We start from the raw sequence: 243,573 nt of genomic DNA, 5'->3' as shown, positions 1-243,573 counted from the left end.
TAGTATATCCTTATTTTCAGCCTCACATTATACCAGCAAATAGGAATCCCATCCAGGAGAGAGAAAGAGATCAGGAGAGAAGCAGGAGCGGAACCGAGAACAGAGCTGCCCAGGGACTTGGGGCTCCCCCAACACTGGCGAGCCTCCTCAGAGAGAGCCCTACAGCCTCTGGGGGTTCACGTGCGTGCAGCCTGGTCAGTCTCTCCACCATGGCGGCCGGGACAGGCCTGGGAGGTGCTGGCTTGGCCTGGTGGACTTCATAGCAGAACAAAGGAAAGGTGAGTGCTGTCGTCTTCACCAGCCTCTCACAGGACCAACCTGTACTTTTTTATTTTTATTTTTTAAAAGACAAACTATTAAAAGTAAAATGAATGAAATCACATGAGATCAAGATACAAAGACAGAAATTCAATGTAGAAAAAAAAGACCTTGCTGGGAAACAGTCAATGGGAAACACGGGAAACATTTCAAAGACGCACAAAAAGCTCACGTTGTAAACAGGATTAAGCTGCTGTAGGTTCCTCATCACATCAGGGTTTCATTTTGCTCAGCCTGAGATCTCGCTCGATTTCAAACTGCCTGTGATCCACTCGGTCTAGAAAAGCTTTCCGTTCAATGTACCTGGAAGAAAATGTAGATATCTGTCAGCAGATGCAGTAAAAGAAAATGCCTCCCCTGCACTGTCCTGTCCCCCCGCACCCTTCACCCCGGTGTGAAGGGGTCCACTTGGCCTGTGGGATCATCGGGTTACAGCAAACACAAACGGATGACCACAGGTGGTGCCCAGAGTGGACAACACGACTATTTCAGGAACATCCAGACCACTCCCATTTAGTCTATAACAAGGACGTTTCTGGTTCAGACGGGAGTGAAAATAGAATGAAAAAGAGAAACCAACAAACTTATCAAGGGGAAGTACATTAGAGGCTGAAGGCAAGAAAATGTTGCAACTTTGTAACCAGATTTTAAGGAAAGAACAGGGGCTCCCTCAAGCCCAGGTTCAGAGCCTGGCTTGGTTAGACATTAGCGGACCATGCTGGTCAAGGAGCGTTGTTTTTCTCAGCAGCAAAATAGTGACACCACATTTCCTGGCCTTGGCGGTGCGCTGAGTTGGTGGGGAGAGAAAGCTATGTACCCTGCACATACGCATCAAAATGTGGGAAAAGGTGCCTCTACAAATGGAAGAAACCCAGTAAGAACTACCTCCGGGGGCCGCAGGGAAGGTGAAGTGGGCTGAGGTGCGCAGAGCGCTCACCGTCGAAGGTATTTCCCTGCCTGCAGCTCCTTCCTCCCCCTCCCCCTTCCCACCTCTCCTTGTGTCCTCCACCCAGATGCAGCCAGGGTGCTTCTGCGAGGACGACAGGAGGGGCCTTTCCTTAAGTTCCTCCAAAGGAACGAGGTCAAGCACCTCTGCCATCCACGGCTCACGCACAGGGTCCCCTAAAAGCTGGTGGTTTGCCCCTCATCTTGGCCAGGCTCAGCAGACAAGGCTTCCGTCGGCCTCCCAGGCCGGCTGGGAAGGAAGCATGGGGCTGAAGCAGCAGCCACTGCGAGGAGAAGGCTGGCCGCCGAAGGAGACACAGCTGCATTTTGGTGCACCTTCTGGCCATGAACTGTGCTGCCGCTTGCCTGGGGGCAGGGGATCTCTGCTGCTAATTAATCTGTTGAGAGAGCAAAACTGCCACTGAAAACGGGAGGCAGAATTCAATCTCTGCACTAATCTTTCCTTTGTTGCACTGTAGAAAATGTGCATCTGTCATTACAAGGCCATTACGTTTAGGGTGAGAACATTAACAGGTTCAGGACCCTGTGTTCTTTTGCTGAGTTCAGGGCCTCGCTTGCCTGCCCACAGCACCCTGTGAGGAGCAACCCAGCCCAGCCCAGCCGCTCTCCAGCCAGGCCTGCGACCACTAACCCTATACCTCACTACGGACAGGGTGGCAGCTCACAGCTTGAATCCTGACCCTGCGGCTTGCCGGCTGTGTCTCTGGGTAAGCCACGTAACCTTGCTAATTCTGTTTCCTAATTTGCCCGCCCCCCAAAAAAAGGTAATCATCCTTAATCCTTCCTACTCTGAAGGGCTGTTGTGGGGATTAAATGCAATAGTGTACATATCATGCCTAGCACAGAGCAGGTGCTTAATACAACGGCAGAGTTGTCACCATCATTTCGGGAAGCCAGCTTCTGTCAGGGTTCTGAGGACAATCAATCCAAGGGGAACAGTCAGCTCTCTTGACACACGTTATCAACAACTAGTAACTACCACCTGGTCTGGGATCAGGAACTCATCTGTTGTGTCAAAATCGCCAAGGAGGGGCCAGAATGGCTGGAAACACAAGGGCAGGGCCTGCCTGTAGGCTTGACATAAGCCCTCAAGGTCAAGTCATCAAATTTAGCAAGTGAAATACAGGATGCCTGGTTAAATTTCAATTTCAGATTCCCCGGCAGATGGGGAAGCCACAGACACTGTGGACCCCTTTTGATAAAGTGTGAAAGCAGGAAAGACCGTGGCCGGTAAGCAGACGCATGACAGAACAAATTCATCTTCTGTCTACCACCAAGGGACCCATGATTCCCCAGTGGGGACTCTTAACCAAGTCGACTGACGGGCTTTGTCACACTACAGCCGTCACCCCTCCCCACCCCCGCCCACAGGCCCTGGTGAAGATCACAATGGGGATCAGTGTTTTGACAGCCTGCGCTTTAACTGCCTCTCTCGAAGCTCCCACAGAAAAAATGCGGGAGCTGTGGTTCAAGACGACTTTAGGGCATGTTTCAAGAGAGCCATTACCCAGGGATACCTGAGAGAGTGGGCCTGGGGGCGGAAAGAAGAGGAAGTATGTGGCTTTGAGCATTTGTGGTCTTTCTTCTAGACTTTCCTTTAAAGAAGAGGAAGTGATACTTAAATTAAGATGCTCACTGAGCAAGAATAATGCCTTGCAGGTTCCGGAAGCGGTGCCGGGTCCAGCTGACCTTGAGACTAACAAGAGCGAAGCCAGGCTGGGTGCTAAACAAGCAGGTGCAGGCAGAGTTCAGGTTTAGGGAACGCCTCAGGCAGCAAAGAGGGGCACATATGCAGAATGCAATTCTCAAGGGCAACCCAGACAAAGGCCATCAAGGCAGGTTTGGCGACTTCATTCCCCCATTCACAGCATCTGCAGCTGCTAACAGGATCCTTGTGATGGCTTTGGTTTGTGGCCAAGGGCTGACCAGGAACAACACTTCTACTCGACATCCTCCTCCCACCCTCAAGACAGAAAAGGTGCCAAGGATGAGGGTGGCTCTGACATTTACTATGTGTGTGACTGTGGGCAAGATACTTTATTTTTCTTCTCTGTAAAACAGGAATAAAAATTACAACACCCCTCTGACAGTACAATGGAACTGTGAGAAGTACTTTGTAAACAATAAAACCAAAAATGGCTATGAGTGTTGTGCGGTTCTTGCTTCCCATTTCTGACCTGACTGGATCACTATAAAGCCTCAGAAACTGGGACAGCTGGAACAGGGACCAAGAGACCAAATGCCCCAGAAAGAGGAAGGGCTTGTGGGGAAGGCTGCCTCGTCCACGGTGGCCCGAGTGGACGACCTATTTAAACTGAGCCTCAGAAAGTTTTCAGGCACCTTAAGCGGGTTACGGTCCCAGAAGAGAACAACCAGCTGACAAGTGCAAGGCTTCTTTTCTGGTCTGTGCCCAGCACTCCTGGGGACCCAGACTGATTCAGCCCAGGCTGCTGGGAAGGGCAGAGGGGATCACCCCTTCCCCCCACTACTGCCTTATGTGGCCCATTTAAGAGGCTGCAGCTCTTCACTGTCATTAATAAAATATGCTAATAGCACCAAAACCTAAGGGATTTTCTAAGCCTTCCCTTTCAGAACCAGGTTAGACACAATAGGCTCGGTCATCTTTTTGATCCTGAAACCCAAATTACTTTTCTGCCACCAATTTTCTTGAGATCTAGGCCAATGTGGAGGGAAGGAAAAACAGAAGAAGAGGACGAGAAGGGTAGAAAATGCTTCCAGAGAACATGTTAGTACCTACTTCTGGGAAACCAGGCTGCAAGTGAAAGGACGCCCATCCACCCCAAGAAGGCAGAGTTCTGTGAAGCAGTTGGGTGTGCTGATCCCCAAAAGCTCCGCCAAACAGTCACATCCGCCCATGAGAGGTGTCCTGCCCGCTGGTCAGGAAAAGAAAGAGCACAGGGAGGTGCAGGGAAGTCCGAAGCAGGCACATAACGGAGGATGTTTCAGGGCTGCGTTATCACTATGCTCCCAGCACAGCCAGCAGGCGTTCTGTGCAGCGTAAACCTGAGAAGGAAAGTGGACCAACACCAGAAAGCAACAGGCAGCGCAGGCTGTCTGAGGCTGGAATAAAGCTCTGTGATGGAAGTACTAAGAGGTGCACTTCTTTGCCCTGAGAAGTGCAAGTGAAAGAAGCGATCTGCTCAACATCACACAAGCCCTGTGCAAGAGGATGACTCACAAACACCTCGAGGGCCAAAGTGAAAGGGTGGTGATTTTAATTTTCTTGTCCACTGCTTTCCTGCCATCTCACCTCAAGATTGTGCTCGTTCTGAAAGAGCGACTCTTGGGGGTCATGGAGATAGATTCTTTGGAGAAAGAAAATTATTTTCTCTCTCCTTCACGCCTCTCCAAATCACAAACACACCTGGTCTCCGATCATCGAGCTCCATGACCTTCAATTTGATTGCCAGCAGCAGCCGAGACCAAGCCCGTATTGCTCTCATTTTCTCTGCACGGATCCCTCCCCCCAGACCTGCTGGCCTCTACCTCAGCAGTGCTGGAGAGACGCGCTGCTGATGGCGAACACTGCCAGGGAACCTAGTGCGATCGGTTATAGGAACAGAGGGAAGCAATGTTAAAGGCTTTGACTGCCGACTGGTGACACTGATCCTGAAATGCTGGACTGTGCCCTGGAGTCCACGGCTCAGAGGAAAAGCAGCGATTCTTTGCTGTGCAGCTGACCTCTTTGGAACAGGCATTTTAACCAACTTTGCTGTCTGAAAATGATGCCTAGGTAGAGATGTCATCCTGACTTGTCATGCCCTTCCTTTCTGGGTGGTTAATTCCAATCTTACTAGGTTCCAAAACAAAGCCATGGCTGCCTGACAGCTAGTGGGATGTGCATTTAGACAGTGCAATGGCTCAGCGCCTGCTCTGGGACAGGTGCTCTTCTAGCACCCCCCTGGTGGCGGGGTGGTGAACCACACCCTGCCCTTCGGGGCTTACCGTACATGAAAAACACGACAACGTGTATCAGTTGACAATAAATATGATGTAGAAGGTCAAAGAGGATGATTTGATGGAGGGTTCCTAAGGTGGGGCTACTCTGAGAGAGTGAGAGTGGCATCTGAGCGACAGAACAAGAGCCCACCGTGGAGGAGGGCCCGGAGGAGCAGTGCAGGGGCTGGGCCGCCGTGAGCAGGGGAGAGGGTCAGAGGTGGGCAGGGGACAGCTCAGGGGGGGCCTGCAAACGCCAGGATAAGGAGGTGAACACTCGTTTAAGTGCTACTTAAAATCAGCAGGGAAGAGAGGAAAAATAGTTTGTACTTTCAAGAAATCATTTTGGCTGTGATGTAGAGAAGAATGGAGGAAAGGTACAGATACAGAAGCAGGGAGCGGAGCAGATGCCTGTGGCTTGTACCGGACTGCAGGCAGCTGGGATGGACAGAAGGATGGACCAAAATACTTCATGACAGAATTGTCTATCGGACTTTCAGGACTGAGTGGAGAGAGGATGCTCCTAGGGTTTTCTTTCATCAGTTGGGTGGATGGTGATGGTGCCGTTTTCTGAGAAGTCTGAGGAAGGAGTCTGTTTATGGAAAGCAAGCAAGCAGAGGTATCTCAAGCTATCCGAAAGCAGAGCGTCCCTTTAACACCTCTCTTAGCTGAAATGGCGTGAAGTGAAGAAGCAATTGCCTTTTGGTGAGAACGGAAATCCTCTTCAGATTTCTTTCAGTTAGGGAGAAAATGTAGAGGTCTTTCGCAAAAGCAAAGTGGTGTAAGCAAGCTTTTGAAAAGTGGGGGATATCTGTATTTGGTTTTGGATGTTAAGTTTCATGTAATGTCTTGGACATGCAAATGGAGATGTCAACTAAACAGCTGCTACGAGAGTCTGCAGCTCAGTGGGATGGTCAGGCAGGGGAGAGCTTTTTTGGGAGTCGTCAGCAGAAAATAGTACTTAAGACATGGAATCAGCTTTCCTGGGGGAGAGAATATGAGGAACGACAGATGCCCCTCACTCAGCCCTGGGACTTCCCTACTTTAAAAGCCCAGAGAAGGAAGAGAGGCCAGCCTGGGAGACAGAGAGGAGATGCCCCCAAGCTGTACTGGCCACGGTTGTGGGAAGTGTTCCTGAAGGCTTGGCAGGAATACACCAGGAAGGGATTTAGAAGAATAAAGCACCTAGCCTTCCAGTAAGGCCCTAAGCTTGGCGTGGTCAGTAATGGCAGACAGGAGAAAGAAGAGGGGGTGGAGACTTGGGGTTGGGGGGATCCTATCTATAAACATGCCAGACATTTCCCCTACTTATTTAATTCCCATTATAAACCTGGGAGTATACTGAAGAGTTTCTACTTCACAGATGAAGAAACTGGGGCTAGAGCACATGGCAGGCTGGTAGAAGAGCCAGGATTTGAATTCAATTGCACTTCAGTTTATTGTAAAATATAACAAACATGCACACACGCATACACACAGAGTATAAAATGGGCAAGGCAGATGAATCATTATATAGCAAGCCAAGAAGCAGAAGATGAGCGCCCTACAGAAGTCCAAGCTGTACTGGGAGAGCTTGCTTTATAATGATTCACAATTAGGCACAACTAGATTGTAATGTCAGAGGAACAGAAACTTGAAAGGGAAGTGGAAACGTGGGCAGGCTCACACCTGGCTGGGCTTGGGTGTTGGGTGTGGGTGTTGGGTGAAAGTTATGAACGTGCCTCCTGAAGGCTGGCAGCATTTGGCTCCTTGACCTGGTGACGGCCTAACTGTGAACTCGACATAAATAGACATATACTGTGTGCGTTCTTTTGTGGCTTGCTTCTTCACAAATTGACCTAATGGACACATTGTTTTTGCCCATTTTTGGTTTTGCCCATTTTTGACCTTCATACAAATGGAATTAAAACAAATAAATATAGTACATGGAACCATACTGCATGAACTTCTTTGTGTTATTATGTTACTGAAATTTACCCATGTTCATTCCAATTGGTAAAGAGTATCCCAGTGTGTGAACACATCACACTTTATTTGTCTATTACAAATAGACATCAGAGTTGTTTCCAATTTGGGGATGTTATGAAAAGTACTGTTAATTGAGATGCTACCTGTCAGTCTAACTGCCCCTCCTTCAAAGAAATCTCTTTTTTCTGGCTGCTCTTAAGATTTTTCTCTTTGTCACTGGTTTCCTGCAACTTCACTCTGCAGTGTGGATTTCTATTTTATTTATCTTGGGATTCTTTGAGTTTTGAAAAGTCTGTAAAGAGGTGTCTCTCATCTCTTCCCATGCTGTCCTCCAGGAGGCTTAACTTCCCTCTCCCTTATTTTTTGTCTTTTTGTCTTTCTGAACAATATTCTGGATGATTTCTTCAGGCTCTTTTCCAGTGCATGTATTTCTCTTTTCTGCTGGTCTAACTACTATTAAATCTATCCCTATCATTTTAAATTATGGTTATTAAATTTTTCATTTCTAGAAATTTTGTTTGGGTCTTTTAGGCCACTTTTTATAGTTTCTTCTTCTTGCAAATATTTTCAAGTTTGTCTACTTCTTTAAATACAGTAGGCATAATTGTATTAAAACCTGTCTCTGATATTTCCATTGTCTAAATTCTTTGCAGATCTGGTCCTGTGCCTGCTGTTTCTTTTTTTTCTTTTTTTTTTTTTTTGTGGTACGCGGGCCTCTCACTGTTGTGGCCTCTCCCGTTGCGGAGCACAGCCTCCTGATGCGCAGGCTCAGCGGCCATGGCGCACGGTCTTAGTTGCTCAGCGGCATGTGGGATCTTCCCACACCGGGGCACGAACCCGTGTCCCCTGCATCGGCAGGCGGACTCTCAACCACTGCGCCACCAGGGAAGCCCTGCCTGCTGTTTCTTAAGGTGCTTTGCTTCTTTATGTGAGTATTTTCAGACAGCAAAACTGCTTTTAAAAAATTGGACAGCAGGGCTTCCCTGGTGGCACAGTGGTTAAGAATCTGCCTGCTAATGCAGCCCTGGTCTAGGAAGATCCCACATGTTGCAGAGCAACTAAGCCCATGCGCCACAACTACTGAGCCTGTGTGCCACAACTACTGAAGCCCGCATGCTCTAGGGCCCACGTGCTGCAACTACTGAGCCCACATACTGCAACTACTGAAGCCCACGTGCCTAGAGCTCACGCTCCGCAACACGAGAAGCCACTGCAATGAGAAGACCATGCACCACAATGAAGAGTAGCCCCTGCTCGTCGCAACTAGAGAAAGCCCGTGCGCAGCAATGAAGACCCAATGAGGCCAAAAATAAATAAAATAAATAAAATTTAAAAATTGGACAATAATAATCCAATATTGACCAATGTAGCTTCAAATTCTATTAAAGCTTTACAAGGGGAAAGATGGGATAGCACTTACTGAAGTAGAATTACTATCAAAACACAAAAAGCACAACATAATCTTTTAACCTCAATTCCATCTTATTTTAGTCAGGACTGTATTACAGGAATATTTTTTATCACTATCCATGATCTGGATTCTTGTATAGGAGAACAATTTAAATATGGTATCTATAAAAATGTCACAGTCTCATAATAAATATGGTAGAGGCCAATCATTACTCATAAGTAGCTTTTTTGAGACGTTATCAAATAGGACCTTTCCCCCTTAGTTTCAGCAGAGATCACTTTTGTTCCATGGTAATACTTCTTGGGATTCTCCACATATTCCCTCAGAGCAGACTCTCCCCAGATGGCCTTTGCTCTCGTTGGCAACTGTGTAAGAGAATTTGTGGGCCTGACCAAACAGACCTTTCAGGTTTGGCTTGTGCTTCCCACCCTCTGACACTGTGGCACTGGGCACACTTCTCAGTAGAAATCTTCTTGCCCTTCTCGACAGTCCCTGTTTTGAAGTCAGCTCTCTAAGTTACATACGTGCTGGATAGGCTCACCCAGCAGCTGACTGTCTTGCTCTCATTTCTAGAATTTAGTTGCTGTGGTCTAGTGAGTCTCAATCCAGGCTGTGCATGAGAAGCACCTGAGGAGTGATTTAAAGATACAGGTATCTGTGACTCTTTTTTTAAAAAATTGAGGTATAGTTGCTGTACAATATTATATCAGTTTCAGGTGTACAATGTAGTAATTCACAATTTTTTTTTTTTTTGGCCCAGCCGCACGGCTTGTGGGATCTTAGTTCCCTGACCAAGAATTGAACCCGTGCCCCCTGCAATGGAAGCGTGGAGTTCCTAACCACTGGACAGCCAGAGAATTCTCAAGTAATTCACAATTTTTAAAGGTTATACTCCATATAGTTATAAAATACTGGCTATATTCCCATATAGCTTATTTATTTTATACATAGTAGCTTGTACCTCTTAATCCCCTACTCCTATCTTGCCCCTTCTCCCTTCCTTCTCCCCATTGGTAACCACTAAGTTTGTTCTGTATAAGTTCTTTTTTGTTTTATTCACTCGTTTGTTGTATTTTTTAGATTCCACATGTAAGTGATATCACATAGTATTTGTTTTTCTCTGTCTGACTTATTTCACTAAGCATATACCCTCCAAGTCCATCCATGTTGTTGCAAACGGCAAAATTTCATTCTGTTTTATGGCTGAGTAATATTCCATTGTGTGTATGTGTGTGTGTGTGTGTGTGTACATACACACACCACACAGATATCTGTGACTCTTGATTCAGTGGTGCACAGGGGTGCCCTTGTCATGTAACTCTGGAAAAACCCCCAGAAGATTCTCATGCTTAGCCAAGGTAAGAACCAGAGCAATAGTTCCTTCCCTGGACTAGGGGTTGGGCCCTTTAATCTGCCAGGAGCTAGGAAAGGCAGTGAGTGGAGGTATGGGGTGGGCACCAGAGAGGGCAGGTGAGAAGAGCCAAAGGCAGAGCACAGAAGTCATCAGATCTGCATTGGAAAAATACAATCAGATCCGTGGAATCATCTGGCCAGGCGGAAGAGGCTCAGAGACAGAGGGAAAAGCAAAGAGCTTAAAAGTTGTATGCTATTAGTTGTTCCCTAACCCAGTTATGTGATTTTCCATTGCCTGAAAAGTCCTCATTGGGCAGATGTCCTTTTTAATCTTGTTTTCTCTTCCAGCCTACATTTTCTTATCTCTCCCTTATCTTCAACAGCACCACTCCTTACTTTTATAAGACCTCTATTAACAGAATGAACACCGTCTAACCCATATAATCAATCCTCAGAGAAGCAGTAAAGTGTGGCACGCACTGGCAGTTCCTTTGCTGCCTGAGATCACCAGGCAAACACGGAGAAGCGGCGGGGCTGAGTTACGAGAGCTGAGTCAGAGTGGGGAGGTTCAGGGCATGCAGCAGAGGCCTTCTGCAGGTAACACTGACTCCTGCTTGTGCTTTCTTGTGGGCCCTTCCCCAGATGGCTACGGTACTTCTACCTCTGTCCTGTGGCAAACCATCTTTGACAGATGGACTTAGAAGTGTGGTAGTTAAACAAGCTCATAAAGTCATTAAAGACATTTTTTTTTTTCGGTACGCGGGCCTCTCCCGTTGCGGAGCACAGGCTCCAGACACGCAGGCTCAGCAGCCATGGCTCACAGGCCCAGCTGCTCCGCGGCATGTGGGATCTTCCTGGACCGGGGCACGAACCCGTGTCCCCTGCATCGGCAGGCAGACTCTCAACTACTGTGCCACCAGGGAAGCCCCAGACATTTTTTTTTTTTAATATACTGATCAGCTTCTACATTCATTCAAATACTCATGAAACCTAATCTAGAAAAATGACCCCCCCAAAAAATCCCTCACCTGTCTTTATTATAATTTAGCTTATAAATAACCTAAATGACTACCACTTAATACACACCTTTAAGTGACAGTGACAGGCGCTCTGAAAAGGGCTTTATGTGGACAGGGCTTTATGCCTTTCTTATCGTGCTCCACTTTATTGCACTTTGCAGATACTGTGTTTTTTAACAAATTGAAGGACTGTGGCAATCTTGTGTTGTCAGATGATTGTCAGCATTTTTTAGCAATAAAGTATTTTTTTTTTTTTTTTTTTCTTTTTGCGGTATGCGGGCCTCTCACTGTTGTGGCCTCCCCCGTTGCGGAGCACAGGCTCCGGATGCGCAGGCCCACCGGCCATGGCTCACGGGCCCAGCCGCTCCGCGGCATATGGGATCCTCCCAGACCGGGGCACGAACCCGTATCCCCTGCATCGGCAGGCGGACTCTCAACCACTTGCGCCACCAGGGAGGCCCTAAAGTATTTTTTAATTAAGGCTTGAACATTGTGTTTTAGATATAATGCTTGCATCCTTAATAGACTACAGTATCGTATAAACATAACTTTTATATGCACTGGGAAACCAAGAAATTCGCACGACTCACTTTACTGCGATATTTGCTTCACTGCGGTGGTCTGGAACAGAACCCGCAATATCTCTGAGGTCTGCCTGTGCTATATACATATATGCATGATACATATATCACATGTTTTGTCTCACGAGAGCCTCACAACCACCCTAAGGGTGGTATTACTATCTCAGTTTTACTGGTGAAGGAGCTGAGCCTCAGGGATGCACAGCGACTGCAGGGAGAGCCCCTGCTGGAGAGGGGCAGGCATGGGGAGTACCAGGGCTGTCTGATGGGCCACGCACACTTCCTTTCACTGTTAGGGGCGGGGGGTGTGGACCTTGAGCCATGGACCCACTTCGGTGGTAACTTTGTTCTTGGCTCCTCCTGAGGTTCCTAAGTACTCAATGAACACCGTTTCTCTCAGGACATTCCTGTACACAGTTTATGGACATCCTCTTTGTATTCCAAAGCGAAGAGGAACAGGGTGCACGTGATGGCCCAGATGCTGTCTGAGGGCTGGTGTGTCACATAGGTTGAAGCCAAAGGTGAAGCCCCACCCCAGGCCATAATGACACAGAGAAAAAAAATCCCACAATACCCGACAACATCTAGGCACTCTGTTGACTCTGCGTTTGATGCACTGAGCTTGTCTGGCTTCTCAGAAGGCCAAATAATTCAGATGAGGCCGAGGCTGATACAGTGAGCCAGATCTGACCATGTGAACAAACGAGGTGACTTACAGTTCATGGGAGCTGCAATTCAGCAAATTCAGCTTGGCAGACGTGCCCCTCCCCGAGAGAAGTGCTGCTCACGTGCCCTCCCACCCCCTTCCTGTCACCCCAATGTTTTCCTCACCGACAGGACCTGCCCACATTAGAACAGAGCTTCAACAACAAACCAAAGAACTCATGTTTTTCATTTTACCGTGAAAAGCTCCTGCCTACTTAAATTGGGTGGCGCACGTGCAACGAACTATCCCAGGGTTTTGAGGATTTTGAGAGGATAGAATGCACCACTTCTTACCCCTCCTTCCCTCGATTGTGGATGGCTAGTTCTTCGCCAATGCCCTCTTCCTCCTTGAAGCTCTCCCAGTCCAGCTTGGACTTCTCTAGGGTGCTCATCTTCTGCTTCTTGGCTCCTATTTTCCCCAAAAGGCTGCTCATGCCACTCGATCTTTTTAACCTAGGGAAGGCAAAAACATGAAACATGTAACAGATAAAACTCTAATCTCTTGATTAATGGTTTTTCTGATTGGCACGGGCCTCCCTAGAGTCAAGCTATTTATCTTAATGGGAGCCATGTTTGCATCCCGGGTACTTCCTGTCTGCTGTGGAGAGCACAGGAAGGAGACCAGAATTCTAATGCACTCTTCCTGCTCAATACCTCTGACCACTCTAACGACCTGGGGATAGGAAATCCTGAAGACCTCTGTCTGCTCTGTATGACAGACAGGTCTCTGCTTGCAAGGAGGGAGAAGTGCAGCATGATTCAGACATGGTTTTACAATCACATGCCTTGCTTCATATTCCAGCTCGAACCACGTGACTTTAGGCTAGGTATTTAACTACATCTGCCTCCGTTTCCTAATCTACAAAGTGAATGCTTACTCACAGGGCTGTAGTGTATCCTCTATATAAAGTGCTTAAAACAGCAGCTGGCAAAGAGTAAAGGTGCAATAAATGTTATCCATCCTGAATCACTGTCATCATCTGTGCACTAAAGCCCCAGGGAATCCTTTCAAGAGAAAGAGAACCAGATCCCAACACTGATGAGCAAGAGTTACAGTATCTTAAAAAGACCCTAAGATCAGTTTCCTTTCAACTCCTGTGAGTCAGGACTCTGGTTTTTCCCAGGAGGCGGAGAACATTCCTCATCCTGAAAGCAGCGAATGTACAGCCTGTGCTCTACTTGCTGGTTATGCTGTCGTGGATGGTGGGAGAAACCCCGTATGTCCAAGTTCAAGTCCTGGCAGGTCAAATGTTTCTAGTCAATGTTAAATGTATGAGATAAAATAAGCAAGATAGAATGCAGCTAGTAAGAAGGTGGTACTGGGGGAAGGAAGTATGGAATGAACATGGCTTTTGGTCTCTTTAGAAAGTAAAACAAGTTATATACCAGCATACAGGAAACTAGAAGTCATTTTCTGCTTTACTGGGATATGCAAGAGGGTTAAAACATTTAAAAACTCTCTGAGCTAACATCACAAGGCCTACTGATAACATCAATAATAATACCTCTCACTTGCCTAGAAGGCTCATTATCCAAGTGCTTCATAGCCATTTCTCATCTTACTCTCCCTAGTGCCCGTGAAAGAGGACCACTGAGTCTCAGAGTTGGAGGAGGAACTTCAAGATGATCTTGTGTCTCACCAACCATTCTGAAATCCCACCTTCCTGCAGCACAGTGCCAGTGAGGGGTGGCTCACTACCTCTGCCCTGGAATGAGCCGACAGGCCAGTGTCCACACCGAACACGAGACTCTTGGGGCTGAACAATTACCCTCCACACTCGCATTAGCTTCCCTGTTGTGGTCATACCCTACTACAGGCTGTCAGCTTAGGATCAACCCAGAAGAGGCTGCGCAGGCATCACTGTCCTCATTTCGAGTTGGACACATAAAGTGCAGAGAGGTTAAATGATACAACAAAGGTCAAACCAACAGAAGCTGCAGATCCAGGGCAAAGCAAGGCTTTTCTGACACTCCGTGTGGTGCGCTGTGCCGTCTCGCTTCTAACGCGAGAATTTACTGGAGAGATTGTCTGACAGCTATTTTATTCCCAATTTGCTTAAGGATTTTCCAAAGAGCTCTTTATGAGCTTTCGATTCATATCTTCTAATTCTTTTCCGGATAACAGTCCCTACAACAATCTCTCCATCAACACACACAGACTATATTTTACCAGGAACAGAGCATAAGTGGGGAGGCAGAAACTTAATATGGCTCAGATCTTTCCCCTTCTCACCTGCTTCACTGCTACTGTCCTGGTTCTCATTTTTATATTCTCACCTGGCTGATTAAGCAGGCTCTTCACTTGTCTCCCTGACTTTTGTCTTGTCCCACCATCACTCACCTGCTCCATCCTGGCATCTATCCTACATGCTGTCTTCATCGTGAATTTTTGAAAATATGAAGCTTATCACGTATTTCTGATTAATGTCTCCTCCTTGACCCCTAATTACTCTTACAATAAAGTCTAAACTCCTTCGCTCGCAGAGTTCTTCCTGATCTTCTCTCGCCACATCTCCCCTTGCAACCTACACTCCAGCCACACCTGCAGCTCACCTCTCCCGGTCCCCCTCCCATTCATCTGGTCTTGCCTTAGCTTAGAAACCGCTTCCTGCAGGAGGCTCTCCCAGACCCCTCCCCCAATCTCTGAACTGGATACCTCCTGCTGGTGTCTCTACTGCACCCGTTCTTTCCCCATTACGGCACTGCTCCTCTCCGTCACCGGTGCTTGAGGGCTCTACGTTCAGCTGCTGCTGCGCTGGTCAGCTCTGAGGAAGCTCAGAGCCACTGCGGACAACATCTCACCAAAACCACACACCTGGAGGCTTTCCATTTCTGGCCACAGGGTGTCCTTTGACCCTGCCTACATGCCAGAAGCACTGTGGTGGAGTGGCTGTGGCGGGCAGGAGCTGGTGGCTAAATGGCCCAACCTCTTGTCCTCACATAGGCAGTCCTGGGAGGTACACTGAATGCTTCTCAGGTGGCCTTGGAAGTGCGTGCACTCTTGTATTGGCTTTTCTGCCTTCCCTGCCTCACCTTTCCCACCCCCTCAACTCTTGCTTCTTGGGACACCTCCCCAAATAAACCACCTGCACTCAAAGCCTTACTTAAGGTTCTGCTTTGAGGGGAATCTAACAAAGATGTTGAGGAGAAACATGACTTTCCTTTGCAGGCTCTATATCGTGTGGATACTTAAGTTCTGGGTCTCCAAATCTCTCTCTAGCACATGGATATAGTTCTGTAAACAGTGGACACTCGATAAACTCAACAATGTCACCTGGATCACAGAACCAATTAGTGGGAGAGAATCAGATGTTTGTAGAATAAAGGTGTTCAGAACACTTCTAAATTGGGGAATTCTAAGGGGAGGAATTTCCACTTATATTTGCCAATCAGCTCTCAGCAACCCAGGGTTCCCCATTTTATCTGGGTAGCACCACGGCTCTGTACACCATCTCTCCCCGACAGCCTACAGCTCTGACAGTATTAACAGAATATACCATCTTTTCAACAAGTCACTTCGAGAAGTCTATGGGAAAATGATTTTTGCCGCAGAGCAGTGAAAAAGGTTCTAGAAAAGGAAAAGTCATAATCCCCCTTTAAATGAATATCAGCAAAATTTCACCTGTGCTATTATGCTTTAGGAGAAAGCTTCTATGTCTGCTTGCATTGGATCATTAACACGGTGTATGATTTCCTAATTTGATGGCCTCAAAAGCAAAATTACCCATCTTGTATTTGAGGCTGAATCAAAGTGAACGACACATTTATAGTAGCAACCAAAACATGCGGAGGCTCATCATCACCGAGAGACCAGCACTTGGTTCCTAGAACCTGGAATGTGGGGTCTCACACTCACTCCCCACCTTGAAATGGGGCTTTAGTGGCATAATCCTGGCATCACTCCATTGCAATTTTCAGGAAGGCAGATTTACCCTGACCTTGGACCCATCTCTGCTGTTAAAGTTCATCCATCAGGCTTTCGGGAAAGCTGAGGCAGGCAGGAAAGAGCCAGATTCTGGGCAGTGGCTGCTGGCTGTCTCTATTCTGCTGTGAAGGAAACCGCAGAGAGCGCCTCAGCCTACGGCTCCCCCTCTCAGAACTGCAGCTAGGCCAGGAGGGAGCAACTTCAGCACTGGCATCCCACAGGCATTTAGCAGGTGTGTACACTGGAAAACCGGGGAAAGGGGAAGGTCCGAATTCCCCTGGAGACCTCTCTGCTGTCAGCAGGAACCAGTGCAGTTTGAGGCATCAGAGTAACAGCAACACTGACTTCTCTTTGTTCTGGATCCTAAGCCATAATGGCAAGGGGCTACCAGAAAGTCGGCTTTGACAGCCCAACCCCTCCCCCAGCTGCAGATTTTCCAGTCTTGGTTCTAAAGTGGGATGAGCTGTGTCACAGAAACCACATTCAAGAGAGCCTACACCCACCTGTTAGAGGTCAAAGTTCACAGGAAGGTACCCTGCACTTGCTCCCTCACAGACTGCATCCAGAAGGTTATACTCAGACATGTCCAGACTACTGCTGCCGAGATGTTTTCAATGTTAACAGTGACATTTCAACCGCCTCCTCCTACTCTACTGAACTTATGACTGTAAATTCGATGTGAGGAATAATCCTGTCTGAGGAGCACGGCCTTCACTCTAAGCAGCTGGCTTCCGTGCCATCAGAGAGTATGGCTGAGTGCACAACACACTTGTGAAAGAGCCTCTTACTAAGCCTTTTTTCTTGTGCTTTCTGTCCTGTTCTCCATCAATCAGCAATTATCCCAATTCCCTTCCCACCGTACCAAGCCCGATGACGTGTCCCAACACCAGACACCAACCAAGACCTCACAAAAAATTATTCAAAATCTCAGAAGAGTAAAAGGGACAAAAAGGGCAAAATGACCATTGCCTTGTTCCTTTCTGAATTCAAAGTTTACAATGATAATTTGCTAGAAATTATGCTGCCTTTTAGCCCCCAGAATGGAAGTTTAACAAAATTCACTGCAACTAAATGATAAACTCCATCCTGTTGAGTCTATTATAAAGATATTAAAGTAACATGTTTTCTTTGCTCCAGTCCCATGAGCATGGACACAGATTCACTCAAATGATTTGTTTCGTAGCAAAAGCACTGCTTTATCTGGCCATGCTCAGTGATGCTCTGGATCCTGCTGTTTATTTATGAGAGGTACTGGAAAGGAGCTGGGAAAATAACTTCTTAAACAGAAACAGAAAGGAGGAGAGGACACAACAACTGGTTGTGAAGAAAAGGTGGGAACATCCTTCCCATAATCTTTAAAATCAGCCTCAGGCACCCAGCTGTCTCACAGAATAGAATGTGAGGTTTGGGAATGAATTTAGAGTCACTCGTTCATTGGACTCATCCAACAAAGATTAATCAGAGATTACTGTAAACCAGACAATGTGCTTGGAACTGGGGATACAAAAATATATAAAGCATAATCTTTGGCTTCAAGGAGAACATCTAGTAGAGGAGATCATCATCCAAAAAAACTGTGACCAAATACTATTAGGACACAAAACAGGGAGCAGCTGAGAGGCTGTTTAATGCAACCTCTTTATTTTAGAGGTGAGTTAACTAAAATCTAAGAAGGTTAAGAAATCTGCCCAAGTTCACCGTGGGAGACTTGGGTCTAGTACTCAGTGCTTTTGACACCTGGACTGTCTTCTCCACCTTGCTGATACTAGAGTTGAGGACAGATAACCTTTGGAGATCCCTTCCACACACCAATTTCACTGCTGATTTTGGGGTTGGGGAGGATATTCTTATTTTCCCTGTTGTCCTGGAGCTTACTGTACTCAGGGCCCATGTCTTACTCACTCTTGGCTCACCCAGCGTAGTACAAAGCCTTGCGATGGTGTGTGACCACTACATGTTTAATATGATTCGATAATGGACTTATCCAAGTGAATCTTCTCTTATAACAGAAGGATTTAACACTGCACTTGGACCAACAGGAAAGAAAAGGAAACGCCAAAATTGGACCAGCAAGGATAGGGTCAACACATGTGCACAGAAGCACTACTGACCTTTACTTAGAACTTCAACATACAGCCCAGCTCAAGCCTATGCCTTCTCTCTCACAAGCTGCTTAACCACTAACATGCAAATTATTTGGAACAAAGATTCTTTGGCAGAGATATGCAGTTTCCTTAGTATTTGTCATCTGTTTACAAGGCAGGAGTGGACTTATTTGTAGCTTACCCATGGACTATTTTCCAGAGCCATACAAGGGTCTGGAACTGGCATGGTACTTCCTGAGAAATGGGAAGAAAGTTTATGATGAAATTCTTCAGTGAGAGCTGTCTGATTGAAACCACTATTCTCTTTCAGATCTTCTTTGGCTTAAACTGAAATCCCGAAGAATGAAATGTAAAGCCCTAGTCTCTGGGCCAATTTCACTCCCCACCTGAGTAAGTCTCTAAGTAATCTCTGCAAAGCCCAAGACAAGATGACTCAAGGAAATGGACTGGAAGCCAGTGGTAAATTAGGAAAAGAGTTTAAATCCCATTCACTTCCCAACATTGTATTATTGACAGTATTCTATGGCACATCGGGACTCAGGAAAGTGGAAAACCAGAAATATTGACATTGATACACTACCAGCCAAAAAAAAAAAGGCATCTATCAGCAAAAGGTGAAATAAAAGCTGGCAAATAGCAGCAGCTTCAGTTTTTGTACAAAAAGAAAACGATCTGCTACTCAGTTTTATTGATCTTATGCCAATCCAAGAGTAAAGGGAGGGACCTCCCTGGTGGCGCAGTGGTTAAGAATCTGCCTGCCAATGCAGGGGACACAGGTTCGCGCCCTGGTCTGCGAAGATCCCACATGCCATGTAGCAACTAAGCCCGTGCGCCACAACTACTGAGCCTGCGCTCTAGAGCCCGCGTGCCACAACTACTGAAGCCCGTGTGCCTAGAGCCCGTGCTCCACAACAAGAGAAGCCACCGCAATGAGAAGCCCGCGCACTGCAATGAAGGGTAGCCCCCACTCGCTGCAACTAGAGAAAGCGCGCGTGCAGCAACAGACCCAACGCAGCCAAATGTAAATAAGTAAGTAAATAAATTTTAAAAAAAAGAGTGAAGGGAACGCTAGTTTGTCTGATTTGATTCCCGCTGCTCTGCATCTTTATAGCATGTCTATGAAACATACCTGATGATTCTGGTTGCAAAAGCCCTGAATTCTAAGCTTCTAAAACACTATATTATAGAAAAAGCCCCTTTCAACTCTTCCTTCTCTACCTGTTAAGCACACAGGTCTATTTTGCCTGCTTTGGCCTTTGAGCTGCTGCTGGGAGGACTATTCTAGCTGACTTGGTTCTATTTAAATGGACAGCTCTTCCTACAGAAGACATTCATTCACAGTCAGTTCTCCCCAGAGCAGTAGGGGTCCTCTAACTGCACAGTTTCTGGTCTCTCTTGCGATAAAGGTCATTTATTTTTGAGACAAGTAACTTGGGGTTAGGGACTCTCAAGTGACACTGAAATGGACTTTTTCTCTGGGACAAACTAACTGATCTGCTGGGCAGCAGTTTATTTGCATCATATGCCAAGAGAAAGTTAATGCCCCTCTTTGTGAAGAACAGTCCTCCACTGGTCCATTGTTCTGCTGAAACCAGCTCAGTGGGCTTGCACCCCTTGCCACAGAAGGCAATTGTTTGTTTTTTATTGTTGTTTGTCTTTATTAATCTGCCTAGTTCAGACCCTTCAGAGAGGGTCAAATTTAGACAAGCATTAGGAAAGAATGGGTCCTTTCCCACACCATTCCTTGGTGCACGTGAGGCCTCTACAATGCTTGGTTCACACACTTAATGCAGAGAAAAATGCTGTATGAAGATGCAAAAGGGCTTGTGTTGCCAGGTGGGTGGGTGAGCTTTAGGGTATGTGAGCATCCAGTGCACTCTTGCTTCTGCGATATGGAACATGATGGCACAAGAACACCAGTGTGGTCTACTGAGAAATTTCCCTCAACTTTCCAGTTTGAAAAATGTCAAACTGACAGAAAAGTTGAAAGCAGAGAACGACTATTACCTAAACACTCTTCACTTAGATTCACCAATTATTAACATTTTGCCACATTTGCTTATCTTTTTTTGGGGGGGGTGATTCATGCTCCTTCACCTCTAAATACTTTGTGTCTGTCTCCTAAGGACATTCGTCTACATAAACAACACCTTATATTATACCCAAGAAATCTCACATTGATAGAACCGTGTAATCTAACTTAAAGTTCATATTCACATTTCCCTCAATGCCTCCCCAACGGCCTTCACATTTGTTCTCCATTACCTCCTATCGGGCACCACATCTGGGGTTCCCTTAGCCTCCTTTAATCTAGCACAGTCTTCTGCCTTTTGTTTTGTTTGTTTTTTGGTCTTTGATAGTCTTTTGAGTCTAGGTTGGTTGTTTTACAGAATATCACTCGTCTAGGATTTGTCTCTTTCCTATGTCAAATATGCCATGTAGATGAGGTAGGGTACCTCTTACTGCACCATCACATAGTAATGGACACAGTGTCAGGTCAGCCCAGGACTCATGATGCTAAGTGGGGTGCCCTGGGTAATGTGGTGACTGCCAGAGCTCTCATTTGTAAACGTACATTCTCTTCTCTGTGATAAATTTGTAATTAATGTGTAATATGTAGAATAATACCTTCAGGAAGTTCTGACCGCTTATTTCATACCTCACCTATAAGGCCTTGGCCATGGCTAAGGACAGACTGGGGTGAATGAATAGTGAAGGGCCCTATTTGAAGGATAAATATGCAGAAAATCCCAAAGGGATCATAAAGCTCTGGCTGTTAAGTCAGTCTCTAAAAAGGGAAAAAGCAGTAACTGGAGAAAGGCCAATGGTTATGAGATCATCAGCAGAGTCCTAGACTAGATCTGCCAATGGTGAGCACAGAGGTCTCTGGCCAACAGGGAAGCATTCACCTCGATACCTGCATACTCTTCTCAAGGGCTGGAGGCCCGGTGTGCGTAGGGTTAAGTGACACGAAGTCAGTGGCAAAGCAAAGCCCTCTGGCCCACCCACCAGACCTCTAGGAAATACTACTGAATTTCCCTTCTCCTTTGTCCCACTCCCCTGTGGTTGCATCTCATTCCCTGGGGAAGAGATAACGCCACATCCCTTCCTGCCTCTGCTCCAGAAACTTCCTTCCTCACACCATTCCCATGGTGGGGGCTCAGGGCAAAGCAGGGAAGGGCCTCCACCATTTCACAGCAGTTGGGGAGTGAAGGAGGCCTGGGGGCTCTCCAAGGAGGAAATGTTTAGTTTATTGGGAATGAGGGTTATGCCTGGGGCGGGAAGGGACACTTTCCCCTTGAGGTGCAAACTGCTGTTGCTTTAATTTGTATGATCAGGCAGAGGTGGGGAGAATAACGTGTTGACCAACACAAACAGGCCATTTACATTTCTGAGACAGAATTTTAAAGGAATTATTAAATACAGCTTCTAACAAAGCCCATAATGACATTTTTCTTTATGCAGAACCCTGGGAGCTCAAGTGAGGAAGGCACAGCTTATTTTTCCTGACACTGCTTCCATATGGGCTCCAACCAATCACAGCCATGGAGGCAAAGGAGAGATGAGGCAGGATCAGGATCTGGCAGCTAACACATCAAGGCCCTTCTGTTGGTTTCGTCCTGTGACTGCGCCAGGCCAGGGCGGCTCTGCCTGGTCTGAGGGCAGGAGCCACACTCATCCTGATCGATCCCATCAGGAAAAGAGCACATCTGTCACAGACATCAGCCAACATGAGAAGCAAAGCACAGAAGATAAATGTGCTCCGACTGGCTTGTTTTGGCTAATTGCTGATTCAGGAGTCGGCATGTTTTCTCAAACCTCATTCTGTTGTTTGACTCCCGGCTTGCTTTTTCTCAGGCAGGTCTCCATCTCCTCATGAAAATGTCTGAGGATGTCAACCTAAAATACATTTTTAAATTCTTGGCCACCTCCCGGGCTGAGATCAGGTCAAAGTTTCAGGATGTGGGGGGTGTCCTCAGTCAGACCAGACAGGCCTCACTGAAAACGAGTCATGCCTGCGCCCCTTTCTAGAAATGGGTATAGGCACATTAACCACAAGGCTTTGAACACGTAGGAGTTAGCTAGCACACACTGTGTGCAAAATTACCCCCCTCCATGCCTCAACTTCTTACCACACTACATCAGCATGCAGTGATTCCCGGCACCTCACAGCTCTGGTGTGTGTGCGCGCGCGCGTGCGCTTTATGGTCCTGTCATTAGATGGGGCTGAATAGTAAGAAAGGTCATTTCCAGCACTTGACACTCCTGCTGGGGCCCTGACTCCAAATCCCTCTCAGGGCGGCATCTGCACTGTCAGTCGCTCGCTCACTTGCCAGGGCATCTTCTCTGGCTTCCTAGAAGCCGCTATCCTGGTAACTCAGTGGGCAACTCAACGAGGCCCAGACCCCAACCTGCCCCACTCCGGGGCAGCTCCCATCTATCCTCAAAAAGCCAGGACACGCCATTATCCACAGTTTTCCCCTTGTCACAGGACCCCTTTACAATCTAGGATTTAAAGAGTCCTTGGGAAGCAATTACCTGCACAAGGGTGATCAAAAGAAGGGGGTTGTTTCAAGCCTGAGCCCTAGGTGTCACTTTGCTAAAGCAATGCAATGGATTTCAACAAAGAAAAATATCTGTTCCCACGGAGTCTGGTACATAAAGCAGAAAACTTTCTTTTTCCTGCACTCAGGAAATGGTTTTCATAGATGTTAACCACAGCTGGGTAATCTGTATAACCACAACATAGTTTCTCTTTAATAAATGGAAGATTTTTACCCACTGCATCACTGACTACGAAAAAGAATTCCCACCCTCCATCTCTAAGGCAAGAAAAAAATGATAAGGATAAGTAGAGTCCCTTTCCTTAATCTGCCAGCTAGGGGTTGCTAAAGGAGCTTTTTCATTCAGAAATGTAGATTGTTCTACAAGGTTCCTGTCATCCAACCCTACTGCTGAGTGATGGATGAAACTTGAACAAATCCAGTTTCTTTGCACGCTGGGATCCCCTCAGAGCCTTTATGACCATGATCCACAATGGGTCATAACGTAAATGTATGACTATGGATCACAATCAATAAGTTTGAAAAAGGAGCTTTAGCAACTACTGGCTGGGAGATGAAGGTGTGGTGAAACAAAGCTGGCCAATGTTGCCACGCACAGATGGTTCAAGAAAATGAAAACAAATCAAAGCAAATTCCATCAACTAAAGATGCGAAGGGTGGACTGTTCAGTTCTCTGATTCATCCTTGTATATTAACTATTTGTCCTGGGAAACTTGGCATCACTCTCTCCCTGCTGTGAGAGCAAGGCCTCTGACCTGTGGCTCCTTGCCCAGAAGCCAGGAGCAGCCTGGGAGAGCCTGTGGCCCTCTCCTTGGGGGCAAGTGGCTTCATGATGCTGCTCCCATCACTGTGAGGCCCAGCTGGTAATTCAGCAAAGGCTGCGTGAGCATGTTCACCATTCTCACTGCCCAGACGAAGGAAGGAGGTTCGGAGCTAGGGTTGTCGACACTGATAGTCTCATCTGAATGATATGACTAAAACTAAAAGGGCACTCAGGCAAAAACACACAAAACGAAAATTTACCTAGTTGTAACGAGGAAGAGCTTTTCTCTAAGAGTGAAGATAATAGAGATGATATTATATTTAAGCTAAATATATAAGCCAAATATATAAGCTACTGAAATGATTTGTATTCTAAAAGAATGCTGGAAAATCTGATGACACATCATTTTTTATTCTCAGTTAATACTTTTAAAAACAGCTTTACTGAGATATAGTTCATATACTAAAGAATTCACTCATTTAAAGCATGCAAGGCAATGGTTTTTAGTATATTCAGTTGTACAGCCATTACCACAGTCTAATTTTGGAACATTTTATCACCCTCTCAAAAAAAACCCCCTCATACCCATTAGCAGTCACCCCCATTCCTCTAGCTCCAGGCAACTACTAATCTATTTTCTGTCTCTACAGATCTGCCTATTCCAATATTAATAGTTTTATTTTATTATTTTTTTTATTTTTTAAAATTATTTTTTTGGCCACTCCACGTGGCATGCACGATCTTAGTTCCCAGACCAGGGATCGAACCTGTGACCCCTGCAGTGGAAGCACAGAGTCTTAACCACTGGACTGCCAGGGAAGTCCCAGACAACTAATATTTTTAAATCTTAAGTTTAAGATTATATAGTTGGTATCTGTTGTAGCTTCCTATGAGAAATACATTTAAACTTTCAACTTGTCCCCTATGTTGATAGTCATATGTAAGTTTCATAAGGGTGAGGAAAATCAGAAATCTAGGCTTCAGACAGGAATACTGGAATATCTGAGCACCGCTTGTATAGCTAAGTCCCGCATATCAACAGTACTACTTTGGAGCTGTGTTTTTTTTTTTTTTGCGGTACGCCGTCTTCTCACCGTGTGGCCTCTCCCGTTGCGGAGCACAGGCTCCGGACGCGCAGGCTCAGCGGCCATGGCTCACGCACCCAGCCGCTCCGCGGCATGTGGGATCTTCCCGGACCGGGGCACGAACCCGTGTCCCCTGCATCGGCAGGCGGACTCTCAACCACTGCGCCACCAGGGAAGCCCCTGGAGCTGTGTTTTTAAAGAGGTGAGACACAGTAGCTTAGCATTCAGTGCAGAAACCTGCCCCTGGCACTTAAGGTTTTTTTTCTTTTAAAACCCTGGGTGAGGGCTTCCATGGTGGTGCAGTGGTTGAGAGTCCGCCTGCCGATGCAGAGGACACGGGTTCGTGCCCCGGTCCGGGAAGATCCCACATGCTGCGGAGCGGCTGGGCCCGTGAGCCATGGCCACTGAGCCTGCGCGTCCAGAGCCTGTGCTCCGCAACGGGAGAGGCCACAACAGTGAGAGGCCCGCGCACCGCACAAAAAAAACCAAAAAACAAAAACAAAACCCTGGGTGAGTATATTTATCTGAGCCTCAAGTAACCAATTAATAAAATGAGGATAATAATAACTACCTTGAAGCATGATGATTAAATGAGATATTCATCAACTCAGCCTTTATTTGTTGAGTGCCTTCAGTGTGCCAGACTGCTGGCCACTGAAGATAGAAACACAAATTTCTTATCCTCATTTAATTCACTTGCTCGAGACAGATATGCAAACAAGAATTAGATGAGAAAACCGCTACACAGCAAGTGCAGTAGGAGCCTAAGAGTGTGAATTGCGGAAGGCTGTAGAAAGGGAGGGGGAGGTGTCTGAAATGTGAAGGATGAGAAAGAACTTGCCAAGGGGACAATGTGGGATAGGAAGTCCAGAAAGAGATAATAACATGCTCAGTGTATGTGGAAGCACTGAGCCGCATAATACCTGGCACACAGCAGAAAATCAACACTTCCTGTTGTTCCTGCTCTTACCCTCTCATATCCTTGAAAAGATGCTTCTCTAGAATACAGAAAGAAATTAAAATCTTGCTGCTGCTAGAGAAAAATGATTGATCTGAGACTTTAGGAGTTGCTTGTTCTATCTTTTCCTGAGGCTAATTCACCTCTGGCAGCAAAGTATATTTAAAATTTTGACATTTTCCCCCCACAAACATTCAATTTTGAAAAGCTTCAAACCAAGAAAAGTTGATCTCCCTTGTCTAGAACACTCCCCTTGCCTACAGAATGGCCCACTATTTGGACTTGTCTGATTGTTAATGTAGGGTATCTGGGAGTCTTCTGGCACTCGATCCCTGGACTGCTTTTCTCCATGTACACTCACTTCCTGAGTGATTTCACCCAGTCCCAAAGCTTAAATACCATTTATTTGCCTCTGACCTCCAAATGTCTTATTTTCAGCCCAGACCTCTCTCCCTAACTCCAGAATTTCACTCAACTGCCCAGTGGGCATCTCCACTTGGATGCCCAGTAGACCTCGCCTGCAGCAGCTTTCCACACCTTAGTAGAGGGCAACAGCACCCGCCAGGTACTTACCTCTCAGATCTCCTCTCATAACTAACCCCCTGACTCATTCTGCTTCAGGCGTGCACCCACCTTTGTAGGCCTTGCCTCAAGCCATTCCTTCTACCTGCAATACTCTCTTCCCATATAACATCTTGTTAACTTCCTCACCTCCCTCAAGTCTGTGCTCAAATCTCAAACTTCTCATTGACACTTAACGCTTACCATCCTATTCAATACTCTAAACTTAACTCCCACCCCACAGTCCTGATTTCCCTACCCGCCTCGGATTTTCTTTTCTTCGTAACATTCAGCATTTTCTAACACACCACATAATTTATTTATTACGTTTAATGTCTATCTCCCTGCTGGAATGGAAACTCCACAAAGGCTTGAGCCAACGTCTGTTTTGATCACTGATATAACTCAAACACCCGGCACAGTGCCTGGCACTTGTTAGGCACTCAATAAACATTTGTTAAAAGAATGTATGAATATTGGGAAAACGTACCAACTTGGTATATTATAAATAGATTCCAATAATGATATCTACTAAAATAACAATTCTCGATGTTGGTTAATCTCATAGCTGCTGTCCATCCTTCACTGGGTTTTCTTCTACAGGAGACGTAAGTACTTCAGAGCAGGCACAGGAAAAGCATTTGTTCATTGCAACAGATGGCAGACCCCTCCTTGAACGGCTGTCAGGAGCCTGGAATTTGTCTTAGGCTGGCCTCGGCACCACTGGATGAGAGCCTGTAGAATGCTCAACATACCTGTCATAAACTGTAATCTGGGGTACACAGGCTAAGATATCCTAATCAATACACAAATAAGGGACAGAATTAAGGGGAGTGCTGGATGAATCTTTGCTTTTTTTGGTCTATGACAATAGAATTTGCAAGAAAAAAAAAAAAAGTGGGGCTTCCCTGGTGGTGAAGTGGTTAAGAATCCGCCTGCCAATGCAGGGGGCACGGGTTCAAGCCCTGGTCCGGGAAGATCCCATGTGCCGCGGAGCAACTAAGCCCGTGAGCCACAACTACCGAGCCTGCTCTCTAGAGCCCTCAAGCCACAACTACTGAAGCCCGCACGCCTGGAGCCCATGCTCCACAACAAGAGAAGCGAACGCAATGAGAAGCCCGCGCACCGCAACGAACAGTAGCCCCCTGCTCGCAACAACTAGAGAAACCCCACACGCAGCAACGAAGACCCAACACAACCAAAAATAAATAAATTAAATAAATAGAATTTTTAAAAAGTGATATTTGCATTCATATTTTGTGATAATGAAGCCCTGGAACAACCAGGTCAAGAGACCTAAGGATGGACTTAGCTGAGGGTGGCAAATGAGTCTTTTTTTCTTGCCACTGGCTACCTCACAGCCAGGCTACTTTTGTCTGTTTGCTCTTGGGGGCTAGTTTTAAAGTCATATACTCTACTATGTTATGAGCCAGAAGCAATGCCCGAGTCCAGCCTTGAAGCTAAAACCAACACTGGATGGATGTAATTGGAGCAATTAGCTAACTCAATACTCAGCCAACTGAACAACTTCTTGTCAGAAGCTGCCAGAAAGAATTATTCAGGTGTACAGATTTGCTACAGGCAGCAAACTGAGCTGCAGCAGAGATGACCACTCCCTCCAGCTGTCACAACCAACTATGTCAAGGTAAGAGAATCATGCAGATACGAACTTTCTCACTTGTTCAGTGGGCAACTGAGTTGGTGTACCCAGTGGAAGGGATCAGATGAAGAGCACCTAGAAAAAGATGCAAAAAGGAGTGGGTTCTTCTCACTGCTGGGGGTCTGGGTGCCTGGTGAGAAGAGAAGATCCTAAAAACTTCCAAGGCGGGGGCCTCCCTGGTGGCGCAGTGGTTGAGAGTCCGCCTGCCGATGCAGGGGATACGGGTTCGTGCCCCGGTCTGGGAGGATCCCATATGCCGCGGAGCGGCTGGGCCCGTGAGCCATGGCCGCTGGGCCTGCGCGTCCGGAGCCTGTGCTCCGCAACGGGAGAGGCCACAACAGTGAGAGGCCCGCATACCGCAAAAAAAAAAAAAAAACAAACAAAAAAAAAACTTCCAAGGCGGGGGCAGAGGGGGGTGGGGAGGATGAGGTCATATACAAAGATTCAAGACTTCCAAATGGCTTCTGACCGTGGAACAATGTCCTCACAACTCTGAAGGAAAATCATTTTCCACCTATAATGTTATACCCAGCAAAACCATTAGTAAAATGTGAAGACAGAACAAAATTATTTTCAGACACTCCAAGTTTCAAAAATTTATCTCCCATAAATAATTTCCTCAGGATGTAACTGGAGGATGAGCTCTATCAAAACGAGGGAATAGGGCTTCCCTGGTGGCGCAGTGGTTGAGAGTCCGCCTGCCGATGCAGGGGACACGGGTTCGTGCCCCGGTCTGGGAAGATCCCACATGCTGCGGAGTGGCTGGGCCCATGAGCTGTGGCCGCTGAGCCTGCGCGTCTGGAGCCTGTGCTCTGCAACAGGAGAGGCCGCGATGGTGAGAGGCCCGCGTACCGCAAAAAAAAAAAATTTAAAAAATGAGGGAATAAACCTAGAAAGAGTAAGACAAAGGATCCAAGAAACAGGGGAGCCACACAAAGAGGGATGAAAGGCAGGCCCAGAACAACAGCTGCACAGGAAGCCTAGAGAACAAGGAGCCCAGACCTGAGCAGGAGGATGGAAGGCTCCAGAAGGGACTGGGGATGGGATGTAAATGACAGATTATCTGACATAGTGGAGAAAAATACTGAGACGGAGTTCACAGCCCTGTTGGAGAGTTTGAGAAAAATGTGATAAGGACACAGAAAATGAAGCAAACTAACAAATAACATACATACATGAAAGGAAATACAAGGGTAGTCCACAACCGGGCTCAGGGGAGGGGCAGTACAAGAGTGTTAATTCCTCCTCTACCAAAACAGGAGTTGGTGCTTCTTAAAGACTAGAATTAACCGGAAGTTAATAAACAATGTCTTTTTAAAAATGTCTAATATTGAAAAAACAATAAATAACAGTATACTAAACACAGCAGTTTAAGTCACAAACAAAATAATACCAGAAGAACTAGCTGAAAGAGTTTAAAGTGGTTGCCTCTGGAAAGCAGGACCCAGGCCTGGGTCAGGAGACTGCATAATACATTTTTTTTAAATAGATTTAAAATTTTTATTTATTTTATCTTTGGCTGTGTTGGGTCTCCATTGCTGCACGTGGGCGCTCTCTAGTTGCGGCGAGCGGGGGCTACTCTTCGTTGCAGTGCGTGGTCTTCTCATTGCGGTGGCTTCTCTTGTCGCAGAGCACGGGCTCTAGGCGCAAGGGCTCAATAGTTGTGGTGCACAGGCTCAGTAGTTGTGGCTCGCAGGCTCTAGAGCGCAGGCTCAGTAGTTGTGGCACACGGGCTTAGTTGCTCCGCCGCATGTGGGATCTTCCCAGACCAGGGCTCGAACCTGTGTCCCCTGCATTGGCAGGCAGATTCTTAACCACTGGGCCACCAGGGAAGCCCTAATACATTTTGACTTTTCACACTATGCTTCTGTATGACTTTGAACTGATAAACAACCTGGGTTAATAAATCTTAATGTTCCTTTTAGCAGAAAAAGAAAAGAAAGGAATTTTCCTGAGGAGTCATCAGTCTGGCTATTTCTCCATTGGAAAAGCTGGTGAAATGATCTGTTCCCCAGTGAGTGCACTGCTGAAATGATGAAAGAGATGAAAGCTAGAACACTCTTCCCACACTTAATAGAAAAGGTTTTGCAGGATCATATTTATTTCTCAGTAGGGTTTGTACGCAGTTAAATTTTAGAAAGACAAAAATCTTAGATGCCTGCCCCTTCAGATATATGTTGTGCTGCAGAGTGAAAGAAAATCAGGGGGAATGGCTAAAAAGGGACATGCCTCTGTCAAATGAGAATTAGGAAGGGAAGTCTGAAATGCCACTGAGATTGTCATCAAGCCAGAAAGTTTGTTTTAAATAGGGGGAGGGAAGTAAAAAAGGCAATGAAAGGAAGTCTTTAAAGCCTTTCATTCTATATTCTGGTAGAATACAGCCACTATTAATACAGCCCGTTCCTTCTTTCGCTCTCTCCACAAGCTGATTAAAAAAATAAGGAAGGAAGTTATGGTGGTTAGAGCAGGGCATTAATAAGATGGTCTGACTTCTGGGCTGCACTCCTAATTCACCTGCTGTGTGGGCTTGCCCCACCCTGGATAAATCACTCCGTCACATTTTTTACTTCAGTGACTGAGACGTAGAGAGTTTAACTTTGTGAAAGGCCGTGAACACTGTGAATCATTAATACTCTGCAAGGGCCTCTGTGGAAGAGAGGTACTGCAGCATCAGTTACTCATGATCATCTGGAAAGGCCAACAATCGTCCATGACTTGCCTCCTCTTAGAGCACCTGGCCCACCATGGCTGTGGAAAGGTTTGCTTTTTCTCCTCCTGTAATTAATTAATCCAAACAAAACCCTTTAGAACAACAGAAACATGTGAAAAGGAACAGGAAAGAGGATAATAATAAGGACAAACTGTTGCAACAATCCCACCTGTCCAGCCAATCTTGCCAAGCCTGAAATGCTCTGAAAAACATCTATCTGTATTTCCCTGGGATGTAAATACCAGGAAAAGGCTGCTTGCTGGCCAGCAGACCTAGCCTGGTGCTGTAAAGGAGAAACCGTCGGCTGGAAGTGGTGCAGTGGGTGGAGGAGGCTCCACCAGAATGAAGGAGAGAGAGGGAGAAAAGGTCAGGTAAAGCACAGTAAGAAGCTTCTTGACCCACTTTTTAATTACTCTTACTAAACTGTTAAAAATAAGGCTGAAAAACAAAAACAAAAACAAAAGGTGGAACACTCCCAGCACAATCTAAACCCCACCAAACTGAAAAAAGTCTGGAGAAAAGAAGACCTCCTATTCAGCAGGTCAGTTGATGGGCTAAGAGAATGCGTATGGAGGATGAGAAATGGCCCAGCTGCCCCTAAAATTAGTCTCCCTGTGAATACATTCCATGGACTCAACTAATTCAGTGATCCTTCTGGAGCCAGCCATCTATTTCATGTTGGCCTCCCATCTTATAAATGCTGTAACCTACCCCCAGTCAGGTTTCAAATACTCCTCTAGCTCTCTTGATTTACAATGAAACACTGACTATCAGAACATGAAGTATGTATTTGCCGTAAGTCTTGCCAGTGACTCTTTGCCATTTGGGGGGAAAAAACCTTAATTTAGTTTATGCATGTGGTCAAAATACAAAATGACCAAAATAATCCCCTAGCCACCGATTCTTTTTCTCTGAAGCAACAACTGTTTACCAGTTCCTGTTGTCCTTGTGCAGTGTTCTCTGCATATGCAATCACTGACAGTCCACAGGCTATCTTCTCCAGAAGCTGATTTCCTAGAGCTGGAGGTGGGACTTAATTTCCTATCTGAGCACTTAAATCTCCATGTATTTAGTTTTTATTGGGGTCTGGAAATAAAGCTCTGCATGTCAGAGTTTTTAAATCTGCTTCTTCCTGCTAGAGCTATTTCATGCATATCCAAGCAATGTACATTTGTATATATTCTCTCCCCATCCTGCACATAAATGATTGTATACCTCTACACTATTCTGCTCCTGGCTTTTTTCACTTATTTATGTATTCCAGGGATCATTGTGTATCAGTACATAGAGCACTTCCTCTTTCTTTTCCAAGCTGCATGTTGTTCTTTTGTATTGAAGAACCATAATTTATCAGGCAGTCGCTACTATGGACTTCAATGACAATCTTTTACCACTACAAACACGGAGAGCCACATCCCTGTTAAACCACTATTATCTAACTTTGGGATCTCTGCCAATCTTGTGAAAAATAGCATCTCCTTGTCATTTAAATTTGTTTCTCTTTTTATTAGGGAAACTCAGCATCTTTTCTAATGTGTAAGAGCCATTTATATTTCCATTCTGGTAAGTTTTCTTTGCCCTTTTAAAAACTGGGTGGTTGATATGTTTCTTATTGATTTGTAGGGGCTCTTACTAGGGAAATTTGTACCTTGTTTGGATTTAGTTGCAAATGGCTTTCTCCTAGTTTGTTATTAGTCCTTGTTTATGGTGGTCTTTGCCATGGGTTTTTCTTGGCTTTTTTTTTTTTTAAGGAATGTATCAGCATTATTTTAAAAGGCTTCAATCAAACTAAATGTCCATCGACAGATGAATGGATAAAGATGTGGTGTGTGTGTGTGTGTATGTGTATAGTAGAATATTACTCAGCCATAAAAAAGAATGAAATAATGCTATTTGCAGCAACATGGATGGACCTAGAGATTATCATACTAAGTGGAGTAAGACAGACAGAGAAAGACAACTATCATATGGTATGGCTTATATATAGAATCTAAAATATGACACAAATGAACTTATATACAAAATAGACCCACAGACACAGAAAACAAACTTACAGTTACCAAAGGGGAAAGAGGGGGAGGGATAAATTAGGAGTTTGGGATTAGCAGATATACACTACTATATATAAGACAGATAAACAACAAGGACCTACTGTACAGCACAGGGAACTATACTCAATATTTTGTAATAACCTATAAGGGAGAAGAATCTGAAAAAGAATATATATATGTATAACTGAATCACTTTGCTCTACACATGAAACTAACACAACATTGTAAATCAACTATACCTCAATAAAAATAAAATAAAATAAAAAGACTTCAACTGTGCTGTGTCTCAGTTAAAATGGACTTCCCTACTAAGGCAGGTGACATCAGAATGGTCTGTTTGCTGAGGGGAATGATCCAGCTGAAGTGAGAAGATGACGGTGCGGGATTAAGGGGATAAACGCGGGAACGGGCAAGGTCACTGAGAGGAGCAGGGCACGCAGTGGACGGGGGACGAATACGGTACTAGGAAGGGCAGGATCCACAGGTACAGGCGCTGGACAGATGGTGGAGCTGCTGCTTCTAAATTTTCTTTTTCTTTTGGGTGGGGGGCAAACTGTCCTACTTTGAAGCACAGGTCCTGAGGCTTTACTGCCCCTTGTCCCTCCTTATTGTCACCAGCTACTGCCTTCTCCAATCACTCCCTTGTCACTGACAGCTTGTTTGTTCTTAGCCTCTATCAGATGATTTCAATATCCACAGATGATCCAAACTTGTTCTCTCAATTTTTCAAATTTCTCAGAGTCAGGTAACTTTCTCTTTAGTCCAACTCAGCCACCTACTTGCATAGGCTTTCTCTGACAATCCAACAAACCTCCACAACCTTTACTTCAAAGGTTCTACTCTCTGATCATTTCCTCTTACTGTTCTTGGCTCAAATACTTTAGTACTTCCACTAACTTCAATGGCAAATCCAGGAAGGAGGAGGAAAGAGAATTTGGAAGCAGTGATGGGGTACAAGGAAGATATTTATTTCAACTCCAGGTCTTGGGAAATGAAAAGTGTAGGAGAAAAAACAGCAGCCACCTGAGGTTGCTGTAGGGGAAGCAGTGTTTCCAGGGGACCACTTGGCCCAGTTTCAGTGAAAGCATAAGGTAAAGGGATTATTCATCAAGGAAGTTGAATCAGCAGGGGCTCAGAATGTATCACCCCAAAGTATGCCACTTTGGCCTATTGATATTTTGAATTAAAGGTACTTGAGAAATAGCCAGTAAAAGAAGGACACTGATCCTCCTTTGTCCCAGTAATCAGCAGGAGATAACCTCCCATGGGAAAGGTACTAGAGGGGTAGAGGGCATCCTTATCACCAGATACAGGGAATCTAGGGCCAAAGAATGATGAATAAACCAACCTTGTTACTTCTTCACCAATTTACTACCCCAAGCCCAAACCCCTTTGTCTTGTCAGTTCTTCACAAATTTATTGTTTCTTTATGTAAAAGCTTCCTGTTTTGGTCACTTCTTTGAGTCTCATATTTTTGTGGGGCACTGGTACATACAGAATTAGATTTGTTTTTCTCCTGTTAATCAGTCTTATGTCAATTTAATTATTAGACTAGCCAAAGGATCTAGGAGGGAAGAAGGGAGATTTTTTCCACTCCTACAAAACTGAAGGGAGGTCACTGAGCTCAAACTACATGTGGGTATGAAAGGATAGGGAGGGACACGGTGGGGATAAGCATCTTAAAGATGAGCACAATCTGGAGGCCTGGACTTGTGGTGGCATCCACAGTGGATGTCAGAGCAGACCATGACCTCTGAGGGCTCTGGGCGGCTGCTTTTGCCTGTGTCTACAGATGTCACTGCTGTCAGGAGCATACAGCTGCTCCAGTTCCGGATTACTGACCTAAGGCATTTTCTGCTGAGTCTTCTCCCGCTTTATCAATGCTTCTTTTGTTTCCCTCTTTAATTTTTCTGGACAACATCCCTCTGGTAATTTTATAAAATAGGAATCATGAGCGGGAAACTGAGTTCTTGCACACACGAAAAATGCCTTCACTGGCCCTTAATACCTGAGGGATAGCTTCCCTGGGTATGGACTCTTAGGTTCTACAGTATTTTCTCTCAGAACTATGAACATGTTGTTTCATCATCCTCTTGCATCTAGAGTTGCCAATAAGACTCTGATACCAACACGATTCTTGCTTCTTTATAGGCTGGACTGTTTTCTCTATCTGGAAGCTTTTAGGATTTTTCCTTACCCTCGTCTTCTGAGACTTCCATTATATGTGTAAAACATATAAGTAAGCCCTCTTAACTTGATATATTCACAGTGGGCCCTTTCATTCTAAGGGTCTTATTTTCTTCTGTTTGGGAAATTTTCTTCGTTATCTCTTTGGGTATTTGTTCCCCCCTCCATTTCTTCTCTCTTACCCCCAGAACTCATATTCTATGAAACCCAAAACTTCTGAAATGACTCCCTTTGTTATAGTTACTTTTCTGTCAGCCTATCTCTTTATTATTTTATAATCTAGGAAAATTCTTTGGCTCTTTCCTCTGCTCACTACTAATTCTCCTTAGCTGTATCTATTAGACTATGGAATCCCTTTAATGAGGTTCTAGCTAAACAATCATGTTTTATTTCCAAGATCTAGGAAATAAAATTCATTCTTTCCCATAAGAGTCTGTTCTCGTTTCACGAATGAAATATTTTTTCTTTTTTCTTTTCTTTTTTTTTTTTGCGGTACGCAGGCCTCTCACTGCTGTGGCCTCTCCCATTGTGGAGCACAGGCTCCAGACGTGCAGGCTCAGTGGCCATGGCTCACAGGCCCAGCTGCTCCGTGGCATGTGGGATCTTCCCGGACCGGGGCACGAACCCGTGTCCCCTGCATCGGCAGGCGGACTCTCAACCACTGCGCCACCAGGGAAGCCCAAAATATTTTTTTTATTCCTTTCAGGGTATAAACACACTTCCCTTTAAGTCTCCTTTACATTCTATTTACAGTATTTGGAGCCTCCAATGTTAGCTTTTCAATTTCTTGAGTTTGGAGCTTCTCTCATGACTCTGGTTTTCTTGTGGTTTGATTTGTGCTAGTTCAAGTGATGTTCTAGCTCCCCAGTGTGTAAATGCTGCAACCATTCACCACAGCAGTGTCTAGTAATTACATGGGAGGGGTGGGACATTCAGGGCTTTTGGATTCCGGTTTCTACCTTTAATATGATTCCATTTGCCTTCTGTCCTTCAGGAATTCCTCAAACTTCTAGATTATCCAGAACATTCTTTTTTTCCAACATTGTTAAAAACATGTATCTTTCTGATATATTTAGGAATTTGGGGCAAATGTGTGGCGGCATGTGTTCAATTTACCATCCTGAGCCGTCTTAGCAGTGGCCGTTTAGCACTGACCAGGTAGAGAGTGTTTAAATACAAGCCACCAATACCAAGTACCTGACAGATAAATGCCTTACAGTAGAAGAGAGATTCCTTAGAAGTCTCTAAGTGGAATATGGAGAAGATGATTGATCTATTTTCTTTTCTTTGCTTACCTCCTTACAAAGCCTCCTATCACTTTTTATGGTTTTCCAGGTACTGGTTTGGGGATGCCTCAATAGGACAAACTCTTCTGGTTAATGAAATAATAACTGTAAGTTAATAAACAAGCGCTTTGGTTTTCTAAACCAAATGTAACACTAGCCTAATGAGTCATGAATCAGTTCATCAGAACCTAATCAACTAGTAAAATCACATTTCTAGAATTGCAAAGCTGAGAAATGACCCTGTAACAGAGGTATCTACAACAACCTTCAAATCATAGAACATCACAATCAATCGCTAAAAGAAAAAATAATTTGGAGGAAGAAATAATGTCTGGCTCTTAAAGATAACCTAATTTAGGGACTTCCCTGGTGGCGCAGTGGTTGAGAGTCCGCCTGCCGATGCAGGGGACACGGGTTCGTGCCCTGGTCCGCGAAGATCCCACATGCCGTGGAGTGGCTGGGCCTGTGAGCCATGGCCGCTGAGCCTGCGCGTCCGGAGCCTGTGCTCCGCAACGGGAGAGGCTACAACAGTGACAGGCCCGTATACCAAAAAAAAAAAAAAAAAAAAAAAAGATAACCTAATTTAAAGGAGACTAGTCTTTCTCCAATAAGCTGAAGACAGGATCTGCCTCCGTTAATAAATGCTGGGTTCATAACATTTACTTACAGAAGTAAACATTCCTTTGCTTTTTCCTATACTGAAATGTTTACACAAAAATCAAATACTCCCGTTGCTCAATTCAAAGCAGTTTCTTATCAGAGTAATGGGTGGAGAAATCCTTCAATAAAATGGCATTGCCTTGGGGTAAAATGCAACATAAAGAATACAAGACCACTTTTATTAAGGTTCTTCAATAAGAGGAAAATATTTCTTTGAATGATATTTCTATCTGCAAGTGAAGTTAATGTTCAAATTAAAAATTTCAGAAATCAAAGCCCCCTGGTGGATTCTCCACTCCTCTGCCCCGTGGTTCTTTCCTCCCCTTCTCTTTCTCATTTGCTAAGTACGAAAGAGTTAACTCATAAATTAGAGGAATGTTGTTTCAGCTCCAAAGAAAGCTTTTAAGGAGAGGGTCAATGCAAGGACCAGATTCTTCATTAACTCATTAACAAGACAGGTCACTGTGGCCTCAGGGTTCATTTATCAGCAGGAAAACCTCAGCTGGTAATGGCTGGTTGTTTCCTGCACATCTCAAAATTCAGAGTGGAGAAGGAGACTCCATTGTGAGTCTGTTTCCTGACTTGGAAGGAAAGAAAATATTTTCATGATGACTATTTTTTTCTCAGGCTGGTGTTACATTTGGCTCAAAGGCACAATGGGCAAGCGTGGGGCTTCGACTCCCACAGCACTTTCTAATGCTTTTTTGTTCCCAGTTAATTATGTTGTAGTGATGCTATGTATATAACCTCACTGGGTTTCACCAACGAGGCACTAGTTTTTAAATGAATTTTTATGTAAATGTTAATATCTGTAAATTAGGCAAGTTTTAGCAGTAACTGCCTGCCCATCCACCTGCACCACATACCATCAGCTACAGTGCTCTTCGGTGGCTACTGTTCTTGACTGTGAACTACTATTCATAGTCCACAATGGATTCAAAGCTATTAATAACCCTATGGAAACCCAAGTAGTTTTGCTATAATGTTCAGAAAGGCTTTCTTCTGTAATGTTGAGGTTGGCATCTACCTTGAGGAAGAAAACCATGAAAAACTGAGCAATCATTGTGCTGTCAAAAGAAGACTGGTAGTTTCTCTCCAAAATATGTGACTGGTTGGATTAGCAGAGAGCTTAAAGCACAACTCCAAACTAAAAGCTCTCAGTGGGGGAATTGTAAGTAGAGCTCCTGTGCACTTGGCATTGCTCTGGCAATTAAGCTTTGGGAAGGCTTGCTGCAAACAGCAGATTGCAGCAGGGAAGAGGGGGAAAAAAAAAGACCTGATTTCTCACCCTCCTCTCATAGCCCTGAACCAGCAATGCTGACATACCTTCCACAGCTCCAAGAAAAGGCAGCCACAGCATTTCTGGAGGAGTTAAAGCTGTTGTGCTTTCTCTCCACCTCTAGTGTTTTGCAGCTGCCACCATTTCTAAGGCTCCCTGTCTGTGTTCATTCTATTGCTCTTCTCCAGCAGCTAGTCTGGGAGGCAGTATGGTACAACTGAAAAGACCTGGCTGGAGGCATCAAAAACTCTAGGTCTTCGGACTTTGCTCTGGTCCTTGGCCTCTATGAACTCCCTTTCCCACAGTCTTTTTCATTTCTAAAACTCTACTGGCGTTTTCTTAATTGCTAATACTTGTACAGCACACAAATTCCAAGCTAAACACTTCAAATACGCACCTCAGGTGCCTGAATATCACAGGCCATGCCAAGGATGTCCCCAGTTGCTAGCACGCTACCACAAAATCCACTGCCAGGACCAATCTGTGGAGTTTGCTGCACTAGAGGTTTTATAATCCTCTGTTGACATCAGAATTTACTTTTTATTATAAAATGTAGAGAATAGTGGTGCTTTCTAATTGTTATTTTTGAGAAGAAAATCTTGGATTTTTGAAAAACCATTACTCACCATAGCTACAAATCCATGTTGGCACTTCTATTTTCACTGATATTCTTCCCCACTCCCCAGGAGGAAAAAGTCAGTACAACAGGAACTTATGTGTACAAAACTCTGCTATGTCTCTGCTTCCTAAAAGCTTTGGCAAAAGAAGAGTGTTTTCTTTACCAGCTGACTCATTAACAGAAAGACGGTAAAAGTTTGTTTAATTAGAACAAGAGGGGCAGGTAGTAAGGAGGTCACTGCTGGCTCATCAGTCGCCATGCCCAGTGGTTGCCAAAGCCAAATGCAGTTCAGGTTCTGACCGATTCCTATGTATCAGAGTACCTGTTTCTCTATCTGCACATGAAAGCAGAATTCTTTCTCTAGGCTCTTACTTGGGAGAAGAAGAAAAAACACTTTGCGGTTAGGTGGTTCGGTTAAGAGTCATGAACCTCATCTTGCCTTTGGAAGAAACCTAAGATCGGTGACTCTCAATCATGGGCAATTTTGCCCCCAGGGAACATTTAGCAATGTGTGGAGACATCGGGGTAGTCATAACTTGGGGAGAGAGGAAGAGGTATGACTGGCACCTAGGAGGCAGAGGTTGGGGATGCTGCTGAACAGCCTGCAATGTACAGGACAGTTCTCCACAACAAAGGACTATCCAGCCCAAATGTGAGGGGAGCAGGGGCTGAGAAGCCCTGCCGGAGGTGAAACAGCACTCCTTCCATCCCAGGAAGCAGCTCTGCTGCAATGACGACAGCAGTCCCCCTGACACGGCGCACTGAGCTCCTTGGAAACATACAAGATTTAACATCTGGTCCATCAGTGAACATTCCCTATGAGCTCTAACTTCTGGTTGTTCTTGGGAAGATGGAGACTGGCTTGGGAGAACAAAAAAGTCTCTAGACTGAATTTAGAATCTACTGCATGATACTAAACATTTCTAAATAACATTCAGCAAAACCCTTTCACATTTTAGCTGGTTAGAGAACGAAACGAGGGAAGCACTAGATAGCCAGTTTTCTCTGTGTGCACATGTTCTCTCTTGTTTCATGGCAGTTCCTTTGTTGAGGATTCTACCTTTGAGCAGTCCTCAAGTGGCCTGGGTACAGCATGGCTACAATTCCTTCACACTAATGTGTTGACTCCATTTTTCTCCAGCGGAAAGGCGCTGATCCGCATCATGTAGATGGGAAGCAAATGCTAATGGAACTGTTCCAAGAAGGAAAGGAATTTTAGAGAAAATATATATATATGACAAAACAGCTGGGGCAATTCCCACAGTCTTTAGGGAAGCATGAGGCCCCAGAGCACATGAGGAAAGCCTGGAGGGCGTTCATGACTTCATCACTAGTTCAATTATTTTATTTTTTTTTTTTTTGCAGTACGTGGGCCTCTCACTGATGTGGCCTCTCCCGTTGTGCAGCACAGGCTCTGGACGCACAGGCTCAGCGGCCATGGCTCACGGGCCTAGCCGCTCTGCGGCATGTGGGATCTTCCCAGACCGGGGCACGAACCCGTGTCCCCTGCATCGGCAGGCGGATTCTCAACCACTGTGCCACCAGGGAAGCCCTAGTTCAATTATTTTTAAAGCTTCCAAATAGACACTAAGCAATAAGCTTTGGAACTGCCTTAGCTAGTACATACACTAAGTAGAATTCTCAAAGGTGGCCTGAGGAGGTAAAAATCATCAATATCGGGCTTCCCTGGTGGCGCAGTGGTTGAGAGTCCGCCTGCTGATGCAGGGGACACAGGTTCGTGCCCTGGTCCGGAAAGGTCCCACATGCCGAGGAGCGGCTGGGCCTGTGAGCCATGGCCGCTGAGCCTGCGCGTCCAGAGCCTGTGCCCCGCAACGGGAGAGACCACAACAGTGAGAGGCCCGCGTACCGCAAAAAAAAAAAAAAAACCCAATGGACCACTGCTTTGCTGTTGGAGGAAACTAACTAACTTCCAGCAGTGGCGCACAAATTCTGAAGCCAATGAAAAGCTTGTCCTGTCAGCATATACGAGGCTTTTGGGGCCTATATAAGGTTTTTCATTGCTATACACAAACATAAAAAGGAATCCAGGTGATGACTGCACAAAAATGAGAATGTACTAAACACTACAGAATTGTATGCTTTAAGATGTCTCATTTTATGTTACATGAATTTCACCTCAATAAGTAAGCAGAGGAATCAGACTTAAACCACTTTAATTACTTTAGAAAACAAAATCATGGAGAGAATGCCTATTAGAAAAATACCTATAACATTAATGATACAATTCAGAACCAAACAATCATATTATAGCTCATGTACAGATGACGTTTTATAGTAGACATATATTCACATGAGAAGAATAGCAAAAAAAAAAGAAGGAAAGCTGAATGAAAGACTACTCAAAGTAAATCTCTGAATGAAAATAATGATCTTTAAGAAGAGCCCAGGAGCAATATAATTTACAAAGAATGTCTCTAAAAGCTGTGAGAGTTTGGTAATAGGAGATTAAAATCATTTGTCCTTCCTGTGACTGGTTTGAGGTAGACTAATGTGGAAGTAGGAATATAAGGAACGTGACAGAGTGAACTTTAAAATCTTGGGAACTGTTAGATCTCTTTAAGACACACGTTATTTGGTCCTAAGTTGGTGTCCAGCTGCAACAAGACCTGGTCAAGTAATCAGTGACTGCACGGAAGCTGCACCAGGGAATAATCAAGGTCTTCTTGCGATGAGGTCTGGAGGCTTCCGGGTTTCCACCCAAGAAGAAAGCAGTAATGTCCATTAAGAGAAAAATAACAGAAATGGATGATAGTGTGAGCAACACTGAATGACAGCTCAAATGTAAAGGTTCAGTGTTCACAGTGCATCTCCCATGAGGACTCGCCCTGCTTAAATTCCGCTGTACACAGTGCTTACTAGTACTCATCTAGTGTTAAGAACAGAATGGTAGTGAGATTATGCCCTGGATTCTGACATGAAAGCTCCTGGTGAAATGTAAATTAAGTAGCCCAAGGACCAGGAATTTTAATTTGCCAAAGTTCTCTTGGAGTACACGCCCTACTGCACATAGTAGCAGATGTACAGATAGGATGAAGGAAGTAAGAAAAAACTACAAGATTTCTAGATATTCTACACGGTGCATACTCTGATTTTCCAAGATAACTTTAAAAACTTCCACTCAAAAAAAAAAAGTCAACACTCCCTATGAAAGAGACTGGTATGCCACCCAAACTCTGGAAATAACCCTGCTCCATTCCTCTCTTCTGAGGTAGTATTTTGCTGCCTAATAAAGACTTGAAAATCCAGTCAGTCATCAGGACTTCCCCACCCCACCCCCGAAAAGTGACTGAGCTTTTCTTGGAAAAATGCGGATGGTCTCATCTATCCTTCCTGAGTAACAGCAAGTAGTTGGTGCCACAATGCATTTTGGGAGCTCAAGTTCAGTAACAGGTGTCAGTATTCCTTTGTTAATCAATAGAACACAAATCCAAAGTGACTTGGAAAAACTGAAAAGAACAAAGCAAAAAAAAAAAAAAAAAAAAAAAAGATAAAGAGGGCTTCCCTGGTGGCGCAGTGGTTGAGAGTCCGCCTGCCGATGCAGGGAACACAGGTTTGTGCCCCGGTCTAGGAAGATCCCACATGCCGCGGAGCGGCTAGGCCTGTGAGCCATGGCCGCTGAGCCTGTGCTCCACAACGGGAGAGGCCACGACAGTGAGAGGCCCGCATACAGCAGAAAAAAAAAAAAAAAAGATAGAGAAAAAAATAGTAACTTTACAGTAGAGAAACCTGGCAGACTCCCCTTTAACCAAATGATCAAAGTTAACATCACTAGCAACAAGTTGATACCATGTATGATAAGAAGGGCACGTTACCTCTCTGGCAGTCTTTCCAAACATCCATAATCCCAGTCTCATCATGAAGAGAACTAAAATGGAGGGACACTCTACAAAATACCTGATGAGTACTCTTCAGAAGTGTCAAGGTCAAGAAAAATAAAGACTGAGAAGCTGTCACAGATTAGAGGAGACTATGTAGAGATGGCAACTAACTGCAAGGTGGAATCAAGGTTTGGATTCTGGAACAAAGAAGGGACATGAGTGGGAAAACTGGTGAAATCCAAATAATGTCTGTTTCTTAGTTAATCGTATACCAATGTTAACGTCTTTCCTTTTTCCTCTATAAATTTATTTATTTATTTATTGGCTGCATTGGGTCTTTGTTGCTGTTTGAGGGCTTCCTCTAGTTGCAGCGAGCAGGGGCTACTCTTTGTCGCGGTGTGTGGTCTTCTCATTTAGGTGGTTTCTCTTGTTGTGGAGCACAGACTCTAGGAGCGCAGGCTTCAGTAGTTGTGGCACATCGGCTTGGTTGCTCCGTGGCATGTGGGATCTTCCCGGAACAGGGCTCCAACCTGTGCCCCCTGCATTAGCAGGCGGATTCTCAACCACTGAGCCACCAGGGAAGCCCCCAATGTTAACTTCTTAAGGTTTTTTTTTTTTTTTAAATTCATGGGCAATCCTCATATTTCTTTCTCTTATTTGTATTTGTTAATCAATTTCTAATGTGTGTGTGTTTTTTTTTTTTTTTTTTTTTTTTTTTTTTTGCGGTATGCGGGCCTCTCACTGTTGTGGCCTCTCCCGTTGCGGAGCACAGGCTCCGGATGCGCAGGCCCAGCGGCCATGGCTCACGGGCCCAGCCGCTCCGCGGCATATGGGATCCTCCCAGACCGGGGCACGAACCCGTATCCCCTGCATCGGCAGGCGGACTCTCAACCACTGCGCCACCAGGGAGGCCCTGTGTGTGTGTTTTTAATTAATTTATTTATTTATTTGGTTATGCCGGGTCTTAGCTGCAGCTCACTGGCTCCTCAGTTGTGGCCCGAGGGCTCCTTAGTTGTGGCATGTGGGCTCCTTAGTTGTGGCACATGGTCTCCTTAGTTGTGGTATGCGAACTCTTAGTTGCAGCACACATGTGATATCTAGCTCCCTAACCAGGGATTGAACCCAGGCCCCCTGCATTGGGAGTGTGGAGTCTTAAACACTGCACCACCAGGGAAGTTCCTATGTTTTAAATTTTACCAGTGATTTCCTAAATTTTTCAATTGGTATTATAAACCCTTCTATTTTTTTCCTAAGTAATATTTGAACAGATACACATGGATATACATAAATGATTCTTTTCTCCTTCACTCTCCCACTTCCCTAAACTCACATGACACTGAGTTTATGATCTGTTATTATTGTTTATCCTTCCAGAAATGTTTTGACTCATTAACATTCACTTTTGATTAATTTCTTAATTTTGATAAATGAATCAGGGTTATGTAAGATGTTTTAATATTAGAGGAAGCTGGATGAAGGGTTCAGGGAAACTCTGTACTGTCTTTACAATTCTTCTGTAAATCTAAAATTATTTCAAAACAAAAATTAAATAACAACAGCAATTTAAGCCCAAAGCCTAAAATTTCTTGAACTCTGCTTTGGTGGTCACTGTCTTGTCTTAAATGGGAAAGAAATGCTCATCTAACATGAACAAGTGGAAGACTGGAGTAAACTGCACATTGTTTTTTCCTTTTTGGCTTACCTTCATTAAAACTTTACTGAGCGTGGGACTTCCCTGGTGGCACAGCAGTTAAGAATCCGCCTGCCAATGCAGAGGACATGAGTTTGAGCCCTGGTCCGGGAAGATTCCACATGCCGCGGAGCAACTAAGCCTGTGCAGCACAACAACTGAGCCTGTGCTCTAGAGCCCACGAGCCACAGCTACTGAGCCCATGTGCCACAACTACTGAAGCCCACATGCCTAGAGCCCATGCTCTGCAGCAAGAGAAGGCACCACAATGAGAAGCCTGCGCACCACAACAAAGAGTAGCCCCCGCTTGCTGCAACTAGAGAGAGCCCGCATGCAGCAACGAAGACCCAACGCAGCCATAAATAAAATAAATAAATTTGTATATAAAAAAAAGCTTTACTGAGGGGACTTCCCTGGTGGCACAGTGGTTAAGAATCTGCCTGCCAATGCAGGGGACATGGGTTTGAGCCTTGGTCTGGGAAGATCCCACATGCCACGGAGCAACTAAGCTGATGCGCCACAACTACTGAGCTTGTGCTCTAGAGCCCGCAAGCCACAACTGCTGAGCCCGCGTGCTGCAACTACTAAAGCCCGTGCGCCTAGAGCTCGTGCTCTGCAACAAGAGAAGCCACTGCAGTGAGAAGCCCGCAAACCGCAACAAAGAGTAGCTCCCGCTCACCACAACTAGAGAAGAAGCCTGTGCGCAGCAACAAAGACCCAACGCAGCCAAAAACAAACAAACAAACAAAAACAAACAAAAAACCTTTACCGAGGTAATAATTTACTGCAAGCTCTTTTTTTGGTATTGAGATATAATGTGCATGTCAAAAGATGTACTCTTTTTTTTTTTAAGATGTACTCTTTTAAAGTGTACCTTTCTGTGGTTATTAGTAAAGACACAAAGCTGTATAACCATCACTATCTAATTCTACAACATTTCCATTGCCCCTCCCCCTGCCAAAAAAGAAACCCAAACAAAACCCTGTACCCATTAGCAGTCACCCGCCCTTCCTTATCCTGTCCAGCCGCTGACAACCTTTAACCTACTTTCTGTTTCTATAACTGCTTATTCTGGACATTTCAAATAAGTAGAACCATACAATATGTGGCCTTCTGTGTTTGGCTTCTTTCATTTACCACAAAGTTTTCAAGGTTCATCTACGTTGTAGCCCAAATCAGTACTGTACTCATTTTCAAGGCCAAATAATATTCCATTGTATGGGTTTTACACATTTTATTTATCCATTCATCAGTTGATAGACATTTGGGCTGTTTCCACCCTTTGGCTGCTATGAATATGTACTTGTGTGGACAAGAGATATCCAATTGTCCCAGTACCATGTGTCGAAGTGATTACACCTTTCCCATGTAGCTGTCTTGGCATTCTGGCCAAAAATCAACTGACTATAAATGTGAGGGTGTATTTCTGAACTCTCAATTCAATTCCACTGATCTATACATCTGTCCTTATGCCAGTACCACACTGTCTTGACTACTGTAGCTTTATAGTAAGTTTTTAAAAAAATTTATTTATTTATGTATTTATTTATTTGGCTGTGTCGGGTCTTAGTTGCAGCACACAGGATCTTCACTGCAGCATGCGGAATCTTTTGTTGCAGCATGTGGGCTCCTTTCTAGTTGTGGCACTTGGGCTCTAGAGCGCGTGGGCTCAGTAGTTGTGGCGCACGAGCTCCAGTGCGCACAGGCTCAGTAGTTGCGGCTCACAGGCCCCAGAGCACGCGGGCTCAGTAGTTGAGGCACGCAGGCTTAGTTGCCCCGTGGCATGCGGGATCCTAGTTCCCTGACCAGGGATCAAACCCATGTACCCTGCATTGGAAGGAGGATTCTTAACCACTGGACTACCAGGGAAGTCCCTGTACTAAGTTTTTTTTTTTTTTAATAAATTTTTTAAAATTTATTTATTTATTTATTTACGGCTGTGTTGGGTCTTCGTTTCTGTGAGGGCTTTCTCTAGTTGCGGCAAGTGGGGGCCACTCTTCATCGCGGTGCGCGGGCCTCTCACTATCGCGGCCTCTCTTGTTGCGGAGCACAGGCTCCAGACGCGCAGGCTCAGTAGTTGTGGCTCACGGGCCTAGTTGCTCTGTGGCATGTGGGATCTTCCCAGACCAGGGCTCGAACCCGTGTCCCCTGCATTGACAGGCAGATTCTCAACCACTGCACCACCAGGGAAGCCCCCTGTACTAAGTTTTGAAGTTGGGAAATGTGAGTCCTTCAACTTTGTTGTTCTTTTTCAAAACTGTTTTGGTTATTGTGGGTCCCTTAAGTTTCCATATGATTTTTTAGAATCAGCTTATCAATTTCTATAAAGAAGCCAGCTGGGATTCTGATAGGAGTTGCACTGCATCTGTATATCAATTTTGGGAGTACAGCCACCTTAACAATATGAAGTCTCCTAATCAATGAAAATGGATGTCTTTCCATTTATTTAGATCTTTAATTTCTTTCAATAATATTTTATAGATTTCAGTGTACAAGTCTTAAACATGTTTTGTTAAATTTACTCCTAAGTATTTTACTCTATTAGATGCTTTTGTAAGTAGAATTGTCTTCTTCATTTTGTTTTTGGATTGTTCATTGCTAATTTATTGAAATACAATTGATTTTTGTAGTATACTGATTTGTATCCTGCAACCTTGATGAATCTGTCTACTACTTCTCATAGTTTTTAGATGATTAATGAGGATTTTCTATATAAAAGATCATGTCATTTGTGAATAGAGATTTAACTTCTTTCTTTCCAATTTAGATGTCTCTTACTTCATTTTCTTGTCTAAGTGCGCTGGTTAGAACCTCCAGCACAATGCCAAATAGAAATAGCATGAGGGGACATCCTTGACTTCTTCCTATCTTAGGGGGAAAACAGCCAGTCTTTCATGATTAAGTATGATGTTAGCTGTGGTTTGGTTTTTCATAGATGCCCTTTTATTGGGTTGAGGAAGTTCCCTTCTATTCTTAGTTTGTTGAGTGTACTTCACTCCTTTATTCTTTTTCACAAGTGATTAATATTCCACTGTATGGATACAGTATAATAAGAAATGTATTTGGCCCCAGTTTCCTGGAACACAGCTCCCAAAACCCTTGGGATTTCCTGAGTGCTAACAGCATCTTTTGTCATTCATAGCAAGAGCTCCTTATGATCACACTGGAGTTTATGCTAAACGAGGTGACTTAGGATAGTGCCCATAGATAGCTTCAGGACAGAGCTGGTCACAAGAAAGACCAAACGGTTAGAGGCCATCGGCCTCTGGGAAGGGGAGGAGGGACAGAGATTAAGCTCTATAAAAACCTCTAAAGAGCAAAATGTGATGAGCTTCTGGGTTAGTAAACACACTGAGGTGTTGGGCGAGTGCTCCCAATACCTTACCCTATGCGTCTCTTCCATTTGGCTGTTTCTGAGTCGTACCCTTTATAATAAACTGGTCAACATAAGTAAAATGCTTTCCTGAGTTCTGTGAGCCATCCTAGCCAATTACTAAACTTTAGAAGGGGGTCGTGTAACCCCTGATTTATAATTTTTTTTATCTTCTTTTAAAAAAAATAAATTTATTTATTTATTTTTGGCTGAGTTGGGTCTTTGTTGCTGCGCACGGGCTTTCTCTAGTTGCGGTGAGTGAGGGCTACTCTTTGTTGCGGTGCGCGGGCTTCTCACTGAGGTGGCTTCTCTTGCTGCAGAGCACGGGCTCTAGGCGCTTGGGTTTCAGCAGTTGTGGCTCACAGGCTCTAGAGCGCAAGCTCAGTGGTAGTGGTGCATGGGCTTAGTTGCTCTGCGGCATGTGGGATCTTTCTGGACCAGGGCTCAAACCCGTGTCCCCTGCACTGGCAGACGGATTCTTAACCACTGTGCCACCAGGGAAGTCCCTGATTTATAATTATTTAGTCAGAAGCATGGATAGCCCGGGTTTTGCACTTGATATCTCAAGGGGGGGGTATTCTTATGGGACTGAGCCCTTATGCTGTGAGGTGTACACATTAACTCTGGGCAGTGTCAGAACTGAATTGAATTGATGAACACTTAGGTGGTGTCTGGAGAATCACAGTATTGGTTGGTGCTGGAAAACACCCCAGAATGGATGTACGTTTTGTTTATCTGTTCATCAGTTGATGGACATGGGGTTGTTTCCACTTTTTGGGTACCATGATAATGCCGCTACGAACATTTGTGTACGTTTTTGTGTGGACATATTGTTTTCAGCTTTCTTGAGTATATACTTAGGAATAGAACTGTAGGTTTAAACGTTAAGTCTATGTTTAACTTTTTGAGAACTGTCAAAATCTTTTCCAAAGCAGTTATAGCATGCTGTATCCCACCAGTAACATACAGGGTTTCAATTTCTCCACACCCTCACCAACATTTATTTCCATCTTTTTGATTATAGCCATCCTAATAGGTGTGAAGTGGTATCTCACTGTGGTTTGATTTCCATGTCCCTAATGAATAATTATGCACTGCAAGTTTTTAATTAAATGTTATTTTAAAATTATTGCAGACATTTAATTGGACGCAACTTAAGCAAGGATAGCCTTAAATCATGCAGAAATCCTTGCCAGAAACCACGAAAACACATATGCATAAAACTATTCATTGTGGGACTCTTTTATAATAATAGAAGACTAGAGGGACTTCCCTGGACTCTTTTATAATAACAGAAGACTAGAGGGACTTCCCTGGTGGTCCAGTGGTTAAGAGTCTGCCTTCCAGTACAGGGGACATGTGTTCAATTCCTGGTCGGGGAACTAGGATCCCACATGCCACAGGGCAACTAAGCCTGCACGTTCTAGAACCTTCTCATCACAACTACAGAGAAGCCTGCATGTCCCAACTGAGACCCAATGAAGCCAAATAAAAGGATTAAAACAAACAAACAAAAAACCCAGAAGACTAGAAACAACCCAAATGTTTAATGAACAAAATTAACTGAATAAACTCTGGTACATTCATACAATGAAATACCTTGCATCTGAAAAAAAGGAAAGAGGAAACTCTCTAAGTACTACTATCAAGTGACCTCCAGAATGTACTAAGTAAAAATGCAAGGCAGAGAAAACTGTATATGGGATACTATGTGCGTGTTAATCTAAGTAAAGAGAAATAAATGTATCTTTTTTTGTCAATGGAAGGATAAATCATTAAAAAAAGATTACTTATACTATAAAGAGAGAATAGCTAGAGGGAATAGAGACTGAAATTGAACTCATTTGAAAATTTCTTTTTATAGATTTTGCATTAAATACAAAATAAAATTTAAGTAGAAACAAAAGCAATCCCTAAAAATTAAAAATGAAATAAAACAAATGAACTTAATATGTATCTACTTGGTAGCATCACAAAAAGAAATACTATTCCAGGTGACTTTAGATCACAGTAATTTAGCTATACATTTCTAGTGAAATATACCCTAAGGACAAAAAAAACTGCAAAAACAAAACAAAAAACCCAACTTAAACTATTTGTAGTAATCCCACTTGGTGGTGGTACTGAGACTATTATGTGTATACTGTGAAATAAAGCAAATGGGTATTTGTGTGATAGTCTATCAATCCTGCTGTTTGTTCTCAGTTTAGGAAGATAAAAGTTTCAGATTTAAGATAACCCAAGAGTCCTAAATTTGTTTCAGAAGGAGCAGTACTGCCTTTAGAGAAAGGAAATAAAAATAAAACAAAACTCTTTGTGTACTGAAAAGTCCTTGGGACAACGACCAACTCAGCAGTGCTAAGAAGAAACAACAAGCCCAAAATGGAGTCACTTATGCTAAGCCCCACAAAAACTTAATACTACTAACCTAACTGCAGTTTCACCTCTCCCAGGAGTGGAATTATAAACCAACCAGTCTGAAATTTCTTAGCACTAGAGAGGTAATCTACCTAAAATGCCCTGCCTTCCCCTAAAGGAAGGTATACCTTACCTGAAATAATCCACTTTTTAAATTTCCTTGTTCCACTCTCTTTCTGCCTATAAAAACTTTCCATTTTGTAAGGAGCACCTTTCTATCAATATTTGGTAGATGGGATGCTGCTCGATTCATGAATTGCTTAATAAAGTCATTAAGATCTTCAAATTTACTCTGCTGAATTTTGTTTTGTAACACTAGCAACTAACATTCCTTATCCCTAGTGTCTTGAAAGAATGCTTCCCGCTAAAAGGCAACAGGGGTCCTAGGTTAGATAACTTCCACCAGGTCTGGGGCAAATGTACAAAACGAGCCTGGGATATTTTGTCATACCAGATAACCCGGAAGCTATCAAAGAGTATTAGGGTTATTGTCAAAAGGACTTGTGACCTTACTTTAAGAAGTACTCACTGACTAGATGAAACAATTTGGGAATCAATAAGGGTAATGACTGCAATACCCTTGATTGATCTGAAATAATATCAAATATAATAAAAAAATACTAATTTTATTTAACTGGAGGATGTTAGTGAATCAACTCATACTGAAAACGGGTACATAAAAAAGAAACAAGCATTTATCCTGTCTTTCCTATATGAATTGGGACCAAACAGATAAATAAGAGTTGATATGTATATGAGTATTACAGCTGATAAATGAAGACAGAATGACACTGTCACTGCTATAGGTTGACTGTCTCCCTGCTCTCTCCAATGCACACTGAAACAATCCCAGTGTGTTGGTATTTGGAGGTGGGGCTTTCAGGAGATGATTAGGTCATGAGGGTGAAACCCTCACGAGTGGGATTACTAGTATACTTAAAAAAAGAGGCCCTAGGGAACTCCCTTACCTCTTCCACTGTGAGAGGACAGTGAGAAGACACCTGTCCATGAGCCAGGAAGCGGGTTCTCACCAGATACTGAACCTGCCCGAGTCTTCGTCTTAGGATTCCCAGCCTCCAGAAATGTTTAAGCCACCCAGTGTATAGTAATCTGTCACAGCAGCCTGAATGGACTAAAACAGTTTCCAGTTTGCAATCGTGAATGGATCTAGGATCTAGGATCATAACACCATAAAAAGAGAAAACCAGACATTATGTGTCTCCTAATACAACATCACTCTGATACAGTTTTGAATATAAAATAGGATGTGGGAAACTCTACAGGACAAACTAGTTTCTTCAACAAAAACATAAGAAAAATAGATGGAATGGAGACCTAAAGATTAAAAGGAACTAAGAAGCGCAGTGGTTAAGAATCCGCCTGCCAATGCAGAGGACATGGGTTTGAGCCCTGGTCCGGGAAGATCCCACATGCCATGGAGCCACTAAGCCTGTGCGCCACAACTACTGAGTCTGCGTTCTAGAGCCCGCATGCTGCAACTACTGAGCCCGTGTGCCACAACTACTGAAGCCCACACGCCTAGAGCCTGTGCTCCGCAACAAGAGAAGCCACCACAATGAGAAGCCCGTGCACCATAACAAAAAGCAGCCCCCGCTTGCCACAACTAGAGAAAGCCCACACACAGCAACGAAGACCCAACGCAGCCACAAATTAAAAACAAATAAATAAATTTATTTAAAAAATAAAATAAAAGGGACTAAGAGGTATATCAACCAATTATCATGCCTGAACCTTACTGAATCCTGATTCAAACAAACTAAAACATATGAGACAAATTGGATATTTAAACAGTGACTGAATATTTGGTAATATTATGAAAACACTTACTTTTTTCAGGTGTGACATGGTATTATGATTCTGTTTAAAAAGAAGAGAAACATATTGAAATATTTATCGGTAAATATTTTTCTTTTTCTTTTAGAGATATATATAATAATATTTATGAGTAAACTCATATATCTGAGATATGCTTCAAAATAATATGATGAGCCTAGACCTGGGTACAGACGAAGTAAGACTGGGTATTAATGGTTAAATTTTTTTTTTTTTGGTGGTACGCGGGCCTCTCACTGTTGTGGCCTCTCCCGTTGCGGAGCACAGGCTCCTGACATGCAGGCTCAGCGGCCATGGCTCACGGGCCCAGCCACTCCGTGGCATGTGGGATCTTCCTGGACCGGGGCATGAACCCGTGTCCCCTGCATCGGCAGGCGGACTCTCAACCACTGCGCTACTAGGGAAGCCCATAATGGTTAATTACTGAAGCTGGGCTAAAAAAAGAAAAAAAAAAGGACCATGCTATTAGAGAGATAATAATTTAAAAATTCCTTACCAACAAAGTTCTTAAACCTTTCTTTCTTTTTTCAGTTTTGAAGATTTTTATCATTTTACGGAATCTCTGTCCTATGCCTCTTTCTGGGAACAGAAGAGACTATTTTAATTGAAGTAGAATGCTTATACCCTCTACTATAACTAATTTTTATGTCTAAAAGAAGAATTTCTACAGAAACTACCATAAAAACCCACTCTAAAGAATCTTAATTATACCAATCATGTCTCCAATGAAACAGGTATTTACCGTATACCAATATTATAAAAAATTTTTTTTTTACTCTAAGTAATATAAAAGGTTAACTATTTAAATATACAGTTGTCCTTCAGTATAAGGAGGAATGGTTCCAGGACCTTCTTTGGATACCAAAATCTGTGGATGATCAAGTCCCTTATATAAAATGGCAGAGTATATGTATATAACCTATACACATCCTCCTGAGTACTTTAAATCATCTCTAGATTACTTAATACCTAATACAACGTAAATGCTATGTAAATAGTTGCTGACCCTAAGCAAATTCAAGTTTTGTTTACTGGAACTGTCTGGAATCTTTTTTCTGCATATTTTCGAACCTGTGGATACGGAGAGCCAACTGTATAGAAAAGTTAAATGTGGATCTTAGCCTTCATGTAATTCCTGTTTCTCAAAGAATATTTAAAGTCCAGACAGAACGAAAGCCTTCATTTAGAAAACTGCCAGAGCAAATATACAAAGGGAAAATTACTGCCTATAGTGGGAACAGCAGGCACCTCACAACATGTCCATGGTCCCTCCTCCCGCAACCACGGCAGACATCAGTAATCGATCACTTCTTTCCTTCTTTCCTTCTGAATCTCCACAGAGCTTCATGGCAATATGATAACCAGATTAGTATTATTAGGTGTCAGGAAACCTATTTGCCACCCTTGTTTACCTTTCCTTCTTCGCTTCCATCTCCTTGGAAAAGCATCATGATAGAGTGGAAGGAGCTCAGACTTTGGACTCAGGTAAACCTGGGTGGGAATCTGGTTTCTGCCTCTTATTACTTTGGGCAAATGAACAAACCTATCTAAACCTGTTTATTTATCTGTAAAATAAAACAATTCCCTAGGATTAGAGACGATATATATGAAGCAGCCATGGTGGGGGTTCACCAAATGATAACTATCATTACCACCCTCTCCTGAGGCTTGCTGAAGGAATACAGGATATAAAGCCGTTACTGCTTCCACTACCTGAGGGGTGGCAGAATGTCTACTAGAGCTGGGGAAAGGCATACTGGCCCACAAAGAAATAGTAAACTATTGCCTTTAAGAGGCAGTCCTATGGAGGAGTAATATGGGGAAGCTCTGCTGTGAACTGTGGTGACCTGTGACGAAAGAGCAGATAGGGGTGTAAGCAAGCCAAGTCACCCTTTAACTGGGCTAGAGATGACTGCTCCAGATTAACAACTAAGAATAACTTGTTACAGAGTTAGCTGCAGGGGTACTTCTCTTTCCCCACGAGGATTTCAGTCCTTTGAGGACAGATACCCTTTTCTTCCTTCTCTGTATCCCTAGCACAACACTTTGCCAAAAATATTCTTCACTGCCAGGCAGTTAAAAGGGAAAGAGAGAAAGAGAAAAACAGAGAGAGAGAGAGAGAGAGAGAGAGAGAGAAAGAAAGAAAGAGAGAGAGAGAGAAAGAAAGGGAGGAAGGGAGGGAGGGAGGCAGGAAGGATGGATGGATGGAAGGAAGGAAGGAAGGAAAGGGAATACTGACACTGACTGGTTCAAGATAGTGGAGTAGAAGGATGTGTGCTCACGCCCTCTTGCACGAACACCGGAATCACAACTAACTGCTGAACAATTATCGACAGGAAGACACTGGAACTCACCAAAAAAGATACCCCACATCCAAAGACAAAGGAGAAGCCGCAATGAGCCGCAAATGGAAATCAGAAGAAAGTTGCAGTAGCAATACTGATATCAGATGGAATAGACTTTAAAATAAAGATTGTTACAAGAGACGAGGAAAGACGCTACATAATGATCAAGGCATCAATCCAAGAAGAAGATATAACAATTTTAAATTTATATGCACCCAACACAGGAGCACCTCAGTAATACATACGACAACTGCTAACAGCTATAAAGGAGGAAATTGACAGTAACACAGTAATCGTGGGGGACTTTAACACCTCACTTACACCAATGGACAGATCATCCAGACAGAAAATTAATAAGGAAACACAAGCTTTAAATGACACAATAGACCAGACCCACCAGACCCACATCCGAAGACAAAGGAGAAGCCACAATGAGATGGTACGGGGGGCGCAATCACAATAAAATCAAATCCCATGACCACTGGGTGGGTGACTCACAAACTGGAGAACACTTTTACCACAGAAGTCCACCCACTGGAGTGAAGGTTCTGAGCCCCATGTCAGGCTTCCCAACCTGGGGGTCAGGCAATGGGAGGAGGAATTCCTAGAGAATCAGACTTTGAAGGCTAGAGGGATTTGATTGCAGGACTTTGACAGGATTGGGGGAAACAGCCTCCACTCTTGGAGGGCACACACAAAGTAGTGTGCGTATCGGGACCCAGGGAAAGGAGCAGTGACCCCACAGGAGACTAAACCAGACCTACCTGCTAGTGTTGGAGGGTCTCCTGCAGAGATGGGGGTGGCTGCAGCTCACCGTGGGTACAAGGACACTGGCAGCAGAAGTTCTGGGAAGTACTCCTTAGCGTGAGCCCTCCTAGAGCCCACCATGGGCCCCACCAAAGAGCTGGGTGCTGTCCAGCGCTGTGTCGCCTCAGGCCAAACAACCAACAGGGAGGGAACCCAGCCCCACCCATCAGCAGACAAACGGATTAAAGTTTTACTGAGCTCTGCCCACCAGAGCAACAGCCAACTCTACCCACCACCAGTCCCTCCCATCAGGAAGCTTGCACAAGACTCTTAAGATAGCCTCATCCACCAGAGGGCAGACAGCAGAAGCAAGAACTACAGTCCTTCAGCCTGTGGAACAAAAACCACATTCACAGAAAGACAGACAAGCTGAAAAGGCAGAGGGCTATGTACCAGATAAAGGAACAAGATAAAACCCCAGAAAAACAACTAAGTAAGTGGAGATGCAATCTTCCAGAAAAAGAATTCAGAATAATGATAGTGAAGATGATCCAGGACTTTGGAAAAAGAATGGAGGCAAAGATCGAGAAGATGCAAGAAATGTTTAACAAAGACCTAGAAGAATTAAAGAAAAAACAAACAGAGATGAACAATACAATAACTGAAATGAAAAATACACTAGAAGGAATCAATAGGAGAAGAACTGAGGCAGAAGAACGGATAAGTGACCTGGAAGAAAGGATGGTGGAATTCACTGCTGCGGAACAGAATAAAGAAAAAAGAATGAAAAGAAATGAAGACAGCCTAAGAGACCTCTGGGACAATATTAAACACAACAACATTCGCATTATAGGGGTCCCAGAAGGAGAAGAGAGAGAGAAAGGACCCGAGAAAATATTTGAAGAGATTATAGTCAAAAACTTCCCTAACATGGGAAAGGAAATAGCCACCCAAGTACAGGAAGCACAGAGAGGCCCATAAAGGAGAAACCCAAGGAGAAACACACTGAGACACACAGAAATCAAACTGTCAAAAATTAAAGACAAAGAAAAATTATTGAAAGCAGCAAGGGAAAAATGACAAATAACATACAAGGGAACTCCCATAAGGTTAACAGCTGATTTCTCAGCAGAAACTCTACAGGCCAGAAGGGACTGGCATGATATACTTAAAGTGATGAAAGGGAAGAACCTACAACTAAGATTACTCTACCCAGCAAGGATCTCATTCAGATTCAATGGAGAAATCAAAAGCTTTACAGACAAGCAAAAGCTAAGAGAATTCACCATCACCAAACCAGCTCTACAACAAATGCTAAAGGAACTTCTCTAAGTGGGAAACACAAGAGAAGAAAAGGACCTACAAAAACAAACCCATAACAATTAAGAAAATGGTAATAGGAACATACATATCGATAATTACCTTCAACGTGAATAGATTAAATGCTCCAAACAAAAGACACAGGCTCACTGAATGGATACAAAAACAAGACCCATCTATATGCTGTCTACAAGAGACCCACTTCAGACCTAGGGACACATACAGACTGAAAGTGACTGGATGGAAAAAGATATTCCATGCAAATGGAAATCAAAAGAAAGCTGGAGTAGCAATACTGATATCAGATGAAATAGGCTTTAAAATAAAGAATGTTACAAGAGATGAGGAAAGACGCTACCATAATGATCAAGGGATCAATCCAAGAAGAAGATATAACAATTTTAAATTTATATGCACCCAACACAGGAGCACCTCAGTAATACATACAACCGCTAACAGCTATAAAAGAGGAAATTGACAGTAACACAGTAATCGTGGGGGACTTTAACACCTCACTTACACCAATGGACAGATCATCCAGACAGAAAATTAATAAGGAAACACAAGCTTTAAATGACACAACAGACCAGATAAGATTTAATTGATATTTATAGGATATTCCATCCAAAAACAGCAAATTACACTTTCTCAACTGCACACAGAACATTCTCCAGGATACATTACATCTTGGATCACAAATCAAGCCTCAGTAAATTTAAGAAAACTGAAATCATATCAAGCATCTTTTCCGACCACAACGCTATGAGATGAGAAATCAATTACAGGGAAAAAAAACATAAAAAATGCAAACACATGGAGGCTAAACAATACAATACTAAATAATCAAGAGATCACTGAAAAAATCAAAGAGGAAATAAAAAAATACCTAGAGACAAATGACAATGAAAACACGATGATCCCAAATCTATGGGATGTGCAAAAGCAGTTCTAAGAGGGAAGTTTATAGCAATACAAGCCTACCTGAAGAAACAAGAAAAATCTCAAATAAACAATCTAACCTTACACTTAAACTAGAGAAAGAAGAACAAACAAAACCCAAAGTTAGCAGAAGGAAAGAAATCACAAAGATCAGATCAGAAATAAATGAAAAAGGAATAAAGGAAATAATAGCACAGATCAATAAAACTAAAAGCTGGTTCTTTGAGAAGATAAACAAAATTGATAAACCTTTAGCCAGACTCATCAAGCAAAAGAGTGAGAGCACTCAAATCGATAAAATCAGAAATTAAAAAGGAGAAGTTACAACAGACACCGCAGAAATACAAAGCATCGTAAGAGACTACTACAAGCAACTCTATGTCACTCAAATGGACAACCGGAAGAAACAGACAAATTCTTAGACAGGTATAACCTTCCAAGACTGAACCAGGAAGAAATAGAAAATATGAACAGACCAATCACAAATCATGAAATTGAAACTGTGATTAAAAATCTTCCAACAGGGCTTCCCTGGCACAGTGGTTGAGAGTCCGCCTGCCAATGCAGGGGACACGGGTTTGTGCCCCGGTTCGGGAGGATACCACATGCTGTGGAGCGGCTGGGCCCGTGAGCCAGGCCGCTGAGCCTGCGCGTCTGGAGCCTGTGCTCCGCAGCGGGAGAGGCCACAACAGTGAGAGGCCCACATACCGCAAAAACAACAACAACAAAAAAAAACTTCCAACAAACAAAAGTCCAGGACCAGATGGCTTCATAGGTGAATTCTATCAAACATTTAGAGAAGAGCTAACACCCATCCTTCTCAAACTCTTCCAAAAAATTGCAGAGGACGGAACACTCCCAAACTCATTCTATGAGGCCACCATCACCCTGATACTAAAACAAGACAAAGATACAACAAAAAAAGAAAATTACAGACCAGTATCACTGATGAATATAGATACAAAAATCCTCAACAAAATACTAGCAAACAGAATCCAACAACACATTAAAAGGATCATACACCATGATCAAGTGGGATTTACCCCAAGGATGCAAGGATTCTTCAATATACGCAAATCAATCAATGTGATACACCATATTAACAAATTGAAGAAGAAAACCATATGATCATCTCAATAGATGCAGAAAAAGCTTCTGACAAAATTCAACACCCATTTATGATAAAAACTCTCCAGAAAGTGGTAATAGAGGGAACCTACCTAAACATAATAAAGACCATATATGACAAACCCACAGCAAACATCATTCTCAATGGTGAAAAACTGAAAGCATTTCCTCTAAGATCAGGAACAAGACAAGGATGTCCACTCTCGCCACTATTATTCAACATAGATTTGTAAGTCCTAGCCATGGCAATCAGAGAAGAAAAAGAAATAAAAGGAATCCAAATTGGAAAAGAAGTAAAACTGTCACTGTTTGCAGATGACATGATATTATACATAGAGAATCCTAAAGATGCCACCAGAAAACTACTAGAGCTAATCCATGAATTTGGTAAAGTTGCAGCATACAAAATTAATGCACAGAAATCTCTTGCATTCCTACACACTAACAACAAAAGATAAGAAAGAGAAATTAAGGAAATAATCCCATTCACCATTGCAACAAAAAGAATAAAATACCCAGGAATAAACCTACCTAAGGAGGTAAAAGACCTGTACTCAGAAAACTATATGACACTGATGAAAGAAATCAAAGATGACACAAAAAAATGGGGCGATATAACATGTTCTTGGATTGGAAGAATCAATATTCTAAAGATGACTATACAACCCAAAGCAATCTACAGATTCAATGCAATCTCTATCAAATTACCAGTGGCATTTTTTACAGAACCAGAACAACAAATCTTAAAATTTGTATGGAGACACAAAAGACCCCGAATAGCCAAAGCAGTATTGAGGGAAAACAACAGAGCTGGAGGAATCAGGCTCCCAGACTTCAGACTATACTACAAAGCTACAGTAATCAAGATAATATGGGACTGGCATAAAAACAAATATAGATCAATGGAACAGGATAGAAAACCGAGAGATAAACCCACACATGTATGGTCAACTAATCTATGAGAAAGGAGGCAAGGATATACAATGGAGAAAAGACAGTCTCTTCAATAGGTAGTGCTGGGAAAACTGGACAGCTACATGTAAAAGAATGAAATTAGAACACTCTCTAACACCATACACAAAAATAAACTCAAAATGGATTAGAGACCTAAATGTAAGACCAGACACTGTAAAACTCTTAGAGGAAAACACAGGAAGAACACTCTTTGACATAAATCACAGCAAGATCTTTTTGACCCACCTCCTAGAGAAATGGAAATAAAAACAAAAATAAACAAATGGGACCTAATGAAACTTCAAAGCTTTTGCACAGCAAAGGAAACCATAAACAAGATGAAAAGACAACTCTCGGAATGGGAGAAAGTATTTGCAAATGAATCAATGGACAAAGGATTAATCTCCAAAAGATATAAACAGCTCATGCAGGCTCAATATTAAAAAAACAAACAGGGCTTCCCTGGTGGCGCAGTGGTTGAGAGTCTGCCTGCCAATGCAAGGGACATGGGTTCGTGCCCCGGTCCAGGAAGATCCCACATGCCGCGGAGTGGCTGGCACCATGAGCCATGGCCGCTGAGCCTGTGCATCTGGAGCCTGTTCTCTGTAACGGGAGAGGCCACAACAGTGAGAGGCCCATGTACCGCAAAAACAACAACAACAAAAAACCAAACAACACAATCCAGAAATGGGCAGAAGACCTAAACAGACATTTCTCCAAAGAAGACATACAGATGGCCAAGAAGCACACGAAAAGCTGGTGAACATCACTAATTATTAGAGAAATGCAAATCAATGACATATCATCTCACACCAGTTAGAATGGGCATCATCAGAATATCTACAAACAACAAATGCTGGAGAGGGTGTAGCAAAAAGGGAACCCTCCTGCACTGTTGGTGGGAATGTAAATTGATACAGCCACTATGGAGAACAGTATGGAGGTTCCTTAAAAAAATAAAAATAGAACTACCATATGACCCAGCAATCCCACTACTGGGCATATACCCTGAGAAAACCATAATTCAAGAAGAGTCATGTACCACAATGTTCATTGCAGCACTATTTACAATAGCCAGGACGTGGAAGCAACCTAAATGCCCATCGACAGATGAATGGATAAAGAAGATGTGGTACATATATACAATGGAATATTACTCAGCCATAAAAAGGAACGAAATTGGGTCATTTGTAGAGATGTGAATGGATCTAGAGACTGTCATACAGAGTGAAGTAAGTCAGAAAGAGAAAAACAAATATCGTATATTAACATATATATGTGGAACCTAGAAAAATCGTACAGATAAACCAGTTTGCAGGGCAGAAATTGAGACACAGATGTTGAGAACAATCGTGTGGACACCAAGGGGAGAAAGCGGCAGGAGCGGGGTGGTGGTGGTGGGATGAATTGGGAGACTGGGATCGACATATATACACTAATATGTATAAAATAGATAACTAATAAGAACCTGCTGTATAAAAAATAAATAAAATAAAATTCAAAAAAAAAAGAATAAAAAAAGAAGCAAGGAAGGAAGAACGAAAAGAAAGAAAAGGAAGAAAAGAAAGGAAGGAAGGAAGGCAGGCAGGCAGGCAGGCAGGAAGGAAGGAAAGAAGGAAGGAAAAGAAAAAAGAAAAAAAAGGCAGTTTCACTTAAGAACAAAGCAGCAGTTTGCTGAGTGTCTGCCACGAGCACTACATTTGCCCATTTGTGGAGGAGGAAGCTGAAATTAGGGCGGTCACATTCCAGGACATGGCTGGGGTGGGGTGCAAAGCCCTGGTCTGCCTGACTCCAAGCTTGAAATCATGAGAGTGAGAAGCTCGCAGATGTGGAGGTCCCCCCAAATCTAAGACATATCTACAGGGGAGGTGTCTCCATGATGGTATAAAAACATGGCAGCCTTGTTGGTCTATTAGCTTTGGACAAATGCACTGTCATTATGCAAGATGTTCACATTAGGGGAACCTGGGTGGAGGGTACATGGTATTCTCTGTTCTATCTCTGCAACTCTTCTATAAATCTTACGTTTATTTATTTCCTTAAATGTGGTAGAGAAAAGGAGAAAGTATTATTTAAAAAATTGCTGCCTAAATGCAATGGGATAGTCTGGATTGGATCCTGGAATAGCAAAAGGACACTCATGGGAAAACTGGAATAAAGTTTAGAGTTTGGTTAAGAGTTCTGTCCCACTGTTGATATCTTAATTTTGACAAATGTTCCATGGTCATGTAAGATGTTAAAATGAGGGGAAGCTGGATGAAAAATACATGAGAACTCTATCATTTTAGCAACTTGTCTGAAATAAACTATTCAGGTTATTCACTATAAAATTATTCTAAAATAAGACCCTTACTTTTATTAAAAAACCCAAAGCAGTAAAAATTAAGTGAGGAGTTCCCTGGTGGTGCAGTGGTTAAGAATCCTCCTGCCAATGCAGGGGACACGGGTTCGATCCCTGGTCCAGGAAGATCCCACATCCACGGAGCGACTAAGCTTGTGTGCCACAACTACTGAGCCTGCACTCTAGAACCTGCGAGCCACAACTACTGAAGCCCGTGCGCCCTAGAGCCCTTGCACCACAACTACTGAAGCCCGTGTGCTCTAGGGCCCACATGCCACAACTACTGAGCCCATGTCTTGCAACTACTGAAGCTCACGTGTCTAGAACCCGTGTTCCGCAACAAGAGAAGCCACTGCAATGAGAAGCCCACGCACCGCAACAACGAGTAGCCCCTGCTTGCTGCAACTAGAGAAAGCCCATGTGCAGGAACAAAGACCCAACGCAGCCAAAAATAAATCAATCAATAAAAATTAAGTGAAGTAAATATTCTATATACCATATTTATAATTGTATTTGTAATGAAATACATACAATTTTATTAATAATGAGGTTAATTTATTAAATCTTAATTCTTAAATAGATATCTTTTTTTTTTTTTTTTTTTTTTTTTTTTTGCTGTACGCGGGCCTCTCACTGCTGTGGCCTCTCCCGTTGCGGAGCACAGGCTCCGGACACACAGGCTCCGCGGCCATGGCTCGCGGGCCCAGCCGCTCCGCGGCATGTGGGATCTTCCGGGATCGGGGCACGAACCCGTGTCCCCTGCATCGGCAGGCGGACTCTCAACCACTGCGCCACCAGGGAAGCCCAATATCTTTTTAATATTCTATTTTATGAAATGGGAAGTAAGCATAAAGCTCTCCTGCCAAGAGTGGTGGTCTCCAGGAAAAGCATTTGTGCAACTGAGTTGCAAGCTAAATCTGCTTTCCCAGATAAACTATGGTTATTCATACTTGGGTACTTGGCAGACATTTTCTCATTTCTGAAAAATGAAAGAAGTCTGTCATTTGAAGAACAACTGACAGTATTTGCTGCCAATGATAATTTTGAGCTTTAAAATTCTGGAAAACTTGTATCTACCACTGTGAGCTGGACAGCTTCCCGGTGCTTAAAGACTTTCTGATGAGATTGGTGGTGATACTAATGAATATAACTTGTTAATGAAATCAGTCAACATTAGAACTATATAACCCAGTGAACTAGTATTTTCCAAATAACTAATGCATGGTGTTACAAATCATGCATATTGGTAAAAAAAAAAATTCATTCAAAATGCAAGACCAAAGATTTTAATGTAATAGTACAAAATCTGATCAGTTTTCAGATTCCACATTGCAACTAAACTTTAAGATACTACCATTGGAGGGACTTCCCTGGTGGTCCAGTGGTTAAAAATCCGCCTGCCAGGACTTCTCTGGTGGCACAGTGGTTAAGAATCTGCCTGCCAATGCAGGGGACATGGGTTTGAGCCCTGTCCGGGAAGATCCCACGTGCCATGGAGCAACTAAGCCCGTGCGCCACAACTACTGAGCCCGTGTGCCACAACTACTGAAGCCCACGCACCTAGAGCCTGTGCTCCACAACAAGAAAAGCCACCACAATGAGAATCCTGTGCACTGCAATGAAGAGTAGCCCCCACTCACTGCAACTAGAGAAAGCCTGCACACAGCAACGAAGACCCAACATGGCCGAAAATAAATTAAAAAAAAAAAAGAAGAGTCTGCCTGTGCCAATGCAGGGGACACGGGTTCGAGCCCCAGTCTGGGAAGATCCCACATGCTGCGGAGCAACTAAGCCCGTGCGCCATAACTACTGAGCCCGCACTCTAGAGCCTGCGTGCCCGCGCGCCTAGAGCCCATGCTCCACAACAAGAGAAGTCACCACAATGAGAAGCTCGTGCACCTCAACAGAGAGTAGCCCCTGCTCGCTGCAACTAGAGAAAGCCTGTGCTCAGCAATGAAGACCAAGCGCAGCCAAAAAAATCAATTAAAAAAACAAAACAAACAAATCAACCTTAGGAAAAAAATAAGAAACTACCACTGGAGAACTTCATGTATTAAATAAAGGCACTCAAGTGTTTGAATTTGGTGTGCTGATGAATTAGATGCTAATGCATAAAGCCACCCACAGTGGCTGTGTTTTGTTAAGCTAGTCCATGTTTAGTATTGTGTTTTTAAACAGGGAAATCAAGGTGCTGCTTTTTCAAGAGGGGAGTTATATAAAATATTCTCTTTATTTGATGGATTGTGCTGCCTAATGAAGCATGCCTGCAGCAAAATAAGGAGGAAGGTCTGATGTTGTCTTTGGCCCTTTTGGTGTTGGAGTTCCTCTGAGACAGCCTGCAGCATGTCCCTGAAGGCATGCTCTATGCCTGCAACCCTGCTTCTGAGGCTTCCAGGGAAAATCACAGAGCTACACAGATCCCACAAACCTATAATTTCCAAACTCAGACCTGCTTGCTCTTAAAGCTGTTCAGAAATCCTAGGGAGTGACTGTCTAGGAAGCTCCCCTTTCCCATTTCCCAGAGACCATCCCAACCACCACCACACTCCTTGAGTCCGTAACATCATCCCCTCTTTGCTGTAGGGAGTAAACAGGAGCTATCAAGCAGGAACCCTCTTAACTTCCGGGTCATTTTCCCTACGTGGAGGCTCTAAGTGTGTATTCTCGTAGCTTCTATTCCAAAACTAATGCACGCCCCTGAGCTGAGAATTCCATCCATCTTTTCCCGCCTCCTCAGCAACCTCACTTCTTTAAATACACCTCTTTCCTCTATTTTAGCTTTTCCCTCTGTAGCTGCTCCAAAAGTCTGCCCTCACTTGCTCCACCCCTTCCACAGCCCTCACTCCTTCCTTCTCCCACTGCCATTTGGGCTCTGTCTTACTCCTCTTCTGAAATCACCTGGTGGAGGTCGCCAATGATGTCCTAGTTACCAAAGGCAAAAGAACCTTCTCCCCCTCTTTCTTTTGTTGTAGGTATTGGGAATGTGGGAGTTCTGGACATTTTAATTACTGAATTGAGACCATTATTTAGAGTTAAAGATCTCAGAAAAATAAGGTTCAGCTAGAGAGTTCATCCAAAGCAAACGATAGTAGGAGAGGCACAGAGAAATTAAGACATTTCTCAATATTCCATAACTAGGAAGTAGCAGATCTGGACTTTGAAGCCAAGAAGCTAGGCTCCTATTGGCTTAACCTCTCATTAAACTGCTACTTCTAGTCTCCTATTTTTTTAAATTATGTACTTCAGAGGCTTTCCCCGTAAGTACATACTGATCTCAGTGTTTAATAGCTGCATTATATTCCATTGTGTAGATATAATACTATATTTCATTAGTCACACATGATTGGTATTTACTCTTCAGTTTTGCTATAACAAAAAAAAAGTTGTAATAAACTTTCTTACAGAAAAGAAACTACCATCATTCATATTGTGGTGTAGTACCACAAAATGATATCCAAAATTATCTAAACAGCTATTAAAATACTCCTTCCTTTTCCAACTACGTATCTGTATGAGGCTGGCTTTTCTTCATATCATTCAACCAAAATAACATACTAAAACAGACTGAACAGGGCTTCCCTGGTGGGACAGTGGTTTAGAATCCGCCTGCCAATGCAGGGGACATGGGTTTGAGCCCGGTCCGGGAAGATCCCAGATGCCACGGAGCAATGAAGCCCATGCGCCACAAATACTGAGCCTGCGCTCTAGAGCCCGTTAGCCACAACTACTGAGCCCACGTGCCACAACGACTGAAGCCCGCGTGCCTAGAGCCCGTGCTCTACAACAAGAGAAGCCACTGCAATGAGAAGCCAGCGCACTGCAATGAAGAGTAGCCCCCGCTTGCCGCAACTAGAGAAAGCCTGCGGGCAGCGATGAAGACCAAACACAGCCAAAAAAAAAAAAAAAAGACTGAACGGAACAGCAGACCTGAGAATCTAGCTATCTTCTATTAAACCAGACATTAAGGAGAGAAAATCACACCATGACTCTAATCTTTTGGTAAATATACTTATTAAGCAACCTAAATGCCCATCAACAGAGGAACAGATAAAGAAGATGTGGTACATATATACAATGGAATATTACTCAGCCATCAAAAGGAACGAAATCGGGCCATTTGCAGAGATGTGGATGAATTGAGAGACTGTCATACAGAGCAAAATAAGTGAGAAAGAGAGAAACAAATATCGTATATTAACACATGAATAATTTTTAAAAATGGTACAGACAAACCTATTTGCAAAGCAGAAATAGAGACACAGACGTAGAGAACAAACGTATGAACACCAAGGAGGGGGGTGGGTGGGATGGACTGGGAGATTGGGATTGACGTACGTACACTACTGTGTACAAAGTAGATGGCTGGTGAGGGCCTACTGTATAGCACGGGGGGGAAAAAAAGAAGGTACAATCTGTTTGCAAGACATATATTAAGTTAACCTTAAAAACGCATTCCCATATACATTAGGTGCAGACAAATACTATTTGATTCCACTTATACAAGGTACCCAGAATAGTCAAATTCAGAGTCAGAAAGTATGTTGGTAGGTGCCCCCTGGGGAGGGGAATGGGGAGTTACTGTTTAACGGGGACAGTTTCAGTTTAGGAAGGTGAAAAATTCAGGAGATGGATGATGGTGAGAGTTGCCTAACAATGTGAATGTACTTAGTGCCACTTAACTGTACAGTTAAATAATGTTAAAATAGTATGTTATATATTATGTCTTTTACCACAATAACAATTTTTATAGTAGTATGTAGTCACTTGTTTATATTAACATGTATCAGAGTTCATTATTGTTATTTGAAAATGAATTAATAAGTATTTAAAAGTGTTCCCAGTTTTAACTTTTTATACTACAAATGGCAGTTATAACCAATTCAGTAAATTTTTTTTTTTTTTTGCTTTACAATGCTGTGTTAGTTTCTACTGCACAGCAAAGTGAATCAGCTATACGTATACATATATCCCCTCTTTTTTGGATTTCCTTCCCATTTAGGTCATCACTCAGCACTGAGTAGAGATCCCTATGCTGTACAGTAGGTTCTCATTAGTTATCTATTTTACACATAGTATCATCAGTGTTTATATGTCAATTCCAATCTCCCAATTCATCCCCCGCCCCCCACTAGCACTCAATAATTTTGAAGAGTGCTAAGAGGTCCTGAGAACAAAGAGCTTGAGAACTGCCGAGGTAGGGTAACATGCATACAAGCTCCTTTTCTCCAATAGGGGGAAAAAAAAAAAGCCAGATTCTTATTAACAGGGAATCATTCACACCACTGGCTCCAAAGTAGCAAAGCTCTGCAGAGGCTGATATGCTGTGTAGTGAATCAAGTGTTGAAGTTTTAGTTAGTCCGTGCATTTAATTTTTCCCCCCAAAGACTCTTTTTTAAAAATTTTATTTCTTTATTTTTATTTTTGGCTGAGTTGGGTCTTCACTGCTGCATATGGGCTTTCTCTAGCTGCTGAGAGCGGGGGCTACTCTTCATTGTGGTGAGCGGTCTTCTCATTGTGGTGGCCTCTCTTTGTTGTGGAGCACAGGCTCTACGCGCGTGGGCTTCAGTACTTGTGGCACTCGGGCTCTGTAATTGTGGCTTGCAGGCTCTAGAGCGCAGGCTCAGTAGTTGTGGCACCCAGGCTTAGTTGCTCTGTAGCATGTGGGATCTTCCCGGACCAGGGCTTGAACCCGTGTCCCCTGCACTGGCAGGTGGATTCTTAACCACTGCGCCACCAGGGAAGTAACCCCCAGCTCCCCGCCTAAAGACTCTTAAAGAGCAATAAAGTAAGACAAAACAACAAAACCACCAAATCTCATGCCTTGGATTTGCCAAACCACGAAGCCAGTCTTTCCTGAGACTCCATGCCTTTGCAGCCTGTTAGCAGTTTCCCTGACCATCACCACTTCCACCTAGTACTAAGGCAAGTGGCTTGCCTTCTATCAGATTCTCTTATCTTTTCTCCGGGGATAACAGTCCTAAGCAAATTTGGAGACATATTCAGGACCATTAAAAGTAACTGGTTTTGAATTCAGAATAAAGGGATAACTACCTCTGGCCTAATAGGGATGTGCTTCACTGTCTACTTGACTAGAGTCAATTTCATAAGTACCATCTAAAGTTTTCAATGTTTCGTTTATTGTGCTATCAAACCCCACATTTGCATTGCTAATGGATACACTCCAAAGAAAGCTGAAAATGATCTGCCAGAGAGACAACTAGTTTTCTACTTGGCTGAATCTTGTGTACTTTCTACCTTTTCAGATGCTGGTCTCCCAATAGAGCTTGGAATAGCCATTTCGTGACTTACCCACACATACCTCTTATCCAATCAAATAAAAAATGTCTTCTGGAAGGAGGTCCCTTCTGAAAGTAAACACAAGTGTCCTTATACTATAAGACAGCTTTATTTCACAGACTTGGGGACTTTGGAGTGGAAGTCAGGGAAGAGCTGGCGGTGTCTCTGAGGAGAATAATGCTTCTAATTAGTCTTAACCACTGACTGGGTGTTGAGTCACATGGCTGGGTAGTGAGTGAATAAAGTTTCTTGGAGCCAAAGTAGTGGGATAAATTCTAAATACTGCATTAGATGAGTAAGAAAAGCCCTAGGGAAAATCAAGCAGAAAAATATCTATGGTACTGGAAGATAAGGAAAGCAAAACCATTTTTCTCTGAAGATCAATTTACACATGTACAATTATATCCACTTATTAACTATGTCATAATACAAATAATTTTAACTATAAGTGGGGTCCATGTAACTCTTATCAGTTACCAAGGAGTCACCAAAGCCTCAAGGCTACTGGACTATCCTATTAAGATTTAAATAAAATTGGTTCAATCTATCATCTCATATAGAAAAAACATGTATCCCGCCCACTCTCTTCTGTATATTCTTAGAGTCTTTTATTAGTTGCTTTCAGCTTCAATTTTTTGGGTTGTGTTGAATTTATAGCCTCTACTCTGTCACTCATCTTTAGCACACACTGTCTATACACACAGTGTTACGTATGCTGGTACCCCATGATAGACAACAAATTCTGCCACCAATGCAAAGCTGCAGGCCATATCACACTTCTCCAGAAAGCCTCAGGATGGAGGTGGGGGCGTTGGTGTGGAGGAGGGAAGCCTCAACCCAGCACAGTAACTGACTCAGATGGAACAGAGAAATCAGCCATCTGTGTTGCTGGGAGTTCCTGGGAAGTTTTTACCAGCTATCTCTTCCTCTAAAGGTCCTAAAATGGTCAAGAACTCTCTGATATTGTATGTCAAATTTACGTATAATTGTATATGTGTAATTTTTCTAGGAGGGAGGTCCTTAACTTTCATCAGATTTTCAAAAGCCTCAAGATCCAAGAACGGTGAAGACGTACTTTATATTTAGATGAACATCAAAGCACACTCTAATAGTAAATAAAATTGTCTCCCCACTAGATAATTCAACCAGTAATGGGGAAATGCAAATTAAAGCTACAGGACGTACCATTTCACACTCATGAAACTGGCAATTCCGAAGTTTGCCAATGCCAAGGATTGGAGGAATAGGAACTCTCACTTGCTGCTAGACAGGTTCAACCACTTTGAAAAACAGACATAATCTTCTTAGGTTAACATTTAAACATATTCTAGACGCAGCAAATTCACTCTTAGGGCAGTTCTCAAACTGCTGGTTTTAACCCAATGGATCATGAATCAATTTAGTGGGTCACAACCAGTATTTTATTTTAATGAAAGTGAATGGAATAAAATGTTATATTTTTACCTCATTACACATAAATAGTGCATTCTGCCTTATTATATTTCTTACTATGGGGTCATGGTTAAAAACATGTCCCAAAACAATGACCTGGAGAAACACCTACACACGTGCATAAGGAAACGTGTATGGGAATGTTCACAGCAATATTTTTCCAAGAGCAAAAAATGGGAAACAATAGAGGAAAATGCAAAAATTGTGGCATACTATGGAATATAATAAAGCAGTGAATATGACTGAACTAACGCTACCACATCAACGTGGATCTCAAAGCAAGGTTAACTGAAAAAAAAATCAGTCAAAGAAGAATACATACTGTAAGACAACATATTTCAAGTTCAAAAATGAGCAAAACTAAATAATAAATGTTTCAGGGTACATACATGGTAACAAAAAAAACTAAAGAAAAGTAAGAGAATGACAAAAATAAAAATTAAGATGGTAGTTACCTCTTGGGGGTTGAAAGGAGATGCAAAACAGAAGGATACACAGGGCATTTCTGAAGTTTAATAATGCTTCCTTCCTTAAGCTGGGTAATGAGTGTATGGATGTTTTTGTTTGTATTTCTCAGGTATACATTAAGTGTATGTTCTTTGTATGCAGGCAATATATTATAATGAATAGGAAAACAAAGCTCTGTCACTAAAATTAGTGTCACAGCAACAGCAGTACTTTTGCTGGTCACCACCATTCATAAGCCCAGGTTTTGATCTCTACTATTTCTCTCCACTAAAAAGAACCAGGACTGAATGGGAGATGCCTCCATGTCCTGGGGCAAGAAAACAGTCAATACTGTTCTGGTACTTTCTAGCATTGCCAGAAAGCAGGGATATTTTTAAGTCTGTCAGAGCTGTGCTGAAAGGATTAAACAGGCAGCTTAAAGACTACGCTGTTGGCCAGACTGCGACACTGCACAAATCAAACTAATTTTGTAAAAATAATTTAGCATTACAAATGGAACGTCCAGAGGGTCTAAAATGGGTTTCTGTACGTGGAAAGGAATAGTAGTAACCCCCTTCCTTCTTCTCAGTAACACCCATAGGGAGAATAAGGTAAAGACAAAAATAGCAGATATGACAATAACTTCTCTGTGGCTGATTAAAATCCCTTTCATAGTTTTCTATTAAGTGCAAAAAATCAAGATAACTGGAAATTAGCCAGCAGTTTACTCCAAACCAGACAGTTATAAGTTGTTGTTGTTGTTTTTTTTAAAATCTCGGTGTTTTTATTTATTTATTTATTTGGCTGTGTTGGGTCTTAGCTGCAGCACGCGGGCTTCTCTCTATTTGTGGTGTGTGGGCTCCAGGGCGCATGGGCTCTGTAGTTTGTGGCACGCAGGCTCTCTAGTTGAGGTGGTCGAGCTCAGTAGTTGTGGCATGCGGGCTTAGTTGCCCTGCGGCAAGTTGAATCTTAGTTCCCCAACCAGGGATCAAACTCACATCCCCTGCATTGGAAGGCAGATTCTTTACCGCTGGATCACCAGGGAAGTCCCAGTAAGTTTTATAATAATCACATTTATAATATATTTTATGTTAAGTTGTTTAAAGTATTTAAAAGAACAAGCCACATTAAATTTTAGTTAATGTTTAATATTTAAACAACAGTGTCAATAGAGAAATTAAATAATGTACTATGAAACCACAGAAATATTACAGGTAAAATAGTTAAAATGTCACATATAAGACTTCTTTTTTTTTTTTAAGAGGATCTAGAGATGACAGACTTTTTTTAAAAAAATAAATTTATTTATTTATTTTTGGCTGTGTTGGGTCTTCGTTGCGGTGCACGGGCTTTCTCTAGTTGCTGCGAGCACGGGGCTACTCTTCGTTGCAGTGCGCGGGCTTCTCACTGCGGTGGCTTCTCTTGTTGCAGAGCACGGGCTCTGGGCGTGCAGGCTTCAGTAGTTGCGGCTCACGGGCTCTAGAGCGCAGGCTCAGTAGTTGTGGCACACAGGCTTAGTTGCTCTGCAGCATGTGGGATCTTCCCGGACCAGGGCTTGAACCTGTGTCCCCTGCATTGGTAGGCGGATTCTTAACCACTGCGCCACCAGGGAAGTCCTAAGACTTCCTTATTAAAAAGTAAGAAATAGCAGTTGATTGTCCACATGGTTTCCAGTAATATTAATCCAAATTCTTTAGTGTTAAGATTCATTTTTGGCTGTCCTTTCAAATATCCTACCACCCATTCCCTAATCTCCTCCCTAAAATCATTCGTTAATTCAACAAGTATTTATTGAGCGCCTATTTCTAACATACATTTTTCTGGGTGCTGATACAGAGGTGAGTCAACCAAGCAGACTGGGTTCCCACTGTCTTGGGGCTTATGACCTCATCATATAAACATGGCCCTGTGCACAATGACAATACCCAACCACTACCCAGTAATGAGAACTTTCACAGGTGAAATTCTGGGTTTAAGTCATAGATTCAGGTCCCCATAAATGCTCCCAGGGTGATAGTGCTATCAGCAGTATTAGACTTTGCTACTTTGGGACAAGAAGAGGTCCAGCAGGAACTAAAAATCCCATCTCAAACAGAATGTTAGGTCAGATATTACAAAGACTTAGAAAGGGATAACGATTAGAAAAGCTCAGAGAATGAAACATTTACAATACACAATAGAACTCCCAAGGCACCTGTAGCCTCCATAAATATACCATGGAAAATAACACATGGGCATGTTCTCTACTAGTCTGGGTTCTTTCTGAATTTCTCATGTCTGTTTCCTCTTTGGTTCCCCTAGTTTCCTTGTATTTGTTTTCAGAACTTTTGTTACTTCGTTGCCCTCTTCCTTCTCCTATTCTGCAATGTGCAACTATGGCATGGACTGGAAGCGAGGCCTAGAAAAACAAGCAAAAGAGCCTGTCTTGACCAATAATTCCCATACCTACAGGAAGTTATTTGTATAAGATGAAGAAACTCAGAAAAACCCAAGTATTCAACGAAGTTATTCTTTCCCAGAGGTGCTTTTGCCGCCATCAAACACTTGCTATTTCCTAGAGTGTATGATCTCTACAAATTAGGTGATGACAGTCGTGGGACAGTCCTGGGTCACTACTATACTCTATTTTTACTTGTCTGCCGTACAGGCTTCAAGGCAAAGATGTTCTTCATAACCAAAAAGAAGTCTCTATATGGACCAATGGTTTTTGCTTAGTCTGTGGTGTAGCATCCTACTTTGGGTAGAGAGGTGGGGCCAGGCTGCAGCTCTAGAAGTGTTGATGCCAACATTATGCTGAAAGATCAGTAAAGTGGAAAATTAAAATACAGCTTTCCACTCTTTTGAAGAGTCAACCTCCTGTCTTCCTTCTAGGAAAGGCATCCCTATGTCCTGGATTTTCCTGGACAATCCCATCCCAACTTCTTTACTTTACTCCTTAAAGTATAACTACATTTGACTTTTTTTTTGGGGGGGGGCAAAGGTGTTCATTTAGGGAAAAAAAAACAAAAACCCACGAAGCTTATTTCATGTAGCATAATGCCTTTCAGGTTCATCCATGTTGTTGACTTATTTTTTATACCACTGTACAACTCTTCTGGTAAGTAAATCTACAAATTAAAAAAAGATAATGTCGGAGCAGGTATGCTGATTTTTGGTTTGGAAAATATGCTCACCATAGGTCAAAAAAAAAGTCTGGCACAATCTATAAAACAAGCTATGAGCTGAGGTACCTTCCAGAAGAGTACACTCTGCTCTTCATTCCTATACTTATTAAGCAAACCTAAGCTAAAGACCTGTTTATAAAAGGGAAACAAATTACTTTACTACGAAACTACCATTCACTGTGCGTCTTCCTACTAATGATTATAAACCTTCTGCTCCACTGTTTTGCATAGCAAAGGTGATAATTCTTTTTATAAATAATGAAATTACATGGAACCTGAGGCAAGGGCAGGAGTGGACCTCAATGGCTACAGCAAGAGTACTAGCTCTTATTACTATGGCAGTGGGAGACCTTGTGGCAATGGAGGGTCTTGTAGTTGTATGAACAAACTGCTGGCCTTGAAATCCAGCTGCTTGCCTCTGACAACCCAGCAGCGAATGAGCTGAGAATACTAAAAGAACCAGCACAAGGAAACAGATGAAACATCTGGCCAACTTCATCTAGGCATGAAGAAATGTTTGGTGTAATGCTCTTTATTCCAGCATTAGAGTCAGATTTGGTCTTTTTTTTTTTTTAATGTTTATTTCATTTAGAGAAAAACATAACAAATCAAAGAATGAGATGGAGAAGAAAATCTTTAAAACAGCAAAATGGTTTCACGTATGAAAGTCTGAGCACAAAACCTTTTTGTGGCCCCCTCTTGTGACACTCACCTTTAAAATGCTTACTAAATACTTACTGCTCACCTAGTATACAATCTATGGGGAGCCTGAACAAATGCAGGAAGCTTTTTACCCACACAAAAATGGTATTTGGGCAGGATATCTATATTCTGGCAACTGTCCAGAACTGCTCAGCATTGACAAATGGGAAACTGATGTGAGTTTCCCACAGATCCTCATTCATTCATTTTATAAATATATACTGACAAACCATTATAAACCAAGTACTAGATTGAGAATAGTGAACAGATTTGATTCATGCCCTCAGGGAGCTAACAGTCTAGTGAGGGAGCAGAGAGGTGAAAAAATAAAATATACAAGAAAATCCATGTAATTACAAATTGAAGTAAGTGCTACAAAAGAAAAGAATATTTTGTAAGATTCTTTTGTTAGAAAAGGGGTTATGAGAGATAAAGACAGTGGGAATCGAATTTAGATTGAAGAAGTGTCTCCTGAGGCTCTTCTCCACTCTAAATAAATGTACCTAAAATAATTTTTAAAAATCTATTATTTTAAGCACCTTTCTGCCAGAAGAAAAGGGCTTTATTTAATAATTTACTTCTTAAAAAATGGTAATCAATGTACAAGGCACAACATTCAAAAAGTATTTGAAAATATGTCTCCCTTATCTCGCCTGTCTTCCAGTTACCAAATTCTGTCTCCCCTGAGACAAATACTGTTATTAGTTGCCTAAGTATCTTTCTAGAGATAATATTAAACTAAATGTAAAACAAGGCCATTCTTCTGAATTTTTTTTTTGTTTTGGAAAATATACTTATTTTCCATAAAAATGCTAGTTTTACTAACATGTAATGAGTTTATTACTACTTGAAAATAAATGTTTTAAACTTCTTAGTTTTAATTTCTAATACAGTAACAGATATCAAAAGCTCTTTGGGTTCTCAGTAATTTTTAGGAATGTAAAGAAGTCCTAAGACCAAATAGTTTGAGAACCACTAATCTAGGCATTTATAAATGTAACATTATATGTTACATTTAACATGTAACATTTAAATGTAACATTATAAATGTTCACTTTTAACCCTACTAAACCCTGGTCATTTATTGCATCATTTTTCTTAAATACATCTTTATTGGAGTATAATTGCTTTACAACGGTGTGTTAGTTTCTGCTTTATTACAAACTGAATCAGCTATACATATACATATATCCCCATATCTCCTCCATCTTGCGTCTCCCTCCCACCCTCCCTATCCCACCCCTCTAGGTGGTCACAAAGCACCGAGCTGATCTCCCTGTGCTATGCGGCTGCTTCCCACTAGCTATCTATTTTACATTTCGTAGTGTATATATGTCCATGTCACTCTCCCTTTGCCCCAGCTTCCCCTTCCCCACCACCTGTGTCCTCAAGTCCATTCTCTGTCTACGTCTTTATTCCTGCCCTGCCACTAGGTTCATCAGTACCATCTTTTTTTTTTTTAATCATTTTTGTAAATGTTTTACAGTGTGTTTTGAGTATACTGGCAATGAGGTGGAAACCAAGTTACTTATGTGTGGCTACAATGTGCTGCAGGTTACTTGGCCATCAATACAACACAAATTTCACCATGGTGACTGGCTAGTTGCTTTTCTACAGCACCTTAAACATTTAATGTATTAGTATGTAGTACTACTACTACTCAAAGCCCATGAAGAATTTTCAGAAAGTGATTATAATGTATATGTCATAGCTGAAGGTTTCTTTTTTTTTGCTTTTCTTTTTGTTTTTTTTTTGGCCACACCACGTGGCAGGTGGGATCTCAGTTCCCCAACCAGGGATCAAACCCGCACCCCTGCACTGGAAACACGGAGCCTTAACCACTGGACCACTTGGGAAGTCCCTGTCATAGAGGAAGCTGAATGGCAAGGTTAAACACATACCTGTGGTGGGAGAGTAAAGAGAGAAGCTATTTTTAAATGAAATAACACAGTAATAGTGGAGTGGCTTTTTTGGACTAACCCTCCCACAGTCAGGTAACAATGATAAACTCTGGACAAAACATGAAAAACAAGTATTTAAAGGCACTAACGAGCAACAAAAACCAGGAAGACATTGGAGTGGAGTCAAACGCCAGAAGAAGGGAGGCAGCTGAGAGAGCCCAGTTATACTGCTTTGCCTGTGGGCATGCGCCAGTCCCTGTGGCATGGAGTGGCTACAACTCAAGCTGAAAACTGCATTTTCATGGCAGAACTGCCCAAGTCAAAAGCACATGATTTTACTCTACCTACTTGCAAAGGAGGAGCCAGCAACAGGAATATTCATGACAGTATTTTCTTCTCTCTATTATAAACACAGGATGCTCAAAATAATAGCTATAGGGCTTCCCCAGTGGCACAGTGGTTAAGAATCCGCCTGCCAATGCAGGGGACACGGGTTCAAGCCCTGGTCTGGGAAGACCCCACAAGCCATGGAGCAACTAAGCCCCGTGCACCACAACTACTGAGCCTACGCTCTAGAGCCTGCGAGCCCCAACTACTGAGCCCACGTGCCACAACTACTGAAGCCCGCGCACCTAGAGCCCGTGCTCCGCAACAAGAGAAGCCACCACAATGAGAAGCCTGCACACCGCAACAAAGAGTAGCCCCCGCTTGCCACAACTAGAGAGAGCTTGCGCGCAGCAACGAAGGCGCAACACAGCCAAAAAAAAAAGAAAAAGCTATAAGAAGAGTCTGAACAAGAGCTAAGAATCCTCAAATAAATAAACAAAGTGAACACAATCTAGTGGTAACAAAATTCAGATGTATATGGTTTTGATATTTGTTCACGAATAACTCAACACTGGGCAGGAGGCACACACGCAATTTCAAGACTCCAGCCAGGAGGGCTGACTAGCCTCAACAAAGTGTCAACTTACTGCCAAAGGACCCAGATCAGTGGAACTTTCCAGTTCTCTAAGGAAGCAATATATAGTTGCCTGCAAAATGGTTCCAAAATCCAATCAGAACTAGAAATTTAAAAAAGACTCAGACCAGGCTCTGAGCATCAAATAACTTCATGAAAGAATCAACAGAAAATCTAAGAGAAGCAATCTAGTTGTGCCTCAATCCAGGGTTTAAGGTCTGGAAATAATTCTACTTTCTAAACTGCTTGCAAAGTTCGTTCAACTTTTCCTTCCAGGGACTCCCCTGACGGTCCAGTGGTTAAGACTCCACGCTTCCACTGCAGGGGGTGCAGATTTGAACCCTGGTCAGGTAACTACGATCCCACACACTGTGCGGCGCAACCAAGAAATTAAAAAAACAAAACAAAAACTTCCTTCCAGGTTTTGTTTCATGGAAAAATACAATAAAATCATCATATTTTAACACAAGGAGTGCTAACTTTTATTCCTGGCACCTCTGTACCCCACAAGTTTAAATGAACACACACATTCAAACACCCTTCAAAAGACTTTTTGAATCATAAATAAGCCAGAACATGTGTCAGGGAAGGGGAAAATAAAAGCCTCAGCAAGGAAACATTTTAGTTCCAAAATTCTAAAGGCAAACTGCTAACTGAAAAGGGAAATTAACTTTACCAGTATTAAGATAAAGTTCACGACCTTGCTGTTTTAGAGAAATTCCTAGGCATGGAGTCAGATCATAGACTCAATTCCCAGTTTAGGAACTGAAACAATTCTGGCCTGGAGATAAAACGGTGATGAATTGCTTGACACACCTCTCTGCTGGGGCAGCTGCTCCCATCTGTCCACTTCCCTCCCCTCCTCTAAAAGCTACTTCAAGGTCTGGATTTATCAGTTACATGTGCTAATTGAAAAGAAGGCACATTTCCCAGGCCACATTTATGGAAATAACATGCTGGCCCATTTCAACACTCACAAACAGATGTTAAACTGACCAAAGTATATTTAAATAATCTCATCTCACTTGTTCTTGCTAACGCTTACTAATTGGTTCTCTTATGGGACTTTCTTCCCACAAAATGACTGGCCATATACTAAGTTTTATAAATATTAGGAAAGTTGTTTTGCTCACAAAAAAAGGAAAATAATTGCAGAAGAGAAGAGCTTTTCAAAAGAACTTTTACACAGTGGACATTAAAAACTCTCCTAAGCCAAGGCACAGAATTCTGGCTTCTTTTTCTTTGTGACCCTCCATCCAGCCTAAACTTGCTATGTAACTAACTGATCATGAACAAAAGAGAGGCAGTTTGAACTCTAGCAGGAGAAATACACTATATTTAAAGAGTCTGTTCCCCTAAGACTGTTCTGATTAGAGCTCTGAAGCCATTTTGTCCTTTACAAGGGAACCTTGACTTCCTCTACACAATTCACCCATCCTAGCTGCGATAACCATTTCTATTTGAGAAGAAAACTCTAATGAGTTTTTATCACCTTTCTAAATATGAAGCAGTGTCTACGAACACACTGTTTACCAAAAAGCAAAACAGTAGGGCTTCCCTGGTGGCGCAGTGGTTGAGAGTCCGCCTGCCAATGCAGGGGACACGGGTTTGTGCCCCGGTCCAGGAAGATCCCACATGCCGCGGAGCGGCTAGGCCCGTGAGCCATGGCCGCTGAGCCTGCGCATCCGGAGCCTGTGCTCCGCAACGGGAGAGGCCACAACAGTGAGAGGCCTGCGTACCACAGGAAAAAAAAAAAAAAAAGCAGAACGGTAAATAAACTAAATGTCCCTATAGGGAAATGGTTGTATAAATTACAGAACATCCAATACAGAACACTATGCAGCCATTAACAGGAATATCAGATAAATCTATCAATACAGGCACTAACATGATATGTGTCAGTGGGTATTTATGTTTTTAAGCAAAAATGACAAATTTCAGGAAAACAGGCTTGGATGACTCCATTTTTGCAAGTAAAACCACCTTTTATATGTGAAAAAAAAATTCCCAGCACAGATACATACACAAAGGTTACTAAATGCTTAGGGAAAGGTCTAGAACAGAGCTATTCAATTGAAATATAATGGAAACAATAAATGAGAGTCACATATATAATTTAAAATTTTATAGTATCCATATTAAAAATGTAAAGGTGAAGTGAATTTTAATTATTTATTCTATTTAACCCAATAAATTAAAAATGTTACCATTTCGATAATGAAATTGGTACAAAAATTGAGATAGTTTGCTTATTTTTTCTTACTAACTGTTCAAAAATTAGTGCATACATTACACTTAAAACACATCTCAATTTAGACTAGCCACATTTTAATGCTCAGCAGCCACATATGGTTAGTGAGGACTGTACTGGACAGAGGAGGCCTAGAAAGAGAAACATCAACTATTAACTTTCATTTTGTTTTCTATATTTTTCTGCATTGTATGAATTTTTTAAGCAACTGTTTAAATATAAAATAATCAAGACAGATCAAAAACCTAAACATACAAGCCAGAATCATACGGGTTCTTTAAAAAAAAAAAAAGGAAAGAAAGAAAAGGAGAAAAGGATAGGTAGGCTTCTTAGGACACAAAAAGCACTAACCATAAAAGAAAAAATAAGAGATAAATTTGAACAAAATTTAAAATTTCTGCTCATCAAAACACACCATAAAAAGAAATACTCAATAATAGCATTTATATCTGACAAAGCACACATATCCAGAATATATAACGAACTCCTACAATTCAACAACAAACTGATGAATAACCGAATAAAAAATGAGACTGGAGGAGACATTTCATAAAAGAAGATATACAAATGGCCAATAAGCATATGGAAAGACGTCAGTATTATCAGTTTTCAGAGCAATGCAAATGAAAACTGAAGGAGATACCATTTCACACCATTAAAATAATGACTGACAAAACCAAACACGTACCAGGATATGTACCAAGTGTAACTCTCATACACTGCTGGCAGGAATATAAAATAATACAATCATTTTGGAGAACTGTTTGGCAGTCTGTTTTTACATTAGACACACATCTACCCTATGACCTAGAAATCCTATTCCTAGGCATTTATTTACCCAAGAGAAATAAAAACATATGTCTTCAAAAAGATTTGGAAACAACCCATCAACAGGATGGATAACCTGGTATATTCTCATACAATGGAAATAAAAAGGAAAGAATATGACACAGCAGCTTGGGTGAGTCTAAAAAACATTATGCTGAGTAAAAGAAGCCAAGCACAAAAGAGTTACACAACATATTTGATTTACATGAAGTTCTGGAGTAGGAAAACTAATCTATCATTAATAAAAATGAGTGGTTGCCTGGGGCAGAGGGTTGCCTGGGGCAGAGGGTGCGAGGCAGGGGAAGAGAACCAACTAGAAAAAGGCATGAGGAAGTTTTCTGGGGTAATGGAATCATACTACACCTTATTTCAGGTGGTGGCTACATGGATATATACAATCGTTAAAACTCACTGAACTGACACTAAGGCTCCTGTGATAACTAACCTATTCCCTGTCAAGAAAGTCAAATGTTATGGGGAACCAAAAAGCACTCAATGGATGCTGTTTAATACATCTTCAGAATAGATGAAGACTGAGAAAATAATGAAGCTTGGAATATGGGGAATTATCACTAAAATGTTCTCTGTAATTCTTGATATGAGTTCACACAAATCTCTTCAACGTATTTTCTTCTAGTTTTATTATTTATAAATGAGATGAAGGGATGCTAACCACAACTAAAACGATATCCTATCTCTCTGCAATCTTGCCTTATTTATATCTCACCCCTTTCTTGAATATTTTCAATGTATATCCATATAATAAGGCATCTAGCTGAAATAACAAAAAAAAAGAAAAAAAGATGGGAAAGAAGTGAAGAAACTAAATATGAGAATAAATAGAGAAAGGACTGCCTGTGTTCAAGTACAATCTAGTCAACTTAGTTCGAAAGAAGTAAAAACATGAAGCCATTAAATATGCTCATAATTGAAAGTCAGGGAAATCTTTCAAAAAGTCTTTTCCCCACTGGCCATCCCCACTTCATTCAGTTCTTTTTTTTTTTTCTTGCAGTAAAAGCTGTAAGAAAATCCCTGAAAGCAACAAAGAGGTAGTCACCCCAAACTGTCTTAGCAATAAATTGGATATTGTGCGAAGTGGCAGGATGTTTAGCTCACATCTCTATAACATCTCCTACATCTACTCCATTTACTGCAGCACACAGCAACTTCGCTGGCGGTCACCAGCCACAGCCTGAACACTTTAATAATGGTGCATATTTTACAGCAAAATCCCTTAGGTACATTTTAACCCAGCACCTATACTGAGTGGAGAAAACCACCAAACAGTTATCCAAAAGGAAACACAAAGTTAAATGCAGGAAAGGCTGAGGGAATACCATGTACTTCCTGACTAGAAAACAAGGCTTCCAGGCACATATCAGAGCTTTTGCTCACTCTGCAAAGATGTGCATTGTGTTGACTTCCCTGGTGGAGCAGTGGTTAAGAATCCGCCTGCTAATGCAGGGGACACGGGTTTGATTCCTGGTCTGGGAAGATCCCACATGCCACGGAGCAACTAAGCCTGTGCGCCACAACTACAGAGCCTGTGCTCTAAAGCCCGTGAGTCACAACTAATGAGCTCACGTGCCACAACTACTGAAGGCTGCACGCCTAGAGCCCGTGCTCCGCAACAAGAGAATCCACCACAATGAGAAGCCCGCGCACCACAGTGAAGAGTAGCCCCCGCTCGCCACATCTAGAGAAAGCCCACATACAGAAACAAAGACCCAACGCAGCCAAAAAAAAAAAAAAAGTATATTCCCTTAAGATGTGCATTGTGAAATGTATTGCTGTGGAAACAACACTTATACAAGAGGGCAAGTCAACCTCAAATAAAGGAAATAACAGGAGTGGCAAAATAAGTTTTGTGTAATGAGTAAGGAACTTCCCACATGTCTATGCTTGAAGTATGGCATGATTAAGCTGAAATGAAGTGTCATTCTCATCACATAATAGACATTACAGTCTGTTTCCGGGGTCAGTTACTTGCTGAACACAAGCTGTGGAACCAAAAACACTCTGATTTTAAGATTAAGACTGAGAGGAGAATACAAATAACCAAAAAGATAAGAATGAAATCTTCTTAGATCTGAGTGTACCTAAGGCTTTTTAAAAATGGTGATCATTAAAAAATAAATAAATAAAATAAAATAAAATAAAAATGGTGATCATTAATAAAAGCTATTTATTTATTAATGCGTCCAATAAATGCCTATAAATTATTTTCCATGTACCAGAGTGGACATAAAAAAAAAAAGACACAAGGCCGATGCCTTCAAGCTCACAGTGTAGTGGTACACACACCAACATGTAAACTGACAGAGTACAGTACAGCAAGTGCTTCAATAAAGGCTTTTAACAGACGCATTGGAAAGGGATATTAGTTAAAGTTTTTAGATGAAAGACACAGACACTGACTCTGGCTGATAATGACAGAAAAGGAATTTATTTAAAAGATACTGATGGAAAAGAAAAGATACGGGGGGGCTTCCCTGGTGGCACAGTGGTTAAGAATCCTCCTGCCAATGAAGGGGACATGGGTTCAAGCCCCGGTCTGGGAAGATCTCACATGCCATGGAGCAACTAAAGCCTGTGTGCCACAACTACTGAGCCCACGTGCCACAACTACTGGAGCCCACACGCCTGGCGCCCGTGTTCTGCAACTAAAGAAGACACCACAATGAGAAGCCCGCACACCGCATCAAAGAGTAGCCCCAGCTCACCACGACTAGAGAAAGCCCACGCACAGCAACAAAGACCCAATGCAGCACCCCCCCCCAAAAAAAAGATACTGGGCTTTGCAAGTGTCCACAGGACACATACCAAGCTAGGCCATATCCAGGGCCATAAAACTAATGTCAACAAATTCAAAAGAGGTGAGGGGGACAGACTTCTCTGGCGGTCCAGTGGTTAAGACTCTGTACTTCCACTGCAGGGGGCATGGGTTTGATCCCTGGTCAGGGAGGTAAGATCCCGTGTGCCACATGACGCAGCCTAAATACATAGATAGATAGATACGTAGACAGATAGATCAGAACAGCAATCAATCAATAAATAAATAAAAGAGGTGAAATCATAAGGAGTGTGTTCCTTAACAACAATGCAATCAAATGAGAAATCAACAACAGAAAGACAACAGGAAAACCTCCAAACACATGGAAACGAAACAATACACTTCTAAATAATGCATGCGTCAAAGAGGAGGTCTCAAGGGAAATTTAAAAATATATTGAACTGAATGAAAATCAGAATACAGCACGACAAAATTCATGGGGTACAGCTAAAGCAGTGCAGGAGGGAAATTTGTAGTACTAAATATATTCATTATAAAGAGGAAAAGTCTAAATCATCAATCTAAAGCTCTCACCTCAAAAATCTAGTAAAAGAAGAGTAATATAGGGACTTGCCTGGTGGTCCAGTGGTTAGGACTCTGCGCTCTCACTGCTGAGGGCCTGGGTTCAATCCCTGGTCGGGGAAGTAAGATCCCACAAGGGGTGCAGCGTGGCCCAAAAAAAGAGTAATATATACGCAAAGCAAGAAGAAGTAAGGAAATAATAATGAGCAGAAGTCAATGAAATTGAAGCCAGAAAGACAACAGAGAAAAAAAATCAAGGAAGCAAAAAAAGAGCTACTTCTTTGAAAGGATCCATAAAATCGACAAACCTCTAGCAAGATTAACAAAAATAGAAGACACAACTTACAATACCGGGAATGAAATCGGTTATCACTACAAACCCCACATACACCAAAGGAATAAGACGACAATGCCACAAAGAACCCTACCCACATAAATTTAACAACTTAGACAAAATGGGCCAATTCCTCTAAAAACACAAACTACCACAACTCACCCACTATGAAAGAGATGACAAGTCCTGTAAATATTAAGGAAACAGAACTTAAAAGAAAATCACTATGCCCAGATGGTTTCACTGGAGAATCTACCAAACATTTAAACAAGAATTAATATCAGTTTTACACAATCTCTTCCAGAAAACAGAAAAGAAGGGAACACTTCTCAAATTCATTTTATGATACCAAAACCAGATAAAGAGAGTAAAGAAGAGAAAACAAATACCAACATTCCCTCATAAATCCTTAACAAAATATTAGCCAATAAAATTCAATAATATATATATAAAGAATTATACACCATGACCAAGTGGGGTTTATTTCAGGGATAAAAGCTCAACATTTGAAAATTAATCAATGTACACTAGCATAAGGACAGATATATACCTCAACAGAACAGAACCCAGAGATAAACCTAATTAAGGTCAATTAATTTTTGACAAAAGTACCAATACAATTCAATGGGGAAATACCATTTTTCAAAAATGGTGCTGAAACAACTAGATATCCACAGGCAAAAGAAGGAAGCTGGACTCCTACATCATATCATACACAAAAATTAACTCAAAATTATGCAAAACCTAAATGTACGCACTAAAGCTATAAAACTTTTGGAAGAAAACATAAGCATTAATATTTGTGATCTTGGGTTAGGCAACAGTTTCTTAGCTAAGACACCAAAAGCACAAGTGACAAAAAAATAACAAAGATTAAGGATTTCATTAAAAAACAAAAACAAAAACACAACTATGCTGCAAAGGACATGAAAGTGAAAAGATAACACACAGAATGAGGGAAAATATTTATAAGTAATATATCTGATAAGAAGCCTGTATTTAGAATATATAAAGAACTCTTACAACTCAATAATAAAAAGACAACACAATTAAAAATGGGGAATGTGGCTTCCCTGGTGGCACAGTGGTTAAGAATCTGCCTGCCAATGCAGGGGACATGGGTTCAAGCCCTGGTCCGGGAAGATCCCACATGCCGCATAGCAACTAAGCCCATGCGCCACAACTACTGAGCCTGCGCTCTAGAACCCGCAAGCCACAACTATTGAAGCCTGTGCACCTAGAGCCCATGCTCTGCAAGAAGAGAAGCCACCGCAATGAGAAGCCAGCACACCGCAACAAAGAGTAGCCCCTGCTCATTGCAACAAGAGAAAGTTTGCATGCAGCAATGAAGACCCAATGCAGCCCAAAATAACGTAAATAAAATAAATTTATTAGGGGCTGCTCTGGTGGCGCAGTGGTTAGGAGTCTGCCTGCCAATGCAGGGGACACGGGTTCAATCCCTCATCCAGGAAGATCCCACATGCCATGGAGCAACTAAGCCCGTGCGCCACAACTACTGAGCCTGTGCTCTAGAGCCTGTGAGCCACAACTACTCAGCCCACGTGCCACAACTACTGAAGCCCACGCGCCTAGAGCCCATGCTCCGCAACAAGAGAGGCCACCGCCATGAGAAGCCTGCGCACCACAACGAAGAGTAGCCCCCACTCGCTGCAACTAGAGAAAGCCCGTGCGCAGCAACAAAGACCCAACACAGCCAAAAATAAAATAAATAAATTCAATAAATAAATAAATAATTTTTTTAAAAATGGGAACAGATTTGAACAGACTCTTCTCAAAAAAAGATATACAAATGGCTAATAAGCACATGAAGATGATCAACATTATTAGCCACCTGGGAATTGCAAATCAAAATTACAATAAGACAGCACTTCACACCCCCAAAGATGGCTATGATCAAAAAGAAAGTGCTGATGAGGATGTAGAAAACAGAACCTTTGTGGAAATGTAAAACAATGCAGTTGCTTTGGAAAACAGTCTGGAAGCTCCTCAAATAGTTAAACACAGTTACCATATGATCCCACTCACTCCCACCCAAGAGAAATGAAAACACACGTCCACAGAAAAACTTGTACACAAACGTTTATAGCATTATTCACAATTGCCAAAAAGTGGAAACTGACTTGAATGTCCATCAACTGATGAATGGATATCCATACAATGGACTATTATGTGGCAATAAAAAGAAATGAAATACTGAAATATGCTACAAAATAAATGAAACTTGAAAATATTATGCTAAGTGAAAAAACCAGAAACAAAAGACCATGTATTATACATTCCACTTACATGAAATGTTCAGAATAGGCAAATCCATAGAGAAAGAAACAGACTGGTGGTTGCCTAAGCTGGAAGTGGAAGGAATGGGGGGGTGGGGGGAGGAAACGGGAGGTGACAGCTAATGGGTACAGGATTTCTTTCTGGGGAGATGAAAATTGTCTCAAATTGGTCACAGTGATGTTCACAAAACTCTGTGACTCTACTAAAAACCACTGATGTGTACACTTTAAATGGGTGAAGTATATGGTATGTGAATTGCATGACAATAAGGCTCAATAAAAAAATAAATCAACATTATCCATATTAACAAGCTAAAGGAAAACAAATCACTTGACTATATCAATATATACAGAAAAAGCAATTGACAAAATTTAACACCCACCCATGATAAAAACCCTGAAAAAAATCAGTAACACAGGGGCACTTACTCAACTTGATTAAAAGCATCTACAAAAAGCCTACAGCTAAAAAAAAAAAAAGCCTACAGCTAACTTATACATCACAGTGAAAGATAAAAACCCTGAAAAAAATCAGAAACAGAGGGGCACTTACTCAACTTGATTAAAAGCATCTACAAAAAGCCTACAGCTAACTTATACATTATAGTGAAAGACTGAATGTTTCTCCCTAAAACTGGGAACAAAACAAGGATGTCCGCTCTCATTGCTCTTATTCAACACAGCACTATAAGTTTGAGCCAGAGTAATAAGGCAAGAAAAGGAAAAAGCATACAGAGAGAATAAAGGATAAAACTGTCCCTATTTGCAATAATGATTAACTACCTAAAAACCCCAAGGAGTCTATTTTTAAAAATCCTAGAAGAAATATGTGAGTTCAGACAGGTTGAAGGATATAAGATAAACACACAAAAATCAATTATATTTCTATATACTAGCAATGAACATGTGGATACTGAAATTAAAAACATAATACCAGTGGACTTTCCTGGTGGTCCAGTGGTTAAGAATCCACCTTCTAATGCAGGGGACACAGGTTCGATCCCTGATAGGGGAACTAGGATCCCACATGCCACGGAGCACCTAAGCCTGCGCGCCACAATTACTGAGCCTGCGCACCACAACTACAGAGCCCATGCGTTCTGGAACCTGAGTGCCACAACTAGAGAGCAGCCCACATGCCTCAACGAAGAGCCTGCATGCCACAATGGAAGATCGCGTGTGCCGTAACTAAGACCCGATGCGGCCAGATATAAAAAAATAAATAAATATTTTTTAAAAAAACCAGGGAATTCCTGGGGCAGTCCAGTGATTAAGACTCCATACTTGCACTACTGAAGTGCACACGTTCAATCCCTGGTTGGGGAACTAAGATTCTGCAAGCTGTGCAGCACGGCCAAATTTTTAAAAATAATAAAGTCAATTAAAAAGAGCTGGAGTGGCTATACTGTTATCAGACAACATAGACTGTAGAACAGAAAAATGTTACTGAAGATAAAGATTGATTAAAAAACTACAATACCATTTATAATCATTCAAAAGAAAATGAAATATTAGGTACAAATGTAACAAAACACGTATAGGACTTAAATGCTAAAAACTGCAAAATGCTGATAAAAAAACAAAGAAGATCTAAATAAATGGAGATACATACAATGTTCACTGATTGGAAGACTCAGTATAGTAAAGATATTGATTCCCCTTGGATTGACGTATAGGCTTGTATTAGTCTGCTTGGGCTGCCATAACAGAATACCATAGACAGGTGACTTAAACAACAGAAAGGCATTTCCTCACAGTTCTGGAGGCTGCAAATCCAAGATCAAGGTAAGACCTCTCTTCCTGGCTGGCAAACAGTTACCTTCTTGCTGTGTCTTCACATGGCCTCTTCTCTGTGAATGTTTGGAAAGAGAGGTTTCTGGTGTCTTTTCCTCTTTTTTTTTTTTTTTTTTTAATATTTATTTATTTATTTGACTGCACCAGGTCCTAGTTGCATGGCACGCAGGATCTTAGTTGCAGCATGTGGGATCTAGCTCCCTGACCAGGGATTGAACCCAGGCCCCCTGCATTGGGAGCCGGAGTCTTAACCACTGGACCACTAGGGAAGTCCCTCTTCCTCTTCTTTTTTTTTTTTTTTTTTTTTTTGCAGTACGCGGGCCTCTCACTGTTGTGGCCTCTCCCGTTGCGGAGCACAGGCTCCGGACGCACAGGCTTAGCGGCCATGGCTCACGGGCCCAGCCGCTCCGCGGCATATGGGATCCTCCCAGACCGGGGCACGAACCCGTATCCCCTGCATCGGCAGGCGGACTCTCAACCACTGCGCCACCAGGGAGGCCCTTCTCTTCCTCTTCTTATAAGGAGACGGGTCCTACTGGATTAGGACCCACCCTTATGACCTCATTTAACCTTAGTTACCTCCTTAATACCTTATCCCAAAATACAGTCACATTGGGGGTTAAGGCTTCAAAATATAAATTTTGGGGAGGAGGGGGACACAATTCAGTCCATAATAAGGTTTAATGCAATTCCTATCAAAATCCCAGAGTTTTTGTAGATACAGACAAAATTATTCTAAAATTTATAAGAAAAGGCAAAGGAACTAAAATTGTTTTAAAAAATACTTCTGAAAAGAAATAATAAAGTGGGAGGAATCAGCCTACCAGATTTCAAGATTTATTTTATAGGTCAGTAATCAAGATTGTGGGATAGACACATGTCAATGGAACAGAGAACCCAGAAACAGAACCATGAGCCAAACTGATTTTTGACAAAAGGGCAAAAGCCATTCAAAGACAGCCTTTTCAACAAATGGTGCTAGAAATAGGACAGCATAGGCAAAAATAAATAAAATAAAATAAAATAATTAAAAATCATGCCTTAGGGCTTCCCTGGTGGCGCAGTAGTTGAGAGTCTGCCTGCCGACGCAGTGGACACGGGTTCGTGCCCCGGTCCAGGAAGATCCCAAATGCCGCGGAGCAGCTGGGCCCGTGAGCCACGGCCGCTGAGCCTGTGCGTCCGGAGCCTATGCTTCGCAACGGGAGAGGCCACAACAGTGAGAGGCTCGCGTACCACCAAAAAAAAAAAAAATCATGCCTTATACAAAAATTCTTAGACTTGACACTGGAAGTAAAATCCATAAAAGGAGAAACTGATAAATTGGACTTCATCAAAATTAAAAATATAGGGCCTCCCTGGTGGCGCAGTGGTTGAGAGTCCGCCTGCCGATGCAGGGGATGCGGGTTCGTGCCCCGGTCTGGGAGGATCCCATATGCCGCGGAGCGGCTGGGCCCGTGAGCCATGGCCGCTGAGCCTGCGCGTCCAGAGCCTGTGCTCCGCAACGGGAGAGGCCACAACAGTGAGAGGCCCGCGTACGGAAAAAAAAAAAAAAAATTAAAAATATATGCCCTGTGAAAGATCCTCTTAAAAGGATAAGACAAGCTACACACTGGAGGAAAGGATTTGCAAGCCACATATCTGATAAAGGACAAATATCTAGAATTTACAGACAACTCTTAAAACTCAAAAGTCCAAACAATCCGGGTAGAAAATGGGCAAAAGACATGAACAGTCATTTCACCAAAGAGGATATATATATGGCAGAAGAGCACATGAAAAGGTATTTAACACCTTGGGGAAATATATTTACATGCCATTAGGGAAATATAAATTAAAATCATAATGAAGTATCACTACACACCTACTGGAGTGGCTAAAATAAAAAATAATGACCATGCCGAATGTTGACAAGGATGCAGAGAAACTAAAATCCCTTACACACTGCTGCTGGAAATGTAAAATGGTACAGCCCCTTTGGAAAAGTTTGGCAGTTTCTTATAAACACTATACATTCAATTACCACATGACCCAGCAACTGACCCCTCTCAGAACATTTATCTCTGAGAAATGAAATTTTAATTGTGGTGAGCAGAATAATGACTACCACCCCCACCCCACCCCCAAATATTTACTTCCTACCCTCCTGGAATCTGTGAATTAGTTATCTCACCTTACATGCAAAAAGGACTTTGCAGATGTGATTAAGGGTATGGACCTTGAGATAGGGGAGATTATCAATCTGGGCCCAATCTAACCAAAGGAGTCCTTAAAAATGGAGACCCTTTCTCAGCTGGGTTAGAGATGAGATGAAGGAAGGAGTAGACATTCACAGTTTGAGAGGGAATCAACCAGTTGCTGCTGGCTTTGAAAATAGTAGGGGGCCATAAACCAAGGAATGTGGATGATCTCTAGAAGCTGGGAAGGTCCATAGCTGAAAGCAAGAAAACGATGACCTTGGTCCTACACTCACTAGGAACACAGACCTGCTTTGATTTTAGCATGGTGAGACCACAGTGTTGGACTTCCAGTCTGCAAAACTGTAAGACAACAGACTTGTGCTATGTAAGCAGCTACATTTGTAGTAATTTGTTACAGTAGCAATAGAAAACTTGTTCACACAAAAATGACACACTTATGGGAATTCCCTGGTGGTCCAGTGGTTAGGACTCAGTGCTTTCATTGCTGTGGACCGGGTTCAATCCCTGGTTGGGGAACTAAGATTCTGCAAGATGCGCGACGAGGCCCCCTCCCGCCCCCGCAAAAAAACCCACACAAACTCACACACTTACATTCACACAAAAACCTGTACACAAATATTTGTAAAACTTTATTTGTGATACTGTAAGATGTTACCATAAGGGGAATCTGGGTCAAGGAGTCAAGAAAACTGTGTTATTTTATACAACTGCATGTGAGTCTACAATCTTTCAAAATACAAAGTTTAATTTAAAAAAAAAGGTATTGGGTTACTCATCAAAATCCAGGAGGATTCAAGAACCAAGTTCAGAGGCCAGAAACAATGCCCCCAAATCACACTGCAAACCTAGACCGATGAGGATGCTGCTGTCATGGACACCATCCACATACTGCAGCTGGCACCCCTACGTAGGCCCAAGAAGATTTTTGGAGTTCCCTGCCTCTGCCTCACTAGGCCTGGACTCAAAATGCTGGGCACATAGCTGATTCATGAAGCCAAGGTTCCTGACTGAAAACAAGCTACAAAGGGTGCTGGGAAATCAAGGGTTTTGAATATTCAGCTCCTTGCCTCCCATGAAGGGTGGCATTTATGAAATTTCTTGCAGATCTCTGAGAAGGTGACAACAGACAGACAAAAAGAAGGTCCAGGGCCTTCCCTGGCGGTGCAATGGTTAAGAATCCGCCTGCCCATGCAGGGGACATGGGTTCAAGCCCTGGTCCATGAAGATCCCACATGCCGCGGAGCAACTAAGCCCGTGCGCCACAACTACTGAGCCTGCACTCTAGAGCCCGCGAGCCACAACTACTGAGCCTGCGTGCTGCAACTACTGAAGCCCGTGCACCTAGAGCCCGTGCTCCACAACAAGAGAAGCCACCACAGTGAGAATCCTGTGCACGGCAACAAAGAGTAGCCCCCACTCGCCACGACTAGAGAAAGCCTGCCTGCAGCAACAAAGACCCAACACGCCCCCCCCCAAAAAAGACGGAGCTGAAACGGGGAGTTACAAATAGACTGATATAGATATGAGGGAATTTCACAGAAGAAAATTCATGGATGTTTTAGAAATTGTATCAAAAAATATTCCCAGATATTTTGTTTCTGAACAGAACAGGGAAAACCAACAATGGGAACAATGTAGTAAATAGCTCAAAAGAGAAAAGAAAAGCATCAGATATTTAAGATACAAAGTATTTTAATGGTGAAAATCAACAGGTTTTAGGAGAAGCATCAGTTCATATCTGATATGAAAGATAAGTCATCAAATGTATTTTTAAAGAGTATTGGGTATTTCTTCCTATGCTCAGAGTGATCAGAAATATTTCCTTTGAGTTACTCAAATTCACCACTTGTAATGAACAACTTCACACTAGTTGCAGGGAAACACTTTTAAAAGAGCAATACAGGGTATCTGCCCTTAAAAAACTCACTCCAGTTCAGGCAAGATGAATGTTTAATATAACCTAAACATTTTCCAGATAAAGACCTAGAAATGCTAGATTAAAATATACCAAAAATTATTTTAAATGTATAGCTGAACCCACAAGAAAGAAAGGGAAACCCCCAGGGTGCCTGGATCAAAGAAGGAACTGAAAACCACAGTGGTAGCATGTAAGTTGATATAGTGGCTACAAGGGGGTGAATGGGGTGGGGAAGAAGTTTCAATAACTTCCGCCCTGGGTTTTGTTATCCACATGATAACAGGACTGGTCTTGGACTTATAAAAGGTGGAACACTAGAACTAAAACCTCAAATAAAGTAGAAGCTATTTTATCCTCAGGGAAAGGACAGACTAGGAAAAATTCACCTAACGCCCATGGAGCAGACAAGAAAACTTCTCTCTGCTTGGACAATAGGGAAAAGGGGGAAAAAAGTATCTCCTGAGAACCCTGGGCCTGCAATCACATGGAGTTGGGGTTCACAGTTACTTCAATTATAATAGCTGAGTGTTCTAGAAACTTCAAAGCAAAAAAAATTAACATAAATATTAGCCCAAGCCAGGGCATCTAGTAGGGAATTCATCTCCACTTTTGAGAAATACAGCTTCACTCGGCCATATGAGATCACTCCAAGACAAAACCTTACTAAGATGAGTAAAGAATACTAAACACAAAAGGAAATAATCCACTATAAGAGAGACAACAAATGAAATAAAGACAGCTTTAGAACTCCAAGAACTTCTGATAAAAGAACCATCAGACAGACACTATAAAGGAAGTATACTTAAAATGATTATGAATATAAAAGAAAACCTCAAAACCATATGAATGAGAATCTATGAAAAAAAGAACAGGCAGACTGGAAAACAAATCAAATAAAAATTCTAAAAATAAAAAACGTAGTCACTGAAATGAAACTCAGTGAACAAGTTAAAATAGATTAGACACAGCTGAAGAAAAAGTAAAGAACTAGAACACAGGAAACAGCCAGAAGGCAACTCAGAGAAATAGTGAGATGAAAAATACCAAAGAAAAGTGAAGTGACACTGAGGACAAAATGAAAAGATCTGACATATAGGAGTTCTAAAAGGAGATAATAAAATACAAACAGACAATATTCAAAGAGATAATGCCTGAGAAATTTTCAGAACTTTCAAAAGGCATGAAGCCTCAGATTTAAGAAACAAAACTAAATCCATACCATCTACATTGTATTGAAACTGCAGAAATCCAAAGTCAAAGAAAAGATCTTAAAAGAGCTTTATTCTTCTTAAGGCTGAATAAGAAAGAATAAAATAACTATACTTCATGGTCCAATATTTAAAGGGCCATCAGTGGAACAGCAGTAGAGAGAGAGGACCTGTATCAGGAAAGAGTGTGGGAGGGCAGAGCTGGGCTTGAAAAACGGGCAGGATTCCCATAGATGGAGAGAGATGAGGGCACCTGGGGGTGGGAGTGGGGAGTGTGAATAAGCTGAGGGAGGAAAATATGGGGCAAAGGGAAGAACTTCTTTCTGGCTGCCAAACAGAGTGACAGAAAAAAGTGTGGTTGGCTGGAACTAAAGTAGTATGTTGTCCACTAATATTAGGCTAAAGAATTGGAACTTAATAGTAGGTAACAAGGATCAAATTTTTGAGCACGTGATAGGATCTAAACTGAATTTCTGCCAAAAATCTCTTATCCCAGCAGCGGCACTCCGGGTGCATATAGGAAGAAGGACTGTTGCCTTTAAGTAAACTTAGGAAACAATTCTAATAGTCCAAGCTTTTCAAAAGACTTTAGGGTTTCCCTGGTGGTGCAGTGGTTGAGAGTCCACCTGCCAATGCAGGGGACACGAGTTCGTGCCCCGGTCCGGGAAGATCCCACATGCCACAGAGCGGCTGTGCCCGTGAGCCATGGCCGCTGGGCCTGCGCGTCCGGAGCCTATGCTCCGCAACGGGAGAGGCCACAACAGTGAGAGGCCCGCATACCGCAAAAACAAAACAAAAACAAAAACAAAAAAGACTTTAGAAAATATTCCAATTACCACAGAGAGAATCTGCAGAAAGACCCAGAAAAAAGGCAATGGGAATGAACATGAAATATAGAGAGAAGAGGGGGAGGGGAGGGAGGGAAAGAATATAAACGAATATTTATAGACATTTTGAAGGTGGAATTAAAAGGACTTCAAGGATTGGGCAGTGGGCAGGGGGGTGGGGGGTGGGCGGTGGGCAGGAAAAAGAAAGGGAAGAAGACAGCACTGAGGTTGGGACTGACTGAGTCAGGAAATAGTGGTGGTATATTTTTTCTCCAGAGACAGACAGGCAGTGTGACCCAGCAGATAAGAACACTGGAATAGGAAGAAGCTTTAGTTTAGGTACTCTCTCTGACAAGCTACTTAACTACACAGACTGTTTCTCCAGCACTGTAAAATGGAACAAGTTAGAGAAAATGAATTAAATGTTGGACCACTGTGGTGTCAAGGGGATTCAGAATAAACTTTCAGCAAGCAGTGAGAAATATGCAGTGAGGGTCTGGAGCTCAGGAGAAAGGCAGTTCTGAAAGGACAGAGAACCACCAACATAGAAGAGATGGTTAAAGCTGTTGGAGTAGATGAATGACATTATTTAAATGCATAAAGAGAAGAGGCCTGTGAATCTTGAGAAAACTCTACACAAATGCAGAAAAGGGGGCAGTGGATAAGCTTAGAGTCTTATCAGGAAGGGGTGTCCTGAGATAGTGTATCAAAATTAGATGACATACCGTACTGGGAGAAAGAAGTTGTGTGCCATTTTCCATTGCTAATCAATTTCCCCAAGGATTGATAAAATGTAAGGAAAATACAAGCCTTTATCATGAACTTTCCCTACTATACCTGGGAAGCACAGATCCTTTGCTTTCATTATGGTGCTAACCAAAGTCCTATTTCAAAGGAGTTTTAAAAATATATAACTCCAAAAAATATATATATATATATATATATATAACTCCAATTTTATAAAGACAGATACTTCATAATCTAAGGCTTCATGCTGAAATTCTGCCTGGCTCATTCTTGTATGATACTATAAAACACATAGCTAATCCACCAAGTTAGCCCAATAGGAAAGTTGGCTTCACCACAACAAGACTGAGAAATTGAGGTCCAAACAGGTCCAATGTAAGCTACATCAGAATGACTTTCTGAAATTCTATCAAAAACTTGGATTTAGTTAACCCACAGCACATACAGAAACATGGCTGGGAAGCAGACATGATGCTTGTGGTTACTGTGCTCTAAAGAGAACTTCCTCAAATCTTTTCTTTGAAACTAGTTACACTAGACAAGAGCCCAAGATCAAGAATGTTTTGTACATGGGATCCCTTAGATCTTTCTAATTCTCACTTCTGGTCCAAATAAGTTATGTCACACTCTTCTCTTTTGGTTCCTGCCCCCTACAGTTCACCATTCTGCAGGCAGCTGGGGCTAAATGATCCCGGTTTAAAGCAAAAGCCAATGCAAAGTGTGGGTTTTTCCTGCTCGTTCTCAAATAAGCAGCTACTAATTGTAAATATTTCAAATTCAAGTAAAGTCTAACGTTCAAAAGGTTGTGACATTTTTTACGGTCATAAGCATCCAGAATTACTATATCTAAAGATTAATGATTGCTCAGAGTCTTCCATTTTCTTAATGATACAGAAATATTAGCCTAGGTTATAAATTTTAAATTATTTCAGCTGAAATTTATCATAGGTTCCCTTGGATAACAGGGTTTTGGCAAGAATCCAGAGCTAGTAACGGAATATAGTAAGTGCTGCACCTCCTATCAGCCTGATTTTCAATCCCTGACCAAAATAATCAGAATCTAAGCCTCTCCCATAAGAAAAATCCCCCAATCCAAATTAAATTGTTTATCAAATATGTATCTTTCTATATAATCATAACCTTCCACCAAACAGCAGCAAGATGCCTGTATCAAAACGTGATCAGACGAGGAAGAAATAGAAAATATGAACACACCAATCACAAGCACTGAAATTGAAACTGTGATAAAAAATCTTCCAACAAACAAAAGCCCAGGACCAGATGGCTTCACAGGCAAATTCTATCAAACATTTAGAGAAGAGCTAACACCTATCCTTCTCAAACTCTTCCAAAATATAGCAGAGGGAGGAACACTCCCAAACTCATTCTACGAGGCCACCATCACCCTGATACCAAAACCAGACAAACGTCACAAAGAAAGAAAACTACAGGCCAATATCACTGATGAACATAGATGCAAAAATCCTCAACAAAATACTAGCAAACAGAATCCAACAGCACATTAAAAGGGTCATACACCATGATCAAGTGGGGTTTATTCCGGAATGCAAGGATTCTTCAATATATGCAAATCAATCTATGTGATACACCATATTAACAAATTGAAGGAGAAAAACCATATGATCATCTCAATAGATGCAGAGAAAGCTTTCAACAAAATTCAACATCCATTTATGATAAAAACCCTGCAGAAAGTTGGCATAGAGGGAACTTTCCTCAACATAATAAAGGCCACATATGACAAACCCACAGCCAACATTGTCCTCAATGGTGAAAAACTGAAACCATTTCCACTAAGATCAGGAACAAGACAAGGTTGCCTACTCTCACCACTCTTATTCAACATAGTTTTGGAAGTTTTAGCCACAGCAATCAGAGAAGAAAAAGAAATAAAAGGAATCCAAATAAGAAAAGAAGAAGTAAAGCTGTCACTGTTTGCAGATGACATGATACTATACATAGAGAATCCTAAACATGCTACCAGAAAACTACTAGAGCTAATCAATGAATTCGGTAAAGTAGCAGGATACAAAATTAATGCACAGAAATCTCTGGCATTCTTATACACTAATGATGAAAAATCTGAAAGTGAAATTAAGAAAACAATCCCACTTACCATTGCAACAAAAAGAATAAAATATCTAGGAATAAACCTACCTAAGGAGACAAAAGACCTATATGCAGAAAATTATAAGACACTGATGAAAGAAATTAAAGATGATACAAATAGATGGAGAGATATACCATGTTCTTGATTGGAAGAATAAACATTGTGAAAATGACTCTGCTACCCAAAGCAATCTACAGATTCAATGCAATCCCTATCAAACTACCACTAGCATTTTTCACAGAACTAGAACAAAAAAATTCACAATTTGTATGGAAACACAAAAGATCCTGAATAGCCAAAGCAATCTTGAGAAAGAAAAACGGAGCTGGAGGAATAAACCTCCCTGACTTCAGACTATACTACAAAGCTACAGTAATCAAGGCAGTATGGTACTGACATAAAAACAGAAATATAGATCAATGGAACAGGACAGAAAGCCCAGAGATAAACCCACACACATATGGTCACATTATATTTGATAAAGGAGGCAAGAATATACAGTGGAGAAAAGACAGTCTCTTCAATAAGTGGTGCTGGGAAAATTGGACAGGTACATGGAAAAGAATGAAATTAGAACACTCCCTAACACCATATGTAAAAATAAACTCAAAATGGATTAAAGACCTAAATGTAAGGCCAGACACTATCAAACTCTTAGAGGAAAACATAGGCAGAACACTTTATGACATAAATCACAGCAAGATCCTTTTGGACCCACCTCCTAGAGAAATGGAAATAAAAACAAAAACAAACAAATGGGACCTAATGAAACTTAAAAGCTTTTGCACAGCAAAGGAAACCATAAACAAGACCAACAAAAGACAACCCTCAGAATGGGAGAAAATATTTGCAAATGAAGCAACTGACAAAGGATTAATCTCCAAAATTTACAAGCAGCTCATGCAGCTCAATAACAAAAAAACAAACAACCCAATCCAAAAATGGGCAGAAGACCTAAATAGACATTTCTCCAAAGATATACAGATTGCCAACAAACACATGAAAGAATGCTCAACATCATTAATCATTAGAGAAATGCAAATCAAAACTACAATGACATATCATCTCACACCAGTCAGAATGGCCATCATCAAAAAATCTAGAAACAGTAAATGCTGGAGAGGGTGTGGCGAAAAGGGAACCCTCCTGCACTGTTGGTGGGAATGTAAATTGATACAGCCACTATGGAGAACAGTATGGAGGTTCCTTAAACAACTACAAATAGAACTACCATACAACCCAGCAATCCCACTACTGGGCATATACCCTGAGAAAACCAGAATTCAAAAAGAGTCACGTACCAAAATGTTCATTGCAGCTCTATTTACAATAGCCAGGACATGGAAGCAACCTAAGTGTCCATCAACAGTTGAATGGATAAAGAAGATGTGGCATATATATACAATGGAATATTACTCAGCCATAAAAAGAAACAAAATTGAGTTATTTGTAGTGAGGTGGATGGACCTAGAGTCTGTCATACAGAGTGAAGCAAGTCAGAAAGAGAAAAACAAATACCGTATGCTAACACATATATATGGAATCTAAGGGAAAAAAAAAGTCATGAAGAACCTAGGGGTAAGGCGGGAATAAAGACACAGACCTACTAGAGCATGGACCTGAGGATACGGGGAGGGGGAAGGGTAAGCTGTGACAGTGAGAGAGTGGCATGGACATACATACATACCAAACGTAAAATAGATAGATAGTGGGAAGTAGCCACATAGCACAAGGAGATCAGCTTGGTGCTTTGTGACCACCTAGAGGGGTGGGATAGGGTGGGTGGGAGGGAGGGAGACGTAAGAGGGAAGAGATATGGGAACATATGTATAACTGATTCACTTTGTTATAAAGCAGAAACTAACACACCATTGTAAAGCAATTATACTCCAATAAAGATGTTAAAAAAAAAACTGATCAGAATATAAGAATCACTGACTGCTATACTTAGGACAAATGACATTCTTTACTGACATTAAAACATTTCGGACATGGGGATACATGTATATGTATAGCTGATTCACTTTGTTATAAGGCAGAAACTAACACACCATTGTAAAGCAGTTATACTCCAATAAAGATGTTTAAAAAATAAAAAAATTGGGGGATAGTAACTTCCAACACTATGGACATAAAGAGAGAAATAACACACAGCATTTTAAAGAATCTATAATATACAGTCCCTAAATTGGCTCATGATTGCTCTCAGTGTATAAAACTCAGATTTTTACCTGAACTTTTAAATGACTGAGAATTAATTAACTTTCATGATTTGATACAATATGGAGACCACCTATAGGTGATACCCAAACCTTAATTAATTCTTTAACATTTGACAAATGCACAAAAATGTAGCACTAGATTAATTCTTGAAAAAAAAATCTGTTTTTGGTAAAGGTTTTCAAAGGAGGGGAAATTTTAAAGCCACAATGCAAACCAGCAGGTTATGAAGACTCAGTTAACATAATGATTGTGGAGAAACCCTGAATACTAGTAATGGTGTGTGGAAATGGGCCCTCCCTCTCATGTAACACTGGAGAGATTTCAAATTGTTCTTGTCTATTTGGCAGCATTTATTATGATTTAAGGTGCACACATTTGAGGAGCCAGCAATCCCACTTCTAAGAATCTGTCCTCCAGAAATAACAGCATGAGAACAAAAAAAAAAATATGTGCAAGGATTATTATGGAACTATTCGTAACTGTAAAACCTGGAAAACTAAATGTTCACCAACAAGGGAATGGTTATTCAAATTATAGAAGATTCACACAACAGAATATCATGCAGGCATAAAAAAATGTAGATGTTTATACTGGACCTGGAAAGATGCCCAAGATAGACTGTTTAAGCAAAAATAGAAGTTGCAGATTAATGGAGAAGAGTGAGTCCATTTTTGTTTTAATGTTATATGATTACAATATACTAGCATAGTAAGGGAAGGACTGGAACATAACTGATAACCAGCTAAAATTATTAGCCTCTGGGGCTGGGAATGAAAGAACAGGCAGGTAGCAAGGAAATTTCACTTCCTTCTTTCTGAAAAAAAATTTAAGTGGTAGGACTACAGGTCAGTTTTTACTTTCTTATTTGTAATTCAAACAACAACAGTAAAAGCTTTTCGATCTCAAGGAAAAAAATGAGAGAAGAAAAATCATCTTCCACTTTCTAAGCACAATGGTAAAGTTTAAAACAAAACAAATTCTAATAAAAGAAAGATGTAGAAATTGTATAACACATAGAAATCTCATACCAAGAGAATAATCTAATTAGAGAAAAATGTATAGCACTTATATACCAAATCTTAGGGATGCTTCATGTTCCTGGGATCTTGCAAAAGACAAGCTCTCTTTTCAGGGGGACTCTGCCCTCTAGTGTACACTAAAACAAACTAAAGCACTCAAAGCAAATCAATAAATTCGTGTTATAACCAAAATATTTCCACTTCATTCCTAGAGCCTCACAATCCTCTCCTTAAATAAATGTCTCCATATCCTAATTTCCAAATCAATTTCCTATTATCGTACTGAGTAAACTTTATCAAAGTCATCGCTTCAGCTACCTATTCTTTCCATTCTTCCCTACACTACCAAGAAGCACCCAAAGCACTTTCCTGACACCTATTTCACACCAAGAAAAAGTTGGCACAACCAAGGGTATAGGAATATAGCAAAATAAAAGTTTAAAATTTTATAACACATACAGGCACCTGGCTCTTAAACTCATAGATTGTTGAAACTTGGTGGCACTTTAACTCAAGGGTAAGAGCAAAGGAAAAAAGAAGGCTGCTCTGTGTAATAAAGTTCAACTCCTCATAGGATTTTCTAAGAAGACTAGAATTTGTTCAACTCTGGGCAACACTGAAAACCAAAAGGGACAATTCCTAAATTCATAGTATTTGCTGTAGGTATTCAATCCCATCCTGGTGACTGCAAATGAAAAATGTTCTTACTTTGAAAACTTTTCTATGTTTGGGATCTCATTTAGACGCTTACATTGCTTGATCCAAATGTCAAAGAGTCTCCAAAAAAAAGCGGGGGGGCGGGGGGCGGGGAATAATCACTAATCTCTCCATTCATAATTCTTTCACTTTCTAGCTCGGCCTGGAACAATCTCTTCAAATCAAGATGTGAATGAGGGGCTTCCCTGGTGGTGTAGTGGTTGAGAGTCCACCTGCTGATGCAGGGGACACGGGTTCGTGCCCCGGTCCCGGAAGATCCCACATGCCGCAGAGCAGCTGGGCCTGTGAGCCATGCATGGCCGCTGAGCCTACGCGTCCGGAGCCTGTGCTCCGCAACGGGAGAGGCCACAACAGTGAGAGGCCCGCGAACCCCCCCAAAAAAAAAAAAATTAGAAACATTTCCACCCAGTACTGTGGCTATGTCTGGTTTTTGTTACTTTTTTTTTTTTAAAGGGCTGCTGTGTATGCAATGTTCATCAGTGTTTTTATTTATTATTTTTTTTAATGAATTTATTTATTTAGTTTTGGCTGCCTTGGGTCTTCATTGCTGTGTGCGGGCTTTCTCTAGTTGCAGCGAGCGGGGGCTACTCTTCGTTGCTGGGCGCAGGCTTCTCATTGCGGTGGCTCCTCTTGTTGTGGAGCACGGGCTCTAGGCATGCGGGCTTCAGTAGTTATGGCTCACGGGCTTAGCTGCTCTGCGGCCTGTGGGATCTTCCCGGCCCAGGGCTCGAACCCGTGTCCCCTGCATTAGCAGGTGGATTGTTAACCACTGCGCCACCAGGGAAGCCCTGGTTTTTGTTACTTTAAGTGAAATACTCAATGATCTCTGTATAAAAAAGACTATATATTGAAACTTAAAAGCCAACAAAGTCATATTAACTCATGTCCGAGGAGCTTGGAAGACATCAGATCAACTGCTCAGACAGCAAGACTCTGCTGTACAAATTAAAGGTCCTGGGGACTGACTGCTCAAATACACTGAGTACCAACAGGTCTTCTACCTTCAGTGTGACACTGTGAGGAATTCTACCTCTTCTATCTTTGGGGCAAACATTGCTAAACTGACACCACCCAAGATGTTGTCTGAGACTCAACAATAAAGCCTCTTTTTTTTTTTTTTGTCAATAGACCGAGAAGACAAGACAAAATTACATGGGAAAATGATGTTTTTCACCCTTAGGTTTTATTGCTTTAGGTCACTCTCAATCTATAAGGAGGCAACTAAACAGTAAGCCCTTCATTAAACAAGTTAACGCTTATGGGTAGGATTATAAACTTGAATGGAACTAACGGCCACCCACTGTTGCAATAAAGTAAGTAATAAATGTTGGGTTGAAGGCAAGCAGTAAATGTACCAGTCAGACACCCACAAACACTGGTAGAAGCTGGATTCAAGTGGCCCACAGTATTGGTAGCAAGGGCTGGAGGGGAGTGGAGGGTGAGAAGTGGATCGAGAGCTTAGACTAACAGAACTACAGGAATTCAGACACATTATGCTGAGCATGGTGATTTTTTCTACCAATCGTAGAGTTTCTTGCCATTTCTGACTCTGGCCTCTAATGAAATTGGGTGTTTTGTTTACTCCATACCCAAAGCATAAACTTTGGCTTTTTATAGCCAAAGCAGTGTGCTATTTTAATAATGTGGCGGAAATGCATTGTCAGTTACAAACATTTGCTCCTGTGATTCTTATTTGCTAGCAAAGGACATGGGACAGGATGTTTTACTCTCCTGCTCTGGTTTTCCTGTATTGCTTACATCTGTTTAGAGAGAAGAAAAATAAACAAAGTGTTTCTGCTGGGCAATTTCTATAAACTAAAGCAACTCCAAAAATGAAAATGAAAAAAGTCTGTGGAAAAAATATTTTACTGCATTAAAATAATTTTCTTTTAATAAATTAGATATTTCCTGTAGATTCTTCCCCTGAAAACTTTGCATACCATGTGTGTGCAGCCTGCAGCACACAGTAATGTCTGCACTGATAAAATGTGTACACTTAGACACCCCAGATCAAATAAATTCCTCTTGAGCCTGTCTTTTCCCAAGCACAACTACAACTGTGGAAGCTTTTTGAGATGAATCTAAGAAAAATGATCATGCCAACCTTGAAGGTCATCTTCTGGATTTATTCAGAAATTCAAGGTACATGTATCATAACTAAATGTGTCCCCGTTCGCATGTACAAACTGTGAGGACTTTTTTACTGAGGCAGACATATCCTTGTAATCTGTTATGTTCCATTATAGCTTTCAAAGAAACTGATTTTGCTCAAATTTCACTTTACCCCTTTATAAAGGAGTTAGTAGTTCATTAATCTACTAAAAGATATGTCATTGGCTGACCCCTCTAGATTCCCTCTACGTCCTTCTCCACTCTGCCCTCTGCCCCAGATGCTGTCCTGTACGGACAAAAGACTCTCTTCTTTATCCAACCTTAGTCAGGCTCCTTTGAGACCTCTTCTCGCCTAAGCCTCAATCTTGGCCCCATCCTTGATGGGCCTGCATAGCTCAGTTTCAGCAAGAATCCTGCTAAATCAGTTTAAACAAAACTGCCCACTCATGTCTGATCACTCTCGACATATGATCAAGTTCTTCATTTGCCACCTCTGATGTATAATTCCTTGGCCTGCCTTCAGTTAGAACCCTGTTAGGTCAGTTCAGCAAGAATCTCTGGGCTTCCCTGGTGGCGCAGTGGTTGAGAGTCCGCCTGCCAATGCAAGGGACACGGGCTCGTGCCCCGGTCTGGGAAGATTCCACATGCCGCGGAGTGGCTGGGCCCATGAGCCATGGCCGCTGAGCCTGCGCGTCCGGAGCCTGTGCTCCGCAGCGGGAGAGGCCGCGACGGTGAGAGGCCCGCGTACCGCAAAAAAAAAAAAAAAAAAAAAAAAAAAAAAAAAAAAAAAAAGAATCTCCCTACTTCTCATGTCTCCCCTCAGCACTGTTCCATCCACTGATCATCCTCCCACCCCCAATTCTGTTCCCTGGCTATAACTCCCCAGCTGTCTTTGCTGTATTCAAAGTTAAGTCTGATCTTCCCCCCTATTGTGATAGTCATTAACAACTACTGCAATAATCCTGAATAAGTCTTCCTTACCATTTTAACAAGTACCAGGATAATTTTTTCTTTCATAAGCCTCAGTGGCCAATGGAGTGCCCTAGCAAGAGATGGGATGAAGGGAGGAATGGAATATTTGGATATTTATTCCCCTGGCTTCCCCCCAGATGGTCCATCACTCAAGTGAAGTTCTCAGCTCCTGACAGGAGACCCTCCCTATCTTCACTGCCATAAACTGCTCCCTGTCTTGCCCCTTCAGGTCTAGGGTTGGTGATAGAGCCTCATTATTACTAGGCCCAGAGATACCATACTGTCCCTCTCCCTGTGGTTTTTCATTACTTTGTGAGTTATTAAACTCGCCTCAAGGTATCCTAATTTGAGGATGCCATCTGTTTCCTGCTGGGTTCCCCTAATACAGACATCATCATAGCAGATTTCTTATCTTCTAAAGGCTATTAGCTCTTTCTAAGAAAAGAAGGCATGAATACAGAATACAGTGAGATTTCCATGAGTGACTTAGTGACTTAAACAAGGTGACCCTGCCAAGCTACTACTTCTCCCTCCTCTGGTTATCTTCATAACTGTGGTAACAGTGTTTTCTGAAACACATTATTTCCAAGTAGAATCTCTAAGCATTAATAGGGATTATTTTAAGAAACACCCAAGGAAGCCGGAAGTAAAAATTATGCTAGTTGAAACTAACTACGCTAGAAACCTAAGGCAGAAGAAACTCTGCCTTTATTTCTATCCAGTACTTAATCTAGTACTTAATTTACAGTAACACTTCCAATAAATGCCAAGAGACACTGTTTAATAATACCAGATACAAGCCTGGTAACACAAAGACAAGCCTGCAAAAGGCTACTTCTGTAAGTAGTCTAGAGCAGTATTTATCAAATTCAGGTTGTAACAGATTGTGAAATTAATTCAATGGGTCATAACATTTTTTTAAGTGACACATACTACACATAATAATTACATAATAATGGAAATAAAATAGAAGAGTTCACCATACACAGTAAAGGTAAATTTCACCAAATTTTTTTTTTTTGTGTGTGTGTGGTACGCAGGCCTCTCACTGCTATGGCCTCTCCCGTTGCGGAGCACAGGCTCCGGACGCGCAGGCTCAGTGGCCATGGCTCACAGGCCCAGCCGCTCCGTGGCATGTGGGATCCTCCCAGACTGGGGCACGAACCCGTGTCCCCTGCATCGGCAGGCAGACTCTCAACCACTGCGCCACCAGGGAAGCCCTCACCAAATTTTTATTTCATTTTTTAACATACCGGTATTTATGGGTATACTAAGTCATAATGTAAAATGTATTCTTTATTGTGAGTTGCAGTCAATAAAGTTTGAAAGTCACTGGTATGAAGAAAATCCCTTTCAAACAATATAATGATTAGAAGGCTAAAAGCATGTTGCTTCAGCCAAGAGCCTCATATTTTTTAATCTCAGCCCTCAGAAAAACTATACTTTATTTTGTCACCCTGTACAAGCACTTTTATAACTGAAATAGGGAATTCCCTGGCAGTCCAGTGGTTAGGACCCGGTGCTTTCACTGCTGGGGGCCCGGGTTCGATCCCTGGTCAGGGAACTAAGATACTGCAAGCCGCGGGCACAACCGAAAACAAACAAAACCCACACTGAAATAAAGATTTTGTGAAAACAATATTTATTCTTACCACATGATGTACTATGACATTTATTCTATTTCATTTCTCTTAAATGATGATTGCAAACCACAGCTTGAAAAGTACTAGCCTAGAGTATTAAGAGGGTCAGTCTGGAGAACTCTGTTCACATTACTCTGTTTCTCTCACAGATGCCTTCCTCGGTGTTTACCTAATTTCCACTGTGGGAGCAAGCACTCAAATCCTTTTCCTTCTCAGGTTCCTGTGTAACTACTACATGACTTCTGCCACCTAGTTGCTCCAGTGGGAGAGAAATGCTTGGATTAAGAAGCAGATAAAAAGTATGGAGCAGATGTGGACACAGGCCATCCACACGTCCCTGCACTCACCGCAATGACACCCTGAGAGCAGCGTCACTGCAAACACCTGCAGCTCATGGCCTGAGCGTCATGGAAGCAGCTGAGCCAGCACAGATGGGAGTTGGAGGATAAATATCCCAGCCTCCTTGCCCTTGCCAAGTCCACTAGCAGGACTGAGTAGCAGCCACTACCAGCAGCGGCTGGAAAATACACCCTGCACTGGCTACCTTCCCACACCTTTTCACTTCCCTGCTCAGGCTTCCTGGAATCACCTCCCACACTAATGACTTGCATGCAAACCTTTGTCTCAGGGTTTGCTTTTGGGTAAATGCACACCAGCGTAACATAGTGTTGTTTGGAGCCAGGGCTGCAAAGATGAGAAAGGCCTGTCCTATAAAAGCTCGTAACCTGACAGGAAAACCAATGATTTTTTTTTTTAATGTAAAAGCACAGAACAAAACTTCACTGTTTTGGGAGGAAAGGATGAAGCAACAAACTGACTTAAGGATCAGCGAAGCCCCTAGAGATGACTTGTTCTACCCCAAACACCTCAAGGACAGAGAGCTCACCCTCAGGAATCAGCAGGTGATCAGTGTTACAACGGGTGTGGTCCATGTTCACTTCTCTGCAGGCTAGTGCCCTGGTTCCTCATACTTACTGTGATGCTTTCCATCTTACATACAGGTTAAGAAGAAAGGAATTTTTATTTCCTGAAAAGAAAGAATTCTAGTCTTCAGCTAAAAATAACCCATGTAGTATGGAAAATATAAAGGGAGAAAAACTATTAAGTTCTTGATGATGTGTTAACAAAATTATTTGTAAGTCAGCTTTGACCTTTTTCTGTTCCTATGAGGTCTTTGGGGGTGGAAGCAAGTACTCAACCCAAATCTTTATTACAAGTTCTGATGATCTGCTGATATTTTCGTTCAAAAATTATTTTTTAGGGACTTCCCTGGTGGCACAGTGGTTAAGAATCTGCCTGCCAATGTAGGGGACACAGGTTCAAGCCCTGGTCTGGGAGGATCCCACATGCTGCAGAGCAACTAAGCCCATGTGCCACAACTACTGAGCCTGCGCTCTAGAGCCAGCGAGCCACAACTACAGAGCCCGTGTGCCACAACTACCGAAGCCCGGGTGCCTAGAGCCCATGCTCCGCCAGAAGAGAAGCCACGGCAATGAGAAGCCCCGAGCACCGCAACGAAGAGTAGCCCCCGCTCACCGCAACTAGAGAAAGCCTGTGCGCAGCAACAAAGACCCAACGCAACCAAAAATAAATAAATAAACAAATAAATAAATGTCATGCTTTAAAAAAAAATTATTTTTTAAATGTAAAGTCTACTATGTGTTCAGCTCTGTGGCCAACACTGTATATCAGGACTTTTTTCAGAATCAAACAAGAAGCCTATGGCTAATTTTCCTCTGCCTCCCCCGTTTTGGCAAATATTTCAGCAAAGGCACAACAGCAGCAGAATTCCTTCTCTCAGGAAAGGAGTCATGAGAGCTACAGGTAAAGGGTGTCCTTGTACTGAAAACAGCGTCTCCAACGTGCCAGGTACACCTGGACCTGAGACTAGACTACTCACCCTGACCCGGCAGGAAGTGACGGCAGAGGTGAAGGGACATCAGCCTGGGGTTTTTCTTTCTCATTTTGCTTGAAGAAGGATTTGGCTTCTTTAGATGTAGCATCCACTTCCTTAGTCACCCTGTACCAAGGAAGGAGACACCAAGTTTACAAGAAGAATAAAAAGAAAGAAACAAAATCTAAGAAAAGGGCATAAATAACAACAAGGAAAAACCCACTGGGCTTTCTGTAAATTCTGGCTGCTGAGCTTTATGATTAAAGTGTATTGTAACAGTTCTAGGTAAAGACATTTTCCCCTTATTAATTTAACAAATGAAACAACAGCATATGTAAGTCTGATGTCTCTCAAATCCCCTCCATTACTTCTGTCAGCATGACAGTAACCACTGAATCACAGTCCATGTGGGTCACCGATGTGAAGGCTGAAAAGCGCTCTTCCACTGCACCTCACACGCAGATTAGCGCTCACACTTAAGTAAAAGTTGGAATGCGGAGATGGAGTATTTGGGAGAAAAACACTGGCATTATTTCAAGGAGAAAAGCAACAGTATAAACAATTGGGAATACTAAAGAAGGCTCCTGTTCTATACCTAACAACCCAAAGATGAAACAAAATTCCTTAAAACCAGCCAAATAGGCAGTGATTTAAGAGTGGAAGAAAGCGACACGATTGAGAATCCCGTCCAGTTTCAAATCTGGAAAAAATGCCCTCAATAAAACGGAGTCCTGGGCCTCCCTGGTGGCGCAGTGGTTGAGAGTCCGCCTGCCGATGCGGGGGATACGGGTTCGTGCCCCGGTCTGGGAGGATCCCATATGCCGCGGAGCGGCTGGGCCCGTGAGCCATGGCCGCTGGGCCTGCGCATCCGGAGCCTGTGCTCCGCAACGGGAGAGGCCACAACAGTGAGAGGCCCGCATACCGCAAAAAGAAAAAAAAAAAAAAAAAAAAAACAAAACGGAGTCCTCACCAGGAAGTCCCTGTTTTTCTTTAAATAACAATAATCTTTAGATGTTCCTACTACCTGGTTTGCAAAAACTCCTATATATCCTGGCTCCTCCCTGACCTCTGCAGAGCAGTCCCTCAGAGCCATCTGAGAGGCTGTCTTCCAGGCTTAAGTCCTCATCAAGTCCGTCAAATAAAACGTAATTCTCCAAAACAAACAAACAAACAAACAAACAGAGTCCTAAAGGATCAAATAAAAGTATTAATGGTGCCTGAAATTTCAGATAAAGAAGGGAAATGCCTAATGCCGGCCTGGGTTTGCCAAGTCAATAAAAACATTTGAGGAATTTTGTTTAAATGCCAATCTGTCTGTCGGAGGGTCCAAGATTATGGTCACTGTGTCATCATGAGTGTTCAAACAGGTCATTCAGCATAATGACAGACGAATCCTATAAATTCCAGATTTGCAGGAATAGAAGTCTCTATCTTTTCTCTTCTTCCTTCTAGGCTTCTTAGGACCAGAACCAAATTTTCTCTTTAAGAACCATCTCACTCCTGCACTCAGTACTGTGTCACCCACACAAGTGGCACAAAATAAGAGGTTGAGAGTTTTATATTAAGAATATTCACTGGCAAAGACTACCTTAATCTTGAAGGATGACTTCAAACAAACAAACGAACACTCTGTTACTCCCCTACTCAATTTCTTATGATGGCTCACTATTACTCAGAGGATCAAATACAAACTGCTGAACCCCCCAAATCAAGGTCCCCCCAAATCTGGTCCTACTCTGTATTGGGCTTAATTTGTGTGTCCCTCTATTCTCCTAAGTAAACCTCTGAGCACTAAGTCAAGAATCAAAAACAAGAGGAAGAATTTATATGATAGATTAGACCACCATTCAGCAAATATTCACACCTTCCCTGTGGACCAAGAAGATACTCCCCTACCCTACTGATGCTGAGCTTGGATACATGACTTGCTTCAACAGTCAATGAGATGTTAGCTGATTTGACAGGAGAAGAAGCTTTAAATGTATTTGTGCTGTTTCACTTGCCCCTTGAGTTCCTCTCTTTAGCCACAAGAACAGTATGCCTCAGGGAGCTGCTGGTCTAAGATGGCTGAAAGACACATGCTGCAGATCTGAACCCAACAAACAGCTTGGAGACCAGCCTAGATTAGCTGAACCCCAGATATCCAGAAACACATGTTCAACAAATAAATTCTTATTGGTGTACACCACTGTGTTTTGGGATGGTCTGTAGCATTTCTGTAGCAGCCGCTAATACATTTACATTTCATGAGTCAGAACACTGCTATCTAAGGGGTTAAGTTACTTTTTCTCATCTAGAGATTAAGTAGCAATGCTAGAGAGAGCCCTTCAGTAAATTCTATTTCCAGAAGATGGTTGCCACAAATTTCCCAACCTCCATGCACTTCCAGAACCTGACACTACCCCAATGAAAGGGAGAGTACATGTCACCCCCCTTGAAACTGGGTGGGCCTTTGTGGCTGCCTCGACTCACAAGATTCAGTGGAAGGGGCACTACATGACTTATAAGGCTCACTGAGAAAAGGTGACAGAGCTTCCAGGTGGCTCTCTCTCAAGAATGTACCTCTGAAACCCCAAGTTACCACACAAGAAGTCTGGCTGCCCCGAAGCCGCCATGCCGGAGAGAACACATGGGAATACCACTGAGAGAGAGATACCTAAGGAGCCCGTTCCAGACCTCAGGCGTTTCTTCCTGGCCCAGGCACCAGACATGGGAGTAAATAAAACTTTCAAACTGGCCCCAGACCCAGCCACTAACTACAACTGCATGAGAGGCTCTGCACAAGATCCATCTATCTAGAAGCAGCGGATTAAAGCTCCACAATCAACTTGATGTACCCTGCATCTGTGGAATACATGAATAGACAACACATCATCCCAAATTGAGGAGCCCGGAGTCAGTGCTGTGCCTCTGAGGTGGGAGAGCCAACTTCAGGACACTGGTCCACAAGAGACCTCCCAGCTCCACATAACATCAAACGGCAAAAATCTTCCAGAGATCTCCATCTCAACACCAGCACCCAGCTTCACTCAACGACCAGCAAGCTACAGTGCTGGACACCCTAAGCCAAACAACTAGCAAGACAGGAACACAACGCCACCCATTAGCAGAAAGGTGGCCTAAACTCATAAAAAGTCTGCAGACACCCCAAAACACACCACCAGACGTGGACCTGCCCACCAGAAAGACAAGATCCAGCCTCATCCACCAGAACACAGGCACTAGTCCCCTCCACCAGGAAGCCTACACAACCCACTAAACCAACCTTAGCCACTGGGGACAGACACCAAAAACAACGGGAACTACGAACCTGCAGCCTGCAAAAAGGAGACCCCAAACACAGTAACATAAGCAAAATGAGAAGACAAAAACACACAGCAGGAGAAGGAGCAAGATAAAAACCCACCAGATCTAACAAATGAAGAGGTAATAGGCAGTCTACCTGAAAAAGAATTCAGAATAATGATGGTAAAGATGATCCAAGATTCTATTTCCATGATCCAAAATCTTGGAAATAGAATAGACAAAATGCAAGAAACAGTTAACAAGGACCTAGAAGAACTAAAGATGAATCAAGCATCGATTAAAAACACAATACATGAAATAAAAAATACTCTAGATGGGATCAATAGCAGAATAACTGAGGCAGAAGAACGGATAAGTGAGGTGGAAGATAAAATAGTGGAAATAACTGCTGCAGAGCAAAATAAAGAAAAAAGAATGAAAAGAACAGAGGACAGTCTCAGAGACCTCTGGGACAACATTAAACGCACCAACATTCGAATTATAGGGGTTCCAGAAGAAGAAGAGAAAAAGAAAGGGACTGAGAAAATATTTGAAGAGATTATAGTTGAAAACTTCCCTAATATGGGAAAGGAAATAGTTAATCAAGTCCAGGAGGCACAGAGAGTCCCATACAGAATAAATCCAAGGAGAAATACGCCAAGACACATATTAATCAAACTGTCAAAAATTAAACACAAAGAAATCATATTAAAAGCAGCAAGGCAGGGGCCTCCCTGGTGGCGCAGTGGTTGAGAGTCCGCCTGCCGATGCAGGGGGTGCGGGTTCGTGCCCCGGTCTGGGAGGATCCCATATGCCGCGGAGCGGCTGGGCCCGTGAGCCATGGCCGCTGGGCCTGCGCATCCGGAGCCTGTGCTCCGCAGCGGGAGAGGCCACAGCAGTGAGACGCCCGCATACCGCAAAAAAAAAAAAAAAAAAAAGCAGCAAGGCAAAAACAACAAATAACACACAAGGGAATCCCCATCAGGATAACAGCTGATCTCTCAGCAGAAACTCTACAAGCCAGAAGGGAGTGGCAGGACATAATTAAAGTGATGAAGGAGAAAAACCTGCAACCAAGATTACTCTACCCAGCAAGGATCTCATTCAGATTTGATGGAGAAATTAAAACGTTTACAGACAAGCAAAAGCTGAGAGAGTTCAGCACCACCAAATCAGCTTTACAACAAATGCTAAAGGAACTTCTCTAGGCAAGAAACACAACAGAAGGAAAAGACCTACAATAACGAACCCAAAACAATTAAGAAAATGGGAACAGGAACATACATATCAATAATTACCTTAAATGTAAATGGACTAAATGCTCCCACCAAAAGATACAGATTGGCTGAATGGATACAAAAACAAGACCCATATATATGCTGTCTACAAGAGACCCACTTCAGACCTAGAGACACATACAGACTGAAAGTAAGGGGATGGAAAAAGATATTCCATGCAAATGGAAACCAAAAGAAAGCTGGAGTAGCAATTCTCATATCAGACAAAATAGACTTTAAAATAAAGACTACTAGAAGAGACAAAGAAGGACACTACATAATGATCAAGGGATCCATCCAAGAAGAAGATATAACAATTGTAAATATTTATGCACCAAACATAGGAGCACTTCAATACATAAGGCAAATACTAACAGCCATAAAAGGAGAAATCGACAGTAACACACTCATAGTAGGGGACTTTAACACCCCACTTTCACCAATGGACAGATCATCCAAAATGAAAATAAATAAGGAAACACAAGCTTTAAATGATACATTAAACAAGATGGACTTAGTTGATATTTATAGGACATTCCATCCAAAAACAACAGAATACACATTTTTCTCAAGTGCTCATGGAACATTCTCCAGGATAGATCATATCTTGGGTCACAAATCAAGCCTTGGTAAATTTAAGAAAATTGAAATTGTATCAAGTATCTTTTCCGACCACAATGCTATGAGACTAGATATCAATTACAGGAAAAGAGCTGTAAAAAATACAAACACATGGAGGCTAAACAATACACTACTTAATAACGAAGTGATCACTGAAGAAATCAAAGAGGAAATTAAAAAATACCTAGAAACAAATGACAATGGAGACACGACGACCCAAAACCTTTGGGATGCAGCAAAAGCAGTTCTAAGAGGGAAGTTTATATCAATACAATCCCACCTTAAGAAACAGGAAACATCTCGAATAAACAACCTAACCTTGCACCTAAAGCAATTAGAGAAAGAAGAACAAAAACATCCCAAAGTTAGCAGAAGGAAAGAAATCATAAAAATCAGATCGGAAATAAATGAAAAAGAAATGAAGGAAACGATAGCAAAGATCAATAGAACTAAAAGCTGGTTCTTTGAGAAGATAAACAAAATTGATAAACCATTAGCCAGACTCATCAAGAAAAAAAGGGAGAAGACTCAAATCAATAGAATTAGAAATGAAAAAGGAGAAGTAACAACTGACACTGCAGAAATACAAAAGATCAGGAGAGATTACTATAAGCAACTCTATGCCAATAAAATGGACAACCTGGAAGAAATGGACAAATTCTTAGAAATGCACAACCTGCCAAGACTGAATCAGGAAGAAATAGAAAATATGAACAGACCAATCACAAGCACTGAAATTGAAACTGTGATAAAAAATCTTCCAACAAACAAAAGCCCAGGACCAGATGGCTTCACAGGCGAATTCTATCAAGCATTTAGAGAAGAGCTAACACCTATCCTTCTCAAACTCTTCCAAAATATAGCAGAGGGAGGAACACTCCCAAACTCATTCTACGAGGCCACCATCACCTTGATACCAAAACCAGACAAGGATGTCACAAAGAAAGAAAACTACAGGCCAATATCACTGATGAACATAGATGCAAAAATCCTCAACAAAATACTAGCAAACAGAATCCAACAGCACATTAAAAGGATCATACACCATGATCAAGTGGGGTTTATTCCAGGAATGCAAGGATTCTTCAATATACACAAATCAATCAACGTGATACACCATATTAACAAATTGCAGGAGAAAAACCATATATCATCTCAATAGATGCAGAGAAAGCTTTTGACAAAATTCAACATCCATTTATGATAAAAACCCTGCAGAAAGTAGGCATAGAGGGAACTTTCCTCAACATAATAAAGGCCATATATGACAAACCCACAGCCAGCATCGTCCTCAATGGTGAAAAACTGAAACCATTTCCACTAAGATCAGGAACAAGACAAGGTTGCCCACTCTCACCACACTTATTCAACCTAGTTTTGGAAGTTTTAGCCACAGCAATCAGAGAAGAAAAGGAAATAAAAGGAATCCAAATTGGAAAAGAAGAAGTAAAGCTGTCACTGTTTGCAGATGACATGATACTATACATAGAGAATCCTAAAGATGCTACCAGAAAACTACTAGAGTTAATCAATGAATTTGGTAAAGTTGCAGGATACAAAATTAATGCACAGAAATCTCTGGCATTCCTATATACTAATGATGAAAAATCTGAAAGTGAAATCAAGGAAACACTCCCATTTACCATTGCAACAAAAAGAATAAAATATCTAGGAATAAACCTACCTAAGGAGACAAAAGACCTGTATGCAGAAAATTATAAGACACTGATGAAAGAAATTAAAGATGATACAAATAGATGGAGAGATGTACCATGTTCTTGGATTGGAAGAATCAACATTGTGAAAATGACTCTACTACCCAAAGCAATCTACAGATTCAATGCAATCCCTATCAAACTACCACTGGCATTTTTCACAGAACTAGAACAAAAAATTTCACAATTTGTATGGAAACACAAAAGACCCCGAATAGCCAAAGCAATCTTGAGAACGAAAAATGGAGCTGGAGGAATCAGGCTCCCTGACTTCAGACTATACTACAAAGCTACAGTAATCAAGACAGTATGGTACTGGCACAAAAACAGAAAGATAGATCAATGGAACAGGATAGAAAGCCCAGAGTTAAACCCACGGACATATGGTCACCTTATCTTTGATAAAGGAGGCAGGAATGTACAGTGGAGAAAGGACAGTCTCTTCAATAAGTGGTGCTGGGAAAACTGGATAGGGACATGTAAAAGTATGAGATTAGATCACTCCCTAACACCATACACAAAAATAAGCTCAAAATGGATTAAAGACCTAAATGTAAGGCCAGACACTATCAAACTCTTAGAGGAAAACATAGGCAGAACACTCTATGACATAAATCACAGCAAGATCCTTTTTGACCCACCTCCTAGAGAAATGGAAATAAAGACAAAAATAAACACATGGGACCTAATGAAACTTAAAAGCTTTTGCACAGCAAAGGAAACCATAAACAAGACCAAAAGACAACCCTCAGAATGGGAGAAAATATTTGCAAATGAAGCAACTGACAAAGGATTAATCTCCAAAATTTATAAGCAGCTCATGCAGCTCAATAACAAAAAAACAAACAACCCAATCCAAAAATGGGCAGAAGACCTAAATAGACATTTCTCCACAGAAGATATACAGACTGCCAACAAACACATGAAAGGATGCTCAACATCTTTACTCATTAGAGAAATGCAAATCAAAACTACAATGAGATACCATCTCACACCGGTCAGAATGGCCATCATCAAAAAATCTAGAAACAATAAATGCTGGAGAGGGTGTGGAAAAAAGGGAACACTCTTGCACTGCTGGTGGGAATGTGAATTGGTACAGCCGCTATGGAGAACGGTATGGAGGTTCCTTAAAAAACTACAGATAGAACTACCATATGACCCAGCAATCCCACTACTGGGCATATACCCTGAGAAAACCAGAATTCAAAAAGAGACATGTACCAAAATGTTCATAGCAGCCCTATTTACAATAGCCCGGAGATGGAAACAACCTAAGTGTCCATCATCGGATGAATGGATAAAGAAGACGTGGCACATATATACAATGGAATATTACTCAGCCATAAAAAGAAATGAAATTGAGCTATTTGTAATGAGGTGGATAGACCTAGGGTCTGTCATACAGAGTGAAGTAAGTCAGAAAGAGAAAGACAAATACTGTATGCTAACACATATATATGGAATTTAAGAAAAAAAAATGTCATGAAGAACATAGGGGTAAGACAGGAATAAAGACACAGACCTACTAGAGAATGGACTTGAGGATATGGGGAGGGGGAAGGGTAAGCTGTGACAAAGTGAAAGAGCGGCATGGACATATATACACTACCAAATGTAAGGTAGATAGCTAGTGGGAAGCAGCCGCATAGCACAGGGAGATCAGCTCGGTGCTTTGTGACCGCCTGGAGGGGTGGGATAGGGAGGGTGGGAGGGAGACGCAAAAGGGAGGGGATATGGAAACATATGTATATGTATAACTGATTAAATTTGTTATTAAAAAAAAAAAAGATCCATCTATCTGAGTCCAGCCATCCAGAACTACGAGAAATTACAATAAAACAACTGTCTTAAGCTGCTGAATTTTGGGGTGATTCCTTACACTGCTATACAGACAACCAAAATAAATCTACATCCAAACCTGAGGCTTAATGCAGAGTCCCAGAGTACTGGCCTAGAAAGTTGCTTTAAATCTCCTTGCCCTGGGTAGAATCTGGGGCAGACCTGAGATAGCTTATGAAGAACAAGTGGAAACTTCCACTTGGAAATGGCGGTTTGAACTTTACTCCCTACCAAAACCCTGCCAAACAGTGGTAAACAAATTTACAAAGGCAGAACTACACAAGGATAAGAACAGGTATAATAGGAGAGAGATGTCAATCAAACTTTTTGAAGGTAGAAAGCAAACACACAAGTAAAAGTTGACTTAGGTCTTTGTTTGCTCTAATCTCTCAAGCTGGTAGCCATGTGAAATGGCCAACAAGCAAGCAGTATCCTAGAAAGGCTCAGTAAATTGAGATACCAGGAAACTTTGAAGGTCGGGGAGAGGAGTGGGGCTAAAACTAGTTGAAAGTTTGTATCAGGAGCGTCTAGGTCCCAGATCCCCTTCTCTACCTTATACCACAGGCTACTGACCCCTACCCAACCCAGAACCCATTACTCGGCGGAGAAATGAAAATCACATAAGTTCCAGACTCAGATGGCAGGGCTAAAGTCTCATTCTCGAAACAGACAAATTAAATGAAGATGTATCTATTCACTCTTCCTTTGCCACAGCAACCTCAAAGGCTATGTGTTTCCTACATGTTTCAGACGGCTGAGCTGTAAGATATAGGGCTACCCAACCTGTGTTGGACTGTGTACCAGTAAGAAATAAATATGTGTTGTGCTACAGACTTTCTGGGTTTATTTGTTACCCCAGCATAGCCTAGCAGAGCCTTATTATTACATCAATTTAACTAATAGGAATTTCAGAATAAGAAAATATGGGAAGTTATGAACAAAAAGAAAAATTTCCTAGAGGTTTCCACAAAATGACTGTTCCACAGGATACGTGACCCAGCAATTTATTTTATTTATTTATTTGTAAAAATATTTTGGCCATACCGCACGGCTTGCAGGATCTCAGTTCCCCGGCCACGGACCGAATGCAGGCCACAGCAGTGACAGTGCTGAATCCTAACCACTAGGCCACCAGGGAACTCCCATGACCCAGCAATTTAAAAAGATCTACAAAAAGGCACATCATTATGAAACTTTAGAATGCTGGTGATGAGAGAAGATCAAGATCAAGTAGCCCAAATCATAGGGAAAGTAAAAGAAGACTTTATGCAAAGTATGTTTTGTTTACTTGCTTTACCACAGTACTAACAAAACTTTTCTACCAGCAACCTAAGACAATTCAGTGGACATTTTCTGAAAAGCAACCTAGATGCAGGCACTGTGTTGAACATGAGACATATAAAAAGATATGACATGGTCTCTGCCCTGACCGGCTCACAGTCCATCAGGACAGCCAACCACGAAAACAAATTATAACAAAACATGATATATAGTAAGCGGCATAAAGGAAGCATGGAAAAAAGTATAAGTTGTGGGGATATCTCTATTAATTTCTTACTGTCAAAGTCTTATTCATGGACTTCCCTGGTGGCGCAGTGGTTAAGAATCCTCCTGCCAATGCAGGGGACATGGGTTCAAGCCCTGGTCCAGGAAGATCCCACATGCCGCGGAGCAACTAAGCCCAAGCGCCACAACTACTGAGCCTGCGCTCTATAGAGCCCATGAGCCCCAACTACTGAAGCCGCGCCCCTAGAGCCCGTGCTCCACAACAAGAGAAGCCATCACAGTGAGAAGCCTGCGCGCCACAACGAAGAGTAGCCCCTGCTCACTGTGACCAGAGGAAGCCCATGTGCAGCAATGAAGACCCAATGCAGCCAAAAATAAAATAAATAAATAAATAAATAAAATTTTTAAAGTCTTATTCATATTCACTAGGAAACAAGTTCTTTAAACTGGAATATTTCTCTCAGGGACTTTGATAAATGACACAAAGTAAAAATAAGCAGATTACTGTATATTGAAAATACGCCTAGAAGAACTCCACTTTTAACAAGCAATAAGAACAGATTCGCAGGAATTCCCTGGCAGTCCAGTGGTTAGGACTCGGTGCTTTCACTGCCGGGGAGTGGGTTCAATCCCTGTTCAGGCAACTAAGATCCTGCAAGTCAGGCGTTGACCTAGATGCAGACGGAGGGGATGGGGTGGGATTCGCTATCAAAATATCTTCAAGTAGGAGAACAGTTAAATTATAGACCACTCCTAATGTACAAGAGGGAACCCTGACAGGAAAAGGCCCATCATTAGCAACAGTTAATTCAAGCGCTAGCAGAAGGAATTCCATCTTAACTTCATTTTCACTTAATCAGAACTTCCTGAAAAGTCTTTATTTAGGCAGAAACTTTCCATGACTGGCCTCTTCCAAAAGGTGAATCATTTAGGAAATTCTGAGCTAACTGGCTCAGCTGGTTACATGATAGGGAAGGATAAAAAATACTGTATTTCCTCATTCACCAAGGTTAATAAGCTACACATTTTTCAAGTGGGAGAAAACCAAAACAAAAAGGTAAAAATCCTAAATTTAACAATTAAAACATAATTAGAAAAAACCCAAAAGACTAACTTTGTGCTAACACTACCTTATGCTTATACTTACAAATTCCTCCTAGTCATCAGTAGCTCTTTCTCACATTTCTTAACTTGATACAAAGACAAAAAGGAAAAGCAGAATAATGACATCAAGAGATTAAAAGATATGCTCAAATCCATTTACCAGCTTTGCATCTGGTTGTCAAAATTCAGGACCTCCAAGTTCCTACATGAGGGTTCCTTATAATATCTAAATTTAAGTATAAATAATTGAAGTTCTTAAAAAAATCCTGCCAACATGACAATTATTAACAGAATTTTTGGTTTTTTTTAGAAGGAAAGCGTTACACAGAACTTTCACTTCTCACGTTATATATCTCTGCACGTATGTGTTTAAAGTAATAAGCATATATTACTTTTGAGTATAAAATATATGTGCATGAGTGTGTATATTTATGGGAAAAAGTGTTTCTTTATTCATACTGCTGTTTTTTTGATAGACATGGTGCTGCCCTCTTCTGACAAATGACAGAAACAGCAGGTTCTCTGAATACTCATCCAGTATTTAAAATCATCCATTTGCTTTAAAAAAAAATGAAACAGAAAATTTTAAAAATAGAAAAATAGAAAATTTGTGTCAGTCAACTATATTTATAAATATTAATAAATCCACAAAATTTAATTTGATCAGGAAATTTAATGATTTACCATAACAACAGTTATTCGCCAGCTTTTCTTATTACTCTCTATGTAAAGTCAATGGTAAAGTTATAATAAATCTTTCTTAGATATCCTATATGACACATGGGAAATAATGCGAGCCAAGAAAAATTTCCAAAATTTTAAAACCTATATTCCCAACGGTATACTAAACACTTTCTGTATTATTTTTGTAGGACTTCGGTTCACTATCAGTGTTCTACTAATCTCTGTTGGATAGCTCAATAGTTCCCAGTATGATTTCTGGCAACAAAATACATTCTTTTTTTTTAAGAGATTTCCCTTTTATTTATAAAAATTTATTTATTTATTTATTTATCTATTTATGGCTGCATTGGGTCTTCGTTGCTGTGCGCGGGCTTCTCATTGCGGTGGCTTCTCTTGTTGCAGAGCATGGGCTCTAGGCACGTGGGCTTCAGTAGCTGTGGCTTGAAGGCTCTAGAGCTCAGGCTCAGTAGTTGTGGCGCACGGGCTTAGATGCTCCGCGGCGTGTGGGATCTTCCCAGACCAGGGCTCGAACCCGTGTCCCCTGCATTGGCAGGCGGCTTCTTAACCACTGTGCCACCAGGGAAGCCCAGCAAAATACATTCTTAATTCACATCATCAAGATTTATTTAATGGGGCTTCCCTGGTGGCGCAGTGGTTGAGAGTCCGCCTGCCGATGCAGGGGACACGGGTTCGTGCCCCGGTCCGGGAAGATCCCACATGCTGCGGAGAGGCTGGGCCCGTGAGCCATGGCTGCTGAGCCTGCGTGTCCAGAGCCTGTGCTCCACAATGGGAGAGGCCACAAGAGTGAGAGGCCCGTGTACCGCAAAAAAAAAAAAAAAAAAAAAAGATTTATTTAATGGATCCCTAAAATGATTATATGGGAAAAGGGTGTCTTTGCAATGGAGAATTCTGACACATATTGCCTAAGTAGTCTAACTTATTGCCACCAATAATCAGTGTTAATGATGTGATGTACTGAGGAGGACAAAACATCATCAATGTAGTATTTTTGTCTAAAGTGATTAATATGAAGTTAACCATGAGGAAACAATGCAACAACGCAAACTGAGAGACACTCTACAACACAGAGGGACTCTTAAGACTAAATGACTAAATGCAGAGTCAGCTCTACCCACCACCAGTCCCTCCCATCAGGACACTTACACAAGCCTCTTAGATAGCCTCAGCCACCAGAGAGAGGGCAGACAGCAGAAGCAAGAAGAACTACAATCCTGCAGCCTGTGGAACAAAAACCACATTCACAGAAAGACAGACAAGCTGAAAAGGCAGAGGGCTATGTACCAGATAAAGGAACAAGATAAAACCCCAGAAAAACAACTAAATGAAGTGGAGATAGGCAATCTTCCAGAAAAAGAATTCAGAATACTGATAGTGAAGATGATCGAGGACCTCGGAAAAAGAATGGAGGCAAAGATTGAGAAGATGCAAGAAATGTTTAACAAAGACCTAGAGGAATTAAAGAACAAACAGAGATGAACAATACAATAACTGAAATGAAAACAACACTAGAAGGAATCAATAGCAGAATAACTGAGGCAGAAGAACAGATAATGACCTGGAAGACAGAATGGTGGAATTCACTGCTGCAGAACAGAATAAAGAAAAAAGAATAAAAAGAAATGACAGCCTAAGAGACCTCTGGGACAACATTAAACGCAACAACATTCACATTATAGGGGTCCCAGAAGGAGGAGAGAGAGAGAAAGGACCCGAGAAAATATTTGAAGAGATTATAGTCAAAAACTTCCCTAACATGGGGAAGGAAATAGCCACCCAAGTCCAGGAAGGGCATCGAGTCCCATACAGGATAAATCCAAGGAGAAAAACGTCGAGACACATAGTAATCAAACTGGCAAAAATTAAAGACAAAGAAAAATTATTGAAAGCAGCAAGGGAAAAACAACAAATAACATACAAGGGAACTCCCATAAGGTTAACAGCTGATTTCTCAGCAGCAACTCTACAAGCCAGAAGGGACTGGCATGATATACTTAAAGTGATGAAAGGGAAGAAACTACAACTAAGATTACTCTACCCAGCAAGGATCTCATTCAGATTCAATGGAGAAATCAAAAGCTTTAGAGACAAGCAAAAGCTAAGAGAATTCAGCACCACCAAACCAGCTCTACAACAAATGCTAAAGGAACTTCTCTAAGTGGGAAACACAAGAGAAGAAAAGGACCTACAAAAACAAACCCAAAACAATTAAGAAAATGGTCATAGGGACATACATATAATTACCCTCAACGTGAATGGATTAAATGCTCCAACCAAAAGACACAGGCTTGCTGAATGGATACAAAAACAAGACCCATCTATATGCTGTCTACAAGAGACCCACTTCAGACCTAGGGACACATACAGACTGAAAGTGACAAGATGGAAAAGATATTCAAAGCAAACGGAAATCAAAAGAAAGCTGGAGTAGCAATACTGATATCAGATGAAATAGACTTTAAAATAAAGAATGTTACAAGACACAAGGAAGGACACTACATAATGATCAAGGGATCGATCCAAGAAGAAGATATAACAATTATAAATATATATGCACCCAACATAGGAGCACCTCAATACATAAGGCAACTGCTAACAACTATAAAAGAGGAAATCGACAGTAACAATAATAGTGGGGGACTTTAACACCTCATTTACACCAATGGACAGATAATCCGAAATGAAAATAAATAAGGAAACAAAAGCTTTAAATGACACAATAGACCAGATAGATTTAATTGATATTTATAGGACATTCCATCCAAAAACAGCAGATTACACTTTCTTCTCAAGTGCGTACAGAACATTCTCCAGGATAGATCATATCTTGGGTCACAAATCAAGCCTCAGTAAATTTAAGAAAACTGAAATCATATCAAGCATCTCTTCTGACCACAACGCTATGAGATTAGAAATCAATTACAGGGAAACAAACGTAAAAAACACAAACACATGGAGGCTAAACAATACGTTACTAAATAATAACCAAGAGATCACTGAAGAAATCAAAGAGGAAATCAAAAAATACATAGAGACAAATGACAATGAAAACACAACGATCCAAACCCTATGGGATACAGCATAAGCAGTTCTAAGAGGGAAGTTTAAGCTATACAAGCCTACCTCAAGAAACAAGAAAAATCTCAAATAAACAATCTAACCTTAGACCTAAAGGAACTAGAGAAAGAACAACAAACAAAACCCAAAGTTAGCAGAAGGAAAGAAATCATAAAGATCAGAGCAGAAATAAATGAAATAGAAACAAAGAAAACAATAGCAAAGATCAACAAAAGTAAAAGCTGGTTCTTTGAGAAGATAAACAAAATTGATAAACTCCTTAGCCAGACTCATCAAGAGGGAGAGGGCTCAAATCAATAAAATTAGAAATGAAAAAGGAGAAGTTACAACAGACATCGCAGAAATACAAAGCATCCTAAGAGACTACTACAAGCAACTCTATGCCACTAAAATGGACAACCTGGAAGAAATGGACAAATTCTTAGAAAGGTATAACCTTCCAAGACTGAACCAGGAAGAAACAGAAAATATGAACAGACCAATCACAAGTCATGAAATTGAAACTGTGATGAAAAATCTTCCAACAAACAAAAGCCCAGGACCAGATGGCTTCACAGGTAAATTCTTAGAGTTTAAGAATTAAAGAGTTAACGCCCATCCTTCTCAAACTCTTCCAAAAAACTCCAGAGGAAGGAACACTCCCAAACTCATTCTATGAGGCCACAATCGCCCTGATACCAAAACCAGACAAAGATACTACAAAAACAGAAAATTACAGAGCAATATCACTGATGAATATAGATGCAAAAATCCTCAACAAAATACTAGGAAACAGAATCCAACAACACATTAAAAGGATCATACATCATGATCAAGTGGGATTTATCCAAGGGATGCAAGGATTCTTCAATATATGCAAATCACAATGTGATATACCGTATTATCAAATTGATGAATAAAAACCATATGGTCATTTCAATAGATGCAAAAAAAGCTTTTGACAAAATTCAACACCCACTTATGATAAAAACTCTCCAGAAAGTGGGCATAGAGGGAACCTACCTCAACATAATAAAGGCCATAAAAAAAAAAAAAGACTAAATGCAGGGACTTCCCTTGTGGCACAGTAGTTAAGAATCTGCCTGCCAATGCAGGGGACACGGGTTTGATCCCTGGTTTGCGAAGATCCCACATGCCACGGAGCAACTAAGCCCGTGTGCCATAACTACTGAACCTGTGCTCTACAGAGCCGTCGAGCCACAACGAGTGAAACCCACGCATCTAGAGCCCGTGCTCTGAAACAAGAGAAGCCACTGCAATGAGAAGCCTGTGCACCACAACAAAGAGTAGCCCCTGCTTGCTACAACTAAGGAAAGCCCGGGCGCAGCAACGAAGACCCAACGCAGCCAAAAATAAATAAAATAAAATAAATAAATTTATTAAAATAATAAATAAATAAATAAAAGACTAAACACGGAGTGTAATCTTGGATTGGAAGTTGGACTGGACAAGAAATATAGCTATTAAGAACATTTTGGGGCTTCCCTGGTGGCACAGTGGTTAAGAACCTGCCTGCCAATGCAGGGGACATGGGTTCGAGTGCTGGTCTGGGAAGATCCCACATGCCACAGAGCAACTAAGCCCATGCGTCACAACTCCTGAGCCTGTGCTCTAGAGTTCGCGTGCCACAACTGCTGAGCCTACCTGCCACAACTGCTGAGGCCTGCACACCTAGAGCCCCTGCTCTGCAACAGGAGAAGCCACTGCAATGAGAAGCCCGCGCACCTCAACGAAGAGTAGTCCCTGCTCACCACAACCAGAGAAAGCCCATGCACAGCCAACAAAGACCCAAAAATAAAAATAAAATAAAAATAAAAATAAATAAATTGGGTTTCCCTGGTGGCGCAGTGGTTGAGAGTCCGCCTGCCGATGCAGGGGACACGGGTTCGTGCCCCGGTCCGGGAAGATCCCACATGCCGCAGAGCGGCTGGGCCCGTGAGCCATGGCCGCTGAGCCTGCGCGTCCGGAGCCTGTGCTCCACAATGGGAGGGGCCGCAACAGTGAGAGGCCCGCAGACAGCAGAAAAAAAAGAAAAAAAAGAAAAACAAAGTACATGTCTGGATGTTAAGTACTGGGAATTGATACTTTTAGTTTTTTGCTTCAATTATAGAATTAAAAGGTGATTCCTTTTATCAATCACTTACACTCACACTTTCAATGGTCAACATGTATAGTTATAGGGAATTCCCTGGCAGTCCAGTGGTTAGGACTCGGCACTTTCAGTACCGGGGCTCGGGTTCAATCCCTGGGTGGGGAACTAAGATGCTGCAAGTCACAGGGTGTGCCTGCTGCCCCCTCCCCAAAAAAATTATAGTTACGTAATTCTTTTCCTTTTCTTATTTTATGCTCATTTTGACTGTATTTATTGAAATGTAATTTTACGTCTGTCTGTTAAATCTCATTGTTAAAAATTTGAGCTTGGGGACTTCCCTAGTGGTCCAGTGGGTAAGACTTCACACTCCCAATGCAGGGGGCCCGGGTTCGATCCCTGGACAGGGAACTAGATCCCGCATGCCGCAACTAAAGTTCCCACACGCTGCAACCAAAGATCCCGCACGCTGCAATGAAGATCCCGCGTGCCACAACTAAGACCCAGCGCAGCCAAATAAATAAATAAATAAATGTTAAAAACAAACAAATAATGCCAAACTTCTTTCTAAGATATATTTTCACTAGATGAAATAATTGTTGGAAACTAGAAATTATTTTTAACAGTATCAACTTTAGGGGAAATTATATTTACAGAGAGTAAACAAGTCTAATTAATTACTGTCAAGGAAAATAAATGTGACCATCTATAAACTTATTGATTGGCAGACACTTCATCTGTTCTTGTCCAGCTCTAAATTACAGACCTGCTGTTTTCATATTAAAATTTTAAATAAATGGGGAAGAAGAAATTCTGGGCATGTGGTTCTTATCTAGAACGGCCAAGAGTATTAAGCCTATAATGTTTTTCTAAACTAGTAACAAACCTATGAATCAATTTAAAAAATAATATTAAGATGAGGAAATAATATCAGAATCAAATTTCTCTCCTAGTACTTTCAATTCCCACCTGATCTCAAAGGTTTCACTGGGGCTTATACATCAAAGTTAAGGGAAGTAATAAAGGGAGAAATAGCCAAAGTCACAAAGGACGGCATGGTAAGTGAAACCAAATACTTAACTCTTACATTTTCTTGTTTCTGTTCAGCCAACCACTTCATAATGCCCCCAACTACATTACCATATGTAAAAGGATCTTTCTCATACTCCCTGATAGTCAATGGAACCACTGTTTTCCTTGAGTTCAAATATATATCTTCCACAATATTAAGATGGGTTGGAATGAGGACAGATGTCTAACACCATTTAGAAAGATGCTCCTTTTTAAAAGTACTAGTTTTGAAGTTTGTGAATGTCATCTTACCTGACTTCTTCACCAGCAAAATCAAACACCTTGGTGATTTTAACTTTTTCTGTTTCTTTAGGTTTCTCTAGCTCTTCTGCTTTGACCAACAACTTACTGGAACTTGTCTCTTCAGCCTCCTCTCCTCTCTATGAAAAAAGAAATGTAATCAGTTTCATATAAGGATGAGAACTAAAAGATCCATCCAAACATGTTGTTTCCAGCTATCTTTCAATATTTCATCTCTAAACAGTTAAATGCTTATTGAAAATTTATTTAATTAGGAAGGCTTGTGTTTCCTACCATAGGGAATGCTTTGCTTTTCACTTAGTAGAGTCACTATTAAAAGGCATCTAGTCTGATTTCTGTTGTAAGCCTCATATCTCAGTTTGTAAATTTAAACAATCTATCTGGGGAACTTCCAGCATTTCTGGGGAAGCGTTCATCCCATTCATCTATTCACTTACTTTAACTCGTGTGCGCGGAGGCACTGTTGACTTTGGTCCTACGTCACTGAGGAAGCTGGCCCACAGTTCATCCTCCTTCCTTTTCCTTGCATCCTCTGACTCAATGCCTTCTTCTGGCTCTGCAGCTGCATCGTCCTCCCCACTACTACTTCCTCCAGATTCCTCGCTGGCATCCTCCTCGTCCTCTTCTTCTAATGAGAGGCCACCTTGTTTTCTCTTCCTAATCACCAACAGTCACAAGGAAAAGGAGAGACAAGAAAAACAGGCAAAATAACTTCAGTTATCCCTTCCTGAATTCCAAACATAATGTTGCAAAGATCAGAAAACTTTTAAATCTGGGGACTGCTGGTTAACACGCCTGATAGGGGAAGTGGGAGAGGTAAGCTGAGACTTTGTGGAAGAAGAAAAGAACTGATCTCTTACAGTTAGCATTTTCCCAAAGCACTTAGAATCAAAATACAGGGTTCTACTTCTAAGTTAGGACCCACTGTTTTCACCAAGAAAATACCCAAAATCACCTCACAGAATCAATCTGTTCAGAAAGAGGGTTCTAATAACATACATATGCCTGGTATTTTTGACTTCTTAAAAGTCACTCCATTTGGGGAACAGAGATTGAAGAGAGCCTCAGATTTATTTGCACTGTTTCTTCCCAGAGTTCTGAGGGGGTGGGGAGTGGGGAATCCATGTTTCTTCCCACCTTCTGAAGATATGAAAGCTGGAATATACAAAAGCCAAGGATAAAAGAACTGGGTCCAAGACTTAAAAGAGTAAACTGGTTCTTAAGACTATTCTGACTTCAAGTGAATCACCTAATACTCAAAATTCTCTTTCTACAATCTGCTTTTTGCTTCCATGTCCAGGAAGACAGAAACACCAATCAAAGAGAATAAAAGACTTGTATTGAAAAACTCCCTTTTTGAGTTAAATAACTTGTCAGAATTTTCATAATTTTTGGTGGGAGTGCAATTCAGTACCAGGCTTATAGAAGGTAATTTGTCTATACCTATAAATTTTTTTTTTTTTACTACATATAACCCTGGGTCAAACAATTCTACTTCTACGGATCTAATTTACAAATATACATGTGTACAAAGACACATAAGAAGAATATTCACTGCAGTCTTATTTGCTGTAGTAAAGATGAGGACAATCTAAAGGTCTCTCAATAAAGGAATGTTTAAATAAAGTAAGATCTGTCCAGTAATGTAACACTATGCAGTCACTGAAAAGAAAAAGGTATAGCTAAATATACTGCCATAGTATCATCTCCAAGATGTGAAATAAGGAAGGTGAGAAATGATATGCAGAGTATGCTACTATTCTTTTTTTTTTTTTTTTTTTTTTTAAAGAGTAGGGAATGTAGGGAATTCCCTGGTGGTCCAGTTATTAGGACTTCCCATGCTTCACTGCAGGGGGCATGGGTTCGATCCCTGGTCAGGGAAGTAAGATCCCGCGAGGTGCATGGCCAAAAAAAGAAAAAGTAGGAAATACATATATACATGATCGTACATACACAGAATTATCTCTGGTAACATAATTCTTCTGAGACAAAGCAACAAGGGCTAGAGATGGGGTACATATTTTTTGTAGCAATTGCTTTTTTCTTTTCTTTTGGCTGAACCACGCAGCTTGTGGGATCTTAGTTCCCCGACCAGGGACTGAACCCAGGCCCTGGCATTGGAAAAGCAGAGTTCTAACCCCTGGCCTGCCAGGGAATTCCCGGGTTTTCAATTTTAAACCAGGCACACATATTACCTATTAACTTTTTTAAATTAAAGCTCAAAAAATTTTAAAGCTTGCCAGAGAATAAGAATTTAATCCTAAAATGTCACCAAATATTTCCCTCAGTGAGAAAAAGGTTAGAAACCCCGGCAGTAAGAAATCTATCATCAGACCAATCCCAGCAGTCTGGAAGGTTATGACAACAGCCCCTGACTTCTAAGGGCCTTGAGGGCAGCATCACCTGGCCGGAATGCTCTGAGTCTTTCTTTTTCTCTCTTTGGTTTTCTGTGTCTGCTCTTCACCATCCACTTCATCTTCCTTCACTAATTCATTTACATCATCTTCACTATACTCTCCACCTGAAATCACATAACAGGGTGGTCAGACAGACAGGAATAAAGGTTTTCACATCAAGATGAGACATTTTCATTAAGAAAAAAATGTAGTACTTTCCTCTGTTCTTCACCAGACTAAAATATCATTTCCTGAGGGACGTCTTCCCTATCCCTGAAGACTAGGCTAAGTTCCCCTATTCTAGGCCTCCAGGGCAGTGCATATTTCCCTCCTTAACGCACCCCATTAATATTTAATGTTTGCAATTTCTGCTATGCTCCACACACCATGAAGACATGGATCCGCATGTCTTTAGAGGTATATGCTAAATGAATGAACAGAAACTGCAAACTGACTACTGTACTTTTCAAAAGAGAAACTCATGCTTCCACCTCATCTTGGATACCTTTCAAAAGTAAGCAAAGGATACCTTGCCTTATCAATAAAAGAGGTTTAGAAAGAGGCTTAAAGACTTCAAGTTAGACATAGCAGAAAAAAACAAACACATCTGCTTCCCATCTTCAGACACTGACATTCTGGGGTCCCCAACAAAAGTGTTGCTTGGATGCCCAGTCTGACCACATTCTATGGGTACCAGTCAATAAATCCTGTAAACACAGAGATTCAACCAGTTGTGTTTTTCTTTTTTACTTCACATAGCTTTTATATGAAGTATAACACACCAAAAAGCACACAAACTAATGTACAGGACAACAAAATTATGCAAAGTGAACACACTTGTATAATTAGACCCAGTTGAAGAAGCAGAACATGACCAGCATTGCAGAAGGCCCCTGTTCCAATCAATAGACACCACCCACATCCCACAGGTAACCACTATCCTGAATTCTAACATCATAAATTAGTTTCATCTGTTTTTGAGCCTTAACCAGAAGCCTACAATATGTACTCTTGTGCCCAGCTTCTTTTACTCAACATTCTATTTGTAAGTCACCCAGTTGCTTCCAGGTAGCTGTAGCTTTTTCATTCTCATCCCTAATATTATTTCATTGTATGACTATACCACAATTTATTTATCCATTCCTCTGTTGATGGACATCTGGTTTGGGGCCATTACAAACAGGGCTATTTTGAATATTCCTGCACATCAAATTAGTTTTTAAGTATTTCACTCACAATGAACTAGGAACACCAAACATTGAGGAGAGCTTCCAATATCAAAGGCAAGACTGAAAACAAACAGAAAGGAATTAAGAGGAAACAAAATTAGAAAAAAAAAACCTTTATAATTTATATCCTCAGAGACATCCACAAAACAAGAATAAGATGACTAAAAATTTTTCAGAAAATGAAAAAAATTATAAAACTCTTGAAAACTACAAATATGATAGCAGAGATTAGGGGAAAAAAAGAGAACAAAGATGATGAGAATGAGCCAGCCCTACTAAAATCTGGAGAATAAGCATTTGAGGCCATCAGAATAGTAAATATAGTAGTAATAGTAAATATAATCGTTCTAAAATGGAAGCAAACTTAGCATCTTAGACACCAAGTGGTGAGTGAAAGCGTTTCAAAATTACAAATGTAATTTTGCTTCCTCCTGAAACCTGAGTAAAATCACTACGACAAAAGGACTTTTAAAAGACAAACCCACAGTGGTGGGTACCCAGCTATACTGTATTTGTTTATACAAATAGAATATAAAAAGGCAAAATTACAAGGAAAAACAGAAAACTAATGAAAATCGCTATCTGTAAGGGTCAGGGCAGAAGACAGTGGGGTAAGCAGGGGCAGCAGAAGCAAGAGTTCTCAGTGTTTATTGCTCCGCAGAATTCTGAAAATCCCTTAAATTGAGCAAAGTTTAAATAAACAAACAAATATAACCAAACTGATAACACAAGCCACAAAGAAAGGATTTATTCCAAGGACTTTATTTATTTTTAATGAATTTATTTATTTTATTTATTTATTTTTGGCTGTGTTGGGTCTTCGTTGCTATGGGTGGGCTTTCTCTAGTTGCGGTGAGCGGGGGCTACTCTTCGTTGCGGTGCTCGGGCTTCTCATCGCGGTGGCTTCTCTTGTTGCAGGGCACGGGCTCTAGCCGTGCAGCTTCAGTAGTTGCAGCATGCAGGCTCAGTAGTTGTGGCTCACAGGCTCTAGAGCACAGGCTCAGTAGCTGTGGCACATGGGCTTAGTTGCTCTGTGGCATGTGGGATCTTCCCAGACCAGGGATCAAACCCGTGTGCCCTGCATTGGCAGGCAGATTCTCAACCACTGTGCCACCAGGGAAGCCCCTCTGAGAACTTCAGAAACAGTATTTTGACTGTTCATCCTTAGTAAGATGCATTCTAAAGACCAAAAAAGTTCTATTCCTAGTAGTAACATTGGTGTTGGTATTTTCAAACTATTCCTTTTATTATAGGTAAAAGAAAGTTAAGTAGTTATACTAATCTTGTTAGGAATCCAGAACTTCAGAGTAAGAAATGACACACAATTATAAAACCAAAGAAATTAAGAAATGAAGTGAAAACAAATGTTAAAACTGAACTTAAAATTCAGAACTCTTAAAAAAAAATTCAGAACTCTTAACTCTTTCTAAGATAAATATTTTCTAGCTCTGTTCACTTAAATGGCATAGAAGCAATGTCACTCTAGTAGCAATGAGCATTTCTTTAAAGTTCAGACTGTATTCTTTGATATGACTCAAAACAAAAATGGCTCCCTGAAAAGGCCAGCTAATTTCAGGTCTGAGGGAAGGAAAGCACAAGGTGAAATGGAGACACTTTGCTGTGCCAGAAAGCAAGGTAGTTATTTAAGAATAATGGGTCACGTTAAAAGGATATAAGATCCAGCTTGAACGAACTTTTAGTGGCCAAAAGTGATGACCTGACCATTAAAACGAATAACTGTTAGACTGAAACACACCGAATCGATAAAAAACTGTGACACCTTTATGACATTTAAAAAAAAAAGACAGAAAAAATTATTTGTACCGGGGCTTCCCTGGTGGCGCAGTGGTTAAGAATCCACCTGCCAATGCAGGGGACACGGGTTCGAGCCCTGGACCAGGAAGATCCCACATGCCGTAGAGCAACTAAACCCATGCACCACAACTACTGAGCCTGCGAGCCACAAATACTGAGCCCACGCGCCACAACTACTGAAGCCCGTGCGCCTAGAGCCCGTGCTCCTCAACAAGAGAAGCCACCACAATGAGAAGCCTGCGCACCTCAGTGAAGAATAGCCCCCGCTGGACGCAACTAAAGAAAGCCCACGCGCAGCAACAAAGACCCAACACAGCCAAAAACAAATACATAAATTTAAAAAAAATTATTTGCACCATTTTAGGTTACTATTAAGATTACTCCCTATTTTGAAAATTGGAAATTAAGGGAAATGAATTAAACATTTATCCTGCCCCACTGATGAGGAAAAGCTACACTTTCAGAAGAACATCAACCAATAAATGTAGAAGAACCACAAAATTAGAAAACCATCGCTCTCACACTCTAATGTTAGTAGTAATTTAGGCAAGGATTATCAAGTAATGTTAAAAAACAATTTAAGTTTTAATGATTAAGTATATTGCCACACAGAATACTTTCCAGTTCTGAGAGAAAAAATAATTACACAATAGAAGGACCAAACTCTCATCATTCTGATCCAGAAGTCACAACCATGGGAATTAACCAGGTGTTTTCTGATGTTATGCATTATGAAACACTCAAGTCGTCTATAATTTATTTTAGTTAAAATTATTTCATTTGAATCCACCAAGCACTTAGATCTAACTTCCAATTTAACGAAAATTCAAGGGACTAAGGAACAACCTAATACCATGAGGGAGCAACCAGACAAAACCAGAAGGTGAGACATTCTGCAGGACATACAGCCTGATCTCCTAAACCAATCTAAGTCACAGAAACAGGAGTGTGCTAGATTAAAACAGATTTAAGGGGGCTTCCCTGGTGGCACGGTGGTTGAGAGTCTGCCTGCCGATGCAGGGGACGCGGGTTCGTGCCCCGGTCTGGGAAGATCCCACATGCCGCGGAGCGGCTGGGCCCGTGAGCCATGGCCGCTGAGCCTGTGCATTCGGAGCCTGTGCTCCGCAATGGGAGAGGCCACAGCAGTGAGAGGCCCACGTACAGCAAAAAAACAAAACAAAACAAACCCAAAACAGATTTAAGGGATGGAACAACTGGATGATACATGTAGTCCTAAACTCAATGGTGATTTAACAAAAAAGCTAAAGCCATTTTTGAGTCAACAAGGAAAACCTGAATATGGTTTGTGTATTAGATGAGCTAGAAGTTTACTGAAATGGACAGGGACAGAATGTTCACTGAAAAGAGCAGGTTACAAAGTAACATGAAAAAACTATGATTTCAGGTTGGGGAAAAATACAAATAACTACACCTGGGTATAGAAAAAAGATCAGAGTGGGTTTCACTAAGGGACCAATACTGATCATCTCTGGGTGGTAGGAATGGAATGATTCCGATTTTTTATGTTTAATTGCCTGCATTTTCTAATTTTCTACAAAGTTCATGCACTGCTTTTGTAATAATATATAGTTATTTTTCTTCATAAAAATGGGTGAATGTTGCAGACAGTTCAGACAAAGAGATGCATATGGCTCTGGATCTTCTTAAACATGAAAAAAGATGCTCAATCTCACTGATGTGAAAAAAGCAAATTTTAAATTACACAAACAACCACAAAAATCATGCAGTTACTGTAAGAGTAAGAAACAGAAAAACAACCCTATAGACAAAAAAAGCACAAAATGAACAAATCTTTTTTTAATTGAAGCTCCAAAGACTCAGAGCTTCCATCACCTTTTCAGTCCCCCATGCTGAATGTAAATATGAGTCAAACAACTAAGAATCACCAAAAAAATCTGAGAAAGTGTCTAACATAATAATGCCCAACACAAATGTACAGGGTGAATAAAAATCACCTTAGCGGAAAGAGATTGTTTCCTCATTCTATTAGGCTAACATTATTTGATACCAAAGCCAGGCAAGGAAATTACAAGGAAACTACAGACCAACATCCCTCATAAACAGATGCAAAACTCCTCAACAAAATTCAGTAATGTAAAAGAAGAATAATACATCACGACCAAGTAAGTTTTATCCCAGAAATAAAAGGCTGTTCAAAAATTTTAAATCAATCACTGTAATTCATCACATTAACAGATAAAAAATAGATGGAGAAAAAGCATTTGACAAAACTCACCTCTCAGCAGATTAAGAATAGAGGGAATTTCTTTAACCTAAGAAAACACATTAGGGGCAGTATATGCAGACTGCCAGCATTCAAATCCCAGCCCAGCTACTATCTAGCTGAGTGACTTTGGGTTCCTCCGTTTCTTCATGTGTGAAATGGAGAGCACAATAGCACATACTTGGTAATGTTATCTGATTGAGTTAGTAATGAGTTAGACAATGTAAAGTGCTTAAAACACACACAAAAGGCATCTATGAAAAACCTGTAGCTAACATTATACCAAATGGTGAAACAATGATGCTTTCTCCTTAAGATTGGGAACAAGGAAAGGATATCCACTCTCACCTCTCCTATTCAATATTACATTGGAAGTCTATACTAAGTACAAAAAGGCAAGGAAAAGAAATAAAAGGTATGCGTATTGGAAAAGAGGAAATAAAACTGTTTCTATACACAGACAACATGATCTAATTTGGGGGGGAGGGGAGGGCAAAGGTGGCCTTGGAACTGTTAATTTTAGTGGCAGTTACATAACTCTAAGCATTTGTCAAAAATTCATAGAACAGTATAATGAAGAATGAATTTTACCGTGCATAAGTTAAAAGTAAAAAAATTTAAAGCATTGGGCTTCCCTGGTGGCGCAGTGGTTGAGAGTCCGCCTGCCGGTGCAGGGGACACGGGTTCGTGCCCTGGTCCGGGAAGATCCCACGTGCCGTGGAGCGGCTGGGCCCGTGAGCCATGGCTGCTGAGCCTGCGCGTCCGGAGCCTGTGCTCCTCAACGGGAGAGGCCACAACAGTGAGAGGCCCACGTACCGCAAAAAAAAAAAAAAAAAAAAAAATTAAAGCATTATTATTATTATTATTATTATTTGATAGGTAAGAAGTGGATTTATTTAGAGATACACATTCCATAGGAAGAATGAGGACCATCTCTAAAGGCAAGAGGGGTCCCAGGGCATGGGGTCGTCTTGGAAAGTGAGAGCAGTCATGGGAGAAACACGCTCCACAGAGTGTGGGCCAGCTGAGAAGGGAAGAGGCCTTAAAGCATTAATAATATCCACAGAGCAATAAGATACTGCACACATGAAACAAGAACATGATGCTATTTAAAATTTGTGAAAAAACAAAAAAGTTACTCAAAGTTTAAAATATCCAAGGACGGGCTTCCCTGGTGGCGCAGTGGTTGAGAGTCTGCCTGCCGATGCAGGGGATACGGGTTCGTGCCCCGGTCTGGGAAGATTCCACATGCTGTGGAGCAGCTAGGCTCGTGAGCCATGGCCGCTAGGCCTGTGCATCCAGAGCCTGTGCTCCACAACGGGAGAGGCCACAGCAGTGAGAGGCCTGCATACGACAAAATAAAATAAAAGAAAAGAAAATAAAATATCCAAGGACCAGATTCAACACTGATACAAGAAAACAAAGCACATGCTGCCCAGTGGCTTCTGGAAGTTCCTGGTCCACTATGTCAAAGAGCTTGAAGTGCTGCTGATGGGCAACAAATCTTACGGTGCTGAGACTACTCCCAATATCTCCTCCAAGAACCCCAAAGTCACTGTGGAAAGAGCAGCCCACCTGGCCATCTGAGTCACCAATCCCAATGTCAGGCTGCACAGCAAAGAAAATGAACAGACAGCTCGTGTACACATTGCATTTGTGTTAATAAAAGCCATAAAACTCGGGGAAAAAAATGTAAAGAGAAAAAAACTCAACAGAAGGGTTGGATGGTAAAATACTGAAATATTCCCATAAAGTGAAAAAGAAATCAAAGGGTTAGAAAATAGAGAAAATAGAGGAAGGGACTTCCCTGGTGGTCCAGTGGCTAAGACTCCCCACTCCCAATGCAGGGGCCCCGGGTTCGATCCCTGGTCAGGGAACTAGATCACACATGCCGCAACTAAAGACTCCGCATGCTGCAACTGAAAGATCCCACGTGCCACAACTAAAAGATCCTGCACCTGCACCCGGAGACGAAGATCCCACGTGCTGTGGCTAAGACCCGGCGCAGCTAAATAAATACATACTTACATACATACTTCATACATACATAAATACAATTTTTTTAAAGTTTATCAAAAAAAAAAAGTACAGGAAAATAGAACCAGTCCATAAGGTCTAACATAAGATTCAACACATAAATAATGCTGATTCCAAAAAAATAAAATGGAGAAAACTGTCCCCCCCAAATTTAAAAAGTTCCAGAAGTGACTTCCCTGGTGGCGCAGTGGTTGAGAATCCGCCTGCCAGCGCAGGGGACACAGGTGCGATCCCTGGCCCGGGAAGATCCCACATGCCGTGGAGCAACTAAGCCGGGGTGCCACAACTACTGAGCCTGCGCTATAGAGTCCGCAAACCACAACTATTGAGCCCATATGCCGCAATTACTGAAGCCTGCGTGCTCTAGGGCCTGTGCTCCACAACAAAGAGTAGCACCCGCGAGGCAACAAAGACCCAACGCAGCCAAAAAAAAAAAAAAAAAAAAAACAAAGTTCCAGAAGGCCCAGCAGAATGGATGAAAACAGACTCATACCAAAGTACAGTATATCACTGTGAAATGTCAGAAAATATCAGAAACAAAGAGACGATTCTATCAACTTCCAGAGACAAATTTTATATAAATGAGGAAAAATGACCGACAAGTGACTTTTTTTTTTTTTTTTTTTTTTTTTTTTTTTTCTTTTTGCGGTATGCGGGCCTCTCACTGTTGTGGCCTCTCCCGTTGCGGAGCACAGGCTCCGGACGCGCAGGCCCAGCGGCCATGGCTCACGGGCCCAGCCGCTCCGCGGCATATGGGATCCTCCCAGACCGGGGCACGAACCCGCATCCCCTGCATCGGCAGGCGGACTCTCAACCACTGCGCCACCAGGGAGGCCCCGACAAGTGACTTTTTAATAAAAACACTGGAAACTTAGAAAATAATGGAGGAATACCTTTAAAATTCATATAGAAAATTATTATTATAGAATGCAGAATTACTATTATAGAACAGAGAATTCTATACCAAATTAGTAATCATGCCTGAGGGTCAATATTTCACTATTTTTAGATAGTCGAGGTCTCAAAAAAAAAGTTTCTAAAAAAATGCATCTTTCCTCAAGAAGTTATTTGAGGATTTATTCTCATCTTGGTGAAACACACCAAGAAAGAAGACATCATGGGACCCAAGGAACAGGGAATCCAAGAGAAAATGGAGGTAAAAGGAACATCCAGAGTGGTAGTGATGATGGAAAATCTTAGGTTTCAAAGTGGTAAAACCAAAACAAATTGGAGCAGGTCAGACGGCAAAGATGGACTTCAAAAAGTGAAAGATTATCTAATAAATCTAAATATCTTGGGAGATGATTTAGACAATTTTGAAAGTTCCGGATCAAATCAGTAGTAAGTACATAGACTAAGCAACAGCAACAAAATGGCAATTATTAACTCCAGAGAAAACTAGTGCAGGAAAAGCAATAACTGTATATACCACATGGTCAGGCCTGAACAAGATGTCCACAAAGTAATTACAAAAAAAAGGAAACGCTTAATACCAATCTAACCCAAATTAGACATAGGAACATTGGCGGGCTGGGGAGTTGGGGAGTATCTGAAGGTGAAACGGTGAGACTAAAGAGGGTGTTAAAATTAACACCTAACATGGATGGGTTAAGTCAACAGACAATGGAACTACCAAATTTTAAAAGTAGAAAGCAGTTTCATGGGCTTCCCTGGTGGCGCAGTGGTTGAGAATCTGCCTGCCAATGCAGGGGACACGGGTTCAAGCCCTGGTCTGGGAAGATCCCACATGCCGCGGAGCAACTAGGCCCGTGAGCCACAACTACTGAGCCTGCGCTCCGCAACGAGAGGGCGCGATAGTGAGAGGCCCGCGCATCGTGATGAAGAGTGGCCCCCGCTCGCCGCCAACTAGAGAAAGCCCTCGCACAGAAACAGAGACCGAACACAGCCAAAAATAAATAATAAGTAAATAATTTTTTAAAGCAGTTTCTTCTGGGGAGGATTGACAGGTATGAGGGGTGATGGCAACGGTTCAGTTTCAAAAATAAGCCTTTCAAAAATATTTGACTATTTTGAAACAGGCGCATGAATAACTGATTAAAATGAAAACTAGTTTTCAAATGATCACACTGGCCGATACCGAAAGACCAATGTTGGTGGACAGGAATGGAACCCAGGAAACCAACTGGGAAGCTATGGCGAGTCTTAGTGTTAATGGTAGTTCAGTAAGAGCGAGATTGGTGAGGAGCTGATCAGAAATTAACCTTCTACGCAGACGCGAACAGAACTTAAATGATTGGTTAGACCAAAACAGTGAGAATAAGGACAACTCCCAAGGTTTTGTTTTGTTTTTAACCTGGGCTACTGTACGGGCAGATACTTCTAATGAGATGGGGAAGCCTGCGGAAGGTGCAGGAGGGCGGAAGGGGTAGGTTTGGGTGACATTTACTTTGGCCCGGTTCGGTTTTAGAAGCCTATACAAAAACAAAAAATCAAAGGTCTGATCAGAGAGCAATGGGTATAGACGTTGCAAAGAGGCAAAGGGCATCATTATGTGAACTTCTTAACAACCAGATCCCTTTTGAGAACAGAAATTGAAGAGACCTATCAGGAACGTGATGCTAGCTAGCAATTCTCTGGGGACGGAAGGCCTGGCGATAACACTGCCTTCCAGAAGATTTCAGGGCTGGTAAGGGTACGCGATGACCGACCACCGCCAGCTTCACCAGAGGCAGAGCGGAGTTCACGTGCCGGTTCCCGCGCTCCGAGAGGCGGCGGCGGCCGAAGGCAGGCCGTGAGGAACAGCTGCGCGAGACGTCCCTCTGTACACTTCCTGGGCCACGGCGCCCGCACGGTGCGAGCAGGCGGGCGAGGGCGCGGGGCGGGGACGCTTGAGACCCGCGCCATGCGGCCACTGGGCCACCGGGCCCACGCACGCCGGGCAAAGCGCGCCTCACGTGAGGCGCGGGGCGGCTCAAGCCGCCCCTTGCCTCAGGTGGAATCGCTCACCGGATGGAACGTAGTCTTCGTCCTCCTCCGAGGTGGAGAAGTCTTCGGAATCGAATTCCTCCATGTCGCTGCCGCGCAGGGCGAACACAGCCGCAGCAGCTACCCGCAACGGCAAAGCTCTAGGGAGAGACCATAGATAGAGCTGCTGCAGGGGCGGCGGTAGCTGGGGCGGCCCCCGCACCGTGTGCACAGGCGCAAAGAGTACTACGTGATCCAAATGCGACACTTCCGGGCCAAAGCCTCGGGCTTGACGCTACTGTGGCGGTTGGCGGAACACGGGCTCCGTGCTGAAGCGGTGCATGCTGGAACTTGTAGTCTCCAGCGCTACCAGAGGCTTTGATTTAGTAAATATGCTTAAACGAAATTTGTTTCGTCCACGGGAATACAGGTGACCTTCGTTATTCACAGGTTGGTATTTTTGTATTCGCTTACTTGTTAAAATGTACTGTTACCCCAAAAATCAATATTCGCGGTGCTTTCTGGGGTTATTCGCGGACATGCGCAGAGAGTGAAAATTTTGAGTCAACCAGTGGTGGCTTGTACCGACATTGGAGGCAGATGATCCGCTATCTTGCTTCGGCTCTTGTACTCTAAATAAGTGTCCTCTTCGCAATCTGTTTAGTGCCGCATTTTTTGCATTTTTTGTGCTTTTTGTTGGTGATTTCGCTGTTTAAAATGACCCCTGAGCGTAGTGCTGCGGTGCTGCCTAGTGTTCCCAAGCGCAAGAAGGCTGTGATGTGCCTTATGGAGAAAATACGTGTGTTAGATAAGCTTCGTTCAGGCATGAGTTGTAGTGCTGTTGGCCGTGAGTTCAACGTTAATGAGTCAACAATCCGGTACATCAAGAAAAAGGAAAAGGAAATTCGCCGATCTGTACGTGAGGCTGCTCCGGAAAGTGCTAAGGTGACATCTATAGTGCGTGAGGAAGCTATGGAAAAGATGGAAAAGCGGCTCAATTTGTGGATTCATGAGATGACAACCGATAAAAAAGGTGTGGTGGACAGCATTGTTGTGAGGCTGAAAGCCAAAGAAATTTACGGTCACGTCACCCAGGGTCAGAAAAACGTGAAACCCTTCTCGGCTAGCGCTGGCTGGCTTGCACGTTTCAAAAGGCGATATGGTGTGAGTAATGTTAAGCTTGCAGGTGAGGCTAGTTCTGCAGATCAGGAGGCTGCGGAAGAATTTAAAAAATCCCTGCTAAGTGTTATACAGGAAAAGGGGTACGTGGAAGAGCAGGTTTTCAACGCTGATGAGACTGGCCTATTTTACAAAGACGTTGGCAAAAGAACCTATATAACACAAATGGCCTGCAAAGCCCCTGGCTTTAAATCATTCCAGGATTATGCAACCCTGCTTTTGTGCGCCAATGCCAAGGGCGACTTTAAGTGCAAACCCCTAATGGTGTACAGAGCTCCAAGTTCACAAGCACTTAAAGGGAAAAGCGTGAATCATATGCCGGTCCATTGGAGGTGGAACAAAAAAGCGTGGATGACTTCTGATTGGTTCCACAGCTGCTTCATACCAGAAGTTGAATATTATCTCCAGGGCAGAAACCTTGCCTTCAAGATTTTGTTAATTTTGGATAATGCCCCAGTCCATTGCTGTGAAGAACTCAAAAATGCCCACCCCAACGTAGAAGTTCTTTTCATGCCCCCAAATACTACATCTCTCATCCAACCCCTGGATCAGGGCATAATAAAAGCCTTCAAGGCGCACTATACTAGGGAGCTTTATAGCAAGGCTTTTGAGGCTCTGAAAGCCAACAAGGAAACTACCATGATGGACTATTGGAAGTCAGTCACTATACGCAACGTTATTGATTATGTTGGCACAGCGTGGGACAACATCAAGCAGGCTACTATCAATAATTGTTGGAAAAATGTTTGGCCGGACTGTGTAGAAAATTTTGAAGGCTTTGAAGGTGTTACAGAAAGTATAAAGAACAGTGTCAAAAACATAATGCATATCGCATGGCAAATAAGTGGGGAAGGCTTTGATGACATGAAAGAAGAAGATGTGGAGGAAATTTTGGCAGAGAAAGCAGTAGAACCCACCAATGAAGACTTGGACGAGATGGCAAAACAAGGCATTGGAGTCAGTGATGATGAAGATGGTGATGAAAGTCAGCCTAAGAGTCCAGGAATGGTCCCTCTTACAGTGGCCAAAATATCAGAATGGAACTCTGCCTTGGAAACAATTTTCAGTGACATGGAAGAGTGTGACCCTATGCTTGATCGCAGCCTCAAATTTAAGCGCTTAACCTCCTGTGCATTTGCCCCCTATGCCGAGATGCTTAAAGATTTGAGGCAAAAAGCCAGGCAGACGGGGTTGACCCAATTTTTGGAGCCAGTTTGGGAGGGAAAATTGCCGACTCCATCAACAAGTGGTGAGAGCCAAACCTCTGAGGTTGAACTGATGGATGTCAGCCTGCCACCCTCTTCCTCTTCTGCAGAATGAGTTCCACAAACCTCTCCCTTGCTTTTTGTGGGGCAAGCCAAGATCGAGAGGTTTAACCACACTGTGCACTGTGCCATCACACAGCCTGCAGCTCTATCAACAGTAAGATTTTAGTTAACGTTTTTATAAAACTTTAAACTCGTAATCTTTCATTGTTTCGGGACTTTATTTGCATTACTGCACACTATATAGTATGTGTTTACAGTACTGTATGCATTTACTGTACATGAGTACTATATGTGTGTGTGTGTGTGTGTGTGACTGAGGGGGAAAGTTAAAGTAGTACAATCTGTGTTGTACATTACACAGATACGCTGTCATTGAAATAATTGTTTCATTATAAACACTGCGTATCATTATTTGTAAGAAAGAGATATTAAATTCAGTGTCTTTGAACAGAAACACACATAAAGCAAGGTTATGTACTGATCAGTTGACGAAAATGGTACAACCAGAGACCCACAGAAACTCAACCCTGTATTTCTGCTAATTGAGTGTGCACGGTGACCTTACAGTTATAAGTACTGCGAATGACAAGGATCAGCTCTATTCTAGAATTCAGACATCATCCACACCAGTCCTTCCTTCAGGTTAATCCATATGGAAATACAACCATATATAATGCTTGTCATTTTGTCAGATTAAAAAATTTTAATTATAATCCAACTCTGGGGGGCAGTAATCAGATGCAAATGAGATATCATCGACTAACATCCTGTTTGTTCAGGTTTGGGTTTTTTCAGCTGATAATTGCCCCCTGTTGATACTCTGGACTAGGGTCTGTGTCACCCAGTCTAGTGTTATCTAAATCAAGGAACAGATGAAACATGTCTGTGATTAAAAGGACATTATGGTGGCTTTATGCCAACAAGCTTTTTAAAAGAGCCTGATTGCAACATAGTTCCCACACCACAAAATTTACTCATTTAAAGTGCATAGTTCAATCATTTTAGTATATTCACAGACGTGTGCAACCATCACCATAGTCACTTTTGGAAGATTTTCATCACCCCAAGAAGGAACCTCTGACCAATTAGCAGTCACTCCCCATTTCTCCCCAGTCCCCAGCTTTAGGCTAATCTTTCTGTCTCTCTATATTTTCTTATTCCAGACATTTCATATAAATGGAATTATACAAGATGTAGTCTTTTGTAACTGTCTTCTTTCACTTAGCACATTTTCAAAGTTCATTCGTCTTAGGTATATACCTGTGGAACTGCTGGACCACATAGTAACTCTGTGCTTTACCTTTCAAGAAACTGTCAAACTGTTTCCCCAAGCAACCATTTTATACCCTCACCAGCAATTTCTGAAGTCTCCAATTTCTCCACACCCTTGCAAACACTCTTTTTGATTATAACCATACTAGTGGGTGTGAAATGACATTTCATTATAGTTTTGATTTTCACTTCCCTGATGACTAATGGTGTTAAGCATCTATTCATGTCTTTATTGGTCATGGTATATGTTGTTTTGGAAAAATGTCTACTCAAATCCTTTGCCCATTTTTTTAAAGGACTTTTTTGATGTGGACCATTTTTAAAGTCTTTATTGAATTTGTTACAATATTGCTTCTGTTTTGTTTTGGTTTTTTGGCAGCAAGGCATGTGGGATCTTAGCTCCCTGACCAGGGATTGAACCCGTGCCCACTGCATTGGAAGTGCAGAATCTTAGCTTTGGGGGTTGTATCTAAGAAGGCTTTGCCTAACCCAAGATCACAAAATTTACTCCTGTGTTCTTCTAAGAGTTTTATAGTTTTAGTCCTTACATTTAGGTCTATGACCCATTTCAGTAAATCTTTCTTATGTGAGAATAACAGAAAAATAGATGTGAAATTAGGACCCAGTATTTGGGACTTCACCATTCTCAGCCTCGTTTTCCTTGGACAGCATAAATAAACCCTACAGTGACAAACTGGGATGTAGCCTTTTGCCCCATCCCTGGGGTCTGAGTCTGGGAAAAGGATATCCTAGAGTTCTTCAGCAGACTCTCTCCTCCATTACCCTACTTCTCCCACTCTCCTCTTTACAGATTACTAGCACTCCATACATTTGTTCAAATTTACAAAGTTTCTGACCACTTTATGGGTAACCAGAGAACTATTTTCTGTTGTGTCAAATAGTTTAGTAAAGAGGTCAAAAATTGGTTAGCAGGCCAAATCTATCATAAAGACATGCATTGTTCGACCTGAAAAGCATTTTACATGAAGTTAAATTAGCGGCCAGCTGTGATATTATGACTTCGCAGAAATATACATTTCATATACATTTTGGTCATTCAGATGACCAAAATGTGTTTCTCATATATATTTGGTCTTCATCCACAGTTCCTGGCTCACAGCTCCCAAAACCCCTGGAATTTCCTAAGTGTTGAGAGTGGTAAAGGTGTCTTGTGTTGTATGAATGACTTTTAGAAGCACCTAAGGATGGGGCTGGTTGCCAGGACAGCTTACCGTGTGATGAGAGGATTGGAACTTTCAGTCCCCACATCCCCACACAGCCCTCCCCTGCCCCACCTCTGGGGAGAGGGGGGAGGGGCGACAAGTTGAATCAGTTCCCAATGGCCAGTGATTTAACGAATCATGCATATGTGATGAAGTCTCCATAAAACCCCAAAAGGACAGGGTTGAGAGCTTCCCAGTTAGTGAAAACGTGGAAATTCGGGGAGTGGCACCCTTGCAGGGGACATGGAAGCTCCACTCACCTTCCTCGTACTTTGCCCTGTGCATCTCTTCCATCCGGCTGTCCCTGAGTTATATCCTCATGATAAACCAGTGATCTAGTATGTAAAATGTTTGAGTTCTGGGCTTCCCTGGTGGCGCAGTGGTTGAGAGTCCGTCTGCCGATGCAGGGGACACGGGTTCGTGCCCTGGTCCGGGAAGATCCCACATGCCGCGGAGCGGCTAGGCCCGTGATCCATGGCCGCTGAGCCTGCGCGCCCGGAGCCTGTGCTCCGCAACGGGAGAGGCCCGCGTACCGCAAAAAAAAATAAAAAATAAAAAAAAAGTTCGAGTTCTGTAAGCCACTTTAACAAATTAATTGAACCCAATTTATAGCCAGTCCGTGAGAAGCACAGGTAACAGTCTGGACTTGCAACTGGCATCTCGAATCAGGGGGTGCAGTGGGAGTCGGTCTTGTAGGATTGAGCCCTTAACCTGTAGAATCTGGTGCTATCTCTGGGTGGTGTCAGAATTGAGTTGAATTGTTGGACACACTGCTGGTGTCCAAGAATTGTTTGTTGGTTTGGGGAACTCCCAATATACCAGCACTTAAAAATTAAGAGATTTCAAATAATCTAATTTCCAATTTCCTTTGAAAAACTGGAGAATCTGGCAACACTGGGCACATAATCCCACAAAATATCAATAGAAATAGGCTGGAACTGAGCAATGCCTTCAGACAAATCTCTCCAGCTGGCCACAGTACAAATCCCAACTCCCTACAAGTTTCCTGGTTCACTATTACCATGTTGTCTTGGGGTCCTTCCTGCCAAACTCAGCACCTTTAGCCCCTCATCCACCCTAAGTCTCTTTCCACTGTCTTGGGTTATCACCTTTTTAGAAAAGATCCTCCTCTGTTTGGTCCTGGATACGTATCTTGGGGGCTTCTGGCTGAACTGTGCATGTATCCTTCAGGGGTGCTAGAAACATTCTGTATCTTGATCAGAGTGCTACCACTTTGCATTAAGTGTATAAATACATAAAAATTCATCAAGCTATACATTTAAGATTTGTGCACTTTACTGAAAATGGCAGAGCAGAAAGAGATTTACGCTGTCACAGAATACTAAACCAACCTTGGAGCCTCTCTTCATGTGGACTTACTACTGAAATAATACATGTTTTTCACAAACTATTATCAGCTTTCAGCCATCCCAGTGTGTAATGATACAAAAGCTTCTTGCTGGTAAATGTATAGCTCACAAAGTGGAGTTAATAAGACTCAAGTTCACATGTAAGTACAGTTTAATCAGATCTTTGGACAAAAATTTTACCATAAACTAGTGAGTTGAACATAAAAGAAATACAGTTAAGCATATATGTTAAGTACTAAAAAAGAACTTAAGTTGGAAAACCTTATTACAAAAGATTAAACTCATTGGCCACTGAAAAAGAAATAACAGTTCTAGTTCACAGAATTAAAAGTAACTCTTTATTGATAAACATATATACCAGAATTAGAAATGTCAGTAGAAAAATAAAATTTAAATAATTTTCTATGGTACAAAGATTAGGTCATTTTGACTGTAGCATTTGGTGAAATAATCTAGTACAAAAAGCTGAGCTGATTTTAGCCACAGGCAGCCTGACAGAGTGCACAACAAAGAAACGCACGTACACAGAACCTTCTGCATGTGGACCGCTAATGGCACCAGGACGTCACATTCCAGGAAGTGGTCTCCTAGGGAAGGTTGGTCTGCACTGCAGTTGTAACAAGAACTTAATTCAAACCAGAGCAGCTTTTGGGATCAAAAACTAAAATGCAATTTAAAGACTTAGAAAACAGAAGGGCTTAAAGATAATTATTGGCATGAACTTTTTCTCACCTAGTTTAGACATTTCCTAGGTAATGTGATGCTGAAAAAACACGAGTTAATAGCACAAAGAGACATCTTTATCTTGGAATATTCATTCCTCATTTGTATGTGGATTTAAGTTTACAGGAAACGCCTTTACCCTAAAACCTCAATATCAAAGAATCCAGAAATCAGCTTTTTATGGTTGGGGCTGCCTCCTTCCCACTCATAAAAAAAAGGAAAAGTGGATGCACAGCTAAGGGAGGGGTGGTTGCACGTGTCTCTAGGAAAGTCAGTAGTTGGCAAAACTTCTCAGAAGCTATATGTGATAAGATAAAATGTTCTACACAAATGCCAATATTTTTTCATCTGGGCAACCACCCCCAACTAATTGTGTATTTGAGATGAGAAATTAAAAAGAAAAATAAACTCTAAGGGGGAATAGACATTCCTTATCATTCAAATAGTTTCTCCCTGAAAACCTTTCAAGCCACAAAGCTCAAGCTATATAAAGTCTATATACACTTATTCACAGGAGAATGTTCACATACTGGGATGGATGAAACATTCAATAATTTGAAGATACATTTTACATTTGAGGTTTTTGAAAAGAGTGGATAATCAAACAAACAGATGAAAACAAACACAACTTTCAAAATGCATTAATTTTTGTGTCTTGGCTCTAAAAGACAAATAAACCAAATAAATCATGGATCAGTATGTTCAAAAATTAGTATTTAGGGGGAGGAGCCCACTGACCACTGGCCCATGTTCAATTTGTGAAATTCTATCCAAAGGAATGTTTTAGGTGAGAATGCTAAGAGGCATCCTTCAATAGAGATAATTAAAATCATTTCCTACAACAAATTTCTTAAACTGAAGGGCTACTTTTCCAAATCCAGCTCCCTGAACTGAAAAATGGAGTCTTCAACTAAAGACTTAAAAATTTGCTTGAGGGCTTCCCTGGTGGCGCAGTGGTTGAGAGTCCGCCTGCCGATGCAGGGGACACGGGTTCGTGCCCCGGTCCGGGAAGATCCCACATGCCGTGGAGAGGCTGGGCCCGTGAGCCATGGCCGCTGAGCCTGCGCGTCCGGAGCCTGTGCTCCCCAACGGGAGAGGCCACAGCAGTGAGAGGCCCGCGTACCGCAAAAAAAAAAAATTTGCTTGAAAGAAAGATTTGAGCACTGGAGAGTAATCTTGTTGGGGAATTTGTAAAGACATTTGCCTACATTCCAACTCCTGTAATTTTCCACCTAGTCTATGTGTATATAACACTATAATTTTGATAAGTGGTCTAATGGCCGATTAGTTAAAAGAAAATGTCCAGTTACTTTTTGTGATCCTTTGTAATTTTGCTCTTTGACTATCCCTGGTAAATTGGTCCTCCTGGCTGTTTTTTTTAAATCAGAAGCCAGAGTGCGTATTGCTTTAAATCAAATAGAACTGCACATGACCTCATGGGCAGTTAGCCTTACACTCACAATGAAAACTTTCCTTTAAAAATGTCAGATTTAATTACCAGAAACTATTTTGAAAACAGAAACATCGATTGTATTTCATACAGAACAGTTTAGGTGGTAAGAATAAAGTTGGATAATTTTTGCAATCCTTTTTCTTTTGAAGGTTACAGTTTTCAGGCCTTTAAATGAAAAAGTAAGTTAGGCATTAGAAGAAAAATTAAAATAGCTAAAATTGGGTTTAAAAAAACTCTGATATTTAATTCTCTTTAAGGATATAAATTCTCTTGAAGGAAAATGTAAAGGGCACAGTAGAAGGCATATCTGAAAATTAAACTTTAGGCACTTTCTGGGAGTGATACCCAATACTGTGAAAGTGAGCTGAAGACCCACCACTAGGTAACCACATGAAGACTAGGAAATCCATAACCACTAACTCTAGTTCAAGCTGCACTTATACAATTTTTCAAGAGCCATGAGTAAACCAAAGTCACTAAGAAAAACAGTAACAGAACGTTTAAAGTATCTTTTTGTGCATGTGCCTCAATGTTCAAAGAGTGTCCTAAACAATCTGGGTGAAAATTTTCAACTCTCAACTCTTTAATAGGGTATGTTTCCAATTAAACTAAATAAAAGCAATAGAATAAAAGTGATAGGAAGAGGTGGTATGGGAGCTTTAGGGGAAAAATTCTCAATTATCTAGCTTATTTTGATAAAATGTACAAAAAAACAAATTCACATCTCTTAAAATATATTAAATAATCACAGGTCAGGATAGTTATCCATAAAAATGTCACGTCATTCAGTAGTTAGCTCCTTTTTCTTTAAACAGTGGAATCAAAGCCACTACTTGAGTTATAGATTTTTTGTGTGTGCAACAAATTTCACCAAATTTGTTCTCAACACTATATTCAACCAAAACCTACTTGGCACTTACTGTCATGAAGATGTAGCAAGAAATGAGTTTGCCAAATTTTAATCAAGATTAGATCAAGTTAGATTTTAGTACAGTATACGCTGCTCAGAAATACACTAATATGATCCATAATTTCTCTGAAATATGCAACATTGCATTTTCTCACAGAACATTATAAATTTCAGTGTGAAGGATGCCAACCCAGAAGCACTGCTGACCTGGCTTGCGTAAAGGTGCACCCGTAAAACTGCCTGAATTAAATATGTAAAAAAAAGAAAGAAAGAAAAGAAACTTGATTTGTTTTGGTTGAGAACAATGAGTCCAAAAAGATCTTTAATTCCTGGAGCTTCAAATTGAAGAAAGGACTGAAATGTTGTTCTTCATATACCTTTTCATCCAAGTTGCTTCCTGTTTGAAGAACTAAGAAAACACATTCCATACTGTATTATTTTTGAGGATTCTATGAAACTTAGGTTCGCCATCATAGCACGAGGGTATGTGCTATAGAGTAGCTAAAATCCGTAAAAAGGAGACCACCACTACACAAAACGTCTGTCCAGTGCCCAAGGTGAGGGCTTCAAATGGAATCATTTCCTTTCCTGCTGCTCGGTACACTCCAGCAATTGCTGCACCTGTTCAAAAATTCAAGAATATTTTTTTAAAAAAGGTTAATATAATCAGGAAAATATAGCACTTAAAATTCTACCAGTAGAATGTTCTAAATTTTTTACATTAAAATTTAGACATTACAGAAATGTTTTGTTTGCTGACTACTCTAGGTTTCAAGTATTCCTTATATGGTTTGCAAATCACTGACAAGTGTTTTTCTGTGTTGAAAAGTGAATCCTTTAAACTGAGAGTCTCCTAGATTTATTGAATAAAATCACCTGGAAGTCATAGCTGAAATCACAAAGACGGCGATTTCCACTTAACCTGATTACAAACTCAAAAACATCTCTTATTCCGCATGCATTTAACAGGTACCTAATAAACTCTTGGCAATAAATGACAAAGAATCTTCCCTGTGGGACTGAGCAAGAAATATTTCAGGAGCAGCCACAGGGAAACCCCACCCTACTTTGTACTATACTCAAGAGCTTCCCTCAAGAAATGGATGCAGAAAGGGGTGGGAAAAGGAAAAGAGGGGGACCCTAAGCCTATCAAGTTGCTATTCATTCAAAGGGTGAGAGGTGAGGGATACTTGGGGAGTCCTTTCTGTTACCCACATCATTAATCGTTTTTATTATGTTAGTCACTGTAACTTCCTAGAAATTGAGTAAACAAAACAAAACAAATATCTCTCTCTACCTAGGTACCCTGAATTGCTCACAGGGACTCAGCGTTGTATAAAGAAAGTCAAGATTTCAATAGTTTGAAAATAACAGATCCGAACATCTCAGATGACTGTCCTGCCGCCCCCGCCCCACCTCAAAATGCTCCAAACAGAATTCTCCTTGGTCACAGAAGCTAGCTGGAGACACAAGACAGAAACACAAACATGAAGTAGATTTTGAATAATGCAAGATGAAATATAGTGTTTTAATCAAGTGTCTACACCTTTTACAAATGTGATGTGATGGTATATTGACATATTTTAAGGAGAAGAAAGAACAACACTAATCAATACCTGTGTTGGTTGCCAGGAACATTTGTGACTTTGAAATGCCCACCGCCAGAGGCAATGCACAAACACTGTGCTACTGACATCTGAAAGGCACATGTTCCATTGGGCCCCTTTGTAATTTGTCTCCAAAAAAAGTGGGTTGAGTCGGAAGAAGCTTAAAGAAGTTGAACTGGGTCCCAAAGTGGGATTTGGATGATTAAGGGAAGACAGGAAAAAGCAAACCAGAAGGAGCAGCACAATGGGAAGGGAACAGATTGTATGCACTAGCGTCGAAGAAGGACATTAACACGACATTTACTGCACAATTACTATATGGTAGATATTCTGGTTCAGTATTTTATATTCACATTTTTTCATTTAGTCATCACACAGCATCCCTATTTTACTGATGAGAAATCTGAAACAGGTCCTGGGGGCCAGTAATCCAACAAGGAACCTGGAGCAGAGGGTCTCTAAAGATAGCAGTAGGTGATACAGTTACAAATATTTTTTAAGGCCCGTTATGGAAACTCCTTAATGCAAACAGGAGAAAACTGGCCTCCTCCCCCGTGTTATCACAAAGGTTTCATCATCTACGGAACACAGAGAAACTAGGCCACCTTGTCCCCAAAAAAATCCAAGTCAAAGAGAGAGGGAGATTTCTGCTTGAAGCTCAAGGTTTAAATTCACAGTGAAAAAAATTTATGTGTACATGTATACCTAGAAAAAAGTCTGAAAGCATATACCAAAATGCAAACTGTGGATACCACTTAGGAATGCAGTAATGGAGGATTTTTATCTTTGCTTTCTTATAATTTTTAATTTATATAGAATATACATGTTATTTGTATTTCATTATGAGCTTAAAAATGATTTAAACTTATTCTCATCCCTTCGACATGAATAAAAGCCACACCTCCCCCCCCAAAAAACACCAGACAGATAAAAATAATTTATAATTATGAATGTTACTCCAATTCTTATTCAGAAAGTCCTGAGAGGAAAAAACAACCAGGTATTTTTCTAAACAATAATTCTTGTCATTAGAATTATTCTTCCATCCTTAAAATAACTACACCTGGATGAGTGGAAGTAATTTGTTAACCAGCTTGCAAGGTCACAAATCAGTGAAGTGACAGCTGAAGAGAAAGGAGCAGTAGCTTCCAAAAAGACAAATATCTTCTTTTGCTAGTGACCTATTTCACAAGATCTATCTCACAAAGCTTAACATGGCTTCCCTGAAGCCAGCGAGACAAAATCTGACTCAGTAAGTCAAAGATGTTAGCCAAATAAGGGGGGACTGGGGTGAGAAAAAAAAAATACATAAAAAAAACAGGATCTGTGGTTAAAGATCACTCTTTCTTCTTCATCTCACTGAGACATGTTTCTAAACTGGTTCCTAAAATTAACTAACTAGTCAAATGAAACATTTTGACTGTATTTTAATGTCTAACATACTTGTCAAGATTCCAGCAGTAATTGGTCCCACGATGCCCATCAACAGGATGCTTACAGACATGAACCTACCATATTTGTGATGTCTGAGGGTGAAGAGGGCCAGTAATCCAGCAGGGACGTGAAAGAAGAGAGAGGACACCAGTGCCCACAGGAACACACCATACCACATCTCTACAAGGGAGAGCAAAGAAAGGTCATACATCACTGCCTTTCCCAGTGCAATCATTACAAAAGGGTAGTCACTATGCCCAGTTATTTCATTTTCAAAACCATTCAGCTGCAATGGAGGTTCATCAGTCAAATATCCAAACACTGATGGTTTGGGAGGGATAAGTAAACTATGGCCACCACCTGTCTGTGTACATAAACTCTTACTGGAACACAGCCATGCCCATTCACTTCAGTCTTGTCTATGGCTGTTTTTAAGCTACAAGAGCAGGGCTGAAGCAGTGACAGAGACCATATGACCTTCAAAGCCTAAAATATTTACAATCTGGCCCTTTACAGAAAAGGTTGGCCAACCCCTGACAAGCTACCTGTACTCCCAAACACTGAAGAAAAGGTTCACCCGGATTTGAAAATTCACTTAAATGATTTCCCTCCCATAAGGACAAATGTAAGTACCACTGACAGGGTGCTATGCAGTCAATGCCTGATGACCGTCCCTGCCTTCTTGATTATTCACTCATCTCAAATGGAAAAGCTCTATATACAATTACATTCATTCAACAATCATTTTCAAGACAATGCAGTAAATATCAACCCATCACCTATTAGGGTATCAAAGCTCTTTAAGACATGAAATAAATACCAGAATATGTAAATGTTTCGCTTCAAGACAAATGGCAAGTGAGAGGGCAGGTTAGAAGAGGAAATGGTTCCTTCAGAGAACCTCTATCCCTCTTAGGATGACAGTAACTCAGGAAACATTAAAATATTTGTCCAACAACTATGTATACAAACCTATGCATGTGATATCTTGGAAAATACAAAAAAAAGGAGGAGATACCATCCTGCCCTCATGACTTTACAATTTAGCAAATGGCAGACATAACATTTTCCCCCAGTGGGCCCAGGCATGGCTTCAGAATTCTCAAGAGAGCTCTTTACCCATATATGGATATAATGAAGGTGTCACACTAGATGAAATCTGTTGTCCATCCCTGCACTTGAGGCAGGTAAGTACCAGGCAATTTTAAAGATCAGTCAACAGCTCAACTGGGGTTTCTGCACCACAGCACTATTGACGTCTGGACCATTTAACTCTTTGTTGTGGGAGGCTGTTGACTGTAGGATGTGGAGCAACACCCCTGGCCTCTACCCTCTGGATGCTGGTAGCACTCTCTCCCGTTGTGGCAACCACAATATCTTGGCATTGTCACACGTCCCCTGTGGGCATAATTACCCTGGTTAAAAACCGCTGACCTGACTGAAGCAAAGGGTTTATAAGAGTAACAGTAGTTAAGGATGCAAAGGTAGATGGGGTCACATTACGGGGGGCTTTGAAGGCCAAACTAAGGACTTCAACATGTAAGTCCTAGAAGGTACCATCAAAGGTTTTTTGAGCAGTAAAGGGTTGTCAGCACAGTACTTCACAGGTGGCACCTACACTCCCAGTAGGAACACAAACTAGAAAGCCATCTCTGGAGGGTAAACTGGAAGTGCATATCCAAAGCAGTCAACTGTGCATACCCTTTGCCACAGTGATTTTACTTCCAGGAATACACAAGGGCAAGGACAAGGTCACGAGGTTCCTGGCAGCACTGTCTGTACTGGCGAAAACTAGACACCAACTGCATGTCTGTCGATGGAGGACTTGTGAAACATGTTATGGTATATCCGCATAATGAAATGTTACACAATCAATAAAAGTAGGAGCAGCTCTTTAAATACTGACGGGGTGGGGCTTCCCTGGTGGCGCAGTAGTTGAGGGTCCACCTGCCGATGCAGGGGACACGGGTTCGTGCCCCGGTCCGGGAAGATCCCACATGCCGTGGAGTGGCTGGGCCCGTGAGCCATGGCCGCTGAGCCTGCACGTCCAAAGCCTGTGTTCCGCAACGGGAGAGGCCACAACAGTGAGAGGCCCGCGTACCGCAAAAAAAAAAAAAAAAAATACTGATGGGGTAAGATGCCCAAGCCACAGTGGGAAGTAAAAAACAAAAAACAAAAAACAAAAGAAACAAATGTGTGTAAATGCTTCTGTCTACTCAGAAGAGTCTGGACATATGTTTATTTAATATTTACAACATGCACAGGCACTGTTTTAAGTGCTTGACAAATATTAACTCATGAAATTCTCAGAGTAGCTCTATGCAGCACATATTAATATCTCTGACGCTTGGATGAGGAAACAGAAGCAGAGGGAGGTGAGGGCACTTGCTGGCGCCCACGCTGCAGCACGAGGCAGAGCCCAGGCTGAGCCACGCTGGAAGCAACGCCCTCATCCTCCGTGCCACCTCTTATACATATTAAGATACAGAAAATTGTTATTTCTGGGGAATAGGATAGGCTGGGGGAGGGTTTATGACCATTCACTTTTTACTTTGATAAAACAAACAAAGCGGGGGCTTCCCTGGTGGCACAGTGGTTAAGAATCCGCCTGCCAGTGCAGGGGACATGGGTTCGAGCCCTAGTCTGGGAAGATCCCACATCCCGCGGAGCAACTAAGCCTGTGAGCCACAACTACTGAGCCTGTGTGCCACAACTACTGAAGCCCTTGCGCCTAGAGCCCATGCTCCTCAACAAGAGAAGCCACCGCAGTGAGAGAGAAGCCTGCGCACCGCAATGAAGAGTAGTCCCTGCTCGCCGCAACTAGAGAAAGCCCATGCACAGCAACAAAGACCCAATGCAGCCAAAAATAAATAACTAAAAAAAAAAAAAAAAAAAAAGCTTGGGAATTCTCTGGTGGTGCAGTGAATAAGACTCCACGTTCCCAGTGCAGGGGTTGCACGTTCAATCCCTGGTCAGGGAACTAAGATCCCACATGCCGTGGGGCGCAGCCAAAAAACGGAAAAAAAAAAAAGAGCGACCAATGAGGAGCATCAGTGGGCTGGGGGAGAGGGAAGAGTGGCAAAGGGGAGGGCCAGGGGCTTTTCTTGAAGTTGCATTTGAGTTGTAAGCACACTGTTTTGTGTGGTTTTTCCCAAATCAATTTCTTTTTATTTTTACTCTTGTTGGGCGCAGGGGGAGGAGGGGTTAGGGAGCCAGGGGTGATTAGAGGTGGGGCCAAATCCCCGCCAGGCACCCTCCACACTCTCACTGATGGCTGCACTAATTCTCTGCACATATTAAGTCAAAGTTTCAGTTAAAACCATATTCTACATACACCTAGATTAGGATGTCTCACTCTTGGTTGTTCTTTTTTTTTTAATTAATTTATTTTGGGGGCTGCATTGGGTCTTTGTTGCTGCACACGGGCTTTCTCTAGTTGTGGTGAGCGGGGGCTACTCTTTGTTGCGGTGCACGGCCTTCTCATTGCAGTGGCTTCTCTTGTTGCGGAGCAAGGGCTCTAGGCATATGGGCTTCAGTAGTTGTGGCTCGTGGGCTCTAGAGCACAGGCTCAGTAGTTGTGGCGCATGGGCTTAGTTGTTCCGCGGCATGTGGGATCTTCCCAGACCAGGGCTCGAACCTGTGTCCCCTGCATTGGCAGGTGGATTCTCAACCACTGTGCCACCAGGGAAGTCCTTTTTTAAAAAAATATTTATTTATTTGGCTGCTCCAGGTCTTAGTTGCAGCATGTGGGATCTTTGTTGCGGCATGCGGGATCTTTAGTTGTGGCATGCAAACTCTTAGTTGCAGTATGTGGGATCTAGTTCCCTGACCAGGGATCGAACCCAGGCCCCCTGCATTGGGAGCGCAGAGTCTTAACTGCTAGACCACCAGGGAAGTCCCTCGCTCTTGTTTTGGATGGAAGGCTCTCAATAAAAACATCAGGGACACCTCATCTACGGCTCAATGCTTATTAAAAATAACAAACGACTGAGGGTGTTTTTGTACTTCTGTTCTGGTGACAAATTATCAGATAGCTACAAAAGGTTTCAAACCACTGGTATGAGTTTTCTTTTCCTTTCTGTTGAACAAGATACATCTTCAGAATAATTTTATAATACTGTCGAAACTTGTCTATTTTGTTTGATGGTGTTTGGCAAATTGTTAAACCAAGTCTAAATCATGCAATCTGGAGTATAAAGTGATTAAACAGTAATGTCTCAAGCTTAAAACTTAAATATATATAACATAAAAAAATGTATAATATGTAAAAAAATATATGTATACTAACTACTGCTCTTCCTCCACCAAAAAAATCACACACACAAACAAAAAAACCCTTTCCAGTCAATAGTGTCTATGAGAAATTGTGGGCAGGATTCTCAGTCCTCAGGGTTTGGGTCCCCATCGTCTTCAGGAACAAACCTGTACAATTAGTCCCCTACACAAGAACCTTCAAGTTGCGAACTTTCAAAGATGTGAACGTGCGTTCCATCAACATCAGGCGTGAGTGAAACTGCAGCCTGCCCTCTGTCTCCTGTTGCTGGCGATCCTTCAGCTCTACCATCTCCCACCTCCTCTCCCTCCTCCAGTCAGTAACTCTTCTTGCCTGTTCCCTCGATGCCAGCCCCTGTATGCCAGCTGTTGTACTGTACTACTGTACTTTTTAAGGTACTGTACTGCAAGATTAAAAATGTTGTCTTTATTTTTTGTTATGTATTATTTGTGTCAAAAGTATTATAAACCTATTACAGTACAGTACTACATAGCCGATGGTGTTAGTTGGGTACCTAGGCTAACTTTGTTGGACTCATGAACAAATTAGACTTACAAACGTGCTCTCGGAACAGAACTCGTTCGTACGTAGGGGACTTACTCTACCAGATACCACTGCAGGCTCTTTTCCAGCCTCGGGCACCAGCCCTTCTTGCTTCCACGGCCCAGGAGACTTGCCCTCTCTTCTTGGCAGCAGCTCCAGAGGTTGCAGAGTCTGGTGTCCGGGTACTGCCCCTCCCTGATAAATCCCTCCTGCCTGGGCCACTGCTGTTGCACCCTGGCCTCCCCCGCCCAAGGCCCCCTTGTGTACCACCCACTGCCAGCTCATCCCCAAGCCACAGGACAGCGTCATGCAGTTCCCTGCTAAAGCAGTAACCCGTCTTCAATCCCACAGTCCTTCCCAGCTCCTCCCCAAATCACTTAAGAGACTCTGAACTCCATTACACCACCCAGTGTGCACAGAACTCTATAAAGACACCAGGAATGCCACTACCCAGGCGTGGACAAACGGGATACAAACCTGCCTCCAAGACCCCAGAGCAGCTGCCGTCCTGGCTGCTGTCTGCCACCAATGACATGAGACCACTCCTGGGCCTCGCTGTCACGGGGCTTCTGCTGGAGCGCCCCAAATTTGAGAGACAAGCACTGCTTTCGGCAGCAACTCAAGGCACTGCTGGAGCTTGGCTTCTTACTGGCTGTCACAGAACCATCGGGGCAGTGGACTGGCAGGTGAGGCCTTGATCTGCCAGAGACACACTAAGTTGGTAACTTCAGTAAAAGTGGGTCTGGACACTCGGGTGCTCTACTCAACTGCTATGGACTGAATTCATGTGCGGCAGCCCTAATCCGACAGGACTGTGGCCTTATAAGAGGAAGAGAGATCTCTCTCTCTGTCTCTTGTTCTCTTTCTCTCCCCATCATGTGACAACATATCAAGAAGGTGGCCCAAGAGGGCCCTCACCACAACCTGACCGTGCCGGCACCCTCATCTTGGACTTCCAGTCTCCAGAACTGTGAGAAAATACGCTTCTGTTGTTTAAGCCGCTCAGTCTGTGGTATTTTGTTCTAGCAGCCCTAGCAGACATCAACGCTCACCTGCTCACCTGTTCCCACTTCTGGGAGCACAGCACCTGCCCAAGGAGGCCTGCTGGGCTATCAACTCACATCTCCATTTTCCGGAAAGCTGAAAGGAATCTGTTTGCAAACAAGATCTGGCACAGCAGGTCAGCTCCTCCCTGAGTCTCTGAGAAGGGGAAGCACTATGTACCTTCCTATAACCCTGAGCTACATCCATCAGCTAGCTCAGTGCCTACATATTTTATATCGCATCACTTAAGTCACTCTAAGTAGGAAAAAAAGGCTGTATTACACTAGATGAGTAGTACAATTTATAAAACACTTTTCAGATGGATGGGATTATTACAGGACTGTAACAGTTAAGGCAAACCTCAATCAATAAAACATTTTTAAAAAACTAAGTGATTGGGCTTCCCTGGTGGCGCAGTGGTTGAGAGTCCGCTTGCCAATGCAGGGGACACGGGTTCCAGCCCTGGTCTGGGAAGATCACACATGCCACGGAGCAACTAAGCCCATGTGCCACAACTACTGAGCCCACGCACCTAGAGTGCACAAGAGAAGCCACCACGATGAGAAGCCCACGCACCGCCAATGCAAAGCAGCCCCCCCCACCACAACTAGAGAAAGCCCGCACGTAGCAACAAAAACCCAACACAGCCAAAAATAAATAAATAAATAAATTTAAAAAAAGAGAAACTGCCATCGAGGTGGTTTCATAAAAAAAAAAAAAAAAGATTATAAGGGGAAATCAGACGAAGCACTGGTGGCAGAAGGGGCCCCAAAGATGCCCACATCCTCAACCCCAGAGCCTATGAAAATGCGACCTTACATAACAAAAGGGAGTGTGCAGGTGTGATTCGATTAAGCATCTTGGGATGGTGGGGGTCAGCCTGGATTTTATAGTTGGGCCTAATGTAATCAAGGGTTCTTGTAAGAGGGTCAGAGTCAGAGAGATTTGAAGATGCTATGCTGCTGGCTTTAAAGACAGAGGAAGGAGCCATAGGCCAAAGGATGCAGGTGACCTCTAGAAGCTGGAAAAGACAAGAAAGCAAATTCTCCGTAGAGCCTTCAGAAGGCAGGCAGTTCTGCTGACCCATTTTGGACTTCTGACCTCCAGGACCGTAGGATGATAAATCTGTGTTGTGTTAAGCCACTAAATTTGTCGTAAGTTGATTCAGTAGCAATAGCGAACTAATACAAGCACTGAGAGTTCATTCATTCAGCAAATATAATACTTACCGAGACCATTCCATATGCTGGGTATGTCAGTGAACAACAAAAACAAAAATTTTTTAAAAGACAAAGATCCCTGCCCACAGGGTGTTTGTATCTTTAAGAATATTTTTTCAGACAAATATTTGAGTTAAAGAGAAAAGCCACACAGATTTCAGAATCCTCTGAGTCCTGTGTTAACAAAAGGGGTTTGTAACGGCTGGCTCCGCGGCCCTCTAGCCTCCGCAGCTGAGTCACCAACCTGGCTCCAATCAGCAGAAATGGAAGCGGGAATCGTGAGGCTTGGCACCCAGCCATCCTTTCAGTTGGCCCCACTCTGCCTCATGTTCCAGGTCGAACAACTGTATGAGTACAGCCAGTGCCTCTGACGCCAGGGCTCTAAGTAAACCGCCTCGGTCCTGGGAACTGCAGCCCTACTGAGCCCTGCAACTCGACGCTGGACTGCCTAGATGCTAACTGCCCATCAGCCTGCATCTGTCCACACTGCCCACTGTGAGACCCCTCTCTTACCCAACCCCACCTACCTGCCAGGGGATCCATCTGTTCCCTTGTGAAATACTAGTATATATGTACTGGTCTCTACTCCTGATTCCTGACACAGAGCTCCTAAAACCCTTGGAGATAATGGTGCAAGGAAAATCTTTTGTTCTAATACTTAGTCTTTGACCCTGGCTCCTGATGCAGAGCTCCTAAATCCCTTGGAATTTCCAGGAGTGTCTTTTGTTCTCATGAGGCAACTCTTGGTGGGCTCCTGGATGGTTACCAGAAAGACCAAGCCATGATTTTATAAGCTTGGAACTTTCAGCACCACCCTCCATGCTCTGGAGAGGGGAGAGAGGCTAGAAGGGAGTTAATAATTGGTCATGCCTAGGTGATGAACCTCCATAAAAATTCCAAAAGTACAGAGTTCAGAGAGCTTCTGCGTTGGTGAAAACATCTATGTGCTGGGAGGGTGGCCCACCCCAGCTCCAAAGGGACAGAAGCGCCTGTGCTCGGGGACCCTTCCAGACTTCACCCTATGTACCTCTTTATCTGGTGTTCATTTCCAACCTTTAATATCCTTGGTAATATACCAGTAACCCAATAACTAAACTGTTTTCCTGAATTCTATGAGCTGCTCTAGCAAAATAACTGAACGAGGGCTTCCCTGGTGGCGCAGTGGTTAAGAGTCCGCCTGCCGATGCAGGGGACACAGGTGCGTGCCCCGGTCCGGGAAGATCCCACATGCCGCGGAGCGGCTGGGCCCGTGAGCCATGGCCGCTGAGCCTGCGCGTCCGGAGCCTGTGCTCCGCGACGGGAGAGGCCACAGCAGTGAGAGGCCCGCATACCGCAAAAAAAAAAAAAAAAAAAAAAAAAAACTGAACGAGGAGGACGTGGGAACCTCAGCTGGTCAGAAGCACGTGGGACAACCTGGACTTCTGACTGGCATCTGAAGTTGGGGGTTGGGGCAGTCTTGTGGAGCTGAGCCTTTGACCTGTGGGATTGGATGCTAACTCCAAGTAGCCAGTGTCAGAACTGAGTTGAATTGCAGGACACCCAACTGGTGCCCCAGAATGGCTTTGATACATGGAAAAACCACACATCTGGCGCCAGATGTGTTGTGAGTGTAGCAGCAGTGTGAGAGTCAAGGAAAACAGCGAGTGTTTCCTAGACGCCCTTCCTCTCCTAACAACGATACCTTGCCCACCAGGACCACCAGCAGTGGGCTGCCACCTCTCTCCTGAGGCCATTGCCTAACTGCCCACTCATCCCTTGTTTCTGTGTGCCCCTCTGGCCTGCCTCAATCCCAGTGGTCTCTTGGGCCTAGCCTGGCTGGATCTTATCTGTCCTGATCTGGCCTTCCACCTATTCTCCACACAAAGCCAGAAAGTCAGTGCTAATGGGAACAAGGTTTCTTGTTGGGGTGATGAAAATATTCTAAAGTTGCTTTTTGTGATGGCTGCAAACTCTGAAAAAAATCATTAGATTGTATACTTAAAAAAAAAAAAAAGTAAGTCAGATCATCCTTCCTCTGCTCAAAACCCTCTAATATCGCTTTCTGGGATCTGACCTCACTTCCTCTCCCTGCCTTGCCCACCCTGTTCCACCCACTGCACTGGCCTCCTTCATGTTGCTTAACAAGCTCCGGTCCCAGGGCCTCTGAACCTGCTGCCCCTCGCCCACAAGGCTCTTCTCCCAACAGCTGCGTGGCTTGTTCCTCATTCCCTTCAGATTTCTTCTCCAATGGCACCATCAGAGAGGGCTTCCTTGTGACCTTAAGTAAAACAGCATTCCACTTGACACACAACACCTGTCACTTACTATCCCCCTACCCTGTCTTACGCTCACCACCATCTGTTCCTTTCCATACTTTAAAAAAAAAAATTTTATTGGAGTATAGTTGCTTCACAATGTTATGTTAGTCTTTTCCATACTTTTAAATTTTGTTTTCTCTCTCTCCTTTAGAATGAAAGTTCTTTTGTTTACTAACACACCTTTACTTGGTGCCTAGAAAACAAGAGACACACAATAGACACTGAGTAAATACTTGTTGACTGAATGAGTAAATGACTGATCCAAGGGTGACCTATTCTTGATTCCAGCAATGGCACAACCAAAACATTAGTGGGTTTTAGTTTATCAGAAGATACACTTTGACACTGAAGGTATAAGGAAATTCATACCTTCAGAAAGTGAATGTTATTCCTGATACAGGAAAAAAAAATCTGCCTTTCATAGCACTCAGATTTGTTAAAAATGACAACAACAACAAAAGAAATCTGAACAACTTGCAATAAGGAGGGTTAGGCAGAAACCTAAACAGCTAAATTGCAAATGCAGGTTTAAAAAAAAATCAATTCAAAGCTTCCTGACAGTGATAAACCACAGACTATTTCAGAGCAATGATCCTGCCATATCGAGTTGGCATAAAATGCAAGGAACCTTTTCTGTGGGGCCAAAATAGAAACAATTCCAGAATCAGGACAGTGAACCACATTCACTGTCAGCAGGCTTTGGTGCCTCCAAAGGGATTACAGTTCATGTACTTACTGTCCATTCCAGCTAAAGAAGAGATACAGCAGGGAGGTTGTGTGTTTACCCACTGTGTTTACCCATCACATTCTGACCAGCTTGCTGCGGTCAAGGGCTTTATTTCATGCATGTTTATACCCCCAGCCCAGAGCCTGAACTTGACCAACGTATACCTGCTAAATGAATGATCCCCGGTGATCACCACCCCCAAGTTATATATTCAAAGAAGTTCCCATAAACTCAAATACATACTGCAGTTTAATATTTCAGAACAATTGCTGAAAGCAAAACAATTCACTTAGCTACAGATTCTCTACTGTGACATGTTAAAACTATTGTTCCAAATTCACTTATCTCAATCTTTTCTTAGAGAAAGAAAAGGCAACTAAAAGCGAAACAGATTGAACAGAATATTCAGTTTCAAAGTATCACCTCACATGATTTATTACAAAAGGATTAAGGTACCCTTACAGTGGACAGATCTGATAAACACCATCTTCACCAAATGATTAAACCTAGTGTTATCAATAAAGGTACAAACTGACACTAAATGTCTCCTGATGAGGTGCCCTGGGAAGTGGGCAACATCACCTGTGTAGGCAGCATTTTTTTTTTTTTTTTTTTTTTGCGGTATGCGGGCCTCTCACTGTTGTGGCCTCCCCCGTTGCGGAGCACAGGCTCCGGATGCGCAGGCCCAGCGGCCATGGCTCACGGGCCCAGCCGCTCCGCGGCATATGGGATCCTCCCAGACCGGGGCACGAACCCGTATCCCCTGCATCGGCAGGCGGACTCTCAACCACTGCGCCACCAGGGAGGCCCAGCATTTTGAACAAAAATATTTAATCTGAATCTAATCATGAAGAAAAAATGAGATAATTTAGATTATGGAACATTCTATGAAATAATTAGCCTGGATTTCAAAAATGTCTGTCTCAAGAAACTGAAACAAGGATGGAGGAACTGTTCTAGATTCAACAAGACTAAAGAGACATGACAACTAAATGCAACGTGGGACCCTTGATTAGATCCTGGAATTTTAAAAAAAACAAAGGAGGGACTTCTCTGGTGGTCCAGTGGGTAAGACTCCATGCTCCTAATGCAGAGGGCCCAGGTTCGATCCCTGGTCAGGGAACTAGATCCCACATGCATGCCGCAACTAAGAGTTTGTATGCCGCAACTAAGAAGTCCCACATACTGCAATGAAGATCCGGCACAACCAAAATTAAAAAATAAATTTTTTTTAAAAAAGAAAAAAGCTAAAAATGGCATTATTTGAACTGGGAAAATTGGGAAAATCTAAATAAGGCCAATACATTAGATAATATTCTATCAATGTTAAATTTCTTGGGTGTGATGTGTTTTTTTTGTTGTGGCAGAAAATGTCTTCATTTTCAATGATACGTGTTGAAATATTAGGCGTCAAGCGTCGTCACTTCTGTAACTTCCTTTCAAAAGGCTCGCAGAAAGTAAAAATGTTATGTGTATGCATATATATATTTAGAGAGAAAGCGAAAGAATCAAAATGTTAATAATGAATCTAAGTAAAGGGCATACAGATATTGGTTATACTATTCATTTCAATTTTTCGGTAGGTTTGAAAATTTTCCAAATAAAGAGTTGTGGGAAAAGTAAGGAAACAATGAAAACAGACTGATCCAGTTCAGTGCTGCCTCCAGACTGCATGAACATTTCATTTTTTGGACAGTGTCTCCAGAATGCCATATATTTCTGTTGTCACTGTCAAATGTGATCTTAGTACCTTTTGATACCTTTTGCCAGATTATCGTTTTAGGCATGATTTCAAGCTAACATCTGCATCTGCCCCAACACGGTTATCTTATTAACTATTTCACAAACCTGCCCGGGAAAATACTAGGAAGGTAATACATATCAAGTCCCTGGTGTCCGCTGAATGGCGCCTGGCAGTCGCTGCCCAGCGAAAGAGAAATCACAGGTGCCTTGTTTACAACTGCAGTCAGTAATCCAACCCTCCTTCCTTTGCAGGTCTCAGGACGGTTCTCGCATTGTTTACTGAGTCATAGTATCTGCCAGCTTTGCGGGAGAGCCCAACCTCACCCTTCAATCACCCCTATCTCAGCCTTCTTGCCTTTAAAGGGCCAACACACAACCGTGCTCTCCCGTCAAAGGCTTTATTTTCGGCCTTCCCAAGTAATTTCTCCTCCTCTCAGTTTTCTGAGCACGATAGCTTTCTATCTCGATTTCTAATTTTTAAAAACCCTGCTCTCAGGCCCAGCAGAATCGCCAGTGTAGGTAAGAGTCAGAAGGAAGCTGCATCAAAGACCTCGAACGCATGAGTGGGAGGCTCGGCAACAGGTCTCAGAAAATGATTCCTAGAAAGAGAAGCTGGTGGAGGGGGTGGATTTGAACCTGGGTGGTAGCGATCGGCAGACCACCTCCCCGCGTAAAGGGGTTGGGCTACGCTAGAAACAAAGGGTGTGTGAGTTCTGACTGACGGCCCTCAGCCCGGCCGGGACCATGCGCTGTCCGAGCTGGGAAAGCCGAGAAGCCGGCGCGGACGAAAGGGGCTGGGCAGGGATGACCGCCTCCAGTGCCCCAAACAAGGAGGGACGGCCGCCTACAGGGCTCTGCCGAGTTCATGTCCGAACCTGGGGCGTCTGGAAACTCCTAAGAGCAAGATCAGTTCGGGCGGTGACTGAGCTCCCTTCACTGACGGGTCCCCAGCGCGGGCTCGGGGTGGCCTGGCCCGAGGGGCCGGCAAGGAAGCGACAGGGGGAGGGGATAAGGACCCCAGCTCTCGGCCGAGGGAGAGGGAACCTTCTTCCAAGAGGAAAACAGCCCCCAGCGGGCGGAACGGCGGGGTGCCAGCCTGCTCGCTGAGGAAAGGGCGCCGCCGCGTAGCCGGGCGGCCGCGGCGTGGCACGCAGTGCGCAGGCGCGGGGCGGGGCCGGTACCTGGGAAGGAGCATAGAGAAGTGGAGTTAGGGCACAAGGTCCCGTTGCCCACGCGCGGCACGAGCTTCAGGCTGAGGATCTGCTGCAGGAGCCCGGCCGATCCCCCGCTGTCGCCGCTCCCCTCGTGCTCCATCCCGCCGCCATTCACTGCAGAGAGGTGGGGGAGAGCGCCTGAAGTGCTGCCGTGGCTCGCTCTCACTCACGGCCCACTCCGCTTCCGCACCTCCGACGCCTCAGCGTCACCTTCGGCCGAAGCCTTCTTCCTCCCACCCCAACGGCACTGCCAAGTGATGGCTCCTCCCTCCAGTCATAGGGCGCCTCAGATGGCAGGGGCGGGGCGAGTTGTTCCCGCCCCTGACGTTGCGTACGGCTCTCCGAGACCCAGCACCTATGGGCTACGCCCCCTACTGGGAAAGTCTCTCCTGCTACAGTGCGGCGCGCACTGCTCTGCCCTCCTCTGCAGCGCCACCTATAGGAAAGTAAAGGAAATTAGGTATAGATAGGGAGGGAGGGAGAGATAGACGGGTGGGTGAGTGGGTGGGTGGGTAGATAGGTAGACAGACAGCGGTAGGTATGCAAGTAGACAGGTAGGTAGGTAGGTAGTAGGTAGGAAGATAAATACGTACATACATATGCATCTGGTAATGAGAATCAGATGGTTCAGCAGTCAGGTAAAAGAAGTTGGAAGACAATGCAGCAATACCTTCAATATTTGGAAGGAAATGATTTTGGGGGGAAACTTCACTTTAAATTAAAAAACATTGTATACAACATAAGGAATATGGTCAATAATATTGTAATAACTGGGGACAGATGGTTACTAGACTTACAGTGGTGATCATTTTGTAATGTAAGCAAATGTCAAATAACTATGTAGTACACCTGAAACTGACATAATACTGTAGGTCAACTATACTTCAATTAAAAAATAATTAATTAAAAAGCATCGTGGGACTTCCCTGGTGGTGCAGTGGTTAAGAATCTGCCTTCCAGTGCAGGGGACACAGGTTCGTGCCCTGGTCCAGGAAGATCCCACATGCCGCAGAGCAACTAAGTCTGTGTGCCACAACTACTGAGCCTGCACTCTACAGCCCGCGAGCCACAACTACTGAGCCCACGTGTCACAACTACTGAAGCCCTCACACCTATAGCCCGTGCTCTGCAACGAGAAGCCACCTCAATGAGAAGTCCATGCACTGCAAGAATAGGCCCTGCTCGCTGCAACTAGAGAAAGCCCCCCACACAGCAACAAAGACCCAATACAGCCAAAATTAAATAAATTTATTTATTTATTTAAAAAAAAAGCATCGTGCACAAAATATGTAATATTTCCTTTTAATTCAAGAACATTAGCAACATTGTTTATTAGAGTTCCCTTTTGAAAGCCTTTGTTTTGGAAGCTTTCTAATGCCAGTTCTCTAACCCTACAACTAGGATTTTGCATCAACCAGGAAACCTTTCTAAAACAAAAATAGTAAGTATTTCAAAAAGTCATGAAATATTTAACAATGCTGTCTTTTGGTATATTTCCCAAACTAGCAGAGTATATAAGAAGTGGAAAAACCAATTATTTTAAGCTTATATAACAATCAATAATGTATCACATTAGGAAACATTATTTTGAATTTAGAATTCTATCCTCAGTCTGATTGGGAATTGAGAAATTTCTGAAAAGCCATTTAGACTTGCAGGACTCAGAGAATGTATGTTTCGTATGCCCTTTTTAAAAATATATATATATTTATTTATTTATTTGGTTGTGCTGAGTCTTAGTTGCAGCTTGCTGGCTCCTTAGTTGCGGCATGTGAATTCTTAGTTGCGATGTGCATGTGGGATCTAGTTCCCTGACCAGGGATCAAACCCGGGCCTCCTGCATTGGGAGCGTGGAGTCTTATCCACTGCACCACCAGGGAAGTCCCACATGTGCCCTTTCTAAGGAAGCTGAGTATGTACTCCAGCGAAGTAAAAGAGTGATGACTAAGAAAGAGAAAGATGGGCAATACAAGGAATGGTGGATTTAACCAGGAGTGTTAGATTGACTTCTGTGCCAGTCTTAGCAGCCACCTAACCAGATTAGAACAGAAGAAAGGGTATCCTCAGGAAAAATAATGGAATTGATTTCAGCTATAGACAAAATCGTTAATCTCAAAATTTTAGGGACAGGGTGAAGAAGGTACCTGTTTCTTCTCTCAGTGGGAAAACACTGAAAAACAATACAAACTCCAGGAAAGACACAAACCTGCAAGAAAATTATGAAGCAAATATAAAGCAAACAAAAACTAGGTGTTTTTGTTTGTTTTTTAGACATCCACACCCTCCTTGTTTCACTTATAGTGAGAAGTAGAACTATAAAACTTTTAGACGGCAATGTTGAATATCCTTATGTCTCATGATGGTGAAAGAGTTCTTAAACTAGATACAAAAAGCGAAGACCATAAAGGATGGATAAATGGACAAATGTAATTACTTTAAATTAAGACCTTGTGTTATTCAAGAGTTACCACAAAGAAAGTATAAAGACAAACCACAAACTGGAAGAAGATATTTGCAATACGTATAACTGACATAGGAATAACATTTAGCACTCCTAAAAATCAATAAGCAAATGATGAAAGAGACAAAAGACCTGAAGAGGTACTTCATCAAAGAGAAATACAAATGGCCAAAAAACCCAGGAAAACATGCTTAACCTCATTAATCAGTGAAACACAAAATGAATCACAATGAGGTATCATTTGTCAACCACCCAACAGCCAAAAATTTAAAAGTCTGAGAATCTGATTGTTACTGTGGTTGCAAGGCAGCTGGAACTCTGGAGGTGTAAACAGATATAACCATCTGGAATAATGTTGAATGAAGATGTTGATGATCGGGCTTCCCTGGTGGCGCAGTGGTTGGGAGTCCGCCTGCCGATGCAGGGGACGCGGGTTCGTGCCCCGGTCCGGGAAGATCCCACATGCCACGGAGCGGCTGGGCCCGTGAGCCATGGCCGCTGAGCCTGCGCGTCCGGAGCCTGTGCTCCGCGACGGGAGAGGCCACAGCAGTGTGAGGCCCGCGTATCGCAAAAAAAAAAAAAAGATGTTCATGGTCTAGCAATTTCACTCCCAGGTAAATATCCTATAGCATTCCTACTAGGAGATACAGACAAGATTGTTCCTAGTAGCCCTGTAACAGTACATAACTAAAAACAAGCCAAGTATTCACTGAGATGGATAAATAAAATTGTGTTATTTTCAATAAAATACTATTCAGTAGTGGAAAGAAATGACCTAAAGCTGCAAGCAACAACATGATGAATCCCAGGAATGTAAACTTGAGGGGAAAATCTAAGTTGCAGAAAAAAGAAGCCCACAGTGTGATTCAATTTAAATCCAGTTCAAAAACTTGCAAAACTGGGCCTCCCTGGTGGCGCAGTGGTTGAGAGTCCGCCTGCCGATGCAGGGGATACGGGTTTGTGCCCCGGTCTGGGAGGATCCCATATGCCGCGGAGCGGCTGGGCCCGTGAGCCATGGCCGCTGGGCCTGCGCATCCGGAGCCTGTGCTCCGCAACGGGAGAGGCCACAACAGTGAGAGGCCCGCATACCGCAAAAAGAAAAAAAAAAAAAATTAACTTGCAAAACTAACAATATACTAATTCAGGATATTAACATAGGCAGTAAAATGATAATGAAATATTTTGGGTACTTGTTCTATTTTTTAAAATATCTATGACATTATAAATATTATATATTATGTCACATATAGATGACATTATATTTATATTTATTTATTCAACTAAGGAGGGCCATAGAACAAAAGTAGCTTTGGACACCCTTCATCTCACTCCAAATAAAGGCCAAAGTCCTCACAAGGCCTGCAAGGTCGTACATAGTCTGACCCCCTCTCTCCCCATCTCCTAGAATTCTTCCTTTGGCCTACCACACCAAACTCAGTAGCCCCTTGCTGTTGTTTTGTTTTTTAAAGACTTTATTTTTTAGAGCAGCTTTGGGTTTACAACAAAATTGAGAGGGAACTACAGAGATTTCTCATATACCTTCTGCACTCACACAATTCATAGCCTCCCCCATTAACATCTCCCACCAGAATGGTACATTTGTTACCAAGGATGAACCTACAATGACACATCATAATCGGCCAAAGTCCATAGTTTACCTTAGAGTTCAGTTTTGGTGTGGCACATTCCATGGGTTTGGACAAATGTATATCCATCATTATACGTACATGTCATCCATGGCATATATCCATCATTAGAGCACCATACAGCATATTTTCACTGCCCTAAAAATCCTCTACGTTCCATCTATTTATCCCTCCCCTCCCACCCACAACCCCTGGCAACTGTTGACTTAAAAAAAATACACAACGTGAGAGCTGCAAGTTAAGTTTTATTTGGGGCAAAATGAGGACTGCAACCCAGGAGACAGCATTTCAGATAGCTCTGAGAAACTGCTCCGAGGAGGTGAGTGGGGAGCTAGAATACATAAGAGTTTTGCAACAAGGGGCAGGTAGTCGGGAACATCAAAAGATTACTGTTAATTAGGGAAACCAGATATGTCAAGTTAAGGAATTTAGAGCTTTTCTATGTATGGGAAGATGAAAGAGCCTGGGCTCACTGAAATCATTCCTTTGATGTGCACCTCAGCTATCTGGGGCCAGTATCCTGTATTTTCACATCCTGGGTTTCCTCAGGGCTCACCATGGGGAGTGGCTGCAGTCTGATGGCTGCTAGATGGCAGGTATTCTTTCCTTCCTGAGTTCCCTCAGGGCTCACCAGCTCTGTTGCAATCGCTGGTGGCTATGACATCCTTTGTTTACTGACATGGCAGGAAATATTCCATTTCTCACAACCACTAATCTTTTTCCTGTCTGAATAGTTTTGCCTTTTCCAGCATGTCATATAGTTGGAATCATACTAAATGTAGCTTCTTCAGATTGGCTTCTTTCACTCAGGTTCCCTCCTGAATGTCTTTTCATGGTTTGATAGTTCATTTCATTTTACTGCTGCATAATATTCCATCAGGTAGGTAAAAATGAAAATGATTTACCCTGTACAGATGATGCGGAGGGGGTCAATAGAAAAGGGTGACAAGGGCCTTCCGGACACCATTCCAGAGAACGTAAGTCAGTACTCCATTTTTAGAGTAATTTGGCAATTTCACATTTAAAACATGGATGCTCTTTGATCCAGCAGTTCTACTTCTGGTAGTCGTTACCACAGACACACAAACTCAGTCATGTCCTGGGGCCTCTCCCATCCCATGAGTTGGATTCCCAGGACTGAGTCTTTTATTTTGCCAAGGAACCTTGACTCCAAAGAGACCAATCCCTCAGTCTCTCTCTGCCTCTTCATCCTATGCTCGATTAACTCCTACCTATTTTGAAAAATATTTATTTATTTATTTAGGCTGTGCCGGGTCTTAGTTGTGGCACACGGGATCTTTAATTGCAGCAGGCGGACTTCTTAGTTGTGGCATGCATGTGGGATCTAGTTCCCCGACCAGGGATTGAACCCGGACCCCCTGCATTAGGAGCACGGAGCCTTACCCACTGGACCACCAGGGAAGTCCCTATCTATTCAAACCAAATGTTTCCTCTTCGAAAATGTTTTCCTGACTCTCCATACTAAAGTAGGTCAGCCTCTATCCATTCTTATTTATTCTTAGAGCACAAGCGACACTTAACGGTTGCATATTTATCTGTAGGACTATTTATTTAGCATCTGCACTCCCCACAAGAGCAAGGGCTGTGACTATGTCCCCAGGACCTAGCCCTGGGCTGACTCACTGAAACACTGGACTGGCACTGCCTATCTTTGTCCTGAAACCTGATGTGGGTTCACCTAGAGCCTTGCTCAGAACCTGCTGCGCCTTGTAGCTCATGCAGAGGCTTGCCCAGAGGGTCCCATATGCAGAGAGCAACATCCAAGAGCCAGTCATCGCTATCATGGAAACTTGGGAGACAGGTGAGAATGGATGAGTCACATAGCAAAGGCTGTTAATTGTGTCATCAGTGACCCAAGCACGGGCAAATGAAAGTTGTGGGATGCTACTATCAGGCTGGGCTCTAAGCCCCACCCCAAATGCCTTCCTGAACCCCACTAGGGATCAGTGTCTCCCTGTTCTTAGCCTCTGGCTCCATGAAACTCTTGCTCAACCTTCTTTGCCTGAACATACCACATTGCTGGAGACTTCCTAGCCGACTCCTCCACTTAATGCGCTCCTTCCAAGCAGGGCCAGCAGGCTGCTTTTATCCCCAGTGGCCCCATTGTCCCAGCCAACTGCCCACCATTCATCATTCTGGTCCTTGAGATGTCTGCAGACAAATGCCAGGATGGTGGTGATCATTTTGTAACATATAGAAACATCAAGTAACTATGTTGTGCACCTGGAACTAATGCAGTACTGTAGGTCAATTATATAATTAAAAGTATGATAAAAGTTTGGAGAGAAGATGAGGAGAGGTGGAGGTACTAAATCTTCATCTCTTATAACAGTTATAAATTTAAATTTTTTTTTTTTTTTTTTTTGCGGTACGCAGGCCTCTTACTGCTGTGGCCTCTCCCGTTGTGGAGCACAGGCTCCGGACGTGCAGGCTCAGCGGCCATGGCTCATGGGCCCAGCCGCTCCACGGCATGTGGGATCTTCCTGGGCTGGGGCACAAACCCGTGTCCCCTGCATCGGCAGGCGGACTCTCAACCACTGAGCCACCAGGGAAGCCCTAAAAAATTTTTAATTGTGTTTTTCTTTTCTTTTTATTGTATCTAAATGAGATGACTGATGTTAACTAAACCTAGTGTGGTAATCATTTCACAATACATGCAAATCAAACCATCATGTTGTACACCTTAAACTTATACAGTGATGTATGTTAATTCTTTCTCAATAAAACTGGAAACAAAGAAACAAAATGCCAGGACCACTCCCTGACCCAGAGCCCCACATCTCTGGGTAATGATCTGGCTTTTCCAAGCCTGTGATGGAGTCCTCTGCTGCATCCCCAGTTCAGTTTACTTGTTAAAACCGTAAGTATTGAAGTCAAAGATAGGAGTTTGAGTTCCAGCCCATATATTAAGCTATGTGACCTTAGTCTTTCTAAACCAAAGTCTCCATTAATAAATTCTGGGTTTTAAATACCTTCTCCATGCTACTGTGAGCAGGGGCAGATGGGGGCTTTATGGGGCCTGAAGTTTCTACAGCTTAACGGATCCCCAACTGAGGCATCCTGAAGCTTCAGCTTCGAGGTCAGTATACCTCTGCTCCCTGCAAAAAAAGAAATGGAAAGTGCCAGATTGCCCTTGACCTGCTGCTTTGCAGCAAGGATGTGGGTCTACCATCCAGGTCTCACCGATCCAAGGCCACACCCAGGCTGAGAATCAGAAGCCAGCAACCTCCAGAATCCCTTCTGGTGACTGATGGCAATGATGAGGGCAGCTCCCTCACTTCCAGAGGTAATGGGCACAGGAGTTCTGGTGGCAGCTGTCAGTCCCCAGACCAACTCTGTATCCCAGTGTGATTTGGGGTATTCTATTTGTGTGGACTCAAATCCGCTTCTCTGTCATTCCTAGAGGTGCTGTGACCTTTTTTTCCCCCTTTCTTTTAAACATTTTTTTTTTTTTAATTTATGTCTGTGTTGGGTCTTAATTTCCGTGTGAGGGCTTTCTCTAGTTGTGGCAAGCGGGGGCCACTCTTCATCGTGGTGCGCGGGCCTCTCACTATCGCGGCCTCTCTTGTTGCGGAGCACAGGCTCCAGACGCGCAGGCTCAGTAGTTGTGGCTCACGGGCCCAGTTGCCCCGCAGCATGTGGGATCTTCCCAGACCAGGGCTCGAACCCGTGTCCCCTGCATTAGCAGGCAGATTCTCAACCACTGCGCCACCAGGGAAGCCCTCTTTTAAACATTTTTTAAGCATGGCTGGCTTTCATTTCCTGAGCTCAGGACTAGCCCTCTACACGTCCGGCATCCCCCTACCCGCCCCCCCCACCACCTTTTTAAAATCCAGCATCCATTTAATAAGACGCTTTGCCACCAGAGCCAGGTGTTGTGGCTCGCAGCTAGGAATCATACTTTGCTCTTCTCCAGGGCCTGGCACATAAGGACCACAGGAAGACAAGTGCTCCAGAGCCCTTTTTCTTCCAAGCTCCTGGCAAGCTTTATCTAGTTACATTCACCCCGTGACTTGCCCTCCAAGGCTCTGATCTCGCTGCCAACCTCTTGCTCTGCCACACGCTCTGCCTGGCTTGCTGCCCTGGCCTGCCCAGCCTTCTCTCTCTCCACTTTTCTCCCTCACCGCCTCCCTCCAGGCGTATCTAGGAGGCTCCCTAGATTCTGCACCCTGGACCCAGAGCTCACCACTTCCCATATCTCACCTCGCAGCTGCGGCCCTAGCCATGGCCGCTTGCTGATCCCTTGGGCAAATAAGATGGGAAAACCTGACCCTTCTTCGACCAGGAGACAGGTCTCTGCAAGCCTGATTCGCCCTCTCCTCCCCACTGCGGCCCCGGAGCAAACCCCCGCTCCTCCCTTCATCCTTCTTCTCATCGTGTGGCCTTGGACAAGTCCCTTCACTTTTGCGTTTTGCTTGTCAAACTTTACAGGCTGTAAACACTAATCTGTATCATACAGGTGAATTCTGTTTATTTCTGTAGGTAGGATCTTTCCCGTCAGGACAAATCAAAGTTTCACCTTCCCTGGGCAGGTGATGGGGGCATGTGGGCTCCCAGGAGATTGGGGCAGAGAGAGACTAAGGGGAGACCACAAGATAGAGGCACCTTGGCTGATTTCTTACTGAAGATACAGGTGAATATAAAAGCACTGGCTTTGGTGGTGTGTGGTGCCAGAGGCACGGGGTGTGTGTAGGGGGAGATGTACCGACTTCAGGGACCAGCTCACCACAGTGTCCCTCTACTACTCCCAGGCAGGGCCGGGACAGCCTTCTCAGCTGCAGGATGAGGCATCCCAACGGAGACTTAAGGGGAAAGAAAGTGCTGGAGTAGGAGCCAAGTCGTCTCAACTTATTCCCTGTGCCCAGAGGAAGTGGGGGCACGAGTCTGCTTTCCATGAAGAGTGTGCGTGGCGGGAATCTAGCTCCTAGAGAGGATTCAAAGGAAAAACAAGAAGTGGGGAGAAAGAAACACAGTCTGGGGACTCGGTCCTTTCCTACTACGTGGGGGACCTCCCAAACTCCCGGCCTCGTGCGGGCGCCCCAGCTCCTTCCCCACCACGCGTGAGTCTCCTGGCCCTGGCAACCGCCAGCCACAGCTGGGGGCCTCTGTTACGGCCCGGAGTGCTCGGCAGTGGATGATGCCCAGCTAAAGCTGCTCGGGCCGCGCGGCAGCACGAGGTCCAGGGCGAGGTCGCGCTGCTCGTCCTCAGAGAACACTGGCCGGTAGCCCAGCAGCTGCAGCGCGCCCGCACACAGCTCCTGCACGCGGCGGATCTTGGCGAAAGGCAGCGTGTGGCGCCAGGCCTGCGAGACGTTGAGCGCGTCCCTGGACGTAGTCTTGAAGGCCTCACGGCGCGCGCCTGGCCCGACCCCGTGGGTGATGTTGTGGATCCAGGCCTCGAGCTGCGGCGTGAGACTCAGGCCTGCGAAAGCGTAGAGCGCGCGGATCTCGGGCAGCGGCGCCCGGGCCAGGTCCTCGAAGCGCACCAGGCGGTAGCGGCCGCGCAGGGAGGGCGGTGGCTTGCGCATGGCGGCCTCGGCGATGCGCACGTGGCTGCGGCACACCTCGCGCACCACACGCAGGTCCGGGTCGGCCTCCACCCATTTGCCGTTGGTGCCCAACACGATGCCATTGTCACGGGCCAGTGCCTTGGCCGTCTGCTCGCGCGAGCGCAGCACAGCCCGCGGGTCGCGTACCAGGTGCACGATGCGCAGGTTGAGCGCCGGGTCGCTGAGCAGCGGGTAGAGTACCTGCAGGTTGAAGAAGCGCACCTCCTTGAGCACCACGTGGCTGTAGGAGCGGCAGGCCTCCTGGGCCAGGCTGAAGGGCCGTCGCGCGCAGAGCGGCTTGCACACTGCCTCGCTGCTGATGGCGCCGCGCGGGAAGGCGCTGCAGGCGGGCGGCGAGCACAGCGCACGGCTCTCCGCCCACTGGAAGAGGTCCGACAGGTTGCGCCGCCACGGCAGGTAGGCGTCGAACACGTCCATGTCGCACAGGAAGACAGAGCGCACCAGGTCGCGCACCGCCATGTGTAGCGCCACCGCGCTGCCCTGTGATAAAGCGGCCCAAACGTGCCACGCGGGCTCCATCAGGTAGAAGACATTGGGGTGCTGGCTGAAGAGCTGGCCCACGAAGGACGAGCCCGAGCGCCACGAGGACAGCACTAGCACGTGCACCCTCTCCTCGCCACCCACCGGGGACGGCGGCCTGGGCCGGGAGACCAGGAAGAGCAGGAGGCCAGTCTGCGCCAGCAGGAGCGCGGTCACAGCGGTGCTGGAGATGCTGGAGATGCGCCGCAGCCACATGCCGCCGGCCGGGGGCCTGCGGAGGGAGAGTGCAGCCGTCAGGGACTGCGGCCCGCTCACCCATCCCACACCCCAACTCCTGTCCGGTGCTGCCAGGGAGCAGCCCCGGGACTTGACCACCCCACCTGTGGAGGCCTCCCAAGGCCAAGGCCGTCTCAGTTGGGCGCCCTTCCGGGAATGCGACTTTAAGACATGAGCCATGATCCAGCCTTTGCAGAGCTAAAGGCCAGTTGCACAATACTATGGGCAGTGTTTTTTCCCTTTTCTCTCTTTCTCTCCCCGCGCCCCCTTTTCTTTCTATCCAGAGGGGGAAATATATTTAAAACAGAATTCCTGCTTTTCACTTAAAATTCCTTTTAGGGGAACAGTTGTGGGTTGTTTAGCTAAATAGCTTGATGGGTGATTTGGCAGAACCCTCCCTGGCTCCGCCACTTCCTAGCCTATGATCTTCATAGGACTAAATGCTTCATCTCTCTGTGACTCAGTTTAGCCATCTGTAAAAAGGGGATTAATTCTGGTTCTGGAGTATTGGGATGAGCATGGAGGGGTGGGGCATTTCTCATAACTGAAAACTTGCACTTTCTACATAGTGTGCTTCTGCATTGTTTGACTTTTTTTTTTTTTTTTTTTTTTTTTTTTTTGCGGTACAGAGGCCTCTCACTGTTGTGGCCTCTCCCGTTGCGGAGCATAGGCTCCGAACGCGCAGGCTCAGTGGCCACGGCTCATGGGCCCAGCCGCTCCGCAGCATGTGGGGTTTTCCCAGACCGGGGCACGAACCCGTGTCCCCTGCATCGGCAGGCGGACTCTCAACCACTGCGCAACCAGGGAAGCCCTGTTTGACTTTTTAAACAAGCAGATACAACTTCTGTTATTAAAAATAAACACACAGACAAAGAACAGCAGCTGTTGCTCTCGCCCATGGAGAGTGAAGTGCTGCAGGATGCACGGATTCCCAAGGGAGGATATCCTTCTGGATTTGTGTAATTTTGCAGAAGAAACCAGTTAAGGGAGAGGTAGGATGGAGACAGAGAAAGGGAGAGATGAGGGCAGAGTCAGACCCCTTTCCATGCTGAGGTTACTCACTGCTGTCCAGGGCTGCTGGGAGAGCTGCCCACCTCGGTCACAGATCCATGGGAGATGCCTGGAGGTTTTTCAGGGCCTGGGAAAGCAGGAGGGAAGCTGGGTCAGAGTCCTACAGGAGGAGATGGCCCTGCACAATGGGAGGGCTCTGCCTTCCCAGACTGACAGAAAGATCCCCACGGGTGGGACTGTAGCTGTCCTGCCCCTGGCTGGAGCTGGGCCCAGACCAGCAGGCAGCTGGATACATTTTTCCAGATGGGAGTGAAATAACCGTCTCTCCTGCTCGGTTTGAGTTCCTCTGATGCCACTCAGAAGCTGTGAACCCTGGGAAATAACTTAACTACTCCAAGACTCAATATCCTCCTCTGTAAAACGGGGATGATAACATTTGACCTCAGGGTTCTTGTGAGAGATGCTGCTACAAAGACATACGAGGAAAGGGCTTGGTAAAGTGCCATACACGCCCCATGTTACTGTTGTAGCATTCAACTCTGTCTGGAGAGGAGGAACTGTGGGAAGTCTCCACCCAGATAAGACCCCTGAGGTCACCTACGCTTGGAATCCCAGCTTCTCCCAGGCCCCCTGTAGCCCCTAACCACCCCTGAGTCCTTTAGTGGATCTTAAGAATGTCCCCCCCCGGGGGGGAGGGATAAATTGGGAGATTGGGATTGATGTATACACTATATATATATAAAGTAGAGGGCTTCCCTGGTGGCGCAGTGGTTGAGAGTCCGCCTGCCGATGCAGGGGACACGGGTTCGTGCCCTGGTCCGGGAAGATCCCACATGCTGCGGAGCGGCTGGGCCCGTGAGCCATGGCCGCTGAGCCTGCGCGTCCAGAGCCTGTGCTCCGCAACGGGAGAGGCCACAACAGTGAGAGGCCCACATACCGCAAAAAAAAAAAAAAAGAAAGAAAGAAAAACAAAGTGGATAACTAACAAGGACCTACTGTATAGCACAGGGAACTCTACTCAATATTCTGTAGTGACCTATATGGGAATCAAATCTAAAAAAGAGTGGATATATGTATATGTATAACAGCAGAAACTAACACAACATTGTAAATCAACTATACTCCAATAAAAATTAATTTAAAAAGAAAGTGTGGAACGAAGCAGTTATTTGTAGTGAGGTGGATGGACCTAGAGTCTGTCATACAGAGTGAAGTAAGTCAGAAAGAGAAAAACAAATACCGTATGCTAACACATATATATGGAATCTAAAACAAAGGGAAAAAAAGAAAATGGTCAGAAGAACCTAGGGGCAGGACAGGAATAAAGACACAGAGACGTAGAGAATGGACTTGAGGACACGGGGAGGGGGAAGGGTAAGCTGGGACAAAGTGAGAGAGTGGCATGGACATATATACACTACCAAACGTAAAACAGATAGCTAGTGGGAAGAAGCTGCATAGCACAGGGAGATCAGCTCGGTGCTTTGTGACCACCTAGTGGGGTGGGATAGGGAAGGTGGGAGGGAGGGAGACACAAGAGGGAAGAGATATGGGAACATATGTATATGTATAACTGATTCACTTTGTTATAAAGCAGAAACTAACACACCATTGTAAAGCAATTATACTCTAATAAAGATGTTAAAAAAATAAATAAAAATTTAAAAAGGTGTCCCACAGAGTGTCCTACAGAGTGAAAGGAACACTGAGCCCAGCTCCCACACCCCGAGACCCCAGAGTTTTCTTCTCTTTGCACTGCTGCTCCTGCAATGATCTCAACGATGAGCCGATTTGGAAGGGAAGGACCTGGAAGTTTCTTTCCTCTTTCCCTTTGCTCCCCACCAAGCCACCTTCACTGTCCACCTCACCACTGAGGGAAGCTGGCATCTAAACCGTGAGCAGAGCCCACACCTACTCCTCCCCTTATCAGGAGGCTGCAGGATCGGGTGGAGGATGCCCAACAGCTCTGTCACCTGCTGGGTCCAGAACTGCCTCCTGGATACCTCGCCCACTCCTGGATCACACTGAAGACGAAGACAGCAACCACCCACCTGCTCTGCACACGTCACCTCCTCTCCTCGAGGGTGTGCTTCCAGAGAACAGGGTGCAGGAGAGGGAGGAAACTCTAACTCATATTTGCGGACATAACTTACCTCAAGTGCTAGGTGACTTAACTCAGCGGCCCCTGAGGCGGGCATTATGATCTCAGTTTTTTAGATGAAGGGCCCAAGGCTTGGAGAGACGGCAGGGGAGCTGGGACCCCAACCCAGGACTTCTAAGTTCCGGGCACTTTCTGTCACAGACTGCTGGCCTCTCCCATCCCTGGGAGATCCCTGCAGAACACAGGACCCTGATTCCTGGGCCCAAACACAGCTGCCCAAGCCAGCTCTGCCCTCCCCTGGGTAAGGAGGATCTTGACCCCAGGCCAAGGTGCTTGTTACCTGCACTCCAGGGATGCTAGGGGTCTTCTTAAGTGACTCACACAATACAGGAACTGTTATCTGATCCTGTGACTGGAACTCAAGAACTAGAAAAGGGATGGAAACATCCTACCCATGCAGAGGGTCCAGAGAAGTCCAGATCTCAGCTGGGAGTTTTCTGAGAACGTGCCTTACATTCAGCGCACCCACCAACTGCCCCAGGGTTCAAGTTACAAAGAACATGTCAGGCAGGCACTGTGATGTGTACTTCATCTTCATGATTGAATTTTATTCTCCCCAAATCCCTAGGAGGTAGACACTATCCCTGTCTGTTTTAGTTAAGGTAGTGGGGCTCAGAGACATGAATATACAGCTGGTAATGGGCAGGGCAGGGCTTTAAATCCAAGTGCCAGAGCCCCAGCGTGGGGCTCTGGGTGGCCCCTCTCCTAAGCCTTTGCTCAATGAAGTCCCCCATCCTGGAAGGGCCATCTGCCTCTGATATGAATTCTTTTCTTTTTAATTTTTTGTGGGTCTATATTAATTATATGTCTAATTTTTGGAAAAGGTGATACAAAGAGGCGGCACAAAATTTGAAAGCTACAGGCGAGGGCATCGTGGGCTCTGGTTTTATTTGTCAAAATTAGAAAAGGGGCCCCATCCTCCGGCAGACGCAGCCCCATATCAGAAAGCAAAGGCCATTCAGTCAAAAGGAAGTGATGTTCTCTGTCCCCTTTGCCTCCCCCCAAGCCCACCTCAGAGGCAGCCCTGTCTCCAATTTCCACAAAGTCTTCGACGGTGATGATGATGATGTTTAAATTAATTATATATTTCAAGGGAGACGGGTAGGAGTAAAGTGCAAGAGGCCACAGAAGGAATATAACATTCCTCTTCCTACCCTGATAACTAGGACCACCTTACAGAGTTGTCTTTCTCAAGTCCCTGAAGATTTTTTGTCATAAAGCATTTTTAAAATTTACTTTTGTCAAAGTAATACACAGAGCTTGAATAAGCATTAGGTATCCCTGAAAGTTTATACGAGACAGTGACCATATTAGCTTCCCCTGGGAGGGGAGTGAAATAGTTGGGAAAAGATATTTCACAATAAATCCCCTTCTTTTTTTGGGGGGGGGCAGCTGCTTGGCATGCAGGATCTTAGTTCCCCAACCTGGGATCGAACCCATGCCCCTTGCAGTGGAAACGTGGGGTCGTAACCACTGGACCGCCAGGGAAGTCCCCACATTTGATCATTTGATCATGCCATTCTTCTACTCAGCAACCTTCAGCTTTCCAACTTTACTTCCCATTATTCCCAGCCAGCATTTTACATTTCAGATAATCTCCTATGCCTCCACTGTGAGTATCCAGCCCTGAGTCCCAACAGAAGTCATCTCAGCATCTCTGAAGACACCTCATCCCTGACTCTCTCCAGGCATACACCGTTCTGCCCTGAGTGGCACTTTGTCTCTCCTTCTTGCCTGTGAGCCTCTCCTTCAACTGTGAGGGTTGGGATGGTGGGTTTTTGCAAGGGAGCGTCTGTTCTCAGGTACCTAGTGTGGGCTCGGTACTGCACAGGTGCATTGGACAGGGCTGTCTGTGTTCATTCAGAACCTATTCCCCCTTCTTTTGGTAACAGCCTCTAGATTTTTCTTTGAGGAACCACCCCTCACCCACATAAAGCACGTGTGGTTTGGGTAGGGCTGACCCACCACCCCCTGGTCCTTAGGGAGTCCTGTGTCTCAAGCCTGGTTCATCCAGGTGTGGTATATTCCACACACAATCTCCCTGCCACAGCGACTGGCTTAGGAATGGACATCAGCCCCAAGTCCAATCCCAGGATTTCTGCACATCTGAAGGGAAGAGGGAAATTGCCTGGGTATAAAGCCAATATAGGAGAGAAATGAGCAGAGAAAAGAAAGACTGGGAGTCCATGAGCAAGCTGACGGCACCAGATCCAGCTGTGCCAAGATTCACCCATGTACTTTTCAGTTGGGGAAAATACTCCATTTTTGCTTAAGCCAGCATGAGTTGAGTTTCTATCACTTACAACCAAGAGTTCTGATTAGATAGTGGATCCCCTTGGTGGGATGGGTTGAGGGTAGAACTGTAAGGGAGCATGGGCAGAGAGAGCTTCTAGGGGCTGGTTATGCCCTGTTTCTTGATGGAGGTACTAAGTACATGAGCATGTTCAACTTGTGAAAAGTCACTTTTATGTGAACTGTGCTCTCTTCTGTATGTATATTTCAATAAAAAGTTAAGAAACCTCTAACACCATATATAAAAATAAACTCAAAATGGATTAAAGACCTAAATGTCACACTGAATACTAGAAAACTCCTAGAAAAGGACTTCCCTGGTGGCACAGTGGTTAAGAATCCTCCTGCCAATGCAGGGGACACGGGTTCGATACCTGGTTCGGGAAGATCCCACATGCCGCAGAGCAACTAAGTCCGTGCGCCACAACTACTGAGCCTGCACTCTGGAGCCCACAAGCCACAGCTACTGAAGCCTGCGTGCCCAGAGCCCGTGCTCCACCACAAGAGAAGCCACTGCAATGAGAAGCTTGCCCACCGCAACAGAGAGTAGCCCCTGCCCGCCGCAACTAGAGAAAGCCTGTGCGCAGCAACAAAGACCCAATGCAGCCAAAAAATAAATTATAAAAAAAAACCTCCTAGAAAAAAATATATGCAGAACACTCTGATGTAAATTGCAGCAATTTTTTTTTATCTGTCTCCTAGAGTATTGCAAGCAAAAGCAAAAATAAACAAACGGGACCTAATTGAATTTAAAAGCTTTTGCTCAGCAAAGGAAATCATAAAACAAAAAGACAGGAGGGAGACGCAAGAGGGAGGAGATATGGGGACATATGTATATGTATAGCTGATTCACTTTGTTATAAAGCAGACACTAACACGCCATTGTAAAGCAATTATACTCCAATAAAGATGTCAAAAAATAAACAAACGGGGCTTCCCTGGTGGCGCAGTGGTTGAGAGTCCGCCTGCTGATGCAGGGGACACGGGTTCGTGCCCCGGTCCGGGAAGATCCCACATGCCGCGGAGCGGCTGGGCCCGTGAGCCATGGCCGCTGAGACTGCACGTCCGGAGCCTGTGCTCCGCAACGGGAGAGGCCACAACAGTGAGAGGCCCGCGTACCGAAAAAAAATAAAAAATAAATTAAAAAAATAAAATAAAAAAATAAACAAATGAAAAGACAACCTACAGAATGGGAGAAAATATTTGCAAACGATGCGATTGACAAGGGATTAATTTCCAAAATGTATAAACAGCTCAATATCAAAAAAAAACAAACAACCCAATCAAAAAATGGGCAGAAGACCTAAAATAGACATTTCTCCAAAGAAGACATACAGATTGCCAACAGGCACGTGAAAAGATGCTCAATGTCACTAACTATTAGAGAAATGCAGCTCAGAACTACAGTGAGGTATCACCTTACACCAGTCAAAATGGCCATCATCAAAAAGTCTAACAAATAATAAATGCTGGAGAGGGTGTGGAGTTTTCTCCTTTTGGGAAGCTTCTACACTGTTGGTGGGAATGTAAATTGGTACAGCCACTATGGAGAACAGTATGGAGGTTTCTCAGAAAACTAAAAATAGAGCTACCATATGATCCAGCAGTCCCACTCCTGGGCATATATCTGAAAAGACAACAACTCTAATTCAAAAAGATACATCCACCCCAGCGTTCACAGCAGCATAATTTACATTAGCCAAGACATGGAAGCAACCTAAATGCTCATCAACAGATGAATGGATACAGAAGATGTGGTACATATATGCAATGGACTATTACCCAGCCATAAAAAAGAATAAAATAATGCTATTTGCAGCAACATGTATGGGCCTAGAGATTATCATACTAAGTAAGTCAGAAAGAGAAAGACAAATACCATATGATATCACTTATATGTGGAATCTAAAAAAATGATACAAATGAACTTATTTACAAAACAGAAATAGACTCACAGACATAGAAAATAAACTTACAGTTACCAGAGGGGAAGGGGGGGGATAAATTAGGAATTTGGGATTAACAGATACACACTACTATATATAAAATAGATAAATAACAAGGACCTATTGTATAGCACAGGGAATATCTTGTAATAACCTACTATATATATATAAAACTGAATATATATAACATATATATAACTGAATCACTTTGCTGTATACCTGAAACATTGTAAATCAACTGTGCTTAAATAAAAATAAATAAATAAATAAATAAATTTAAAGTATATGGGACCTATGGGACTTCCCTGGTGGTCCAGTGGGTAAGACTCTGTGCTCCCAATGCAAGGGGCCCAGGTTCGATCCCTGGTTGGGGAATGCATGCTGTGACCAAGAGTCTGCATGCTGCAACTAAGACCCGGCATGGCCAAAATTTAAAAAGAAAAGAAAAGAAAAAAAAAAAATATATATAGGACCTAAAAGAAAAAGAAAAAGTAAAGTACATAGATACTAGAAAATCTGTAAATGTCCTGAAATTTTATATGAAATTCTTTAGTGTATGTACATATACTACTTCATTCTGTAAACACTTATTGCATGACTATTATGTGCAAAGTATGAAACTAAGTATCGACATGTGGCCACTGCCTTCAGCTTAATTTCTAGCTGAGAAGGTCACCATGAAACAAGTGATCATTTAACCGCAAGCATAATCAGTGTAATGGAGGGGAAGGACAGTGCTATGGGAGCCCATAGCTTTCCTTAGGAAGTACTTGCTGAACTGGGATCTGGTGGCTGAGCAGGGCTTAACTATGGGAAGGGCTGTGTGAGGAACGGGCAGAGAGAAGAGTTTGGGAGGAGTCAGTTAGATGAAGCAGCATCTCTAAAGGCTCTGAGAAGAAGCATTTCATGTTCAAGGGTCTGAAGGAAGGCCAAATAGGCTGTACGTACAGTGTCTCAAGAAAAAGAAAAGAAAGAAATCATCCCATTGAACCCAGTCCCATTCATTGCAGATTTTCTGTTAAAGAAAGCAAAACCTAGTGATACATGCTTTCCTGGATCTCACGCAGCTAGACACTGCTGACAGGGCCCCAGCCCAGGATTTTCAACTTGTACTTGCCCTATGCTATACAATCTACCCAGAACTGCTCCTTGAATTTCCCCAAACCTCTTTTATTCCCTTCCCCTCACTATACATAGAACATCATTTGTGTAAAATTATAATTAGAGAAACAGTACCTGCCTCAAGGGATGTGAAACAGATTTGGTCCAGTAAGAAGTATGTGAAGAGGAAAGTGTCGGGACTTCCCTGGTGGTCCAGTGGTTAGGATTCGGTGCTTTCATTACCGAGGGCCCGGGTTCCGGGTTCAACCCCTGGTCAGGGAACTAAGATTCCACAAATCACACAGCCAAAAAAAAAAAAAAAAAAAAGAGGAAGGTGTCCTACTTACTGAAGCATATTGTTTCCATAAATACAGTAATTTGGAGGGGAGGAAAAGGGCTCTGTCCTGCTCTCTATAATAGTGGCCAATATGATAGCCTGTAAAACCTCAATTAACAAGATAAGGCAGAGAGAAATGCTAATTAATTTTATCAAAAGGCCTGGAGGCCTTGTTTTGTATCCAAGATCAGCAAGATTAGCCCTCCCATAGTAGAGAGCTGGGATCCTGTGTATTCAGGCCACTAAGACACATTGTCCATTGGCACATGAGAGAATCTGGAACTGGTCCTGCACTGGTGGGAGGTCAGTGCAGCTTTTTAATTCCTGTCCTTTCAGAAACAGTAGCTGTATAGTCATAAATTCAGTGCCTACAAACTATAAGGCTTTCAAAGAATGGGATCAATTTAAAAAAATGATCCAGGGGCTTCCCTGGTGGCGTAGTGGTTAAGAATCCACCTGCCAATGCAGGGGACATGGGTTCGAGCCCTGGTCCGGGAAGATCCCACATGCCGCAGAGTAACTGAGCCCATGCGCCACAACTACTGAAGCCCACGTGCCTAGAGCCCGTGCTCCGCAACAAGAGAAGCCACCACAATGAGAAGCCCGTGCATCGCAACGAAGAGTAGCCCCTGCTCACCGCAACTAGAGAAAGCCCGCGTGCAGCAATGAAGACCCACCGTAGCCACAAAAATAAAAAAAATTTTTTTTAAAAATGACCCAGCTATTTGAGACTGACGCCACATTTCAGGAAGCAGAGACTGTAAAGTAACCTCTTATTTTTTCCAAACAAAAAACAACCTAACATTAAAATCACTGGATTGCTTTAAAAAAAAAAGTTAAGAATCCTGCCTGAATAAGATAGTTAAGTGTCATGTCAGGGATTGTCCCAAAGCGTGAGTGAGTCGATGATATTAATAAGTATTTGCTGGGGCTTTCCCGGTGGCGCAGTGGTTAAGAATCCGCCTGCCAATACAGGGGACACGGGTTTGAGCCCTGGTCCAGGAAGATCCCACATGCCTCGGAGCAACTAAGCCCATCCTTTACAACTGCTGAGTCTGCGCTCTAGAGCCCACGAGCCACAACTACTGAGCCCGCACGCCTAGAGCCCGTGCTCCGCAAGAGAAGCCACCACAATGAGAAGCCCACGCACCACAGCAGAAGAGTAGCCCCCACTCCCCGCAACTAGAGAAAGCCCACACGCAGCAACGAAGACCCAATGCAGCCAAAAATAAATAAATAAAATAAAATAAAATAAAAATAAATATTTGCTGAATTGATATCAGGTCCTCTGTTATCCAAATCCAAAGGGAGTAACTTCCCACTTGTCCCGTATTTCTTTCTGCTGAGCATCTTAAAGTTTCGATATCTTCTAACCATTCCTGACTAATTCTTGGCCTGAGAGACACAGGAAGGTGCTATTGTCCTACCTGATGTGCAGATGGGAACACTGAGCTACAGGACAGGGGAGGCTTTGCCATAGCAGGGCCCGAGCGGGAGCCCAGGGATCCAGCTCTCTGGGCAGCACTCACTTGCAGCTCTGCTCTGCCTGCCCTTGACTCAGCAGCTCCTCTGGTCACCAGCCTCTCCCAGCCCTGGCACAGAATCTAAGGGAGTGAAAGGTAATACTAGGTACAAATCCCTGGCTCAGATTTCTCTCATTTTGGCATCAGCTGGAGGCCATCCCTGTTCAGGAATCCCAAAGGCTAAAGAAAAGAGATTCCGGATGAGGGATGCATGGACTCTAGGCATCAAGGGCCATCCCTGGAGGCAAACCAGCTCTAGTGGAGGCCAAGGCATCTGTTACGGAGAAGGCTGACAAGGAAGGCAAGAAAGAGGAGGAAAGGCGAAGAGGGAAAGAGAAAAGAAAAGCAAGAGACAAGGGAAAAGCAGTAAGGGAGAAAAGGGGAGAGAGAGGAGGAGAAAGATGGGTGTTTACAGTGGAGTGGGAAACATGGAACACCAGGTAATACTACCTGCTGAGGGCTTCCTATATGCCAAGCCTTTCCCACCCATCTTCTGATTATTAAATCAGGATTACCCCACAACAACCCTAGGAAGTGCATCTGATACTCATCCTTATTTTACAGAAGAGGAAACTGAGGCTTAGAAAGATTTATGAACTTGCCTAAAGGGCCCACACAGCAGCAAAGTCAGAATATGAACCCCAGCTGTCTAACTTTAGAGCACTTCACTATATAATATCAAGTGGAAAAAACACAACAAAACATCCAATTGTGTTAAAAGTACATGAACATCAAAGAACACCATCAAGAAACTGAAAGGATACCCAGAGATGGGAGAAAATATTTGCAAATCATATACATATAGAAAGGGACTTATACCCAAATATAAAGAGCTCTTACAACTGAACAAAATAAAAGAGAAACAACTCGATTTTAAAATAAGCAAAAGGACTTCCATGGTGGAGCAGTAGTTAAGAATCCACCTGCCAATGCAGGGGACACGGATTTGAGCCCTGGTCCAGGAAGATCCCACATGCGGCGGAGCAACTAAGTCCGTGTGCCACAACTACTGAGCCTGTGCTCTAGAGCCCGCGAGCCACAACTACTGAGCCTGCGTGCCACAACTACTGAAGCCTGTGTGCCTAGAGCCCGTGCTCTGCAACAGGAGAAGCCACCACAATGAGAAGCCTGTGCACTGCAACAAAGAGTAGCCCCTGCTCGCCACAACTAGAGAAAGCCCCTGCGCAGCAATGAAGACCCGACGCAGCCAAAAATAAATAAATAAATAAAATAAGCAAAAGATTTGAGTGGATATTTCTCCAGAGAAGACGTATATATGGTCTGTAAGTGCATGAAAAGATGCTTGACGTTTTTAGTCATTAGGGAAATGCAAATCAAAACTACAATGAGATACCCATCCACTTCTCATCCACTAGGTTGGCTATAAGAGAAAAGACGAATAGCAGTGTTACTGAGAACATGGTAGAACTGGAACCCTCATATGCTGCTGGTGGGAATATAAAATGGTGCAGTTGCTGTGGAAAACAGGTAGTCCCTCAGATAATCATAGAGCTACCATGTGATCCAGTGATTCCACTCTACAATACCATAAATCCAAGAGAACTGAAAACATATATCCACACAAAAACTTCTTCATGAGCTTTCACAGCAGCATTAATCATAATAGCCCCAAAGTGGAAACATCCTACATGTCCATCAATTGACGAATGGATAAACAAAATGGGGTGTACCCATATAATTGAATATTATCTGGCAATAAAAAGAATACTGATACGTGCTACAACATGGATGAACCTTGAGGTGATTAACGCACAGCACTGAATCTACTGTAAACCAGTGAATTGGAAACTTTAAAAGGGTGACTTTAAAGTATGTGAATTATATCTCAATAAAACTGTAATTAAAAAAAAAAAAAAGTGGGCTTCCCTGGTGGTGCAGTGGTTGAGAGTCTGCCTGACGATACAGGGGACACGGGTTCGTGCCCTGGTCTGGAAGATCCCACATGCCGCGGAGCGGCTGGGCCCATGCGCCATGGCCACTGGGCCCGCATGTCCGGAGCCTGTGCTCTGCAACGGGAGAGGCCACAACAGTGAGAGGCCTGCGTACCGCAAAAAAAAAAAAAAAAAAGTCATGACTATGTATAGAAAGAAATCCAGAAGGATGCATGCTGAATATCAGTGGCTATCTTTTTATGGCCAGATTACAGGTAATTTTTTTTCTTGTTATTGCTTTGCTGCATTTTCCAGGTGGTCTCCAAGAGACTTTTATTACTTTGTCAATCATAAACTATCAGTTCTATTTCATTGGTTCAAGGAGGCATGGGTGGAGTTTGCCTACTTCAGCTTTCATTGCAGGGAGAGAGGTGCCTGCAAACCATCTCCCACCTGACCTGAGTACCCAGGTGGCCAGAGGAGAGGGGCATGGGAAGGAACTACCCGAGGGGCTTGTCAAGGGCCCCCAGCCCACACTCAGTCTCAGGGCTGTGGGCTGGGCCAGGCTGTGGCAGGAGATGTGCCTGGCCCTAAGCCCTGGCCACATCTGCCGTCTCTGCGCCTGCCCCGAGGAGCAGCTGTGTGGCATCAGCCAGAGGCAGGGAGGCTCCAGTCGCACAGCCCGGATGCTGCTGGAGAAAACAGATCTGCCTGCAAGAATCTATTGGGAAATGAAATCAAATTAGTCTGGGGAAGGAGCCTCAAGCCTCCTTGGCTCAGAGCCACCCCAGGGGCATTTCAGAGCAGATGAGCAGATATCAAAGCATAAACCCCTTTTCCCTGGCTCTGCGCTTTGGGGATCCTCAAAGCACACCTTACGCAGCACCTAAGTTGGTCTAAATCACAGCACCTGACGGCTGAAGTGCCCTAAAGTCTGGGGCACCCACCTCTTCTCTGCAGTAACACACACAGGGAATGGGTGTAGAGGGTGCATGTTTTGCGCATTCCTTTGTGTTCCCCCAGGTGTGGACTGAGCTCTCTTATATATACAGGGATAGTCTGGAGTGTCCTCTGGTTTATTTTTTAATCTCTTATTTTGATTCATTTATTTTTAAAAAGTAAATCATTCTTACAAGTAAATGACATAAAATGAAAAAAAGGAAGGGACTGTTTTAGAAGAAAACAACTCAAAACACAAAACAGCCAAAGACAACATGTGGACCTTGTTTGGATTCTGATTCGAACAAACCCAGTGCAAGAAGATATCTGTGAGGTAATCAGAGAAATTTTAATGTGGACTGAGTATTAGGTGATATGGGGAAATCATTGTCAATGCTACTATCACCACCCAGAATACTTTTGTTCATGCATTTCTGTGCCTAACTCCCCTTACTAGACTAGAAGTGGGACCCTATCTCATTAGAGGGAGTAGGAGCAGCACAGGGGCTAAGAGTGTGAACTCCACTTGATCACTTACTGTGTGATCTTGGACAAGTGACTTAACCTCTCTGTGCCTTTTTTAAAAAAATCTATAAATAGGGGAACTAATATAACCTAACTCATGGGCTTGATCTGAAGAGTAAATGAATTGATATTTATAAAGCACTCAGAACAATGTCTGGCACACAGTACACTTATAAGTATTTGCTCAGGAATCTCCCAAATCCTGGGTCACAACTATATTCTGTGAATCCAAGTGAAAGCTTTTTCATAAGGAAAGCTCAAGGACAATAGCCTAACCAGGTCCAAGTGACCCTAGCACCCTAGCCGCAGAAAGTGGCAAGCCTAGGCAGGGGCGTTACATACAAAACAGAAGACAGTGAATAATGGCTAAAAGCCTGGCTCCTGAAGCCAGATTGGGTTAAAATCTCGCTCTACCACCAGTGAGGTATGTGACTTTGAGCAGGTCACTCCTAACCTCTCTGTGCTTCAGTTGGCTCCTTTGTAAACGAGGCTCTAACAGCGCCTACCACACGGGTCCGGGAGGAGTAAATGGAACAATCCAACCCTTTGCATAGCCAACGCTCCCTGAGCAGCATGCTCTTATTAGCTCTGGTACTTGGCTCACTCACTCATGGCTTCACCTCAGCCAAGTCCCTTCTGCTCTTGAGGCCTCAGTTTTCCCATCCTCATGCCTCCAGTACAAGAGGGAAGAGGAAAGAGAGTTAACATTTGCTGGGCACCTAGGCTGAGGCCGAGAGAGGACTCCATTGCTGCCCAAGATCCAGCAGCGAGGAGCAGGGGCCGCCAGACTCACATTCAGCTGGATCTGGTTCCAAATTCACTCACCGAGCTGCTTTTCCTCCAGAGTTCCCTGGGAAAAGCCCTTGGAGAATTTTCTAGATTAAAGCCATACCCTTTGAAACTCAAGTTTCAAGAGACAAGGGATCCCCAAGCAGTGATCTCCTGCGCAGCTGAAGCCCCAGGAAGACACTTTCCAACCCGCACTCGGGGCGGCGGTGCTCTTTTCACGTTCTGATAAAACCACTACCACCACCCTCAGCTCTAACTCGCACAGCCGACCCGGCTGCAAGATCAGGGCCTTCCTAGCTGTGCCACTGGCTTAGGCCCAGGCCGCGCAGGGTGTGGGCATCCTGCGCGGAGAGAGGACGAACCAACGTACCCCAAGCGAGGCGTCCCAGCCCGACTGGCGCGGCGGGAGGCAGACGCCTCTGGCCCCAGTCTCAGCAAAGGCTCCTGGACGTCTTTTCCAAGCTCCTCTCCACAGCTGCTCAGTCTCCTCGCCGGGAGAGTCCGCTGCGGCTGATTTGTTCCGCAGGGTCCCAAGGCTATGAAGGGGCACCCAGTGACACCGGGGAGAGGGCTCCAAGAGGCATGGACTTGCGAAGCGGATACCAAGATATTGGAGGCACCTGGAGACCCAAGGCGGCGGGAACCAGAAAACAGCGCAGGATTCCCCCTGAAAAAAGAGAGGTGTCTTTTTTAAGAATGCGATGCTGGCGGAGCAGTCCCGGGGCAAGGACAAGAAACAGACTCGGGCCCTCCTGCCCCGGAGCCCCCTGGGTGTCCGGCCCCGCGCCCCGCGCTACCTGGGCGGCCGCCGGAGGCCCGCGGCGCTGCTCTGCGCTGCCGGCCCGAGCGGAGCGCGCACAATGAGGCGCTTTCAGACGTGGCTGCGGTCCCGGAGCCGGCGGGCGGGAGCCGGAGCGGGAGGGAAGGAAGGAAAAAGCCGGTTGGCCCCCGGCTCTGGCTACCCTGCCCACCTCGGGCGGAGGGGCCACGCCTCGGGGGAGGGGCGGCCGTCCAGCGGCGGGGGCGGGCGAGCCCCGGGGAAGGAGGGCACAGGTGGGCCCGGGGGGGCTGCCGGGGGCGCCCGGCTTGGCCAAGGATGTCAGAGGGCGCTCGCGGAGTCAGCTCTCATCCCACTAATTGACCAAAAAGTTGTCTTCCCCCTCTAATCCCCAGAGAAGGGAGGCTACTGGGAACACAAAAGGCCCTTGTGAAGGAAATCGAATCTTAATTTTGCCCCTCCTCCCTCTCGGTGGCATCCTCACAGCGAAAGGACTGGGAATCCAGACCGCTTCCCAAGCCCCCAGCCTCGGACCTAAACCAAGCCCCAGGCACCTTGATGCCAGGCGGATCCGCGCGGCCTCCCCGGGTAGTAGCCGAGCTGGGGGCGGGGCCGGGACACCAGGTGGCCCTCAGGAGCTCGGCCTGCAGCTGGCTGTGCCCCTTCTGTCCCCTCCCTGCTCTAGCCTCAACTTGATAGCAGGTCCCGATAAATACAGGGTATGTTTCAATAAATAAAGATGCTATTTCCTCCTACAAATAACGGAGCGGAGTCCAAGCACCTGAAAAAGAAAGAGAATTCTGACCTCTTGTAATCCGCTGTGGGATCTAAAAGAAATCTCTGCCGCTGGAAGTATAAATTAGTGCATTCTTTCCAGGATGCGGTTTGGCAGGATGAATTAAAATCCTTATGAACGGGCTTCCCTGGTGGTGCAGTGGTTAAGAATCCGCCTGCCAATGCAGGGGACATGAGTTCGAGCCCTGTTCAGGGAAGAGCCCACATGCCGCGGAGCAACTAAGCCCCTGGGCCACATCTACTGAGCCTGCACTCTAGAGCCCGTGTGCCACAACTACTGAGGCTGCGCTCTAGAGCCAGCAAGCCAGAACTACTGAAGTCCGCGCACCTAGAGCCCGTGCTCCGCAACAAAAGAAGCCACCGCAATGAGAAGCCCACACACGGCAAAGAAGAGTAGCCCCTGCTCACCACAAGGAGACCCACACAGCAACAAAGACCCAACGCAGCCAAAAATAAATACATAAAATAAATATATTTTAAAAAATCCTTAAGAACATCATAAGCTTTTGAATTCATAATTTCTTTCTAGGATCTAAAGAAAATAAACAGCAAAAAGGATTTATATGCAAGGTTCATAGATGTGTTGTTTATGATAGCAAAAAATATTAGAAAAAAAGATTAAAAAGATGTGTATCAGAAAGTCAACAGTGATAACTTCTAGGGAGCAATTTACAGACAACTTATTTTCTTTAGGTTTCTGTAATTACACATTTCCCCCAATAGGCATTTAGAACTTATGTGGTCACAAAGAACCCAAACTTCTTTTACAAAGCATGAACATGAAGAGAAAGAAAGAAAGCTTTATTAATTGCTTTATCAATCTTACATGATGGGACCTCACCTGATTCAAACAGAAACTGGAAAATCATTTGGCAAAATAAGGGATTCCCCCCTGCCAAATATTGTTTCAAACCATGATGTAGTTATGGGTTACAGTCCAGTTGATAATATCCTGTATATTTCCATTTTTCCCCTCTTTCAGCTATAAGGTGTGATTCAGGTTCAGAAGCTACCAACATGTGATCTGTAAATAATCTAATGTTCACCAGACGCAGTTGTAATTTTCCAGCCTGTGGTTTCCACATGCCATGTGGATTTCACCAAAAACTCGCATTTACTTGGGGCGGGGCCAGAAGACTTGCGAAGAGCTAACAAAAGCTGCAAGGTTTTTGGGCAGAGCCCTGGCAAAGCAAGGCTGCTGGTGAGTAACCCCAAGAAGTGTGCATCACCTCTGCCCTCCCCATCCTCCCCTTTCCAAATACTCTCCCTCTAAAGAGCCACATGCAACCTTCCAGTTTAAACATTTTAATTATAAAGTTACAAAACATCATGGTTCTTTATACACATTTTGCATGAAAATAATGTAATAAAATGCAAAGCCATGTATATACACATCTTCAGCTATCTTTCCATACTCATTACCTTTTGGTGACTCAAACCAGAAACCATTTTTTATTTAAATCTCAAGAAAAAACTTTAGGCATATAAACAGCCCAAAATATTAAAAGAAAAAGCAGAGGGGTCAGTGTTAGGATATTTTTGTGCTTGGATACTTCAAAACAGCTTTGTTTCCAAAACTCTTATTTTGGTCAGCCTGAATGAAAAGGTGCTTTGGAAATAAAAACTGAGTCTCCAGGGTAAACTGAGGCATGCACTCAGGAGTGTGTGTGTGGATGGGAGTGAAGCGTGGATCACAGAGGGCATGTCCTTCCAGTGCCAGTGATATCTCGGTATCATAAAGCAGGTCCAGGTGTCCTTAGGGCGAGAATGGAGAATTCTCTGCAACAGAGGCCCATTCCAGCGGTCTCTTTGGCAGACACTCACTTAGTCATGAGGGTAATCTGGCTGGACTGCATGTCATTCTGCTAAAGGCCAGGCCCGGATTGGGCTGCCTGGGCTAGCATCCTCTTTATCCCCTCCCTGCTCCTTGTGTGTCCTCTCCAAAGCGGCCCACTCTGATGGGCACCCTGTTCCTTAGTCAAGGGAAACACAAGTAGCTGGGCTTCCCGCTAGCCCTCCAAGTAAACTCTGTGGTGGTCAGGCAGTGGGAGCCAATACCAACAACAGCTCCTCTGTCACCCATGTCCTTTTCAAGAAGGGGGAGGGCTGTCAAGGAGGAGTGGCAAGCGTCCAGGGTGTTGGGTGAGGGCCAAAGAAAAAGAACCTGTTGTTACACTCCTTACTCCCCCCACTGTTGCTGAGGGGCTTGTGAATGGAACGGCACTTCTGACTGCAGCCTGCTCTTCCAGGGGCCCAGACAGAGGGCAAAGAGCCAGCCACAGCAGGGCAGGGATAAAGGGCTGTTCAGCTGAGCTACCGACAGATGACTGTCTGTTAGACTCGGGGCAGGTGGATGGATGGTCCTAGTGTCCTCAAGTCGCCCACCCTCCCGCACGTGCTCACATGTGCTCTGGAGCGCTCCCTTTCTCACTCTCCAGACCTCCAGTTAAAGGCCTCTCAGTTCTGGAAATCAGTCCTGAATGGGAAATTTAGATGCCCAGGAGTGGAAAGTGCTGATGATTTGCATATCTATCACCGGAGAGCCCTGAAAAGAGTAAAACGTGGTTTACAATAGGGGGAAGAAATACATAGCATGTTTCTCAGTTCAAGAGAGGAAAAGTCTTTGCTTGACCAGAGATGGGACTCTTTCCAAGCTCTCTGAACTGACTGTAGTTTTCTCCTGAAATTCAAGTCTCTAAGACAAAAAACAAAAGCAAATTATAGCCTTCAGGAACCCTCAGAAACATTTCCACAAACTAGTCCATGATTATTTTTGTAGGCGCATAGAAAATATAGAATTTGTGTAGAGGGAAATTAGAAAGGAATGTTCTTTGTCTCTGATAGGAAAAGCACACACATGGGCAAGTGTCCACAGGCTCTTTTCAGAAACTTTGTAAGATGACAGTCCTCAGAAGACAACAGTGAGGTAGCTTAGAGTTTTCAAAAAGGGTCTTCTTAAGATAAATGCTCCTTATACAGTTCTCCCTGGGGCATTGCTGTTACAGGGATTGTGGTCACCACCTGATTTTGAAACACAAATCTTTTGATTCTTTCAAACACCCAGAGGAAGATAAGTAGGATACTGACATACTGGATCCAAGCAAACTTTATCATTTCCCAGAATCCTGGTAGATAAGTACAAACAGTTAAGGAATCACAGATGACATTTTCTAAGGAAATGTCAAACCAAAGGGTTAGTTTAGACAGAAAATGGCAAAAATGTTTCAAATACCCTTAAGATAAAAGAGATAATAAAAGATTATTAAGATATAAATATGGATGATTCTGATCTAGAAGAATTGCTCAAGAAGAAATATGAACAGGAAATGAATATTTTTTCCTGTATGAACTGCAGACAGACAGTCATTTGCATGGGGCTACAAATGCGGCAATTTCCAGTCTGAGGCTTCCCACACCTGTCCCTTCCTGGGACAACTGAGGAATCCTTTCCTTTTTTGAAACCCAGCTACTGTTGGCCCTTTAACAGAAAGGATATGAGATGACTTCCATGGGGTATCGGATGACAGCATTAATCACAAATGGAGCTTCTGCAGCCCTTCCGACCAGCCAGATGGGGTTGGGGTCAGTCAGGATGGTGGTGACTGCAACACAATGGGGAGTTAATCCATGAATGCTCTCTTCAGCAATAAAATATTGAGGGCTATAAAAATACTCTGACCTCTCAGGCAAATTCTGCACCTCAGAACTCATACCAAAAAAATAATTCCAAAGGAAAGAGAAGCTGAATGTTCAAAGTTGCTCACATATTATTGTTAAAATAAGTTAAAAACTTGGAAACAGTCTATGTGTTCTACAATTGTTGAATGGCTAAGCAAAAGAACACTATGCTACCTCTGAAAAGAAAACCAATTAGAACTTTGTAGCAGTGTGGGAAAATATTTATATTACAAAGTACAGAAGATAAGTTAGATCATAAAGTGTCTCTAAACTATGATAGGAGTTGGGACTTCCCTCGTGGTCCAGTGGGGAGGACTCCGTGCTCCCAATGCAGGGGGCCTGGGTTAGATCCCTGGTCGGGGAACTCGATCCCACATGCATGCCGCAACTAAGAAGTCCGCGTGCTGCAACTAAAAAAAAAAAAAAAAAAAGATCCTGCATGCAGCAACTAAGACCCAGTGCAGCCAAAATAAATAAATAATAAACTATGATAGAAGCTGTATAAAAAAATCTACACATGTACAAAGACTGGAAGGAATTAAGAAAAGTTGATTTGCAGATAAATGTTTTTGTGTTCTAAAATTCTTTATTTTTGGAATAACGTTGCTAGGGTATTACATAAAATCAGAAAGAAATACTAGAACTGCAGTCTCCTAACTTGTTAAATGTCTGTGTATAGTATCTATGATGTCTGGTTGCCAAGTAATGCTTTAGATGCCTTTAGAGAAAACCTCAGACCACCAACCAGCCAGATGTGCTGAGTCAAGCACACACTCAGGGATGGCCTGAGAGCCCACCTCTTGAAAGGGATGGATACCCTCTGCCTTCCAGCTAGAACCTTGGGTGCTTTCTCCTACTGCAGCTGCTGACATGGGGTGAGTCATGCACAGTCCTTATTTCCATCTGAAAACTATGGACAGCAACTTGTCTTTGGCTTCTTTTACAGGTATGGTGTGGGGAGGAACTCACATATATATATATATATAAACCCATCAAGTCAGCGGTGGGATACATATGGCAGTTAATTGGCACTAACCTGCCGGACCATAGGAGCAGTGGAGGGGACGGTTAGTGTGTGAGTCTTTAGATCAGGAGAAAAAGGACAAACCCTGAGCAACCTGTTCACCTTCCATAACTGAGCATTCACCGTTTTGTTTTTAATAAATTTATTTATTTATTTATTTATGGCTGCATTGGGTCTTCATTGCTGTGCATGGGCTCTCTCTAGTTGCAGCGAGCAGGGGATATTCTCCGTTGTGGTGTGCGGGCTTCTCCTTGTGGTGGCTTCTCTTGTTGCAGAGCACGGGCTCCAGGCGCAAGAGCTTCAGTACTTGTGGCACACGGGCTCAGTAGTTGTGGCTCGCGGGCTCTAGAGAGCAGGCTCAGTAGTGAGATGCAGCATGTGGGATCTTCCCAGACCAGGGCTCAAACCCATATCCCCTGCATTTGCAGGCGGATTCTTAACCACTGCACCACCAGGGAAGTCCCAAGCATTCACTGGTTTTGATACTTTCATATGATGTGGGCTCTAATTCTGTTTCTCTCCAATAACCCCATTAACCTGCAAAGTCCTTGAGAAGCAGCTGAATGAACTCTCCACATGACTCACCGTTCCTTTCCTGATAGGCAGCAACAATGTGGGTGAGGTCGTAGTCATGGGCAAAAGGGCTGGTCCCGTTGATTACAGACACCTGGGATTCGACAGGAGGATGTGATGTGAGCACCCAAGCGGCTTCCCCTCTTGTTTTTCTACCCTCCTGCCCACCCAGGCTGACCTCAGAGACAGCCCTCTTGTGCTTGGTGGCCCATTCCAGTATTGATACTCTTTTCTTCAAGGACGAATGAACTCCTCTGCAACAATTTAAGTCATTTACTCTCAGTCTTTCTTTTTGCAGGGATGGAAACAAGGGGTCGATATCCACCTTTTATACCTTTTACACGTTAAAAGCTATTTATAAAATACCTCTTTCTATTCCAATGGGAGAAATGATTAATTTTTTTAAGAGACCACATTTTCAACTCCTTTGTCTTTTTCTTGCTCTTGCCTGGATTCTCTCTAATTGATCTCTCTGAAATACAGAGATGGAAATAGGATAAAGCACAAACAGTAAGCACATAATCCTTTGAAGAAAAGAAAGATCTGCCCTCTAATATCATATTCCTGTTGACATAATGTAATATATAAACCTTCAAATAAAAAGTGCTACATTAAGTTTATATCTTATAGTCTCCTCCTTTTTAAAAAACGTATGTTGGGACTTCCTTGGTGGCGTAGTGGTTAAGAATCCACCTGCCAGTGCAGGGGACATGGGTTCGAGCCCTGGTCCAGGAAGATCCCACACACCGTGGAGCAACTAAGCCTGTGTGCCACAACTACTGAGCCTGCACTCTAGAGCCCGTGAGCCACAACTACTGAAGCCTGCGTGCCTGGAGTCCGTGCTCCGCAACAAGAGAAGCCACAGCAATGAGAAGTCCACGCACCGCAACGAAGAGTAGCCCCCGCTCGCCGCAACTAGAGAAAGCCCGCGCGCAGCAACAAAGACCCAAAGCAGCCAAAAATAAATTAATTAAAACAAAACAAAATGTATGTTTATTATAGCTAGGTGACCACGAATCCCAATTTATCTGGAACAGTCCTGGTTTATGCCTATAATAAACGGTAACATCTCATATTCATTTTCTAAAGTAGCCCAGCCAGGGACTTCCCTGGTGGTCCAGTGGTTAAGACTCCGTGCTCCCAATGCAGGGGGCCTGGGTTCTGGTCAGGGAACTAGATCCCGCATGCTGCAACTAAAAAAAAGATCCCACATACCACACCAAAGATCCCACACGTGGCAACAAAGATCCCTCGTGCTGCAACTAAGACCCGGTGCAGCCAAATAAATAAATATTAAAAAAAAAAAAAAAGTAGCCCAGTCCAACTTATACGGGCCTCTCTGTGATAATGTAAAGGTTAGTAAAAAGTGATCAGATGCATGAGTTCTGGCCTCAGAGAGACAATTCATGGCTCCGTTACTTTCAAGCTGTGGGGCTTTGGGAAAATTAATCAATCCCTGTAAGCTCCGGTTTCCTCATGTGTGAGATGAGAGTTCATTCTCACATCAACTCTGAGTGCTTACAATGCGGCAGGCACTGTTTCAAGCGCTGGGGTGAGAGAAGACAGAAGACGGCAGTGCTTTTACCGCTGAGGGAGATGGCAAATGAATGAATTGAAAACCTCTCTTTAATATTTCAGGTGGAGGTAAGAGGAGTAAACCTGGGTGAAGAATGATGGAGGGACAGGTAAATGTTCTTTAGAAGGAGTGTCAGGGAAGGACTGTGCTCAGGAGCTTTGAACAGGGACCAGAATGGAGCAACAGGATAAGCAACCTAGAAGGGAGCATAGGGGGACAATGACAGGACAAGCAGCTGGAGAGCAGGGAAGTTGCAAGAGAAGGCATCGTGTGAGGTTGCTGTAATGATTAAATGAGATAGCACATTTAAACCTCTTAACTCAGGCTGGCATGTTATATGCTTAACAAATGGTGGTTAGTATTCTTTTTCTTTTCTTCTTCTTTTTTTAAAATAAATAAATTTATTTATTTATTTAGGCTGCATTGGGTCTTCATTGCTGCGCACGGGCTTTCTCTAGTTGCCATGAGCAGGGGCTACTCTTCGTTGCGGTGTGCACGCTTCTCACTGCGCTGGCTTCTCTTGTTGTGGAGCGTGGGCTTCAGTAGCTGTGGCACTCAGGCTCAGTAGTTGTGGCATGTGGGCTCTAGAGAGCAGGCTCAGTAGTTGTGGTGCACGGGCTTAGTTGCTTTGCAGCATGTGGGATCTTCCTGGACCAGGGCTCGAACCCATGTCCCCTGCATTGGCAGGTGGATTCTTAACCACTGCCCCACCAGGGAAGTCCCAGTATTCTCTTTCAAATGTTTTACATGAACTGAAAAAGATCACCTGAAATAAATACACCGTGTGTGTGTGCCCACATGTGCGTGCACCCAAAAACTATAAGCAATTCAATTCTTAAAGACAAAGACATATTCTTTTCCTCTCTTTTTACATGTAAATACAGGGGTATCTGTCTCCACATTTTGAAAGAACTCATGGAAAGAATTCCTCAGAAATCCTTTCCTATGCTATCCACAAAGACATGCTATTTCCAACGTTCCTTTCTCCCTCTTCAAAGAATTTGTCAAACAGTAACATACAGGGACTTCCCTGGCGGTCCAGTGGTTAAGACGTCACGCTTCCAATGCAGGGGACATGGGTTCGATCCCTGGTCCAGGAACTAAGATCCCACATGCCGCGTAGTGCGGCCAAAAAAACCCCCAACACACATACACACACACACAAACAGTAACATACAGAAAGAAAAGAGATGGATCGTAAGCAATATCCTTACATTGTACCGAACATCTAGGCCACCATAGCTTAGGGGCTGCTTCTGCTGCAGCCTCAGGTCTCCGTTCACATATAATTGGGACCCCGGAACAGCGAAGGAGGATTGGAAGAACGCCATGCTCTGCATTATGAATGTCGACATCCTCTGAAATCATTAGAAGGAGAGACGGTATCAATTTCGGTCAGATCCAAGGGGTTCTGGGTTCTAAGTGTCACTTGTCTGTGGTTGAAGCCTAGCCATCCCTCCTATGCCTCACTCAGCCATGCAGGAAGCACTCTGCCCAGAACCCTCTGACCTATTAATAGCTCATGTAAATTAATGTGACCTCAATGAAAAACATTCAAATTTAACTTCTGCAGTTAAATCCCAAACGACACCTCTGAAAAGAGTCTTCTGCAGTGTGGGTTTTTCCAGACATCAGAAAGGGGGCTCTGTTCTATTGAAAGACAAAAGGGAGAGGACTCACGTGCAGTTGGTAGGAGAAAGTCAAGATGAGCTGCACGCCAAGAACGTGCTCCGTGGACTGCAGGGGAAGCTCCAGTTTAAAATGTAACATGTCCATTTTCCCATCCTGGTTCCTGTCTTCTTCTCTAGTCTAGGAAAGCCAAAAGAGGCCAGTGACCCCGCTCCTTAATAAGTCTGGGAGGAATCCATCTCACTGTTGGACATACACAGTGACTCATAGTTCTGCCACACAGAGGCATTATCTCCCTCACCGAAAGAAAGGAGAAAAAGGGACTTCCCTGGTGGCGCAGTGGTTGAAAATCCACCTGCCAACGCAGGGGACACGGGTTCAAGCCCTGGACCGGGAAGATCCCACATGCCGCGGAGCAACTAAGCCCGTGCACCACAACTACTGAGACTGCGTTCTTGAGTCCGCGAGCCACAACTACTGAGTCCGCGTGCCTAGAGCCCGTGCTCTGCAACAAAGAGAAGCCACCGCAATAAGAAGCCCGCACACCACAACAAAGAGTAGCCCCCGCTCACCGCAACTAGAGAAAGCCCGCGCACAGCAATGAAGACCCAACGCAGCCAATAAATAAATTTATTTTTTTAAAAAAAAGAAAGAAAAGAGAAAAATACATAGGTATAAGTGGATCAATTGTGGTGAAAGAGACACATGTGCATGGCCTCTAAACTGCATACTGGGGCTTCTCAAATATTCTAGGGCCAAACTGAACAAGATCTGGAAGTGGCAGTAACAACAGTGTAAACATCTGGATGCATTGTTCTTTTTCAGTTGCCTCATTTGATTTTTTGGTTTTATTGCTGGTGTTTTCTTTCCTTTTTAGAAACATGCCTGAGTTTGTGTGGAACATTTAAATAGCATATCAAAACAGACTTCTACTTCTCTAGAAGTCAACTTTTTAAAACAGAAAAGAAAGAATCCTAATCATTATGCATTCCCCAAACAGACTCAGCAGAAAAACACCAAGCTCTATTTATATATTCTTTAACCACAGTGCTTTGATTCAGATTCTCAGTGTTGGACTGATGTCAGGGCTTTATAGCCTAGTGCATCTTTTAGTACCAATGAATACAATGAAAAAGAAAACGAAGTAAAATCAGTGAGGGGTTAAAACTACACAGGTATTTTATAAATTATGGCCATGAAAGTAGGGAAGGGACCTCCCTGGTGGTCCAGTGGTTAAGAATCCGCCTTCCAAGGCAGGGGACGTGTGTTCGATCCCTGGTTGGGAAACTAAGCTCCCCCATGCCGTGGGGCAACTAAGTCCTCAGGCTGCAACTCCTGAGCCCACACGCCACAACTAGAGAGAAGCCCCAGTGCCACAACTAAGACCCGATGCAGCCAAAAATAAGTAAATACTAAAAAAAAAAAAAAAAAGTAGGGAAAACAGAGATCCAAGAAGGGAAAAAGACAAATCACAGATCCTAAAAAAACACCAGAATCCAGTCTCACCTCATAGTGACCCTAAAATGACTAGCAGGAAAGACTCACTGAAATGTGATCACTGGTGACATGATTCTTTGCCATAACTCAAGATTTTGTTACTACAACTGATCCTTTTCCACTGTACGTTCCCAGAAGGATTCTGCTATGGGGTATCAGCATTCCCATCTGAATTCCCCATCAACTGATTCATTTGGTTTTCCACCATACCTTTATGTGGAGGAAGAGATTCTTTGTTCTTTTTCAGGCTAGTAAGGTCGTTTGAGATGGAGATATCTCAGTTTTCAAAACCTTTCAATCATTTCTTTCCTTCTAGACAATAATGTCCTTATCCTAGGCCTTGTTGTAGAGAAACCTACCCTCTCTGTTCTGTTGGATACTATTTTCTCTGTCCTGTTACATCAGCTTTGCTGGTGTAGGCGAGGGATATCTGTTACCAGGGCTGACGATCAGGTTACCCAGGCAATTATGTATTAGCAATTATGAGTAGGATGGAAAAGAGTCTGTGAATTCACAGGCTTGTCTTCCTGTGAATTTTTTTTCAGTTGGTATCTGGGAAGATCTGGAAGACAAAGTCAGGTTAACTCTCCAGTGGATCCATGGCTTTTCTGGATCTTTAGGGTTGGATAGGAAGACAAAGATCAACAACTTGCAAGAGAGGAGAGTGACCAGGAGGGAAATGCCAGAAGAATCCAGACTCTAACACAGTCTGAGAGGGAGAGAAACACGTTTCATTTGACCTTTACAATAAGGCGAAGGTAAGCAGAGCAAGTACTATCCCCATTGTATATATGAGAAAACCAAGGCTCAGAGAGATTAAGGGATTTACGGAGTATGGCTACTATTGGTAAAGACAGGATATGAAACCACATCTCTGACTTCAAATCTGATCCTCTTTCCAGGACTGAAATGTCCAGACTTAAACTCAAGGAGAAGATGTCGATTAAGAAAGATCTTTTTGCAAGAAGCCAGCACACTTTTACGCCATCTTCACAGAGGACAGAGATACAGCACAGCACCATAATTGGTGTCTACCTGTTAAATCCATTCATTAACCTGTCAAATATTTTCTTTTCCTTTTTTTTTTTTTTTAACATTTAATTATTTGGCTGTGCCGGGTCTTAGTTGCGGCACGTGAGATCTTTTTTTAGTTGTGGCATGCGGGATCTAGTTCACTATCCAGGGATCGAACCCAGGCCCCCTGCACTGGGAACGTGGAGTCTTAACCACTGGACCACCAGGGAAGTTCCAACCTGTCAAATATTTTCTGAGAGCCTACTATGTACCAGGCATTGCTTCAGGTTCTGGGAATATAATGGCAAACAAAATGGACAAAGTCCCCACCCTAATGGAGCTTACATTCCCAGCCAGGGAGGCAGAAAGTAAATCAACAAACAGATATGTGCTAACAGGAAGTGCTAAGTGTCACAAAGAAAAATGAGAATGACCAGGATAGAACAAAAATTTTTATCCAAAGTATTCAGGAATACCTGACTCTCCCAAGAAGTCAGGTAAAGTGAGGTGATAAGACATATAAATGTCTTGGGGAAGGGTGATCCAAGCTAATAAAGCACACATACTCTGGGTGAAAGTGGGTCAGTGTTTAACGGAGTGAGATGAGGCCAGTGCAGTTGAGCAGAGTGCATGAGCTGGAGACAGTGGAAGATGAGGGCCCAGACAGGGCCATGGGGATGAGTGATGGTGCAAATGGTGCATCTCCCACAGAGGACCTGTCACCAAGTAAGACTCTCGCTCCCTTGGGGCTGGCAAGGTGGGTTACATCGCTGTGCTATCACTTGGACCACTGATGGAATCAATTACCTAATTCCATTTACTTCAAACCAAGCTTAACACAAAATGCAACAGCTACAAAGGCAGGTAGGTGTTCAATGAGCTAATACTTTTTTTTTTTTTTTTTTTTAGTTTCTGCTTTATAACAAAGTGAATCAGTCATACATATACATCTGTTCCCACATCCCTTCCCTCTTGCGCCTCCCTCCCTCCCACCCTCTCTATCCCACCCCTCCAGGCGGTCTCAAAGCACCGAGCTGATCTCCCTGTGCTATGCGGCTGCTTCCCACTAGCTATCTACCTTACGTTTGGTAGTGTATATATGTCCATGCCTCTCTCTCGCTTTGTCACAGCTTACCCTTCCCCCTCCCCATATCCTCAAGTCCATTCTCAAGTAGGTCTGTGTCTTTATTCCTGTTTTACCCCTAGGTTCTTCACGACATTTTTTTTCTTAAATTCCATATATATGGGCTTCCCTGGTGGCGCAGTGGTTGAGAGTCCGCCTGCCGATGCAGGGGACACGGGTTCGTGCCCCGATCCCGGAAGATCCCACATGCCGCGGAGCGGCTGGGCCCGCGAGCCATGGCCGCGGAGCCTGTGTGTCCGGAGCCTGTGCTCCGCAACGGGAGAGGCCACAGCAGTGAGAGGCCCGCGTACAGCAAAAAAAAAAAAAAAAAAAAAAAAAAAATTCCATATATATGTGTTAGCATACGGTATTTGTCTTTCTCTTTCTGACTTACTTCACTCTGTATGACAGACTCTAGGTCTATCCACCTCATTACAAATAGCTCAGTTTCATTTTTTTTTATGGCTGAGTAATATTCCATTGTATATATGTGCCACATCTTCTTTATCCATTCATCCGATGATGGACACTTAGGTTGTTTCCATCTCCGGGCTACTGTGAATAGAGCTGCAATGAACATTTTGGTACATGTCTCTTTTTGAATTATGGTTTTCTCAGGGTATATGCCTAGTAGTGGGATTGCTGGGTCATATGGTAGTTCTATTTTTAGTTTTCCAAGGAACCTCCATACTGTCCTCCACAGTGGCTGTACCAATTCACATTCCCACCAGCAGTGCAAGAGGGTTCCCTTTTCTCCACACCCTCTCCAGCATTTATTGTTTCTAGATTTCTTGATGATGGCCATTCTGACTGGTGTGAGATGATATCTCATTGTAGTTTTGATTTGCATTTCTCTAATGATTAATGATGTTGAGCATTCTTTCATGTGTTTGTTGGCAGTCTGTATATCTTCTTTGGAGAAATGCCTATTTAAGTCTTCTGCCCATTTTTGGATTGGGTTGTTTGTTTTTTTGCTATTGAGCTACATGAGCTGTTTATAAATTTTGGAGATTAATCCTTTGTCAGTTGCTTCATTTGCAAATATTTTCTCCCATTCTGAGGGTTGTCTTTTGGTCTCGTTTATGGTTTCCTTTGCTGTGCAAAAGCTTTGAAGTTTCATTAGGTCCCATTTGTTTATCTTTGTTTTTATTTCCATTTCTCTAGGAGGTGGGTCCAAAAGGATCTTGCTGTGATTTATGTCATAGAGTGTTCTGCCTATGTTTTCCTCTAAGAGTTTGATAGTTTCTGGCCTTACATTTAGGTCTTTAATCCACTTTGAGCTTATTTTTGTGTATGGTGTTAGGGAATGATCTAATCTCATACTTTTACATGTCCCTGTCCAGTTTTCCCAGCACCACTTATTGAAGAGGCTGTCCTTTCTCCACTGTACATTCCTGCCTCCTTTATCAAAGATAAGTTGACCATATGTACGTGGGTTTATCTCTGGGCTTTCTATCCTGTTCCATTGATCTATCTTTCTGTTTTTGTGCCAGTACCACATTGTCTTGATTACTGTAGCTTTGTAGTATAGTCTGAAGTCAGGGAGCCTGATTCCTCCAGCTCCGTTTTTCGTTCTCAAGATTGCTTTGGGTATTCGGGGTCTTTTGTTTTTCCAAACAAATTTTGAAATTTTTTGTTCTAGTTCTGTGAAAAATGCCAGTGGTAGTTTGATAGGGATTGCATTGAATCTGTAGATTGCTTTGGGTAGTAGAGTCATTTTCACAATATTGATTCTTCCAATCCAGGAGCATGGTATATCTCTCCATCTATTTGAGCTAATACTTTTTAAAAAACATTCTTTAAAAATTTATTTATTTATTTTTGGCTTTATTGGGTCTTTGTTGCTGCACATAGGCTTTCTCTAGTTGCAGCGAGCGGGGGCTACTCTTTGTTGTGGTCCGTGGGCTTCTCATTGCGGAATATGGGCTCTAGGCGTGCAGGCTTCAGTAGTTGTGGCGCACAGGCTTAGTTGCTCCGAGGCCTGTGGGATGTTCCTGGACCTGTGCTTGAACCCATTTCCCCTGCATTGGCAGGTGGATTCTTAACCACTGCGCCACCAGGGAAGTCCCCTCAATGAGCTAATACTTCTTTAACACAAGTTCAGGATTAGTAACCAAAATCCAGTGGGTGTGTCTGGCTAAGAGAATTCATAAATCACACCATCACCTTATTTCTATAAGGTATATGTGCAATTTGGAGCAATTTTTATATCCACGGTTCATCCTGTCTCGTCCGTCTGCATACCCCAGGAGAGAAGTATTATTACTAGTAATAATTAGCAATAAATAATTAGAGAGGTAGGTACTGTCATCCTCTTTATATAATTACATTGAGGCCAAGAGAGGGTATGGAACCCGATGATAGAACTGGGGCTAGAACTTAGGTTTACTGACTCCTGATTCTATAATAGCCCATAAGAACCCTAATTTCAAAGATTTCTGGAGTTAAAACAGGTAATCCTTTACAGATATGTGTGAAATCAATACTAACATACTAGATAGGATAAATACAGGCATTGTTGGATTTAGTCAATGCCCATCAGTCCACCTGTATCAATCAGGGTCCAATCAGGAAGGAAGAATGAAAATAAACAGTTATTTTAACAGGGGAATGTAGTATAGGGGATAATTAATAACACAGGCATTAGTGGACTAAAAACGCAAACAGGGAACACTTTTTGCAGGATAACTACCTAGGGCCGGAGAAGAAAAGGAAGAGGCTGGCGTTACCTCAAGGGGCTGGGACTCAGACCTCAAAAAGGGAGTGCTGTCAGCTGGTACTGGTACCTTTGAAGCTTGGATGAAGAATCCATGAGGGAGTCTATAAGGCAGGAGGAAAGATGTACTCCTTGCTGTTTGCATCACCCCAGCAATGGTTCTTTACCCAGGTTGCAATTTCTGGTTTTCTGCCACTCCCAGAACAAGGTTCACCATGCCCCCTACTGGCAGAATCTAACAGGGAGCCAGTAGGCAGAGGAAAGGAGAGGATAGGAGGGTAGGTTTGGAGCTGAGACAAGACCTAATAACCAGCACAGCACCTGACAGTAAGAGTAGCTGTAAATTTAACTAGTGCTATTGTTTCCACAGTGCCTTGACTTGCAACATTTTTCTCATCAGGGATTCTACAGTATGTGATAGTTTGCTGGAATTTTATTTGGCTCCTGTTTGTTTTCATATCTTTTATTCTTTAGAGTCATACTCTTTTTTTTCTTTTTCTTTTTTTGCTGTGCCACGTGGCTTGCAGGGTATTAGTTCCCTGACCAGGAATCAAACCCAGCGCCCGGCAGTGAAAGCACAGAGTCCTAACCACTGGACCACCAGGGAATTCCCTAGAGTCATATTCTTTTACTGAAGGTTAATTTCCTAGTTTATACCAGTGTCCACTTTACCATATACTTGTCATCATTGGGGTGTCCCATTTTTTCTTTTTAAGCTGATAGTGCTCTTTGACACCAGTCTTTGGGTCTCCAGCAAAGTAGGAACTACTACTCCATGTCTACTAGACATATAACATCCTTGCTACCTCTATTTCAATTAATCTAAGATATCATTAATTATAAAATGTACCAATATTTTATATACCAGTAAGAAAGCAAAAATATTTCCAATTAAACTATGACACAGGGGCTTCCCTGGTGGTGCAGTGGTTGGGAGTCTGCCTGCTAATGCAGGGGACGCGGGTTCGAGCCCTGGTCTGGGAGGATCCCGCATGCCGTGGAGCGGCTAGGCCCGTGAGCCACAACTGCTGAGCCTGCGCATCTGGAGCCTGTGCTCCGCAACGGGAGTGGCCGCGATAGTGAGAGTCCCGCGCACCGCGATGAAGAGTGGCCCCCGCTTGCCACAACTAGAGAAAGCCCTCGCACAGAAACGAAGACCCAACACAGCAAAAATAAGTAAATTCATAAACTCCTACCCCCAACATCTTTAAAAAAAAACTATGACACAATGCTTTCTAATCACTAAGGGTATTTATCTTATACTTATTGAAAGAGCTTTCAGATTTAGGCATATTAATATCAGATATCCTATTTATGTACATAGAAAAATATATGTAAAATAAGTTGATCCAGGGATTCTTAAAACTTCTTTACATCATAATTCTTTGAATCATTTTTTGACTCAGTATTATCCATACTTTTCTATGCAAGTTTGTCCTTTGTGCCATGAAGCACACTGGTGCTTTTTTACAGCATTTAAAAAACATTCACGGGGGTTTCCCTGGTGGCGCAGTGGTTGAGAGTCCGCCTGCCGATGCAGGGGACATGGGTTCATGCCCCGGTCCGGGAGGATCCCACATGACGCGGAGCGGCTGGGCCCGTGAGCCATGGCCGCTGAGCCTGCGTGTCCGGAGCCTGTGCTCCGCAACGGGAGAGGCCACAACAGTGAGAGGCCCGCATACAGGAAAAAAAAAAAAAGAAAAATTCACGGGTCTTCCCTGATGGCGCAGTGGTTGAGAGTCCGTCTGCCGATGCAGGGGATGCGGGATCATGCCCCGGTCCGGGAGGATCCCACATGCCGCGGAGCGGCTGGGCCCATGAGCCATGGCCACTGAGCCTGTGTGTCCGGAGCCTGTGCTCTGCAACGGAAGAGGCCACAACAGTGAGAGGCCCGCGTACCACTAAAAAAAAACAACATTCACAAAGGGAACTAAAATTCACTGGTCTGGGTCCATAAGCAGGCTTTAAAATTCTGTGGAGTTATCCTACTATTAAGTGCCTCTTGAACCTTCCCTTAGCTGCTTATCACTTGGTTCTTAGGTTTAAAATGTTTTATTATTGTCTCTGGGGTTTTCTTTCAAGTTGCTGATGTCCCTTCTGCAAGTTTTGGTGCTGGTACTTCTGAGTTTCCATACGTAGGCAATGAGGACTCGCCAAGCCTGTCTTCTGGCCAACAGCTATTTTAAGATACCACCGACAGGCAGACACACTCTGACTTCGGAGATGTGAAAAAACATGTCTCGGACACACAGTACTCTCCGCTCATCCTCCTGCATCCTCTTGTAGTCTTCAGCCCCCATATTCTCTGGGTCATACATGCTTAAAGAACCAAGTCAGGCTCATTGAGGAAAAATGTCACTCTGTGCTCTTTTTCCTCTTTTATTAGAAACAAGAAACTTGACTTTTAAAGCATTAAAAGCATAGGGATGAGCTTTCCTGGTGGCGCAGTGGTTGAGAGTCCGCCTGCCGACGCAGGGGATACGGGTTCGTGCCCCGGTCCGGGAAGATCCCACATGCCGCGGAGCGGCTGGGCCCGTGAGCCATGGCCGCTGGGCCTGCGCGTCCGGAGCCTGTGCTCTGCAATGGGAGAGGCCACAACAGTGAGAGGCCCGCATAACGCAAAAAATAAATAAATAAAAGCATAGGGACTTTAGAGACGCTGTCCAAGGTGAGCTGACCAAAGCAGAAACAAAGCCGTTTCTGACTTCTAAGGCATTTTCCCAAATTAGCACCCGCAAAGCCACCTCCAAGCATTTGGTCAAACTTTGACCTAAAACCACTGCTCCCTTGGCTCTCTGGGCAGTTTCTTGGACAGGTCGTAGTCAGTCTAGCTTTATGTTCAGAATTAGAAGAGTATTTTGCTGCACTAGGGTTAAGAGTATAAGATACAAAACAAGAAACCTTGGAGACTTCCCTGGTGGTCCAGTGGGTAAGACTCTGCGCTCCCAGTGCAGGGGGCCAGGGTTTGATCCCTGGTGGGGGAACTTGATCCTGCATGCATGCCTCAACTAAAAAAAAAGATCCTGTGTGTCACAACTAAGACCCGGAGCAGCCTAAATAAATAAAAATAAATCTTAAAGAAACAAAACAAAAAAACGCCAAGAAACCCTTGAGCTGTAGTCTTGACTGTTCAGCTGAGAGCTAGAAATTGTCACTTAGCTCTGAGTCTCGTTCTCTTCATATGTAAAATGGGGGTATAACCTCTACCTCACAAGGTTACTGTGAGGTTTAAAGAGATAATATATGTAAAATATCAATGGCTAGGGCTTCCCTTGTGGCGCAGTGGTTGAGAGTCCGCCTGCCGATGCAGGGGACACGGGTTCGTGCCCTGGTCCGGGAAGATCCCACATGCCGCAGAGCGGCTGGGCCTGTGGGCCATGGCCGCTGAGCCTGCACGTCCAGAGCCCGTGCTCCGCAATGGGAGAGGCCACAACAGTGAGAGGCCCACGTACCGCAAAAAAAAAAAAAAAAAAAAAAAAGGAAAAAAAAATCAATGGTTAACACTTTTCTAAGTGATTGTTAAAGGCCAAGTATCACATAGAGGAATTTAAATGTATTATCTAATGATAAAATGCTTAGCATATGCCAGAGGCATGGTAAATCAACAGCAATTTCAATTTTATTCATTTATTTGGCCGTGCTGTGGGGCTTGTGGAATCTTAGTTCCCAGACCAGGGATCGAAGTCGGATCCTAGTCAGTGAAAGCGCCAAGTCCTAACCTGGAAATTCCCAATAGCAAATTTTCCTTTTTTTTTTTTGGCAGTATGCGGGCCTCTCACTGTTGTGGCCTCTCCCGTTGCGGAGCACAGGCTCCGGACACGCAGGCTCAGCGGCCATGGCCCACGGGCCCAGCTGCTCCGCAGCATGTGGGATCTTCCCGGACCAGGGCACGAACCCGTGTCCCCTGCATTGGCAGGCGGACTCTCAACCACTGCGCCACCAGGGAAGCCCCAACAGCAATTTTTATTACTACGGCTTGTAAGCATATCACCAGGATATCACCAACCTGCTTTTAAAAAAATTTAGACATAATTCACATACCATAAAATTCACCCTTTTGCTACAATTCAGTAGATTTTAGTATATTCACAAAGTTGTGTGACTATCACCAATGATTCCAATTTCAAAACATTTTCATCAGCCCCAAAAGAAACCACATACCCATCCCCATTAGCAGTCACTACCCATCTCTCCTCTCCACCAATTAATTCCCCAAATTACTGGAATCCCTAAACTACCTTCTGTCTCTACAGATTTGTCTATTCTGGACATTTCATCTAAATGAAATCATACAACATGTGCTGTTTTGTGGTTGGATCCTTTTACTTAGCAAAAAGTTTCATCCATGTTGTAGCACATAACATGACTCCATTCCTTTTTGTGGTTGGGTAATATTCTATTGTATGGATATAACATATTTTGTTATCCATTCACTCATTGATGGATGTTTGGTTGTTTGGACTTGTTTTTTGAATTGTTATTGCTCTTATGAATGAGGCTGCTATGAACATTTGTGCACAAGTTTCTGTGTAGACATGTGTCCTCAATTTTCTGGGGTACACATATGCCTAGGAGTAGGGATGCTGGGACACATGATAACTCTATGTTTTTTTTTTTTTGGAAAGAAAATCACTTTATTCTAATTAATTCACAAACAAAAGCTTGTTTAAGAGGCCACACAAACATCCGTCCAGCCCCAAACTCAATACCATCTCATGAGCTTCTACATGGTGAGAATACCCTCTTCCACTGCAATTCTGAAGCACAAAAGCTATTAATGATCGAGGAGAGGTTTAACTGGTGGCTTCACACTTTATATCTTCACTATCAATTATATTTTTAATGCTAAATCAACGTGGTCATGAGAGATGATTTTTCATGTCTTCAGTTGGAACTTCTTGATTAAGCTAACCCGTTCGCCAATTTGCACTGTTTCAGCACCTCACTGAAACCTTCACAAAGCTTAAGGTCACCCTGGTTCAGTGCACACTCCAAAAACTATTTCACCTCAAAAAAGCATGGGCCATTCTGCTGCTGCTGTGCCGGCTGGGTTCCCTGAGGCTCCCGGTAAGTGACGTCAGGCCTTGAGGGCTCAGCATTACTTCCTCTACTGAAGCCACCAGGGAGGGCATGACCCAGAGTGTGGCCGATGGCAGAACTCACAGCCACGCCGGCTGCAGTGGTTGCCATCTGGGCCATCAGACCTGGCTGCCGGGGAGCAGCAGCAGGGGAGCCAGCAGCAGACGGTGGAGCCGCTGTTGGTGGCTGAGCTGCGGGCGCTGGCCTGGGCGCGGTTCTCATCTGAGGGGCCGGCGGGCCGGCGGGCCGGAGGGGCCACGCCAGAAGTGCGGCTTCAGCTTCCACGAGGAATCTTAAATGCGCGGCGAAGCGGGGACTAGAAGAGCGAGGTTAATTCTAAGTTCAACTTCTTGAGGAACTGCCAACTATTTTCCAAAGTAACTGTGGCATTTTATATACTTACCTGCTTTTAAATTTTTACTGTTTTTTTGGTTTGCTTTTGTTTTACACGGCGCTTTCTAAATTCTTCCTTTAAAAATTGTTGTCATTGTAATTTAAAAATCTTGGATATGTATTACATTCCCATGTTACAAAATTATAATGGTACAAAAGGCTATGTAGTGAAAAATTTCTCTCCCACCTTAACCTCAGCCACCTAGTTCCTTCCCCAGAGCAATCAATGTTGTCAGTTTCTTTTGAATTCTTCCAGAGATAGCTGAAGCATGCATGTATGTGTATGTAAATACACACATTCATATATTTTTTGGGTTTTTTTCCATTTTTATACACATAGAAGCATATTATATACAATTTTTGTTTCTTACACTTATCAATTTCTCTTGGAGGTAATTCCACATGAATAGATATAAATCCAACTTCATTAAAAAAAAAAAGCTATGTAACATTCCACCAGGTAGATGTAACGCAACTTTTTAAATGAGTCTTCTATTGCTACATAGGTTGTTTACCTTTTTTTAAAAAAGTTATTTATTTATTTTTCACTGCGCTGGGTCTTCGTTGCTGCGTGTGGGTTTTTCTCTAGTTGCGGCGAGCGGGGGTTACTCTTTGCTGTGGTGCCTGGGCTTCTCATTGCAGTGGCTTCTCTTGTTGCGGAGCACGGGCTCTGGGCGCGTGGGCTTCAGTAGCTGTGGCACTCGGGCTCAGTAGTTGTGGCTCGCGGGCTCTAGAGAGCAGGCTCAGTAGTTGTGGCACACGGGCTTAGTTGCTCCGCGGCATGTGGTATCTTCCCGGACCAGGGCTTGCACCCATGTCCCCTTCATTGGCAGGCGGATGCTTAACCACGGCACCACCAGGGAAGCCCTGTTTACCATCTTTTGATACTACAGACAATGCTGCAATGAGCAACTTTTTACATATGTCATTTCACATGTGTGCACAAACCTCAGGACACCTTACTAGAAGTAGAAGCAGGCACATGAATTGGTAATTTTGACATATATGGACAAACAAATATGGTCCTTAAAGAGGTTTTATCAATCTACGCTCCCACCAGAGATATACAGGAGTGTATGCACAATTCCCTACATCTTGCTCACCATGCTACGAAACTTCAATTTTTGCCTATTTGATAGATAAAAATGATACCTCAATTATTCTTAATTTGCATCTAATTACGAGTGCGATTTCATATGTTTAAGAGTTATGTGTTGAGAAATAGAATACTGCCTGCCATATCAGTAAACAAAGGATGTCACAGTCATTAGCAATTACACCCACGCTGATGGTGAGCTGGTGAGCCCTGAGGGAACTCAGGACAGAAACAAAGAATACCTGCCATCTAGCAGCCATCAGACTGCAGCCACTCCCCATGGTGCACCCTGAGGAAACCCAGGATGTGAAAACACAGGATACTGGCCCCAGACAGCTGAGGTGCACATCAAAGGAATGATTTCAGTGAGCCCAAACTCTAGCATCTTCCCATACATAGAAAAGCACTAAATTCCTTAACTTGAGATCTAGTTTTCTTTTACTAACAGTAATCTTTTGTTCCTACTACCTGCCCTTTGTTGCAAAACTCCTGTATATCCTACCTCACCTCCTTGGAGCAGTTTTCTCAGGGTTACTAGAGATGCTGCTTCCTAGGCTTGAAGTCCTCAGTATGTCTGCCTAATAAAACATAACTCTCAACGTTTAGGCTGTGCATATGTTTTTTTAGTTCACAGTGTGTTTTGTCTTCTATAAACTGTTCATATTCTTTGCCCATTTTTTTACTAGGTAGTTGGTTTTTTAATTATAGATCTGTAGGCACTTTATATTAGGAAAAATAGCCCTTTACAAGTGATACAAATAGTAAAACTTTTTTCCTTGTTGTCATTTGTGTTTTGGCTTTGCTTATGGTTTTCACCAGGCCAATGATTTTTTAAATTATATACTTGCATTTATCAAAAAAGTTTCTTTTATGCCTTCTAAATTTTACATCATACTCAGAGATTTAAAAGCTTTCACTCATTTGTTTCAGTACTTTTATGATTTCATATTTTAAATTTAATTTTGATCTATCTGGACTTTAATTCTGCTGTACAGTCTCTGAGGACTAGCTCCATCTTTACTCACTGATTTAAAATGCCACCTTTGTCATATTAGGGTCCATTTCCATACTTTTTATATAATTCCCCAAACCACACTACTTTACTTATTAGAGCTTTAAGGTATAGTTTAATATCTGGTAGACCTCTTTCCCTTGTATTGATATTATCCTTTTTCTCCTAGAATTTTTGCTTACTTTTTTTCTGTACTTCCTTTATATCATCTAACTATTTATTTGTATCTCATGATTTCAAACTATTCTCAAACCCAGAGCTCAGCCAGCAAGGAAGCAAATAATTTACTGAGAAAGACTGTAGATGACAAGCTCATAAATTACTTAGAGACAGAGGCTTAGAATGGGGAGAAAAAAAAGACTAAGAAAAAGGAGCTTTGGCTTTATGTTTTACAGTGTAAAACTGCCCAGTATTAAAGAGGATTGATAGCTCTGGACACCATAAAAACAACAGGTAGTCTTGGCTTCACAAAATCGCAACACACACACACACCAGAAGTAGGGGGTTGGTGGACAGTGCTCTCAAGGGAGTCGTTTCTGGTTACAGAGATAAGAGGCTAACTAGCAATCCAACTGGGAAGCCAACCCAGTTCATGGTGGATGAACAAGTGAAAAGAACACATGAATGAAACCTAATGCTGTATCCTTGTTTTCATGATTATTTTAAGTTTTCATGATTATTTCTTAGACTCAAGTAACCAGAAAGTATGATAGATAGGAATATACAAATGTAAAGAAAAAATTTCTAGCAAAAATTTAAAAGACAAGGAATGCTAACCTGAAGTAAAACTAACAAGTTAATTTTTTGTGTGTTTGTAATACGAACAACAACAACAACCTTTGTTTCCACTCTTGGAAAGGAAACACAGGTGGAACAGAAGTACAGTGGGTTTACAGGGAAAAGGAAGCGTACCTCGATGCTGGCCTCTCACCCGCAGTCGCCCTTCCCCAGAGGCATTATAATCTCAAATAAGAATAAAAATGGGCAACTTGTCACGATTAGGGAGGAGCTGTGGAAAGAAATGCGTCTCTGCTCCACTTCTATTTTTAAATAAATTCAAAAGACCTGATCATTTAAAGAATCAAAGTGTTCAACAATGTTACAAAAACCTGCAGGCTTCCACCCACAGGGCAATTAATTTTGCCTCATTTACCTTTATTACCTTATTTAGAAATGTATCTCCATGTCTTGACACAACCTTGGCATTGGCTGGCACTTCTCAACTTCCATTTCAGGCATCCTCTATTGTCTTCCCGCAAGGAGGGATGATTTAGTTTTCTTTCCCCCTCCCTTCCAGCCAGCACCGCCGCCTTCCCAACCCCCCAGTAGCGTTAAAGTCTTATTTTGGTTAGTCAACATTCAGTGTTCACCAAATTATGATTATGTAAATCCTATTCATAACTCTGATTGCTTTTCCTTACTTTTTATTTTTCTGGAGTTAATAATTATTTTATTTGCTTGCTTAGTTTTCTATGTATTTACACAATTTCAACAAACAGCTTCTATTCCAATTCCTCACAATTTGATGTTTAAAGGTGTATGACTTATTCAAAATCTTGTTCACTGCAGTATTCTAATAGTGAAAAAGTAAAAGCAAATCAAAAATCCACCAACAGGCAACTGGTAAATCCACTGCAGTTTTCCATGTCATGAAATACTTTGCAGACCTTAAAATGAAGGTTAATTAACAAGTATTGATACATGTACCAAACTGAGCCTTTAATTTTACGTCATTATACGTACCTGTAACTCTTTAATATTTTACAATGAGCATGCATTTTTATAGTCAGAAAAAAAAGGAAATTTAAAGTAATCATAAAAAGTAATCGGAATCATATTTTGTTTGCGGTTATTCATATGACCAATCAGATTTAAAAATTTTTGTCATTTTGTTTAGTTGCTGGGCAAAAAGTCAATTTTTTTTTCCGCTACACAAATTTGACTGTAGGCCAATCATCTCAGAGATGTCTAAAGAGATTCAACTTTGGAAGAAGGAAATCCAGAATTTTCCTACTTCTAAAGGAAAATGTTTTCAGAAAATGAGGGTAAAGGGGGTGATTGTATAGGAAGCCCTCACTTATCTTGAACCAGATACTAGATTACAGACAGTAAAATGCTTCATTTTCATCCCAGACAGCGGCAGGATGGAGCGGCATCTAAGGAGGCGAGCCCAGGGAGGCGGGCCTGGGCCAGAAGCACAGTCTGCGGAGGTTGCTTAACCAACCAGCACGTTGGGTTCCGCGTGTCAGTCTGCCTAAAAATGCCTGCCCTTTCCGTTCCTACCGAGTGCTGATGCACGACTGTAGCTGCACGACGGGGTAATTAACTAGAACAGCACTCGGCCTGCACGACTCATAAGGCAACTTTCGCGACCACCCTTCCATTAGGAAGGGGCAGGCCCACGGAAATGACGGGGTCGGCCACAGGTTGCCCCCAGGTTTCTAGCCTCTGTATAGGACACAGACGCTGACAGCTGTAGCTAACTTCATTGCGGTGGTGGACGGCTTGGAGAAGTCGAATGAAATAACAAATTTGCTCCCCAGGAAATTAAACATAAGCTCGGGTCAGTGAACTTGTGCACAGAACTTCCCGTGGGTTCGTGACTCCCTCAGACCCAAGCCGGGCTCCCCCGGACACAGGGGCCGGGGCTCCGGCCGCGGCGCTCCCTCCCACCCCTTCCCCCATCCCCACCGCAGCCCAGTACCGGCGGGCGGCTGGGCCCAGGCGGGAACCACGCACCGAAACGAGCGGGACGCGCAGGTGATCTCCCTGCAGCCGGTTGAAGGCGGGAAACGTGCTCCAGGCTAGGAACCCACCGTGCTCGGGTCCTAGCAAGGCCACGAGCAGCACCTGGTGCTGGAAGCGCACGGTCGGCTGCTCCTCATAGCTGCTCCGTTTCAGCCAAAACCCTGAGGTAAAGAGGGCGGGAGGCGGAGGGGCCGAGGTCAGGGAGGCCGGCGCGGTTGCCGCGGAGAGCCGCGTCGCGCACCGGCTCGGGGGCAGGCTCACCGTGGCTCCGGAAGGCCACCAGCAGCGGCGGGATGTACGTGAGCGCGGCGGACAGCATCAGGAACAGCGCGGCCTTAGAGCAGAGCCCCGCGCGGTAGCCCCGCTCCACTGGGTGAGAGAAGAGCTCGTAGAGCACCATGAAGGCAGCGGTGAATCGGGCCAAGAGCTCGGGATTCCTCGGCGGTTCCAGCGATTCGACAAACTTTGGCTTCTCCTGGTTGCCATAGCCTTGGTCTCCACGGCAACCGACGGGGCAGGGAAAGGAACCAATAGCAAGGAGACGGGCTTCGGTAGGGGTGGGGCTAACGGGGCGGTGCCCGCAACTGAAGTGTAGTCGTCGCTTTACGTATTACTTGCGCTTTCCCAAAGGCGGACGGTTTCTGTGCACCAAAATCGTAGCCATCGCCTGTGTTAACATTTTTGTAAAATAAGATTTTCATAAATGTTGACTTAAAGTAAATACTTGCATATGTGTCATCTGTTAATCCCCAATATGGTTCATTGTGTACTTAAGTCCAACCAGTCACAGCACACCCTACATTGGAGGAAAACACAGAGAACATAAATGTGGCCGTGGTCCTGGACCTGGTCCTGGGCCAAGACCAAACCATGTCTCTTTGTCTCCAAACTTTCTATCGCTTTCATTATACTCCATAGCCGGACAGAAACAGGACACAAATCTCCCTGCTCTTCAAGAGAAAGAAAGGATAATTACTATATAGCTCTGCTATACTTTGGTACCTTAATTGGGCACAAGCTTGGCTACCTGTTTTAGGGGAAGCTATGCTCCTCTCCGAAGATAATGTTGGAGTATCACTTAATTGAATGCTTTCCCCCCACTCCACCCGCCCCCTAGTATTTCGAACATGGCAGAAGGAATATTTTTTTTTAACATGGTCAATAGCCAAGTTCTTCATCAAAAGGATCACATTGCAGTTCCAAGAGCTAGTGTGAGGTTTGTGCTTAGAATGGAGTCCAATAGTAGATGCTCCTATTTTGAAGGCGACCTAGAAGGGTTTTTTTCCCTCTAGTTTTATTGAGGTTTAATTGACATACAGCACTGTATAAGTTTATGGTGTACAGCATAATGATTTGAGTTACATCATGAAATGGTTACCACAATAAGTTTAGTGAATATTGCTTATCTTATATAGATTAAAAATTAAATAGAAAAAAAATTTTGCCTTCTGTTAAGAACTCCTAGGATTTACTCTTTCACGTATAACATAGAGCAGTGCTAATTATATTTATCATGTTGTACATTACATCCCTAGTACTTATTTATCTTATAACCGTAAGTTTGTACCTTTTGACTGCCTTCATCCAATTCCCCCCTCCCTCCACCTTGCCTCTGATAACCACAAATCTGATCTCTTTTTTATGAGTTTGTTTTTGAAGTATAATTGACCTACAACACTATGTAAGTTCCTGTTACACAATGTAGCGATTCAATATTTCTATACATTACAAAATGATCACCACGATAAGTTTAGTCACCATAACCTAGAAGTGGGTTTCAGATGAAGAGAACAGCCGAGATCCTAACAACACAGAGAAAGGTCAAGATGTCCCATAAGGGAAAACTATCCAGGGCCCTTACCACAGTCCAAGGTAACAATGTAATCAGCCATAAGTCATTTTTTTGACATATCTGGTCCATTACCACTCATTTTTGCTTTAAAGCTTTTCTGGGGTGGCAACACAGCTCTTAAATACAACAACTGTTAGGCTTAAATCTATGTTATGATTCTGCCATTATACTGTATTTATGCTTTAAGTGAATGTCTTTCATTTATTTAAATAACCAGGGGACTTCCCTAGTGGTCCAGAGGTTAAGACTGCACTCCCAATGCCGGTGGCTGGGGTTCAAGCCCTGGTCGGGGAACTAGATCCCGTGTGCATGCTGCAACTAAGAGCTCACATGCTGCAACTAAGAAGCCCACACACCGCAACTAAGAAGTCCACATGCCACAACTAATGATCCTGCATGCCGCAACTAAAGATGCTACAAGGAAGATCCCGAGTGCTGCAACTAAGACCCAGTGCAGCCAAGATAAAAAAATAAATATTTAAAAAAACATTAAAATAAAATTTAGAATAGATTGTTCTGATGTTGCTTCCTGAGGGTGGCTCTGCCGTGAGGAAGGAGGTGTTTACCTCCAAAGCTCCTTCTTTCAGAAGGAATCACAAGCTGTAGCTGGTGTCAGCTTAGTCACTGCTGAAACGGAGGTGACTACTAAGAATTTGGGTGTATGAAGTGCTTCAGCCTCCTCTGAGATGCCATGAGCTTTGCAAAAGTGTTTAATAATAACAGATACTAATATTTATTCTTTGCTTCCCTGATTTGAGGAAACTACTTTTTGTGGTTTTATTTCAATTCTTGACAGAATATTAAAAATTTTTTAAATGCTAAAGATTTGTCTATATTGTGTCATTTTCACACATTCTTGACTAAGAACTGACGTCTCAGTTTTCATTTCCATAATTTTCTCGTGTTTTATGCAATTTACCTCCAAGGACAAAGAAAGTCATTCTCTAAAAACTATGAATTTTAATCATATTTTAGGGCTTCCCTGGTGGCGCAGTGGTTAAGAATCTGCCTGCCAATGCAGAGGACACCGGTTCGAGTCCTGGTCCGGGAAGATCCCACACGCCACGGAGCAAAAAAGCCCCTCCACCACAACTACTGAGCCTGCACTCTAGAGCTTGTACTCTGCAAGAGAAGCCACAGCAATGACAAGCCCGTGCACCGCAACCAAGAGTAGCCCCCGCTCGCTGCAACTAGAGAAAGCCCACGCACAGCAACAAAGACCCAATGCAACCAAAAATAAATAAATAAAATAAAATTTTAAAAAAACGTATTATTCTCCTTTCTATAAGTGCCCATTCAGGATCTCTTGAATCAGGTTAGAACTCCTGAATGTTTGCTTCAACACTTTCCAACATTTCTTTCATCTTGGCATTTATATCACCAAACCTTTGACTTCCCAGTTCCCTCTTCCAACTCCAGGCTTTGTTTCTATCTGTTAAGGAAAATTTACACTTTGGAAAATGCACCCTTCTTTCTGAAACATAAGATTCACATTCTCTGTGAAGTCTTTTTTAAAATTATTTATTTATTTATTTATTTAGGCTGCATTGGGTCTTAGTTGCAGCACGTGGGATCTTTAGCTGAAGCATGTGGGCTCATAGTTGCGGCACGCGGACTCCTTAGTTGCAGCATGCATGTGGATCTAGTTCCCCAACCGAGGTTTGAACCCAGGCCCCCTACATTGGCAGCGTGGAGTCTTATCCACTGGACCACAAGGGAAGTCCCTCTGTGAAGTCCTTCTTGATAAGCCACACTTGGCTTTGTGTCAGCCCCCATTGTCCTAGCCATCCCTCAGTATCCATGTTCACATACCTTTCCAAGATTTGAAATGTACTCTCCATGTTTTACAAGTTGGTGAATGTGTAATTGCATATATGCATTATCCTATTTCTCCTTCTGACTCACCTCGTCAACTAACAACCCTCTCAAGGAAGAGATCCAGTGTCCTTAGAACATTCAGTAAGCTAAATATAATGACCCAATAGGTAAAGAAGGTGATGCATATCATCAAGGCAGATCAGAGACACCAGTTAGAATGGTGAACTGGAAAAGGACATCAAGAAGATAGGTAAAGATAGAAGACAGACACTGTACATCATTGAGACCATCAGATGACATACATGCCTGTAAGCTGGTGAGCAGCGGATCTCTCCCCTGAGAAGTGTACTAAATTCTTCCAGGTGCAAGCTGGTGTACACATGCTTTGAACTAGGACACAATGGCCAGCTCTGTAAAGGGAAGCAGGGGGTCTTCGGTCCAGTTTCTATCTCCTTCACTGATTCATTATCAGATGGTGAATAACCATCTTCATTCCTCAGTGTTTAACTCTATTCGCAAAATAGGTATTTTCATTTTTATACTCACTCTCTAGTGGATCTCTAGTTCGATAGCTTTAAATATTTCTCTTCTGAATTTGAGACTCATAGATCCATCTACGTACTCTACATCTTTACTTGGATGTGTCTCTTGGGCATCTTAATATAACCAAAACCAAACCCTTGCTTTGCCCCCCCCCACCCTCCGCTGGCTCCACCCTATTCCAGTACACCAGTACATGGCAACTCCATTCTTCCAAAACCATGACTTAGACTCATCTCTCATAACTCACATTCAATTGACCAGCAAATTTTGCTGGATCTACCTTCAAAATATATCTAGAACACAGCTGCTTCCCACCACCTCCACAGATAACATCTTGGTCTAAACCAACAAAATCATATACCTGGATTATCACAATAGCCTCTTAACTCTTCCCTTGCTTCCATCCTCAACCCCCTATAGTCTACTGTCTACACAGAAGCTAGCCTGATCACTTAAAAAGGAAAGTCATATCATAACACACTTTTTTTTTTAACATTTTTATTGGAGTATAATTGCTTTACAGTGGTGTGTTAGTTTCTGCTTTATAACAGAGTGAATCAGTTATATATATACATATATTCCCATATCTCTTCCCTCTTGCGTCTACCTCCCTCTCACCCTCCTTATCCCACCCTTCTACGTGGTCACAAAGCACCGAGCTGATCTCCCTATGCTATGCGACTGCTTCCCACTAGCTCTCTATTTTACATTTGATAGTGTATATATGTCCGTATATACACTACCACTCTCTCACTTTGTCCTAGCTTAACTGTCCCCCTCCCCGTGTCCTCAAGTCCATTCTCTAGTAGGTCTGCGTCTTTATTCCCGTCTTGCCCCTAGGTTCTTCATGCCTGTCACGCTTCTTAAAACCCTCCACTGACTTCTCATTTCATTCTAAATAAAATCCAAAGTTCTTCAAATGGAATTCAAAGCTCAACTCACTTTTGTTCTAGATCCCTTTGATCTCACCTCCTAACACACACCCTCTTATTTATTCAGCTCCAGCCACAAGGGGTTCCTTCCTGTTCCTAGAATATGCCAAACCACTTTATCTAATATGCATTTGATCCCACACACCACTCTCTAGTCAAGCACCATGCTTTATTTTTCTAAACAGCACCTATCATTACCCAACATATATTTTTTTGTTTTGTCCCACTAGAATGCAAACTCCATAAGAGTGCAAGTGTTGTCTGTTCTGTTCACTGCTTTCCCCCAACACTTAGAACAGTGCTCCTATATGCAACAATAATTTCTAGGTATGAAATTCAAAGGATTTTTCATTTCATTAAAAACAGGCAAGAAGGGCCTCCCTGGTGGCGCAGTGGTTGAGAGTCCGCCTGCCGATGCAGGGGATACGGGTTCGTGCCCCGGTCTGGGAGGATCCCATATGCCGCGGAGCGGCTGGGCCCGTGAGCCATGGCCGCTGGGCCTGCGCATCCGGAGCCTGTGCTCCGCAACGGGGGAGGCCACAACAGTGAGAGGCCCGCATACCGCAAAAAGAAAAAAAAAAAAAAAAAAAACAGGCAAGAAACAAACACGGATTTTAGTTGCTCAGACACACAGTCTTAAAATATCAAAAATAATTTCAGAATAAAGCTAGATTCCACAACATCCATCAGGAGTTTCAACTGAGGAAATGATGAATGACAATGTTCAAACATACGGGCCTTTCAGATGCATCAGAATCACAAGCTCGTGGCAAGGATCATGTGTCCCAATTAAGTGAATATCTTGTTACATATTCACCAGCTCATAAACAGATAATGAACCAGAGCAGACTGCCCTGATGACTCTTGGAGGAAGAAAGGAATGACATCACTGGAGACCCTGAAGGCACGTGCTCAGGCAGATGGCGCGCGCGCGCGCGCGCACACACACACACACACACACACACACACAGCCTAGGCTGTGACTGCTGAACCCCATGCTGAATGACAAAGAAACCTGTCTCATGACCAGCTATCAGGGGAATTCTCTGAGCCAGACAGTCACCTCTAACTCTTCTGCCAGTTAAGGCGAAGGGGCCTATTTGTGATCAGTGTGATGTTACACTCCTCAAATGTGTAGTTATGATAGCTTTTCTTAAATGCTTATTCAAACATTTCTTCGTGAATAAGGGAAGGAAATGGGATTTGTTTAAATTCAATTTCTAGGTCCAATGCAATCTATTATGGCTGTCCCCAATACTGAACCCCCGGGTTGTCATCAGTACCCCTCCCCACACAGTCCCCTCAAACTAGTCACAGCCTCCAGATTGAGCCCTGAATCTGTAACCATTCCAAATAATACTCCCCAAAGTGTCAACGCCCTAAACAGACCCCCTGCCATCACCAACCACCAGAGAACCCTCTTCTGTCATCCATACCTACAAAATCCCCCTGTTGTCACCAACGCCCCAGGCAGATTTCCCTAATGAATAGTCCTCTATAAGAGCCCTATCCCATCAGCCAGAGCCCCACTCACCCCTTCCCCTTACCAACGTCCACCGAGACCCCACTACTGTTACCAGTTCTCGAATATCCCCTCCCCAGTCACCAGTATCCCTCACAGACTTCTGTCACCAACTTCGTCATCCCCACTCCGCCGGCAGCCCCTCTCACCGCCCACTCCTGTCCCGCCCCTTGACATGCGGCCCCGCCCCTTGGCGCGGCGTCCCAGCGAGCGGCGCCGGAAGCTCCGCCCCCTGCAGGTTGCTAGGCTCCGGCAGCCGGAAGTCCCGCCTGCCGTGTAGTCGCCGCCGCCGCCGCCGCCGCCGCCGCCGCCGCCGTCGTTGTTGTTGTGGTTGGTGCGCTGAGCTCCGCGGCTCCGAGAGCCGGCTGCATCCTTTCCCCGCTGCCGCCGCCGCCATGAAGTGGATGTTCAAGGAGGACCACTCTCTGGGTAAGCGCTTGGCCATTGGCCCCGCCGTGGGGGCTGGGGCGGCGGGTGGGCCCCCTCCCCCACTCGGGCCGCTCTGGGCTGGGCCAGGCGGGGCGGATGCCGCACTCTGGGCTTGGGTCGCCGAGGTCCCGGCACCCCGGGCGGCTGCCCACCCACCCCGCGCCGACCTCTGCGGGACCTTCCGGAGCCAGTGGACCGGGGACCGAGGTTGCCGGGACGTCTGAACGAGGACCTGGGGCGTGCGCAGGTCACGGTGGGGAGGAGGGCCGGGGGCTCGGGAACCGGCCGGCCGGTCGGGCCCGACAGTCAGCCCGGTGCGTTTCTCCCATAGAACACAGATGCGTGGAATCTGCGAAGATCCGAGCGAAATATCCCGACCGGGTTCCGGTGAGTGGACTCCCCGCCCCCTCACCTCGCTGTCACCCCTGCTGTTTCGGACCCGTGATAGGGCCCCAGGCCATTCAACAGTTGACAAGTTTAGATTCCAGTCCCAGTTATAGTAGCAGATGGGCCAGACTGGGTAAGGGACCAGCTGGGGCCGGGGCGTGAGGGGCTTGAGTTGATGCTGTTCAGGATGCCTCAGTGCTGAATCTCCTGATCTAGGCCAACAAGCTGTCTGCAGCCTCTGGGCTTCCCTAGACAATTATGTAATAAAAGATGTTCTAGGACAGGGCAACAGGTCACAGCCACTTTTGGGAATGGTGGTGGAGGGAGACTTTCACTTTGGTCTTGGAAGTGGTACTTTAGTCTCAGGACATTGATCTTTAACTTGGAGCCTCCATCTTTACCTGACTTCTAGTTCCCTTTTCTCACTCTGATCTTGACATCCTTTCCTGACCAAAAAAATTCTGAGAAGCCACTTCTAGTGGCTTGTGTTTAATCAATGATACTTATCCTGTATTTATCCCATGGTAGGGGAGATAGTTTCTGTAACCCTTATTTATTTTTAAGGACATCCAGGCCTGTTATTGTAGCTTATTGCTTGTGAACAGTTCCTTTGGGGAGGGGGCAGGAGGGATAAATTTGAAACTTAGTTCAGAGAGAAGCAACAGGCCGAATGAAGAGCTTCGTTCTTGGCTGGCTGGGCTTGCCAGTCATTGCCATTAGTCCATCCATTCTCATTTTCTGTGTTCCTTGAGATCTTTTTTTTTTTTTTTTTTTTTTTTTTGCTGTACGCGGGCCTCTCACTGTTGTGGCCTCTCCCGTTGCGGAGCACAGGCTCCGGACGCACAGGCTCAGCGGCCATGGCTCACGGGCCCAGCCGCTCCGCGGCATATGGGATCCTCCCAGACCGGGGCACGAACCCGTATCCCCTGCATCGGCAGGCGGACTCTCAACCACTGCGCCACCAGGGAGGCCCGTTCCTTGAGATCTTAATTCCCCTGTAGTGTGAAGGCAGATCCATTCTGTGGTCCAGCCTGGAGTAACAGGCTGTAGAGGAAACCCTCACCAGATATTTTTGAGTCTGCCCAGACAAAATGTTGAAAAGCTTTGTAGTGAGGGCTGTGTTTCTCTTATGCATGCTGAGATCAGGGATGAGAAATATAGTTGACCACAGAAAAGCACTTACCGTTTCCCTATAACACATTTATATCAGTGCTTGACCTCCAGAGTGTGTGGTTTATTAAATCAGGGGCATATTTTCTCATGTTATGCAGTTTCCTAAACACCTCCTTGCCCACACACTGTTCATCAGCTCTCCAACAATGCAGGGCCAGAGCCTCACGTTAGACCTTTCCTTGCTTTCGCAGGTGATTGTGGAAAAAGTCTCAGGCTCTCAGATTGTTGACATTGACAAACGGAAGTATCTGGTTCCATCTGACATCACTGTGGCTCAGTTCATGTGGATCATCAGGAAAAGGATCCAGCTTCCTTCTGAAAAGGCAATATTCCTGTTTGTGGATAAGACAGTCCCACAGTCCAGGTGAGAGCTGTTTACTGGTATTGGCCATCTGCTTGATTGCTTACAGAACTCAAAACTTTGGAGGTCTGAAAACTCTTAGAGGTCCTGACGAGAAATCTGATTTTTGTGCTCCCTGACATCAGGAGTTCAAGGAAAACAAGAAAGGGCTTCAGTAGGTGGGTGTGTGCTTTGGGTTAAAAAAAACAGAACAAGGCCTGGACTTAAATTTCATTATTTCTTTTTTTTTTTTTTTTATCCTCAAACACCCAAGAATCCTTTTAAATAGTTCAGGACTTAATTAGGCTTAAGCTATCAGTAGAACTGAAGCCTGAAATGAGGTTTTCTCCAAATGATCCATGAAATAAGTCCTGTTGTTCTTCCCCAGGAGCTTGTGGTCCCTGCTGAGGCTCAGCTTCAGTTAATCAGCCTGCCTTCTTGCTCGCTTTCCAGGCTCAGCTCTGGCCACTGTGAGAGTACCCTGAGAGCAGCTGCCTGATCCTCAAGTACGTGGAAATGGCTGCTGGCCAGCAAAGGGCTCTGAGGTCTCTTTACAGACTTACACCTCTCTTGGTACCACCTGCTCTGACTTTCAGAGTAACCACCCCCTTGCTCTTGCTCTTGTGCTGCCTGGAAGCAATCTTTGGGATAACTTGGGGCCTGAATCTAGGCAGGGGCATTACAGTTCCCTTCTAGGTAGTTGACAGTCTGGCTTTAGTCCTCTGTGGAAAGAGGAAAATTTTCTGGCTCAGTCTGTATCCCTGGTCAGTCCTTTCCTGTTACTGATTTGAGTACTTCTAGGCCCCTCCTCTGAATGTGAATTCCTGGCTGTGTCTCATCTTAGTGACCCAAACTAGGTTTCATTTGTTATCCCCCCCAAAATAGTACTTCTGAAGCTAAGGCTTTAAGAACTCCTGAGAATTAGCCCAGTGTGGCCAAAATATGTTTCTTTTGAAAATCCTTGAAAGCTCCAGAAGAGGCCTAAGCCAAATTCTAGTCCTTTTCCTATGAAAGGTAGACAACTCTGGCTACTTTTTGGTCTGATTTTCTCTTTCCCAGTCTCTACCACCTCCACCTCTTGGTGTTTGGCAGAGGATAAGGGAGAAATGGAAGGTTCTTCCGTTAGGCCAAGGTTCTGCCTGAGGAGACAGGCCAGGTCCTGCCTAATGGGTGCCATTGGTCTGCTTACAGCTGTAGCTCAGGAAGCTGCGGTGTTGCCAGGGGTGATCTGGTCATCCCATTGGGCTCTCCCAGCCTTCCTTCGCAGGCCTCTGGGCAGCGTGGTGCTAGGCACACTCTTCACCAGGGAAGGCTGGTGAAGCCCTGGGCATCTGTGGTCACTCTCCGCTTCCCTTCAGGTAGTGGGGGAGGTAAATCATGCCACCTGCAACTTCTGCAACTCCTTGGCGGCCTTATGTTTTCTCCTTCCCGGTGGTGGCTTCTTATGGGAGGAAGTAGGTGACTAGGACCTGTGGCATTGAGTTTTATTTTCCTTGATTCTAATCCTCTGATACTTCTTGAAAGAAATGAAGCAGGCTTCTGGAGACATTAAGATTACATTATCTAGCAATTAAAATGGCTGCAGATTTTAACTAATGCCCTCTCCCCCATTATCCCTGAAATATAAATAGAATTGGAAATGAAAAGTGATTCTCAGGGCAGCAGAGGCTGCTTCAGGGCCATTTTCTCTCTAAGTTTTATTTGCCTTTCCAACCTGGTAAGAATCCTCCCTGAAACAGATTACACCAGTGACCCAAGTCACTAACCAGCCCCTCTGCCCAGGCTCTTCAGCGCCTTTGGACCCAGTTAATGACTTCCTGCCCCATATTTGATGTACCAGTTCTTTGTTTGGGGGTTTTATTCTTAAAAACAAATTTGCTTATAAACAAAAGAGGCATGTGACATCATTGGCCTTTATGCAACTGATGGCTGCACTAACAAAATTGCCAGTCTCCTTCCTAAAGCTACTGTTTGACTCAGTGTTGCCATTTCCTCCCCAAGGCAGTAGCAGCCTCTTTTGTAGCACTTTTCAGCCTCCTTAGGGAAGCATGGAGCCTCCTTTAACCTTCATTCAGCCAGTGCTTGCAGCCTTTGGAGAGTGGCTGGGGAAATCAGAGTTGAGAAAGGAGGAGCCCTCCCCCATACCATAACAGACAGCTCTACACAAGGATAACTTACGTCTGAGGCTGAGCGAAAGTAACTTCATTTATTCCTGCCTTGGAGTGGAACTTTGGGAGAGTGTTCTGGAACACAGGTGACCATCATGTAAAATAACGTGATTATTGTTTGAGTAGTTAGTATTAAATATTGATTCTAGAATTAGAGACAGAAGCAAGTCTCTAAGAGTTTTACTTTCAAAATTCTGAGTTCTCTTTTTTTAAAAAGGGGAGATCTCAACTTCCTTTTCCCATTTCCCATTGAAAAGTTGAATTCTCTGCCTAGGAGCTTGCATCCAGAATTGGGCCAGAAACGAAGGGAAAACTATGCCTTGGTGCAGACAGGACTTGAGAAAGAATGTCAGTGTATGTTTCCCAGTCACGGCTTTAGAGGGGAACCCAGACCTGGCAGTGGTGCCCACCTTTGGTCTTTGTTTAGAGCACAGATAAGAGTCTTCTTAATCCCCTGTCTAAAATAGAAACAGGAGTATATTATTAAATAAAATGTATCTAAGATGTTATAACTTGGGAATGTTACATTGGGAAATCCGTGCTGTTTAAGATTATGGTGTTTAGTTGCTCCTGGCTCTTAAAGAGGTACTAAGTAAAAGAAGTTGTGATGTCTTACAGTCCAAACTTCATTTAGAAACGTGCTTAAATTAAGCACATTTGATCATTTCTGGGTAAATACCTCTTCAAGAGCAGGGTTTATCTTAACAGTGGAATAGAGTTTATTTATATCAGAGAAAAATCTGATAAAAGGAATAAGCAGTAGTTAATTTTTGTATTTTAGAAGCTTGGGCAGCCTTTAGGGCCATGTTAACTTTCACTCTGAGGCCCGTGCCTTTCCAGGATCCACAGCAGTGGCCGTTGTCCTCCCGGTTCACCCCACCCACCCTCCCCCTGCTGGGAAAGAGATAAATCCAGATCCAGTGGAAGCACGTGGGGCGCAAAGCAGATGGATGGCCGGGTGGCCCATCAGCCCAGCCAATTCCTGAGTCAGGCTGGATCCCACAGCCTCCACAGCCTGACCTTGGTTGGGGCCAAGGGAAGGTTGTGCAGGGATAGGGCATCCACACAGTTCTAGGTCAGCCTCCCCCAATTCGTAGGCTGTTGAGCAGCTTGAAACTAGTTTGCCCTCAGCAGCATGGCCATTCCTGGATGTGGATCCTTCTGCAAAGTGCCTTTATTATTGGTTAGTTTGTCTAGACCTGTTTGATCTTGAATGGAAGTGTAGGGGACAGGGTTTTAGGGGGCAATTTAGGTTCATTTCACTCAGTACTTCAGGGTCCCACTATACCTTTAGCTTGGCTCCATGGCTTAAATCTGCCACTGGCTTTCCCATTTCTTTCCTTGTCAGACTCAGAGCTTGAAGGTGGCCGTCCCCCACCACCACTGCTCAGCAGCCTCCTTCTTGGATGAGTGTCTCTTTGCTTTCAGGTCCTCTGGTGCTCCAGTAGTGGCCCACATGGTGCTGTGTGGCTTGGGCCTCTGTGAATTCTGAGAGGGGAGCCCGACTTTTCAGAGGTGTACAGAACTTGTCCTAAAGGAACACACCGGCCTTCTGCTGTACGCTGCCTGCTGAAAAGGGGCACGTTTTGCATCCCTGCCCTTCCACTTGGCTATTCTTTTTTTTTTTTTAAATTATTTTGTGTCCCTCATGACTTTTTTTTAAAGAGGGCTCTTTTTTAAATAATTTAATTTAATTTAATTTATTTATTTTTGGCTGTGTTGGGTCTTCATTGCTGTGCGCGGGCTTTCTCTAGTTGTGGTGAGCAGGGGCTACTCTTCGTTGTGGTGTGCGGGCTTCTCATTGGAGTGGCCTCTCTTGTTGTGGAGCATGGGCTCTAGGCGCAGGGGCTTCAGTAGTTGCAGCATTTGGGCTCAGTAGTTGTGGCTCGTGGGCTTAGTTGCTCCGCGGCATGTGGGATCTTCCCGGACCAGGGCTCAAAGCCGTGTCCCCTGCATTGGCAGGCAGGTTCTTAACCACTGTGCCACCAGGGAAGCCCTTGGCTCTTCTTTTTTTTCTTCTTCTTTTTGGCTTGGCAACCTGCACCCCCCTCCACGAGAACCGAGCCCGACCCAGCATGGCCTTGAGCGCTGCCGCCGCACCAGACCCTCCCTCCCGCTTTCCCTCCCACCGCCCGGGATCCAGCTCTCCTCCCGCTGCCTCAGCCATCAGCGACAGCAACACCCTCTCCTCCCCTCCCGCGGCTCCCCGCGCCAGGTCGCCGCACCAGACAGTGGGTAACCGCCTTGGCTATTCTTTTAATGGGACTTGTTTTTTCTTTTTAATGTATTTTATTATTTTTTATTATTATTGAGTCTTCATTGCTGCATGTGGGCTTTCTCTAGTTACGGCGAGCGGGGACTACTCTTGGTTGCGGTGCGTGGGCTTCTCATTGCGGTGGCTTCTCTTGTTGCGGAGCATGGGCTTTAGGCGCGTGGGCTTCGGTAGTTGTGGCTTGCGGGCTCAGTAGTTGTGGCATGCGGGCTCTAGAGCGCAGGCTCAGTAGTTGTGGCGCATGGGCTTAGTTGCTCCATGGCATGTAGGATCCTCCCAGACCAGCGCTCGAACCCATGTCCCCTGCATTGGCAGGCGGATTCTCAACCACTGTGCCACCAGGGAAGCCCCTTAATGGGACTTTTTAAAAAAAGTATTTTTAAACTATATTTGTAGCCCTGCTCTTTTTTGGCTCCAGACCAAGTTATTCTGACTCTGTATGTGTGTGGCCTGATCCCACAAGTGCTGTGTTTGAATTATACTGTACAGATGCGCCAGTCTTCTTTCTCGTCACCTAGGGAGCCTTGGAATCAGGCGTTCAGTCACGGGCTGCTGACTGGAGTGTTCAGCTCCCAGTGTTGAGCATTGTCAGTTTTCAAGTTCCTGCCCAAGGGGATACCCTGAGTATTAGGACATGGTGCTACTGCCAACTAAATAGAGTTTCCACATGACACTGCGTGGCAGAGAAAAGGAGAAGAGCGAAAGGGCTCTTAAAATCATTAGGCACAGCCATCTAATTGTAAAATTACAGGATCTGAAGGACCTGCTGCTCAATGTGTGATACAGAAGCTGGCAGCAGGGCTTCCCTGGTGGCGCAGTGCTTGAGGGTCCGCCTGCCGATGCAGGGGACACGGGTTCGTGCCCCGGTCCGGGAAGATCCCACATGCCGCGGAGTGGCTGGGCCCGTGAGCCATGGCCGCTGGGTCTGTGTGTCCGGAGCCTGTGCTCCGCAACAGGAGAGGCCACGATAGTGAGAGGCCCATGTACCACGCAAAAAAAAAAAAAGAAAAACTTAGAAGCTGGCAGCAGTGGCCTTCCCTGGGAATTTGTTAGATAGAAATGTAGAATCTCACCCTTGACCCAGACCTTCAGAATCAAAACAGGCACTTTAACAAGATATCCAGGTGATTCCGTATGCATGTTTGTATGTGTGAGAAGTGCTATTCTAAGGGAGGTCTTCACAGAAGGTACAAGAAGGCTGACATTAGGTCATTAGATCTAGTTGTGTATTTGCATGGAGGCAGCACAACTTGGTGGAAAGAATGTCTCCTAGCTTTGTGATCTGGCATGAATTAGTTAACCTCTCTGTGCCTCACTTTTTTTTTTAAATTAATTAACTTATTTATTTATTTTTGGCTGTGTTGGGTCTTCGTTTCTGTGCGAGGGCTTTCTCTAGTTGTGGCGAGCAGGGGCCAGTCTTCATCGCGATGCGCGGGGCCTCTCACTATCGCGTCCTCTCTTGTTGCGGAGCACAGGCTCCAGACGCGCAGGCTCAGTAGTTGTGGCTCATGGGTCTAGTTGCTCTGCGGCATGTGGAATCCTCCCAGACCAGGGCTCGAACCCGTGTCCCCTGCATTAGCAGGCAGACTCTCAACCACTGCGCCACCAGGGAAGCCCTGTGCCTCACTTTTATTATCTGAACTATGGATTATGATTGTACCTGCCTCCTAAGATTGTTCTGAGGGTAAAGAGTTAATACATGTAATGCACTTAAAACAAGTGCTTGGCACATAGTGTTTGCTATTATAATTAGAATTTTTATGATCAGCCTTTATAGCTGCTAGGGCATTGTTAAATTTATAAACCCAAGTTTTACTTAAAAGACAATGGAATCTGAAGACAGAAAGCCACATGATTATGGGTCCTCCTCCTCCAACCCCGTCAGAGTCTCAGAGCCTGCCTTAGACAGTAGTCGTTCCGTGGTCATTGTTCACTGCAGACAACGTTCAGAGTCTGGGGTTTATAAAGCTCCTCAAGTATTTCTAACTCAGCAGCACGATTTAGAGTCACTGCCCTTGGGCTTGTAACTTGCTAGGAGAAGAGCAGAACTTAGTCTGGCAGATGGAACCAAACTTGACATAGGCATCAAGGTGTGGCTGCCGCCTTTGAATTGCACACAGTGTCTGCTCCTTCCAAATCCCTTTGGTAGTGATAGTGGGGAGACTGTAGTTCAGGTCTTATCAAGGTCACCCTGGACACTTGTACCAAGCGGGGCAAGAGAGTTGTGGCAATAGCGGTAGCTGTTTTCCCCTTTGCCTCATTCTGAAGATTCTCAGGGAAAAGCTGGGTTCCTCAGGGCATTCCTAACCACCAGGGTAAAAGTCTTCTTGAGAGACCCCGCTACTTGTTCAAGCCCTTTGCTACTTGCTGGCTCTTCACTCCACTTCCTGGCTCACTCTACTTCCTAATCCCATGCTTTTAAAGATAAGCATCTCCAAAACAAACAAAGACAAAGCATCTCTCCCTCTGGCAAAGGGATTGTTTCTCAACTTGGCTGCATATGGAATCATCTTGGGCATTTTATGTATGTATGTATGTATGTATGTATGTATGTATGTATGTATGTATGGCTGCCTTTGGTCTTTGCTGCTGTGCAGGGCGGGCTTTCTCTAGTTGCGGTGAGCGGGGGCTACTCTTCGTTGTGGTGCGCAGGCTTCTCATTGCGGAGGCTTCTCTTGTTGCGGAGCATGGGCTCTAGGCGCACAGGCTTCAGTAGTTGTGGCATGTGGGCTCAGTAGTTGTGGCGCACGGGCTTAGTTGCTCCGCGGCATGTGGGATCTTCCCGGACCAGGGCTCGAACCCGTGTCACCTGAATTGGCAGGCGGATTCTTAACCACTGTGCCACCAGGGAAGTCCCCATCTTGGGCATTTTAAAACTTACTGATGCCTGGATCCTACCTCCAGAGATTCTGATTTAACTGGTCTGGGGTGGGGCATGTCTTTCAAGCTCCCCATTGTTTCTGCTGTGCAGCTGAGGTTGAGACCTACCACCCACCACAGGTGTTCTCATGGGCACGGGTTCCTCCCTCTACCCGCTGTCCCCCAAGTCCTCACATGTTCCAGGGCAGTGTGGTCAATAGAAATGGCATGTGAGCCACATATGCAATCTAAAATTCTCTAGTAGCCACATTAAAAAAGAAAAACAGGTGAAGTTAATTTTAATAGTATTTTTTTTATCTGGTATATCCAAAGTGGCATCATTTCAACATGTAGTCAAAATTGAGATATTTTACATTATCTTTGTTTTTCATACTCGATACTTTGAAATCTTGTGTATGTTTTACACTTACAACATAGCGATTCACACGAGCCACATTTCAAGTGCTGAACACAGTGGCGACTGCATTGGACAGCAGAAATACAGGACATTTCTATCACAGGAGAAATTTCTAGTGGACAGTGCTGTTTCAGGGAGTCCTTATTTTACAAATTCCAGTTAGATCCTCGCAGGAAGCACGACTTTATTGTACAAGATGCCAGTGACAGGCCATTTTGTATTCATACTCATCCACTCCTACATTATTACTAGTTCTCATCTACCCACACAGCCGAACCAGCTAAGCTTGAAAATGGGCAGGAGGAGTAGGAAAGGAGAAAAACTCCCCTTTATAAATGTGGTCTGCACTCCTGTTTACATGGTGGTCCCATACAGCTGCCAGGAGCAAAGCAGCAGCGTGGGGCAGTCAAGCACCAGCTTGAGGCCTCCGACCCCCTTTATCTACCCTCTGGCCGTTGTTCTCCTGAGTCCTGCATTTAAGCATCTGTTAAGACCTGTCCAGGCTTAGTGACCTCTGTCATCTCGGCCGGCTCTCAGACTGCTTTGTCAGTGCTGGTACTGGTTGACCCCACCACGCATGGTCATGCTGAGGTTTAGCACATGTCTGCACCTCCTGCTTATCTCTAATAGAGCAGTCATGTGGCCAGAGCTCACCTGGGGCTCCAGGTGTTATTAGTCTTACTCTGGAGCCAGTGCACCTCAGCTTCATGGCAGAGAACTAGATTAGGTCTCCCCTGCTGCAGTCTGTTTTACTGCTGAGGGAAAGCCAGCTCTCCCACCCACACATGTTTAGTTAGAGCAATATCTGTTTCTGGAGGGTTCTTAGGAAGCTTGGGCAAGACTTCTTTGGATCCCAGATATAATATGAGAGCTTTTTGCATTACATGTGAGGAAAGTAACTTCCCTTCGATGACGCCGATGCAGATCTCTGGGGCACAGGGTTTCTGGCGGGCGAACTTCCACAGGAATCAGCCCACTCATTCTTTATCATGTTAGGTATGAATTATGTATCTTCAAATAGACCAGCCCTGAGGAGAGGAAAGCACAAGTCCTCTTCCTTACCGTTGTCTCTCACCCACACAGGGATGGGCCTCTTAGACTCTTATTTTGCTTATTAGCTTTTCTCCCTTGCCCCCCTACCCCCACATTCAGAAAGCATTGTGAAAGCACTAACCAGTACTAACCAACCACATCCACCCTAGGAGCTAGAGCTGGCTTCTGAAGGAATACCTTGGTGTGAGGGTGAGTCAATGGCCTTGCCTCGGGACAGGAGGATGGAGGTTGATTCTAGTCTTATCTACTGATTCCCAGAGAATTACTTTTTATCACCTACCACCAAAGGTGTGACAGAGAGTAGCTAGTTTAAGTAGTGAAATTCCTTATCCTCAAGCCATCTTTCTCCCTACACGTAGACTCAGTAATCAAACCCAATTCTCAATGTTGTTTTTTGTTTTTCTCTTTCAAGCCTAACTATGGGACAGCTTTACGAGAAGGAAAAAGATGAAGATGGATTCTTGTATGTGGCCTACAGTGGAGAAAACACTTTTGGCTTCTGAGGGCCAGTGCTGGGCTAGGTGCACCATTCCTGCTTGTGTATCTTGTAAATAGCTGGCCATTTTCAGTTACTATACCAGAACCTCTTAACATAGACCTATCAGTGCATTTGTAACTGGATTTATTTCTTAATATATTGGAAGGTTTTGTTTCCTTAGACTAGTAAATTATCATACAGAGTTTTATTTTGAGTTTTTCTTTTTGTGCACTGTCCTCATGGCTATACTCTCCAGGGAACTTGTTCCTCTGGGAATCTTATTTAACAAAGATATTTCCATATTGAAGTGAGGTAGGTGGGAATTAAAATGAAAGGGAGGGAGATGATGCATTTATTCTCGATTATGTTTGAAGTGTTAGATGGCTAAGTATTAAAAGCATCCAAATTAAATCCTTAGCAATCAGAACACTTGCTTCATTAGATTTTGCCAACTGCCAATCATGTTGGACTGAGCTAATCTGTTCCTCTTTCTGAAACTGTTAAGGTAAATAATTAACAATAAAACTTCCTCTTATAAAGGCATTGCAGTGTGACCATGTCCTTTATTCACCTTCTTATAAATGGGTCAGAGAAGTAGCTCCTACATCTGCCAGGCTAGGAGGAGGATTTGTGGGGCCCATAGCAGCACAGCTGGGCACAGAAAGCAGTGGCCTGTGTCATGAGGAGGGAACTTTTTTTTTTAAGTGGTTAATATATTCACATGGTTCAGATGTCAAGTCTCTCTAAAAAGGTATACATCGAGACGTCCTTCTCCCACCACTGTTTTCTGATTACCCTAACCCTCCACTTTTGGGGAAACTACTTGTACTGGCATCTTGTTTCTTTTCAGAGTTTGGTTTTGGAAGTTCAATTAAATATGAATATATGTCCAAAATGTTTTTTTCTTATACAAAAGTATACATTATATCTATACTTAAGTACATTGCTTTTTTTTAAAACAGTATATCCTAGTGATCTTTCCATATCAGTTCATAGAAAGCCTTTTAATTTATTTTAGTATTGCATTGTATGGATATATCATTATTACTGAAACTGAACAGGACCCTGTGGGGCTCCTGGGCACAGAAGCCTTTCCGTGTTCCCCGTTTCTTGTAGGGAATAGACTCCAGCCTCCATGACCTTCCCTGAGTTCCAAAGGGCAGATTCAAACAGTTGCTAATCAGGGAAGGGAGGGGATGCCGAGACAAGGTGGTAGGAGCAGCCAAGAAACAACAGTGTAGCCTTGGGGCAGGGTCCTGGTTCTGGGTCAAGGGGTATACATAACACCTTTGAGCTCTTTACAGAACTAAAACTCCCAACAAATGGAAGATGTTAGCATTCTTCATTCCAGAGAAGCTTATCAAGAGACCATCTGAGGCCTGGGACTGCCCTGGTGGTCCAGTGGCTAAGACTCCTTGCTCCCAACGCAGGGGACCTGGGTTCGATCCCTGGTCAGGGAACTAGATTCCCCCGTGCCTCAACTAAAGATCCCCCGTGCCTCAACTAAAGATCCCACGTGCCGCAACTAAGACCCAGTGCAGCCAAATAAATAAATATTTAAAAAAAAAGAGAGAGACCACCTGAGGCCAGATTAAGGGAAACAGAGCAGCTCAGTAGGAAGAGACCACCTGAGGCCAGATTAAAGGGATGCAGGCCCTGCACACACCCTGATCTTATGGGCAACTCTGCCCATTGTTATAAAACCCCTCACCAAATCCCCCCGGGGTTGGGATACACAGTTTTTGAGGCACGAGCCCACTGCGTCCCCCTTTGCTTGGCAAAGCAATAAAGCTTTTCCGCTTCACCCAAAACTCTTGTCTCCGAGATTGAATGCAGCACTGGTGCGCAGAGGCTGAGTTTTCAGCAACATTCCTAACTAGTGCCCTATTAACGGCATTTGGGTGGTTTGCAGTCATTTACTGTTACATACCGTGTTGGAATGATAACCATACACGTATAGCTTGTATATGTACCTGCATTCATGGTGCTGCTTTACAACCACTGTCTGCAAATGAAGATTCAGATTTTTCCAGGCCATACATTTTATGATTTCTCACAAATTAGATGTGTAGGCTTGCCACTACACAGATGCATCTAAAAGGAAATGCTTATTTACTTCTCTAAGTCTTCCCCAGACAGACTGTGGCTGGATGCTAAAGCCATTACACAGATCATCAGAATAAAGAAACCAGGTATCATCCAGGGATCTAAGAACATGTAGTTAAAATGACTGTCCGGTTTTCTACTGGGGAAGGAACAAAGAGATTTAACTTCATCTTTGCCTAATTATGTAAGCAATCCCTCCAGGTACTCTACTAATGTCAGCTTTCCAGATGGGATCAGAAAGCCAACTGTTTTTCTTTTAAAAGTAGTTTATAGTTAGCATTTATTGAGCACTCACTAGCTATACCAGATAATTTACATACATGTTGCAATTAATCTTCAAAAAGCCCTTACAAGATAGTGTCATTCTTGCAGCCAGCCACACTGCTACCGAGTGGCAGAACTGAGACTCCAAACTTGAGATTTAAGAGAAAAGACATAGCTGGCAGTGTCATTTTGTGATTTTTTTGGTTCTGTTTACAGTGTGTCTCACACTGTGCTAGACACTGGGGAAAATATGAATAAAGCATTACCCCCTACTCCAGGAGCTTACAGTCTGGTGGTAACCAACACATAAACAATTACAAAGCACTGCTCTAAGTGGTGTATAGAAAGTATTATTGGAACAGAGGAGAGAATAACTGTTACCTATAAAAACTATTAAAGCAGCCTTATTTGTAATATCAGTCAATAAAAGTGGATTTGTTAATATTGCTTTTAAAATGCAACAGATGAGTGAAGGTTTTTTTTTTTTAAAAAAAGGAATTCCTTGGCAGTCCAGTGGTTAGGACTCCACGCTTTCACTGCCGAGGGCCTGGGCTCAATCCTTGGTCGGGGAACTAAGATCCCACAAGCCACGCAGTGTGGCCAAAAAAAAGTTGCACGTAGTCTCCCCCGACTCTAGTCTGTAACAGACACTAGTAAGATTTTACAGACGAATTTTATCAAACTATGTAAGGAAACTTTAATCCTTTCTTTAAATTTCAGAGATTAGGAAAAGGGAATAATCCAAAATTAATTTTGAGACAAAATCTCAATGGCCAAAACTTCATGAGAAAAATTATACATTGATCTCATCAACATAGAAAAATCCTAAATATTAGTAAATAAAATTCAGTAGTATACCAAAACAATCATGACCAGGTAGCGCTTAGCCCAAGAATGGGTTATATAGTTCATCATTATGTCTATTAATAAAACACCAAATTTAACAACGGAGAATGTAGGGCTGTATCCCGCAGGCCTTCAAGGCCTGTACTTGCCCAGCCTCAGACTGAAGAAAGAGCCCAGAGTCAGTGACAGAGACATCAGTGGTTTAATGGATAGGGGATCTTACACGTCCGGAGCAAAAGGGTCCTGCAGTGACACTCCACTGTGGATGGCAGACAGCAGGCAGGACATGGCAGAAGTCCAGGGAGCTGTGGGGGCGGGGGAGGGGGGAAGGTTACCTGTTACGGGGGAACTGATGTCAGGTTGGCTCATCCGTTACCAGGGAAACCATCAGAGAGGCATGTCCCTCATAGCCCCTTTGATAAAACTAGCAGGGTGAGCTGTTTTGATTTAAAAATTAGAAGAATCATTAGCTGGGGGCAAGTACATAGGCATTTACTGATTAGGCTCTCTGATTAAGAGGGAAGGTCAGCCATGTGAGTAGGGTGTAGGTGAAGCAGGGACTGGTCAAGCAGGGGATGTACAGAGAGCAAGAGAACAAGCCATCCTGGGTGGCCTGATCACATATCAAAAACTATACGTTCATGTCATAGATGAAGGGAAAGCACCTGAAACAACTCAAAACCTATTTATAGTTTTTTATTTTGAAACTTCTTAGCAAATTAAGATTTCTTTAATTTGATAAAGGGTATTCATAAAAACTACAGCAAATATGTACATTCGTATATAAAGCTATGGTGAGTAAAGCAGTGTGGTACTGACAATGGGATAGACAAATACTTTAATGGAACAGAACCCACAAATAGATCTGTGTATAAAACATGTCAGAGGTGGCATGACAAGTCATCAGGGAAATGATGAACCAGTTAACAAATGGGACTGCAGCAATTAGTTACTTATATGGTAAAATTTCAGAGGCATTCCTATTAAAAACAGGAACTAAAAAAGGAAATCTGAAGGGTGAACTTTATGGTATGTGAATTATATCTCAATGAAGCTGTTGAAGTCTGCTATCAGCGCTTTTACTCAACTTTGTCCTGGCATAAAACGAATATAATGAGAGGAAATGTAAATGAGAGGCATAAGAATCAGAAAGGAAGACCAAACCATAATGTACAGACAGTGATAATCCACATAGAAAAATCTAAGAGAATCTATACAAATTAGAATAAGAAAGTTCTCCACAGTTGCTAGATACAAGATCAGTTACAAATATTGATGATGTTTCTACACACCATTTGTAACCAGTTAGGGAATATTACAGGAAAAAATTTCATTTTCAATAGGAGCAAAATGTATAAGTGCATAGGAATAAACTTAATGTAAGATACACTAATATACCATATTCCAGGATGAGAACATCCAATATGGAAAAGATGCATATTGCCTCCAGGTTAATCTGTGAGTTTAATGCAATTTCAATAAAAATACCAATCAGGTATGTGTGTGTACGTGTGGAATCTGATAATTGATGGTAAAATCCATGTAGGAGAGCAAAAGCCAAGAATAACCAAGAAGTGTTCAGAAAAACAGGCCAGGGAGATTTGTGTTAGCAGTAATTAAGTAATTAAGACTGTGCCATATGGCAAAGAGACAGACACATAAACCAGGGAACACAACAGAAACCCAGAAACAGATCCATGTTTAAAACAAAGCTGTATTTTGGGAACTCCCTGGCAGTCTAGTGGTTAGGACTCTGCACTTCCACTGCAGGGGGGCACGGGTTCGATCCCTGGTCCGGGAACTAAGATCCCGCAAGCTGCGTGGCCAAAAAAAAAAAAAAAAAAAAAGGCAGTACTTTAAAGTATCTGGCGTGAAAAATCAAAGGGGAAATGATGAACTAGTTAATCCATTATTTAAAATTGGTTATATATACATGAAAATAGATTCCTATATTATATAATAGGATTATAAAATAAATTCAAGGTGAATTAAACATCTAAAGCTGGAAAAGCAAAACTTTAAAAAGAACGAAATAATGCCATTTGCAGCAACATGGATGGACCTGGAGATTATTATACTAAGTGAAGTAAGCCAGACAAAGACAAATATCACATGATACCACTTACGTGCTGAATCTAAAAAAATAAAAAGTGATACAAATGAATTTATTTACAAAACAGAAACAGACTCAGACCTGGTTATGGTTGCCAAAGGGGAAAGGTAAGGGGGGAGGGATAAATTGGGAGTTTGGCACTGACATGTACACACTACTACATTTAAAATAGATAACCAACAAGGACCTACTGTATAGCACAGGGAACTCTGCTCAATATTCTGTAATAACCTAACTGGGAAAATAATTTGAAAAAGAATAGATACATGTATATATATATAACTGAATCACTTTGCTATACACCTGAAACTAACACAACATTGTTAATCAACTATACTCCAATATAAAATAAAAATTCAAAATAGGGCTTCCCTGGTGGCGCAGTGGTTGAGAGTCTGCCTGCCGATGCAGGGGATATGGGTTCGTGCCCCAGTCCGGGAGGATCCCACATGCCGCGGAGTGGCTGGGCCCGTGAGCCATGGCTGCTGAGCCTGCGCGTCCGGAGCCTGTGCTCCGCAACGGGAGAGGCCGCAACGGTGAGAGGCCCCCGTACCGCAAAAAAAAAAAAAAAAAAAAAAAAAAATCAAAATAAAAAGAGTTGGGAGGGAGTTCTTAAGATAAGCTACAGAAATACAAACAATAAAGAAAAAGGTTAAATTTAAGTACATTAAAAAAATTTTTAAACATCTTTATTGGAGTATAATTGCTTTACAGTGGTGTGTTAGTTTCTGCTTTATAACAAAGTGAATCAGTTATACATATACATATGTTCCCATATCTCTTCCCTCTTGTGTCTCCCTCCCTCCCACCCTCCCTATCCCACCCCTCTAGGTGGTCACAAAGCACCGAGCTGATCTCCCTGTGCTATGCGGCTGCTTCCCACTAGCTACCTGTTTTACGTTTGGTAGTGTATATATGTCCATGCCACTCTCTCACTTTGTCACAGCTTCCCTTCCCCCTCCCCATATCCTCAAGTCCATGCTCTAGTAGGTCTGTGTCTTTATTCCCGTCTTACCCCTAGGTTCTTCATGACATTTTTTTTTCTTAGATTCCATATATATGTGTTAGCATACAGTATTTGTTTTTCTCCTTCTGACTTACTTCACTCTGTATGACAGACTCTAGATCTATCACATTAAAATTTTTTAAATTATGTTTTTTATTTCCTCAATATTATTCCTCAGTAATATTTTTACTGAGGGCATGCTGAAAAGTTGTTTTGATATCACAAAAGATTTGTCTTATTAAATGGGAATATCACTCCACCTCTCTTTAATAAAAGGTGACCACATATATTATGGAATTTGAAAAAACTTTATAACTTTAAAGAATGAAACACTTTATTTAAACAAAATTAATAGAAGCTGCAGATTGGATGAAAATGTTTGTAACAGATATAAACCAAAAAAGAATTAATATCCAAAATAAATAAAGAACTCTTCCAATAAGACAAACAACCCAAGAGAACAATAGGCAAAGAAAAAGAATCCTTAACTTCATTCCAGTCCACTGTATATGTTGTACATGCACTAACTCTATCGAGTGCCTTTCACAAAGACTACAGTATGAATGGTGCCCCCTAGAGTTGTGCAGTGTACAACCTCTACATTAAAAGATGCAGACTTGCACTATACAGTTGGTGGCCTTATGAAATGCAAAGGAAAGTAAACTCTGGTTTATCTTTTCACACTCGTCAAATGGGCTAAAGTTTCAACATATAAAATGTTCGGGAGGATATGAAACATCTGGAATCCTCATAAACTGCTGTTGTGGGTGTAAATTGGTGCCATCACACTGGAAAGCAGTCTGACAATATTCAGTAAAGTTGAAGATGCAGATAACCCATGACCTAGCAAATTCCATGTCTAGGTATATATCCTAGAAATACCCCCACCCATGTACAAGAGACATGTACAAGAATGATCACTGCAACCTTGTCTATATGAGCCAAGAATTGGAAACCGACTAAATGTCTGGCAACAGGAGAACAGAAGGATAATATGTGGTATAGCCACACAAAGGAATACTATATAGCAGTTAAATTGAATGCTCTAGAACTATATATGTTAACATAAATAAATCTCCAAAATGGTGCTGATGAATGAAAAAAGCAAGATGCAGAAGTATATTCAGCCTATCATTTCTATAAAGTTTAAAAACATGGAAAACAATTCTAAGTATTGCTCACAGATATAAAGTTATGTAATGAAAGTATAGCCATGCAGTTCAGGATGGTGGTTACCTAATGGAAGGAGGGGAACAGTATCAGGGAGGGGTCAATGTGGGGTTTCAAATAGAGCTAGTCATGTCTTACTTCTCCAGAAAATAAAAACCTGAAGCAAATATAGCAAAATATTTCCTGCTGTTATTTCTTTTTATTGTTATGTTTGAACTATTGAATAACTTTTTAAGTTACATCAGTGAGAACAGGTGTTGGGTCCTTCTCAAAGAACAGCACACGGGTGCCTCCCATTTCTCACTCCCTTCACTCAGCCCAGGAGAGGCCGGCTTCTGCGTTTGCTGAGGTTACCAAAAATAACCTTGTCCCCCCAGCTGAGGGACTGGAGGGGAACCACGAGGTCCTTAATTCTTACCTTCCTTGTCTCTCTTTCTTTTAATATATTCTACACTCCAGATTACTCCCTCTTTGAAGCTCCTAGTTGCCTTTCTCCTGATTTTCCTCTGGCCTCTTGGTCACACTCCTTCCTGTGCTTCTCCACCTACTCCTGAACTCTCCATGTTCCCCAGGGTTCAAATGACCCCCTCCCTACCCCAGAGCAGCTCCTCTTCCTGGATCCCCTTTCCTCATATACAGCACCGCCTTCCCTCCTCTCACCCACACAGGAACCTGAGAGCCATCCTCAATGCTCCCTCATCCTCATCCCCTACCGCAATCAGCCAATCAGTCTCACCAGCCTCTGCATATTTCTCAAGTCAGTCCCCTCCCAGTGGCTCCTAAAACGGTCATTTCTCTTCTTAGTATTACAGTAATCCTCCAACTGTGGTCTCCCTGCCACCATCCCTGTCCCTGACTAATCCATCCTCCTTGTTACAGAGGAGAGCGATATCGCTAAAATGCAACTTCCATCCCAATACCCTTTCCTCAAAAATCCTTTAAGTGCCAAGTCATTGGGATAAAACCATTCTCCTTTGCAGGACTTAAAAATCCTCACCGACTTGCCCCGAGTGCCTCTGCAACCCCTCCCACACTCCCCCAGCCCAGCCACGCAGCGCTGTCATCTCTGGCCTTTGCATACGTTGATTCTCTAACTCACCAAATACCCTTCTCTCAAAGCTGTCCCTATGTGCGCCACCAGTTTCTCTTTGTTTGCTTCCCCTTCACCTCTGAGCAGGTATACCTGGGCCTATGAGAGCTTTCTGTGCCCCTTCCTCTCCCAAGTTGGGAATTAGACCTCTATCATGGCCATCTTTGTGTTCCCTGCAAAGTCACTTTCCCACCTTCCCTATCAGTCAAGGAGTAACAAGAGGACTAACCCCCCTCCTTGTATTTCAGGTGCACAGCACAAAGCCTGATATACTGATGGTTTCAGAAGATATATGACAGGTCTACCTGGAACTGAGAGCCTACCTAAGAAGTGCTAATGCATCTTAATGTTGCAGCAGTGGCTGAAATACGTAAAATATGTACTGTAGCCACACAGAGGGCATGGGGCAGGTATGTGCACCAGGGCACCAGTTCCAAAGGGGGCCCAAGCATCTCCTTCAAGGAGAATTTAGAAGGAGGCAATGTAACTGTTCTTATTCTCAAAAGCCTCACTCTTCATTAGGCTGAATGGTAGAATGCTTTAAAAAGCACAATTGGGGTTTTATTTTTTTATTTTTTAAATTTTTTTCTGGCTAGAACCTTTATTATTTCAGAAATAGGCATCCTATGTAACTTGAGGTGGGTAAGAATAGTTATTTATGGATTACTGTAGTAAATATTTGTCAGAACACCAACTATCAATAATCATACACATTTCATTCATAAGAACTTACAAAAATAACTCTTCTGTATCAAAAAACTTAGAAATGGCACAAGAGAATTAAATAATGGTCTATGGAGGAGAGAAGGAAAATTCTGCTAGGGGAAACTCTAGTGAAGCATTTTCTCCATTACATTTTTGATTGATACAGTTCATGAAAGAAGCCTTGCTTTGCCTTCCTTTTTTTAGTGATTCCTCTGAGACGGAATGCAAGAAACTAAATCTGAGGGGGAGAACTGCTCTCATAATCTCAAGTGTAAACCACGAATAGGCTTTTCTGATAAAAGCTTTAAAGCCTGAAGAGATGAGAAAGGCAAGCATGTATTCCTTTAAACATTTCAATAAATTTGCAAAAATATTCAGCAACTATGCACATATTGTTCGTATACTTAAAAATGCAACAATTTTCATGCTTCGAATATTTTTTCCTGAGTGTTTTAAGGATGTTTTGTTCTAGACAATTCAAAAGTAAGGCTCACACACACATAATATACAACAGGAATTCTCCGCATGATTAGCATTGTGGACTCTCCTAACAGTGTCAAACAATGAGAAGCCAAACATGATCACATCCATATCGTAA

The 243,573-nt window shown here is 43.3% G+C and overlaps 7 protein-coding genes across 12 annotated transcripts; 2 read left to right on the top strand and 5 right to left on the bottom strand.

Moving 5' to 3' along the window:
* Window positions 1-291: 291 nt before the first annotated feature.
* On the bottom strand, window positions 292-138,474 carry CFDP1 (craniofacial development protein 1). Its single transcript, XM_082608096.1, has 7 exons — window positions 138,273-138,474; window positions 127,987-128,104; window positions 126,021-126,240; window positions 125,575-125,702; window positions 107,039-107,158; window positions 12,573-12,731; window positions 292-621 (listed from the first exon to the last, which is right to left on the bottom strand). The coding sequence occupies exons 1-7, from the start codon at window positions 138,334-138,336 to the stop codon at window positions 531-533; spliced, it is 900 nt and encodes a 299-aa protein (XP_082464222.1). The 5' UTR covers window positions 138,337-138,474; the 3' UTR covers window positions 292-530.
* A 473-nt stretch (window positions 138,475-138,947) lies between these two features.
* On the top strand, window positions 138,948-140,729 carry LOC309794736 (tigger transposable element-derived protein 1; the record flags this gene model as incomplete). The annotated part of the gene is made up of 1 exon (XM_082606632.1): window positions 138,948-140,729. One exon carries the CDS (start codon window positions 138,948-138,950, stop codon window positions 140,727-140,729), a length of 1,782 nt encoding a protein of 593 aa, XP_082462758.1.
* Window positions 140,730-144,857: 4,128 nt separating this feature from the next.
* Window positions 144,858-163,995, bottom strand: TMEM170A (transmembrane protein 170A). 2 transcript variants are annotated; one of them, XM_082606029.1, is made up of 3 exons: window positions 163,698-163,995; window positions 150,679-150,849; window positions 144,858-148,249 (listed from the first exon to the last, which is right to left on the bottom strand). In XM_082606029.1, exons 1-3 carry the CDS (start codon window positions 163,828-163,830, stop codon window positions 148,119-148,121), a joined length of 435 nt encoding a protein of 144 aa, XP_082462155.1. In that variant the 5' UTR covers window positions 163,831-163,995; the 3' UTR covers window positions 144,858-148,118. The 2 variants fall into 2 exon arrangements, with proteins under 2 accessions (XP_082462155.1, XP_082462156.1); XM_082606030.1 differs by having other exon boundaries at window positions 150,748-150,849; window positions 163,698-163,991.
* Window positions 163,996-172,305: 8,310 nt separating this feature from the next.
* On the bottom strand, window positions 172,306-189,584 carry LOC309794565 (carbohydrate sulfotransferase 6). 2 transcript variants are annotated; one of them, XM_082606213.1, is made up of 3 exons: window positions 189,071-189,123; window positions 175,247-175,322; window positions 172,306-174,179 (listed from the first exon to the last, which is right to left on the bottom strand). In XM_082606213.1, exon 3 carries the CDS (start codon window positions 174,161-174,163, stop codon window positions 172,967-172,969), a length of 1,197 nt encoding a protein of 398 aa, XP_082462339.1. In that variant the 5' UTR covers window positions 174,164-174,179; window positions 175,247-175,322; window positions 189,071-189,123; the 3' UTR covers window positions 172,306-172,966. The 2 variants fall into 2 exon arrangements, 1 of the variants encoding a protein (XP_082462339.1); XR_014292145.1 differs by lacking the exon at window positions 172,306-174,179 and adding an exon at window positions 189,498-189,584 and having other exon boundaries at window positions 189,071-189,367.
* Window positions 189,585-191,549: 1,965 nt separating this feature from the next.
* TMEM231 (transmembrane protein 231) lies at window positions 191,550-215,971 on the bottom strand. 3 transcript variants are annotated; one of them, XM_082607571.1, is made up of 7 exons: window positions 215,693-215,971; window positions 215,423-215,592; window positions 198,805-198,933; window positions 198,339-198,482; window positions 195,561-195,642; window positions 193,759-193,875; window positions 191,550-193,398 (listed from the first exon to the last, which is right to left on the bottom strand). In XM_082607571.1, coding segments are annotated over exons 1-7 (783 nt in total). In that variant the 5' UTR covers window positions 215,832-215,971; the 3' UTR covers window positions 191,550-193,396. The 3 variants fall into 3 exon arrangements, with proteins under 3 accessions (XP_082463697.1, XP_082463698.1, XP_082463699.1); XM_082607572.1 differs by lacking the exon at window positions 198,805-198,933; XM_082607573.1 differs by lacking the exons at window positions 191,550-193,398; window positions 193,759-193,875; window positions 195,561-195,642 and adding an exon at window positions 195,649-196,020.
* Window positions 209,417-210,496, bottom strand: LOC309795322 (coiled-coil-helix-coiled-coil-helix domain-containing protein 2-like). Its single transcript, XM_082607574.1, has one exon. The coding sequence runs from the start codon at window positions 210,402-210,404 to the stop codon at window positions 210,102-210,104; it is 303 nt and encodes a 100-aa protein (XP_082463700.1). The 5' UTR covers window positions 210,405-210,496; the 3' UTR covers window positions 209,417-210,101.
* Window positions 215,972-222,362: 6,391 nt separating the features above from the next.
* On the top strand, window positions 222,363-243,309 carry GABARAPL2 (GABA type A receptor associated protein like 2). 2 transcript variants are annotated; one of them, XM_082608099.1, is made up of 4 exons: window positions 222,363-222,527; window positions 222,859-222,914; window positions 224,279-224,451; window positions 243,180-243,309. In XM_082608099.1, the coding sequence occupies exons 1-4, from the start codon at window positions 222,494-222,496 to the stop codon at window positions 243,259-243,261; spliced, it is 345 nt and encodes a 114-aa protein (XP_082464225.1). In that variant the 5' UTR covers window positions 222,363-222,493; the 3' UTR covers window positions 243,262-243,309. The 2 variants fall into 2 exon arrangements, with proteins under 2 accessions (XP_082464225.1, XP_082464224.1); XM_082608098.1 differs by lacking the exon at window positions 243,180-243,309 and adding an exon at window positions 233,610-234,218.
* Window positions 243,310-243,573: the final 264 nt, after the last annotated feature.

The sequence above is a fragment of the Mesoplodon mirus genome (genome assembly GCF_964341445.2).
Source record: "Mesoplodon mirus genome assembly, chromosome: 19".
Lineage (NCBI taxonomy): Eukaryota > Metazoa > Chordata > Mammalia > Artiodactyla > Ziphiidae > Mesoplodon > Mesoplodon mirus.
The sequence above is the reverse complement of the archived record's forward strand: the minus strand, read 5'-3'. Positions and strand labels throughout refer to the sequence as shown.

Excerpts from the sequence above, each read along its gene's own strand:
- CFDP1 (XM_082608096.1), bottom strand. The coding sequence starts at position 138,336 with ATGGAGGAATTCGATTCCGAAGACTTCTCCACCTCGGAGGAGGACGAA. Across the intron at positions 128,105-138,272 it reads CGAAGACTACGTTCCATCCG|GTGGAGAGTATAGTGAAGAT; the intron begins GTGAGCGATTCC and ends ATGTGATTTCAG. Across the intron at positions 107,159-125,574 it reads TTTGCTGGTGAAGAAGTCAG|GGTGACTAAGGAAGTGGATG; the intron begins GTAAGATGACAT and ends TCCTTGGTACAG.
- TMEM231 (XM_082607571.1), bottom strand. The coding sequence starts at position 215,831 with ATGGTGCTCTACGAGCTCTTCTCTCACCCAGTGGAGCGGGGCTACCGC. Across the intron at positions 215,593-215,692 it reads GGTGGCCTTCCGGAGCCACG|GGTTTTGGCTGAAACGGAGC; the intron begins GTGAGCCTGCCC and ends TCTTTACCTCAG. Across the intron at positions 198,934-215,422 it reads TGCGCGTCCCGCTCGTTTCG|ACTAGAGAAGAAGACAGGAA; the intron begins GTGCGTGGTTCC and ends TGGCTTTCCTAG.
- GABARAPL2 (XM_082608098.1), top strand. The coding sequence starts at position 222,494 with ATGAAGTGGATGTTCAAGGAGGACCACTCTCTGG. Across the intron at positions 222,915-224,278 it reads AATATCCCGACCGGGTTCCG|GTGATTGTGGAAAAAGTCTC; the intron begins GTGAGTGGACTC and ends TTGCTTTCGCAG. Across the intron at positions 224,452-233,609 it reads AAGACAGTCCCACAGTCCAG|CCTAACTATGGGACAGCTTT; the intron begins GTGAGAGCTGTT and ends TTCTCTTTCAAG.
- LOC309795322 (XM_082607574.1), bottom strand. The coding sequence starts at position 210,404 with ATGAGAACCGCGCCCAGGCCAGCGCCCGCAGCTCAGCCACCAACAGCG.
- LOC309794565 (XM_082606213.1), bottom strand. The coding sequence starts at position 174,163 with ATGTGGCTGCGGCGCATCTCCAGCATCTCCAGCACCGCTGTGACCGCG.
- TMEM170A (XM_082606029.1), bottom strand. The coding sequence starts at position 163,830 with ATGGAGCACGAGGGGAGCGGCGACAGCGGGGGATCGGCCGGGCTCCTG. Across the intron at positions 150,850-163,697 it reads TTCTCTATGCTCCTTCCCAG|AGATGTGGTATGGTGTGTTC; the intron begins GTACCGGCCCCG and ends TCTCCCTTGTAG. Across the intron at positions 148,250-150,678 it reads TACTGCTGGAATCTTGACAA|GTGCAGCAATTGCTGGAGTG; the intron begins GTATGTTAGACA and ends ATTTTTGAACAG.